Source organism: Syngnathus floridae, chromosome 19 (assembly GCF_059516105.1).
Source record: "Syngnathus floridae isolate MCC-2025c chromosome 19, RoL_Sflo_1.0, whole genome shotgun sequence".
NCBI classification, from domain to species: Eukaryota; Metazoa; Chordata; class Actinopteri; order Syngnathiformes; family Syngnathidae; genus Syngnathus; species Syngnathus floridae.
In genome coordinates, this window is record NC_142431.1 from 8,066,607 (window position 1) to 8,295,962 (window position 229,356).

The 229,356-nt window shown below is 44.4% G+C and overlaps 14 protein-coding genes, 2 long non-coding RNA genes and 2 pseudogenes across 37 annotated transcripts; 10 read left to right on the top strand and 8 right to left on the bottom strand.

The window, feature by feature from the left end:
* Positions 1-3,135: 3,135 nt before the first annotated feature.
* LOC148382042 (uncharacterized) lies at positions 3,136-26,642 on the top strand. Its single transcript, XR_015854467.1, has 3 exons — positions 3,136-3,269; positions 23,842-23,960; positions 24,487-26,642. It is a non-coding gene; the product is annotated as an uncharacterized LOC148382042 (long non-coding RNA).
* On the bottom strand, positions 11,925-23,307 carry dusp10 (dual specificity phosphatase 10). Of its 3 annotated transcripts, none has more exons than XM_088362537.1 (5): positions 23,192-23,307; positions 17,467-18,296; positions 15,379-15,747; positions 15,071-15,312; positions 11,925-14,934 (listed from the first exon to the last, which is right to left on the bottom strand). In XM_088362537.1, exons 2-5 carry the CDS (start codon positions 18,248-18,250, stop codon positions 14,863-14,865), a joined length of 1,467 nt encoding a protein of 488 aa, XP_088218663.1. In that variant the 5' UTR covers positions 18,251-18,296; positions 23,192-23,307; the 3' UTR covers positions 11,925-14,862. The 3 variants fall into 3 exon arrangements, with proteins under 3 accessions (XP_088218663.1, XP_088218662.1, XP_088218664.1); XM_088362536.1 differs by lacking the exon at positions 23,192-23,307 and adding an exon at positions 19,069-19,317; XM_088362538.1 differs by lacking the exon at positions 23,192-23,307 and adding an exon at positions 19,069-19,305 and having other exon boundaries at positions 11,925-15,312.
* Positions 26,643-27,294: 652 nt separating the features above from the next.
* Positions 27,295-31,650, bottom strand: taf1a (TATA box binding protein (TBP)-associated factor, RNA polymerase I, A). Of its 4 annotated transcripts, none has more exons than XM_088362533.1 (11): positions 31,633-31,650; positions 30,124-30,324; positions 29,825-29,988; positions 29,593-29,706; positions 29,322-29,520; positions 29,122-29,243; positions 28,865-29,023; positions 28,692-28,758; positions 28,503-28,626; positions 28,264-28,418; positions 27,295-28,048 (listed from the first exon to the last, which is right to left on the bottom strand). In XM_088362533.1, the coding sequence occupies exons 2-11, from the start codon at positions 30,260-30,262 to the stop codon at positions 27,861-27,863; spliced, it is 1,431 nt and encodes a 476-aa protein (XP_088218659.1). In that variant the 5' UTR covers positions 30,263-30,324; positions 31,633-31,650; the 3' UTR covers positions 27,295-27,860. The 4 variants fall into 4 exon arrangements, with proteins under 4 accessions (XP_088218659.1, XP_088218657.1, XP_088218658.1 ...); XM_088362531.1 differs by lacking the exon at positions 31,633-31,650 and adding an exon at positions 31,134-31,150; XM_088362532.1 differs by lacking the exon at positions 31,633-31,650 and adding an exon at positions 30,437-30,599.
* Positions 31,135-51,953, top strand: mia3 (MIA SH3 domain ER export factor 3). Of its 3 annotated transcripts, XM_088362524.1 has the most exons (28): positions 31,135-31,326; positions 32,153-32,286; positions 33,720-33,806; positions 33,917-36,014; positions 36,136-36,474; positions 36,552-36,682; positions 45,991-46,122; positions 46,262-46,283; positions 46,363-46,451; positions 46,533-46,610; positions 46,696-46,806; positions 46,896-46,967; positions 47,054-47,158; positions 47,294-47,416; positions 47,493-47,580; positions 47,657-47,709; positions 47,796-47,886; positions 47,966-48,104; positions 48,176-48,338; positions 48,405-48,440; positions 48,532-48,599; positions 48,716-48,801; positions 48,932-49,045; positions 49,359-49,403; positions 49,479-49,525; positions 49,997-50,062; positions 50,481-50,877; positions 51,022-51,953. In XM_088362524.1, the coding sequence occupies exons 1-28, from the start codon at positions 31,206-31,208 to the stop codon at positions 51,255-51,257; spliced, it is 5,271 nt and encodes a 1,756-aa protein (XP_088218650.1). In that variant the 5' UTR covers positions 31,135-31,205; the 3' UTR covers positions 51,258-51,953. The 3 variants fall into 3 exon arrangements, with proteins under 3 accessions (XP_088218650.1, XP_088218649.1, XP_088218651.1); XM_088362525.1 differs by lacking the exon at positions 49,997-50,062 and having other exon boundaries at positions 31,137-31,326; XM_088362523.1 differs by lacking the exon at positions 49,997-50,062 and having other exon boundaries at positions 49,359-49,525.
* A 2,759-nt stretch (positions 51,954-54,712) lies between these two features.
* aida (axin interactor, dorsalization associated) lies at positions 54,713-58,056 on the bottom strand. Of its 3 annotated transcripts, none has more exons than XM_088362547.1 (10): positions 57,636-58,056; positions 57,038-57,101; positions 56,907-56,960; positions 56,790-56,844; positions 56,644-56,707; positions 56,454-56,554; positions 56,038-56,292; positions 55,836-55,958; positions 55,647-55,764; positions 54,713-55,550 (listed from the first exon to the last, which is right to left on the bottom strand). In XM_088362547.1, exons 1-10 carry the CDS (start codon positions 57,740-57,742, stop codon positions 55,451-55,453), a joined length of 1,041 nt encoding a protein of 346 aa, XP_088218673.1. In that variant the 5' UTR covers positions 57,743-58,056; the 3' UTR covers positions 54,713-55,450. The 3 variants fall into 3 exon arrangements, with proteins under 3 accessions (XP_088218673.1, XP_088218669.1, XP_088218670.1); XM_088362543.1 differs by having other exon boundaries at positions 56,038-56,160; positions 57,636-58,027; XM_088362544.1 differs by having other exon boundaries at positions 56,038-56,160; positions 57,785-58,024.
* Positions 58,057-58,292: 236 nt separating this feature from the next.
* On the top strand, positions 58,293-61,716 carry rnf8 (ring finger protein 8, E3 ubiquitin protein ligase). Of its 4 annotated transcripts, none has more exons than XM_088362539.1 (8): positions 58,294-58,504; positions 59,127-59,255; positions 59,403-59,851; positions 59,930-60,137; positions 60,310-60,366; positions 60,707-60,745; positions 60,816-60,923; positions 60,998-61,716. In XM_088362539.1, the coding sequence occupies exons 1-8, from the start codon at positions 58,310-58,312 to the stop codon at positions 61,256-61,258; spliced, it is 1,446 nt and encodes a 481-aa protein (XP_088218665.1). In that variant the 5' UTR covers positions 58,294-58,309; the 3' UTR covers positions 61,259-61,716. The 4 variants fall into 4 exon arrangements, with proteins under 4 accessions (XP_088218666.1, XP_088218667.1, XP_088218665.1 ...); XM_088362542.1 differs by having other exon boundaries at positions 58,501-58,624; XM_088362540.1 differs by lacking the exon at positions 60,310-60,366 and having other exon boundaries at positions 58,293-58,504.
* A 93-nt stretch (positions 61,717-61,809) lies between these two features.
* On the top strand, positions 61,810-66,606 carry drc5 (dynein regulatory complex subunit 5). 4 transcript variants are annotated; one of them, XM_088362527.1, is made up of 6 exons: positions 61,810-61,919; positions 63,011-63,187; positions 63,267-63,823; positions 63,917-64,366; positions 64,463-64,861; positions 66,191-66,606. In XM_088362527.1, the coding sequence occupies exons 2-6, from the start codon at positions 63,040-63,042 to the stop codon at positions 66,431-66,433; spliced, it is 1,797 nt and encodes a 598-aa protein (XP_088218653.1). In that variant the 5' UTR covers positions 61,810-61,919; positions 63,011-63,039; the 3' UTR covers positions 66,434-66,606. The 4 variants fall into 4 exon arrangements, with proteins under 4 accessions (XP_088218653.1, XP_088218656.1, XP_088218655.1 ...); XM_088362530.1 differs by lacking the exon at positions 66,191-66,606 and adding an exon at positions 64,974-65,133 and having other exon boundaries at positions 64,463-64,866; XM_088362529.1 differs by lacking the exon at positions 66,191-66,606 and adding an exon at positions 64,974-65,133.
* Positions 66,607-67,948: 1,342 nt separating this feature from the next.
* On the bottom strand, positions 67,949-70,662 carry tmem151ba (transmembrane protein 151Ba). Its single transcript, XM_088362672.1, is given in 2 exon segments — positions 67,949-69,319; positions 70,552-70,662. Coding segments are annotated over 2 exon segments (1,482 nt in total).
* A 4,179-nt stretch (positions 70,663-74,841) lies between these two features.
* On the top strand, positions 74,842-81,720 carry nfkbie (nuclear factor of kappa light polypeptide gene enhancer in B-cells inhibitor, epsilon). The gene is made up of 6 exons (XM_088361688.1): positions 74,842-75,569; positions 78,339-78,441; positions 79,099-79,309; positions 79,454-79,542; positions 80,826-81,074; positions 81,145-81,720. Exons 1-6 carry the CDS (start codon positions 75,250-75,252, stop codon positions 81,211-81,213), a joined length of 1,041 nt encoding a protein of 346 aa, XP_088217814.1. The 5' UTR covers positions 74,842-75,249; the 3' UTR covers positions 81,214-81,720.
* Positions 81,721-83,290: 1,570 nt separating this feature from the next.
* slc35b2 (solute carrier family 35 member B2) lies at positions 83,291-87,607 on the top strand. Its single transcript, XM_088361687.1, has 4 exons — positions 83,291-83,660; positions 84,419-84,606; positions 84,684-84,844; positions 85,484-87,607. Exons 1-4 carry the CDS (start codon positions 83,641-83,643, stop codon positions 86,414-86,416), a joined length of 1,302 nt encoding a protein of 433 aa, XP_088217813.1. The 5' UTR covers positions 83,291-83,640; the 3' UTR covers positions 86,417-87,607.
* Positions 87,608-89,088: 1,481 nt separating this feature from the next.
* Positions 89,089-95,201, bottom strand: hsp90ab1 (heat shock protein 90, alpha (cytosolic), class B member 1). Its single transcript, XM_088362381.1, has 12 exons — positions 95,040-95,201; positions 93,980-94,114; positions 93,701-93,907; positions 92,213-92,372; positions 91,973-92,106; positions 91,590-91,898; positions 91,343-91,508; positions 91,063-91,253; positions 90,830-90,977; positions 90,482-90,750; positions 89,793-90,126; positions 89,089-89,636 (listed from the first exon to the last, which is right to left on the bottom strand). The coding sequence occupies exons 2-12, from the start codon at positions 94,112-94,114 to the stop codon at positions 89,518-89,520; spliced, it is 2,172 nt and encodes a 723-aa protein (XP_088218507.1). The 5' UTR covers positions 95,040-95,201; the 3' UTR covers positions 89,089-89,517.
* A 1,374-nt stretch (positions 95,202-96,575) lies between these two features.
* rbm25b (RNA binding motif protein 25b) lies at positions 96,576-104,962 on the top strand. Of its 6 annotated transcripts, XM_088362376.1 has the most exons (18): positions 97,171-97,329; positions 97,509-97,609; positions 98,730-98,935; positions 99,021-99,078; positions 99,267-99,427; positions 99,516-99,584; positions 99,651-99,698; positions 99,772-99,855; positions 101,738-101,991; positions 102,063-102,174; positions 102,258-102,371; positions 102,553-102,626; positions 102,900-103,050; positions 103,217-103,664; positions 103,769-104,049; positions 104,172-104,270; positions 104,341-104,388; positions 104,486-104,962. In XM_088362376.1, exons 1-18 carry the CDS (start codon positions 97,226-97,228, stop codon positions 104,576-104,578), a joined length of 2,505 nt encoding a protein of 834 aa, XP_088218502.1. In that variant the 5' UTR covers positions 97,171-97,225; the 3' UTR covers positions 104,579-104,962. The 6 variants fall into 6 exon arrangements, with proteins under 6 accessions (XP_088218504.1, XP_088218506.1, XP_088218503.1 ...); XM_088362378.1 differs by lacking the exon at positions 97,171-97,329 and adding an exon at positions 96,576-96,730 and having other exon boundaries at positions 99,516-99,698; XM_088362380.1 differs by lacking the exon at positions 97,171-97,329 and adding an exon at positions 96,586-96,657 and having other exon boundaries at positions 99,516-99,698.
* A 76-nt stretch (positions 104,963-105,038) lies between these two features.
* Positions 105,039-109,289, bottom strand: eif2s1b (eukaryotic translation initiation factor 2, subunit 1 alpha b). Its single transcript, XM_088362383.1, has 8 exons — positions 109,120-109,289; positions 108,308-108,550; positions 108,159-108,238; positions 107,928-108,079; positions 107,625-107,731; positions 105,886-105,983; positions 105,599-105,742; positions 105,039-105,495 (listed from the first exon to the last, which is right to left on the bottom strand). Exons 2-8 carry the CDS (start codon positions 108,546-108,548, stop codon positions 105,370-105,372), a joined length of 948 nt encoding a protein of 315 aa, XP_088218509.1. The 5' UTR covers positions 108,549-108,550; positions 109,120-109,289; the 3' UTR covers positions 105,039-105,369.
* A 30-nt stretch (positions 109,290-109,319) lies between these two features.
* Positions 109,320-112,106, top strand: atp6v1d (ATPase H+ transporting V1 subunit D). The gene is made up of 8 exons (XM_088362385.1): positions 109,320-109,533; positions 110,525-110,642; positions 110,747-110,826; positions 110,890-111,002; positions 111,090-111,193; positions 111,333-111,399; positions 111,469-111,547; positions 111,617-112,106. Exons 1-8 carry the CDS (start codon positions 109,493-109,495, stop codon positions 111,759-111,761), a joined length of 747 nt encoding a protein of 248 aa, XP_088218511.1. The 5' UTR covers positions 109,320-109,492; the 3' UTR covers positions 111,762-112,106.
* A 130-nt stretch (positions 112,107-112,236) lies between these two features.
* On the bottom strand, positions 112,237-119,421 carry pals1b (protein associated with LIN7 1, MAGUK p55 family member b). The gene is made up of 14 exons (XM_088362382.1): positions 119,170-119,421; positions 117,701-118,135; positions 117,135-117,343; positions 115,767-115,844; positions 115,423-115,542; positions 115,168-115,329; positions 114,901-114,978; positions 114,646-114,829; positions 114,122-114,190; positions 113,963-114,031; positions 113,432-113,593; positions 113,157-113,359; positions 112,909-113,019; positions 112,237-112,827 (listed from the first exon to the last, which is right to left on the bottom strand). The coding sequence occupies exons 2-14, from the start codon at positions 118,011-118,013 to the stop codon at positions 112,651-112,653; spliced, it is 1,935 nt and encodes a 644-aa protein (XP_088218508.1). The 5' UTR covers positions 118,014-118,135; positions 119,170-119,421; the 3' UTR covers positions 112,237-112,650.
* Positions 119,422-120,936: 1,515 nt separating this feature from the next.
* LOC148382057 (uncharacterized) lies at positions 120,937-161,762 on the bottom strand. Of its 2 annotated transcripts, XR_015854369.1 has the most exons (4): positions 161,359-161,762; positions 122,720-122,825; positions 121,071-121,168; positions 120,938-120,982 (listed from the first exon to the last, which is right to left on the bottom strand). It is a non-coding gene; the product is annotated as an uncharacterized LOC148382057 (long non-coding RNA). The 2 variants fall into 2 exon arrangements; XR_015854368.1 differs by lacking the exon at positions 122,720-122,825 and having other exon boundaries at positions 120,937-120,982.
* Positions 126,723-128,566, top strand: LOC148382058 (uncharacterized; annotated as a pseudogene).
* Positions 161,763-180,331: 18,569 nt separating the features above from the next.
* Positions 180,332-180,450, top strand: LOC148382059 (5S ribosomal RNA; annotated as a pseudogene).
* The last annotated feature ends 48,906 nt before the right edge of the window (positions 180,451-229,356 follow it).

Genomic DNA, 229,356 nt, shown 5'->3' on the forward strand with positions numbered 1-229,356 from the left:
AAGTGACGCCACACCCATTCTTTCATTTAAAATCAGTGTTGTCCAGGTGACCCCCCGCCCATGAGCGGTTCAATTATTTGGTTATTATTATACTTCATCAGAATCGAAAGGTCAAACTGGCGATGTTGTTTCATCCACTCACAGTGAGATAATCACTGCGCGTGCTGCCAAAAAGAGGTTAACAAAGACAGGAAGATTAAATAATACATTCATCACATTGTGAGGGGCGAAGGGCCAAGTTCATGTCAAATCCATAACAAGCAAAGTATCCTCAACCCAGGCTCATTTCCCCGCATGCACGTCACACACCGCTGGAAATCTACGAAGAGGATGTATTGATCTTGCTCGCACTTCCTTTCTCACAAAGTCACAAACAGAGCTGCCGTATCACAAAACAAGGCCCCGCCCCCGCCACCCGGCCCCATAAAACAAAATAATAAACGGAACCTTTGGCAAAATAATCCCAAGACCTTTGTGTGTGTGTGTGTGTGTGTGTCTGTGTGTGTCTGTGTGTGTGTGTGTGTGTCTGTGTGTGTGTGTCTGTGTGTGTGTGTGTGTGTGTGTGTGTGTCTGTGTGTGTGTGTGTCTGTGTGTGTGTGTGTCTGTGTGTGTGTGTGTGTGTGTGTGTGTGTGTGTGTGTGTGTGTGTGTGTGTGTGTGTGTGTGTGTGTGTGTGTGTGTGTGTGTGTGTGTGTGTGTGTGTGTGTGTGTGTGTGTGTGCGCACACATGCTTCTGTGTGCGTGCAGCCCGTACTTATGCTCCAATATTGCCTTCCCTTTGATTCAAGAGATGAAAATAGCCTGTCTTGTGTTGGGAAAGGTTACATGTTTTCTCACATGGATCTTTAGTGCCACAAATATTACACAAGAGGTGTGTGACCATTTCAAAAGTAAATTAAGCCTAAATTAAGGCTAACCCTAAACCCACCCTTTCTTGTGTCAACCAATCAGGTCGCTCTAGCAACTCTTGCAGTTTTGTCTGTTGTCTGTTTGTCTGTTGTTTTTGTTGCTCTGGCCATGTCTCCCTATTGTTGGTATGTTAGCTGTTGTGTTGGTGTTTTTAATGTTATTTTTGAATCTTGATTATTTGTTGATTGTGTTCGATTAGTCTTTTGAGTTTCCATTTTGTTTTTGGAAATATTTTTTTTAGAGCCATCATGCCTTGCTTCCCTGCTTATCAGCATTTGACTCTTCCAATTTTATTTATTGATCTGTTTATTTCCACAATTCCTCCACGCAAGTTTTATGTTCTCAAATAAGGGAAAGGAAGGCCACATTTGCCATCACTTTACAGCAGTTTATTGAACATCATGAAAAGAGTAAAACATAAACACAAGGGATCAAATACCGAAATACCCGAAATCAGCTTCAGGCTTTGATTTGCATCATTGGTTTTTGAAGCAGCAGGCAAATGGACCACATCTGTGGGACCTTCATCAGACACAATATGTTTGGCTCAAGCTCTGACATTGTAGACTTGAGTTATTGGACTTTTTGTCTTCTATAACCACTCATCAAACGTCACTGTCATGCACCGCCCACGCACTAAATGATGAAATATCTCAAATCTTGGCTGTTGACCTTCACCCATCTGTCTCGTTTATGGTTTACATTTTGAGATTGGAAAAGAATTGCGGGACAAGTTCAATTTTAAGGACTCGTGGAACCTTGTGAGACCAGATGTAAATTTGAAGCATCATAAATATAATTTTGATTCTTGCACCCTTGGTCTCCATTGTGTACTGAAGGAGTTAAACATCAAATCAAATGCTTTAAAGTCCACAATCTCTGAATCCAGTTTGCATCTTTTGCCTCGTAGCCCATCCATGTCTTGGCAGCCATCACCAAACATGTTCTGTATTCATGAGTCCCTGCCTCTACAGAAAGTCAAGGCAGATGTGTGTGGTCCTCCATTCTTGTTGGACCGCTACCAACTGGCTAATTAGCATGCAGCATAGATCCAGTTAAAAAAACACGGGGAAGTACGGAGAGTGACTTTCAGGGGGGGGTTTCCCCCGTGGATTTTAACCGAGGGTTTCGCGATCGGGTGAGCGACACCTCTGCACCACCGCAACACAAGGCCGTGCCCATACCAACCCGGTTGCTCCGGGGTTTACCCTCAATTGGGCTGCGGGGGTCCCGAGGGCTTTGCCCCGCCGCCTTCATGCGGCGCCATATTTTGGCGTCGGGGGTACTTCCCTGGAGCGCGTTTCTATTATGATTTCGTCTACGTTGTGTTGCGGGAGAAATTTAAAGGGGTGGGGGTGCAAGCCCCACTCCCCCGTGGCTACGGACGCAAGAGATGCCACCCCTTTCAGCATCTGAAGCACAGAAAGTGCTGTTAAGTATGGAGGCACCACCTCTGACTTCTTTCCAGTTAATACTGGGGCGAGGCAGGGGTGCGTATTAGCCCCATCACTTTTCAGCACTTGTATGAATTGGCTTGTTGGCCGTGTTGTAGACAGGACGGGCTGCGGGGCGTCTTTCGGCAATGATCTGGACTTTGCTGACGACGCTGTGATCTTTGCGGAGACCCTGGACGTCTTGACCGAAGCACTTGAAGCGCTGAGCGAGGAGGCGGAGCCGCTGGGACTGCGCGTCTCCTGGATCAAGACGAAGATCCAGGTCTTCGGTGACTTTCTGGACGCTGCTATCGAGTCAGCCGGTGTGGCGGGCGAGAAGGTGGAGATCATAGACAAGTTCACTTATCTCGGCAGCGTGGTGCACCGCTCCACTTCATGTGAGGCTGAGGTCGCTCGTCGGCTTGGTCTTGTGCATGGAGCGATGGGCTCGCTGAATGGGACTGTTTGGCGCTCCCGATATCTGAGCACGTTGACAAAGGTTCGAGTCTTTCGCTCGCTAGTCATGCCCGTCCTGCTTTACTCTTGTGAAGCATGGACACTGACTGGCGGGCTAAGGCAAAGACTGAACACCTTTGTGTGCACTTCCCTCCGTCGCATCCTCGGGATCCACTGGCGAGACCGTGTGTCAAACCAGACGGTTCTCGAGCGAGCGGGGATGGAGTGCGTCAACTGCCAGATATGGGAGCGACAGCTGCGCTTCTATGGCCACGTGGTACGCTACCCACCCTCGGATCCAGCGAACAGGATTCTGTCCGCTCCGGACCCGAGGGGGTGGAAGCGCCCAGTGGGGCGACCGTGTGCGCGGTGGTTGGAGCAGCTCGGGAAGCATCTTGAGATTGTGGGGGTGTCAGGCTGGGCAGGCGCCCGGTCCTACGCTGTAAGGTCACCGATGGAGTGGAGCAAGAAGGTGAGTGCAGCAAAGCGTCACCGCTACGTGTGCCCCCATACCTGACCTGACCTGACCTGACCTGACCTGACCTGATGTTAACCGGAATATCATTTTCTGTTTATAGCATTGTAATATAATTTATATGAATAGATCTTCGATAAAGGAGACATAAAAAATGACAATATTTTATTTAACAAAAGTCAGCGAACTTAATGCTAAGATAAAGTTACACACCGTCAATGCGCCCAACATAGACGTCACTGTAATGATAAACCTTCAAACTAGAACAGCTAAAACATTTAAAGCTGCAACTGTTGATTAACAGCAAAGCATTCAAGCAGTTGCGTTAGTCGCCGGCCTCCAGTGGCTCTTTGCCGGAGTGATAATGGAGTACTGAGTTATGTGCTGCTCTAACGAGCGCAAATAAAAAAAGCAGGAGACATTCAGCACTGATCACATCTTCCACTACTGAGCGGCATCTGCTGCAGTAGAATCCCTTCAGCTATTTAGTTACGGGGATGCTTGGCTGCGTAAGAGTGCTGTGAACTGGGAATATCGCATGCTGTAAAATGGAAATTCTTTGGTAACGTAGATGTCCAAGGTTTTTTTTTTTTTTTTTGGATCACTCAATTCATTTAGTAAATGTTACAGTTTTGCCAAAATTCTACAAGAGGGGGGTCTGTGTGTGTTTATATATGCCCATATTAACTCGTTATTTTATTTTTGCATGGGAAATGTTTCCTTTAATTATTCTTTCAAAGTTAATTATTTTTCTAGGTTTTTTTTTTTTCATATTCAGGAAGAACAAATATGACATGGAAACAAATCAATTTTGGCCACAATGCACATATGACGTGTGCTAATATGTTGAGACAAAATACTCAATTGTGGCCACAAAATAGTCTTGTATACCGTACACAAGAAAAACTAATCTGCAAATAGGTATAACGTGTGCACGGAATCCGAATTTGTGGGTTTGTAGGAAGATGGCTGTCATAGAGGGATGTGCGTTGTGTGTGCCAGTGATGACTTCCATGTTGTAGTAAACTCAAGTACAAACCGGGCCTCAGTAGCACCAGGTCAGTTTAAAAGCTCCAGTTTCATGCGTCCGGTGAACAAACCATTTAGAAAGGACACACAACCCACAAGGTCCAACAGTCTTCCCCGCTGATTTGTGGGCCCTGACACTTTAATTCAGTGGAAAACAAGAGTCAAGGCCCAAGAGTTAAGTAAGTCTATTAACACCATGAAGAAGTAATGCGTTCCAGTGGCATGCCAAAGCTTTGCCACCCAGGGTGATCACGTGAGGGTGGGGGGGGGAGTTGAGCCCCAGATAGTCTGGCGGGTGGGTCAATGTTTTTCCAGCTGACACTGTAAAATAGGTATCATGATTTTTCAGATTGCTTTTAATCTTCCCAGTTAATGACAACATTGTCACTAAAGGGGTCAAATATTTGTCAATAATGCTTTGGCAATGGCAAAGAAAAATCGTATCATTTAGTCATACTTGTTGTGTAGGCCCGCACTCCAGAGACTAAATTATTTGATTACAAGTCCATTTTTTTGTAGAATGTCCTCGTTAATTGTTATACTGTGTACCCCACAGTGATAGAAATAAAGAGAACAATACACACATTACATCCAATAAGCACACAAATCATCAGTGACGATAAATCACTCGAGCTACCTCCCAAACTGTTTTGAAAATCAATCTCAGATGGGATGATGTCATCTTCCCGTGCACTCACAAAATCTGTCTGTATTTTCAACAGGACAGACAAGCCAAGATACATTTTATAAGGTGTCGTTCATTGGAGCCATCATTGTCCCAAAAGGCTTCTCTTTCTTATAAAAGAAGAAACATTTCATCGTCCTCCTGTCTATTGTGTTGGGCATGATGTCAGTTGTGCATCAAATGAGCAAAGGGCTGAGGAATGGAACGAGGTGGATCTAACATTTAAGCGCAATGGAAAAAGGTTGAGTTGAAAAGCAGTTAAAACGATACGACAGATTTGATGCACTCGCTATGTGGAACCGAATTGTGAATTTGGCAAGTGGACGGGTTGAATCCATCATCCTGTTCTCCTAACAGCAGGAGGAAGGACATTAGTGGCCTTCACTTCTGCAGCCAGTACAGCTGATCTGTTGTTTTAGCATTTTTTTTTTTTAAAAGGCTCTTTATTATTGGAAACTTTGCAGTGCCACCCCATGGACATTCCAAACATAAACGTAATGCATAGTGACTGACACTAGATTTGAACTACTGTTTCACATTCTAAGTTGTTGGACAAAATAATCTTGGCAAGAATTCAGAAGATAATTATTTATTATTATAATTTTAATAAAAATAAGCCTGGCCATATGAATGTTACATAATAGGCATGTTGATTTTCCTCACTTTTGTTTGGTGGTGCTGGGAATAAAGTTGTGGGTTCAGTTTTTACTGCTCAATGTGACCCTCAGGTCAATGACTTGAATATGTGTCAGGTGATAATTTACAAATATCTATATTAAATGTACTTTAAAAGCTCACCAGACCGGAGAAAGGATGACAGAGTGGGAAAGCAAGGATAATAGTTAGTTTTTTACAATAAAATCCTGCACGAATTTATATTTCTTTAAAATTATAAGCGTGCATTTTAAGTATATATGTAGTTATCCAGGGAAGTGTGAGTAATAACAGATGGATAAAAATTGACTAGTAGCCTACTAAAAATGGATTGCTGAAGCGCTGTGCTGTATTTATATTGCATTATTCCTGTTATACACAAGAGGACAGTGTGCCCACTATACTGCACAATCTGGTGTTTTAAATGCATACATTTGATTACAGTGTTGTGTTCATTATGCTAGAAGTGTGTGTATAGATGAGTATCTCGATACAAGTGGTGCAATACCATTCACACATATATTCATGGATGTGCATTACGGCACTGATTTTGTTTGACTCATCCCCTAAAAAATGTAACCCTATAACCTCTTTAATAATCATGATCAAACCTCCCCGAGTCCAAAACCAAGGTTTGTGCCTCCCAAGGCAGCTAAATAAGTGTCATCTGTTCCCAGGCTTAACCTTAACCAGTTTTGTCTAACTGGGTCACAAGAGGCAGAGCTAGTCCAGACTCCAGACAAGGCGCTCCTCATTGGCTCAGCTGTTGCTCATGTAGAGCGCTCGCCTGCTCTGTTTACTGATGTCACCGGCTGGATGGAGCCCTTAATAGGCAATGGCTCATCTCAACATTACGAGCTGTTTATAGAGGAGGTGAAAAATGACACTTTTATTGCACATTACAGCACCCCTCTGTCCCGCCGTGCACCGCCTGGCCTGTCATGCTTTTTTCCCGTCATATAATTTGCTGGAACAAGATGACGCGTCAAGGGGGATCAAAAGGCAAAAAGCAGCTTCACTTGTTTAGCATATAAATCAAGTTGGAGTGGAAGTGATGGGTGATATGCATTTTGTGTGGATTCAAGACCTTCAAGACTGCTGGACAATTTATGCCATACCTTTATCACAATAACAAGAAAAAACAATAATGTGTCCAGTTGACAGCTTCAAGATTTTACCCCGATGTTGTTCTGTAGCTTAGGACACTGGAGTATATCTCGAGTTATAATTAGCATGATTTTATGATGCTCGTGCATCTGGTCAGATGCATCCTGCTTCTAAACACAGCACGGTACATCACTATATCATCCACAAGAGTGCAGCAGCTTCCAACATTTTTGCACGGATGTGACAAAGCCTGTAGGGAAAGTATCAGCTGCAATGCTGAGCTGTTTCATTGTGCCCTCACATCCAGTTTGAGTTATTTATAAAAAGCCCCGAATCAGCTCCACTCATGTCTTCTCTCTGCATGGTAACAATTAAAAAATACAAACAAAAGGGGGGAAAAAAACATGGCAACATAAACAAACGAAAGTCACTCTCAAAGAAAGCCGCACATGTTAAATGTGCTTCATGGAATGTCATTCAGTCCTGTTTTGTTCTTTAATGTATTCTTTATCAGGCCTTTATCTGACGTTTTGTTACTCAAAATGTGGCTCACACATCGGGGTCTAAAACACTTAATTTACAATTTATTGTCATCAATTGGATTGTCCACACTGGCATGTCTTTCATGTCTTTGTAGTCTGTGATCAGTGTTAAGATAGGGTAGGTCACATGACTAGAATCAGGAAGTAAGCGCAGGTTTCACAGTGTTGAAAGAGGACGCTGCTTGTTCTATTCTCTCCTGCAGTTCGGCAAAACTACTACCTCCATTTTGTGTTATACAAGGCATCGTTGGTATTGCTGGATTCTATCCACAATTTAGGGAGCGCGTTATCTGCGCCTCACGGCAAAAGCCATTGCCAATCACCTGTTATCCAATTTACTCACTGGGTGCTCGTTTGCTTTCTTCAGATTTAGGAAAATGCTAAGACACTGAAGCACAAATTAGACTTACACAGGTTGGTTGAGTTCAATCACAATTCTTGTTCAGACAGCTCTGTTTTCAGGAAAGTACAATACAGCGCTGGGCCCTTCAAGAGCGGAAAGTCTCCATTCAGAAAAGGCAACGTCCAAGGTTCTCTGGTTAGCTTATATCAGCTGCACATGCCAGTGTGGGCCGAGTTTGATGGGTGATGAGTCTTTGGGGTGGGGCAAGTTCGCCATGGGAGTGGGTGCTGGTTATGGGCGATTCGGTGTGTGTGGGGGCTGTTGTCTTCCATCCCGTCTTTCGGCCTTGGCGATCATCTTTGGCCGAGTCCTTGGCTGGCTCCCTCTTATTTCCACGTGACCTTCCTGTGAACATTCTTCTCCAATCTTGGACATACACTGTCGTACCTCATTCTTTCAATTTTGTCATTTTGTACGAAATTATGTTAGCTTTTGGCTGTGACATCATTAATCTATTGCTGTTCTTTTAATACATCATGTCTTTGCTTATTCTTAGTTTAATCATGCTTCCAACCGTATCTTTTCTTTGTTAGGCAAACTATTTCCCTCTGTGCAGAGCGTTCAGTAGTAATCAAAAACTGGCGTTAGTCAAAACATAAGATACAATCAAGTACTGAACGGTCAAGACGACTCTGGCCGTGTCCATGATTTAGAGAAAAAACATCAGGCATGCATTACACAGTTCCTTAAGGGTCATTAAGCTATTTAGGCAATATACCAAAAGACATTTGTTATTTCAAAGTGCTCAGAAATATATATCAGATCATAAAGTTATAAAAACCTTTCTCATCGCCACTTATCAAAAATGTCTAGTTATGTCTTCTTTATTGATTTGGTGTGTAGGTATAATTATATGCTTAAAATGTTTATTTTATTTATTTAATATGTGAATATACTTGTCTGCTTATGTACTTTATTCAATGAGGTTTGAGCATATCTGTTTTTGTAGCTAGGCAGGACTTTTTGTATTTCGACCTCATTTCTTCAGTATGTATCTTTAAGATATTATGGATCGAAATAGATCTTTTGAGTTCTGAAATTATCAAAGTCAAAGTCTGCTTTATTGTCAATTTCTCCACATGCCAAGACACACAAAGAGATCGAAATTAGGTTCCCACTATCCCACGGTGACAAGACAGTTCACAATATACATACAAGTATATTAGTAATATAAGTAATTATAGTTTTCTGTGATGTTAGACGATAGGATAAAAGCATGATTGAGATTTCATATCGATTTAATTCATTTAGTTCGTATGACTGATTATACTATGTGGTTTGTATTCTCCCAGTTTCACCCTTTCCCTTGTTATTAAACCTGGAGTCAACCTTCAACCTGGCCTTCAGAGTCTTGATGAGTGAAAGTGGTTGAGCTTACTGTCTTCGGATATTCAACATATTTGGAGGGCAGGATACACACAATTCCATTGAGGGGAAATAAATGAAATCATATAAAAAGGGGAAGTGCATATAATGGATATAATGTGATTGAACAAGTGTGCACACCCTCTTATAGCTGACAAAGTGGCTGTAGTTTCAATTGACCAATCACATTCCAACGCATGTTCAACAATTCAGCGCACATCTGCCACCATTAAATGTGCCTCGGAATAACCCCAAAATAAGAATCACGACAGGTCTGTAACTAGACAGATGATGTGATCCACATTTGGGTCCCAAACCACCAGTTGAAAATCCCAGCTTCAGGCAATTTAATGAAGAATCATTGTCCCTCATGCAAGTGTGTCAGGTGATACAAGCAGGGAAGCCTGAGATGGCTAAAGAGAGAGACATAGCCAGAGAGAGAGTGAGTCAGGGGGTCTGGGCCTATTTCACACTGGGTAAAAAAAATTACAGATGATATGACACCACGACAACATCTCTGTAAATATGCAGATACCTATGGAGTGAGAAGGGGCAAAGCAAATAAATTAATAAATCAAATCCACAACGGCTAAGTAGAACGAAAACCCACTGTTGCACATTTGTGGTGCATCAAGGGTGCGTGTTTGGAATTTGAGTCACGAGTGCACAACTCAGTGTGGTGACACTCGGCCATATGTCACAAAAACTCGCTGAGCTGCCATGTTTAGGATTAGGTGGCAGTGAAGCTCCTCCTGCTCCCTTTATCAAAAATGTAACACGTCTCGTTTACACGTGTGCTTGTACGTGTGCTACTACCTCAAATGTGCCTTGTGGATCATGAGGTGAATGTTTTCATGGAGTGTTGAGACCTAAATATGGCTGCCTAGCAGCGTGCACACTCTCATTATGTCATCAATCAATTTAAACATAAATGATAATTGAAATTTTATAGTCACCAGTAGAGAACTAAGTCACACACTGTAAATATTCATATCTCCATTCATTTTCACTTACTGTTGTTTTTATTTGGTCTCTTGACATTGTTGATGTTCACTGGAACATGTCTCTTGCAATAAATAGTTTTACTATTCTATTTTCATACACCTCACTCTGTGACCACCCTAAAACATATACAGTGTGTCTATATTTTACTTTATAGCCGTAGTGGGACACATATAGCTTGAGAGTGCTCCTGTGAGTATTCACAGAATCTGACCTTTTGGCATGCATGTAGTATATATGTATACACGGCATACATACGCAGTATGCATTCGACTACAAAGTTGAGCCTGTGTTAGTAGCGTCACTGACTTCCCCAGACGTGGAGGTTTCGGATGTAACATCATGTAACTCAATAGGGCCATTAATTATCTCTGTTTCCTTGGTGACCTCACAAACAACAGCTGCATGGTTATCGGTCATCTAGCGATACTCGCCTCTAAATGGCGTACAGCAATGTGGCTAATTGTTTTATTTATTTTTTTCAGGGGATTGAAAACATTTTGGTATGGTCTTGCGAATAAATCCATCGAGCTGTTACTATGATCAAATATTTTGCCGGTGTATTCAGCGGCAGTCTTAACGATACTTTATCCATGGTAACTGGCACTTCATTCAAGACTCTGTCCTTGAACACATCAGATGATGCCTCTCTTCTTTCAAAGTCGATTTGAGTCACCGGTCGTCATCCATGAGTGCCCGCTTGCTTCTTTATTTAGATGCATATGCGCATAGGAAATGAAAGGTAGAGAACAAAACAAAAGTCAGGACACAAAGAAAAGCCAGGTGAGGTCTCACAGTAATGATAATCAGAATGAAACAGGGCACTGTAAATTACATCATTGCTGCCACTTAATTGCCGTCTGTAATAAATATTAAATTAATTACTAAATACATTATTATATACAAATAATTATTATTATAATATGTAAAATATTACATAATTATCATATAACTTTTATATAAAATTCTTAAATAAACGAGGACAACCATGACTCGTGCGCTTCAGTAACTGTATTGGCGAGGAAGTGATTCCAAACAATGCCTTTGTGTGAAAGTGCAGATTGTGGCCACAGCGGCATTTAGTGTGCAATGCCGTGCGAGTGTGTCTCCCTATGACAACGCTTTGATGATAACCAGTGTGGCCGTCCTCGGGTTCATGCAGCTCCTCTGTTTCATTTCACCGCCTCCTCTGTTGTTGTGAGGTCATGCACACACACGCTTGTGTGTCTGCATATGTGCATGCACCAGTGTGCGTGCGTGTGTGTGCGTGCGTGCGTGTGTTTAGGAAAAGCTGGGCCCTCCACTCAGGCCGTTTTGCCTAATACGTCCATGTGGGGCTCGCTGGAAAGATCAGTTCTATTCTGGTGCTGCCAGCCTGTCCGGTGCTGATAGGGAAGGATTAATGATGCAGGGCTCTCATCAACTCGTAATTAGAAACAACGCTAACCACTATTTTAGTGGCTGTTCCTATGCTAGGATCCTGACCTCCGCGACCCCTTCCCCACCGCCTGAACAAATATAGGCCCGGCAGCTACGTGACACATGTTCCAAAAAGAGGCGAGTGCAAATAATTCTCAAGTCTTACTGTTTGACACTCACATTTCACAAGGTCGCTTTCTCTCAAAATACATGCTGTCACATTTGTTTCGTTGTTATTGCGGCTTAGGACATTTGGGAATGTTCTACACATCGGCGGCAATTAGATTCTCACCACGTAAGCGAAAAGGATGGGGGGAAATAAAAATGCTCTAGCTAAATATGTGCTAACCACTCCGTCAATAAATCAATTGGCCTTGCGGAAAGATATTTTCCCCGTTTTCAAAACATTTGCATGATATCATTTCAAATATCAAAGGAAACCAAACTCAAAGCCCCCTGTTTATTTTCAAAGCTTACAAGTAGAGATTACAAAATTACAGTGCTTAAGTGGTTCAAGGAGTAGCAGTAGTAGAAGTTGAGGGATGGCAGACCAGTTGAAGAATTTAGAGCAAGTCATGCAAGAAAAGGTGAGGGAGAAGGCCTCCGATATAATAGCACCCTTTGTGGAGAAAAATAAATCCATCTGTCCATAGGTCAGTGCAAAAATAGTCATAATGTACGCACACAAAGAAAAAAAATTCAACTGTATATTTTTGACAGTTGATAAGAGACAAAGAAAAAACAGCGAATTATAACTCATTCTAATGGAGCTTCTGAGACTGTGATATTGTTGTGATGCAGATAAAGAAACATCTCAAGCTACAAACACAATAATAATTTAAAAATTCAAATAATATAAAAAGCATTGCATTTGGACAGCACCAGATGGACTGCAAGAGTCGTTCACACACCAGGAGCCAATGGCATGCTTTGTTGCCTCAAGCAGACAGCAATGTACACTACAATGTTTACATTGTCTTAAAAATCATTGCATAATAAAAAAAAAAGCCAAACCAAAACATACATAATTCAAATCGTAAATAACGTTGGCTCAGTTGGCAAGCTCCCGTTTTTGTTTTTTTTGCCAGCGGCTAGTGGCTGAAGATAAATGCAGAAGCTACAAACGTGCTAAATGGTTACAAGATACACAGCACCAGTTGACAGATACAATGACATGTGAAGACACTTGAATTGAAGCAAACGGGAACATTTTTTAAAAACGTCATCCACTCTCATTCATGCGCCAAAGAGCTGCAGCAGCATCCCGGATTCATTTGTACAAACAACTTGCAACATTTGCATAGCATGAATTTTCACCAGGAAAATGTGGAACTTCCATTTCTGCATCAATTTTCATGCAAATAAAATTAAAATAGTGGAGAAGGATGTGAACAGACTAAACAATGTTTGTGGAAATTATGTCTGACCTAACCATGAAAGTTAGTAACATCTGAAGCACAATGAGTGTGAAAATTTAGATGCAGCAGGCTGAGGATAAACTTTGTTTGTGAGCATCTTATTTTTAAACTATTTAGCATAGAGTTGAATTTAAAGTCGTTTTTTTAATCTCCCATGACTCACACAGTATTTACGCTAAAACCCCCAAAAATTCATATGCTGGCCACATTTTGAGGTTGTGAGTTTGTAATTGCTCTGTGTCAATATCTTCCCAGCAGAACATTTTCAAAAAATGGCAGACAGCTGCCAAAAAGTACATTTTGCCACAACGTTTTTCGCCATAGTTTGTGGTAAAAGTGTCTGGGGTTTTTTTACAAAGATTTTTCAAGTAAATATCTTAATATTCCTCTTTTTTTCCTTACAGTGCAGTAGTTTTTTGTATGAAATCAGATTCTCAAGAGGCTCTTTGAATGCATTGCTTTGTCAATCAGGCCCTGCCGGCGGTGACGTGAGACTTAAGGCGTTGAACGAGGCACTAGAAACAGCCCGTGAAAGGGACACTTTGCCTCCGTGAGGCAGAAATGCTCACTCGGTCGGCTGTAGCTTAGTGTCAAGGGTTGAAAGGTGTCACGCCACACTTGGCAGGGTAAGGGTGCGTTTATGTGAGGTGGACACCTCACCTCTGCTACCATGTATTACCATCCATCATCATGACAAGATATATTAGGCAGTACAGCCGCACACTCGGGAAGGACGTAATGTTAGCTAGCATAAAGATGGAGAGGAGCAAAAAAAGGGGAAAAGCAGGCAGTGAAATTAATCTATTCTGTTACATTAAAAAAATCACCAGTAGCCCTGTTTTATGTTCATTTTTTTTTCATAACTATGCATGTGGTTCTCAATGTGATTCTCAACTGGTGGGCCAGAAACCAAAAAGACAATTTTGGGTGGGTCATAAAAAGCCAGTAAAACAATATACAAACCAATCTACCTTGACTTATGAGCACTCAGATCTTAAAAATTATATCTCTCAACATAAAAAAAAAACAAAACGAAAAAACAAAACATCAAGCAAAACGTCCCCCTTTGAAGTCATGGTACCACTATTTGTACTTCTCTGTACGGTACAAAGATGAATGGACTTTGGCCTTGGGCTCTTTGCTAACTAGTTTACACTGTAAACAAAGCCAGTGCACCTCTGGCTAACCGACGTCATGGCCTATGATGTTTTTGGCTGTAGGCCAAACGTGTTTGAAACGGCCTTTAGAAATAATATTCATATCTCAGAGGCTATTTTCAAACAATATCCTATTTTTGACACACAACTTTAAAAAATGCAAGTCCCCAGGATGACAACAGCTGAGAACCACGGCCAAAACATATTTCTGTAACTATTAGGGATGGGCATAATAATCAATTTTAAATTTACTCTTAATCTTTGCATTGAATCAATCGATAAAAAATTTAGAACAGCAGACAATTCAGTCTTGTTTGAAGAATGTGTCCTGTTTCTGGTATTGAAGCAGGACACGTTATCAATAAATTATTTCCCACACTCTATCAAGAAAACACAGCGCCCATCCCTAATAAGTATTGTACCCAAAACATAAATGTACTGCACCAAACAGAATTAGTTACATAACACCAAAACTCAGCTGCGTGTTTCCAATATATAAACACAAGATCAAGGTTTGCATTCCATTCAAAATTATTGCACTGTAAGCCAGAGTGGGCTTGTAATGTATAAAAATAGATCATTAACACACCAGACATGTCTTCAACTGTTTATATTTATTTTTGTCTTTTTTTTTTTTTTTTATGACTGGCAAAGCATTGGCCAGTCTCGCCAACATGTGTGCCACAGTATGAACTTCTCCTATCTCACACTCGCTCCTCTGCAGTCCCACATGGAACACTTACAGCACATTCTCTTTCCCTCTGTCTCAACATCTCAACTCATGCTCTCCTCCGGAAAGTTGGCCAGGTTCAAACAGTAGGGATATTTTGGCATCTCATCAGTTTTGATCCACCGCTTTGCTGACCCACAGCTTTGGCACTCTTCAGAGTCCGAGACAAGCACAGGCGGGGAGATTCGAGAAAAAAATAAATACGTAAGAAAATTGCGGCTTTCACATTCCACGTTCAATAACCGATGGGTGATACGAGCGGTTCAGACAATGGTCTCCACACCCACTAGCTTTGGTGTGAGGATCCGTGGCGTAATTCCGTTGTTGAGATCTTCCTCGAATTCCAGCAGCTGGCCCATGAAGTTGAGGTTGGGGGAGATGACAGGCCTCCTGGTTTTAACAAACTTGTAGGCGTCCGTCATGGTCATCCAGGTGTGTTTCATCAAGTAGGCGATGACGATGGTGGCGGAGCGAGACACGCCAGCCTGGCAGTGGATCAGGAGGCCCAGACCAGCTTGGTGTGCTTCCTCTGAAACACATCAAAATAAAAAATGTGTTTTCTTCCCCACTTATCCCGTTCAGAGTGTTTTCCTACCGATAAATTCAAACGCCTCCTCGAAGTACTGTCGAAGGTTCTGCTTGTTGCTGTCGGTGGCCGGCAGGCGTTTGTAGACGAATAGGCCCGTGTCATAGTGAAAAAGCGGCAAGTGGGTGGTCACGTTGAGGATATAGCCCACGTTCAAGTGTTGCAGCAGGTTGACGTCCTGGGCATCGCGCTCGTTTCCCAGGTAGAGGAAAGGTAGCACGGGCGTCACGTCTGCGTTCTCGATGTCCGGGGTGGAGGGCAGGGTGTGAGGTAGCGCCCCCGAGAGGTCGGCGGCCGCGCCCGAGTCCAGGCCTTCGTGAAGGTGCAGTGAGTGTTCACACAGATTCTCGTGGCTCTGCCTGAAGCAGCTAAGGCCTCCTGTAAACAGACGCCCTCGAATCAAAATATGGACACTTGCTATTATTTGGTTTTTATTCAGATTTATTGTTTTGTTTATATTTACTTATTTGTTATCTTTATTTAGGTATTATTTTATTTATATTTTATTTTGTGTATATTATTATTAGTATTATGATGATGATGATTTCATACATATAGATAATATTTTAGGAGGGGGAACTTTACTATAATAGCTGTGAGACAATAAAGACTGAATTTTTATTATGCCTCTCACTGAACTTTTGCACCTGTCACCCGTAATATTGTTGAGTAGTGTTGAGAAACACATACACACATACACACACACACACACACACACACACACACAAACACACATGGACAATGCACATGTTCTTCACAGAGCAATAGTTGATGCATGATTTAATGTGAGGTCATTGCACAGCCTTGCAGCTTCCCCTTTTGGTGCCTGGGCAGGTGGGGAGTTGCTTTATGGTTGTCATTTGTTTTCCCACTGTCTTGCACACACGCACACGCACGCACGCACGCGCGCGCACACACACACACACACACACACACACACACAACTGAATCCACTTGTATCCTTGCATGGGAAGAATACAGAGGCATGATGTATTTCATTTTTGAAACGCAGGCAAGGCATCAATCCACAGTAAAATATTTTGAGCGCACATTTCATAAAATCAAGCGTTTAATTTTAGCCTCATGTGAATCTCATCGCCATGATGTGAACAGTGAATGACGAAGAGAGCTCTTTGGCCTCAGAGAAAAGTCGAATACGGAGCCAGCTGAGTGTCCTGTGTCCCGTGTCGGGTATTTTGATAGAGAATAGTCGATTAGTTAAAGGCGAGGTCAAAAATCAGTCAACTGGGATATAATTTGGTTGCCTCCAGTGTGGCCCATGAAAGCAGCGCCAGTGTACGGGACATTTGCATGCCTGTGAAAAAATAATGAGATGGAGGCATGTGCAAAGAGTGAGATGAAAACATTAAGTCGGCCATTCCCATATTCACGTATCACAAGACGCAATCAGCTGATGGGGGTATGTGTTTTGCAGCATTAAAGATGGAGGTGCTTCTGACTGCATGCTGGCTGATCATCAAACATTGTACTTAAAAGCTAATTTGCATAAAAAAGCTATAATGGAAAACTGATGTTCCTTTAAGTCTGTAAAAAAATGCACAATACAGATTTGCAAAGGACACTCAGCCTCGCACCCGAAACAATATGCCGCTCCAGCCACGCACACGCATGCACACGCGCACACACACCCACACACACACACAACCAGCGGTGGAAAGCATGGCGGCCATTCGGCATAGTGCCTCAACAGCTGCTTCTCACACTACACTGTATTTATGTCAAGAATAATCTAAAAAGGCAGTATCACACAGCGTTTGCGTGTGAGGTGCACGCTCAAGAAGTCATTTCATGCTGCAGTCTTCCACGCGATTAAACAAGCAATTTGTCTCGAGGGCAGGTCAGCTGATCAGAACAATAAAGGTCAAAGTTTAACAGGCTTTACACAAACACTGCACACTATTATGCAACCTCTCACAACTTCTCATCTCCGTTTATATTGGCACTCAAGCTCCGAGCGCTGCTTTCAGACGTCGAGAATGATTTCAAACTAAGGCCCATGAAATTGCACTTTCTATCCGTTAATATGCTGGAAAGCCGCCTTTCCATTTCTGGCCCATCAAGCTTTTGTATTCTCACCTTTGAGAATGATGGGGTCTTTGCCCTCCCTCCTCAGGGACTCCAGGACCACATGGAGAGGCTGAGAGGGCGCCAGCCTGTTTGGGTCGACGGTGCCGTCGTCGTAGACCACTATTTCTTTGGAGAAAATGCCCTGAAATGAGTCCTTGCCTTCCCGGAGGGAGATGAGGTCCAGCACAGTGATCTTTCCCTGCTGCAGCCTCCGCCGGCTGATCTTGTCAGAGCAGTTGATGTGTACGGCCCCCCGGATGTGGTTCTTGTTGTACTCCGTAAAGGCCCGGCAGTCGATAATGACCGGCACGGGCCCAACGGGGTGACCCATGGGGCAGCAGGTCATCCGCTTGGCCAGCTCATTGGGGTGGATGACTCTCACAGTGGCGGACGGGTGCGCCTTATGTGCGCCCGGGGCGAGGCTGGAGGCGCTTAATGCTTCGTGGTTGCTGAGCATAGGGGGTCCAGCATAGCTGAGGTTGGGGCTGCTGGCACTCACCTGACTGTGGTTCAGGCTGGGGCTGTCCTTCTCATAGGTGGTCACCGAGCAGCAGCTGGCACTGCTGCATCCACATGACAAGGAGCGTGTGGAACCCTTGGATGAGGGCATATAAGTCACAAGATTGGCCGTCGCCCGGATTTTCACCACGGTGGTGCTGATGACCGTGTCGTCGCTGCTGGTGGAGGCGATGGAGTCCAGGTAGCTGGTGTCCAGTCGCAGTTGGAGTTCCTGAGGTCGGATTGGCCTTGGCAGCGCCACCACAATTCTGTCGTCAAGGGGAGATGGAGGCATGGGGAGGCCGAGGGCGGGACGTCTACGGAGAACTCAACACGCCGCTCTGACACCAGAAGGAAAAAGATTTGAATTGTGCATTTGCACAGCGTGATCAAGACTGAATCAACACACAAGTCTGTTTGATCAGCAGCAGGAGCAGCATCCTGAAGGCAAATATTACAATTGGCAACACCCACGCTGATAACAATAACAAACAAAAGAGTCTTTCAAGTGAATCACTTCAAGCTAATTCAATCAGAATCAACCTCTTGTTAGTGTCATGTTGTTGTTTTTTTGTGAGCAATTGGGTTATGTCTTATCCAAAGGCTTTTACTCTGTGAGATAAGAGCAGAAAATACTGCACCACTGCAGTTTGATCTCTTCCACAAGTCAAGAGATGGAGAGTAAATGCGTTCCAAATGCAAGCGTTTTAAAAGCATGTCATCCTGGATTGTTATGTAAGGACCACTGCGATGCATGCTTGCATGCATGCATGCACTCGGTCATCCTCCCGCACAGCAAAGGGTAATCGTTCATGGATAAATTCATTCAAGAAACTCGGCATGGGGACGTGCTGTGAATATAACGTGAGATTTACAGAGCGATGTGCACATAAGCATCAGCCACTACAATATTTAACAATAATAACTAGATCAATATCTGCAATGCCTGCATTACAAACTTAAACTATAAAAAAGCAACACGTTAACGTAATAGATTATCACCAAAAACGGCTGCACGAGGATGCATTCATTATTTATAGTTTGACATGAATTCCCTGAGATTGTGTGTTTATCAACTTGTAATTGCCAAACTTGCGTTAAATATCTGCTTACCGGTGTGTGTTGCTGTCTTGAGCCCAGTAATTCACAATCTCCGCTCGATGACAGGACTGCCTCCATTCAGCAAGTCCCCGTGCAGTGGATCGGCAACATTTTTGGGGCCACCTTTACCCCGTTAGCCAGAAATAATGTCGAAGCAAGTCTCGCCAGCCTCCAGCAGTCGCGCAGCAGGACTGACGCGAGTTGGACCCAGTTCACGACTTCATTAATATTAAATGTGTCGTTTGGGTACAGTAGGGTCCCGCCCTGCAGTGGGAGGGTTATTAGCTGGGACGTCTGGTTCTAAGCCAGGGGCGGAGACGGGGAGGAACGCGGATGGGAGAGTCTGTCGCTTTAAACCGCGGCTTCAAATCGCCTTCAGTCGCATGTGCGCATAGCAATGATGTCACGGGGAGCCAATCAGCAATCACGTTGAAAAACCAGGAAGATGATATGGTGCTTTCAATTGCTGCTCGTCATTGTGAATACTCAATTGGTGGGACTTGGGCTGCTCATCAATAAGGAAGTTAGTTTAGAAATATTAAGTTTCCACAGGGTTTTAAAAAAGTATTTGAATAGTAGAGTTTCGTTTTGTAGGGGTGACAATATCAGAAATAACTTTTTGCTGTTACAAGTCAGATTTATTTATTTATAGTTGAAGTGTTATATTAAAACCTAAACCTAAATATGTGGTATCTGATCTCTGAGTGTTTGGTTCATCTAGAATACATTTTTCTAATGCAGTAAAAGTAGTTAAAGTAATCTCACGTGACTGTGTACTAATGCCATTAGCAGTTTTGATTAAAATTTAAGGTGGCCACGATAAAAAAAAAAAAAAAAAAAAAAAAGAAAACAAAATCCTGATGGTCCAGTGGTAAGGATGCTGCGCGTTCACCGCCGCGGCCTGCATTCGATTCCCGGTCAGGGGGGCACAATTTAGTGTCTCCGCTGTGCCGGTCCCAAGTCCGGGTAAATGCAGAAGATTGTGTCAGGAAGGGCATCCGGCGTAAAAACTGCCCGAAACTTCACATTCGGACCATCTGGACAAAACGGCTGGTTTGCTGTGGTGACCCCTGAGGGGAAAAGCCAAAAGGAGCCACCACAATGAATCAGTTTTGCTGTAGGCATTATTTAACAGCACACATGCAAACCATGCACCATATAAGGTTGCATACAGCGGTTTGGTCACAGGGCTTTGTTAATGCTAATGTGCAAATATCATTTGTATTGCATGAGGTATGTGCAATGACAAAATGTATGTGTTTTCTGGGGTCTCTTTTGAATGGTGTTTTTTTTCATTTAAGTGTTTAACCACACCCTATCTCAATTTTGGAAATTAGGAAACATAGGATTTGGATTATCAAGAAATATGTGTTATTGACTGAAAATCCGTTTCCCTTGACACATTGTGAAATATTAATTCCTTTTTTCCCCATTGCTGACATCTGATGTTTTTGTTTTGTTTATCTACTTTTCAAACATATGTGTGAAAGGAATGTGAATAAACAAGAGAGAATAAACAATATATGGTTCTGTTTTGGGAAAGCTTGGTATTGTTTATTCCACTTTTTATGCCTCATCTCTGTCCTTTCAGAAGTATGAAATGCCCTACTTTTGTCAAACAGCTCTCATACAAAAAAAAGGTTTATCGGTATAAGGCATCCATGTTATGTGACGCCAAGAACCAAAAAATAACACTTGAGGTAACAACGTTTCTTGTCATTATGTGAGATCTTATTTAGCTGATGACATTGCCAAATGCGAAAGGCCACATGCTGGGGACTTTCTGATTTAAAACCCTAAATATAGTCTGAGCTCTTTTTTTATGCTCAGCTGCAACCTGAAACAATGCAAGGCATTTATTACCGCTGCTATTATTAGTGCACTGTGCACTTATTTATGAATTTACAAGCCTATTTGGATTGGATCGGGCAACAGATGTTTTGTAAATACAGGTCTGGATGTCTGGATATATAAATAAGGGCTGTGTTGGGTAAATTCCTGGATCGGAACAAGTCAGAAGAAAAAATTCATTATTAAAAACTAATTAAAGCTCTTGTATGAATTTAGTTGCGTTCAAAGGTTTTGTAGTTACAGTGATAGAATGGTTGCGTTTTTGAAACGAGGTGTTAAGATGCGGGTTTAGCAGTTATGTAAATTCACCCGGTTCGGCCGGTACGGCTGGTTTCATTACGCTAACGTTAAACAGAAAACATAATCCCGTATTATCCAATTCTGATGTGTTCATTCAGCATTCACATAGCAAAATGAAGTTATGAATACAAAGCCACATAAGATGTGAGAAGTATAGTTAGAAAAACTCATGGGCTGTAAACAAGTCTTTTCTTGGGGAAGTGATTAGTTTATGTTGACTTATGAAGGAGTCCTATAATCAAGAAAAAATATTCACTTCAATGATCTCGATACTTTGTTCAATGCGGAACTACAAGTATGCGATGGTGGGAAAAAATCAGATGTTGCAAGTCATTCATGATTCATTTTCAGTGAGATTTTGCCTTTTTTTTTTTTTTTTTTTTACTTTTGCAAGCGCTCAAACCACATTGAGCTTACACAAATGTCAACCAGTGGAAAAAATGAGTGAATGCGGCTTTCTATATCAGTTTTGAGATCAGACCAACATGAGATCATCACAAATGAAGTAAAATACTGTCGAGTGGTTAGCTTTTTTTTTTTTAAAAGCGTGGATAATATGACGTGTTATTTGCTGGCTCAGAAGACAAACATAAACCACTTCCTCACTTTGACAAGGTACAGACTTCATGTCACATTCAAAGCATGAGGCGATTAAATAGGTTAAGGAACGTCTGAATAATTTTTTTCACAAAATTAATTTTTTAGTCTTTAATTAGCATTTGATGTCATTGACTGGCCTCTCGCTATCTAGTGAACAACTTCATCACCGCTTGAGAGGGACATATGAGGCACAGATGGGCCTACTGAAATCCCAACAACCTGATAAGCAACATGTTCACTAAACACAAGGCGGGACACTGTTAAACATTCAACAGCCTGTCACTGTATGTATGTTGTCTTAGATTCTCGCCATTCGGCGTCACGGGTGGCTTCGCTTGTGAAACTTGAAAGTTGCAGTTGTCATTTGATAACTAGACTGTTTAGTCGACTTTCATTCCGATATATTAGATATAAGATTATTTACAAACATTTAAACAGAAACGATTCACATTTTTCTGGCCTTCACTCGCTTCTACTCGTTACGTAACAACAGAGAGTGGATTTTTCTGTTTCTCTTCAACGTCAAACCTTCCATGTCTCAAGACTTTCCCTTTGGCACTCCCCTTGGTGGTGGTTATAAAATGCGAAGGAAGACGTAAGCATACAGTATGTTGACTTTTCAAGAACAATGTTGCATGTCCAGGAAGAGGGACAACGTCAACAAAGCAACGGTCGCCTTACCCTAACATCTCCATCTCTGAATTAATGACAAACCTATTTACCCTGAGTTGAGCGGGCCTTCTCCGTATTATTCAATCACGTTGGCATGTCCCTTCCCCTAAGGGGAGGTCTGAATCATACATGTGGTTACCTAGCAACTAGTAAATATTGTATAGCTAACGATCACAGCATTCAAACATGCATATGAACAATTAATATGCATTAAGGCACCCTCCATCATTGTATGAGCCATCGGTGAGCTTCATTGTCCCGATCTGATGCTTCATCTTCAATGAAACGAGAGATGATAATCTCAAGAATAGGTCACTCTGCCTGGGGCGGCCAGCCAATTTAATTGTGACCTTCACCCAGAATGGAACCATATTACAAACACACACAGAGGAATTTGAGCATGTTAAATGATGCCCTGGTTATTTTCCTACCACAACAGTGAGCTCTGCAGTGGTGGACAGTATACGGAAACAATACTACACATTAACATTACTGGTCCTGTAGTGCAGTTCTCCAAAAAGCTGCTGCTATGGGTAATGTAACCTAAAGGCCACCTTGGTAATCTTTAACCAAAGACAATAGAACTAATGTCTGTAATTACTTTTTGGGCTTAAACACTGTTGAATGCTCAGCACCCTACAATTTTCATATAACAGCACAGTCAAAGTCTGCATAGTAAACAAAAACACAAGAAATAAGAGTCATCACATACCAGTGGCAATCCCGAGCTTCTTCAGTTTAGCTCAACTAATTTCAGTAGTTGTCAGTTTTTTCTCACTGATTACCTTGATGGCTTAAGTATTTATAAGGATGATTAGCTCTTTTAACCTTTATTGGATTGATTGTTAACAAAGCCTTGTGACATCATTTATTATTCACCAAACAAACAGGATATAAATAACATAGTGCAATCGAACTGTTAAAAAAAAAAATAATAATAATAATGTTAAGAACACGCTAAATCGAATGTTGGTACCGTGACAACACCAGAGCACATGTTTATAAACCGTAAAAAAGTCTAGCTAATTCAACTGTGCTCCAATGGACTAGCTCATCAGTAAATACTCGCTGCCTTCCACCTCTGACACAAACACGCGGCTTAAATATAAATAACAATGACACCCCAAGCAGCCGTTGTTAGTCGCGTGTAAATAACAACTGTTTCTAAGACAGGGGGTCACCGATTGCGAATCAGCCTTGGGATCGCAAATTGAAGCTGGGAGCGATATATAGCACTATTGCATCACTGGCGCACCACAAAATATTTTGTAGAACTTGCAAAGTGCGATTCAGTGACTTTGATAGTCTGTCTTAGGTCTTGTTCTGCTGTCTCGGCAAGCCTCTGTGTTCTTTCTGTTCAAGCTAACTCCCCAGGAAATTCGACACAAGCTGTCAAGAAATGTGAAACGCTTCACTTCCTGTGACAGAGATGGAGGATGGAGGACAGCAGGTGCTGGGAATAGCACAAAGAAAAATATTTTGTGAGTAACAAGTGTGCTTTCACATTTGGCATTGGACATAATGCATAAAAATCAAACCTGTTTTTAGTTTATGAAAATATTAAAAAACATTCAAATGTCTCTAATGGCCATCAACAATCAAAAGTAACTGAAAGACAAAATTAGGTCACTTGCCTTTTAATTAGAAAAGCTTTTGTGTAAATCTCCTGATTATTATTGGACATAAGAGTTCACTCATTGTGTGTCTTTGGAAAAGTCATTTGACAAAAATAATTTTTGTTTTTGTTGAAACTATTTACATAGGCGGGGTTGATGTTGAGCTTTGTCTGTTTGTGTATTAAACCACGACTGTCAGTCAGTGCGCAAGTGATTCAAGTATTTATTCTTCTGAGGTACATCCTGCCTCTTATTTAATATTCATCATTCTGGTACCAAAGACAAATAGTGATAATTATTATCGTTCTATTCTTTTAAAGTCTAAACACTCCTCAAAGAGCTTATCAGAGTCTCCTGGGTCTCCTTGAATTTTCGTTTTTTTCCCTGACAGAACAGAAGCCTACAACACATGAAAGCTAATGAGGTCATTACTGACCCAAGAAAAGTCAAGGAAAAAAAAAAAGAATGCAGACAGAAGAAGAGAGAGGTGTGTCACTCGGTGATGTCATCCATCCGAGCGTCCAGCGTGAGAGAGACGGCGGCAACACCCTGAGTCAGAGGATGACATCAACGCCACAAGCTGTCAGACAGGTCATGAAAGGCCTTTTGTCCCATGCTCGCATTGTCCTCTGGTTAATGCTGTCATTCATCCCGCCACCGGCTTTAACATTCGTTAATCTGACCTATCACACAGCTAGCTACACATCGAGACAAAGAAACACAAACAACACATTTAAAAGCTGGCGTAGACCGAAGCTGGCACAAAGGAGCAGCGTTTTGATTGAGGTCAGGCAATGAAAACTGACCATTAGACAGAATCACTGGAAGGTCGAAGGATTGAAATGACTCACGTGTTGGCAGCTTTGCAATCAACTCTAAATCAGGTGGGTTGTTATCAAAAACCAACAGCTGCTTGGCAATTTTGCATGATGCCTCACGTCATAATAACCAGGTTGAACCACGGCTTCTACTTTGGTAGCAAGCGTCATTCATGATAGAGTGTTACTAGAACGCAAAATATTGGCTTAATTTTTTTATATTTGGAATGTACAACAAAAATATAAATAAAAACAGAGATGATAAATTTCATTGTCAGGCAGTAATTTCGCTAAGTCTGCATCACTCCTGAATCCTAAACTTCCTTATGTTTCAAGGGAGGTGGCTTTAGTTTTAATAAAGTTGCTGAACCTCATGAAGAGAAGTCAGCGTGGTTGGCTGGTGATCGATACTGCCTCAGTCATGCTTTCAGTCTCTGATTGGTTGTTTTTCTTGGATGCGGTACTTTCTGAAATATCCAAATAGAGGGCCAAGAGCAGGAACAATTAGAAATAATTGCAGGAGTTACCATCATATATCTTAGATCGCATACATCATGGAGCAGAGAAGCACTTAAATATCATGACAAATGGAGAGTTCATAGAGGAAAAAAAGATGAGCGGAATAACAGACTCCCACATTCATGCAAAATACATAACATTTTTCAACCATTCAATTTCCTACTATGACCGTGAGGATCAGGTCACACGTGCTTAACCAGAAGTACAGGAAAGGTACAGTGACGTTGGGTGTATTACAAAATGGTATCTGGGTTACAGCATATTTCACACAATTTTAATAAATTGAGATTAAATTCAGCAAAGCTAACTTTCTGGTGTGGGATCAATCCGGATGCTTGTGTTGTCTTAATAATTCATCTCAACCTGGAATTCTCTTCTCTTTCCTTCTTCAATTTTTTAAATCATTTCCCCTCCGTGAGTACATGTGTCGTAGTACATTCACAGAGTTTGACGCAAAGTCACAAGGTTTGGATTGCCACTTATCATGCAATAAATTACATCCCTGAGCCTGAGGTTGAGCACTGTCGGCTGAGCCACTTTGCATTTCAGTCACTCCACTAATGCGCAGCAATGCAGTGTTTGTCCACTCTGCTGTAAGCCAGCGCATTGTTTGGGCTATGAATCTTCAATATTTATTTACTACAACATCGAGTGTTTAGTAGCACAGCCCTAATGCCCAGGGTACATTTACAAAGATTGTAATGGTCAGCTTTGAGATACTAATAGGTGTCATTTTTAAGTATGTTCATCATTTAAAAAAAAATCTAATCTACAGATGAGCTCCCCAGAAAGCAGTTCAGTCATTATTCCTCCAATGTATTATTGAAAGCTTTTTTTTTTGCACTTGGAGAACAAAGCTTATGCGGTTGTCAATTTCCAACTACACTGTACAGGGGGGGATATTTTGGGATTTTTTTTTCTCTCCTCCTCCCTAAAGTTCCACAAGACACGTCTGCCCTCGAGCAATTTTGTCTTAGCATCTGCCAGTACTCAGTGTGTTGAAAGCTTTTTGTTAAACTGTTCAAAAGGCCCATCATTGTCAGGATATATCCATCACACATGGAATAATTGCACCAAAGCAATGTAATTATAAAACGTAATTTGATTTTTTTGTAATTCCAATTTTGGATGTTTTTTTTGTTTGATTTGTGTTTCCTGGTTTGATCTTCTCCAGCGTTTTGAAGAGTCTGGTCACAGCCTAATGTTTTCCCATTCGCCTTTGTAGACTGCAGCACTGCCAAGCACATCAGTATGTTAAGCCAGAGATGCAAAGCTGAATTAAGAGGTTTTCACCCTCCACATCTTCTTTAACACTCTGCACTCCCTTAACGTACAAGACTTGAAACGTCGTCCACTTACTGCTGAGTTGTGCTGTCACAGTCTGGATTTGAGGTTACAAATCCACTGGGTCGAGCCAAGCAAGACTCTGAGTACAAACTGCTGTCTGTGGGTTTTTTTTTTTTTGTACTTCTATGTCAAGAAGATGAGGTGGAACTGCAAGGAGGGGAAGAGGGGAGAATTCACCTAATGTCAAACTGGCACAAGAAAGAAATATGCAGTGCCTTTCTAGGCTCCGCAGTAAATTAAACATATTCCCTTAACATTTTTTTTGTTATCAGTCACCTTCAAACCTGCTATGATAATTTAAAAAAAATACAGTGGGAACCTCTAGTCTCTAAGACGACTATAAGAGTTTTTAAATGACATGCGACTTGTATCCCCCAGATCTCTTCAGCAGCTGCTTCTATGGTCAGGCAAGTGCTTTGGGCTTTTGGTTTATGCAATGACTGCAAAGCAGCACGCACACACGCACACACTGCACAGCCAACATTGTGGCAAGCCTAATCAAGTAAGCAGAATCATTACAAAACACTTTCTTTTATTAAATTGGCATGCTGCTCCATGCTGACTTTATTTCATGGTTTGGTGCAAAGGACCCAGAAGAGTAAACATAATGTTAAGAAGGCATGACTAATGTTGTCATATAATATAATAAGATACACAAATATTTTTGATCCACTACAAAATACACTGACCAAAATTTACTGTGTGCTAAATATTAGCACTTATACTATGCCATCTAACTACAACTTCAAAGCTCCCTTTCATTTGACGTTGTTTATGGCTCCTATTGTTACTCCACACATGGTGCTGTTGATAATCTGTCATGCTTGTCCAAATTAAAGCACACTGGGTTGTAGTAAGGTCTGTGCTGGTTGAGTAATCTCTCATGACAACAAATCTAACAGAGGCCGTGTGTGTTGTGTGGGTAACACACGGACTTGTAGCATCAGTGGTGCAGCAAAAGTCAGCTGGGGACAGAGAAGGATTTCCAACAAATGTTACAAAAAAAAACTTAAAATACCCATGAGGGCTGGCTAAGAGCCAAATGTGCTTTCTGTCCAGAAAAGGTGGCCATTTAAACCACCTATTCAAGGAAAATACGTATAGTGCTAGAGCGACCCCATGTGGAGAAGAACTGTATCAAAATAACTTCAGCAGACCGCACTGACAGATTAAAATAATAACTTGTCGTCTTCAGGTTCTCCAATCCTTGATTATTTGTCCAGCTGGGTATGTGAGCTTCATTTCTGGAAGTATATAAATAACACTGAGCTGTACAACAAAGACAAAGTATAAATCAGTCGCATTGTGTTTTTTAAAAATCATTTAAACATTTTGCAAATGTTCAAAGTTTCATCTTTTTTATTTACTCATCACATTATTTTGATATCCTAGGGGAAATTAGTTTTGACCATAAAGTTCACTTTGATCTTCAACGCAGTTGCAAGCACAAGGTTTGAAAAATAAATACCATGACATTTTCTGACCTGGACAGAGGATCTTGGTGAGTGATGCCTTCACTTCCATCAGTTGGGGTCTTTGCACGGCATCCTCACTTGCGTGGAACATTGTGAAGTGCATTGCGGGCCACCACTCTTTTCTCGCTGTCATCTGCTCAGCAACAACCTCCTTCCAGTCGTCCCTATTTTGACACATACGATGGCAATGAGTGATAAAGCCCAAATTGGCATTTGGTAAATTAACGTCTTTATAAAAAATGGCATACTGTAACTGTAATTTGTCAATAACGTCTTTTAAACACTTCCACGCATCCATGCTCGTCCTCCAGCAGGCATAGTCAAGTATGTCAAGGAGGACCCCAAGAGCCTTCTTTATGTCTCCTGGTTTCTCTGACACAATAAAAAATGACATCATAGGTGTGTTTCATGTTTTGTCTGTTCATGTCAAAATTTACCTGAGAGAAGCAGGAAGGAACTGTAGTCTAACATCAGCTCGTGGCTTGGAACTAAATGATGGAGGACCTAAGATATGAAAAAGGAAATTTGCATACAAAATAGTCAGCCTAGTGTTGCTTTGAGCTTCCTTGTAAATCTGCTGAAAAGAACTTCTGATCACACTGTGGCATACCTTTAAAACTTTGGTCAATTTTCTCACCGGTGCATTGTGTCTCTGCAAGTACTGGTAAAGATAGACATGTGCGTTTGGATTTGAAGGGAACGTGCTGTCATATGCATACTCTTCCAAGACTTTCTTGGCTTCATCATGAGCGTCATAGAATTCGAGCATCTGTCCCAAAAAAACAATGTTCACATGAACAAGATTAAAAGGAAGCAACTTTGAGATTTACAATTGCAATCTCATTGAAGATAATTGAATTTATTTACCTCGACATAACTCAGTATGAAGGGATCCCAAACACCAGGATATTTTAAAATCTCCTTCAGATTGACAGAAGCCTGTCTAAAGTCATAGTGCATGTCTTGGTTGCTTCCAGCGTTTGTCGAACCTTGAAAACACAAAACAACCTTAATTTATTCGGGGTCATATGTAGAATGGAGCCCAACGCTATACAGTGTTGTCTTACTCGTCTTGGTGGGTGCATTTTTCTTGTTGCACCAGATTATGTAATCCAGCAAACCACTGTAGGCCTGGATCAATTTACTCCTCTGATACTGATGTGCAGTCTCTTGACCATGCCTCCAACTTTCAGCGATGGAGAGGTGACGGTTTGCATTCTCAATTTGACCGTGGAGAAGCAGGTGGAAGGAATGTTCCAAGCAGATCTAGAAAGACATAGATAATTTTAGTACACTACAGAAGAATGATGAATTCACATGGATATGATGTTGCTGTACCATCAGGTAATGTTTGAATCCTGAATGTTTCATTTGCTCATAAATTATATTATAGTCCTCCATCTTTGAGTTAGGGTGATGATGAAGGATTTCAATAGTAATTCTCCAAATCATCTGAAAAGCAAAAAGTCTTCATTACTGACTATTTCTTTAGACGAGTTAGTCACTTTTTTTTTTTTTTGCATTTGTTAGTCCTGGTTTGTGGTTTTCTAAAAGCCCTAAGCAAATTTACCTCTTTGTAGTGCTTTCCAGGGCCAGCAGTTGTGTCCTCCAACTGTTGGGGGTAACATGCCATATATTCTGCAGCCTCCTGCCATCTGTGATGCAGCATCGCCTCTCTGATTCTCTCGAGACAAAGCCTTGTGGTCCGATGGAACCCTGTTTCCTTCGCTGTCTCTGAAATGACGAGGGAAGAACGACTCTATTGCATTATCAACTCACACTCAACTCCAAACACGCATCACAAAGGTCTGAGCGAAAACAATAGTCTGATCAAATTTTTTGATGGTATGCACACAGTATTCTGCTCACCAACAACAAATGCCTCTGCCAGTGGAAGCTTTGATTTTTTCTGCTTTTTTGTCACAGTGTTCTCTGATGAATCGTTGTGCTCATCAAACAGTACAGGAGACTGTACGGGATACCAAAGCTCATTTTCCAGATCGTCCATTGTAAGAACTGCTGTTCTTGCTGATAATTTTTTTTTTTTTTTTTTGCTTGCAGTGCCTCCGCCTGAGGGTTAAAATATAATAATGCATGTGTTAAGCAGGGTTAGCATTGGTTAGCACGTCAATCTCATAGTTCTGATAACAGAAAATGCTTCTATGGTGGGATTGGCTCCTACCTGGGGGCTCTTGGAATTTCAAGTTAATTTATAGGTTAAAAAGTTTATAGATGTTGAAAATAAGGCTCTACGTGGCAATGTTTCTATTGCTCGTGAGGATTTTCTTCTTTTGTTGTGTTTTGTCAGATGAAAGTTCATGCTGCGCGATGCTGCCCTCTACTGGTCACTTGTAGGACACACAATATTATTTTGTTATGTACTGTACTGCCTAATTAAATAACTGCTGCAACATCTTAATTAATCCTCCTGGTATCAATGATCTTTTTGATAACCCTGTGTTTGGAAAAACAGATCACAATAAAGGACATATTATACAAATGTGGCAAATTAGTACATTTAGATCTCAAACATGAACACACTGAAAGCATGTTATCCTCTGCGTTATAAGATTAATTTGGAGTTTATTTCAGGTCGGGGACAAGATTGGTAACAGTAAGGATTTTTTTAATGAAAGAAGGTATATACATACATATAACTTATGTAAACAAGTATTTAGTAGAATGTGATCAACCATCGGTAAGGGATTGTTACGTAACAAGGTATATTTGTATATTGTACCAGCCTGTTTCCCACAGATGGGTCAATCTCAAAACAATGTGCCCTTGGGGGTACTCGTTGACTCGTGTGAGCAACTAAAGAATCCAAAGTGAAACCGGGCAGCATGCAGTGAAAACGAACCCGTAATGCCTACACCCACCCGGATCTGATCTGCTTGCTGACGTGTCGCCTCCCATCTCAGTACTCCTACTCACCACTCAAACCTGCCAGCATGGCAGCAAAACACTTTTACCGAAAAGGCTTTTTATTACTTTTATTTAATTTTATCTCAACCGCCGCCTTGGAGAAGCGATTCTCCGATTTTAAGAGATGTGCCGACGAGGAGTGCAGCTGTAAGGTTGTTTTTTTCTGTTGATAGTTAAACCAGAACCTCGGGCATGCATCTTCCATCCATCCCAAAGCCGCTAGCCATAAATTGAGCCTTATCTATTGACCTCGACAGTCGATTTTTTGCGACTGCGATAACACGGTCTGCTGTTGTTTTATCTTTGCGACGACACTGCAAATGCTGGCCAGTTCGACAATGTTTGCTGATCCCTGGTAAAGGTTACTTGCAGCCTTCGTTGGCCGGTTTCCTGACGGCTCCGGCCTGCGTTAGCAGCTAATCGCTAATAGCACTATAAACAAATAACAAATACCTGGGCAAACGATGTGTAACAGCAGCTAATTTAGGCAATTTTCTGTTTTCTTTTGAACGATGTTATTAGGCACACCCGTGTTAACTTTCTTCATTTATTAGAGTTGTTAGCAAACAAATTAAATTCAGCTGAGAAAAAAACATCTAAAACATTGAAAACATTCCAATGATTTATATATTTAAGTGTACAAAAGCAGTTTAAACATCAACTAGAAGTTCACGCCACAAACCTATACTGTTTATGGAAATCTCAGAAATCACTGTCCCAGTTCTACAAACACAGAAGCATAGCAGAGATCCCAAAACTGATATGCAGAGTCTACCTGAAGCGTTGACACAGGCAAAAATGCATGTTTTCAAAAAATGACATTTTCTGCAGGGACCATGGTAAAATTATTATTGACTGCTTACAAACTAAGTCATAGTTTTACTAATGTGATGGATAAAATTTTTGTTTGTTCCATTCCCCAGGAATTAGATGAGGATTGAGATACCCGTAACTCTGTGTTTTCTTTTTCTAGTGCTTCTATGTCGTGGAAAAGCAGTGGAAGATTTCTCAGGACCGGACTGTCGATTCTTGTCATTCAAGAAATCAGAAACTGTCTATGTATACTACAAATTGTCCGGCAGAAGGGATGACATGTGGGCTGGGAGTGTGAGTATATTCTACTTTATGATTAAATTTGACCCTTCCCATGGGCTCACCACTTGTGGGAGGGGCCAAAGGGTGCAGAGTGAGCTGTGCGGTGGCCAAAGGCAGGGACCTCGGCGGTCCAATCCCTGGCTACAGAAGCTGGCTTTTGGGACATGGAATGGCAGGAAAGGAGCCTGAGCTGGTATGAGACTCTCTTCCACTCTGGAGTTGCCCACGGTGAGAGGCGCCGAGCAGGTGTGGGCATAATTATTGCCCTTGGCTAGGTACCTGCACATTGCAGTTCACCCCGGTGAACGAGAGGGTAGCCTCCCTCCGCCTTCGGGTGGGGCGACAGGTCCTGACTGTTGTCTGTGTCTATGCACCAAACGGCAGCTCAGAGTATCCACCCTTTTTGGAGTACTTGGAAAAAGTACTGGAGAGCGCTCCTTCCGGGGACTCCATTGTACTGCTGGATGACTTCAATGCTCACATGGGCAATGACAGTGAGATGACAGTGAGACCTAGAAGGACGTGATTAGGAGGAACGGCCCCCCCCCTGATCTGAACCCGAGCGGTGTTCTATTACTGGACTATTGTGCTCGACATGGATTGTCCATAATGAACACCATGTTCAAACATAAGGGTGTCCATGTGTGCACCTGGCACCAGGACACCCTCGGCAACATTTCGATGATCAACTTTGTGGTCGTGTCATCGGGTTTGTGGCCGCAAGTTTTGGATACTCGGGTGAAGAGAGAGGCGGAGCTGTCAACTGATCACCACCTGGTGGTGGGTTGGCTCAGATGGTGGGGGAAGATGCCAGTCCGACCTGGCAGACCCAAACATACTGTGAGGGTCTGCTGGGGACGTCTGACAGAATCCCCTCTCAGAAAGAGCTTCAACTCCCACCTCCGGCAGAGCTTTTCCCACATCCCGGAGGAGGCGGGGGACATTTAGTCCGAGTGGACCATGTTCCGTGCCTCCATTGTTGAGGCAGCCGACCGGAGCTGTGGCCCTATGGACACGAGCTATGAGTCGTGACCGAAAGAACAAGATCCCGGATACAAGCGGCCGAAATGAGTTTCCTCCGCAGGGTGTCCGGGCTCTCCCTTATAGATAGGGTGAGAAAGTCTGTCATCCATGAGGGACTCAGAGTCGAGCCACTGCTCCTCCACGTTGAGAGGAGCCAGATGAGGTGGCTCGGGCATTTCATTACGATACCTCCTGGACGCCTCCCCGGGGAGATTTTCAGGGCATGTTCCACCGGCAGGAGACCCCGGGGATGACCCAGGACGCGGTGGATGGATGGATGGATGGATGGATGGATGGATGGATGGATGGATGGATGGATGGACGGACGGACGGACGGACGGACGGACGGACGGACGGACGGACGGACGGACGGATTTTGAACCAGATATCCGTCAATTCATGGGTGCACCTCTTTGTCACAGGTTGGAAGTCAATTTGGTTATTTCCCAATGGACCTCTTGGCTGTCAACCATGTTTATACAGATAAAGAAGTTGAAGTTCCAACAGAGGTACAAGATGTTAAGATTGAACAATTCACTATATTTTTTACATTATTTGCATTTGAGTTTGTTTAAAAAGCACGATGCTTCAAATCTATTTTCTTCTGTCTGCTTCACAGCAAACGGATTTTGTCTGTTTCGACACAGGATTTGACCAATTTGACAACTATGAGATAGATTCACTGTTGGGTTTTCCACCAGTGAAGAATTATGATGAAAATCAACAGAATTTTGACAAAACACAAGTGCCAGAGGATACTGCAAAAGACACAAACCGACCAGAGGAGGAGGCGACAAATAACAGTGAAATAGAAGCTGATGAAATTGGCAGGGCCACAGATAATCAAAGTGCCTCTTTTCTTCAACTTGATATGGAAAAAGAATATCATGAAGAAAAACTGCCTCATATAGAAGTTACACCCGACGACACCGACTCGGCTGCTGATGACGGAATGAATGAGCAAATAACCACCAAAGAAGTTTTTCTTGAAGATGCAGAGTCAGAGGAGCAAGATGTTCACAAAGAATTCAGGGAGGAATCGCTACCCGACAATGATCCTGTGTCGGAACACATTACAACCCCAACTTCTCAAGAAGAGACAATCTCTGAGTTAAAAACAACCTTTGGATCAACTTTTGATGCTGTCACCACAGATGCTGAAGCCACCATGAAAGTTACGCCTTATGAACAAGAGAATAATGAATTTCTTGAAGATCATTCTGATCAACATGGTGATACCTATGAGGCAAAACCAACTCCGTTGCTTTCTTCTTCAGAGGGAAAAGCTGACACTTCCATGGTTGCACAGGATGACAAATCAAAACCTGATGATGAGAAGGTTGTATCAAAATTTTTTGGTGATGGTGTTTCTGATGAAGCAATAAATTCAGAAGAAGACTCAGAGGACGAAACATTTCTTAGTCATGAGGAACCACCAAAAGACACAGCACCAGAAAATGTCCATCCAGTTGGAGATTCACCTGATTCCAATTTAGAACTTCCTACATATACTGAGGAGCCAGAGAACCTAGTATTCCATCCAGGGTCACTAAATTCTCATTCCGAAGATCCTGGAGATCACGCAAAGTCAGAGAACCCAGTATTCCATCCAGGGTCACTAGATTCTCATTCCGAAGATCCTGGAGATCACGCAGAGCCAGAGAACTCAGATCAAATCCTTACAGATACACCAGATTCTCTTGATCCAAGAGAAACAGTGGTTGAGGCACTATTGTTTGATCTTGAAGATGATGATGCTGGTGTTCTAGCGAATAAACATGAGGAAACTCGAGCTGAACAGCCGAAACCTACTGATGAAACGGTACATACATTTGATTCTGTATTGCACAGGGTAGCCCAAGCGGAACTACACAGGAAATTACCAGATGGACATAATTTGGAGAAAGAGGTGACCGAGAATGAAGAAAAACATGACAACAGCATTGTAATGGAGGATGACTTGAAAGAAGTTTCCCATGAATACAAAATTGAAATACGTAAAGAAATAATCCTTCCTGAAAAAAACAGAGAGGTGCCTTTAGAGGAGATTGAGTCATTTAGCGAGCTGAACGATATAGCAGCGAGAGATGATGTCCTGCCCCAAGAGCCACATATTAATGATGAAGCGCTTCATGTGAAGGAGAAGAACACGGAGATGGATGACAATAAATTTGAGGAAAGAGAAGACCTATTTGAAGATGAAAATGCACTTTCGTTCTCTCAGTCGTACGACACAAACGCTGTGAACGCCTCACCGACGACATGTCCACATGTTACCTCGAGTCCTGAGCTGGTCTACAGCGACAGCGTCCTGAGGCTGACTCTGCTGCAGGGTTATTACACTGAAGAGAAGATGCTGCGTTTCCAGAAGTTTCTGGGACTCAAGAATCTCTACAAAGTGGAGTCCATGTTCTCCAACATGGACACTAAATTACAAGCTACTCGTCTTGCACATTCAGGGACGGTGCAAGATCTCGAAGAGGCACTTGAGGACATCTCTGAAACTTCGGAAAATACCATCCTAGATGAAATTGAGAAAATTCTGGATAGTCGGCACTCAAAATACGACGATGAGCAGCGGATGGATCTGATAGATGACGAAACACAAATACTGGATGACTTCCAGGAGCTGGCATTTAATCTAAGACAGAAATATTCTGCAGCAAGCGAAAGCACAACTTTGGTGGAAGAGAAGATAAAAGTTAATAGTGACCAGGGTATGCATGTATTTTTTACTATGGTTTTTTTGGGGATTATATTTGTCATAATATGCAATAAGGGTTTAATACTTACTTGACTTAACTCCATTCTAAAGTGTACATGTTTTTTTTTTTTCAGTCATTGCAAACAAACCAGACATGAGCGGCAAAGATGATTTGCCTCACATTGATGAAGTCGAGAAGAAACCCGACATGTCATTGTTGGAGAGTGATGATAACCGTACAGTAACCGATCTTGAGAAAGACCCCGCGGGGATTGATAGAGAACCGGGGATCAGCTTGGACGAAGAGCATACTACACCGGATATGAGTGTGGGGGAAGATGGCGGACACTTCAATAAAAACAAAGAAAACCAGCCAAGTTTCAGCGTGTCAGAGGGGATCCAGAAGTTTCCTCAAGCTGCTTTCGAGAGTCCCTTGGACAAGGGCCTTGGGGAAGTGGAGCACGCACCCTCAGGTTGGTCATCCAAACAGGAATTTTGTGTTAGAGTTTGTCTTTGAAACACTGTCTAATTTTTTTTTTTAATATATAAGGGTCTTTGGGATCCATCGAGCCTCTGTCTGAATTTCTTGAGAAAGAAGTGGGATTGCTCTCAGATGTGGTCACGTTTCTGGGTTGTGCTGCTACAGTTGTCAAGGCAAAAGTTGCAGAGTGGACCGTTCTTGTAAGTGATGAAGCTAAAAATATGTTTGTTTGCTTTGAAGCTGCTAAAGGAACAACATGATTTGGATACAATTATTTTGTAATCCACCGTTTGGTCAGTTCACGAACCATTTAATGACATACAGTGGAGCCTCGGTTTTCGAACGTCCCGGTTCTCGAACAAATCGGTATTCGAACAAAAAAATTAGATATTTTTTCTTCGGATGTCGGACAAAATTTCGGTTGTCGAACCTCGCGAAATGAGCGGAGAGGACCCACATGCCAATTGACTCCGTTCGTTATTACATTCTCGTTACTCAGAGGATTGCATCAACTCTAATCATGCCTCCAAAGGAAGCAAGTGGGAGTAGTAAAGCCATCCTAAAACACAAAAACGCTCTTAAAGCAATGCGACAGTGAGCGCCTGGCGCACTGCGGTTGCGGGATCGGACCAAATTAAGCTCCCTGCGCACTGAGGTCCACTTAAAATTGGGAAAGTACATCAGGACTTTAAAAATATTTTCTAAATTTCAGCGACGGCTCTGTCACAATAATGTGACCAGCGTGGTGCAGTTGCGCGGTCGGCAACGTGCTACGGTTGCGCGTTCGGCGGTGCGCTGCAGTTGCGCGATCGGACAAAAATGCGCAAATGGAAAAATGCTTAAAAAAGGCAATTTTTTTTTTTTGGGCTTGGAACGGATAAATTTTTTTTCCAGTACTTGTAATGGGAGAACATGATTCGGAAGTCGAACGATTCATTTCTCGAACAGCCTTCTGGAACGCATTGTGGTCAAAAACCGAGGCTCCAGCAATTTAAGCATAGATGTTATTCTGTGGTACAACAATTACCGTATTTATTCAAATTATCGTCCAGGGCAGTAATTAGAGAAGGTTTATGTCCAACGGGAGGGTGGGCGATTAATAGAGAACACTTTTTGTCCGATCGCCAAGGGGCACTGAAATGGGCAACAATATGTATATTTTCCTTATGTAGTATGCAATACCTGCATCTCACTGGTGTTCTTAACACTAGAACAGCGGCTGTTTTGATCTACCGTATTTTTCGGACTATAAGTCGCTCGGAGTATAAGTCCCACCAGCCATAATATGCCCAAAAAAGTGAAAAAAAACATATATAAATCGCTCCGGAGTATAAGTCGCATTTTGGGGGGCAATTTAGTCGACAAAATCCAAGACCAAGAACAGACATGAACGAGCAACAACAGGCTAAACGATGCTATGCTAACATGAAAAACACAAACAAGAAGCTGAGAACGGGCCTGACGTAACATTCAGAGGTATTTAAAAAAAACTATTCCATAAATAAAATCTGTGTCACTCCAATTCATTAAATCCATCGATAGTCCTTTGTCAACAATGCCGTGTGCGGCGCCGCAGTTGAAATTATTCCACAGGCCCAGACAACGACATATGAACTATATTTTAAATAACTATCATATAAACAACATTATCAAACCATTTGAGTCATTCCAAATCATTAAATCCATCGACCAAATTTCTCGTCTTTTATCGATCGTCCTTTCTCAACAATGCCGAGTGCCGCGCCGCAGTTGAAATTATTTCATAGGCCCGTACAACAACATATAAACTATATTTTAAAATAACTATCACATAAAAACAATATGATCAAACCATTTGTGTCACTCCAAATTATTAAATCCATCGATCAAATTTCTCGTCTTTTATCGATCGTGCTTTCTCAACAACGCTGTGTGCCGCGCCGCAGATGAAATTATTCCATAGGCCCGTACAACGACATATAAACTATATTTTAAATAACTATCACATAAAAAACAATATTATCACACCATTTCTGTCACTCCAAATTATTAAATCCATCGATCAAATTTCTCGTCTTTTATCGATCGTCCTTTCTCAACAACGCCGTGTGCCGCGCCGCAGATGAAATTATTCCACAGGCCCATACAACAATATATAAACTATATTTTAAATAACTATCACACAAGCAATATTATCAAACCATTTGTGTCACTCCAAATCATTAAATCCATCGATCAGATTTCTCGTCTTTTGTCGATCGTCCTTTCTCAACAATGCCGTGTGCCGCGCCGCAGATGAAATTATTCCACAGGCCCATACAACAATATATAAACTATATTTGAAATAACTATCACATAAACAATATTATCAAACCATTTGTGTCACTCCAAATCATTAAATCTATCGATCAAATTTCTCGTCCTTTATGTCAAAAACGCCGCGCGTGAGCAGCTGACGTCAGCCTCGTGGGTCAGTTGCATCTCCTTTTACTCCACAGATGGAGTATATAAATATATTGTAGCGTTAACAAAGTACAAGGGAAGATGTGGGTTTGGTAAATGGCCCTTTATTTAACAAAACGAGAGTTCCACGAGCCAACAACTATGAACTGTAATGATAAAAACAAATAGAAGTTGCTACACAAAATAAAATATATATCAAATAACTATAACAAAAATAAAAAACATTTCCAAACCTTCTGCGTCACTCCTAATCAATAAATCCTTCAAACTCTTCGTCTTCCGTGTCACTTTCAAAAAAAGCCGCGATTGATGCCGGTAATACGTTGGGCCCTTCGTCATCTTTGTCGCTGATGTCAGACTCCTCGTCAGTTTCAGTTGGAATTATTCCAGATTTTCTAAATCTTGACAAAATGATTTTGGGTGTAACCGAAGCCCACGCTTTGTCGATCCATCCAATGACGTCCAGGAATGTTGCACGTCGCATTCTCCCGGTTGCCGTGAAGCTGTGTTCTCCGTCCACCATCCACTGCTCCCACAGGTTACGCAGAACTGCTTTAAAGCTCCTATTCACGGAGACGTCAAGTGGCTGAAGTATTTTAGTACAGCCTCCAGGGATGATGGCAGGTATGGAGTTGAGGCTTTTTAATTTCTCTTATCTGTGGCGTGATATGCTTGCGATATCCATCACAAACAGAGCTTTGTTCGCTCTGAAGAAGCCATCCGAACGCCTAGTGTAGCACTTCGTAAGCCACAAGTTCATCATTTCCTGATCCATCCACCCTTTCTCATTTACAGTGACAGTAATTGAGCGGGATTGGATTTTGGGCATCGTTTTTCGTTTAAAGATGACCATTGGTGGCAATTTTGAGCCATCTCCGCAACATGCCAGCACCACTGTCAAGTGCGATTTTTCATGACCAGTAGTTTCTATATTAACACTCTTCTGCCCTTTTTCTGCAACACTACGGCCCATGGGAATGTCGAACGTGAGGGGGATCTCGTCCATGTTAATAATATGATCCGATGTCACGTTATGCTCACTTACATGCTTCTTAATGAACTCACGGAAACTGTCGATTTTTACTTGGAAGTCCGGTGGGAGCGTTTGGGACATCGATGTTCTTGCTCTGATAGCGAGGCGATTGCGTTGCATGAAGCAATAACACCAAGAAGGTCCTCCTTTAAAATCTGTTATATTCATCTCCTTGGCCAGCACCTGGACATGGATTGAGAGGCAATTGCGTTCCATGAAGCGATAACAAGAAGAAGATCCTCTCACTACATTTCTCTCATACAACTCATTTATACACTTCACTGGTTTCTTTTATATCAAACAAATTGTTTTAGGTTATTCACCTGACATGTTTCGGCGGTTTCTTCCGCCTTCATCAGAGTGTCACAGATGTGATAGTGACGCATCTTTATCAGCAGATGGATGAAGGCGTGGCTCACCTGTCAGATTTGACAGGTGAGCCACGCCCTCTGCTGTCCATTCACCTCTCCAGAATGCTGTTCCAGGTTGTAGAGAGCATATAGGCTCCCTCATCCCTGTTGATGGTTCTCGGGTCCCGCTTGCGGATCTCAATGGCCTCCCTGATCCAACGCTGATGTTTATTTTCTTCAGTGCGGATGACTCTGGCCTTTTCCCAGTTCATGATGTGGTTTTCTCTTTTACAGTGATCGGTTATGGCTGACTTGTAGTGCTCCTGTTCTGCTTGTAGTGTTATTGCTCTTGTTTGTCTTGTTGCCGTCTCCTTCTCACACTCCTTCTTGTGTTCTATTTTTCTTGTGATGAAGTTCCTCCCTGTCTCTCCAATGTATGATTTATTGCATGATTTGCATGGAATTTCGTATATGGAAACATAAACGGACATTTAGATAATATACACGAACAGGAATTCGCTGCCACAAAAAAGCGACACATCGGAAAATTGGACAGACTCATCGCACAAAAGAAGGCACAACCGGACGACACACATATCAACGATAAATGGATTCACAATATGTCACGCCACAAACTCACCCAGGCAGAACGCAGCATACTAGCAAAAGGACTCAACTACGCAATCACACCCAAAAACATACCCGTCGATGATTTCATTTTAGCCACGGAGTTAGCATGCGAAAAAATACATAACCCAGGACAAAAAGCAGCACTACGCAATGAAGTTGCAGGTATTTTAAAAACGGCTAAATCACCACCCAGTAACATTACAAAACAGGAAGTAAACGCAATGATCACACTAGCAAAAAATAAAGACATTACAATCCTCCCAGCGGACAAAGGTAGAACAACAGTAATTATGGACACAGACACTTACGAAGAATCAATGCAACAGTTACTACAGGATGACACTTACGAAGTAGTACAAAAAGACCCAACAGAAGACAAGAAAAACAAACTCAAAGCATTACTCAAACCACTACTCATTGAAAATAAAATAAACAAACAGACATACAATCACTTAATACCCACAGCAAATATCATCCCCAGAATTTATGGCACACCAAAAATTCATAAACCAGGTACACCTCTCCGCCCCATCGTAGACAGCATAGGGTCAGTCACATACAACCTTTCAAAAGCACTCACAGAAATAATAAAACCACTACTAGGACTCACGGATCGACACTGCAAAAACTCGAAACAACTCGCTACAGAACTCACACACGTAAAGGTACAGAAAGATGAAATGCTCATATCACACGACGTCATTTCACTCTTCACAAAAACACCCACACATGCCACCATACACATAGTACATGACAGACTATCAGCAGACAGGACACTTAAGAAACGCACAAACCTAACAGCACAGGACATCACCCAACTACTCCACTTCATCGCCACCTCCACATACTTTCAATACAGAAACACAATTTACAGGCAAAAAGAGGGATTCCCCATGGGAGACCCTCTTTCTGCCATCATGTGCAATTTTTTCATGGAAGATCTGGAACAAAAGGCACTCTCAACAGCTCCGGACACATACAAACCCACGCTATGGAGACGCTACGTCGATGACATTCTAGAAAAAACAAAAACAGGACATACACAACACCTGACAGACCATCTCAACACCATAGACACCACCGGTAACATTAAATTCACCCATGAAGAAGAAACAGACCAAGCCATAGCCTTTCTAGACATCAACATACACCATACAAACAACGGAGACATAAAAATAAAAGTACACAGAAAACCCACACACACCGACCAATACCTCCTCTGGACATCAGAACATCCCACTATACATAAACTGTCAGTTGTCAGAACACTATATGAACGCACAACAATAATCACGGATCCGGAGGACGTAGCACAGGAAGAACAATACATACAACAGGCACTTAAAAAATGTCAGTATCCACAATGGGCAATAACCAAAGGTGCAGAACAGGTAAAAAACAAAGGATACAAAACACAGGGGAAAAGAAAGAAACAAACACGGAAACAAGAACCCAGTGGAATGGTGATTTTGCCGTATGTCAGAGGAATTACGGAACGCATCAAAAGAGCCATGAATAAACATAACATAACCACACCTATCAAACCACATACAACACTCCGTCGAATACTGGTCCACCCAAAAGACAAAGTCAACCCGGAAAACAAATGCAATTCCATATACGAAATTCCATGCAAATCATGCAATAAATCATACATTGGAGAGACAGGGAGGAACTTCATCACAAGAAAAATAGAACACAAGAAGGAGTGTGAGAAGGAGACGGCAACAAGACAAACAAGAGCAATAAAACTACAAGCAGAACAGGAGCACTACAAGTCAGCCATAACCGATCACTGTAAAAGAGAAAACCACATCATGAACTGGGAAAAGGCCAGAGTCATCCGCACTGAAGAAAATAAACATCAGCGTTGGATCAGGGAGGCCATTGAGATCCGCAAGCGGGACCCGAGAACCATCAACAGGGATGAGGGAGCCTATATGCTCTCTACAACCTGGAACAGCATTCTGGAGAGGTGAATGGACAGCAGAGGGCGTGGCTCACCTGTCAAATCTGACAGGTGAGCCACGCCTTCATCCATCTGCTGATAAAGATGCGTCACTATCACATCTGTGACACTCTGATGAAGGCGGAAGAAACCGCCGAAACATGTCAGGTGAATAACCTAAAACAATTTGTTTGATATAAAAGAAACCAGTGAAGTGATTAAATAAGGAAAAACAAAATGAACTTAGTACAAGCAACTCATTTATATTCATGATTTTGGCAAATACCTGGGCGTGGAGACGCAATTGCACTGTTGATAAGCCTCTCCCAGCAGCACGTTGTTCAAGCACCCATGCACGAACTCGTTCTTCGAGCTGTGGCCACTTAGCTTTTAGCCCGCGATTAGCTCTTTTCGTTTTCTTCGTTTCGCAAAGAGTGGCCTCCGCTTTTCGCCAATCCCTTACAAGTTTCTCACTAACGCCAAACTTTCTTTCTGCTGCTCGATTGCTGTTTTCGGCAGCATATTTCACAATTTGAAGTTTGTAACCTGCAGAATAGGATTTTCTTTTGGGTGCCATTTTTGTTAGGCCCTTCCCAGTTGATGAGTCACGGCCAACAGTGAAATTTAGAGCGCCCTCATCCAGTTTCGTTTGAAAATAACGTTTTTTGTTTTGTTTATTTGATTGTTTCATCAAAGTCTGCTTTATTGTCAATTTCTTCACATGCCAAGACACACAAAGCGATCGAAATTACGTTCCCACTATCCCACGGTGACAAGACATAGTACACAATATGCATACAAGTAAACAACACAAAAAATAAAAACAAGAAGGCACAAACAATGAATAAATAAGAGTGATGAATAAATAATAAAGAAACAAATAACATAATAAATTTAAGAAGAGCAAAAATGGAGCAAGTGTGCATACAGCAGACAGTGGACATGGATATGGCGCTTTAAAGTGTTAATTGCTTTATTTGATTTTTTTTCTCTGTATTTTTCATGCTTTGAATATGCACAAGATAAAGATATAAATGCATGTGAAGTGATCAACTATACTAAAACTAACATGTGAAGTGGTCAACTATACTTGTAAGTAAGTGATGTGTCAATGATCAAGTAAAAATTTGTGAAAAAAAACATATACAAGTCGCTCCTGAGTATAAGTCGCCCCCCCACCCAAACTATGAAAAAAAAACGCGATTTATAGTCCGGAAAATACGGTACTTCTAACAGCGGGGTGCGTCGATTGACGCTCCATCGATGCGACGCGTTACCGTCGCACATCACATGTTGTGCACGTCATGTTATCGCGATCGTCTTGTTCGAGCTCACGCCCCGATAACGTAATTGTGTGAGGATATTGTAGCGGAGTGACGAGTGTAATTGTATCATAGTTTATGGAGAAAAACAATTTAAAAGGGACATTCAATGTGCTGTCAAATCAGTCATATTTAAACTTGCGCAATGACGTCGGCATGCGGTCGCGGAGAAAAACGTAAGTTTTGGGGGGAATTTTTAGCAGCATGGGCGATAATTAGAGGTATCAATGTTTTTTATTTATGTCATCGCTAACACACACTGGGCGATTATTATAATATGGGCGATAATTAGAATAAATACGGTATGTTTTGCTGTGTGCAGTGATGTCAAATAATACATTCAAGGAAGAGTTAGTCTTACCTGAGGCAACTGTGCGTTCAAAAAAGTAAAGTTAAAGTCCCAATGATCGTCACACACACATCTGGATGTGGTGAAATTTGTCCTCTGCATTTAACCCACCCCTGTGTGATTTTGATCCATCCCCTGGGGGAGAGGGGAGCAGTGAGCAGCAGCGGTGCCGCGCTCGGGAATCATTTGGTGATCTAACCCCCCAATTCCAACCCTTAATGCTGCGTGCTAAGCAGTGAGGCAATGGGTCCCATTTTTATAGTTTTTGGTATGACCCGGCCGGGGTTTGAACACACAACCTTCCAGTCTCAGGGCAGACATTCGACTACTAGGCCACTCTGAGCTGGAGTTCGTATATGAAGTCTCCTTTTGGTAATACCTTATGTTTTCGATTTGGTTTTTAACAGCATTGTTCGATTGAATCAATATAAGTATATTTTGTCATGTTCCACTCGTTACTCGTATAAACTTACCAAGTTCCGAGTTATCGTGAACGTCTCATGTGTCCCCGCCCCCTTTTTGTTGACTGGCAGTGCAAGGCTGAAGTTCAACACAGCCGGTGCTTAGCTGGTTGCTAGCAGAAACACAGAGGCTTGTTTTGGCATGGATAGACATCTTGACACTCATTCATATACCTACGTTTTTGTTTGTTTGTTTATTTTATTTTAATCTTGCTTCAGGTCTGTGTTGCTTTTCGGAACAGAACTTGTCCAGGTCTGCTTGCCAGCTTCCCCACTACGTGTTCGGTGTTAATTACCGTTGGCCCAACTGCTGCTTCCCATTTCATTTTTTGCAGTCGTTTCTATTTAATATTTTTCTCCACATTGTATCCATTTGTATTTAATTCACACACGTAGGCCTGCAACGTTGCTTGTTTTGTCGCACCATTGACGTCCCATGTTCATCTAACCCGTTCATTAGCTAGCAAATGTCAAACTAGCTTACTTGGCTAATTATTAGGAATAGAGAGCGACATGCTACTAAGACGTCCTCTCATGGAACTCGAGCATGTATACGTGTTTTTTCTAGAGGAACTTCAACAGGTAAGTATTTTGTAAAAAGCATAGCATATGCCCATGTCGATGATGATGATGATGATATACTGATGCGCTGACGTGTTGAAAAGCATTGGAATTGCTTAAGCGTGTTCAACCCCTCCTCTTTCGCTAATGATTTACACAACGGGGAACGTAACTGAAATACTCACTTCTGTTGTTTATTTTAGGTCGTAGATATGCACCATAGCCAACGCTCATTATTGTTTTTTTGGAAGGGGGCAAACCATTTTTAGTTTGTCATTTTACCTGTGCAATTTATCAGTTAACGTTTCATGATTTTCTTTGGCCTATATTCAGCACACTTCCTCAGGCCTTTACAACCCAGTCCTCTTTTCAGTCCCCTAAACTGCATGGTTGTGTGTGTGTTTGTCCTCAGATGATTTCACTACTGCCAGAAGAGTGGAAGCCTGAGGAAACCTTGTTTGGCTGTCCGTGGCAGGCTGTCATCATCACTGCTGTGGTTGGCTTATTGACCTTTACCATCTTCTTCTGGAAAACTGTGCTAGTGGTAAGTGTTTAACCAACGTTAGTGTTCAGCACTGTGTGTACAGTACAATATTTACATTTGATATATCCTCACTAAACACTAGTGTTCCCAGCATGGTTGTGTTGCCAAGAAACCACTGACTTTAATAATTGCTTTGCAGGTAAAAAGAAGAGAATATCTTGGTAAGTTTTTCATTCACAAGAAAGTCAAACAATGATTATATTGAAGTCATTTTTGGTTAACTGATATATTTCCTTTAAGTGGATGAAAAGCAACTGGACGAACAAATACAAGCACTTAAAACAGAGAAAAATGACGCACTGACCAGAATGAATGAACTCCAGAAACAGGTAAACTTACAGTGAAATGGTAACATGCTTCAGCAAAATGCTTGTTATGTCTTGTATCTATCTCCTATCTATCTAAAACAGACTGAAGAGCTGAAAGAAACCCAAAAGGACTCTGTAGAGACGGTTAATTGTGCATTGAAAAACAAGCAAAAATTGGAGGTAATGTTTTACACCCAATATTAGATGCAGTAAATATAAATATATCATTATTGTACTTCTAAATCCATTTTTCTACTTTTTGTAGAGTCAAATTTTGGAGGCTGAAAAAGGGTATGAGCGCATGGTAGAGGAAAAGAAGATCTGCCAAAAACTGCTTGATGAAGAAAAAGAAAACTCACTGCAAATTGGAAATCGGGTGTGTTATTTTTGGAGGGTTAGCATTCATTTTTCATGAATTATAAATTGTCTTGTGTGATTCACTCTGAAAACTGCTGTCTTGAACAGCTTAAAAAATTGGAGAAGACAAACGAGAAGCTCGAGCTGAGCAGAAAAAAAGCTCAAGAAGCTTTAGCTAAGGTACAAATGATTATATAATCTTTTGACCGCAATCAAGAGGTCTATTAATAAATGGGGTGTGTGTGTGTGGGCTCCCCCCCCCCCAGACAACTGTCCTCTTGGATGAGGCTAAGATCCGAGAAGATGCACGCAGTGTTCAGCACAGATCTCTTGCAAAGGAGTATGCGGGGCTTAAAGAAGAAAATAAAAATGTAAGAACTTTTTGTGTAAGCAATGTGACAAAAATTGATGACAATATTAAAGATGAGATGACATGTAACCCCTCAGATGGTGGATGCATTCTGAATGTTTTTTTGTTGTTGTTTTGTTGTGTTTCCTCCCTCTAGCTTAAAGGAACCATAAAAGATTGGGAGGACAAACACACAGCGCTGAGCGAGCAGATTAAAGTATACCAGAAGGCTCAGAAAGAGTTGGAGGACTCCGTGGTGCTCAAAGATCACAATGTGGAGGTCTGCACTTTTGTTAGATGCCTGTTGGGGATATTGCATCAAATTTTCAGCTCACACAAAACGCTTCTCATGGCAGGTTTTGTCCGAACTCCTGGCAGACCTTGACGCCTGCGAGTTGCAAAAAAGCAACGGCAAGGTATTGGTGAATGGCGAAGTAGCACCTGGTAAGTCCACTGACTTTTTCCAAATGATTTTTTTTTTTATGCGGTGGTTTAAATGTCATTGTCATGGCTTGCACAGATAAGAAGACTGCAGTAAAGAACAGGATCAAACAGATGATGGACGTCTCCAGGGTAACAAGACTCAAATTCAACACAGCTCTGGCAGAATTACAAATAGTGTTTTACTATAGTCCTAAACCATCATTGTCAAAATCCAGGTCCAGACCACACTCACGGTGATCGAAGAAGAGCGTGACCGCTTCATGTCCAAACTGCTTAATGAGGAAAAGAGTAGAAAGGCTCTGGAAGGTGCGTGGATCACGGGAACAGCAAGAAATGTCACTGTAGAGAACAATGTCGTAGAGTGTGCGACCTTGTTGTGCCGCAGAAAAGCATCAGGAGCTCGAGCATAACATTGCAACGCTCAAAAGTGAGAAGAGCCACATGGAAAGCCAATTCAAAGTCCTCCAGCAGAAGAATGAAATCATGATGGAAATGTACCAGCAAAAGGAAAACGCTCTGCAACAGTAAGTTGACATGTCAGTGTGAACACTTAAGCCGAGCTTTTCTCAACATTTCGCTTCCGCTGACACGGCAGGAGGCTCACCAAGGAGGAGCTCGAGCGTCGCTGCCAAGAGGACATGCTGTCCAAGGTGGGAGGCAAAGCCATGGAGGCCGAGGAGCAAGTCAAAGTTCTGCGTCAGCGCATTAATGAGATGGAAGAGCAGATGAAGAAGACTGAAGAAGTCTATAAGGAGCAGGTAAGACTCACCTAGCTAAGAAGAGCTGCATTTTCACACTAAGAGTTGACATTTTTTGTTTTTAAGATAAAAGAACAGGAAAATAAGACTCACTCTAACTGGGTAAGATGGACAAATCTTGCATGTTTAGTTTCGTGAATTTTATTTATTTATTTCAGGTGAATGCGTGTTTAGTGTCGTGAATTTATTTCAGGTGAACGCTCGCAACGCAGAGCGGGCTTTGAATCAAGAGAAGCTTGAATCTTCCAAGCTGCGTGAGAAGTGAGTCGACCCCGTGGACTGAAAAGATTAATTTTATTAGATGTTTTTTTTTTTAGCAGTGTTAATATGGCAGGATGGAAAAAGTTGACCTACTTTTATTGCGTCCTCCCTCACAGGTTGGCTGCACTGACCTCACAGCTGAATGAGCGACGAGCGCCTCTCTTTAGACCAAACTCGGGACAAGCTGCTGGTCCTCGCCAAGGTGAGCGCATGTTTCTCATCTCATCGTGTTGCTTTATTATTTATTGCCTGGAGCTCATCTTTAGGCTTAAATTATAAAGTGGAGGCATTTGTTTTGTTCTCACGGTAAAAGACTGGTTTGATCACAACAGGCGATTCATACGGGCCCTCCCCAGTGAGTGGGGGGGTGCCATCCCCCCCATTAATGATTGAGGGTCCCAGGCGCCCTCCCTCGGCCCCAGTGGGGCGAAGAATTGATCCGTACGGTGAGTTTATTGGGTTTCTTTGCCGACGATTTACCCGCCACCTCGTCCGCTTGAGTCGCCTCCTCAAATTCTTTTTGGTCTTTCCCACTCTTCAATTCCTCTTTTTAGTTGTTCATGTCCTCCTGGGGCACCTTCAACTTTAACTCTTCCATTTCCTCAACCCTTGAAGACTTGGGTTCTGATTTCCACTTCCTTGTTTCATCTTACTTTTGAAGAACTTGTAATTCTTTCCCTCCATAAGGAACAGCTTCATCTACTGCAGTGGGTTTTTTCTTCACTCACGTCTTTGCATCATTTCTTTGTCACCCCTCAGGTCCTCGCCCGCCATCAGACCCACACAGTCGTTATCCTGGGATGGGTAAGACTTGCTTTTGCTTGGTAAACCTCGAACGTAAGCTATTGCCAAACGTTTGTCTTTCTTCTTCCTTGTTAGACATGTCGGGCCCGCGCAGTTCATCACCTGCCAACATGGATGGTTCTGTGAGTCACACATTATTTTCATACAGTCCTCCCCTTGGTGTGTCTTGTTTATTGTTTATAATGTGGATGGGCATAATACATCAAATATGAATACTTTTGGAGGGAGAAAGAAAGGGTTTGTCAAACACAAAGAAATCTGTTTATTAACATTGTTACATTTGTGTACACTGTGTAATATAATAGGAATTAAATTGGTCATGCCTGAAGATAGACAGGACCGTTTGCGTTACAATACTGCTATTTAGTGGTGATTGCTGGAATTCTGCATTCAGCTCCATGTTGTTTGCCATATTGATCATTCATAAATGGATAGTGAATATAGTGAGGCTCCCTTGGCAGACAAAGTACAGCAGTTTGTTAGGATAGTTAGATTCGATATTTAATCTCTTCTAAGGATAGTGAGATCAGGAAAGTGTACTTTAGCGCCTGTCCCTGTCTTGACTTGTTTTTGTACATGTCCTTGCTGTGAAGGAGACTCAAGAAGTAGATCCACACACAAAAGGCGAGGCTGAGGCCTCCAAAGAGGCTGCGGAGTCAGTGAGTAAAGAGGCCTCTCTGTTGGTCTCAGTGTGAAGGGGTATGCAAGAGGCCCCGCCCCCTTGTCTAACCTTAACTGGATTTTGCTTAACACCTGACTGCGTGTAACACAACCACGACAAGCCGCAGTCTCATGACCATGGTGCTCATTTTTCCTATTTATCATGCTTGTTGGTTGGAGGGTTAAGTGACTTTGCTGTGGCTTTTTATTGGGATTACTATATTCTCGAGTAGTGGTCTCCGTTAAAGGAGGTTTTTGATGCAATTACACAATTTAAAACACAAGCATCTTTTAGAACTCAGTCGTAAACTCAGGACCTCTCTAACTTGCCGGCCACTATTTGAGGAGCTACGGTAAATAAATGTCCCTTGAGGTCATCAAATTGATCTCCATTGGCAAGCTTGTTGTCTGTCGCAGGGTCCCGGATCCTTTCTGGCATCACCCATCAGGGACTCGCCAGGCTCCTTGAGTCAAGGACCCCCGCCACCTGCTCCCGGACTCCATGATCCACCCTTCCCTACAGGACCTAACAGCCGTTTGCCACCCGGTGGTCCCTACAGACCTTCGAGACCACCCCTCTACCATCCAGCACCTGGACCCCATGGTCCTCCAAATGCGCTTCTCGGGCCTCCGCTATCTGCCAACGGACCCCCGGGTATGTCGCTGTCCGGGCCAATGGGGGGAGACTTTGGGCCCCACCCCGCCAACGGACACTCATTCCACCCTGGACCAGGACATGTCATCCATCCTCGGGGTCCTCTCCCACCGCCGTTCCGTCCGCCTCCAGCTCATCATTTTGGGTCGATGCCACATGGTAGGTTCTGACAGTTTGTGTCCTGTTCACAGGATTTACACACACGCACGTAAGCAATTCTGCATGCTTGACCTGCCGTTATGAATTGAACCATAAGTTTCTGTTTTAGTCTGGCATTGTTGTAGCCTACTGCCTTCTTTGCAGGTCCACGCGGGCTTATGGGTCCACACCCACCATTCCCTCCTCACATGCGCTTCCCAGGACCACGCGAGCACAGCGGGCCCCCATCGGACCTGCCTCCGGTTGTACCGCCCAATCCGGGTCACAGCGAAGCTTTGGGTCAGCCTCCAGCCGGTGCGCCTCGTGGCTCGGTGGGAGGGCCGCCCCCGAAGCGGGAGGCCTCTCAGGACTCAGCGAGGCCGGCCATGGTCGAGCCTTAAAAAAAAGAAAAATGCCACAGACTGTTGCAGTTTACTTGAACACTCCCCACAACCATGTCATGTTAAACACAATTAAGTTCATATATACCAAGACTTTCATATTTCAGCCTTGTAATAAAAAATTAAATGTTATTTAGAAGACATGGTCTTTAAATCAAAACATTATCAGTAATTGTATGGAAAATTCCACTTCGAAACTTTTATTTGAATATATCTTACTGTGCAATAATTCACTGTATATCAAAGGGTTTGTCGTTTTTATATATATATATATATATATATATATATATATATATATATATATATATATATAAATGGCTTTTTAAAAGGTTTTTAAATGTCATTTCCTGTGGAAATTATTTTTTAAAAGCGGGAATAGAGAGGTTTAAGCTTCCAACATTTCAGACTCAAACCACAATTTTTCTCAATTTTTTTCCTCTGGGGCTGACTGTAAAGCAAATGTGTAATTTGATGGCCAGATGTATAACTTATTTTGCTATGTTGGTAGGAACCTTTTAATAATAAAAAATGCAAAAATTGTTGGTCTTACATTCTCAGCTAAGTACAGATTGCCTACAAGAAACATGTTTTCTTCCCTTTTAAAACAAATGCACTTTTTTGCTGTAACTGAGGATGCTGCAATCAGCAAAAAAAGTTCAAGAAATTCCTAAAATAAATCTGGCAATTTTCAAATTACTGCCAAGATTTATCTTTTTTCATTTACATTATATTTATATTTATAATATATATATTTATATTATCATTTATAATGCAAGCTTTCTTTCCATTATGTGCACACTCGCAGTGGTCACACAAGTGAACCATCTGAAAGGAAGATGCCTTCTTGGGGAGTGTAGATATGAAAATGAAATGAACATGGCATGTTTTCAGCAATTAACAAATCTGAATTAACTTTACAGGAGGGCTAAATGAAATAAAACAAGTAAATTTGCTATTAAGTGGCCTGCTCGTTCCTGAGACCAAGAGGAGCGTGTCCGGATGTTGTCGGGAGTGCATACAGGTATGTGGAGTCAACACACCCACCCAAGCATCATTTTGACTTGTACTGAGATTTTTCCACATTGGAATTTGATTCTAAATCCACACCTCTAGAGGTTAATTGTTTTAATTTCCATCGTTCATTGTTATTTTCTTAACACGGTCGGACTGCTGACGACACGACTCTGGTGGGTCTCATCACGAAGGGCGACGAGACTCGGTACAGGTCGGAAGTTGACCTTCTGACCACGTGGTGCAGGGACAACAACCTCCTGCTGAACGTCAATAAGACCAAGGAAATCATTGTTGACTTCCGGAAGGGTCACACAACACACCTGCCGCTGATCATCGACGGTGCTGTGGTGGAGAGGGTGAGCTGCACCAAGTTCCTGGGGGTGCACATCAGTGAGGACCTCTCCTGGTCCGCTAACACCTCGTCACTGGCAAAGAAAGCTCAGCGCCGCCTGTATTTCCTGCGGAAGCTCAGGCGTGCATGTGCTCCTCAGGCAGTCCTGTCTACATTCTACCGTGGCACCATTGAGAGCGTCCTCACCAGTTGCATCGCTGTCTGGGGTGGTAACTGCACTGAACAGAACTTGAAGGCCCTGCAGCGCATAGTGAATACGGCTAGTAAGATTATTGGTGCTTCGCTCCCCTCCCTGAAGGACATTTACACCTCCCATCTCGCCCGCAAGGCAACCTCGATTGCCAGAGATGTGAGTCACCCGGCTCACTCTTTGTTTGACCTTCTGCCCTCTGGGAAGAAGTACAGGAGCCTGCGCTCCCGCACCACCAGACTCGCCAACAGCTTCTTTCTCTAGGCTGTTAGGGCCCTGAACTCGCTACCCCCTTCTGCGTAGCGTGCGGCACTGTTGCGCTATTTTCGGGAATGTCTGGTACGCGCACTTGCTCCTTTTTTTTTTCCTGCTCCTCTTATTTATTTATTTATTTATTTATTGTGTTATGTATTCATTATTTATTCAGCACGCTTTTGTTATACTTGTTTACTTGTCTGTTGTGAGCCATGTCTTGTCACCGTGGGATAGGGGGGAACGAAATTTCGGTTTCTTTGTGTGTCTTTGGCATGTGGAGAAATTGACAATAAAGCTGACTTTGACTTTGACTATGGAAAGAGTAAATGTCATGATGGTGTAAATACAAACTTGACGTTGAATATCATATTGTCAAGTATATTAAAATGACATAAAAAAAATCTCTTCAGTTTATTAGAAAATATTTTGATCAAATTCCCCTGTCAGTCTTATGAGTCCAGGCACACATCAAATTTTTACACAGTTACTGCATCTTCATCAGTTAGTGTATCTTACACTTTATATAGAATCCTGGATGTTTAGGAAAAATAAAATATGAAAATCAAGTATTGCAATCAAAATGAGTGAAGACCATCACATAAAAGTGACATCAATTATTTTTCAAACTTTTCTGCCTCGCACACCAGCTCGGGCTCCTTTCCAGCCAGAGAGGTGACATTCCAAGAGCCAGCTTCTGCAGCCGGGGATCGGACCGCCAAGGTCCCTGTTTTTGGCCGCCGCCCAGCTTACACTGCACCTGACCCCTTTGGCCCCTCCCACAGGTGGTGAGCCCATGGGACGGGGTTTAAAACAATGAAAGAAAAAAAAAATGGGGGAAATGTTACGTTGGGTTCCCTTTACTCTTGAAATGATCACGAAGGAAAAAAATACCGTATTTTTCTGACTAAAAGTCGCTCCGGAATGTAGGTCACATCAGTCATAAAATGCACAATAACATGAAAAAAAACATATATAAGTCGCTCCGGAGTATAAGTTGCAACACCAAGAACAGACATGAACGAGCAACAACAGGCTAAACGATAGGTATGCTTACGTGACATGAACATAAATGAAGAGCTGAGAACGGGCCTGACGTAACATTCAGAGTTATTCAAATAATTATTACATAAATAACACGTTTATAAAACCATCTGTGTCACTCCAATTCATTAAATCCATCGATCGTCCTTTATGTCAACAATGCCGGTCGGGTGCGCGCCGCTGATGGCAGTTGCACTTCAAAATATTCCACAGGCCCATATAACAATGTATAAATTATATATCAAATAACTGTTATATAAGCAATAATATCAAATCATCTGTGTCACTCCAAATCATTAAATCCATCGATCGTCCTTTATGTCAACAATGCCAGCCGGGTGCGCACCGCTGACGATGCTTGCACTTCGAAATATTCCACAGGCCCATATAACGATATATAAATTATATATCAAATAACTATTATATAAGCAATAATATTATCAAACCATCTGTGTCACTCCAAATCATTAAATCCATCGATCAAATTCCTCGTCCTTTGTCAACAACGCCGCGCGTGCGCCCTGACGTCAACCTCGTCGTTATTCCACAGATCTAGTATATAACTATATTGTAGCGTTAACAAAGTACAAGGAAAGACGTGGGTTTGGTAAACGGCTCTTTATTTAACATAACAAGAGTTCAACGAGCCAACAACTACTGAACTGTAACGATAAAAACATATACAAGTTGCTACACAAAATAAAATATATCAAATAACTATAACATAAATAGTTCACCGCCACACGGCCCCAAGCACCGGCGTGGACTTCCATCCCCAGTGGTGGCACTTCCAACCACGGAGGTGGAAGAGAGCTCCATAGAATAGGACCGGGCGTGCTTAAAAGCCATGTCCGAGCCCCATCCACCGTCCCCGGACAGCCACCCGACCGAGCGCCGGCCCCCCGACTTCCATCCACGGAGGTGAAAGAGAGCTCCATAGAGTGGGACCGGGCGTGCGTAAAAGCCACAATAGTGTGTCACTCCAAATTATTAAATCCTTCAAACTCTTCGTCCTCCGTGTCACTTACAAACAAAGCCGCTAATGATGCTGGTAGTACATGGGGCCCTTCGTCATCTTCGTCATCCCGTGATCTAATCTTTGTCTTTTATGTAAACAACCGCCGCGCCGCTGATGTCACTTGAAACACAAATTACAGTAATCCCTTGCTACATCGCGGTTCCACTTTTTTTTTTTAAATTTTGAAAATTTGTGAAAAAATTCACATATAAGTCGCTCATCAGTATAAGTCGACCCCCCACCCAAACTATGAAAAAAAAAACGCGACTTATAGTCCGAAAAATACGGTACTTGAAATTTTGTAAAGGTGCCTTGTGGGCATTTTAGCTGTCCTTGTGCAAGGTTTGATGAAGATGAAGATAAAGTGGTTTCTTTGTAAGAAGCTGCAGTTTCTTTCTCTTGAAGTCGGTGGGCTTCTTGTACCTGGAAATCCAAAATTACGGGGTTCAACGATGCCATGTTCATTTTGTCAAAAGACATCCATCAAATAAATGGAATAATGTACAATACTTGACTCACAGCTCAATCACAACTGGACCGGGCTTGATCTCATCCATTTCCAAGAATGCAAAAGATTTTGTGCTGGTGAACCTCTTCTTGGGTTTGTAGTGCTTGAATTCAAAGAAAATAGCTGCCCCTGCAGATGACAAGATCACACACAATTTGTGAGTTCTGGAAATTTGGCTCATACTTGTTTTGTCCTGTTACCTTTGGGTAGTTTCTCCAGATGCCTTTGGATCTCGACGTCCATAATGAAGTGAATGTAGATGTCTTCCTTCTTGGTGGCGACTGGGGTGTCCTGAACAGGGTTCAAGTCCACCCCATTCAAATCTGCACACAGTCGGATTTTTCATGATACAAGCAGCAATCGCGATCGTAATGAGGTAGGCGTTGTGATGCGTTTTTGTACCTTTGACACTAATGGTCATGTATGGGTCGATGCATTGCCCGGCATCTTTCAGCCCAATCTTTTCTATTCTTATTGTAAGCAACGTCATTCCAGGCTCGGAGGGTAACCGTGGCAACAAGGTACCTAAAGAGGGCAATGATGTCACAAAGATTAAACTACTTTTCCCCCATTGTGCATCGAGGACATTTGTTGATCTTGGGAGATTTAAGCCATGCACATAACGGCAGTACTGTGATAAGGTCCTACCTTGTGAGGCTGGGAATAAAGCAGGCGGGCAAGAATAAGAGGTGAGGTCATGCATGGTGCCGACGGAATTGGACAGAAAACACAGACGGCCACATCAAATGGGACATTGTGACTCAACCAAGCAGGCAAAGGGGCGGGAGCGGCCGTGTTCGCTTTTGGTTTGAAAGTACCAGGAGCTCTCGGGGGAAACGCTTCTGTGGAACCAGCGACTGCCGCGACATCTTGTTCCTCCAGCTCCAGATTCTCCTCCTCACCAGGAGCGAGGATTTTTCTGATGAGGATGCGCGAAAAAAGTGTCATTTATGTGTAAATAATTCAATAAAAGCTTGATTATTAATCAAACCAAAAGCTGCTCTTTACCTTATGGGCACTGGTTGAACATCAAAGGGAAATGCTTTATTGTACGTCAATACATTCTTAATGACTGTGGACAAAAAGGACATGTTATGCATAGGTTAGTATGGTGAGCGTTGCAAAAAGGAAAAAAATGGTGGTAAATGACTCACCGCTTTCCAGTTTCTTCAAGTCTTCCAACTTGAACTCCTCGGTTGACTGTGTGCTCTAAACACACAAATAAGAATTATATGTGTATATGTAATGTAATTGATGCATGTTAGACTAACCTGCAAACTGATACTCCTCATCTCTAGGCATGTTGCAATCTTCCCTAAAGTTTTCTAAAAAGAAAACAAACATGTTAAGTCAATTATAAAAACATGAAGTTCTTGTTTACACAACCTACTGAATTGTCTACCTTCTGTTCTTCGGTGAAGTCTGATGAGTTGGATGACTGCACTTTTTGCAGCTGCCTTGCAAGACTAGAATTAAGTTTAAAAAAAAGTTATCAAATGGAATAAATGAATGTGCGGTGCACATTTCCACACATGTGTTCAGAGAGAAATGAGAGACAATTTCAAACCTTGCAATGACTACCATTCATGTAATTTTACACTTAGCTGGAAGGAACATTATCGTGATTTATTTTTGTTTTCCTGAGGGATGGGTTATTATTATTTATTTTTTTATTGTCAAGTAGTTCCTCTGAAACCACAGGAAACCCACCCATAACAATGAGAGGGTGTGGCTGATATTTCTCAATACTCTTGAGGAATATTGGTGAGTTTCTGCACAGAGCAACACACGCACGCACCGCGCATTGGTGAAGGAAGACAGTTGAACGCGCACGCAACAAATGTCACATCGCGTCATATATGCGGAAGATTCACTTAAATGCTCCCGAGGTCTGAAAGACAGCTCGGGGGGGCAACTTGAGCGAGCTCCCTAACGACTCCACCTGATGGAGTAGTCGTGCATACATGTGCTCGCATGTTAAAGGCAGGACACACACTTACATTTGGTACTCGTCTATAGCCTCCACTAACTGTCCCCACGAGTCAAAGTCTGTGCCTTTTCTGAAACTGGCGTGCCATTTCTGCAGAGTTTTGTTGACATCAGACATGTTGGCAGGGCGGGTGCCGGCGGCAGACTCAGGGCAGCATACCCGAGGGCGAGGTTCATCTACGAGGGGAGTCTTCTTCAGGGCTTGTGCGCCTCCGCCGCGGAGCTGTCTGCAGCAGTTTCGGTTCCGCGCTGACTCACACGCCGAATGCTGACACCCTGACTATTACCGGAATGGACCAAACCCTTTCTGTCTGCTATGCGCTCACCCCGAACTCCCATCCGCAAGGAGGAGAAGTTACCGGAAGTCCCGCCTCGTGCTGCGGGTGTGCGCGATTTGAGACACTCTTTGCGCGAGTGGGGCGGCAAAATAAGGAACTAATTATTTGAGTAGAATTGTAAGAAATTAAAACCCATTTATCGAATTACATTTAATAATGAGAAAAATAATAATTGTTTTTATCAATAGTAGTCGCACGGTAATAATAACTACCTTTCCAAACAATGTAATCAATTAAATAGAATATCTTTACTAGTAATCTTGTAATAATTTCCAGCACATCCCTCTATATGCTTTTATTTTGGAAATACCCAAGACCATATACAGCATAAAGCGTAACTCTACGCAATGACAATCTTTGGACGACAGCCACCGACTGAAGCGCTGTTCAGAGCAGCACGATATGAGATAAAGACGGATAAAGTCACAATGGACCCTTCTGCGTCTAATGACTCTGAGGATGAAAGTTCGGACTCAGAAGTTGTTTGTTTAATGGGGGTCGGGAAGAATTCAGACTGGCTTCGCTTGGTAGAAAACATACAAGTTCGTACATTCATTTAGCTTCGTTAGCTAGCTAATCAGAAATAACCTTTAACTTTGTGAACCTTTAAGTTGGGGACGCTATGTGACGTGAGGTGATTTTCGTGTGATCACATCGCGCAGGTCTGTTGTGCAGTCCTCACAGTAAAAAAAATGCAGTGGAATTTTCTCTGTGGATGATTTTCATGCAATATTTTGTATGGATCGACCCCAGTTTTAAAGCTAGCTTCAAAATTTATATCGAATAAATAAATCATTTTGATTGATTGACTGATTTTTATTGAACATATAAATCTAAACTATTTCAAGAAAAAAATGTATGGAGGTAGTTTTACATGTTCAAAGGGAGTAGGAAGAAGTAAAGTAACCTAATATCAATTTATTCCACTAGTAGGTCATGTATATGCAAAAAAAGACCCAAAAGTCAAAACAAAACACTTCTGTTAACACCAGCATAAGCGTGATTGTAAGTACATAAGACAAAAAGCCTTGCTCACGTGTACCGATAGATCAATGAACTACACTTGTATATTAGGGGGTTAATTTTATTGTCACGTCACATAAGTGCTAATATGTAGCCACGAAGACTGACAAAAATTACCATTTGTACCTTTCTTGTGTGTAGGTTTCTATTGGCCGTGGTTTTGGCGTGACCTACCAACTTGTGTCCCCATGTTGCCCTTTAATGATCTCCAGGCTTCACTGCACTTTTTCTCAAAGGGAAGATGGACATTGGACAGTGACAGACAAGCAGGTACCCATTAGTTAGTAGGACTGTGCTGTCAATTAATTAGCATACCGAAGTGTAGCTTTTTCAAGTTTTTACATTTCAGTCGATACAGAAATGTATGTTGTTTGTGGTGTATAAAACATATTTTTCTGTTTATGTGATCACCGTCAGAGTCTCAATGGTGTGTGGGTGAATGGGATCCGCATACCCACTGAAAAAGCCCACCTGCTTCAGCTTGGTGATTCCGTGCGTCTCGGTGTTCCTATCGTGGGATCCAAAGCTGAGTTTGACTACAAACTTGTGAAGCGACCCCTCAGAGAAATTCAACACAAATTGCTAAAAGGGCAGAAAACAAGCACCAAAGTAGTGAGCGTACCTATGAAAAGGAAGCTGATCGAGGAAGAAGGGGAGCCATCTACCTCAAAGACTAAATTGTACCGCTGCTCGGACCTAGACAAGTCGGTGGCACAGCCATGCCCGCTGTCTCCAGCCAAGCACCAAGAGTGTCGCACTTGCGCCCAGCTGAAGGAGGCCCCTCCCAAACCACATGTGGAAGACTCGGAGCGGGCCTGTGGTGGCTTAGATGTCCCATGTGACCTTCACAACTTGCAGATGCACATGTTGTTCCCTTTGACATTACATTCTGCCTTGACAAAGACGACAATTGCCAGAACACCTCTCTGCTCTCCCTCTTACAGATATAGCCAGAACATCTCCATGCTCAGGGAGCAGGTAGACAGCACACAGAGGCAGGTGACCTCGCTGGAAGGTGAGCCCCAATCAGCCGACCCGTTTAGGGAGGAGCAGATCAACCAGCTACAACGACAGCTCAAGACACTCCAAGCCAAGCTGCTGAAAATGAAAATGTTTGAGAGGTCCGGCCGTGAAACTAAGAAGCAACAAGAGGTGAGAACATGCTCAAAGAAAATCATGTTCCTTTATGAACTGATTTGTATTTTAAATTAATTGCATCTTAATTAATACATGCGGCTGGAATTTAAAAAAAAACAAAAAAATCCCTGCCAACCATGCAGAAATTGTGCTTAGTTTGTGGGTTTTTTCCTTATTATGGCCTCAGAAGACACAGCAGCAAAAGGAGGTGATGGAAAAGCAGTTAGAAAACACCTTGCAGGAGGTAAACATCATATCATACATAAGACACCATCACCAACAAAAGAGAGCAGAGCTGGACGCGGAAGGCATAGAAGGCAAAACGTTCTGACAAAGTGTAATTGAGTAACTCAAGCACATATAGATAAAATGATGTCTCTAATATGTGAAGAAATAGCCAATATACTAACATAACCAATGATCGTCTATGTGACCAAATGAATAACCAAAGCCACTAGCATAATCAAGGACCGACAGTCATGACACATTCCACGTTGTATTTTTTTTCTCGTTCAATTTGTTCTCGCTCATTAGCAGAGAAAAGTAATGGATGAACTTGTTTTTTTTTTTTGAAAATGTTCAAGATTCTGTTGGACAAAAACAAAGAACTCGAAGTGACTAAGGTGGGTTTCCACACCCAGGATCTTTTTAGCGCAGCGCATTTGTAGCACCTCACACTATTTCTGTTTCCAGGCGGAGAAGGAAAAGGCGAGGGCCCAAAAGGAGGAAGTTGTCACGCAAGTGACCACAACCCTGGAAAACGAGCTTCAGTGCATCATCTGCTCTGAGCTCCTTATTGAGGTGACAGTCAGTAGAAGCCGCTCGCATTTGATCATATCAAGGAATGCCAAAAATTGACAACTTTTTCCCTTTAGGCTGTCACCCTAAACTGTGCTCATAGCTTCTGCTGCTATTGCATCAAGCAGTGGCGCAAAAAGAAAGAGGAGTGCCCCATCTGCCGGCAGGCCATCAAGTCCCAAACCCAATGTCTGGCGCTGAACAACTTCATCGACAGCATGGTGGAGAATCTAAGTTTGGACATGAAGATCAGACGGCAGACGCTTGTCTCTGAGAGGAAAGGAGAGTTGTGCATTAAATCAAGTCACGATGGAGCAGGAGCCGAAACCTCAACATAATCTTTTTGTTCTGCTGAAGGTTATGACTTTTACATACTTTCAACAGTCCAAAAGGAAATACCTGTCTGGATGACCAAGACATTAGTGATGAGAAGGAATACTGACAGTAATACACTTGTGACATCACAACAAATGAGACACAATGTGTAATGACAGCAAGACCTTCATCGTCAGAATGTCAACATCTGGATGCAGACCACCTCTTCACTGCAGTAAAGAAAGAGTGTGTGAACTGCTGAAGGATTAAGAACCCTCGAGCCGATGTCCGTAACAGCAGCTTCTGCTCCTAGGACACCCAGAACTGGATTTTCTTGTAGTCTTGTCTTGACAGTTGATGCGCTTCTCCAGGATGTTCCTAGGACGTTTTGGAAACAGATCGAGTTAAGATCTGTGTTGTTTTTGTTTCTAGGAAATATGTTTGCATGCCAAAAGATTAAATAGTTTCTGTTTGAGTATAATCCCTGACACATTCACTTTTCTAATTTCCTGGCTCCTTGTAGATTTATTGGTGCCAATTTTTGCTTAAAACATCCGGTTTATTTTCCTGAGCACAGCCGTTGCGATTCCCCTACTGTCCTGTGGGTAGCAGTATTTTGTTATTCCATTGATTGCGCAAGAGCGTTCCGTAGCTATGGAAACGCTTGGCTCACAAAGACAGCAGGTACGTTTTCACACAGTGAATACAAATTTTATTTTCTCAATAGTGTATAAAATTATATTGCCATGAGTCTTGCCCAATTAAATCGGCAGAAGAGGTGGTACGCACGGGTCTAGTCACAGTTGATGAAAGTGGGCTTGACTTTTTAATTCTGTCTCAGCATGATTGGTGGAATGTTCTAGCATTTTAAAAATTGTAGTGATGTTTTAACAAAGCTAATGATACAGTATTAGCATGATTGCAGGAATTGTTTTCGCATTTTAAAAATTGTAATGTTTTAACAAAAGCAAAGGATATTCTCTAACGTTAGAATAGCATAGAATAGATTAGAATATAATAGAATGCCCTTTATTATTTTACAGCTTAGTTGTACAACGAAATTCGGATAGCTGCTCCCTTCCTAGTGCAAACATTACAAAATTTAAAAGAGTTCAAAAGGAAATCTGAGGATAAAAGTGAAAGATCATATTTACAGTATAGCTATTAGTCTAAGAATGAAGGTTAAAAAAATCTTATTTACAGTATGTTCAATGTTGGTATATGTATTGACATGAATGAGGTTTGTACAGAAAGTAGATAATAAATAGTTATTGCACGTTGTTTTAAAGGAGTATCAGTGTTGTATTATAGCTGGTGTTGTTTTCTCAGAGTTCAGAGCGGTGATGGCTCTTGGGAAGAAACTGTTTTTCAGTCTGGTAGTCCTTGTTCGAATGCCTCTGTAGCGCCTCCCGGAAGGAAGCAGTTCAAACAGCTGGGAGGCGGAATGTGTATTGTCTTTGATGATGTTGTGAGCTCTGCTGACGCACCGGGTGTTGTATATGTCCGTCAGGGAGGGGAGAGGGCAGCCGATGATCCTTTGCGCTGCTTTGACTGTCCTCTGTAGCCTCCCTCTATCTGCAGCAGCAGTTATACTTGAAGTAGTAGTGATTCTTGTTCATACATTATTTGTGCATTCATAAAACCACTTTAACAATATATTTAGGCTTAAATAAGTAACATGTAGGATATCTAGATGGTGGCTCGTCTGAAATACAAGCTGTGCTTTACAATCATGTTTTTACAAAATGCATGATCATTATATGTACTTTTTTTAGTTGTAGTCCTCCACAAACCACCAACAATCATGTCAAGGCTCACTGGAGGCCCAACTATGTTAGCTGTGGACCACAGGAGATTAAGGAGGACCATTGCTGAAAAGCCAAACTGGTCCTTAAGCCTTGTGCCCTTTTTATCAACTCTCTGTCTAGACTGTATTGTAAAACATTTTGAGGGTATGCCATTGTTTTTATTAGCATTCATATTCTCGTTAATAATTTTAGAGAGACTAATCCAATGCTCCGTCTGTGGCAGAAACTCCTATCTATGAAGAGCTTACGCTCAGCCAGAAAGACTATGTGCAGGAAAGACTGCCGCTCTCTCTCCCCCTTTTTGTGACTGCCAACTTGGTCGATGATGGCATCTACTGGCGGCGGTTCTGTGAGCAACGGTGGGACATTTGTGACGTGTCTCACTACAACCACAGCTGGAAGCGAATGTTTTTCGAGAGGCACCTGGAAAACATTCTCGAGCATTTCATCCCAGAAACAACGTCCCTCAAGACCGTTACCGATGAGATCCCGCTGTGTGAGGCATATGTGAGGAGGCTGGAGATCTCCCAGATGCTGCCACCCATTAAGGAGAACAAGGGAGATGCCGTAGACTGGTTGAGTGACACCGACTCGGATGCAGCTCATATGGAACACTATGACTTCCGCAGTCTCCTGAAGCAGCTGAGCTGTCTCGAAGAGTTCCACTTGACCTACAGGGTCAAACATTGCGGGATGAACTTTGAATGGAAAATGACGGAGATGGCTCAGCGAGACTGTGAGACTCTTGCCATGGCCCTTCAATTCTGCAAGACCTTGAAGGTATGCACCCCCTTTGTCATGTAACAAATAATTGAATAATAATAATAATTGAAAACAATTATTTCAGAACAGAACTGCTTAATTTTTCTGCAGGTTGTACGACTCTATGAAAGTCACATTGATGATGAGAAGTGCAAATTGCTGGCCAAACACCTAACGGCGCACCCATCCCTTCTTGAGCTCAACCTTTCCCACAACGTAATTGAAGATAAGGGGGCCAAGGCCGTCAGCAATCTTATCAACAGCAGCAAACTGGAGATCCTCAACCTGAGTGACAACATCATTCGAGACGTGGGAGCCAACGCCATTGCCAAAGCCTTGTTCAATAACCGCACTCTTTTGTCCCTCAACCTAAGAATCAACCGTGTGACCGACAATGGGGGGCTCGCCATTGCCAAGGCCTTAGTGAGGAACCGCACCCTGCTTCATCTGCACCTTGGAGCCAACCTCGTGACTGAGCCCACTGCCATAATGTTGTCGGAAGTTCTGGTTAAAAATCAAACGCTGAAGACCATCAACCTCTCCTGCAATAAATTGGGTGTTGTGAGTATTATACAACTTTTTTATTCAGCTTTGTTTTTGAGAACTACAGCCAAGATTTTGCCTTGATCATACTGCTTTTGTTTCCCATGTGAACAGGATGGAGGCAAAGCTCTGGGGGAGGCCATAGTTCAAAACAGCTGCTTAACGGAATGCGATGTCCGTCTGACGAATATCGATGAGCAAAGTGCCTCCGTCATCAACCAGGTGGTTTGCACCAATAGGAACGCCTCCGCCACCAACCAGGTGCTCTTCATCCATGACAGCGACTTCATCATTGACGAGGTGATTGACAGCAGTAAGAGCGACTCCATCACCGATGAGGTGATTGGCAGCAGTAAGAGTGACTCCATCACCGATGAGGTGATTGGCACCAGTATCCAGAACTTAGAGGAAGAACAGGAACAAGGTGACGAGGTGCAATCACAAGGCGATGAGGTGCAACCACAAGGTGACGAGGTGCAACCACAAGATGAGGCGCCACAAGAACAAGATGATGTACGGTTGATGTCAGATTCTTGTTTTCTGTTAAACCTGCTTTATTGTTGTACAATTTTGCAATCTTCATATGCAAAAAAGCAAAACATGGTTTCTCTTTTTGCATCCACAGGAACCATCTGAAACAACCACTTCCAAAAGCAGAATCTGATTCTCTTTGTGAACTTTTTCATTTTATTTAATATTTTGTTGCAGCATATTGATGATTGGTCAATCTAGTCAATCCAAGTGTAAAAAATACAATATCAATAAACAGGTTAATAACTCACAAATGTTTGCTTGAAAGCTGAGTGTAGATAAGTAGTTAAGCCATATTAGTTACTTGAACTGTTTTCAGACCAATGGTGGAGATAGCATTTTTTTTTCCCGAGGGGGCTAATACCGCATTTATTTTAAAAGAAAAATTACAATTGACGGATTGTTAATACCCATCCTTACCTGAAACATTTCACATGTTCTGCAAACACATAGATTGATCAAATTGAACCACATCTTCCACCAGAGAGCAACATCTTACTTCATATCTGTTGATTTGCACGAACAATCCATTGGCCTCAGGAATTTGCGAGCAAAATCGCCCCGACATCTGCATCGCAGCCCTCAGATCTTTCAAGCCATCTTTTCGTTTTATTCCAAGTGACACTATCAGTCGTGAGTGCAGGGCCCCTGCCTATTTTCAGCGTCTTTGAGAGCCAGCTCTCTGTTTTGTCACTCTGATAGGCATCAGCAACTGCAGCAGCATCTCAGCAGTAGCTCTATTACACTGCCAGGAAGTCAGAAAAAACATTGCATTTGAAACAATCAAAAGGTGACATGCATATAAACACACAAAGGTAAACTCGATTTAGACGAGAGAGGGCAAGATGTTTGCTGGTAATAGCTCAATTGCTAGGCAATTACAGTTAAAAAAAAATAAAAGACAGCTGAGTATTACAGTCAACACTCAACTTAGTAGACAAAGTTTTGATATTACAATGTTTTAATTGTGTGTTTTTGTCATTTGTACAAAATTTACAGCAAGTGTGAAAGCTTAGAAGAAAATGAGTGTAGTGCTTGTGTCCTTTAGCGCTCCTCTACTGAATTATTAATAACGCGTGTTGCTATATTTACCAAGCCAGGAAGTGTAATGTCATCTCGACCAAGCCATTTCTGCTAATGGGATATTTCTGCATTGCTCTCAGGCATTGGGAAACATTTTCAATTGCACCAGCTTTGAAATTCCAGCATTGATTATTGTTAGATAAATTGTATATATATGTTATCATGCGTTCCCTAATGTTTCTTATTAATAAGATTATTGCACTGAATGCTTGCTGTTTCGCCTTGCAGACGTCCACTAGTCAACAACAAGTCGAACGATGCTGTCTGGAGCTTCCTGACCTTCTACACCTCTGGGAATCCAAGAAAATTGATGATAGCTCAATCTATTTTGTTGATGTCTGCACATGGCATTGTCCTTGCATTCTTTTCTCATGGCGTCTTGTCTGTGACTTCTTGTTTCACATAGCATTTTGTCCTTGCATTACTTTCATTGCTCATGACATCTTGTCTGTGACTTCTTGTTTCACATAGAATCTCGTTTCTTCTCTAATGAGACAAAGCCCACGCCTTCTCCCCACCTATTAGGGGCTAGTCTCACATTGTGGGTAGGGCATTCCAAATAAAAAGAGCGAAGAGTGCAAACAGATTTTTAGTGTAGTCAGATTGCTGTAAATCTGGATGCACTCCTCGCGAGAAAAACTCAATATTCTGCCTCACTTGTTTTGTCTGCTGATCCTTTTCTTTTATACAGATATTCAGTCAGAGAAAATACCTGACAAATATTTTGCTTTGCCAATTAATATTTCAAAGAGATTTTTTTTTTTTTTTTTTTTTTTTACTATACGGTTATTTAAATGACCCAGCACACTGTTTGTAGTCACCGTAAAAAGACTCCACAGTATTTATTTTCTAGGTAAAGTTGTAGACTGAGTGCTATTCATTGGGCAAATATGTTGTAAGTGTCAAGATCTCTGTTTGTTTCCTTGTTTTAGGCTGTTTTCACACCTGGACCCTTTTAAAAAAAACAAAGTCCGGCCTCGTGGACCAAAAAGTGGACCAAGAGGAAACAAACTCAGTTCTTTGTGTGTTCACATTGTGAGTGTATTTCAAAGAAGCTCTCTCTGGTTTTGCGCCTGCAGTCATGTGACCAATCTACGGCAAGCCAAGGAGGTTACAATACAGTGCAAAAAGGCGAAGTGAACCCAGTGCGCATTATGTTCACAATGCACAGATTAGGTGAACCGTACCGTTGACTTTTTAGCGAACCGTACCGAGACCACCTCCTGAGGTGAGTCACGATGACTCAGCATTTTTTGTGCATATGTGAACACGCCAACCGTACTCAGATCCCTTTAAAACGAACCATACTGAGACCACCTCCGGTTCGCTAAAAAGTCAACGGTACGGTTCACCTAATCTGTGCATTGTGAACACAAAGCGCACTGGGTTCACTTCGCCTTTTTGCACTGTATTGTAACCTCCTTGGCTTGCCGTAGATAGGTCACGTGACTGCAGGCGCAAAAACAAAAGAAGAACTTGGTCCTCTTTGAAATACACTCACAATGTGAACACAAAAAGAACTGAGTTTGTTTCCTCTTGGTCCACTTTTTGGTCCACTTAAAGAGGCCTGACTTTGGTTCTTTTAAAAGGGTCCAGGTGTGAAAACACCCTTAAAGAGGCCTGACTTTGGTTCTTTTAAAAGGGTCCAGGTGTGAAAACACCCTCAATGTCATAGTTTCGGTTCACTTGTCTGTGTGCTCGCCCCTCCCCTCCTGTGTCTGCTCACAATCTATGTAATTGCCGTCACCTGCCTCTCGTTACCTGTCTTGTATTTAAGTCCTGTCTGCGTCTCACTCCCTGCGGATTGTTCTCGTCTCTTGTCTGCAGTCTGTTCTAGTCTTGTCATGTCTTTCTGTTCCGTTATTCATGTCCATAGTCGAGTATCTATAGTTTGCCTTTTGAGTTTGCTCAATAAAACCTGGTCCAAGCTGCATTTGGTCACCCTGCTCCATTCCCTCCATGACAGTAAGCATTAGGGGTGCTTGGTTATTTGATTTTTGGCTTTATAGCACAGTAGAGGACTGACCTGACAAAATAGCCACAGTATATGAACCAACAATAACATATTGGGTTCTCCTCCATTGGGCAACTCGGGGGCTCGTTCAGGTTCCCGCCGCTCCTCCACAGGCAGCTCCGTCTGGAGCCATATAGCCGGCCCAGCGAGAAGCGGCTGGCGCTGAAGGGCAGACGCGGGCTCGCCGTGTTGCAGATGCTCAGGGCACTGCGTGAGAAGACTGTGGAACTGCTGATGGCGTGGTGGCACCACTGGCAGTTCTGCCTGTAGCTGCCGTAGCGATGGCAAGCCGAGTAGTTCTGGCAGGTTCCAGAAAGCTGGACCAGGTCCAACAGAACCGCCTCAGAGTAGCTGGGAACAAGTTGCTGATTGGAGCGGATGTGCCACTCCAGCTCTGTGCTGTCGATGGTGTTGACCCGTGGGATGTGCCTGCAATAAGGACGCTCCTCTGAAGGTGTCAACGGCAAATAGTCGAAGCCGAAAAGCTTCTCCACGTGGTAGTGGACGAAGGCGGTTTGGAACTCCATCCCCACCCGTAAAGGCCAGGAAAGAGTCAAAGCAGCCGCTGTCCAGAAAGCGGAATGAGATGCGTACCAGGGAAAATGATGTGGCTCACTGAAGGCAGTCATGTATTCCTTAAAGTCTACATTCTTCAGGTGCATCCCCTCACGGGCCTCCATGTAGTCGTCCAGGCCCTCGTTCTCTGTGAAGAACCTAGCCCGCTGCGTCAAGTAAGAGTTCTCCGACGCCACGTTGGCAAAGCTGAAGCACTTGGTGAACCTCAGCTTGGTCATGGCAAAGCGCTCAAGGCCCTGCAAGTGTTTTGAGATGTCCTTCACCCCGCAGTTACCGTAGTCAAACTCTGCTTCAGCCACATGCGTGTTGACCCTCTCATGGTAGACCTAAGTAGAGGTGAAGGCGTCTCCATTACGATATCGTGTCACCTGCCGCGTCCTTCTCACGTAGTGGTAGCTGATAGCCTTCCACCAGATGCACGGCGTGGCCTGCTTCATCCTCCATACCCGCTCGGCCACGTTGTCCGCATCCACTTTGTACTGAATCTCGTTCCTGGTGTAGCGGTGCCAGCACTCCACGAGGTAGACCACGTAGAGCATAACCAGGAAGGCCAGGGGGATGTAGATGTAGCCATTGGAGCAGGGACTGTCGTGGTACATTATGGATTTCCCCTTGTAGGCGCTGTCGAAGGAGAGGCGTGTGACGGTGGTCACCTGGCACCAGGTCATGACGCCCACACAGCCGTACATGAGCAAGCTGAGCAGCAGGCATTTCCAGTGCGTCTCCTGACACAAGGACTTCAGCAGCGACTGTTTCTGAGGTCGCAGCTGCACACAAAGGGTACGACCACATTTGTTATCTTGTATGCTTATAAGAGAATCTTTGACATAGTTGGCAAAAATACTTCTATGAAGCTAAAAATGGCTCAAAATCAGAGACTTGTGCATATGAAATATTTAGTTCAATATTCTATGTTGTAAGTGCTTTTCCATAGTTTATGCATGAGCGGTTGCACATGTCACGGTCTGTGTGGATTGCAACGCAGAGACTAAAAGTCTGAGAAATTCCTATTGGTGCACAAGTACAATGCGTGTCCGTCTGAATTTGCATCTTCTTCATCTTCTTCAATGATGTCAATGTGCTTGCTAGTTCAAGTCCATATCATGTCCATATTCAATTCAGCAAGCCAATGGCGATGCGGCATGGGTAAGATGCTAGTGGCGTCCTTCATCACCTCAAGGAAGAGCGATCCCCGTGCCTGGATCATGAGTTAGTCACGCTTTTATTGGGAAGGCTGCCGCAACCCTGGCATGATTCAAAAGTCCCATGCAGGAAGGGCCTGATTATTACTACTATGTTCATTCAACAGTAAACGTCAGGCTGCAAATAAAAGTGCAAATCAGGGGTTTTAAGATTTTTCCCCCAAAAAACAAAAGTTTCATTTCAACCAAATGGTATTTAGTCTGGATTTTCTCCATAGGTCAAACGCTAAACACAACAGTCAGCATCACTGCATTGATGTATTGAATCCAACATGTCAGCAGCAGCACTTCAAGTGACAAGCAAGCGTCAATAATACATGTTCATATTTAACGCTTCTCACTTCCACCTTGGTCACAAGGTTGTGCACCTCATTGCGAGGGTTAATTTTAACATTAAAATGACTCCCATTGAAACGATGAGACATTTGCTTAGCGTTATCCGCACGTTCTACAAGTACAATCAATACATGACATGTCAATGGCTCATGTTACTCTTTAGTGCCTTCATTCAAGCAGCAGGCATACAGAGTATATTAACATCATTGGCAGCAGAGTATATGAGCTCCAATCTGCATTATGTTTTACAAAAGAAGGATAAATATAGAATAAATACAAAAAGATATGTCGCCCTCAAAACCTTACAATAGAAGGGAATCCGTGCCGTGTCTTTGATTAAGTACCGCTTTCACACTCCCACTCATAAACACTGTCTTGACATAATAAGATCAGTTATGTTATGTAAAAAGCCTCTTGTGCAAATTAATAAAAGCAACAATATTAATTTGCTTTGAAAATACCTGAGTAATAAAATGGATGGATGAATGATGATCACAATTAAGTATAAAGTCTCCTTTGTAATATATACTCCTTGTAGCATGTAACGGTACCCAAGAGGAGTTTCTTTGCATCGAGGTTTATGCAAAGAGCTCACGTAATTATATCGTTGCTTTTTGGTGAAGTGAGTGAGTGTTCCTGTTGACTGGTCTTTGAACGCACCCCGCTTCAATGGCAGAACGCGGATGAATTTAAAGACATCAAATGAGAATAATCCTTTGTAAAAATTAAAATTGACTGACGCAAACGTGAATTCTTCATGTTTTTATTGAAAACAACATAGTGCTGACGCCGTACGACGCCGTACGGCATCGGTTTTTCGCTTTCCAAACAAGGCGTGCGCGCTCCCGCGGCAGGGGGAACAAAATCGAGCATAACACCGGCTCTGGCTCCTGTTCGGTGGCGACCGTGCAGGTGCTGCGTTCACTAGCCGCCGTGGCCGATGCTGGGGGCATGATGACAAAAGAACGACTTCTTGCATGGAGCTCCACTTGGGATGGGATGAAGCGGGTGCGGGCGCTGTTGCCAAAATCCTAAACACCTGACAAAGAATCACAACCAGGGGAACCCCGACGCTCAACCGAAACATCTTCCAGGTGGGCAGTTCAGACGAACTACTGAGAGAGACTCAGTGCGACGCGAAGTCTAGTCGCCGAGACGAGAGCGCTTCAAGGGATGCTCAGAAACGACAAAGCCAGCTTCCCGTTTCCGATCGTGGCCTTGAAGGGGACAAAGAAGAAAATGTGTGCGCTGACATCTCCATGCCACCTAACAACGACCCACGATCGCGCGGGGGCGGAGCTGACACAGCACACCCGACCCCCCACACGCCCCCTTATTTGGAACCCTCTCACCTGCATGTCACATGCACGCACCTTTCAATCTTCAGTCATTTAGAAATGAAAAAAAAAAAAATAATAATAACACGTTAAATAACACAATAAATAAATAAATAAATAAATAAATAAATAAATAAATAAATAAATAAATAAATAAATAAATAAGAGGAGCAGGAAAAAAAAAAGGAGCAAGTGCGCGTACCAGACATTCCCGAAAATAGCGCAACAGTGCCGCATGCTACGCAGAAGGGGGTAGCGAGTTCAGGGCCCTAACAGCCTGGAGAAAGAAGCTGTTGGCGAGTCTGGTGGTGCGGGAGCGCAGGCTCCTGTACCTCTTCCCAGAGGGCAGAAGGTCAAACAAAGAGTGAGCTGGGTGACTCACATCACTGGCAATCGAGGTTGCCTTGCGGGCGAGATGGGAGGTGTAAATGTCCTTCAGGGAGGGGAGCGAAGCACCAATAATCTTACTAGCCGTATTCACTATGCGCTGCAGGGCCTTCAAGTTCTGTTCAGTGCAGTTACCACCCCAGACAGCGATGCAACTGGTGAGGACGCTCTCAATGGTGCCACGGCAGAATGTAGACAGGACTGCCTGAGGAGCACAGGCACGCCTGAGCTTCCGCAGGAAGTACAGGCGGCGCTGAGCTTTCTTTGCCAGTGACGAGGTGTTTGCGGACCAGGAGAGGTCCTCACTGATGTGCACCCCCAGGAACTTGGTGCAGCTCACCCTCTCCACCACAGCACCGTCGATGACCAGCGGCAGGTGTGTTGTGTGACCCTTCCGGAAGTCAACAATGATTTCCTTGGTCTTATTGACGTTCAGCAGGAGGTTGTTGTCCCTGCACCACGTGGTCAGAAGGTCAACTTCCGACCTGTACCGAGTCTCGTCGCCCTTCGTGATGAGACCCACCAGAGTCGTGTCGTCAGCAAACTTCACTATGCGGTTGTCGCTGTAGGTCGCAGAGCAGTCATGCGTCAGCAGGGTGAAGAGCAATGGACTGAGCACGCAGCCCTGGGGGGCCCCCGTGCTCAGCGTGATGCTGGCGGAGATTTTGTCGCCAACACGCACCACCTGAGGCCTCTGACAGAGGAAGTCCAGTAGCCAGTTGCAGAGGGAGGTACTGAGGCCCAGTTCGTCGAGTTTGGAGATGAGTCGCTGCGGCACAATGGTGTTGAAGGCAGAGCTGAAGTCCACAAACAGCAACCTCACATATGAGTCCTTTCTCTCCAGGTGGGTGAGGGCCGAGTGGAGGGCAGAGCAGATGGCATCCTCAGAGGACCGCTTGGCGCGGTACGCAAACTGGAAAGGGTCAATGGTGGGGGGGAGAACGGACTTGATGTGCTCCATGACCAGCCGCTCAAAGCACTTCATGATGATGGGCGTCAGTGCCACAGGGCGGTAGTCATTGGAGCAGGACGGCGCAGGTTTCTTCGGCACAGGAACGATGGTGGCAGCCTTGAAACACGAGGGGACGATGGCCTGCTGCAGGGAAACGTTAAAGATGTCCGTGAAGACACCCGACAGCTCCCCAGCGCAGTCCTTCAGTGCTCGACCCGGGATGTTGTCAGGGCCCGCCGCCTTACGGGTGTCAATAGCGGCAAGCGCCCTCCTCACACCGTCGGCAGAGAGGCGCAGGGGCTGCTCGTGTGGGGGGGGAGCGGTCTTCAGCGGGCAAGTGCTGTTCTGGGCGTCGAAGCGAGCAAAGAAGCGGTTCAGATCGTTCAGCAGACGGACGTCGCCCTCACAGCTCCTCGGCGCGGTCTTGTAGTCCGTGATGGTCTGAATGCCCCGCCAAAGGCTACGTGCGTCCTTGCTGTCCTTGAAGTGGGTGGAGACCTTGCACGAGAACGCCTTCTTCGCTTCTTTGATGCCTCGGGACAGGTCGGCCCTCGCTGACCTCAAGCCAGCCTCATCCCCCGCTCTGAAAGCCTTGTCCCTGGCCCGCAACAGTCTGAGGACAGCCCCGTCAGCCACGGCTTCCAGTTCGCGCGAGTGACGACGGATTTCGAGCAAGTCACATCATCGATGCACTTCGTGATGTAAGAGGTAACAGTGTCAGTATACTCCTCTATGTCCGTCCAATCGTTGTAGGTGGCTGCCTGCTTAAACAAGTCCCAGTCAGTGGTGTCGAAGCAGTCACGAAGTGCATCGGAGGCACCCTCAGGCCACACTCGAACCTGCCTCCGAATCAGCCGTGTGTCCCTGAAATGTTCATTTGCCTGGAGCCAGCCACCGACCACCGAGTGTTTTTTGGAGACAAGCGTAGAAACAAAAACCATTCACCACAATATCTTTTTAAATTGTGAGGGGAAAAAAAGCAGATCAAAACATTTTTTTTATTCTTACCAATGAAAGACAACATTTCAAAGATCATGTGAAAGAAAACAGCAAAAACGTTTTCTCAATTTCAAAAAGGTAAGCACAGTCGCCCCTCTCGCAACATCACTTCCTTAAAGAGTGTCTTTGTTTTTCAGGATCGAGCTTATTGTCGATTTTACCACGCAAAACTCCCGTGCCAACTCTGACACACGCACACCGGACTCATATTTTGCGATTAATTCTTTTTTAAATTCAACCGTTTGGCGCACTACTTTCCTCTTTTCGCCATGATCATCTTTACTGCTCCCACTTGCTTCCTTTGGAGGCATAATTAGAGTTGATGCAAGCCTCAGAGTAACGAGAATATAATAACGAACGGAGTCAGTTGGCATGCAGGTCCTCTCGGCTCATCTCGCGGATTTCGACAACCGAAATTTCGTCCGACATCCGAAGCAAATAAATCTCGAATTTTTTGTTCGAATACCGAGTTGTTCGAGAACTGGGACGTTTGAAAACCGAGGCTCCACTGTATTTGGGATACATCTGGCTCCCTTAGATGGCTGTGTAAGTGAGCTCTCAAAAGGCCAAACCACAGCAAGCATTTTAAAGCGAGAACAGTAAATAAGTTGAAGTTGTTTTTCCATAGGCCAAGAGAAATGTGCGCTTACACAGATTCAACAAATGCCTTTGGGAAAACTGAAGTGCTTTGTAAAATTTTAGATTAAAAAGTCACTATATTTATGGTCAAACAAAAAAAAAGGGGGAATGCCCACAATAATAGCATGCAGGAGGTCTTTTATTGAAAATAGTATACCACACTTTAGTTCATATGAGGCCGTGCTTTGTTGCAGATAAACTTAACCTGGAACCAGCATTAAACTCATTTTAGACAAGTCCAATGCTTCAGCTCTACTTTACCAGCCTTTTTCTTTAAAAAAAAAAAAAAAAAAGACAAGTATCTGTACTACAGTGTGAATATTTTTCCCACATCTGGCATAAGAAATGGCAATGTCCAACGTACAGTGACAAGCAGTTTCAGTTTTTAAAGCGCATGCGAAGTTGTACTAATTCCGCTTTGACTTTTGCAAAGCGTCTCGCATGCACGGGTGGGGATTCCCCGCGTGACAAAAACAGCTCAGCTCTTCACATGTCGGCTCTTCCCCTTCTCGCCTTGCTTTGCTCATATGCACCCCACCCGGAGGAGCTCGCACCGCTACCGGATTTCTCGACGACAGACAGCCGCTTTGCAATCCTCTCACGTCCGTAATGAGCGTCGAAACCTTTGAAGGCGCCAGCACAACACGTCACAATCGGGTAACCGAAGCTTTTAACCAACGTCTTTAGTCGTCCAGTGGCATGAAAGGCACCAGTTCTCGACATCGGCTTTTCCCACAACCGGTGGTCTCCTCGTTCTTGGAGTCCCGGTTACCGTCGGCGACACCCGCCACCAGCCTTTGAATTCTATCTTGAAATTAGTCAGTGACGGACTGGGGAGATCCACAATGGCGAGCGGCTACTATCGAAAAGATGATTTTCTGGAGGAGAGTCGTGTGGACTCGGGCATTAACTCTTACTGCTCCATACTGAAGTCTGGGGATCAGCAGCGGGAGTGCAGCGGCGAACCCAGCGAGCCGAGGGACAAATTTTCAGCCGTGGAAGAGCGCTTGGATTCGGCATATGCGTCCTCGTCACTGACGGTAGAGAGCCTGGCCGAAATCGTGGCGGGCCTCACGTTTGACACCAAGGAGGCACCAGCGACCAGCCCTGGAATTTCAGAACAGGAGGAGAACATTCTCACGTCCATTACGGAAGATGGAGATACGTAAGTTTAAAGGAAAAAGGCAAACAAGGAATACGCTGGTAAATGAAGTGCAACGTTTGCAGCTAAACACATGCCGTGATCAAATAAAGAGGCTTAAACGTTAATGAACCATTTTACGTTTTAACGCCTTACAAAACACGTTTGCACATCATCGCATCAATCGCATGCCAATGACGCCGTCACGTGTTTGCAAGGAGAGGCCTTGTCGCAGGTGCACATTCATATTTTCACTAAGCACATTTTTACTAACAGTCAAAGACACAAATATAAAACGAGAAGACTGGCTGCTGCTATTTCCTACTGAGATGCGCACACTGAAATTACCAGCCAGTCCGTGTCAATCATCAGGTCACACCTCTCGAAGGCACACAGTCTTTTTTTGTTTGTCGCAACATTCAGTTCCTATTCATCCTATTATTATAAAATATATTCCTTACAAGCACGTATGCTGAAAACATTGATGCTGGTTTTGTAGGGGATTTCATCTATTTAGTGCACATACTTGTCATGCATGCCGACAGACTGCTATGAGGCTCGCGAGTGAGAAAACAGAAGTGAAAGAGAGTGGCCTGGACTTCCCCACGCACAGACAAAGCGTGTGCTGTGAGGACAGCTCTTTTTTTTTTTTTTTTTTTTTTTTTTTTTTTTTAAATCCAAGAAACTTGTTTATCAGGATAGCACACTACTGCTTCTGTTCATTTGTATCTCGTTTTAAACGATTATTATCATTGGCGGATGTTATTGCCAGCCTACAAGATGGAGCTGTCTTGGAATTTATTTGAATGGCATTTTGTCAGTCGGCACCTTTTTAGTTTGCCACACCCATTGTTACCATCCCATGCAGGCCTCTTGTGCATGTCACCGGTTGGCCTCGATTAACAAGTGCAGACTGTGTTCCAGCAGTCGATAATAGTTGCAGAATTATTGATGTGTGTTCTGTGACCTCGTTGCAGAATTATTGATGTGTGTTCTGTGACCTCTTTTGGCTTCCGCTTGTTGCGCGTCAGTTATGATGCCATGCGGTTTCACTCATATGGAGTGTCTATATTTGCGAGGGGAAGGAGACGTGTGAAGCAGACAAATGCATTGCAGCTCAGAGTAAAAGCCATGTAGGCTTTAGCTTTTCCTCTGTGGGATTTTTTTCTGTACTTATTTATCCAATGCTGACTCAAATCAGGAAGTCGTATCTTTAGGCAGACATTTGCTCTCATGGCTGACCCATTCATCTGCGGACTTTGAAATGTTATCCATTAGCATATATTTGACCCCATGTGAATGCAATGCTGTATGTCAAAGTCAAAAAGTCAAAGTCAGCTTTATTGTCAATTTCTCCACATGCCAAAGACACACAAAGAAACCGAAATTTCGTTCCCCCCTATCCCACGGTGACAAGACATGGCTCACAACAGACAAACAGTAAACAAGTATAACAAAAGCGTGCCGAATAAATAATGAATAAATAACACAACAATAAATAAATAAATAAATAATTAAGAGGAGCACAAAAAGAAAAAAACAAAAAAGAGCAAGTGCGCGTACAGCAGACATTCCCGAAAATAGCGCAACAGTGCCGCACGCTACGCAGAAGGGGGTAGCGAGTTCAGGGCCCTAACAGCCTGGAGGAAGAAGCTGTCGGCGAGTCTGGTGGTGCGGGAGCGCAGGCTCCTGTACCTCTTCCCAGAGGGCAGAAGGTCAAACAAAGAGTGAGCCGGGTGACTCACATCTCTGGCAATCGAGGTTGCCTTGCGGGTGAGATGGGAGGTGTAAATGTCCTTCAGGGAGGGAAGCGAAGCACCAATAATCTTACCAGCCGTATTCACTATGCGCTGCAGGGCCTTCAAGTTCTGTTCAGTGCAGTTACCACCCCAGACAGCGATGCAACTGGTGAGGACGCTCTCAATGGTGCCACGGTAGAATGTAGACAGGACTGCCTGAGGAGCACATGCACGCCTGAGCTTCCGCAGGAAGTACAGGCGGCGCTGAGCTTTCTTTGCCAGTGACGAGGTGTTCGCGGACCAGGAGAGGTCCTCACTGATGTGCACCCCCAGGAACTTGGTGCAGCTCACCCTCTCCACCACAGGACCGTCGATGATCAGCGGCAGGTGTGTTTTGTGACCCTTCCGGAAGTCAACAATGATTTCCTTGGTCTTACCGACGTTCAGCAGGAGGTTGTTGTCCCTGCACCACGTGGTCAGAAGGTCAACTTCTGACCTGTACCGAGTCTCGTCGCCCTTCGTGATGAGACCCACCAGAGTCGTGTCGTCAGCAATGGACTGAGCACGCAGCCCTGTAATGCATTTGGAGTATTTTTTAAACCACTAAACTTTTAAAATTTGGCCATGCACCATCGCTTAACTAATAATTGAAATTATTTTTTTCAAACAAGAGCCATTCATTTAGTGTTGTAAGCACTGTCAAGTGTCACGTATGTTTTGCAGAAAAGTATTTTTACAAATGTGTGTGCCAATCTTTTGGATTGTTCTTTAGTCTAAATTAAGCTTAAATGCCTGGTTCCATTTCCTGTCTTTTGCCCACAACACATTTAATTTTCTATGACTTCCCCTTCAGGGTTTGAGTTTAGTTTTTTTTTCTGCTTGTTAATAAGCATGTGAATGAGTGGTGAGTAAATTAGATAAGTGTATTGTCTCTGTCTGCTGTGATTTTTTTTAATTTACTATATATGTATGAATGTGTGTGTGTACGCGCGTGCGTATTTATTTATTTATTTGTTTGTTTGTTTGTTTGTTTGTTTGTTTGTTACTTGCTTAGAATTCTGCACCTGGCCATCATCCACGAGGACACATCTATTGCAAAACAGTTGATCCAACTATTCCCAAAAGAAGTCCTGGACATTCAGAACTATTTGTATCAGGTAGGTTTTTCGGGTGACTGCTTCTTATCCCTAGAAGGTTCCAGTGGGTGTCATGTGGATTGTGGAAGTTGTCCAATTTTATTAATTTTTTTAAGCGATATACTTCCAGAGAACTGGTGTTCCTCTTTTATATACAGTCAGCATCAGCCTCCCTTTGGGATGTCGCTGTTGGTGGTTCCAGTAGTGACTTCTTTAATGGAAACTCCCGTGCTCTTCCTCAGTAGAAGGGGGAAAAAAGCCGAGCAGTGAATTGTTAGTTGTACAAGCTGTGTAGTCGGGTTCCTGCTTGTAGTTTAAAGCTGATGTGAAAATGGAGCAAAGCGACACAACTTGTCAGTGGAAACCTCAGAAGACTCAGCAATGACTCACTTAGCCCCCTTCTCTTAGCCAGGCAACTTTGTTTGCCTAATTTCCTCTCGGTAGTCATTCAAAGACATTCTAACATTTGCACATAGAAAAAAAAAAAAAATCAGTCAGCATGTTGTTTTTTTTTAGCCAGCACCCACACACATTTCCTAGTTTGCAATCTTAACAGCATGATTGTTCTTTTCACCATTTCAATCACCACTGTGATTTATCTTTGTTGCTCAAATAATTGAGGAATAAATAAATCATTTGTGGTGTCAAAAGTGGCTTTATTGGGTTTTTTTTTTGCAGAGTCCATTGCATCTGGCCACCTACTTGAACCTGACAGAAGTGGTCAAGAGTCTGGTGGACAAAAGCATCAGCGTCGAGTTGCAGGACAGCGACGGAAACACAGCGCTGCACGTGGCCTGCCATCACGGCCTGACCACGTGTGCCGCCGAAATGACCAGCGGGATGTCCCCCGGCAAGCTTGCTCTGGTCCTGGAGACCCAAAACTGGAGAGGTGAGCAATAACAACACTCGACTGCCGCACCGTCTCATGTTTTTAACCAAATTGCTAATGTAACTCATCTGGCCGCTACTTGCTTTGTTGTTGTTTTGGAAAACTGCTGACATTGCATCTCAAACCACAAAAATCCACTTGCAGGTCTTGCGTGTCTTCACTTGGCAGCGCTCAGCAGGCAATATCAGATAATGAAGCTGTTGATGGCAAATGGCGCAGACCTGAATATCAAGGTTAGTGTCTTCTTGGTATGCTGCGTGCAAAATTCTATTTTGGGTTTGGACGGGCATCAGTCGCCTGTAATGTGCTGGTAATAAATTGGGAATTGTATACATCACTAATGTAAACTATAAATATACAATAATGCAAACTATGATTAATAGTACAAGTAATTCCTCGCTACTTCGCGGTTCACCTATTGCGGCCTCGCTCTATCACGGATTTCTTTAAGCAAATATTGTGGATAGATTCGGTGCGTCGCAGATCTTTTTTATTTTTTTTTATTTTTAAGTCTGACACACACACATACACACATTCTGAGCGTCATATGCAATGAAGCACACAAGCCAGGCAACAAGACAGGCAAGTGCCCCCCTACACCGTCAGTGACTCCCTGATGGTCGCGACTTTTTGCAGCGTCACTTGGAGCGCAGTGCTTTGTCTGCCCACATGACACCAATGGCCAATGGAAACATGTTGATGTGTGTCCTTGCAGTGGATTGGCTTTGCAGTTCTGACGACATTCTATCTCAGCCTCCCGCACTTTATTCACTCCGTCTGCGTCAGCATATTTGCAGCACCTCAGACTTGCACTTCATTACACGCATACTATCACGTCTCCGCAGCGGAGTAGAACTGCGTGTCTTCTTGTCACTCCCGATCGGATCGTCCTATTTGCCCGTTATAAAATTATAAAAGTCTTGTGTGGATGCCCTCGCGCTGGGCAGCAGGGGGCGCGACAGCCGGTTAGCACAGTAAGAGCAGAGCGGAGCCATTGCACGTTTACACTGGTCAGCAAGCTTGCGTTGTGCAGGCATCTCGTAACACAGCGGGTCAGGCAAACGAGAATCAGGTGGCAGGTGTGCGTGTCAAAACAGACAAAACTGTGAGGACTGATCGTAACGCACACGGACATCATCTCATCAGTTCCGTTCATAAATGTCTTGTGCGGATATTGTATATATTTACTCTTATTTATTTTCGTTATTTTCCTATTTATTTAAATAAAGAGTATTTATGAAAATCAGTTTGACTTTAAAATGTTTACTAAAGCGTTACAAAAAAATACAAAAAACATTATACAGTGTTTAAAAATACAATAAAGGTTCATAAAAGTCTTATGGACATTGTAAGAATAGATTTTCTCTACATCGTGGATTTTTACCTATCGCGGGTAGTCTTGCAACTAATTATCCGCGATAAACAAGGGATTACTGTATACATTTCTGCGTGGATCCGCTGTGTGCCTTGAATGAATGTCACCAGTATTTTGAAGCGCACCCTTGCTTCCATACAGGAGGGAACAAGTGGCAAAACGGCGCTGCATCTCGCGGTTGAAATCCACGACACCACGTCGGTGAAGCTGCTGCTCAGTGGTGGCGCCAATGTGGACGCCGCCATGTTCAACGGCTGCACGCCGCTCCACCTGGCCGTGGGGCGGCAGGACACGGCCATCGCCAATCTCCTCTGCCAGTCTGGCGCAGACACCATGTTGCGCAACGTGGAGGACGAGACAGCGTTGGACCTGGCTGATGGCAATAATGATGTAAGGCGTTAACTGCAGCAGATGATGTGCGTTTGCGCTACGATTTTACTGCAGCACTACTGTCTTTCAGATTCTGGCTCTGTTCCCATTTGATGACATCCAAATCTCTGGCAGGTCGGTGGTCGGTGTGAACTTTTGAGCTACTGTACAGAGCTGCGTCAGGCTGAGCGACTGTGTTTGAACTGTATGATTTGTATTGTTTTTGATTGAAATTTGTATTTATAAGTTCTATTGACAAACTGCATCACTTGGGATAAGGACACCATTCTGCTTAGCAATCTTTGACCTGAACACTGAAAAAACGATCAGCTTGATACTCTTCTCTTCATGGTCAGGTTTGAATCGCCATATCCTTTAAAATTTCTTAAAATATCTACCTCTTTCTCAATATTTTAAATAGCTATTAATCAAAATTTTAAATAACTTTATCCCCGTTTCTTAAATTTCACTGGTGCAGAAGTTGTTTGGGTGTCTTTTTTCTTCCAAGCACAGCTTTTTGCAATGAGACTGCATAATTCCAGATGGACATGTAATCTATGACATCAAATTGTGTGAAGTTTCTGCTTTACTCTGTTGTTAATTGCACTGGCCTGTTGAAAATAATTTTATGCTCATTTATTTTGTAATAAAATGGTTTGAAACATAATTGGATCGTGTTTCTTTAGTGTGAATATGATTCTATGACAACTGACTGTTTTAAAGACTCGTTTCCCGGAATGTTGCGCAATATCTTAACTTCATTTCATAACCCTTGTACTGTGATAACACTTGTTACAATACTTATGAGCTATAGTCATGTACAGTGGATATTAAAATAAACATCAAAATGATGAAAAAAACGTTTAGTTTGTACCATGTGATTAATTCAAAGTTAAAAATATTACATGCACGTTAAATTAGGGGGCGGCTCGGTGGAGCACTGGTTAGCACGTCCACCTCACAGTTAGGAGGGTGCGGGTTCGATTCCACCCTGTGTGCAGATTGCATGTTCTTCCCGTGCCTGCGTGGGTTTTCTCCGGGAACTCCGGTTTCCTCCCACATCCCCAAAACATGCTTGGTAGGCCGATTGAGCACTTCAAATTGCCCCCAGGTGTGAGTGTGGATGTTTGTTTGTCTCTATGTACCCTGCGATTGGCTGGTAACCAGTTCAGGGTGTCCCCCGCCCACTACCCAATGACTGCTGGGATAGGCTCCAGCACGCCCGCCACCCCCTAGAACAGTGGTCCCCAACCTTTTTTGCGCCACGGACCGGTCACGTGAAAGAAATATTTTTGCGGACCGGCCTTTATATAAATAAATAAATAATACATTTATATAAAAAAATAATACATTTATATAAATAAACAATACATTTGTAATAAATATATAAATACGATTAAAGACAATGATGCAACTGGCATAAAAACAAATACGAAGCGCATAAAAATAAAACTCACCATTACTTCCGTAGCTTTGTTTTGGTTGCTGTAACCGCATAAAATTCCGCTTCACAAAGATACGATATTGGAAAAGGAAGCAGGGTTTTCATTACTTTTGTGGCGATCTCGGGATATTCTGCCCTGATTTTAATCCAGTTTTCTTATTCTTGGAAATGTCTTTTTTAGGGCCTACGGGCCTTTAAGGTATGGCGAATAAATACAACAAAGTAAAATGATACAACTGGCACAAAAACGACTTGAATGCAACTTTAGTAGCAGCGTCGTAACATTGTGCAAACAACATGTAATATCCACAGTGCCTCGAACACTCTTTGACTCTGGTCGCTATGGTAACGTTTAAACATGAATGAACAAATAAGATTCAGATTCAACACAAAAACAAATATATAGCGAATGAAATGGAAAAATGCCCGCCGCATATTATGCAAAGTGGACTCGGTGCGTGAGCGTCACCTGTTGCAACAAAGCCGTATTTTAAGTAGGACTCCTGGTATAGTCTGTTGAATGCGGGTTTGTTTTTCTTGGGAGTCGTCGGCTCTTGTTCTGTCTCATCACTGGGCCTTTTCCCCTTCACAACGAAACTTTTCAAATACGTTTGTTTTTTTATTCATTTTGCTTGCTTGTGGATGACAAACAAGCGTTCACGTGACCAAGATGTAAGAAAGAATCCGGTCAATTTTCAAAATAAAAGATCATTCCGGAAATAATGCAATTATTTTTTTCTTTCTTGTGTGGACCGGTACCAAATGCTCCGTGGACCGGTACCGGTCCATGGACCGGGGGTTGGGGACCCCTGCCCTAGAATATGGATGGATGGACGTTAAATTACCATCTGACGTCACTCTCGAACAGCAACGTTCCAATAACTCCTCCGCGACGACAGTAGGCGCTAGGTACACGTAGTTTCATCAGCAACCCGTGGTGTCCGGACGAGAAGCGTTCTTTTTCTGTGCGAGTCAACACGTCGGCTTGCAGCCTTCCACTAAAAATTGAAGCTAGCAGGCCAAAGGCAGAGAAAACAAACCCTCTTTGGTCATTTGCATCTTCCAGACGTTCCGATTTCATGCTCCGTTTCAGCGTTTGAGTGTGTCGGCGCTGCGCCAGTTGTCGGGCTACACAGGAGGAAGATGACATCTTTTGCACAAAGGTAATGTTCACCAAAGCGAAGTTTAGCCCTGTCCGTCTTCGTCTACAAGCTAATTATACATTTATTTGGCCTTTTAGTAACTTTCGTTGTCATTGTCGTCATACATGTCCCATTTGCAACGATGTTAAGTTAATTGCGAAGGCCATTTGCTTCTGATGAAGTGACAGTAAAACCAATGTGAAGTATTTTAATTATTGATATTGAATGAGAGGTGCTGGCGCTTGAATTTTGAATAATTTTATGCAATTAGGTCCCACAGACCTGAATACCAGATTAAACAGGTTCAGATAATTCCTGCTTCCTAGTCGACCTGTGCACAGCATTCCTGCATGCAATTGACTGCTTGTTCAGGTCCAGGTCTTTGCTGCAGTGGGCTCCTGGCAGTCCAGGCCACAGCCCAGTCATGCACAAAGACGCTCTGTGAGTCAGACACGGCCACCTCACTCCGAATTGGATCCGATCCTTCTGCCACGGAGGCAAAGGAGCACACCTTTTTCATTCTTGTGCATTGAGCCAGGTCATCACTGATGTGCTTGACTCTTCTGAACTGAAAAATACTGAATAGAAATTTTATTTTTATTGCAGTGTTAAATGTAAGTCTAGTATTCTTCCATGTTTTCTGCGTCCCATCCTGCTCTCTGTTTGTATTTTGTAAATACTTTTAGTGTCATGTCTGCTTCTGGGTCCAAATCCCGCTCCACACGTGACAATAAGTTTTGACATTTTTATTTTTGCCCTCTTTTGTGATTGCCTTGCAGTGTTTTGCTAGTGTTGCTTCTCTTTCCATCTGTGGTCGCCGCTCAAGAAGAGGATCCCTCACTATTGGATGGGTGGCGTGATGTGTGGCTATTTCGCTTCCTGATCAACTTGCTGGGATACTCGACCATCATTATCCCAGGCTATTTTCTTATCCGCTACTTCAAGCGCACCAATTACTTGGACACAGGTGAAGCCCTATAACCGGTGTGCTGCAAAGCCACTCCGATTTGAGTCGACATTTCATGTGGTTCTTATATGTTTCAGGTAGTGGCTTATGCTCTACGGTCATCAAGGCCTGTGTATTTGGAACTGAAGCCAAGTCGGGCTTGTTGGACGACGTGTCTGTCACATCCCGGAATGAGGGGGATTCGGGCTCGTCGCTGCGACAGGCCGTTAGCTTGATCTTTTGTGCAGCCGGACTTCAGGTGAGGATACGCCCATTAAATACACAAGACTGTATACAGTAACTAAGCTAAAAATTTGTCAGTTATTATTCTTTGCACAGATACAGGGAGGATTGTTTTATTGTTTGATTTAGGTAAGAGTGAGCACACCAGCAGTTTGGTCATGTTTTTTATTTTAAATTCAATGATGATGATTTTATTGTAGAAAATTCTGCAAAAGAAGTTTTCTGTCAGGGAAAATGCGTTAAAATGTTATGGTAAAATATTAGACATTTGTCAAAATGATCCGCCATCGCAAACTGCAATCATGATAATGAACAGTTAAGTTGGTTTATGGAGGTTGATTAAATTTTAACGGAAGGTAATTATCAGCCTCTTTCCCATTAATTTTATGCAGTTTTTGTGCCATTGAGATATAAAGGTCTTTTTAAAAAAATATCTTTCATTGTTTCGGGGAGAAATTCTATGTATCAAAAGTACTAATGGTATCGGTGACTACTCAAGAACTGAGTACTCGTACTAATAGAGGTCTGAAAAAAAGTTATATCGAGCATCCCTGAAGAGGGTAATTGAAAAATGTTCTGTTTATTTTTGATATGATTCATTGTCAAGCCCAAGTTCTTCCCGCCATCCACTCATTGAGCTGTTTTGGTGTGCCAGGTGTCATACCTGACGTGGGGGGTCCTGCAGGAGAGGGTGATGACCCGATCCTACGGAGCCTCAACTCCAGAGGAAGAGGGGGAGCGTTTCAAGGATTCTCAGTTTTTGGTCTTCATGAACCGGATTTTGGCCCTGACTGTGTCGGGTCTATGGTGCCTGCTGTTCAAGCAGCCACGCCACGGCACGCCCATGTACAAGTACTCGTTCGCCTCGCTCTCCAACATCATGAGCAGCTGGTGCCAGTACGAGGCACTCAAGTACATCAGCTTCCCCACTCAGGTCCTGGCCAAGGCCTCCAAGGTCATTCCGGTTATGCTCATGGGTAAGATCATTTCCCAGAAGAGCTACGAGTACTGGGAGTACCTGACGGCGGCGCTCATCTCAGTTGGCGTCAGCATGTTTCTGTTGTCCAGCACTGCCGGCAAGCACCCTTCCACCGTCACCACCTTTAGTGGCGTGGTCATCCTGGGCGGCTACATTGTCTTCGATAGCTTCACCTCCAACTGGCAGGACAACCTGTTCAAGTTCAAGATGTCCTCCGTCCAGATGATGTTTGGAGTCAACCTGTTCTCTTGCCTCTTGACGGTGGGCTCGCTGCTCGAGCAGGGCGCATTCTTCGAATCGCTGGCGTTCATGGCGCGCCACTCGGAGTTCACCTTCCACGCCGTGCTGCTGTCCGTTTGCTCGGCATGCGGCCAGCTCTTCATATTCTACACCATCAACCAGTTCGGCGCTGCTGTCTTCACCATCATCATGACTTTGCGCCAGGCCATCGCCATTCTCCTTTCCTGCTTCCTTTACGGCCACGCCGTCACCGTGATTGGCGTCTTTGGCGTGGCTGTCGTATTCCTGGCTCTATTTTTGCGAGTGTACGCCCGTAGTCGGGTGAAGTCGGGCCGGCGGCAGGCTCAGCCGATGATGCAAAAGGTGTAGCATTTGCACCAAACTGAGGACTGAGACCACGTTTTCGGTGGGGCCTTTTTAAAACGAATCACGTCCATTGTTTATCATCTCTTAGGTACTGAAAGGGATTATTTTGTTTGTTATTTTGTGCCTCCAAGCGGTTTCACAACCTGCCTTGTTACAGTCACAAGATGTTCTTCCCCCTTAAGGACAATTTGTGGCGAGTTTGGCCACTGCTAGTTGCTGAGAAAAACCTACTCCATAAAAAGTTAGGGATATTCATCTTTTGGGTGTTTTTTTTTTTTCTTTTAATTGAAAATAGGTATTTTATTTTATTTTTTAATAGAACAGAAAGTTACGGAAGAGGATTAGGGCCAGTGAAGAAAAAAAAAAGAGGGGTGACAGGATTCTGACTTTTTTTCTCAGAATTCTGACTTTATTCTTAGAATTCTGACTTTAAAGTCGGAATTGACTTTTTCAGAATTCAGAGAAAAAAAGTCAGAATCCTGTCACCCCTCGTCTTTTTTTTCTTCACTAGCCCTAATCCTCTTCCGTAGAATTTGAGAAGAAAAACAAAACTCAGGGGGCGGACATTTTAACTTGGACTTACTGTGATGTCATTTTCAGTCAAACAGCAAGTGGCAGAATAGTCACCTCCTATATTAGAGCATATTAGAATGAGCATGTTTTTTACTTAACTTCCCCTTTAAAGTAAGTTAAATTAAATTACCTGTAACGCTTATGAATGAATTTCAGATTCATCCTGAAATGTCACCCGGAAGCTAACTTTTTGTGAGTAGTGTGTGTGTGGGCTTTATGGCAAAAACAGTTAAACTTTATGACATTGCCCTGAATTGACTGAACACTGAAACAAGATGGTCAATATCATAAAATCCTCCGTTGGTCTGTCACAGTTGCCAGATGTCCTTCCCATGTGGAACGTGAGTGGCCTTGGTGTATTTTGTACTATGAAACTGCACATACGTATCTTTGAGTGTACCTACGCACACAAACTGGTACAATTGTGATGTGACAAAAAGAGATGCTGCAAGTTTTTTTTGTGCAGCATTAGTTTTAAGACACAAATGAATTTTTCTTTTTAAATCATGTTAATATAGCTTAAAAGTTGTTTATATCCACCATGTCTGTTACACTGCATCCTGTGATCGACCTCTGTATGGGAGGAAGTGAAGTAATAATAAAATACTTATTCATATGAAATGTGTTATCTTTCATTATTTGGAATAGGGTTCCTAAACATGCTGTTTTGAAATGAAAGGACTAAACAGTCCAGCAACCTATCTTGAGTACATGATCAGTGGTCCACGATCACACTTGTGACTGTGGAAACCTGTTTTTAGTCAGCAGATGCATTTTAAGCATCTTTTCCAGACTTTTAAGTCAGACATTCAGTCAGCAACCAGACGAGACAGGCTATAAAAGGTCATCAAAAGGTGCGACACGGCCCACTCATGAAACCGAGGAACCCCCCCCACCTTTACCAAATTTGCGCATTTGTGGGTGGAGAGCATATGATCAGTCAAATGTTTCCACAGGATGTTTAATTCTCAGTCATGAGGTGAAAGGTGAATGTTTAGTTGCCATACGAGAAGCCCGCACCCACTGTTGAGGTTTTATGAGCAGTATCCAAGCATATTTGTTGTACAGAACATGTCATTTAAAAAAAATGCCATAATGAAAAATCTCAATGTTAGTATCATAAAAAAAGTTGAATTCTGCAAGTCAATTTGATAAGACTTGTACCAACATAATTGCTATGTAAAGGGGAAGTCGACCTTTTTTGTAATATATTTTATGCTCCTGTGTTCTCCCTGTGTCTGCGTGGGTTTCCTCCCACTTCCCTAAAAACATCCATGGTCGGCTGATTGAACACTCCAAATTGCCCGTAGGTGTGAGTGCAAGTGAGGTTGGTTGTTAGTCTGTGTGCCCGGCTATTGGCTGGTAACTGATTCAAGGCGTCCCCCGCTTCCCTGCCGCGGGAGCGCGCACGTGGTTTTTGGAAAGCGAAAAAACGATGCCGATGCGTCAGTCAATTTTAATTTTTAGAAAGGATTATTTTCATTTTATTTTTTTAAGTTTATTCACGTTCTGCCGTTGAAGCGAGATGGGTTCAATGACCAATCGTACAGACGGAATACTCAATCACGTCACCAAAAAGCAACGATATAATTACGTGAGCTCTTTGCATAAACCTCGATGCAAAGGAGCTCCACTTTTTGGGGAGCATTACATGCTACAAGGAGTATATATTACAAAGGAGACCTCATAGTTAAATGTGATCATCATTCATCCATTTTCATTATTCAGGTATTTTCAAAGCAACTTAATATTGTTGCATTGATTAATTTGCTTTAAAATGATAATTACTATAGCAATGTCAAACGTGTTCATTTAAGAAAAACCTACACAGCGACCCCATGAGGATATGAGAGGATATTCAGGAAATAATTCCCGCGGCAGGGGAACCAAATCGAGCACAACACTTGTTTAGGCTCCGGCACGCCCGCGAACTCCGTGGGGACAAACAGTACAATGGATGGGTGTTCTGTGCAGCCCAACTAGTCAAAAGACCACGTTTCATTTGCTTTCGCTTGTACAAGTTCGCTACTAGTGGCTCGAAAAATGGAACGCACAAGTGTGACATAACTGCAATATAGACAAAGTACGCCAGACAAGGCAAATTCAGTATTGCATGTTTATTTTTTTGCAAAACAATACTTGAATACAGACAAGCCTACAGCCAGGCAAAGGAATCTTACTGTCAGTCCTCTTTCTCCATGCAGCATTGCCAATAATCCGAACTCACCCAAACCTTCAGACCCGATAATGGAATGTACCATTCCCATGTTCACTCCCACATTTAAAACTCAGTGCAACAGGGTACTTGATAAAACAAAATATGTGGTCACCGTGGACTTTACGGCCAAGACTTTACAGCCAAAAAACAAAGAGCTTCTGTGTAAAGGGAGGGTTCTTGCAGATAAATGCTCTACAACAAGAGCAACACTGGTCCACAAAATAACATGAATGACAATTTGTTTCAAAGTTACTGCAGTTTAAAGAATTAACAATAGAATCGTGGAACCAATGGATAGAAATCTGGTGGGTGTTTAATCAACTTCTTCCATGCGTGATGCGTCATCTTCACCGTCACCCTCTAGTGGGGGAATCTCATCTGGGACGGATGTGGAAGTGGCCTCCTCTATAGGGACATCGTCATCATCAATACCTGAGGGTCAAAAAGAGATCAGAAGTCAGGTTCTAGCACCAGACATTTTTTATAATCCAATTATTCAAGATGAAGCAAATCCATTGCAATTGTACGAAGTTTCAAAATTTGAATGGCTTTGGGATAGAATTTAACTCCCACTCTACACATTCTTACCCAGTCCAAGTTTGATCATTCTGTATATGCGGTTGGAGTGTGTCTGGGGGTCATCCAGGGAGAAGCCTGAAGACAGCAGGGCGGTCTCGAACAGCAAGATGACCAGGTCCTTGACGGCCTTGTCGTTCTTATCAGCCTCCGCCTTCTGCCGCAGGGTCTCTACGATGGGGTGGTCAGGGTTGACCTCAAGGTGCTTCTTGGCCATCATGTAGCCCATGGTGGAGTTGTCCCTGAGGGCCTGGGCCTTCATGATCCTCTCCATGTTGGCAGTCCAGCCATACGTGCTGGTCACGATGCAGCAGGGCGACGACACCAGGCGGTTGGAAACAGTCACCTGTGCAGGCGGGTGGAAATCATGGCACTTCAGGCATGTGGCTTCAAAATGGCAAAGTTAAGAGGGTAAGTGGCATGCAACTCGGAAATGGCTCAATTTCATGTTCACTCAAAAACAAAGAGATCAAGCCAGGCAATGTGACATTCACAAGTTAGGTTATCAAAACCAATTCAGAACTATTTACATTCACAAGTTAGGTTATCAAAACCAATTTGAAACTATTTCCAACTCCAGACGGTGGACTCACCAAAGCACAAGTAATGTTCAACTAAGGCACCTAGTTGTAAACAACAACTACAGTTGGCAAAGACCAAATGCATTGAGGCCAATTTGTTGCGATTTCATCTGTGCCTACCTTCTCCACTTTCTTGTCCAGGATCTCCTTCATGAGCTTACAGAGGTTCTCAAACTTGGCCTTGTCCTCCTCCATCTTCTTCTTCTCCTCCTCATCCTCAGGAAGCTCCAGGCCCTCCTTGGTAACTGAGACCAGGCTCTTGCCATCAAACTCCTTCAGCTGCTGCACACAGTACTCGTCGATGGGCTCAGTCATGTACAGGACCTCGAAGCCACGCTTGCGAACGCGCTCCACGAAGGCAGAGTTTGCAACCTGGTCCTTGCTCTCACCTGAGGACAAATTTGTTTGAAGGTAAGCAAAGTTTTAAGCAATGCCTCAAAATAACTTCAAGCCAAGCGGAAGAGTCACCAGTGATGTAGTAGATAGACTTCTGGTTGTCCTTCATACGGGTGAGGTATTCTGTGAGGGAGGTGGTCTCATCTCCTGACTGGGAGCTGTGGTAGCGGAGCAACTCTGACAGCTTCTTGCGGTTCTGGGAATCCTCATGGATGCCGAGCTATAAACAAATGGCTTCAATTGTCAAAAACCTCACAACTACCAAAACAATTTCTATTAATTGAACAACAGCTTTCACTAGTTACCTTGATGTTCTTGGAGAAGCCTTCATAGAACTTCTTGTAGTTCTCCTTGTCCTCAGCCAGTTCAGCAAAGAGCTCAAGACATTTCTTGACGATGTTCTTACGGATAACCTTTAGGATCTTGCTTTGTTGCAGCATTTCTCTGGAGATGTTGAGGGGCAGGTCCTCTGAGTCGACCACGCCCCGGACAAAGTCTGGGGGAAAAAAAACAAAAACACCTCAGCCCTGCAGAAACCAAAACGGCCCAGCATTCCCCGGTTGATCGTCCAAAATGCAAACTTACTAAGATACTCTGGGATGAGCTCTTCACAATTGTCCATGATGAAGACTCTCCTGACGTACAGCTTGATGTTGTTCTTCTTTTTCTTATTCTCAAAGAGGTCGAAAGGTGCACGACGAGGAATGAAGAGCAAGGCGCGGAACTCAAGCTGACCCTCCACAGAGAAGTGCTGCAAGGAGAAGAAAAAGAACACATCTCCAGGATTCACCCAAGGTAACCCGCGAAATCTCAATTGGAGTGCCATTATTACTTTCACAGCCAAATGATCCTCCCAGTCATTGGTGAGACTCTTGTAAAACTCTCCATACTCCTCGTTTGTGATGTCATCAGGGTTTCGGGTCCAGATGGGCTTAGTCTTGTTGAGCTCCTCCTGGTCAATGTACTTCTCCTTGATCTTCTTTTTCTTCTTCTTGTCCTTATCTTTAGAGTCATCTTCCTCTTCATCATCAACATCTTCAATCTTGGGCATTTCTTCACCTTCCTCTTTCTGTTCCTTCTCCTCCGTTTTCTCGTCCTCTGCCTCATCATCACTTATCTCCTTGTCACGCTCCTTCTCCACCTACGTGCCACATTGGCGGTTTCGGTTAGTGGTGGCGCCGCTCAATATGCAGAATAGCAGCCGGTAATACTTACAAAGAGAGTGATGGGGTAGCCAATGAACTGTGAGTGCTTCTTCACAATTTCCTTGACTCTCTTCTCCTCAATGTACTCTGTCTGGTCCTCCTTCAAATGCAGGATGATTTTTGTTCCACGGCCAATGGGCTCTCCTGCGAAGAGTTGCATAATCATAATTGCACCAAGTTCCAGCTCAAGTAAACAACTGCAGGCATTGGGCCAGCTGAGTTCCCAAAACTTGCATGTTACAGTTCGTACCACTGTCGATAGCAACTGTGAAGGAGCCGCCGGCGGAAGACTCCCAGGCGTACTGCTCGTCATCATTGTGTTTGGTGATGACCACCACTTTCTCTGCGACGAGGTAGGCAGAGTAGAAACCCACGCCAAACTGACCGATCATAGAGATGTCAGCTCCAGCCTGAAAGAAAATTGCAGTTCCAAAAATTAGCATGTGGGAATTAAACATTGCAATACAGCAATATCATCCTCGCTGTCAAATGACAAGCTAACTTAAAGGGCTAGGGACATCCCTTTTTTTTTCCAATTAGAACGGAATTTGATAGAATGTATAAAGTGAACACATTTGCCGCATTGGAAATTAAAAATGGACACCGATTACTAAGAATAAAGCTGAAATGAAATGCCAGTTTATCGATCGGGTCCCGCACGAAGCCAAACTGGCGGCGCCATTACTGTGACGTCACAAGTTGTACATCTGGATGTCAACAAACCCAAACAACATGGCAGATGATAGCGACAGCTCCGTTTCTAGCGGCAATATTAGCATCATTTTATCCGATTCAGGAACCTCTTTTGACGCAGAATATGATCAATCTAGCAGTTCACTTGGGCCGAGCTGAGCACATTTTCTGAATTGTGCCCCTCCAGTCACTCTGGTTAGGTTGGCATAGTAAAAAGTGCTCTTAGGGGCTTTAGAGTGCCGAGTTGATCTCGGCACATGAAGACATGACCACCTGCAGCGTTTGGTTTAGGTTTTAGGCGCATTTTTAATTTTATTTCTTAAATCGCATTTTTTCGCCAAGCTGAGCACGTTTTCTGAATTGTGCCCCTCCCGTCACACTTCGACATACTTTTCAAAGTCAAAGTCTCCTTTATTGTCAATTCCTCCGCATGTCAAGACACACAAAGAGATCGAAATTACGTTTCTCACTATCCCAGGGTGACAAGACAGAGTTCACAACGCACATACAAGTAAACACAGGAAAATTAAAAAAGAAGATGAACAATAAGAGTGATAGCACGCTAGCCGCTCCCGATGCACAGCAGAGTCCGGAAAGATGACAGTCAACCAGGCCACTGTGAACACGAGCACACAGCAGGCACGCACTGTCCGGTTCGTGGATCCTATCAGGCGAACTCAACCCATCTTGTCGTCCCGCGAACGAACGTACACCAGGATAATGGAAGGCACGGCTAGGCGAGCTGGGTTGGCCGCAAACCTGGCCCGACGTCTCCGCGCTGGCCCCTCTTCTCTTTTTGTTTACATTCACTGAAGCTAAACGCGTACAACTTGAGACGTCACTTCCGGCTGGCGGCTCGGTGCAGTCAAACTCGTCTGTGCGGCAAATTTAAATTATATTTTTCAGAGCAACAGCTTCCTTTTCGTTGTTTCGAGCGTCAATTTATATTTATAAGCCCATAAGCTAACTAAAACGGATTTATAAATATACTGGTGTCTCTAGCCCTTTAACTGATATTTATCCATATATACTAAAAGCTATTTACCTGCAGGGCCTCCATGAAGGCCTTTGTACCAGACTTGGCAATAGTTCCCAAGTTGTTGATCAGGTCAGCCTTGGTCATGCCGATGCCAGTGTCAATGATGGTGAGGGTGCGGTCGACTTTGTTAGGAATGATGTCAATCTTCAAATCCTTGCCGCTGTCCAACTTGGTCGGGTCAGTCAAGCTTTCGTAACGAATTTTGTCTAAAGCCTGAATAATTACAAAGGCAACATTAATGCAAGGATAACTTCTACAGACCTCTCAAGACCCCGTCAGACTTACATCAGAGGCATTAGAGATCAATTCCCTAAGGAAGATTTCCTTATTTGAGTAGAAGGTGTTGATGATGAGGGACATCAACTGAGCAATCTCTGCCTGGAAGGCAAAGGTCTCTATCTCTTGCATTTCTTCAGGCATCTGCACAAAGAAGAAACAGTGTTAAATTTATTTCTATTTGCAGCAATAGCAGAATTGCTCCTAGCTCAATATGCAGCAAGGGTGGTGGCATTATGAGTAATGCCCAAAACAAATATTTCCAGTCTTGGGCGAGAATACAAACTTTCAGTTAAGACTTAAAATGTGTTTAAAAAAACACAAAATAAAAACCAACAACGCCAAAGGTTTCGCAAACTTTAACACGGTTGCTCTTGTGGCGCCAGATGGCGGAAGTAGCCCTTAACCAACATGGCGCACAAACACACGGACAATGGCTCCCGGCAAGCACGTGCTTATACAGAAAAACGACAAATTACACATTATTTACACACAAAAAAGTCCACATTTTATCAAGAGCACACGCTACTTAAGCGGTTAATGTGACCGAGTGGGCATAATAACCCAAAGCTACACAGTCACACGGAGGCCAATTTTTATTCCATAACACTAAGTTCGTATGAATCAATAGACTTGAACTAATTGATAAATGCATGTTCAATTTATGACGACTAACCCAATCGGATGATAAAACAAACAAGCAGTGGTCGCCATTAATTGTTAATACTTAACCACAATAAGACCTCCTCTTAATCTAACGAAGCAAATAAAAGCTAAATGCCGACCATCACTACCACACCTGCGTTTATGTAACCAAAGCTCGACCAAACACTGATTTGCTGCACTGCATCCCGAACGCACCCTGACAATGCGACAAAACGATAAATAATAATTGAATGACAGTATACCGCGCATATTCGATTTTAAAAACAGAAATATGACATATAAGGATACTGATGCTCGGGGTACCGCCGTTAATCAGGGGACTGGCATCACACTGGCACGAAAAACGTCGCCAAAACAAAATAATATGATGATGCACGAAGCGAGGTAAACGGTGTACACCAACCTTGTTTGTTGCGTCAACTTCTCCTGAATATAATGCAAACAGCTAAATGTCCCCCTTTGCTCTCTGATTGCAGGGAAATGGAAAGGGTCCTTCTATCAATGGACCGGAATCTTTATACACATGGGTTGCGACTTGGTGCACGTTATATCCATCCGCGGTGAACTGGGTACTATTGCGTAGGTACAGCCTGTACGGTACAGGCTGTGTTTTTAGTTACTTTTTACAGAGAAAGGTCAGAGAAAAGACTGCAGTACTTATTTATACACACAAGGGAATTACATAAGCTCTATAAACTGAACTTACTTAGACATATGACACGACCACATTTTGTATATCAAAAGGCAAATAACTTTGTGATGTTTTAAGTCCTCTTACGTCCTGTAACTATACAATTTAATAGCTGTTGCCAAAGTACGCCTATTTTGAAAACACGCTGATCAAATTATACTGTAATATATTCATATAGACATATAACCTTGCAGTTGAAACCGCAATTATTACAGTCATATTTTGCTGCCCTCTTGTGGCATCACATATCATTTAGCCTTCGAGGGCGTTTTTATGAGGTCGTACTAGTTCTGAAATATTGTCGACGTACATCACCAAAACAAAAGCATTTTTATTATAACAGGAAATGTGCTTAAAGTAAAAAAAAAAATCATAACGTTGTTTATATCACAATTAACTGGAAAAAAAACAAAAAAAACACTAGGATCTTTTTAACTGCACGCATGGATACTGGAAATGAAGAGGGTGTGCTTCGCTTCTTCTAGCACTTTCTACGACGAAAAAAAAAAAACCCCGCGCCTGAAGTGACGTCACACGCTTGTCAACCGCAGCCCCACCTACCCAACTGCTACTGGGGCAACACAAATACTATGGCAACTTTTTGTGATGTTTTTACAAATTAAACATAGTATATTGAGCAGTGTTTGTTAATCTTTGTAACGACAATGCGCCAGGACATGGAATCTACACAATCTTTATTTTGAATGCGAGGTTAGATATAACATACCAAGAGATCATTTATGATTTGTCAGCACGTCAATAAATGCCATGAATGGATATATTTAATGTATCCTAAACAGTTAAAGATATGGCTTAACTTATTTAATGTTTATTTGGATCCAGATTGAGTTAGTTCCGGTATGCTGCATTCAAGTTGTACACGTAAATTTGAATTTCTCGTTGGAATCCAACACTATTTTAACAATATTGTTCACTTGGAAACATTAAAATGTGCATATGATATCATGAGACAGCTATATTAGGTAATCTGAATTCATCGTGGATTTTTAAAATGCCTTCGGATATACTCACGGTGCAAACTCTCCAGTTGTGTAACTACGTTTTACGTTGGGTTGATCACAAAACATAATTTGTTTAGTAACCAGCAGTAAAGGGCGGACAATGACATCAATTTGTGACGAAATTCTTTAATGACAGTTTGAAAAAAAAAAAAAACGTTTAGTCTTTGTTTTGATGAGAACATGTGAACTCAGTGGACCAAGAATTAATAAAAGCATACGATCGTGTTTGTTGTTGATGGGCATCCATGTTGTTTTTTTCCGACAACGCCGATTTATCCTGTGACGTCACAATTATCCAGACTTCCGGGGTAATTTGCTCAAATGTACAAGCGTGATTCAGTGTTCCTTAAATGTATTTTGAAAACAACCATTTGTGAGCAGGTACTTTCCTCTACCAAGATTGACTCTATATAGTACAGTTAAATGTACAAACGTCACTGAGTACGACATAATAAATTTATAAGAGCATTTATTTACATGCTTAGAGCTTTCTGTGGAGTGATGAACGGAACCAATTTTAGCTACGCCCGTCGGCCACATCCTGAAACTACAACCACGCGCTTCTCCACTGCGATTGTGTAATAGCGGGCCGGCAGCTAGCTATTGTGCTAATTTAGCTACGGCAATTTTTGAAAGCCGTTCGCACTTTAAAGCCCACGTTTAGCCGCTTTGGTACAATTTCTGGGTATGTATACGCATTTAGTCTTTTGGCCTTATTGTGCACGCTAGACTGATCAGGTTTATTAGCTGTTAGTAATTTAGCGCATTTTAGCCATGCCGGGTAACATAGCGTGGTAATGGCTGCTTAACCTGCGTTGGCAGCGTTGTTTTTGTTGTTGTGACTGATGCAGTAAGAAATGAGCTATGCAGTAAGAAATGAGCTATTCAAAAGCGACACAGCACGAGCATTCACCCAAACGCTGGACTTTGACACCTCGCTACTGGTCCATTTCCTCAGCGCAGTTTCCAGCACTTAGCAGGTTGTGATTCTGGATCTTTGAATGCCGATAGCCAACATTAAAGTTACAGGTTACATGATCACAGCGAAGTAGCAGTCTCCTCTTAAAACTATATTCTGACACTCTTGTACTAGTATTAAACTTCTATGTTAAATATGGAGAATAAATCGTAATGCATGTTTGTAACTATTCCTCATCAGGTCGGTCGTAGTTAGACCCACGATGTCCTTTCCTCCACATTTAAACCGGCCGCTGTTACCCCCTCCTGGGTTACCCCCTCAGTATGCTGGCTTCCCTGCAGGTAAGAACCCCAATCGGGCGGCATTCTCTCACTAATAGTTTTAACATTATCCAGTTAAGAAAATGTATGTGTTCTGCGTCTGTGGTGTACTCAAGATGACTAACATGGCTCAATTGTGTGTATGCTGATAGCAGAATGACAGCACAGCACTTACATCAGGGGTGTCCAAACTTTTTGCAAAGCAGGCCAGATTTGGTTAGATGACATTGTATAGGGGCCGACTATTTACACCGACATTCCTCGAACTATTACCATTGTAAATATGTAAGTATATCCTTTGCTGTCTGCAGATAGGTTGATATTGCAAATGAGAATCTATTGTCAGTTGCACTGCCAGAAAAGTCAAAGATTAAGATAATAATACATTAAATAAAAATTTACAATTTTATAAAAGTTGAATGATTTTTTTATTTTATTAGATGTATTAAGTTTGTATAGTTATTGTTGTATTAATGAGAAGGGTGATATTGGTGTTTTGACTGCAGTAGACAGGCCAGGTTGCATCATGTCTGATTTTTAATCCAAATTAAATCATTATCCATATTATCTTTTTTATTTCAACTTCATATGTAACAAATTACTTCATAATCACAAAATATTAATAATAGTCTTTTTTGTTGTTTGCGATCACTGTGAGTGGGCGGCTCAAACGCGTAGTAGTGTGTAGAGTTTGTACGAAGTAGACAGCTCTCACCAGTAGTCCATGTTTTTTTTTTTTTTTTTGCCTTTCCCTGTGCAGCGTCACTTGCAGCCTCTCTGATTTTAGCGTCGCCTTAGTCTTTGGTGTGCGGACATTTGAATGAGGAAGTCTGTGTCTGTGTCACTGATTATCTTACAAACGGACACCTGTGTGCGCGTTAACTGGGAAGGGAGAAGACACGCTCACAACCGATCATGAGCGCTGGCTCATGTGCGCGTTCCCGTTCGGACGCGTTTCATTTCTGTTGGTTGCTCTAGGGTGTGCAGGTCGCTGCGACAGTGCCGACGGGCCACTTATTATTGATTTTATGACACAATGCTTCGGGACAGTCTAAATTTAGCCCGCGGGCCGGACTTTGGACATGGCTGACTTACATGAATATGAAAAGTAGAACACTAATTCACAGCTTTCTTATTGCAGGAGCTCCCATGATCCCAGTTCACATGGGCATCATGACCCCCAATCCTGTAATAGTGTCATCTCTACCAGTGGTCAGCAAACCTCCAATCCATAGGAAGGACCCTCTCATCCGAGCCAAAGACGACGAGGCCGGCCCAACAACCACAGTCTTTGTGGGCAACATATCTGAAAAAGCCTCAGACATGCTTATCCGGCAGCTGCTAGCGGTAAGGGACTGTGTTTTATTTTCTGTGATACATTTACTCATTATTCATAACAGTGCCAGCTCACTGGTGTAAACTTTTGTTGCAGAAGTGTGGAATAGTTCTGAGCTGGAAAAGAGTTCAGGGAGCCTCAGGGAAGCTACAAGGTAAATGTGATGAATCACTGTGGCATGTCTGCTAAGGTTGCAGGTTCATGTGGACCATTACTAATGTAGAAACCTCAATGTTACGTTTTGAAAAGTGAAATTCTAGTGTGTTGTAGTGCTTTATTAAGAAATAGAGAAATATCAGTCAGCTGTACTTTGTAAATATTCTCATGCTCGTCTTTTGGCAGCATTCGGGTTTTGTGAGTACAAAGAGCCAGATTCCACTCTTCGAGCACTGCGGCTACTTCATGATATGCACATCGGGGACAAAAACCTTCTTGTGAGAGTGGATCCCAAAACTGAAGCACAGCTAGATGAGTGGAAGGCCAAGAAGAAAAGTGCTAATGGGGTAGGATTTTTTTTCTCCTGCACCTTTGTTTTTGATAGTGTGCTTCAGTTTTTACTTAGCTGCTGACATAATTTTTTCTTTTTACCAGAAAGTGGGCTCGGAGAATGGAGATGATGGAGAGGAGGTTCTGGATGAGGAGACCAAGAAGAAGGATCAGGTCGTCAAAAGTTCTATCGATGCATTAATGCGGGAATACGCTGACGAGCTCAGCGCGCCTTCACAGGATGAAGATTCCCTGCGGCGAAAAAGAAAAAAGGACAAAAAAGATGAGGTACGGCAAGTCCATCTTGAAGAATTCTAGCGTACAACAGTGGCCGAGATTGACATTTTACTTCAATCTGCAGGATGACTTGAACACAATCGATATGGAGGACGACAAGAGAGACCTGATTACAAGAGAGATTAGTAAATTTCGAGACACTCACAAGGTAAAATCACCTTTTTGATCCTCAAGTTAATATTACAGGTTTTTGGACAGCAGCTGTTCACTCGTGTAGCTTGCACACTCAGCAACAGTTGACACATTTAGACTGCACCATGAATTGGATGTCATTGAAGTACTCTTAATTTGCTTCACACTTTGTGCATTACATCATCTTTAATGTTGAGTCACTATGAAAGAATCATAGAGTACGACAAATATAAACATTGTATTACACACACACACACACACACACACACACACACACACACACACACACACACACACACACACACACACACACACACACACACACGCGCGCAGAATGCATGGAGACAATGAAAAGTTACTTAAAGGCTAATCTATTGATTAAACCCCACCATTATGATAGTGATCATATGGTGACTAAAGCAAGATGAATCTCAGAGCTTTGGAAAAAGTTTCGAGGATAGGATGTAAGTATGAGCCTTCCTTTACTTTCTACATAAACTGGGTGCCCCCCTCTTGAGGACTCGCAGGGGGGCAACTGCACTGCACTTTGGCCTACTTGACCAACATCCCCCCCCTTGCCTATTCTGGCCAATTTGCGCCCATTAGTGACGACCCCCACCCCCGAAGAGTGTGTGAGCCTCTGCGAGTTTTCTGTAAACTTTGTTTCTAATAGTGATGGTTATGTTGAAAGCACAATAACCGCCGCAGTTATCTGTGGCCATATAGTCTTGACTCTGATGCATAAATACGGGCTAATAAGAGAGGGGGGTGCCCTCTCCACAGCAGCACAGTGACCTGAAGACTTTGAAGGTACGTGCTTCTGCATGTGGTGATAATGTTTGAGGTGTTGTTTCCGTCTCTTGTTGTCTTTCAGTGCCTGGCTCACTCTGCCTTACTCTTTATAAAGTTATATACTGAGCATGCAAGTCGTACTTAGATTCAGGAAGCAAAGCAGACAAAATCTCAGTTTTTACATTTTATGAGAACAAAGTTTGTTCATTTGAGCCATGACGTCCATTAGCGTTGCGATCACTATATAAGGGAACATATTGTCGTTTATTTCCGGCGTAGATCATTGTTCCTGTACTATAGAGAGGTAAGTAGCAGTAAACTGATGTGATATTGCGAAACGATGACCAACTATTTATCTTAGCTCTGCGTTAGACCCAAGGCTTGCCCTTCACAGTTTGCCAGCATGATTGTGTGCCAGCTTGTCTGCTCACTTTAAATCAAAGATAGTCCCGTCCAAAGCCTTGTGTGTAATGCTCTCAAAGGCAGAGTTGATGTGTGTGCGTGTGCATCTTGGGTCGCCAAGAGCCGCCGTAGACTTCTGCAGGGGGTAAGACAGCTTCTCCAATACTTTTAAATGATCTGTGCCCAAATGTTCTTTTGCCACATTGCCAATGAAATTCAAAGGTTGTTTCTGTTGATGATGCTGAAGCAAAGCAAAACCCCATAACGTGTTTCCCTTGTATACCGTGTGACCTGCTTTCCTCCCAGGCCTAACTTTTAAAAGGCTTATAGGGGCAGCGAAGGGCTGAGTCCATAGTTCATCACCTGTAAGTCCCAAACAACCAAATCAAGCAAAGGCTGACGTCTATTCTTTGTTTTTGTATTTCCTTGTGCTGAGCAAGGCACTCTTAAGGAAAGAGAGAAAATGCGCGTTTTCTTTTCCTCTCCCTTGTCATTTCTTGTCTGTATTTTCCAGTTATGCTAAACATGACTTTATATCGCGAGTAAGCTTGAGGATTCATTTGTAGCCATTGCATGGACGAGTAAGAGTGTACGAAAGCTCCTCGTCTGCCATCGCTGTCTGGAAACCACTTGAGAAAGTTGAGTGCTAACGTTGGCCTTGCTCTGCACCGTCCTCTGAACCTCTGTGTGCTTTGCTCCGACAGAAAAGAGAGGAGGAGAAGGACAAGCGGGAGAAGGAGCGTCTGGAGTTTGAACGGGAGAAGCGCGAGCGGGAAAAGGAGCGTGAGCGCGAAAGGGAAAAAAGGGACCGTGAGAAGGAGAAGGAGCGCGAGAGGGAACGGGAGAGGGACAGGGAACGGGAGCGCGAGCGGGACAAAGACCGCGAGCGCAGGACCAGAGAGCGAGACTGGGAGGGGGACAGAAGTCGAGACAAGAGTATTGCTCGCAGCCTCTCCAGGTCAAGTATAAAAGTTCACTTTTATATGCAGGGTCTTGAAACATTGCTGACCCTAACATCCCACTCTACAGGGAGAAGAGCCGGGATCGAGAAAAGAAACGAGACTTGGACGATGAAGAGGATCTGCACGAGCGCAGGAGGCTTGAAAGGAAACTCCGTGACAAAGAAGCAGCCTATCAGGAGGTAGGACGCAGACTCCGAGGAAGTTCAGCTGTTGTTAGTCTTTAGATTTTGTGATGGCTCATGGCACACAATTTTGATGACAGCGCCTAAAAAACTGGGAGCTCAGAGAGAGGAAGAAAGCACGGGATAACGGCAAAAATGCAGAGAGGGAAGATGAGCGCCGACGTGAGATGGTGAGATTTTGGGACAAACTTCAGGTGGATGATCTTCTCCTTTCACATTCTTCTCGTAGTACCATCCTCTCAGAAATGTGCTCTCGTCTGATGCGCTGATACTACGCACTGTGATATATATATATATAAGGCCTGTTTCGTTGTGTGTTAGAGTCTACTGTAGTTGAAAATGGCTGTAAAGTGTGCCCCATTTCATTTTTGTCAGATGAAGGAAGGCAAACGGCTAAAAGGGTTCCTGGAAGACTATGATGATGACAGAGATGACCCTAAATACTACAGGTAGGAGTCACAAAAGGCAATATGACACTGCAGAACACTGCAAACTGGAACAGCAGTTTTAAAGCAGAAAATGAATTTTATGTTAGACATTTTCATGGTAGCGTTCCATGCATATAATTGTTTTTTCTTGGTCTTTTGCTCCCCTGAGGATTTTTCACATTAATTAAGACACTCAGTGGCCTACATTTACATTCTGGTGGCAGACATGCAAAAAGGAAAAAAAAATCTGCAGCCTTTGTTCTGAAGCTTGTTGCTGCTTGTGGCGGCCACTAGGGGCAGTGCACTGCAGAAGCGCTTCAGAGACAGAGAAAAGGAGGCGGAGGCGGATGAGCGTGATAGGAAGAGAGAGAAGGAGGAGCTGGAGAAAATCAGACAGAGGCTGCTAGACGAGGGACATCCAGACCCAGACGCAGAGCTGCGCAGGGTAAACGCTGAGATCTGACTACCATTATTCATGTACACGTGTGTGAGAGAGAATCTGTGTGTCTGTGAGTATGCGTGAATGCTGTCTCTGTGAAGGTCACTTCATCATTCCTTGCACGTTGATTCATTCCACTGGTTTTCACGTCCGGCACATCCTATTGGTCCAGATGGAGGAGGAAGAGGAGGAGCGACTCAAACGCCCTCCCGTTATCCAAGAGCCGGAGCTCGAGGAGCCGTGGGAGCAGCGCCACAGGGCTTCACGGGAGCATCGAGGGGACCACCGCGACCACAGGGGGGATCACAGGGAGAACCACAGCGGGTACCATGACAGAGTGGAGCATCGTCCGCACCCCACCCACTCTGAGTACGACGAGGTCGAGGAAGGCGAAGACGACTACTACGAGGAGGACCATGCCGAAGTCAAACCCTGCCTCAAGCCCACCATGAGGCCCATCACGGCGGCGCCGTCTGTGTCGTCGGCCAGCGGCAACGCGTCGCCCAACACGCCCGGCCACGAGTCACCTTGCGGCATCATCATCCCCCACGAGAATTCGCCCCCCAACAAGCTGCCTGATGACGAGAACAGACCCAAGATTGGGCTCAGCCTCAAACTGGGTGAGTGCATGTCACTACATTGATGCATAACATAACTGGGGACTTTGACAACAACAACAATCTAGTTTTTTTTTCCTTGGCTAATGAAAACTCTCTCAATGCAGGTGCAAGCGGAAGTCCCAGTCAGCCCAACGTAAGCAAGAGGAAGAAGCTGCCGGTCGACAGCGTCTTCGGCAAGTTTGAAGACGAGGAAGCAGACGAACAGCCGCGGAAGAGGAAGCTGGTGCCTCTGGACTATGACGATGACAAAAGCCTGGGGGTGGACGGCACCAAGGGGTCCAACTCGGAGGAGAAACGCAAACATATCAAGAGCCTCATTGAAAAGATTCCCACGGCCAAGCCCGATCTGTTCTCCTACCCTCTGGATTGGTCCATGGTGGACACCGTAAGTACTAGTCCTATAGACAGTACTCGTCTTAGTAACAAAGTATTTGCACTCCGATGGGGACGCTTCCTCTGATTAAATCACACCAGTCACAACGATGCTTCTTCTGTACTTCGTCGCAGGCGTTAATGGAACGACACGTGCGGCCGTGGATCAATAAAAAGATCATCGAATATATCGGAGAGGAGGAGCCCACGTTAGTGGACTTTGTCTGCTCCAAGGTATCAATCCCGACCCCGGTCACTCACCTGCACTTGTCCCATGGATGCACTCACGCTTGTGTCCCCACAGGTGATGGCTCATGGCACCCCGCAGGGCATCTTGGATGACGTAGCTATGGTGAGTCAGTAACATGAGCGGACATTTTGTCAGCGCACCTTGAAATGTACATAGTTTATGCTAAATCAATTACTTTCTACCGGGCTACTTTTTATAGGTTCTAGATGAAGAGGCTGAAGTCTTCATCGTGAAAATGTGGAGGTTGCTCATCTATGAAACAGAGGCCAAGAAGATTGGTCTGGTGAAATAAGTACAATTGGCATTCTTCATTATAATGTATAAAATAGATTTGGGAGAGTTTGGTCATGGCCGTTACAACTTGTCCTTACCTGCTGCTTCACCATTTTTGTTGTAAATAATGTCATTCTTTGGTAATTTCCTAAAAAGGCCCATTTGCTTATTTTGAATCAGCTTACTTGAACTTCTAGTTGTGGGGAAGTTAATTGAGCAGGGTTGCCTTCAACATGTGGGTTGCTTCATTTTATGTGCACACCTGCAGCTAGGGCATGCCGTTGATTTCATTCTTTCACCTGAATACATTTGTTAAAATCACTACAAGCAAATGTTACAGTTAAGAATCTTTCCATTTTTTTTGTATTGTGAACATTTCAATAAAAATGTAGATGTTTTATTATATTGTGTTTTTTGTTGACATAAAACTCAATTTGGTGATACTTAAACATTTTTATTGAAGGGAATGAGACAGCTCATGACAGTCAGATGAAGATCTTTATTGTTGCCAAGCGAACGGACAAGAGTAGATTCTATAGGTAAAAACCCTGTAAATGTCACCACTGAATGATAGCCAAACAGCAGAGCCTGCATATTTTCCTCCAAACACGTTGGGTGACAATGCCGTGGATACTCGTTTGAAGGTCACCATGATGTCATTAAAAATAGAAGCATGTTGTGTCCTTAAACGACTCAATGCTTTTTTTTTTTTTCAACAAGTGGGGTAAACAGAAAACTGCTGTTAAAAGTCCAAAAGAGGCACTTTTAATAGCAGTTCATATTTGCTGGACTGACTGTCCCCTCGTTTCTCTAGTCCTCAGTTTTGGCCTCCATCTCCTCTGCGTCGTCATCGCCGTCCACTTCGGCATTTTCCCTCTCTAGCCGCTCTAGCTGCCGGGCCAGCTCTGTCTCGTCCGTATCCGTCACCACCTTAGGCTGAGGGGCACAGTTGTTAATACGAACACTCACGTTTTTTCTCACTTGTGAGTGCCTGTACATTTGAGGTCATGCTGGTAAGACCACCAATGCTTTAGCTCACCTCCATTTGGATGTTAAAGACACCCCTCTTCTCTTCAATTTTCTCCTTGATGGCTGCCATGGCCTGATTGAGGACCGAGAGTCCCTCTGTGCGCTCCAGAGTGGTGGTGGTCATCACGTAGCGGGGAGGAGCGATCAGGTTGATCTATGGTATGAAGAGAGATTGGCCTCATTCACAGGTACTACCATACATTCTGATTTGGTATTACATCACCATTGTGGCAAAAGAACTTAAGACTTTGATTAATGTTGGTGTCACATAATGTGCATGGGTGGTGGTGAAGTCACCTTAATGGGCATGGCCTCTGTAGAGCAGCCCAGACCCGCTCGCAGCGCTTCCTTAACGGCGTCGATGCCCTCGTAGCCGTAACACGCCACTTCAATGTCTGCCATCAAGACGAGAGGAAGAATGATTTTCGTTTTCTGTTGTCATGAATCTACGTGGTGTTATTGCAAATCTATTTTCTACAAACTGGATTCGGTTGAAGTTGGGAAATTGTGTAAAATGTAAATAAAAACAAAATACAACGATTTGAAAATCCTTCTCAACCCATACTCAATTGAATACACTACAAAGACAACATATTTAATGTTCAAACTGATAAACTTGATTGTTTTTTGCCAAATTATAAATAACTTAGAATTTCATGGCTGTAACACATCCAGTAGAAGTTGGGGAAAGGTGGCAAGAAATACTGAGAAAGCTCAGAAAAGCTCATCAAACATCTATTTGGGACATCCCACATGTGATCAGGCTAATTGGGAACAGGTTGATTAGGTATAAAAGGAGCCTCCCCAAACATGCTCAGTCATTCACAAGCAAGGAAGCGGCAAGGTTCACCACTTTGTCCACAACTGCGTGAGAAAAACATTTCTCAAAGCAAAATTGCAAGGAATTTAGGGATTTCAACATTTACAGTCCATAATATCATCAAAAGGTTCAGAGAATCTGGTAAAATCACTGCACGTAAGCACCACGGCCGGAAACCAAGACTGGATGACCGTGACCTTCAATCCCTCAGACGGCACTACCTTAAAAACCGACATGAGTGTGTAAAGGATCACCAAATGGGCTCAGGAAAACTTCAGAAAACCACTGTCAGTAAATACAATTCGTCACTACATCAGTAGGTGGTAGGGTTAAAACTCTACCATGCAAAGCAAAAGCCGTTTATGAACAACATCCAGAAACGCCGCTGGGTTCTCTGGGCGCGAGCTCATGCAAAATGGACTGATGCACAATGGAAAAGTGTTTTGTGGTCTGATGAGTCCACTTTTCAAATCGTTTTTGGAAACACTGGACGTTATGTCCTCCGGACTAAAGAGGAAGCGGACCATCCGGACTGTTATCAACACAAAGTTCAAAAGCCAGCATTAGTTCTCATGGCATGGGTGACTTACATTTCTGTGTTGGCAACATAAATGCTGAAAAGTACATACAGATTTAGGAGCAACATATGCTGCCATCCAAGTGACGTCTATTTCATGGACGCCGCTGCTTATTTCAGCAAGATAATGCCAAGCCACATTCTGCACGTGTTACAACAGCGTGGCTTCGAAGTAAAAGAGTCCAGGTTCTCCCCTGGCCCGCTTGCAGTCCAGACCTGTCTCCCATTGAAAATGTGGCGCGTTATGTAGCGTAAAATACGACAGGGAAGACCCCGGACTGTTGAAGAACTGAAGCAGTTCATCAAACAAGAATGGGAAAGAATTCCACATGAGAAGCTAAGCGAATTAGTCTCCTCTCTTCCAAAAACATTTATTGAGTGTTATTAAAATGAAAGGTTATGTAACGATGTGGTAAACATGCCCTTTCCCAACTTCTACTGCACGTGTTGCAGCCATGAAATTTGAAGTTAATTGTTATTTGAAAAATAAAAAAAAGTTTATGAGTGAGCATTAAACATGTTGTCTTTGAAGTGTATTCAATTGAATATAGGTTGAAAAGGATTTTCAAATCGTTGTATTTTGTTTTTATTTACATTTTACACAATTTCCCAACTTCAACAAAATTGGTTTGTAGTTACCTGCTCGGATCTTAACAGCCTGCGGAGTAAGTCGCCTGTTGATATTGTCAATAAGTACGGCCCGCTCTTCCTCCGTCAGGTCCAGCTCAGACAGGATTGAAGGATCACTGCATCAAAATGCGTAAGTCACATTTCGTCACTGTTAAACTTATACAAATTATGGGGTCTTGTATGCGTGACAATTCACTTTTGTTATTGGAGCATATGCAACATGCACTACTGTTATACCAAAGATAGTCACAGCCTTGATTAAGTAAATGATGAGGGGAAAAAGGGCAAAGGTTTTTTGCGTGTGTGTCTTACGACACAGCCTGTTTGAAGACGTCGTAGGCGCCGTATCCCGGCCGCTTGTACTTCTCGTCAAAGACCCAGGCGGTGCGTTGGTACAAGCTCTCCAGCTGCTCGTCTTTGCTGTACTCCAGCACTTCGGCCACGTGTCGCAGGATGCTGTAAACCTGAAGCATGTTTGTCATCAAATTAATGGGCAAAATTTGACAAGGTTGATTAGTTCAGATTGCTGTCAATGTGACTCACAGTTTTAGATTTGGTGAATTTATCTTCACACTTGATGGCCTCTTCTGGTGAAACTCTTCTTTTTGATAGATCAATGTATCCTAATGGGGAAGCAGTGGAGGAACATGGTTGGGGCTCTTTCTATGAAATATAAACAGCGCCGAACTAACCTTTCTCTTTGTCTACCCGGATGACCACCACGCACTCGTTGCGTCCTATGCGGATGAGCTTGTTGATGGAGCGAATACGCCGACGCGACAGTTCACTCAGGAGGATCATGCCTTCAATGTTGTTGTACTCCAGGAGGCTGACGTAGGCGCCCATCTCGGCGATGGACCTCACGTTCACCATGACTACGTCCTCCACCTCCGGGAAGCGGTGCTGGTAGAATCGACAGCTGAGCCCCGGCATTGCTAATTGGGAAAAAAAGAAAATATACCTTAAGTGAACTACAGCTATACATAATCTTTATTATTAGGTCATACTCGTCTTTGTTAAGCAAACACACTCATATTAATAGATAGATTTCAATCAAAGATTAGCCAAGTTAAGGTTTCCCTACTAAACAAATTTATCATCTTACCAACAAGTACCGGTAGTCTCTGGTTTTAAAATTAAGGAGTTCTCTAATATCTAAACATAATACTTACATGAGTATAAAAAAATATCGCTAAATCAAATACTGTCAACAATATTTTCATTTGCACTTTTTGTTGGACACAAGAAAAGGCCTAAACGCGTTGATGACCCATAAAGGTCAATAAGACAAAAAAAGATACAAACATTCAAATATCTACCATAGGCAGAACATATGATTGTGTTACATTACCACAAGACACAATTGGAAAAAGAAAAGCTAATAGCATTATTAGCTTGGAGCTCGTAGCCGGTTGCTCACATGCGGCACATGCAAGCGAGCGCGGCTAGCAGCTAGCATTGCTCCTTTGCCATTCTAATGTCTGATTTATCCGTTAAAACTCACCTGTGTCATATGTTTGGATAAGAAAAGCCTCTAAAGTGGTTTACTGCGTCTTTAAATGTTTTCTTTTGCTCTTCTTGGTTTCGGTTTAGTGATTGACAACTATCACCTGTTAGCTCGTATTCACATCTGTGCTAATATTTTTTTCGACCGGGACCCGGAAATGATCGGTTTTTTTTTTTCATCTCCGCATAAGCACGGGGTTTCATCTACAGTCACGTGACCAGAGGTCAGCTGATCCACGGCCGGGGAGACTGACATCATCTTAACCTGTGCTTGAAATCCCGCTCGAAGAGTATTTTATTTGTTTCTGGACCGCAAATAAATTGGAAAATTACGCCTTCGTGATCCAAATAATCATCAGGAAACTGGCAAGATGTCTGGAAAAGACAGGATCGACGTGTTCCCATCCAGAATGTAAGCGTGTTTTATAGCTACGCTAGCTAACACCATTTAGCATAAATAACATCAATTTTATTTTTGGCCATTCATTTTTGTGTGCGTATACCCTTAGCATGAACGTTTCGGCTGGAATCTAACGTGGTGCAATTTTGTTTAATTTCTGCGTTCGAATTTAAAAGCGGAAGAGTCCTTGTCATGTGACGTTTTCTATTAATGTGACCCAAGTCGGAACTGTTACTATTTCACTAACATTTTTTTGGGCCATGAATAGATTCCCCCCCCCCCCCCCCCCCCCCCCATCAGTGTCTTATAAACATTACGCTATTTGGTATTCAATAATTATGACTCTAATAACATCGACGTGTTTTCATCAAAAAGAGTACATTTAGAAACTACAATAGGACATCATGAATCAAATATGTAGATGTACCTCTATTTGGTTAATGCAGTGGTTTTTAACCTTGTTGGAGGTACCAAACCCCACCAGTTTCATATGCACATTCACCGAACCCCTCCTTAGTGAAAATATATATATTTCTAAATTCAAGCCATAGATGTTTTTTACTGGTGCACAAAATGAGCCGTGCATAAACATCACCTTGTTCAAAGAACAAAACCAACACAGTGCATGAACTCACAACAAATTGCATACTGGCCAATCAGAATTTACACGATAAATCAGGTTTGTTCGGACCTCCTCAGTAGAGGCTCTGTCGAACCCCTGAGACCAATTCACCGAACCCCTAGGGTTCGATCAAACCCAGGTTAAGAACCACTGGGTTAATGGGAGGCAAACACTGGCCGTGTTACACAGACTCCCATCTGATATGAGTTTGAATGTGGTTGGTTAATTCTGAATACAAATTTTATCAGAGTGTACTTTTACAACAGTTTCTATAAGGATTTGTTTTGTCTTTAGAATTGCACATTTTTCGTCGTCGTCGTTGTCGTCGTTGTTGTTGTCTGCTCTAGTGTCATTATGCCTGTTGTGTGTTTTGGTTGGCAGGGCTCAGACCATCATGAAGGCCCGTATGAAAGGAGCGCAGACAGGCCGCAATCTGCTCAAGAAAAAGTCTGACGCTCTCTCCATGCGATTCCGTCAAATTCTTCGCAAGATTATCGAAGTCAGTGTCTGTTTTATTTTAGAATTACAACCTAAGAAGGAATGTAAAATGTGGTTTTCGAGTGTATTAGTTAACCATTTTTACGCTGTGATATCTCATTTCAGACAAAGACCAAGATGGGGGAGGTGATGAGAGAAGCGGCCTTCTCTTTGGCTGAAGCCAAATTTGCAGCTGGTGATTTTAGGTAAGAGTGGTGTTGAAAATGACTGAATGAGTGTCCAACTAATATGTGTCTTTGTGTACACAGCACTACAGTCATTCAGAATGTCAACAAAGCTCAGGTGAAGGTGCGTGCCAAAAAAGACAATGTGGCAGGCGTTACTCTTCCAGTTTTTGAGCATTACCAAGAAGGCGGGGATAGTAAGTGAAACAATATTTGGTCTAAACATGTATAACGTTTTTTCTTCTTCAAGTAGATCGATTGACATCTTTGTTTGTGATGGTCAGGCTATGAGCTGACTGGTCTAGCCAGAGGAGGAGAGCAACTCTCCAGGTTGAAGAGGAACTATGCCAGGGCTGTGGAGCTGCTAGTAGAGTTGGCCTCCCTACAGGTAGGGGGCGCTGTTTCATACCTAACACTGTGCCCTTTTTCTCTCATCTGGACCAGGAATGGTGCCAGGCCACAGAGAGATATACAAAAACAGTCACACACCCAATAATATTATTTATTTATTTTTATTTTTTAACCAGACATCTTTTGTCACTCTGGACGAAGCCATAAAGATCACCAACCGCCGCGTGAATGCAATTGAGCATGGTAAGCTTGAACAATTTTAACATTTGATCCCAAATTGATATTTTCAAGACTAATTGTGGTCTCTTTCAGTGATCATCCCTCGGATCGACCGCACCTTGACATACATCATTACCGAGCTGGATGAGCGGGAACGAGAGGAGTTCTATAGGTCGGTGGCCTCATAAGTCTCTCATTTGGTTATTTCTCACTGATGCGTCTCTTTTTTTCGCCCTCTCAGGCTGAAGAAGATCCAGGAGAAGAAGAAGCAGCTGAGAGAGAGGACGGAGAAGGAGATAGCCGCCCGGCTGGCCAAATTAGGTCCCATCGCCGAGCCCGCCAACATGCTGACAGAGGAGACGGATGAAGATCTGCTTTTTGAGTAAACACCCTGTTGCCAAGGCAACCTTTAAATTTATTTATTCCCTGCCTAATGGGGCAATGTCCAAGTCTCATGAAGACATTTTGTGTGTAGTGTGTCATACTGTATAGAACTGCAAAGAAGTTGAAATAAGTACAAATAGAAAACATATACGTAAAAAAGGATGACATTCAAAAGTAGATTTTGATTTGTCTTCTCAGTTCGCATGCTGTAAATTTTAAAAGGGTTGTGCTAGTTAACAGTGTGTGAGTGCCATTACCTTGTTTAAAAAAAAAAAAAAAAAACCTAATGAGATTCTTGCTATAACACACATTTCAACATGTCATCAAATAAAAGGTGTACCGAGTTATCTTGTTGTGTTGGGGCCTCACCAAACTCAAATCAAATGGATCCCGACGGCCATTTTGTACCACAATGTTGCATTCAACACATTTTGGTCAGGTATGAAGAACAGGCACGTTCGTGTTGAGGCAAGAAGCTTTTGCAGTATGATATGCCGTTTAATGACAATAGATTTCTTTTGCGGGGCTTTCAATAGAGCACAAATAAGATAAAACAAAGAAAAATACTGATTGTGGTAGAAGAGAAAAAAACCTAAATCTATTAACAAATGGAACTGCAGCCACTTAAAGCAATGTACCATTATATCATTTTGATTTTCCAATTTAGGAGTAAAATGTTTACATTAGCCCTAGAAAATCTATATTTACAATTATAAATATTAAGATATATCTATTTCATAAATGGCTAAAGCAAAAAGGGGGAGCACAAAGGAGACACACAGACATGATGAATTGTAAGAAAAACCTGAGTCCGTCTTTGAGGAAATGTGCAAATGAACAGTGTAGCATCTGTCTTTCAAATGGTGCCTTCAACAACTTCCATGGGGGAGCTCAGCAGAGCCAAGAGGTGGGCACCCACTGCGGTTCGGTGTCCAGCTTCTCGATGAGCCTGCGCAGTTCAAAGAAAGCCTCGTTTGGCTCCGCGTTCACAATGGTGGCGTCAAAAACGTGGCCGAAGTCCTGCTCCATCTCGCGAGCCTTCTCGATAACCTCCTTAAGATCTTCTGGCTGTGCGGGACACCAATTTGGACTTGGTGAGTTTTCTTTACATTTAACACGATGACAAAGGTAACCAAGATGATTAAGTACCTTGGGTGTTTTTCCCTCAGTAGCCAGCAGGGTGCGCAGTCGTTCTTGAGAAGGGGGTGCAATGAAGATTACAAACGGTTTGAGGTTGGAGGACCTCAGGACCTTCAACGACTGGAGAAAAGGAGTAAGAAAGTATTCAACAAAAAAATTAGGTTTTATAATCATTTAGAGACATTTTTAGTAAGAAATAATATATGCAGCATGATGGAATAGTAATTTTTAAGTTTATTGTTTGCGAGATGAACTACCCTGGTATGCAGGCAGAGCAAGCAGATGCGCCCAGAGTTAACCACGTGTCGCACAGAGTCCGTGCTGGTTCCATACAGGTTCTTCCCATACTCCCCGGACTCGATAAACTTCCCTGCTGACAAGTCGTCCTCGAAGCTTTGTCGATTCACAAAGTGGTACTCGCGCCCGTTCCGCTCGTGGATCCTCGCACTTCTGGTCGTGTCTGCGTGAGCGAAAAATTTACAATGAGATCAAAACCTGTTACAAAAATAATAAGAAAATTTGGGCAACTTACGCGGGACGGCGACGGCAAACTTGTTCGGCTCAACAACGAGTAGCCTGCGGCGCAGCTCGTCATGGCCGCTGTTTGTAGGAGCGATCAGAGCTATGGGGCGTTTGCGGTTGGCGGGCTGGTGATAGAGAGACATCTCCTCATAGGTCAGGATGTCTTCGCTTTCTGAGAAGAGAGGGCAACAAGGTTATTCGGAATATAACGACAGTTGAAGAATTTATAGATTTGAATGAGGCCCAGTATTGATTTTTCTGTGCAGGTTTTGGCCAAAGATGTGCTTGGTAGCTAGTGTTTTTGTGTTTTTGTTTGTGTGGCTGAGTGAGCGGCGGCATGACATCACAGGGTCCCTCTGAGTGATTTAGCCCCCTGCTGGGCACCTGTTGGTGCCTCCTCTGATCCCATCTAGGAGGAGAAGACTAATCTGAGCCAAGCAGAGGCCAGGTCATGTCCGCTATAGCGAGTGGAGTTTGTGTTTGCACACTGACCAAAGTGAGAGCACAGAGTAAAGCGAAGCGAGTTATTTATTTTTTTTACCAGCGTTTTTGCATGGAGATGTGCTTTTCTTCTTCTGCTGCTTGTTTTTCTTCACATACCAGCGCTTCCCTGAAAAAGAAGACAAGGTTACTTGTGGTTGCAAAATGCCGCCTTGCCCATGTGCGACCTTCGCAATGCAAAGCAACACAATTTTCTTACCTTGCTGCTCTCGACTCCTGTCTGGTGTTGTTCTCTTCAAGGTCTCTCTCTGTTGCTGGAAGCATTTCCCTGTCAAACACAATGACAGGACTGATTTAATATTTATTATCCGTGTTTTTCTTTCTGTCCAGCGAGTTGGTCCACTTTCCATTTCCACTGCTTAACCTCCTTTTGGTAGCAGGCGCAAGCTTGGGTCAAAGAGTAATCTCAAATAATTCTCAGGTGTTTGATTTAATCTGCCAGACTTGCCAGACGGGCAGGGCTTTCCTCCTGTTGAGCCAGGTTAGCAGCTTGCCATTTTTTTGAATGCCATCTACCTTGTAAATTGACTATACTTTCACATCTGGAATTTTCGCCCGACAGCGGCAACATGCTAAGTATAATATTATTTTGAGCGTTTACCACAACTCACAATGTAAACATGAAGAGGATTCGCTCTTTGTCAAGTCATGTTTTTGCATTACGAAAGACACCAGAGTAAACAAATAATCTATATGTCTGATCGGCTTTGGCCTACTCCCAACCTGGAATGAGTCCAGCCAGTAACTGATTTTCTTCATCTCCGTCCCTGTAGGCCTGCCACCAGTTGGGGTCATCCTGGCTGATGACGTGAAGAATGTCCCCTTTCTGGAAAGAAAGGCCCAGCTCCCGACATGGCACAAAAGGGTCATCTGAGGGGTCGTAGTCAAAGTAAGCTCGTACGTGGATCTGCAGGACACGGGGGGTTTACTGCTTGTGTGCATGCAAACAGGGCAAACAGGTCCACCTTTGAGACTTACCACAGTCTGTCTGTGTGGGGCAGATTTAATCTGAGAGCTCGGGATGAGAAGGAATGTCAAAGTGCCGTGCATTTGTTGCTGGTGGACAAAATAAGATGAATGTCCATAAGTCATCATTCTCTTCGATGCTCAAGCTTAGGGCAATGATTCATTATTTATTAAAAATAAATAAATAAAGGAAGAAAAAAACTGCTCTAAAATTACACAGAATCCCCAAAAGCAAATCAAAGGTGAAAACAGCAAAAGCATTCTGAGCCTGGTTCTCACCAGTAAGTCGTGAACTTCATTGACGTGCTTCCCACGAAGGGAAATGCCGTTGATCTCCAGGATCTCATCCCCCTCATTGAGCAGGCCGCTGTGCTCCGCAGTCCCGCCTTTCACTACCCGGCTCACCATCACACTGTCCATGTCATTACGCACGGTCGCGCCCTGAAGGCAGACCAACGCAGTTTGGAAAAATCATGGAGGTTTGGCCTAAGATGTTGTTTTGTTAAACATTCAAGAATGTGGAGGGCTTCTCACCAGCGGAGTGTCACGAGTCTTATGCAGCCGCACCATTTTAACAGTTTCGCCCAAATACTGGATCACGTTGTCCTCTGCCATTTCCTGCACAGCTAAGCTGTCATGTGCTTGCATCAGCGCCTGTGCACACCAAACAAACGGTTACAATTAGGTCAGACCTTTCTGAAACAACACAAAGAAAAACATCAGGATTGACTTGAACAAAACTGACATTCTGGATCTTCTAACCGCTTTACTGTACATTTATCATTGTAGCTAAACTCCACCAGGGAGAGCCCTAGAGCAAAATTGTGAGTTACTAGTCAATGGCTAATAATCAGACTGAGTTGAAAGAGTCACCTGACCTGGAGATGAGGATTGGTGAGCAGAGCCCTGAGCTCCAAGCCCTCTTTCTGTTGGCTGGACTGGAGGATCTTCTGGACCTAAAAACATGCACACGTGCGCTACTAGCTTGCTTCATAAAGAAACATGTAAACGTCGCAAAGCACGCTTTGAAATCTTAATGCAATTTCACACTCCTGCGACAAATCGACTTTTAGGGTTTCCATTCCAAGCAATTTTGTGCTGTTTTGTATTCACGTAATATTATTTATTCTTTATTTATTGTCCCATCAATGGCATTAGTTGACCTGAAAACACATTGCAGGCTTATTAAACAAGCTTTAAACAATAAACTAAATTGTCCGTGGGAATAAACGGGATAATTGGCCATAATTAAACTGCTTGTAGATAAAAGGTAGGGAAATTATTATTTACATTTTTTTGGGGTGTCTTGTTAGAACTCTGCAGTGTTACACTAATAAAGATCACCTTCAAGGTGACGCACTTCTCCCACCCCTCAGCGGCCCATTAAGAGTTAAGCTCATCCAATAGCAGCGGCTATTAGGCGTTGTTAAAACGCTTCGGGATCCGTGCCCGGCGTTTGCTCTCCCACACGGGTTTACCTCACAGAGTGAGGATGAGGCCTTGCCATGTCTGAGCGCAAAATAGATCCGCTCAGTTGGGATGTCTCTGGTGGCCTTTAAATGAACTTTACACAGCCAAGCTCACGCCTGTCGGTTTCAGCACGGTAAAGGCTGATTCTGCAATATTGTTTTTTTTCCCTTCCATTCGTAGTTGATAAATCCCAGTGGAGAACCTCCATCCATCCATCCATTTTCTGAACCGCTTAGTCCCCACGGGGGTCACGGGCGTGCTGGAGCCTATCCCAGCCGTCATCGGGCAGTAGGCGGGGGACACCCTGAACTGGTTGCCAGCCAATCGCAGGGCACACAGAGACAGACAACCAATCGCACTCACACTCATACCTAGGGACAATTTGGAGTCTTTAATCGGCCTACCAAGCATGGGTTTTTTTTGGGAATGTGGGAGGAAACCGGAGGGCCCGGAGAAAACCCACGCGGGCCCGGGGAGAACATGCAAACTCCACACAGGGAGGGCCGGAGGTGGAATCGAACCCGTACCCTCCTAACTGTGAGGCGGACGTGCTAACCAGTGCGCCACCGAGCCGCCAGTGGAGAACCTGTTTAGCTAAATAGCAGCAAAGCGAATTACAATGTCTGTGGTGTGTGTGACAGGAAAAAACACAGGCTCAATTGACATAAGTCAATTACCGCCGCTTTGCTTCAATACCGACTGGCCTGTGTTTGTGTTGACAAGATGACATCACCTGACAATATACTCGTGCATAGCAAGCGAAGCACGTCGCATACCTCTAGGCATAGCTCCTGCGCTTGCGCCGTGAGGGGCGAGGTGGGGTTGACTCGATTCATCTTTTGGGACACAACGGTGTAGATGCTGTAGGCGCACTTAAAGTCATCATTGGCAAGCAGCTGGATGAGCAGCTCCGCATCCTGGTGGCTCCGAGCGTCACTTAGGTATTGCTGCACCCACTTGATGGCTTGCAGCAGCTCCTCCAGGTCTGACACAAATTGCATGGATGAGTTTATTCGCTTTTTAATGTCCTTGGACTCTTTTAAAATATTATACTTTTTTATGCAGCACACACAGAGTGTGATTAAAACTAGAGGGTTTTTTTGGGGGATACAGAATCTGTAAGAGCTTTTGCCCCGAGATGTGCTCACAGTGCTTCCCTGCCAGTTTTCAACTTAAATATATGTCCTGTCCTTTACCCTGCCTCCTCAATAGTCACTATTCGACATTATTTTCTTATCACTCCCAATAGGTCACAACTTGCCATTCTTCTCTGAAGTCTGCATTACTCTGCGAGCACACCACCCCCCAAAGACGCCCAAGATATCATTTCACGTCAACTCACCGGTAATTGCATCTTTGGTGGTATGCTCCTTCCCCTCAAAGGTAGGATTGTCAACGCCCACTTTTGGATTCTGTGCCAGTTTCCTGAGCCTCAGTGATGCATTGGGGTCAATGTCGTGCTTCCCCCGGCCATCCTCTTCCCTCCTCTTCCTCAGCTCATCCTGGTAGTGTTGGATTCTCTCCATCTGGGCACTGCAGTGCACGGGCTTGACGAGGCAACTCTCGTCGCCAGGGCAGTCCACTGCCCGCTCCCTGTGGCTGGCGGCCTGGGCGGTGCCTTCCTGCACATAACCGTTCATGTGGGACGTGATCATCACGGCTCCACCAGCAAATAACTCAGACCACCTCAGTCCTGGCCGAGCTCTGCCCAGTTGTTAAGAAGAACTGGTGCAGAGACTCTCATCAGGGGCCATTTTTACTCTTGACTTTGGAGATACTGAAACACATGCAAAAATAAAGGCATACAATTATTCAGATAATTTTTATTTTTTGTCTCATTAGACAAACTCTCAGTCCATTTTGAATGCTTAGGCCTAGTCACTCATATGATAGACCGCAAGCAGCCCTCCCCCCTGCCTGAGCTAATTACAATTGGCACGTCCCCCCCGCCCCCACTCCAAGCTCTCGAAGCATTTATCTAGACTGGCGGCTGACAGTGGAGACTTCAAGAGGGCCATCTGTCGCCACAGCCTTAGTTAATCCCTGGATAGCGCAGCAGGCCGAGGTACATGAGCAGGACATGATGCGTAGGATAGAATTGGAGGTAATCAAATATGATCCAATCATATGACCAAGGGATGACAAAAACATCTTTAAAATTTTCTACAATAACCGCAGATGAACTTCAAAAGGTGTACAATTGTGAAAAGATCTCGTGAACATGAGGAAGCATCCACACAGACTGTGGCTTGCGCTCTCTAGTTAGCATTCACACATCATTCCAAATCAGGGTATCCCAAAATGGACAACGTGAGCCAATATGGCATTGCAATTTGCATTTTCCATACCGAAAAGAATTAATTTGTTGGTGTCATGTTGCAGTGTTTTAGCGTAACCTCCTGCAGGATATCACTCTGTGCTGTAACGTGTGGTACTGTAACCCCTAAGAAATGATGAGTGGCCGAGACGAGGTTAGCGTAACATCTAACGTACATTTTTATACAACTACTTCACGTCTAGAGGTGAAAATAATGTTGCATTCGGTCCTTGCTGCTTTGCAAAGAGATTAGTTTAAATAGCCTTCATGTGCAACTACTCAGTGATTTAACACGACGTAAAAAGTAACTTTGGCGATATTACGCACAAGAAACTGCTAGAATGTAGTTAGTGAAAGAGGTTATTGCAGTCTGATTGCTAATAAAACCTCACATTAGTTTTACCCCCCAGTTTAAAATGCGCAGATTAGCTTTGTGCCGCTAACTCCCAAATCAACTACGCAGCCGTATCCCGTGAACGGAGACAACGACTCACCACTGCGGCGTCAGTGAATACGGCTTAAGAAGCCAACTGCTGCCTTCTTATTAAATCCTCCACTGCTTATTTTGCAGAAATCAAAGAGGAAAAGGTCACGGTAGAAGGTCAGAACATCAGCACACTCTTGGGGTCCCGGCGGTCCATCTCCAGACTGTTGTAGTGAGAGTTGAGTGCAGGGACTCCTGAAGCCATTGAAGACGTGCACGAGGTGTTTTTATGCGGTCTCCCCTGGCAACACTGAGACGCCACAGCGGCACCCATCGGTCAGACGCATTATTAAACGTGCTATTATTACGATCTCGTCAACCTTAGGACGAATGGGCGAGATTTATCTAAACATAATTCACGGATACATTTTGATTGTTGACCAGCATTCTTGCGATAGAAATGCATTTAATCCAGTACATGTCTTAACATCTTTGGTAATCAGTGGAAATTTTAGAACAAACTATGGCTCTAAATATCCCCTTAATAACAAGGCTACTGTTGTGTACGCCATCAGGTGTCGTTCTTGCTGTTGTTGTTTGAGGACGTTGTTGGATGAGTCATTGCATTTTTCTGCTTGCTTGACAGGATTGCAAAGGTTTGGGACCCAAAGATGCAGCTGACAGCCTTGTCGGGCATGTAAGGGACGGTAAGTGAATCGTGTTGTGCACTTGAGGAGCTCATATGCGATGTCACATCGCACCACATGGTGGCCACGAGTGCATTGATCCATCTCTCAGTGAACTTCAAAGCTTTGCTTCATGTACTGCGCTACACTGTGAACCTCACAGACACATGTTTGTCAATGACATTAATGTGGGCCAAGTTATTTAAAAGTAATTCAAATTTGTGTTTTTGACTAACTTGGTTTGTGTTATTGTCATTGACAGACATGTCCAGAAATGTGTCATGATGTTGTGCAGTACCCGAGACTTTGTTTTTGACCCAATGAAAGATGACTGCCGGTTGGTTGTGCTCATGTGCACCTTGGTACCATTTGACAGAAAACCTGAACTTATCAAGCATTCAAGCTGCTTCATGCATAGTGGTCACTGCAGTGGAGGAGTGTTCAATGGTTGCTTCAAGTCTTGAGATGAGAGTTGGACTTCAGTCACTGCAATGGAAACAAGTCTTTGACTGCTCGCCTTTGTCTCCACATGACTCAAAACTACAGCAATTGTACAATTCCTGTAGCTTTGAGTCATGTGGGAGACAGGGGAACAGTTAAAGACTTGTCCATTGCAGTCACTGAAGGGCAACTTTGACCTCAAAACTGAAAAGCGCCACTTTGCCCGCCCCCTGACCATGCCCAAAATTCAATTTGACCAATCATAATGGATCTTTAATTTGCATAATCACACCCACAATTTACCAACCAATCAGAATGCAGCAATGTGCACAACTGACCAATCTGATTTTGTCAGATTGACCTGCCCTCGCCCACTTCCAACCCACCAATCACACAGCTCCTTATATGCAGAGTTGTGCCCACTTTTCCAATCACAGGATTTTATTTTCATTGTTCCACCTACCTCCAGAGACCTCAGCGAATCATGAAGCTTTATTGCAGCCTTGCACCACCCTATATTTTTCCATTGTCTTCTCACAAAAAAATTAAATTAAAAAAATCAAAACATATTTTTTTTTAGTGTTTACGTTTTTTTATTTAAGTAAGAAGTTGAATGTTTAAGTGTTGTTTGTAATCACGCTTTATTTTTTGTAGACTAGACATTCAATCACAAAGCGAACAAGAAAAAGTTACAAGTTGGATGACAGTCTGCTCGTTGCTGGGTCGTCAAGTGTTGAAGTGAGACGATTGTGGTGTCTGAACATACGAGAAAAAACAAACGGCGAGTCAAATGTTAAGTCAACTTCTTGTGGAGAAAAAAAAACGTTTTTGGCATGAAACTTACCAGTGACAAGGATGAGTTGCAAGTTGGATGACAGTCTGCTCGATGCGCGTTGAGGATGTCGGCCAGTGAGATGAGTGTGGACAAATTGGTGTCTGGACCTAAGACCAAAAATCAATCAATAAATAAAATGTATATATATTTGATATATACCATATTTTTTGGACTATAAGTCGCTCCGGAGTACAAGTCGCACCAGCCATGAAATGCATAATATAGAAAAAAACACATAAGTTGCACTGATTGGGGAGTTTTTGAAGCTGCAACTTCAGACCTGCATGAACTCATTGACAGTCACATCATACATCAGTTTTTGTGAGGATTTGTGTGTGCAGACTAAGACAAGTACAACAACGACAAACCTTGGTTTACACCAAACCTCAGGATATTTACGTATTATGTCCCCAAGCGGAATCATATAAACATTAAATAAAATCGGTCCGAGTACCGATCCCTGTGGGACACCACACGTAACATTATAGAGCTCAGAGGACGTATTGCCATGGACCACTCGGTGCATCCTGTCTGATAGATAGGAATTGAACCAGCTGAGTGCTGACCCTGAGATACCAACAAGGTTGATTGAGTCTTTGGGGTGGGGCAAGTTCATCATGGGAGTGGGTGCTGGTTATGGGCGATTCGGTGTGTGTGGGGGCTGTTGTCTTCCATCCCGTCTTTCGGCCTTGGCAATCATCTTTGGCCGAGTCCTTGGCTGGCTCCCTCTGGCACCTGCTGGTTTTAACTCCACGTGACCTTCCTGTGAACATTCTTCTCCAATCTTGGACATACACTATCGTACCTCATTCTTTCTTTGTTAGGCAAAATATTTCCCTCTGTGCAGAGCGTTCAGTAGTAATCAAAAACTGGCGTCCAGCATTAGTCAAAACATAAGATACAATCAAGTACTGAACGGTCAAGACGACTCTGGCCGTGTCCATGATTTAGAGAAAAAACACCAGGCATGCATTACACAGTTCCTTAAGGGTCATTAAGCTATTTAGGCAATATATCAAAAGTCATTTGTTATTTCAAAGTGCTCAGAAATATAGATCAGATCATAAAGTTATAAAAACCTTTCTCATTACCATTTATCAAAAATGTCTAGTTATGTGTTCTTTATTGATTTGGTGTGTAGGTATAATTATATGCTTAAAATGCATCTTTTGTTTATTTAATATGTGAATATACTTGTCTGCTTATGTACTTTATTCAATGAGGTTTGAGCATATCTGTTTTTGTAGCTAGGCAGGACTTTTTGTATTTCGACCTCATTCCTTCAGTGGCAATAACATCTCTTGGGTGCATATTGCTTACCAGTCTCTAATAGAAGTGTGGTGGCAATTTGCAGCCTGTACCTATTTATATTGTGTGCCTTTGCTGAGAAATCTATTTCTTCATTTGAAAGAAGATGTTCTGCAAACTGAAAAAGACAATGTCAGATGTTGACAGTGCATAAAGAATGCCTTAAATGTTTGCCATCTTTAGCCTATATATCATACAAAAAAATCTGCTGTCAGACAATAATTTGTTTTAGTCCTTTGTTGTATGAACTCTAAATTCGTTTTTTTTAGTTTTGAGTAATGTTTGATCAAGTTTTTGCATAATTGAGTGATATGAGTTTGGTAAATATAGTCTGTAAATCAAATGCATACTTTCAAAGCAAAGACACCACAAGAGGTTGAATCTTGTTGCCTGGGATGGGGGACAGTTCCACAAGTCCACCTGGAAACATTGCACCCTTTGTTGCGCATGAACGCCCTGAAATATAAGAGCCAGCACATAAACACAAATTTCAAGTTTTATCCGTCAATTACATAATTTGTATTGATAAAAACAGGAAGACAGAAAAAAAACCAGTTGGAGTCTAGGACTCACCGTTCTCAAAATAAGGGGGGGAACATATCCGCACGGGGCACCCGTGCGGATATGTCCCCCCCTGTAACTTGGGCTAGGAATGAGGGAACCTGTTTTGCCACACGACCTGAGCAGACCCCCAGGAAGACAGAAAAAAAAAACAGTTGGAGTTTAGGACTCACCGTTCTCAAAATAAGGGGGGGGGGGGGGGGGGGAACATATCCTCACGGGTGCCCCGTGAGGATATGTTCCCCCCCTGTAACTTGGGCTAGGAATGAGGGAACCTGTTCAAATTTGCCACACTACCTGAGCAGACCCCCAGGAAGACAGAAAAAAAAAAACAGTTGGAGTCTAAGACTCACCGTTCTCAAAATAAGGGGAGGAACATATCCTCACGGGGCCGCCGTAAGGATATGTTACCCCCCTGTAACTTGGGCTAGGAATGAGGGAACCTGTTCAAATTTGCCACACTACCTGAACAGACCCCCAGGAAGACAGAAAAAAAGCCAGTCGATGTCCAGGACTCACCGTTCTCAAAATGGGAGGGGGGCAAAAATATTCATGGCTTGACATTTTTTGACAGCGTTCCTGTTACAATTTTTATCCCACCACCTTTCACTTTGCTTGGGACAAAAGGAGCCTTCAGAACTGAAATTTCTTCTCAATTATTCATTCAAATCAATTCACTCAAATCATTCTCGTTATGAAAGGTTTGATCACAAAATGTTTTTCTTAAATGAACACGTTTGACATTGCTATAGTGTCACCTTTTAATTATATTGCGCTGTCATTTTAAAGCAAATTAATAAAAGCAACAATATTAGTTTGCTTTGAAAATACCTGAGTAAAAAAATGGATGGATGAATGATGATCACAATTAAGTATAAAGTCTCCTTTGTAATATATACTCCTTGTAGCATGTAACGGTACCCAAGAGGAGTTTCTTTGCATCGAGGTTTATGCAAAGAGCTCACGTAATTATATCGTTGCTTTTTGGTGAAGTGAGTGAGTGTTCCGTCTGTACGACTGGTCTTTGAACGCACCCCGCTTCAATGGCAGAACGCGGATGAATTTAAAGACATCAAATGAGAATAATCCTTTATAAAAATTAAAATTGACTGGCGCTAACGTGAATTCTTCATGTTTTTATTGAAAACAACATAGTGCTGACGCCGTACGGCATCGGTTTTTTGCTTTCCAAACAAGGCGTGCGCGCTCCCGCGGCAGGGGGAACAAAATCTCACGGGGGAACCAAATCGAGCACAACACCGGCAATTGCGCACGGCCATTGCAAGTGGCCGTTGCGCTCTTTAGGTGGTTACCTTTATTTATTACTTGACTATTGTTATTTTTAGTTCCTATATTCGTATTTATATTTACTGTGTTTTCTGGACTATAAATCGTGTTTTTTTTCCCATAGTTTGGCCGGAGCTGTTACTTATAATCAGGAGTAATTTATATGTGAAATTGTTAACACAATATTACTTGATCATTAATACATTACTTAGTATAGTTCATCACGTCACATATTTTCACATTGAACCACAAGAGGACGCACTAGGCCTGTGGAATAACTGGCTTGTTCACAGCAATGATCTTAAAAGGCCTGCCTGATACTTATGAACCATTCTCTGTACACGTTACGCAGAGTGATGAGAAGATGACATTTGCTGAGTTTAAGACCAAACTGAGGAGCTATGAGATTACAGAGAAGTTTGGTGCTTCTGGTTCTGGAGAGGACAGTGTGATGAAAGTCAGAGGAAGAGACGATTGAAGCGCAAAGCTTACATGTTACACCTGTGGTCAGAAGGGCCACAAAGCCGCGGACTGTGCGTCAGCTGCTGGAGAGCGCAGAGAGCCGAGGCAGTGGTGCAGCTTCTGCAAAAGCACCACGCACAAAGACGCGCACTGTCGACGCAGAAAGCGGGACAAGGTGAAGCAAGCGGTGGATGAGGAGGACCATACGCTTGCATTCTAAGTCCAACTGGAGGATTCAAGGCGAAGGTTCTTCTGGTCGACTCAGGAGCGACAAAGCTCATCATCACTGACATCGGGAGATTTGTGCAGTTTGACCCAACTTTCAAGGTTGGAGCCATATTGGAGTTGGCTGATGGAGAGTGTGACATCGGGACTGCGCAGAGGAAAGGCACTGCCAAGTTGCGCTTGAGAGACGGTAAAGGTCGAGTTGTGGACATTTTTCTGATGGAGGCGCTCTATGTGCCATCATTTTCCCAGGACATCTTTTCTGTTAAAGCGGCTACAGCGCAAGGAGCGACAGTCATCTTCAAGGAGGGATAGAATCAGCTCATCCATAAAAATGGTACAGGTTTTGATATCCATATGAATTTGTTCGCTATGACAAAAACAGTTCAGCATATCTTATTTTCTATCCAGAGACAGAGAAGGTAACCAAAAATAGACTGGTGGAGTTTGTTACAAAAAGTTTTATTAAATGTGACACTCAGACAGATGACCTGTATGAACATTTTGAGTCTCGAAAGAGGGTGGAGACCCCACAACCAAAACCGGATGAGACACAACCAATCCCACCTGATGTAAAAATAGAGTTTTGTGATTCAAACTTAAAATGTGATGGTGAGAGCAGCCAGAGTGGTCGTTATCCAAAGCGAGAGAGGAGAGCCTCTCAATATTATTCAGATTGTGATTATGAGGTCAAATGTGACGAAGCATTCACAAGTATTGATTGTTTATATCGTGTGACTTGTGATGTCCCACGAACCGCAAAAGAAGCTTTGAGCTCTTCTAAATCAAAGCAGTGGGCCACAGCTATGAAAGAGGAAATGGAGTCTCTATGGAGAACGATACTTTTACTTTGACGAGCAGGTCACAGTCAAGTGGCAGGATTAGACTATAAGCAGTGGGCCAAAGGTATGAAAGAGGAAATGGACTCTCTAATAGAGAACGATACTTTTACTTTGACGACTTTACCAGATATGTAGCAAAAGGTTGTAGTCAAGTGGCAGGATTAGACTATAATGAAACCTTCTCACCAACTGCTGATATGACTTCTGTTCCTATTTTGATACAGCTCGCAGTACAGTACAATTTAGTGCTACATCGGATGATCACTTGATTTCTTTTCGGAAGAAGTTTCTGCTGTAAGGATGCAGCAGAAAAACATCTTGGCACTGGTGGAAGAGGTAAAGATGCTCCGTATGCTCAATGCTGAGAAGGACAAGCGGCTTGCCTACCTTGAAAGTCGGGTAGCGGACATTGAGCAATATACAAGACTAAATGACATTGTCATCACGGGAATAGCAATTAAACCTATATCTTATGCAAGGGCAGTGACGGCAGGTAACGATGGCTGTGAGCAACATGCAAGCTCAGCCGAGCAACAGGTAGCTGAGTTTCTGCAAACTAAAGGAATAACTATGGACTCCAACCAGGTTGAAGCATGTCATCCACTGCCCAGAAGAAACAGTAATGACAAGCCAGCAGTCATTCTGAAATTTGTCAACAGGAAGCACAAAATTGCACTTCTAAAGCAGGGTAAGTTGTTCAAAGGCACAGACATCTACATCAATGAACATTTGACAAAGACCAATGCGGATATTGCAAAGAAAGCACGTCACTTGAGAAGAATAAAAAAAAATACAGAGTACACGGACCAGAAATTGCAAGATATACATCAAGCTTAATGGATCACCAGAAGAGGCCAAGATTCTGATGGTGAGGAGTATTGAGGAACTGGAAAAGCTCGAATAAGTATCCTCAATAGAAAATCAACTGGAGTGGACTTGGAACTGAATGGAGGTAACAACACAAAACACAAACATAATGCTCAGGGACACTACTCAACCTAGATCAAGCAGCAATGGACATGTAACACAGTGGATACAAGAACATGAACAACTTCAACTAACGTTTGATTACAGTGAAAGCAGCACTCCGGTCATAGATCAGGACATCGACCCAGACAATAATTTCTTCTCCACCACAAACAACACATGTTATTATTACAGCAATGATCAGTATAATATGGACATCTTAACAAAAGATAAGCTATCTATTATCCATTTCAATAGCCGGAGTCTATATAAAATTTTTAGTAGCATTCAGGCTTACGTAAACACATTCAAACAACCATTTAATATAATAACTATTTCTGAGACCTGGATTACGACTGAGAAGGGAATGCACTTTGAGATGGAAGGCTATGAATTCATACAAAATAACAGAGTAAAGGTGGGGGTGGTGTTGCAATCTATGTTGACTTGAATATGAAATTCAAGATTGTAGAGGCTATGACACAGGTGGTGGACAATCTTCTTGAATGTCTCACGATACAGATTTGTATTGAAAAGAAAAAAGACCTTATTATAAGCTGTGTCTATAGAGCTCCTGGTTCTAGCATTGAGACATTCACAGAATGGATAGAAAGTGTGATTATACGAAAAGGCAACAAAAATAGTTTTATTTGCGGGGATTATAACATTGATTTATTAAATCCAAATAAGCAACAAAATATTGATGATTTTTTAAATTTAATGCATAGCCTGAGTCTCTTTCCTACAATCACTAGACCCATGAGAGTAACATCACAGAGTGCTACTCTGATAGATAACATATTCACCAATATAATAGAAAACAGGACAACAAGCGGGTTATTAATTACTGATATTACTGATCACCTTCCAGTGTTCACAGTATATGACAATAACTTCAAATCTGAAATTGGGGTGTATAAAGAACAAAGAAGAATTAGGACAGATGAGACAATTGCTACTCTAAAACATGAATTAATGGAACAGAACTGGGATGCAATATATAAAGAAAAAGATGTAAATAATGCATACCATAAATTGATGACTATATTCACTTCATTATATAATAAGCGTTGTCCAATCAAGGAATATAATAAAAAAACTAAATATAAGAACAGTCCATGGTTGACGAAAGGCTTAAGAAATGCCTGTAAAAAGATAAATTTACTCTATAGGAATTTCATAAAACAGAGAACAGAAGGCGATATAAGAATAAATTAACCAATATTATAAGATAGGCGGCTCGGTGGCGCACTGGGTAGCACGTCCGCCTCACAGTTAGGAGGGTGCAGGTTCGATTCCACCTCCGGCCCTCCCTGTGTGGAGTTTGCATGTTCTCCCCGGGCCCGCGTGGGTTTTCTCCGGGCACTCCGGTTTCCTCCCACATTCCAAAAACATGCTTGGTAGGCCGATTGAAGACTCCAAATTGTCCCTAGGTGTGAGTGTGGGTGCGAATGGTTGTCTGTCTCTGTGTGCCCTGCGATTGGCTGGCAACCGGTTCAGGGTGTCCCCCGCCTACTGCCCGATGACGGCTGGGATAGGATCCAGCACGCCCGCGACCCCCGTGGGGACTAAGCGGTTCAGAAAATGGATGGATGAATATTATAAGATTAAGTAAGAAAGAATATTATAAGCATAAATTAGAGGATAACACAAATAATATTGAGGGGATATGGACTCTCCTAAACCACATTATTAGAGAAGGTACCGAACAACACAAATTACCAAAATATTTTGTTATAAATGATACTGAAAATTATAATATGGAAGAAGTGGCAACCAGTTTTAATCAGTTCTTTGTAAATGTTGGGCCTCAAATAGCAAAAAACATACCGATTCCAGCGCCAGATGTAGGCAACAGAGATAAATTAATAGAAAAGAATCCTCACTCAATGTTTTTGAAGGCAGTTGATGAAAATGAAATCATTAACATTGTAAAACAATGCAAAAATAAAACATCTACCGACTGCAATGGGATTGATATGATGTTAGTTAAACAAATCATTGAGGGGATTTCAAAGCCACTTGTGTACATCTGTAACTTGTCATTTTTAACTGGTACATTCCCAAAGAAGATGAAAATTGCTAAGGTCATTCCTCTTTATAAAACTGGGAGCAAACACATTTTTACAAATTACAGACCTATCTCAATATTGCCACAACTCTCAAAAATATTGGAAAAGCTTCTTAACAGTAGAATGGATGGATTTTTGGAAAAACATAAATTATTTGCAGAGAACCAATATGGTTTTAGAGTAAACAGATCAACAGCACAGGCATTAATGGAATCAATCGAGGAAATCACAGATGCAATAGATAACAAACGACATGCAGTGGGAGCCCTAAATTAATTATTTTGTATATAAATGACATGTGCAAAGTCTCTAAAGAACTAAAACTCATCAATTTTGCAGATGATACAAATATCTTTTGTTCAGGTGATAACATCCAACAAGTGGAATCAGTGTTGAATGAGGAAATGAAGAAAATAAAAATGTGGTTCGACTGGAACAAATTATCATTAAATGTAAGTAAGACCAAGTTTATGGTATTTGGCAAAGCGAACATAAAGATACGAATAGAAATAGATGGGACTGAAATTGAAAGAGTGCAGGAAAACAAATTTCTTGGGGTTATAATAGATGACAGGCTGAGTTGGAAGCCACACATCAAAAACGTAAAGTCTAAAATTTCAAGAAGCATGGCAGTCATATACAAAGCAAAAGAATTACTGGATTATCATTCACTTCGTACACTTTATTGTTCTCTTGTCTTGCCCTATTTGCATTACTGTGCTGAGGTTTGGGGGAATACTTATAAAACTTCACTACAGCCACTTATCATTCTGCAGAAAAGAGCAATAAGGACTATTCATAAAGTCAACTACTTGGAACACACAAATCCACTTTTCATACAATCCAAACCATTGAAATTCACTGACAAAAGCAAAACAACTACCAGAAAATATCCAAAACTTATTTAGGAATCGGGAGGGAGGTTATAAGTTAAGGGGGAATCACAACTTCAAAATCTTAAACATAAGAACAACCTTAAAAAGTTTCTGCATCACTATAACTGGGGTCAAACTATGGAACAATCTAAGTGAGGAACTCAAGCAAAGTCCAAATATCCACCAGTTTAAAAGAATGTACAAAAATATGTTGTTTAGCGGGTACAAAGGCTAAAAGTGCCAAAGGGCTACACACAAGTTAAAATGAAACAGAAAAATAAGTGTGAAAGTGTATCTACTTGTGTTCTGTTGTAGAATTACAGTATATGTTGAATAATTGGTTGAATGGATAAAGTGAGAAAGGGGTAGGAATCTAAAAAGCTATGCTTCTTCCTACTCCTTTTCGAGCATTCTTTATTGATTTATTTACTTATGTATTATTATTATTATTTATTTATGTATTTTTTCTGTTTGTTGGTTTATATTTTGTTTGTTTGTTGTATGGACTTATATGTGGCACTTGAGAGTGTGATTTGTTTTGTTTTTTCTTTTTTGTTTTGGATGTTCGAAATAAAGATATCAATCAATCAATCAATCAATCAATCAATCAATCAATCAATCAATCAATCAATCAATCAATCAATCAATCAATCAATCAATCAATCAATCAGTCAAATGTTAAAACAGAAGTTCTCCATGCTCTACAGACTGTGTGATTTACATGGAGCAGCCTGAAGTGTTTGAGGTTAAATCTGAAACAGGAGAGAAACTAGTGTGTAAGCTCACTAAATCACTGTATTGTTTGAAACAGTCAGGACGAAACTGGAATAGGATGTTACACGATTTCCTTATTGAAAATGTGTTAGTGTTTTCCAGGTTATCTTTATCATAGGATTATGTTGGAATCCAACAGGTAATAAATACCTTACCTTGTCCTCCTTATCACAAGGTCGTAAAACATCCCCTGACATGTTTAGACTAGAGGACAAGGGCCTTAGCCAGTTTACCCAAACCCCCACTCTGTTTCTCTTAATAAATATCCCCTCGCAGGAACGAGGGTTCAGACTTCATTCTGGAGCGAGTGAACTCTCCACCTGCAGGTGTTAAAAAGGACTTACTTGTCTCCCGTGTGGTTCTTGCAAAATAAGTTGGAGTGAGCAAATCTCTAACATTTTGGTGCCGAAACCCGGGATCCCTCATACCCGCTATCTGGCTGACGAAGGAGGACGTGCTGCATTGTCGACAAGCCAGCGTCCATTAGGAGGACCTGGAGAAGAAAGTCCTGGGAAGAAAATTCTTCGCTGGGCCAGCATCTTAGGTCTGCCTTCGTCTGACAGAGGTGGATTGACGGGACCCGGCAGTGCAACGAACCAAGGGGACAAGTAAGTTAAAGGCCTGAAGTTGTGTGATCGTGTTGTTGTTTGTGAAATGCGTAAAAAGGTAGAAGTGCACAGGAAAAAGTAAATTTTGTGGAAGGAGGGGGTGTTGTAGAGTCCCCCTCTGGATGAGGTGTCTCTTTTGGAGCAGTGGTTCTCAAACTGTTATAAAATCTCAGTACCTCCGTGGTTCATTATTTGACGACCACTATTCTAAAGAGTACAACCTCGCGTTGGCAGGGCTGGGGACAAGGACTTTTGTCTTTAGTTCCCAGGGAAGGTGGGGGGTGTTGTAGAGTCCCCTCACTGGATGAAGCAGCTCCTTTTTTTTTTAAAAAGGAGGACTTCGCGTAGGCAGGGATAACTTGTGTGATTGAGTGTGTGACTGGTAGGATAAATTGACTAAATAGCAGTTCTAGCATTGATCCACGGCATTAATACAGGCTAGTAATTTGTTGAAAGGTCAATTTAAACCTGCATTGAGGATCCTCAAAGAAAAAAAAAATTTGAAAAAAAAAAAAAAATTGTAAAACCCTAAACTACTAAAATTAAGATGGGAAATAAGAACAGTAAATCTCTTGCTCTGCTCTTCTTTGAGATGAGAAGTTCATGGCAAGAAGATTTCTTAATTGTATGCAATACATGCTGAAGTGGAAGAAAATGTATGGAGCACAAGAAAATTTGAAATGTGGAAGAAGTAGTAGAAGTGCTAGAGTGTGGTTGAAATCTTCACAAAGAGATGAGAACAAATTCAAGAGACAAAAGCTAGAAAGATGAAAACTGATGAGGTCATAAGTGTTCGTCAGACCAGGACACAATAAGGCCCCTGTGAGCGGGTGCAAGGCCGCAGCTCAAACCGCGGCTCAAGCAAGGGGCAAGAGGAGTTTAATAATAATAACAATAATAATAAGGTGGCAAATTACAAATGACTAGAGATCAATTTGTGTTACACTAAAGTTAAAATATGCAAATCAAGTGGTAAAGAAATGCAACTTGCTTCTAGAAGATAAATAAATAAAATTAGAATGTGCTGTCCTCGTGTGCATGGGAGGGACCAGCTCATGATCGACCACAGGAAATGGCCAGCCTGTGACGAATCATTGTTGCTGAGACCTACCTTCCGCACGCGAGAGCTGTGCATGTGTGTGCGTATGTGTTAAAGTTAAAGTCCCAAATTGATGAAGATTGGCTAAACTTTTAGTATAAAGAAATTTGCTAGACTGTTGTCTATTCAATTTACACCGCAGAACAGAAACAATTTTGACAGATAAAAATGAGAGGAAAAGAGAGAAACCTGTTTGCGAGCAGAAACTAATCCACACTAGTGCATGTTAAGTGTCAAGCCCACATGAGAAATTCGAAAAAAAAAAAAAAATGACAGAACATGCTTTCAGGAATTGGAAGAAGCTAAATTGTGAATTTAAGATTTTGCAATGCTACATTTAATCGGAATAATTGATTGGTTGTGTTATAAGATTATACAAAATTCTACATGCAAGCTAAATCTGAGAGATTGAGTTCTTCAAATTTAAAAAAAAACAAAGAAAAAATTCAGATTAATTTGCCAGTTGTTTGTTTTAGTTAAGTTTTGTTTGGACTGGTGGATTGTTCTACCAGGAAACCTGAGTTGAAAATGATATATGAATGTTGTGTGGTGAGCTTGGATGAATTGGGACCAATGTGATAGTATGACTCCTTTTTGGAGACTGTGTGAGATGCATATGATGAGCATTGATGAATGATTGCCTGAATGAGAGGTTGAATGGTTGAAGTCGTTGGCGACTACTATAGAAAATTAGTAGAGCGACTTTGATGAAAGAGTGATTTTGAGCAGGTTGAATGTTAGAAAGAAACACGTAGCTTTTGGATTGATAATTAACTAGAGAAAAAATTGGAGAACCAGTAACACATGTAGAAGATGTGTGAACTGAGAAATTGAGAAGCGTTTTGGAAAGAAAGTCAAATTAAATGATGATGGAATCATATGTAGTACAGAACGCATTATCCCAAAAAGTTTGTCAAGGTGTGAGGCATGGGCGTTGCCAAGCCTCAAAAGGAGGGAGTGAGTAGGACAGATATTGGAAGATAGTAAGAATACAACACTTTATGACAATGAATTTTCGAATACATTAGGTGTTATACTGTGGTAAAAAATTTTTGTTCTGGTGTAGATAGGTTAGCAACACGAGAGATTTAGAGGTTCAAAAGAAAGACAGTTAAAAGAAAACATTTTTGATTTGGACAATTGCAGGCTAACAGGAACATGAGAACGATAAGAACTACGAGGTGGGATCCAATTTCATTTGGGAGATTGAGAATTCACAGCACCATACTCTAAGTCACATTTTTGAGCAAGCATGACAATAACATGTGAGAGGTCAAGACATACAGATCAGGGCTTGATGTGGAAAGCAGACCTCGATGAGTTGATTTTCAATAATGATACTGAAGACAACATACTGTCCGATTAAATTGGAACAATAGATAAAATGTAGCTCAAAAATAGGATGAGTTGCAGGATTTACGATATAAAAACGAGACGGCTGTTATTAGAATAATTTGAAGTTTGGTAAATAAATGTTACCAGCAAATTGATGGCAACAGCTACATTTGGAGATATTCTTACAAGTTTGATGTCCCAGCCTGTCATTCTCAGTGTCAGGGTCCCTGAAACCCAATCCGAGACTTCACCTGCAGCCGTGAACAACTACAAAATGGTGCCTGGCTCTGAAGCACCTTTGACCTTTGGCGAAGGACAAGAAAAGACTACTGTTGTGCTTGGAGAGGGGCAAGTACACTCCGGAGGACAGACAACGTCCTCGGGGACGAGAAAAGACAGTGAAAAGCGGAGGAACTCACAATGATGAAAATTGACTCATTTGAACAATGGACTCATTCAAGAGTGATGGATGCGGTCGCTCTGAAACGACAACAAAAGAACACCAACTTGAGAGGGTGACGTGCGGCAAAAAGATATGGACTTGGAGTGTCCGACAACCAAATCGCACTCCTTGCTACGGCGTTACCAAATTTGGTGAAGCTTGGTTCAAAGTGGAAGGGAGGTTCATTGTGCACTGAGTTTGACAGAACTGAGGAGATTTGATAAACAAATAAATAAAAATTTGAAAAATACGTAGGGCTCCAGAGAAAAGCATTATAATCAGAGATTGAACGGATTTGGATAAAACAAATAGGCTAAAACGGTAGGAAACAAGAGCAAGATCTGATATTTTGGCTCATCAAGCTTAAGACGTAGAGGTCGAGTTATATAAATTTTAGAACAGGACATTTGGCAGTCAGGAAGAAGTTAGGTTGCTCAATGTACCTACTCAATACAATAGTAAGGTTTTTTGTACCACAGTGGAGGTTGGATGGTCAGAAAGTTAGGTACGTTCAATTTTTGACATTCACAAAATCATGCATAGGAGTCACACGGCGACAGTTAACAAGTCGATGAATAGGGGCCACCTACGACTGCACCGACATGAAAAAGTAGAAGCGAGAGAGCAGAGTATGGGATTATATGCTAAAACGTCTGCTATACAGTTGCCGATAGGAGATTCTATCAAAAGAAGCTACATGAGAGATGAATTAGAATCTCTTTGTGTGTGTGTGTGTGTGTGTGTGTGTGTGTGTGTGTTCACACCCTGTGTGGGTGCGAGCTTGTGAGGAGAAAGAAGGCATGGGTAAGACAATCTCTTTCAAACCAGGAGGCAATAAATGGGAACGCCCCTGTCATAAATAGTTTTTGGTTAAAGGGAATCATTAGGAGGTGTTCAAACTCTTCCCGCAAACACTCCTATTTACCAGTTAAATGGGCACTACAATTGACTACGAGAGTTGCAAGCAACAGATAAAGAGCAGGCCTTGGCAGATTATATGATCAGGACGCTCAAACTGTGTCAAAGACAAATTTACTGTCGCTTGATCTTTCCTCCTCACAGGTCGACAACCCCATCAATCCAGGAGACTGGGTCTACATCGAGGTCATCAGAAGAGGGAACTGGGCCAGCCACGACAGGAGGGACCATTCTAAGTCTTGCTGACTACACATCCAAGGTTGCAGGACCCACAAATGCATTGACGACGACTGCTCTCCAGGAGGAAACTGGATGGGAGCTTTGGACGTCACCGCTGTGTGCCAGGATGAGAGAGCCGTTTTCAAGGTGTAAGGGCTCTACTACCAACATGGCTGCACCATCGGACGGGACCTACTTCATCCAGAAGTTCAGAGGCACTGCCTCACCTGCATCCTATGAGTGCACGTGCCTGTTCAGTACGGATCATGGTTTTGTGGTCACAAGAGTTGTCCGATGCTGCCTGCAAACTGGACACGAGTGTGTGCGCCAGTGTGTGACAGACCTCACCTACAGACTAGAACATCATCAGCTGACGAAAATGCGAGCACATATACAACTTCTTAGACGTGACAGATGTGATGATGATAATGAGACGTGGATTGCGTAGATACTGTTCTGTTGAGCATGTATTACGGAAACTTGTTGATTTGACCATCGAAAATGCTTCGCAAGTGATGGATACAATGATGTACTGTTTCTGTGTTTTTCTTTTTATTTTTTTTTATTATTGATAGCATTCTGGTCGCCTGTGGCAAAGGGGCCGTGTAAGAATTTTCCTGCTAATGACATCTGGCCAGCAGGTTTTTCGCTTACACAATGAGTTTGGTCTGGGGTGTTGAGGTACTGCCTCATCTTCACTGGAAAGTGTTGCTATCATTGTTTGTTGTTTTTTATTTTTCCTATTCTTCTTTCTTCATTGTACATATATATGTGTTTTTTTTTCTTACTTGTCTTTGTTATTTGGGGTAGCATAATCATATGATAAAACAGGAGGGAGATGTTAGTGTTTTCCAGGTTATCTTTATCATAGGATTATGTTGGAATGTAGACTATAATGATTAACCAATCTTGTCTTGCTCTCACAACGTAGTAAAGTGGTTGCTTCCTCTGCTTGAGTGACCAACTGCAGAGGAAGCAATCAAAGTTGTTCTGTTTCCCACAACATCGTAAAACACCCCCTGCTCTGATCTTACCAGACGCCGGGGGTTCACCAAACCTGTCCACTCTCACCCCCACTCTGTTCCTCCTCATAAATATGCCCTTGCAGGAAGGAGACTTTTCAGAGCTCTATTCGAACATCGCTGCACGCACAGCGACGAATGGACTCTCCACCTGCAGGTGTCCAAAAGGACCTACTTGTCTCCCGTGTGGTTCTTGCAAAATAAGTTGGAGTGAACAAATCTCTAACAGGGTGTACTCACTTTTGTTGCTAGCATTAAACACATTCATTGTTGTATATCGAGTTACTTAGAAGTAACAATAAATATACTTTGCTATCCAAGCTTTACAGTGACTACTTAACGTTGGATCAAAGTGTAATTTCTTCAGTGGTGTCCCATGACAAGATATAATCAAAACATTGCAGATATGAGAGGGGTGTACTCGCTTTTGTGAGATACTGTATGAACATTACCCCATCCCGGTTCTCGAACAAATCGGAATTCGAACGAAAAATTCGAGATTTTTTTGCTTCGGTTGTCAAACAAAAATTCGGAGGTCGAACCTCGCGAGATGAGCCGAGAGGACCCGAGAAAACCCGACCGCGCGGCCCGGATGCCGACTGACTTTCTATGGCTTCCAGGGACGTGTGGTAAGTGGAGCAAGGGAGGCCATGCCTCCCCTGACATCATTAATAGGGGAAAAACAAATTCGATTATTTATATTATAAAGTCATTTTCTTTTCAATTTCAGTAGTTTGGTATCATTTTGAATCAAAATCGCAGAATGTTTATAGTTATGTTGAAACTAGACAAGTCGCTCGGAGCAGGCAACTTCGTGCCTTGCCTCCTATGAGGATTGCATCATCACACAGTTATGCTGACAGGTTATGCAGTTAGACTGAACTGTCTGTCTCTATGTTGCTGTTTGGTCGTTCAAACACTGTTGCTATATTAACTAATTTCTGTAGTTAAGCTGACGTATATAATATCTAGTGTTTTTTGTCATCTGTCTGTAACTTGGTGTTTCTTTAAATGAACAAAACGGCTTTGAAAAGAGACCCAAAGGAGGCAACAGAAAAATTCTCCAGCCTTGTGACCGGGGGTGCTAGTAATCCCTGGATGCTTAATGCGCCCACCTGTAGAATAAGTGACCTCCAGTTCAAATATACAGTGAAGAACTGAGGAACAGTCATCCATTTATTATGTTTTACATTCGGTTTTTTTTTTTTTTTTTTGCTGATTGGCTTGTTCTGGGCCTGGGGCTGGCTGCTGACTGCTTGGTCCTTGGGCTGGCTGCTGACAGCCCGATCCTGTGGCCGTGTTTGTTTTGGAACTGGCTGATGCTCAATCTCATCATCTTCTTCTGAGTTACTGTCAGACTGAATTTTCAGAAATGTGATCCTCAAAATCTGAAATCTCTTCTTCTGAATCCTCTCCCTCTACATCATAATAAAAAACTTCACTCTCTTCCAAAATAAATTCAAAGGCCCTCTGCGCAGAGTACCTTTTGGTCATATTGATCGAATGTGATAAGAAACCACACTGGCAAAGTTGTAATTATATTGTCCCGCCTCCAATTTGTAACAAATTGACAAAGGATCAAATGTGCGAGAAAATTAGAGAAGACAGTGTTGACAAACAATGTATGGGAACTGTTTCTTTTGTGTTTCTGCACCTATGGTTCCCACACTAGGTTGCAACATTGGTTGTCAACACTGTCCGCTCTCATTTTCTTGCACATTAGACCCACTGATGTTCTGTGTACCTACACTTTGTCCTCCTCCTCTCTAGGTGTGCTGTGCGTGTGCGTGCGTGTGTGAGTGCGTGTGCATTTGTGTGTGTGAGTGTGGTACACAGAACATCAATTTCTACACTTCTATTAGCCCAGGGTCCAGTGGACATCTTATATGTAATAGAAATGTGTAGGGGGGGTGTAAATGAGCCAAAGCCAGTGAGTCTCAGTTGAAAAATTAATTCATTGTATCATTTTTCTTTTAATAAAAAATGAAAACGGGTCCCACGGACCCGAACACCACACAAGGGTTAAAATAGCTAAAATTAAATAATGAATAAGGTACTCTAGAGCAGCGTTCCCCAATGTTTTTTGTAACACGGTTAGGTGACACGGTCAAATTCAACCGGGGGGGGACGACATCATTGCCTGTCAGGTTTAAGTACCATCAGACACGCTGGAACAAAGAGAAGAAAACCAGGACAGGTTTACTATATCAGAGAATGATATAGAAAGGAAGCTCAGTTACAATGTTCATCAATTCTGAGTCCTTCCTCATTTTAATGTTTTGGTTGCCCTGGTTACAGAGGCATTGCTACACTAAAGGGAGGGGGTCTGGAACTGTAGTAACGCTTTCTATCTAAGGTGGTGTGATTCAGCATTTAATTGTTGGCCCGTGACCCCATCACTGGAATTGCAGAGTCTGTCCTGTTTCCTCAACCAGCTGTCTTCTCCATGGTTGGCTGACTTGTCCTCGACTGTGATCAGATAATTTGAAGCACGTTGCATGCCGCTTTCTTGTAGAACAATGCAATTAAACCTTTAATAAGTCCAATTTGAAGACTCTGGAAATTAATCTTAGTAGATTTTGGTCCAATCTCAAAAAGAATGAAAAATCCATTTTCTTCAAAACGGCGTTCTTCACCCCGGGCATTTAAATTACCTAAATGATTTGTCAGTGATAAAAGAACCAATCAACTAATTTATAAGTGGAGACAAAATCAACTTAGGTCAACTATTAATTGATAGTTACGGCGAGAAATGCGTTGAGTTTCGCCACCTGGAAAAGCTGACGAGGAAACGCGGCGGAGATCACGAAACGTTATTAGACGCCAGCGGGCCGCTAGCCCACCAAAAGCGGCTTTGCTGCCCGTCAAGCGCGATCTGGTACCTCGCACGGGACGCATCTACCCCCCGCGATGTCATGCGGTCACGTTTATTTTTCCGGATTTCTGTCTTGTCTGTGTCGTAACTTCACCTCCTGTTTTATTTTGTCATCCCTTCCGTTTCAGTTCGTGTTTCCTTCCTCTGTTTTCGGTTGTCTTGTATTTCCTGATCCCGATTGTGTGCACCTAATTGTCAGCACCTGCGTCCCAGCCCTTTTGTGTGTATTTAGTCCGTGTCTTCCCCTTGTCTTGTGCCAGTGTGTCTTGCCTCGTCCCGACCACCAGCGATTCCTTGACGTCCGAACTCCCAGTAAGATTCCTCCGTTTTGTCTCGCCACAGAGCGACGCCTTTTGTTAGTGCCTTGTTCCCCATAGCCCTTTTTGTCTCGCCCGAGTGCGACGCTTTTTGTTTGGACTTTTTGCCGAGTGTTTCCCTCGCAAGAGGCGCCTTGAGTTGTATTTTTTGATCTTCAGTTGTTGGAATAAATCAGAGAAAAGAAAGACTCTGCACCCGAGTCCTCCGCCTTGTTCCCTGCCTGACACGCGAAGAGTTCCAGGGGCTCGGGGAGACTTTTCAGCGCTGCCGCTGCAGCTGTAGCGGGGAATTACCTCCCTCTGGCAGACATGCCAAGTCAATACACCGTCACTCGCACTTAGCGCATATCCGCCTCTTCTCCCTTTCGACGGCACTTTGTGCCTTTTCCACGCGCTCCTGGGACTACCGGGAGGCCGCGCACACGCACGAGGTGGCCGAAAAAAGCACCAGGAGAGCGCATGTACACTTTTTAGCGGTCCGATGGCACTTGAAATCCTAACTGTAGCTTTAAACTCAATTTTAGAACCCTAACGCTAGCTTTGAACCCTACTTTGAAACCCTAACTCTGGTATGAAACCCTACTTTGAAACCCTAACCCTAGATTTAAGCCAGTTGTGTCAAACTCTTTTATTTCGCAGGCCGCATTGTAGTCATAGCTTCTTTCGGAGGGTTATTATGACTGTCAACCCAATTAAATGTATGAGCACCTCAAATTATAGGCAGTAAAATCTCAAAACAAATTAACCAATAACTCATTTTCAAATCAGATGAGTAAAAACTGGTCAAATATTACAAACAAAACAAAGACATTATTAAAAGTGAAGACAATTTGCAATTCTAGAAATGACACACGGATTTAATGCACAATTTGTCTTTGCGGGCCACATAAAATGATGTGGCCGGCCAAATCTGGCCCCCGGAACTTGAGTTTGAAACTGGTGACTTAAACCAGTCCTCGAAAATAAAATACAAAACCAATCATACAATCACTTATTACCCACAGCAAACATCATTCCCAAGATCTACGGTATACCTAAAATCCATCAACGAGGTACACCTCTCCGCCCCATTGTAGACAGCATAGGATCATACAACCTTTCAAAATGACTCACAGAAATAATAAAACCATTTCTGGGACTTAGATCATCATTGCAAAAAGTCAAAACATCCCACCACAGAACTCAACCACATAAAAGTACAAAAACATGAGTTGTTCATATCAAATGAGGTTATTTCACTCTTCACAAAAACACCCACACAGGCCACCATACACATAGTGCATGACAGATTATTAGCAGACAGGACACTCAAAAAATGCACAAATCTAACAGTACAGGACATCATTCAAACAGTACAGGACATCCTTCAGCTACTCCATCTCATTGCCACTTCCATATACTTCCAATTCAGAAACACAATTTACAGAAAGAAAGAAGGATTCCCCATGGTCTGACACCATGTGCAGTTTTTTCATGGAGCACCTGCAACAGAAAGAACTCAACAGCCCTGAATGAATACAGACCCACATTATGGGAACGCTACATAGACGGCAATCTGGAAATAGTGGAAACAGTACATACACAACACCTCACATACCATTTCAACAACATAGACACCACTGGCAGCATAAAATTCACTCACGAAGAGGAAACGGATCAATCCATAGCCTTTCCGGACATAAACATACACCACACAGACAACAGAGATATAAAAATAAAAGTACACAGAAAACCCACACACACCGACCAATACCTGGCCTGGACATCTTAACACCCCACTATCCACAAACTGTCAGTATTCAGAGCATTACACGAACGTACAACAATAATCACGGACCAGGATGACAGAACACAGGAAGAAAAACACATACGACACGCACTTAAAAGGTGTCAGTATCCACAGTGGCAATAACTAAAAGTGAAGGACAGGTCAAAAACAACACAACACAGGGGGAAAGAAAAAACAAACAAGTACCATTGAACACAGAGGAATTGTGACGTTTCCGTACGTGAGGGGTTACGGAACGCATCCAAAGAGCCTTGAGAAAACACACATAAACACCCCGGTCAAACCACACACAACACTCCGTCAGATACTGGTTCATCCAAAGGACAAAATACACACGCAAATCAAATGCAACTCCATATACGAAATCCCACGCAAATTATACAATAAATCGTACATCGGGGAGACCGGGAGGAACTTTACTACGAGAAACAATAAACACAAGAAGGAGTGTGAGAAGGAGACAGCAACAAGACAACTGAGGAAAAAAAAAGAACAAGCATAACAGGAACACTACAAGTCAGCCATCACCGACCATTGCAAAAAAGAAAATCACATAATGGCCTGGGAGAAGGCCATAGTCATCCGTACCGAAGATAACAAACATCAGAGTTGGATCAGAGAGCCCATTGAGATCCGCAAGCAGGGCCTGAGGACCATCAACACGGACAAGGGAGCTTTCATGCTCTCTACCACCTGGAGCAGCATTCTGGAGGGGTGAACGGACAGGAGAGGGCGTGACTCACCTAACAAATCTGACAGGTGAGCCACACCTTCATTAAAGTTAAAGTTAAAGTCCCAATGATTGTCACACACACAACTGGGTGCGGTGAAATTTGGCTCTGCATTTAACCCATCCCCGAAGGGAGCAGTGGGCAGCAGCGGTGCCGCGCCCGGGAATCATTTGGTGATCTAACCCCCCAATTCCAACCCTTAATGCTGAGTGCCAAGCAGGGAGGCAATGGGTCCCATTTTTATAGTCTTTGGTATGACCCGGCCGGGATTTGAACCCACAACCTTCCAGTCTCAGGGCGGACACTCTACTACTAGGCCACTGAGCTGGTACTAACAAACACATGAGCCATTCATTAGCTGATAAAGACAACTACACCAGACACACTGATGAAGGCGAAAATACACGCCGAAACATGTAAGGTAAGAAAAACTACCTAAACGAGTTTTCCGTGATGAAAGAACCAGTCAACTAATTCATAAGCGAAGACAAAATGAATTTAGTACAACTGTGGTAAGGTACTATAGTTTTTATATTTTGTCATATGTTTTGATTTATATGCTAACTATAACTTTAACTTTCACAATTCATTTCCAAAAGGTAGGTGATATGAGTGTTCTTTGATAACAAGATATGTGTTTGTATATATGTTGCAAAATATTAAGTTTCCATCCATCCATCCATCCATCCATCCATCCATCCATCCATCCATCCATCCATCCATCCATCCATCCATCCATCCATCCATCCATCCATCCATCCATCCATCCATCCATCCATCCATCCATCCATCCATCCATCCATCCATCCATCCATCCATCCATCCATCCATCCATCCATCCATCCATCCATCCATCCTCTTCCGCTTATCTGCGGTCGGGTCACGGGGGCAGCAGCTTTAGGAGCGACTCACAGACTTCCCTCTCCCCAGCCACTTCGTCCAGCTCATCCCTGGGGATCCCAAGGCGTTCCCAGGCCAGCTGAGACATAGTTTCTCCAGTGCGTCCTGGGGAGTCCACGGGGTCCCCTGCCGGTGGGACATGCCCGTAACATCTCCCCAACGAGGCATCCAGGAGGCATCCTGATGAGATGCCCGAGCCACCTCATCTAGCTCCTCTCAACGTGGAGGAGCAGGGGCTCGACTCAGAGTCTCTCCAGGATGACCGAGCTTTTCACCCTATCTCTAAAGGAAGGCCCGGACACCCTGCGGAGGAAACTCATCCCTGCCGCTGGCGTTCGGGATCTTATTCTTTCGATCACGACCCATAGCTTATGACCATAGGTGAGGGCGGGAGCACAGATTGACCGGTAAATTGAGTGCTTTGCCTTTTGGTTCAGCTCTCACTTCACCACGACGGACTGGTACATTACAGCCGACAGCCGACTGCACCGATCCGCCTGTCGATCTCACGCTCCATCCTGCACTCGCTCGTGAACAAGACCCGAAGATACTTGATTTCGCAACTTGGGGCAGGATCTAATTCCTGATCCGGAGAGGGCATTCCACCCTTCTCCGACTGAGGACCATGGACTAAGATTTGGAGGTGCTGAACCTCATCCCGACCGCTTCACACTCGGCTGTGAACCGCTCCAGTGAGAGCTGGAGATCACAACTTGAAAAAGCCAACAGCATCACGTTGTCTGCAAAAATGCTCCTCATGAATCCGTGATTCGACGGACCCTCCTCTCCAGCACCCCTGAATAGACCTTACCAGGGAGGCTGAGGAGTATTTTCTCTGTAGTTGGTCCACACCCTTTGGTCCTTCTCAAAGAGGGAAAGCACCACCCCAGTCTGCCAATCCAGATGCATCGTCCCCGATGTCCACATAATGCTGTAGAGGCGTGTCCACTATGACAGCCCCACAACATACAGAGCCTTTAAAAACTCCAGACGGATCTCATCCACCCCTGGGGCCTTGCCCCGAGGAGTTTTTTAACTACCTCAGTGGCTTCGAATCCAGAGATTGGTGAGTTCACCTGAGAGTCTCCAGGCCCTGCTTCCGCAATGGAAGGGTTGTTGGTGGATTGAGGAGGTCTTCAAAGTATTCTCTCCTCTGACTCACGACCTCCCAAGTTGATGTCAGCACAAGCCATCTCCACTGTAAACTGCTTCCCCCTCCTGAGACGCCGGATGGTGGACAAGAATATCCTCGAAACCATCCGGAAATCATTCTCCATGGCCTGGCCAAACTCCTCCCATGCCTCAGCAACTGCCAAAGCCGCGTTCCACTTGGCCGACCTGTCGGCTGCCTCCGGAGTCCCACAGGCCAAAACGGCCTGACAGGACTCCTTCTTCAGCTTGACGGCATCCCTTACTGCAAAGTTCCACCAGTGGGTTTGGGGATTGTCGCTACAACAGGCACCGACAACCTTATGGCAACACCTCAGGTCGGCTGCCTCAACAATGGAGGCACAGAACATTGTCCACTCAAATACACCATGCGGCTCCTCAATGGGGTATGTGGCTCCCCAATTGGGTCATGCGGACCTCGAACCACGGCTACTTTTCAGTGGTTTTTCACACTTGCCGTTCTCATCCCTGGAGTCAGCCGCGCCAAGAGGGTGCCTTGCCACGAGGTTAGCGCGAGGGCACCGGGAAAAAGCTGCGCCCAGAGAAGTCTGCACCAAGAAGTTGTCGCAACGATAGGGGACCAGAATTGTGCCGCGCCATGAGGGCGTCGTGTCGAGAGGGCCTGCGGGCTGTGCTGAGAGGTCACTGCGCCGAGAGCCCACTGCACCTAGAGGGAACCGCCCCGAAAGGGCGCCTTCCCGAAAGGGCGCCTTCCCGAAAGGGCGCCACGCTGCATTGCTGCACCGCGCTGCACCGCGCTATGGTGCTGCAACGTGCTGCACCGCGTTGCACCACGCTGCACCGCGCTGCACCGCGTTGCACCGCTGCACTGCACTGCGGCGCTGCACCGCTCTACACCGCGCTGCACCACTGCATCGCGCTGCACCGAGCTGCACCGCGCTGCACCGCACTGCACCGCACTGCACCGCACTGCACTGGGCTGCGACGACAGGGCGCTGCACCGAGAGGGCGCGCGCGTGCGCTGTGCCGAAGGGCACTGTCAAGAGGGTGCCGCGAGGCGAGAGCAGCGCCCGCTCGGCGCTGCTGCTTATTGGTCCGGCACCCTCTCGGTGCAACCCCTCGATGCTGCGTTCACTGCGCACGCGCCCTCTCGGCGCAAGGCCCTCTCGGCGCAGGGCCCTCTCGGCACTACACCAAGAGGGTGCGCGCCGAGTGGTCGCTGCGTTGCATCAAGAGGGAGCTGTGCCGCGGCAAAACGGGCCTCACGGCGACAAGGCACCACACCTAGAGGTTGCGCATCGTAAGGGCGCGGCGCCGAGAGGGCGCCGCACCGAGAGGGCCCTGCGCCGAGAGGGTGCTGGACTGAGAGGGTGTGCGCGCTGTGAGCGCTTCGCCTAGAGGGTGGGCCGAGGTTGCGCCGAGATTACGCACGCGTGCTGCACCGAGAGGGCACTGCGCCGACAGCCCTGGCACACTGCGCCGAGAGGGCGCTGCACTGACGGGTCAAGCGCACTGTGCAGAGTGTGCGCTGCGCCCAGAGAACGTGCGCGCGCTGCGCTAGGAGGGCACGGTGTCAATAGGGCGCCGTTCTACATCAAGTAGGGGCCATGCTGCGACAACAGGGCGCCGAGAAGGCGCCGTGTTGCGTCAAGAGAGAGCAGCTCTGAGTGGACGCCACGCTGAGAGGACGCCGCACCGAGAAGGCGCCGCACCGACAGTGTGCGAAATGCGTAGAGAAGACACGAGCCATGTGCGCGCTACGCGCGCTGCGCCGGCAGAGTGGGCCGAGGGTGTAACGCGCCAAGAGGGCGCCGCGCTGAGAAGGCACCGTGCCGAGAGAGTGCTGCGTCGCGCCGAGAGAAAGCTGTGTCACGCCAAGAGAGTGACGCGAGGATGCCGAGGTTGCCACGCCGAGAGGGTGCCGTGCTGCGCCGCACCGACAGAGAGCCGCGTCGATAGAGCGCCGCACCATGGCGAGAGAGGTCACGGCGAGAGGCGGTGCCCTGCGTCGAGGGGGTGCGTGTGCTGCATGCGCTACGCAAGATACGCGTGCTGCGCACGCTGCGCACGCTGCGCACGCTGCGTACGCTGCGCACGCTGCGCTGTGATGGCGGGCCGAGGGTGCGATGCGGCAAGATGGAGCTGTGCGGTAAGGGCGCTGCGCCGAGAGGGTGTTGCGCCAAGAGAACGCTGCGTCGAGAGGGATCCCGCACTGCTGCGAGAGGCTGCGCCGAGGGTGCGCCGAGAGGACACGCGCGGCTTCTCGCAGCAGCGCTCGCAGCGCGGGATCCCTCTCGATGCAGCGCTCTCTTGACGCAGTGTCCTCTTGGCGCAACACCCTCTCGGTGCAGCGCTCTTGCTGCACAATTCCCTCTCGCCCCAACGCACCCTCGTCCCGCCATCACAGTGCAGTGTGCGCAGCATGCGTATCTCGCGCAGCGCATGCAGCACGCGCGCCCCCTCGACGCAGCGCGGCACCCTCTCGGTGCGGCACCCTCTTGCCGTGCGCTCTCTCGGCATGGCGCCTTCTCGCGGCAGTGCCCTCTATCCACGCCGACCTCGTGGCGCCATGCCACACCCTTCCGCCATGGCGCGGCGCCCTATTGGCGCGGCTCTCTCTCGACGCGGCGCAGCAGGGCGCCCTCTCGGCGCAGCAACCTTTCGGTGCGCAGCACGCTTGACCTGTCAGTACCGTGCCCTCTTGGCGCAGTGTGCCTGCGCTGTCGACGCAGTGCACTCTTGGTGCAGCACGCGTGCGCCATCTTGGCCCACCCTGGGCCCGCCCTCTAGGCGCAGCGCTAACAGCACGCGCACCCTCTCGGTCCAGCACCCTCTTGGTGCAGGGCCCTCTGGGTGCAGCGTCCTCTCAGCGAAGCGGCCTCACGGCGCGCGGCCTCTAGGTGCGGTGTCTCTCGCCCCAAGGCCCATCGCCACGGTGCGGCTCATTCTCGGTGCGGCATGGCGACCTCACAACGCGCACCCCCTCGGCGCACCGCGCGGGCCCTCTAGCTGCTGCGCCCTCTCGGCGCCGCGCAGTGCCATTTCGGCGCAGCGCGTGCACCCTCTCGACGCAGGGCCCTCTCGGCACTGCGGCGAGAGGGAGCACGAGCTTGCAGCGCCGCGCCGAGAAGGCGCCGCGTCACACCGCGCCAAGAGAACGCTGTGGCGAGACCCGGCACATTATGTACTCGGTGCAGCCGATGTGCCCTCTCGGCTCATTGCCCACTTGGCACCCTTTGCAGCACCCTCGTGGCGCCCTCTCCGCCGTCTCGGCGCAGCGCCAACTCGGCGCAGCGTCGTCTCAGAGCAGCACAATTTGTTCCAGAAGGCGGTTCGAAGGCATTTTTTAAGTTGCGCTATTTTGTCCGATCGCGCAACCTCAGCGCACCACCGAACGCGCAACCGTAGGGCGCTGCCGACTGCGACACTTCATTATTGTGACAGAGCCGACGCTGAAATTTAGAAAATATTCTCAAAGTCCTAATGTACAAACCAAAATTTAAGTGGCCCTCAGGTCGCAGGGATTTTAATTTGGTCTGATCGCGAAACCGCAGCGCGCCGGGCACTATCTGTCGCATTGCTTTAAGAGCATCTTTGTGTTTTAGGATGGCTTTACTGCGCCGACTTGCTTTCTTTGGAGCCATGATTAGGGTTTAATGCAATCCTCAAAGTAACAAAAATACAATAACGAACGGAGTCAGTCGGCATCCAGGCCGTGCAGTCCGATTTTCTCGGGTCCTTTGGGCTCATCTCGCGAGGTTCGACCGCCGAATTTTGTTCGACAACTGAAGCAAAGAAATTTCGAATTTTTCGTTCGAATTCAGATTTGTTCGAGAACCGGTACATTCCAAAACCGAGGTTTGACTGTAACTGTTAGAGTTGTGCTCACTCTAACTTATTTTGCAAGAACCACACGTGAGACAAGCAAGTCCTTTTAGACACCTGCAGGTGGAGAGTTTATTGCTTTGCATACAGCGATGATTGAATGAAGTCTGACTCTCCCTCCCGCAGGAGCATATTTATTAAGAAAAAAAAAAAAACAGAGTGGGGGTAAGAGTGGACTGGATAGAGAAAGCCCTTGTCCTCTAGTGAAAACATATCAGGGGGTGTTTTACGACGTTGTGTAGGATGGGACAAGCTAGGTTATTTATTACCGGTTACATTCCACTATAAGCATAAAACTAATCTAACCAGGTTATTTATTACAGGTTGCATTCCAACATAATCATACGATAAGGATAATCTGGAAACCCCTGACAGTAACAGTAAATATATTGGAGCAAACCGGATGTGAGCGAATGATAGCGCGACTTGCTGCCGCTGTTCTCCGGTCAGTTTCTTTAAAGATTTGCTCTAATATTGTGCACATTCGGCAGCAGACCACAAAACCTTGATGGATGTGGTACTGTTTGGCTTCATTCTGGGTTAACTCCCTGGCGGACCTGTCTGTCTGGAGCGTGTCTTTGACCGCCTAGATTAGGGGTCGGCAACCCAAAATGTTCAAAGAGCCATATTGACCCCCCCCCCAAAAAAAAAATAACTGTCTGGAGCACTGAAAATCTAAATGCTTTTTATAATCACATGATACATGAACTATGTTTGGCCCAGCCATCGCGGTAAGAGCCGGTGCAGACGGATAAAGGCAGAGGACAAATATAAGGCAGAGACATGAATTTGGTTTGGCCTGCATGTGATCACCTTTGTGAATGAGCTGCTGCCATTTATGGATTGCACACAGGTGTGTAACCACACACACACTCACTGGGTCACAGGGTCAATTAGGGAGATGACATATTAACACCCCCGCTTGTTCCTTAATTGACACACAAACATACAGTATACAGTGCACATTTCAATTTCCCAAGTCCATAGTTCAGTCACCAAATAGAAAACATACACATTTCTCCATCCTGACCTTAGCAACAGGCTTGGTAAAAACATCGGCCACCATATCATCCGTAGGGCAATAGAGAAGAAGAATTTTGCCTTCTGAAATAACAGAGCGAACAAAACGGTATCTGATTTATCAATATGTTTGCATCGCTGTCGACACACAGGGTTTTTGGAGAGAGCAATAGCACCCTGATTGTCCTCAAAAACAGTCACAGGTATAAAGTTCAAAGTATTGTCCATTCCTTTCAATAGGTTGACCAGATGTAAGCTTTCTTGAGTTGTTGCAGACAGAGCCATGTATTCGGCCTCACATGTAGATAAGGCGACTGTAGGCTGTTTCTGAGATTTCAAGGAAACAATAGCCCCAGCCTCGGACAAACTAAAGCAGTAACCAGTAACACTGCGCCGGTCATTCTGGTCAGCTGCCCAGTTTGCATCACTATAGGCAACAAGCTTCAAGTTTACATTTTGCTTCATATAGCATAACTCCTGGTCCAGAGTGCCTTTCAAACATCTCAGAACATGTTTAGCTGCCACCCAGTGCTGTTCTTTAAGTTCAGACAAGTATTGGGATAATTTACCAAAAACCAAACTTAGATCTGGTCGAGTAGATGTTATTACATAAATCAAACTTTTAACCACTTCTCGATATTTTACAGGATCAGTAGGTAGATCATCATTGTTAAATGTAAATTTCATTTCACATGGTGTTGACCTTGGCTTGCAGTGAGTCTTGTCAAACCTGCCAAGAATTTTTGTGATGTACCTCTTTTGATTCATTTTGACTTCATCTTTTGTCTGGGTAAAATCATTGCCAAGGAAACGTCTTAGTTTCCCAAGATCTTTAATTTTGAATTTGTACCCTAACATATACTTCACTTCACTGAGCATTTCAACATTACTCGCTGCAAGAAAATCGTCAACCCAAATAATCACTAGAACTCTGTCATTTCCAACATTTTTTACAGTAAACACAATAGTCAGCAATATTTTGAACAAAACCATTTTCAATAAGGAAATCGTGTAACATCCTATTCCAGTTTCGTCCTGACTGTTTCAAACTATACAGTGACTTATTGAGCTTACACACTAGTTTCTCTCCTGTTTTTGACTTAACCTCAAACACTTCAGGGTGCTCCATGTAAATCACACAGTCTATAGATTATGGAGATATACTGTTTCAACATTCATCCGATGTAGCACTAAATTGTACTGTACTGCGAGCTGCATCAAAATAGGAACAGAAGTCATATCAGCAGTTGGTGAGAAGGTTTCATTATAGTCTAATCCTGCCACTTGACAACAACCTTTTGCTACATATCTGGTAAAGTCGTCAAAGTAAAAGTATTGTTCTCTATTAGAGAGTCAATTTCCTCTTTCAAAGCTTTGGCCCACTGCTTATAGTCTAATCCTGCCACTTGACTATAACCTGCTCGTCAAAGTAAAAGTATCATTCTCTATTAGAGACTCCATTTCCTCTTTCATAGCTGTGGCCCACTGTTCTGATTTAGAAGAACTCAAAGCTTCTTTTGGGGTTCGTGGGACATTAGAAGTCACACGATAACAATAATCAATACTTGTGAATGTCTCATCACATTTTACCTCATAATCACAATCTGTATAATATTGAGGGGCTCTCCTCTCTCGCTTTGGATAACGACCACTCTGGCTGCTCTCACCATCACATTTTAAGTTTGAATCACAAAACTCTATTTTTACATCAGGTGGGATTGGTTGTGTCTCATCCGGTTTTGGTTGTGGGGTCTCCACCCTTTTTCTAGACTCAAAATGTTCATACAGGTCATCTGTCTGAGTATCATATTCAATAAAACTTTTTGTAACAAACTTCACCAGTCTATTTTTGATTACCGTATTTGCCGGTGTACAGGTCGACTCGGTGTATAAGTCGACCCCCTAAAATTCGACGGAAATTTACGATTTTATGATATATCCTTTGTATAAGTCGAGCTCAATTGTTGCATTATATTAAACTTCAAAATTCAATATGTGAAATTTATTGACGAAATGTGTTCAAATTCCGGGAGGCCGTGCGCATGCGGCTGTTTATAAGCACCGCGGAGGAGATCGCGGCCGGCGAGCTCGCGCACGCCGCCCGGCACCAACGGGAGGCCGGAAATAGCTCCAAGCCGAGCGGATTGGCACTTTATAAGCACCGCGGAGGAGATCGCGGCGCCTCATTGGACTTCCAGCGGCCGGCGAGCTCGCGCACCAGCCCGGCACATCCGGGAGGCCGTGCGCACGAGCCAAGTGGCCGAAAATAGCCCCCGCTGAGCGGATCGGCTGTTTATAAGCACCGCGGAGGTGGTCGCGGCGTCTCATTCGACTTCCAGCGGCCGGCGAGCTCGCGCACCCGCCCGGCACATCCGGGAGGCCGTGCGCACGAGCCAAGTGGCCGAAAATAGCCCCCGCCGAGCGGATCGGCTGTTTATAAGCACCGCGGAGGTGGTCGCGGCGCCTCATTCGACTTCCAGCGGCCGGCGAGCTCGCGCACCCGCCCGGCACATCCGGGAGGCCGTGCGCACGAGCCAAGTGGCCGAAAATAGCCCCCGCCGAGCGGATCGGCTGTTTATAAGCACCGCGGAGGTGGTCGCGGCGCCTCATTCGACTTCCAGCGGGCCGCGCACTCGCGCACGCCGCCCGGTTCAAATTTTCTAAGTGCAACGCACAATGAGATGCATGAGAAACGGCCTTGGTTACCATCACATTTGAAGCGATGAATACGAAGTTAAATTTTATGACTCGGTGTATAAGTCGAGGTCGATTTTTTTCGGTCGATTTTGGATCGAAAAAGGTTAACAAATACACCGGCAAATACGGTACTTTCCCTGTCTCTGGATAGAAAATAAGATATGCTGAACTGTTTTTGTCATAGCCAACAAATTCATATGAATATCAAAACCGGTACCATTTTTATGGATGAGCTGATTCTGTCCCTCCTTGAAGGTGACTGTCGTTCCTTGCGCTGTAGCCGCTTTAACAGAAAAGATGTCCTGGGAAAATGATGGCACATAGAGCGCCTCCATCAGAAACATATCCACAACGCTGCCTTTATCATCTCTCAAGCGCAACTTGGCAGTGGCTTTCCTCTGCGCAATCCCTGTGGCACACTCTCCATCAGCCAACTCCAGATTATGGCTCGGAGCCTTGAAATTTGGGTCAAACTGCACAAATCTCCCGATGTCAGTGATGATGTGCTTTGTCGCTCCTGAGTCGACCAGAAGACCCTTCGCCTTGACTCCGACCGGGGCGTCCTCCAGTTGGACCTTGAATGCAAACGTATGGTCCTCCTCATCCACCGCTTGCTTCACCTTCTTCCGCTTTCTGCGTCGACAGTGCGCGTATTTGTGCATGGCACTTTTGCGGAAGCTGCACCACTGCCTCGGCTCTTTGCACTCTCCAACAGCTGACGCACAGTCCGCGGCTTTGTGGCCCTTCTGACCACAGGTGTAACATGTAAGCTTTGCGCTCCAGTTGTCTCTTCCTCTGACTTTCATCACACTGTCCTCTCCAGAGCCAGAAGCGCCAAACTTCTCTGTTCTCTCATAACTCCTCAGTTTGGTCTTAAACTCAGCAAATGTCATCTTCTCATCACTCTGCGTAACGTGTACAGAGAATGGTTTATAAGTATCAGGCAGGCCTTTTAAGATCATTGCCGTTAACAAGCCAGTTATTCCACAGGCCTAGTGCGCCCTCATGTGGTTCAAAGTTAAAATAATATGTGACGTGATGAACTATACTAAGTAATGTATTAATGATCAAGTAATATTGTGTTAACAATTTCACATATAAATTACTCCTGATTATAAGTCACAGCTCCAGCCAAACTATGAAAAAAACTGCTATTTATAGTCCAGGAAACACAGTAAATATAAATACGAATATAGGAACTGAAAATAACAATAGTCAAGTAATAAATAAAGGTAACCACCAGAAGTATGCAACGGCCGCTTGCAACAGCCGCGCGCAACGGCCGCTTGCAACGGCCGCACGCAATTGCTGCACAAAACGACTGCGCGCAATGTCTGATCGGAACGGCCATGCACAACGACCGTGTGAAATGGCAGATCGGAACGGCCGCGTGCAAAGACCCCGCACAAGGCCGATCGGACGGCCGTGCGCAATGGCCGATCAGAACCCCCGTGTGCAACGGTCGCTCCACAGCAGTACACTTCCCCTTGGTTGAAATTGTAATGGCCGATCGGAATTGCCGCGTGCAACGACCGCACGCAACGGCCGATATCAACGGCAACGCCCAATGGCCGATCGCCTTTGCCGCATGTAACGGCCGCTCCAAATCCGCACAATTCCTTTCGGTTGAAATTGCACAAAGTGCAAAAGCTCATTTTTTTACTTTTGGAAGTCAGCCGCTGAAAACCTACCCCTTCTCTCCTCTTGCAAAATGCACGAAGTCCGACCGATGAAGGCTGGAGATGCATTCGGGCGTCGCGTCCAAGCTCCAAATGACGCCTCAAAACCCCCCGACCATCAGTGACCATCTTGTTGCCTGGCTTGTGTGCTTCATTGCATATGACGCTGTGAATGTGTGTGTGTGTGTGCTTGTGTGTGTATGTGCGTGTGTGTGCGCGTGTGCGCTCACGCTTGTGTGTGCGACATCCCTGGCATAATCTTGCGCCCAGCGCGCAACGGCCGCTCAAAAGCCGCACACTTCCTCTTGGTTATGACTGGAATGGCCGATTGGAATTGCGGCGCGCAACAACTGCGCGCAATGGCCGATCGGAAAGGCCGAGCGCAATTGCTGATTGCAACGGCCGCTCGCAACGTCAGCTCAAAAGCTGCACACTAACTCTCGGTTGAAACCGCTATGACTGATCGGAATTGCTGCGTGCAATGACCGCGCGCAATGGCCGATCGGAACTGCCGCGCGCATTGGCCGATTGCAACGGCCTCGCGCAACGGCCCCTCTAAAGCTGCACACTTCCCGGTTGAAACTGCAATGTCCGATCGGAGTTGTTGCGCGCAACGACTGTGTGCAATTGCCAATCGTAATGGTCACCAGCTTTGGCCAATCGCAACGGCCGCTCGCAACGGCCGCTCCAAAGCAACACACTTTCTCTCGGTTGAAACTGCAATGGCTGACCGGAGTTGCCGCGCGCAACAACCGCGCGCAATGGCCGATTGGCACGGCCGTGCGCAATGGACGATAGCAACGGCAGCGCGAAACGCCCCCTCCAAAGCCGCACACTTCCTTTCGGTTGAAACTGCAATGTCCGCTCGGAACGGCTGCACGCAACGACCGTGCAAAATGGCCGATCGTTCCGATCCGCTTTCATTGGCCGATCGCAATGGCCGCGCGCAACAGCTGCTCCAAAGCCGCTTACAATAATGAGTCCGGCGCACTACAGTTGTGCAATGGCCGATCGGAACGGCCGCGCGCAACGGATCGCAATGGCCGTGTGAAAGAGCGACTCCAAAGCCGCACACTTCCTCTCGGTTGAAATTGCACAAAGTGCGAATTCACACACATTTACTTTTTAGCTTAGGCCGGAGGGCGACATTCCGACAGCGACGCTCCAACAGGACCACAATGACTGCGAGCAATTGACGATCGCAACGGCCGCGCGCAACGGCCGCTTCAAAACTGCACACTTCCTCTCGGTTGAAACTGTAATGGCCGATCGGAATTGCCGTGCGCGACGAACTTGTGCAATGGCTGATCGGAATGGCCGCGTGCAATTGCCGATCAAAACGAGAGCTTGCAAGGCCGCTCCAAAGCTGCCCTTTTCCTCTCTGTTGAAATTGCACAAATTTCGTGGGCCCATTCATTTACTTCAGGGATTTGACTGGAGGGCGACATACCCACAGCGGAACTCCAACAGGAGCGCAATGATCGCGCGCAATGTCCGATCGGAACGGCTGCGCGATACGACCGTGCGCAATGGCCGATCGTTCAGATTGGCTTACATTGGCCGATCGCAATGGCCGCGCGCAGCAGCTGCTCCAAAGCCGCTGACAATAATGAGTCAGGCACAATACAGTTGCGTAAACGGACCACGTGGTCGGAGCGGCCGCGCGCAACAACCGCACGCAATGGCCGATTGCAAAGGCCACACGCAATGGCCGATCGGAACGCACACACGCAATGACCGCGCGCAGTGGCCGATTGCAAAGGCCGCGTGCAACGGCTACTCCAAAGCCGCAAACTTCCTCTCGGTTGTAACTGCAATGGCCGATCAGAATTGCCGAAAGCAACGACCGCGCGGAATGGCTGTTTGGCACGGCCACGTGCAATGCCTGATCGCAACCGCCGCACGCAATGGCCGATCCAAAGCCGCACACTTTCTCTCGGTGTAAACTGCAAAGGCCGATCGGAACTGCTGCACGCAACGACCGCGCGCAATTGCCGATCGGAACGGCGGGGCGCAATGGCTGATTGCAAGGGCCGCTCCAAAGCTGCACACTTCCCCTCTGTTGAAACGGCGATGTACAATCGGAATTTTTGCGCGCAACGACCGCGAGCAATGGCCGATCGCTATGGTTCCCCTGTCGGGCAGTGATGACGAAAAACCTGTCTCAGGCACACTAACTGCACAGCTCCCCGGTCCCTGCAGCCGCTGAAAACCTCCCTTTCCCTCCTCTTTCAAAATGCACAATGTCTGACCGATGAAGCCGAAAAAAAGTCAAGCCGAACGCGAGGAGGTGCACTCGGGTGACGCGCTGCGGTTCCCTGGTTGGGCAGAAATGAGGACAAATCAGTCTGTCGCAAACGGAGTTCCACTGAATTTTTTAAATATTTTCCCTCTGCGACGGCACTGTCATCATAATGCATCCCGCGCGCTGAAGTTGAGACGGAAATGACGAAAAATCGGCCTCTCTAGTCTGAAGATCAACTCAAACTTTGGAATTATTTCTACAAGTGTCTGCGACATCGCTTTACAGTAATGAGTCCAGCGCGCTACAGTCGGACGCGTGGTCGGATCGGAACGGCCGCGCGCATCGCCCTCTCCAAACCTGCACACTTCCTCTCGGTTGAAATTGCACAAAGTGCAAAGGCCAATTCAGCTACTTTTGGGCTTTTGCTCGGAGGGCGACATTTCCACAGCGGCGATCCAACAGGAGCGCAATGACCGATGAAAGGCAGCACGCAACGACTGCGCGCAATGGCCGATCGGAACAGCCGCGCGCAACGACCGTGCGCAATGGCCAATCGGAACGGCCACGCAAAAAAGCCGATCGCAACGGGCCCACCCAGCGGCCGCTCCAAAGTCGCCCACTTCCTCTCGTATGAAACTGCAATGGCAGATTGGAATTGCCGTGCGCAACGACCACGCGCAATGGCCGATCGGAATGGCCGCGCGCAACGGCCGCTCCAAAACCGCACACTTCCTTTCGGTTGAACAAAGTGCGAAGGCCCATTCGTTTATTTTTGGGCTTTGGCTGGAGGACAACATTCCCACAGCAGCGCAACGGCCGCGCGTAATGGCCGGTCGGAACGGTGGCGCGCAACGACCGCGTGCGACCACTTCAAAACCGCTCACTTCCTTTCGTTTGAAACTGCAATGGCCGATCGGAATTGCCGTGCGCGACGACCGTGATCAATGGCCGATCGGAACGGCCGCGCGCAACAGCCGATCGCAACGTCAGCTCCAAAGCTGCCCACTTCCTCTCTGTTGAAATTGCACAAAATGCTAGGGCCCATTCATTTACTTGCGGGCTTTGACTGGAGGGTGACGTTCCCACAGCGGCGCACCAACAGCAGCGCAATTACTGCGCGCAATGTCCGATCGGAACGGCTGCTCGCAACGACAGTGCGCAATGGCCGATTGCAACGGTCACACGCAATGGCCGATCGGAACGCTTACATTAGCCGATCGCAATGGGCGCACGCAAAAGCTGCTCCAAAGCCGCTTTCAATAATGAGTCAGGCGCGCTACAGTTGCGTGAACAGACCACGTGGTCGGAGCGGCCGTGCGCAACTACCGTTTGCAATGGCCGATTGCAACAGTCACACGCAATGGCCAATCGGAATGCCAACGCGCAACGACCGCGCGCAATGGCTGATCGGAACGGCAGCGCGCTATGGCCGATTGCAAAGGCCGCGCGCAACGGCCACTTCAAAGCTGCAAACTTCCTCTCGGATGAAACTGCAATGGCCGATCGAAATTGCCGCGCGCAATGACCGCTCGCAATGGCCAATCGGAACGGCCACGCACAATCGCCAATTGCAACGGCTGCGGACAACGGCCACTCTTCAGCTGCACACTTCCTTTTTGTAGAAATTGCGCAAAGTGCAAAGGGCCATTCATTTAGTTTTGGGCTTTGGCCGGTGGGCAACATTCACACAGCGGCGCTCCAATCGTGGCACAATGACCGGGCACAATGGCCCATCGAAACGACTGTGCGTAAAAACCGCGCACAATGAACAATTGGAACTGCCACGCGCAATGGCCGATCGCAACGGTCGTTTGCAACGGCCGCTCCAAAGCCGCACACTATTGCGCGCGGCTGTTGCGATCGGTCATTGCGCGCGTTCGTTGCACGCCGCAAGTCGGATCGGTCTTTGCAGTTTCAACCGAATGGAAGTGTGCGGCTTTGGAACCTTCCGATCGGCCATTGCGCGTGGTCGTTGTGGGATGCAGTTCCGATCGGCCAATGCGTGTGGCCGTTGCAATCGGCCATTCCGCGTGGTCGTTGCGCGCGGCCGTTTCGATCCGACCACGCAATCAAACCATGCAACTGTAGCGCGGCGGACTGATTATTGTCATACCGCTGTTGCAATCACTTGTAGAAATAATTCTAAAATTTGAGTCGATCTCCAGGCTGGAGAAGCTGATTTTTCGTCATTTCCGTCCCATCGCGCACCCGCAGCAAACGCATTATTGTGACAGCGCCGTCGCGGACAGAAACTATCTCAAAATTTTAGTGGAACTCCGTGTGCGAGGGACTGATTTTTTGTCATTTCTGGCCAACCGGGGAACCTGTGTGAAGCTGGCCCCCACCCCACGCAAAATTTAAGGAAAATAGTCTGTTTCGTTTGTGCTTCGTTTGTGCTGGTTTGTGCCGTAAAATTTTTTGTTTGTGTCGTAACGGTTTTCTAGTTATAAAAGATTATTTTATACCTGCGTGAAGCTGGCCCCCCACCCCACGCAAAATTTAAGGAAAATAGTCTGTTTCGTTTGTGCTTCGTTTGTGCTGGTTTGTGCCGTAAAATTTTTTGTTTGTGTCGTAACGGTTTTCTAGTTATAAAAGATTATTTTATAGGTCATCCAGAGTTCACCCAGCCCCCCATCTGCTCCAAATGAACCCAAAATGGTACCATTCGTTTGTGCTTCGTTAGTGCTGGTTTGTCCCGCAAAAAGTTTTGTTTGTGCTGCTTCGGTTTCGTAGATATTACACATTTATTTTATAGCGATAACGTCACCAGCCCCCCATTTTACTCCAAATGGACCCAAAATGATACCGTCCGTTTGTGCTTTGTTTGTGCTGGTTTGTGCTGCAAAGATTTTCGTTTGTGCTGCTTCCATTTTGTAGATATTACACATTTATTTTATAGCGATGACGTCACCCAGGCCCCCATTTTACTCCAAATGGACCCAAAATGGTACCGTTTGTTTGTGCTTCGTTTGTGCCGCAAACATTTTCGTTTGTGCTGCTACGGTTTCATAGATATTAAACATTCATTTTATAGCGATGACGTCACGTAGACCTGCCCCCCTATTTACTTCCAAACGGACTCAAAATAGTGCCGTTCGTTTGTGCTTCGTTTGTGCTGGTTTTTGCTGCAAAAACTTTCGTTTGTGCTGCTACGGTTTTGCAGATATTACAAATTTTATTTATAGCGATGACGTCACCGTATTTCGTCGCAAATTTCAAGCTCCTAGAATGTTCCTGATGCAGGACGAATACAAGGTAAATATGTTCTTATCCTTTTTTTTTGTTTTTTTGTTTTTAGCTTACTGAAAACTTTCACTGCGAGAAATGGCTTTTAGTACGAGGACATTTCTGTATTTACGTTTTTATCGTCCTAAATGATTAATTTTCTTGTTATCAATAAGCCTATATGATCTTTTTTTTTCAATTACATCTGACATGGCAAAGGTTCACTGCAACCTAAATACCTGGTGAGTCTATGTCTGTTTCAAAACATTAATGAATGCAACAATTAATACAAATATGTGAAGTTGACAGCCAGAAAAAGAAACTTGAAAACGTGAAAAAATTACTTTTTGTCCAAGGGAACATTATCAACATTTTTTTCCCAACAATTCAAACAATGCATCACTGCAATGTGTACAACACAGCATGTGGGAAGATCTTAGTATTTACTGATGCTGCTTTCACTCCACTTCCCAGGTTATTATAGATCTCCCAGGCATATGCAGTCCTCCTGCAGGATGCCACATAATGTCCAAGAGAATCCTGGGTCAGTCCTGGTTCAAAGGCAATGACTGCTCTCAAAGTAAAAGTCTTCTCTTTTAGCTCCAGACTGGAGGGAAATTCAAGCAAGGCAACTTCCATGCAACTGCTACCAAAGTCAGTGTCAATCCACACAAACACTCCCAGATGTTAGCTGTATAAAACCTTGATGTCTATTGTATGTAAATGAGGTAGGGGTCATAAAGTTGTATGACCTTTTATGACGCCATAAATCAGCGCCATTTTGGATTGGGGGGGCATGTGCGCCATTTTGGTTTGCTGGCGCCATTTTTGGATGGGGACATGTATGGGCATGAATAGGGCCTGTATTTTTGTGAAACAAACCAGAGAAGTGATACACCTGAGCTAGATTTGCTATCAACCAGTGCGTCTAGGGTCAGGGGGGGGGGGGGGGGGGGGGGTTGTTGAAAGAAAGGGGGTCAAGGGGGGAGTTTTGTTGAAAAAAAGGCATCTGAATGAGATAGTCAAGGTGTTGCTGCATCTAATTTGACATACAATAGCTTGTGGGGCCTCCGATTTGTCTGTGTAACTTTGTTGAAAAAGGCATCTAATTTGACATACAATAGCTTGTGGGGCCACCGCTAGTTGAGTCAGGAGAGTCAACATTATTGGCTCTGAGTTGTCTGCGTGTAACTTTGTTGAAAAAGACATCTGAAGGAGAAAGTTTAACATACAATAGTTTGAGCTGAGGTTGAGTCATTAAAACGACGTCAATATGCTGACGAAGTTATCTGAAAGAAAGAGACTGGCTGTTGGGAGCATTTAATTTTGGAGGGAGACAGATGAAGGCCTCTGAAGGCCTTATATTTCAGTATATTTGATATGCCTCCAGCATATTTCGTATGTTACAATTTGTTTAGATAGTTTTTATGAAAGTTGCCCAAGTTAAAAACATGTCCTGACTAAAAACACGTGATACACAGAGGTGTGGTTTGAGAGAGGGGGTGGACCTGCTGCAGCTATAATACGGCAGAGTATCGAGCGGCGAGCTAAAGCTTTGGTGTTAAACTGCAAACCTGAAGCTCAAATCATGATAGCGGAAACACCGGTCAGTATTCATCTTTGCCGTAAAGGCCCTGATGACTTGTCAGACGCGCCTAGGAAGAAACATATGTATCTAAAGCGTATGCAACAGCCTCCTACAGAAAAACTTGAGCAGAACTGGTATCTAACACCGGAGACTCTGTGGGGATTTAAATATTTTTATGAGGTCGGCGAGCTATCTTTCTTCATGAGAAACCAAGGTGGCTCTGGACCAAACAACGACTGTGTGCCAGTCCAGCACGCATGGTTCGTTGAACTCAAATGACTGGGATGTTTTAAATCAACTCCTACCCGAGGTTTTGACTGAATATCTCGATGAATACGGATTAGAAGGTGAGCTGAATGTAACATGGGTTTCAAGAATTACAGCCAGCGGGAGATGTTTTTTCCGGCTTAAAGTTTCTCCTCAAACTGTTGATGGGACGAAGATGGAGAGCTAATCGATCTACTGTATCTGATGCTAGAAGTGTTTAACAGCGAATGTGGAGTTTTTCAAACAATAGTGAATGTACCATTAACAGAATGGTATAAACGAATGCAAGCATTTGGTGACAGTATTACGGGACTCTTTCTATCTAGCCGTGTCTGGACAAACAACATCGGGGTGAAACGTAAACTGACTTTAGATTAACCCTTACTAAAAAATAACTTTAGACTCCCCCCACCCTTGCCCTCCTCACACCTCTTCAGTACAAACCTTCCTAGCGCCCCTCTTTTTTTTTTTTTTTTTTACCTACTGTCACAGAAAGGTGGGGCTGTAGTCATTAGCATACCTATCTAATATGTATAAGAAAGGGCTTTCGGGCTCATCCTTCACACCTACCACCAAGAGATCGCTCTACACGTCAGAGAAAGAAGATGGCTCAAAAAAGACCCGCCAGACGACTTTTACCAAGTTTTACACCTGTGGAGAACGGGCCGGGAGAAAAGCTTTCCAGAGGTGTGCAAACCGTACCGCGTTGTACGATCACACTCTGGTTCAGCCCTGACAACTCTGGCACAGCGCAAAGCCAGGCCGACACAGCTTTCATCGCAGCTCCACGACCAGCCGCGCCGCCTGAGGGGTCGAGATCACCGGCTGCTACAACGTGGTCAGCACCCAAGGGGTTTGACATCTTGCCGATGCCTACACCCGAACCGAGCGTCACGACGTCACGAACAGCTGAGCGGGTGAGCGATCTCTTACCAACGCTCTGCTACGACGATCAGCAGTCCGCGCGTCTCTTTGGAGCTTCATCATCAGCCTTCGAGGTGTTTGAGAGTCCTGAGAGCCTACAGGCGACCCCGGGGTACAGCGGCGAGAGCCGCTTAGCAAACGGGATGGAGCAGCAGCATGAACATTGGTCCTCGTCTCGTGCCATCGACCTGTTTGACAACGCATGCGCGCGTTATCCTGAAAACGGTATGGATTTGCCCAGTTTATCTGCCGCTGATATTGCCCACATACTTAATACAGAGACAGAGGCTAGGGTAGCCGATGATTTTGCGGGGAACATGGATCTGGCCGCGGATGACTCGTTGTCGACTACCCCTCACCCACCGCTGGGGGCAACATTCTGACGCAGGACTCCCCGCTGATCGACATGGACTTTGAACTAATACCATCGCTGACTTCAACGCCAGCCCGAGTCAGTAAGCAAGAATACGCTATGAAGTTAAAGCCCCTTTCATGGCTGGTGGTGGAAGATTATGTACGTGTGAAACTAAAGGTCGGTCATCTTTTGTACAATGCCTTGAATAAACATGCAAAAATGAAATGTGACGGGTGTACCCTTGACAATCTTCGCCAGTTGCATCACACATGCCTGTTTATTGCTTTTACTTCTATGCGAATTATGAAACAGTGACAGCTGAGTTGTGGAATGCTAACTTTATCGACCATGCTTTTCTATTTTAGGACAGCTGGCTCTCTTAAAAACATCCGCAACACGGCTGCTGCCATTTTGCACGACCTCGCGCATGAATGCAAGGTCTCCGTTCGATAAAACAAGAATTTAGTGGCATTGTGTTGTTGAGTAATAGTGAAGTCGAACTATTATTTAGAAATATTGTGAGAAAAATGTGGGCCCAATTGGTGACTGTTCTAACATTGTTTATAGACTGTATTAAATACCATTTGCCAAACGATATAACCAGGGAGCTAAAGAAATTTAAAACCCTAATTGAGTCCAAATTAGCACCACCTGTGTTATTTTCATTAATGCGTTATGTTAAACCTTAGGTGCTGTAGAAAAACATTATTTTTCTTACCATGTTGAATTTCTTTTTTTTACCATGTTTTTTTTTTTATTTTTACTGCTGTGTGTTTTATACTTTTTTCTACTCATTAGTAATGTTTCTAAGAACTAGCTGAATTTTCTTTTTTGTAATAAACTATTGTGACCAACAAAGTGATTGTTTTTCTGTGTTTATTCAATTTAAAATCACAAAATATCATACCTGTTTGCTTCATTAACCGGATCACACTCCGATATCCAGCAGACCACATCTAACAATGGGTGGGAAGAGATGTCTTGAAAAGCTCTATTATAGTGCTAAAAATCCAGCTAGTTTCAGGGGAGAGGCACGCTTACACAGAACAACGGCTGTTAGCTGTAAAAACACTAACATTAAAATAGTGAAAGCTTTTTTATCCGATCAAGATGCTTATACTTTACACAAACCAGCCAGAATAAACTTTCCTAGAAATAAAGTTTTTGTTCGAGGTCCTATGAGACAATTTCAAGCAGATTTATGCGATATGCAATCATTAGTACGCTACAATGATGGATATAAATATTTACTGACCGTGATCAATATTTTCTCGAAACGTGCATATGTACGAGTTTTGAAAGCTAAAACAGGTACGCAGGTCACCAAAGCATTTGAAGATGTCTTATCAGTTAGCGGCACACCATTACCGCTCCAGACAGATAAGGGGAAAGTATTTTTTAACAAACATTTCCAGAAATTAATGAGACAGCACAATATTATACATTTTGCAACGTCTTCCGATACAAAAGCGCAAACTGTTGAAAGATTCAACAAAACATTAAAGGCACGTATGTGGAGATATTTCACAGCTAAGAAGACACAACGATACGTCGATGTAATTCAGGATTTTATTGTCAGCTATAATGACAGTTTTCATACTAGTATAAAAATGACACCAAATGCCGTAAATGAGGATAATAAAGATATTGTTTTCACCAACCTGTATGCAAACAATCCTTTCCAACGGGGGGACAAGTTCCGTTTCGCTCAAGGTGAAACTCTGCGGCTTTCCAAACTAAGAGGCGTTTTTGAGAGGGGTTATTTGGAAAGTTACACGGACAAAGTATTCAGAATAACACAACTTCTCCATCGCGTTCCCCCCGTCTACAAAATATCGGACTTGGACGGTATGCCTATAGAAGGCATCTTTTACGAAGCGGAATTACAAAAAGTAAAAATAAAAAAATAAAAAGTTTTCCGCATACAGAAAATTCTTAAATCACGCACCGTGTCATGCAGACGCGAGTTCCTCGTCCACTGGGTCGGCTGGCCGGCCAAATTCGACAGTTGGGTACTCGCAAAGAGCGTTAAAGACATTTGAAGTTCTATAAAACGGTCATTCTGTGAAAATTACAAGATGGGTGAAGGCTAGGGAGAATTCTACGTAACATTAGCGTCAAATGCTAGTATGCACATTTTCAGTGAAAATACCCTTTCAGAATTTAACGTGGAATTAGCACAACATATCGACTTTAAAGGTTCATGGGAGGTCGGATTATGTAAAATTTCATACATCAACTCAATTTCTGACGTTCCTGAGAAAAAACGGAATTTCTATCTCAAACAGCCGAAGTTTTCTACGCACAGAGGCGACGTATTCCAAGATGATTCAGAAGTTCGACATATGCTGAAAGTTCGAGGAGGCGTTTACAATGATCATGAGTCATTGGATTCAGAAATTCAAACTCTATTAACTAAAGCGAGTAAGAAAAAGATTGATGTGCAATTTGATCAACATAAGCAGAGATTCTTGTTTTCGGGCGAAGAAGGTTTGAGAATTATGTTCAAGAGCCCTCTAGTGTATATTGTTGGAATGAACCCGGAACATTAGCTCTCGCTCAGACCGGAAGGCATAAACGGGCAGCATCTGGCCGACAGACGAGCCGGATCATATTTCATATTCGTCTACAGTGACGTCATAGATCATCAGACAGTAGGCAACACCTACGCTCCTTTGCACCAAACTCTTCCCATTGAGGGGGAATACGGCGATGTTATAAACAAAACTTTTAATTCTGTTTACTATTTAGACGTGTGCAGAAGCCATATTGAAACCATTTCGATTTACCTACGAACAGACCAGAACAATCCGTTAGAATTTGAATACGGGAAAGTTATTCTCGTTCTGCATATTAGATCGAAATAATAAAAGAAATAATGGTGACGTCAACCACACATCCCGACCTGTATCGTTTTGTCAATTATTACGAAACACAAGTAGGGGGATCATATCAGGGACTCCAAGGAAGCCCCGTTCAATATGGGCGCGGTCTGGGCTCTATTTTTGCAAAACTCTTCCGCTTCGTGGTCCCGATGTTCAAAAACGGGTTTAACTTGGCGAAGCCACACCTTCAAGCCGCTGCTAAAAACATAGCAACGGATGTAGCAGGGTGAGTCATAGAGAGGATTCACCGAAAAACGGAAACCACTCAAGAAGGTTGAGCTTGCAGCTTTATCACGCCGGGGGCTGCACCCTGAGAAGGGTTATTTGGAAAGTTACACGGACGAAGTATTCAGAATAACACAACTTCTCCATCGCGTTCCCCCCGTCTACAAAATATCGGACTTGGACGGTATGCCTATAGAAGGCATCTTTTTCTTAAAAGAAAAAGGCGCTCGGCCGATCTCAGATCAGTTGTCAAGAAAAGGCGGAGGAGACGCAAGACAGATAATTTCTCTTAAATTGGCCCTTCTACATTTTAAATCCCAAGAGGGAACGCTATCGAGCCTCGACTTGTTTTGTCCTCCCATGACGCAACTCTCCATCGAAGACAGTTCTTATGTTGAATTTCACCCCTTATCCGCCATTGTGGACCAGGGTCCAATCGAATTTTTTATCCCCGGGGACGGCTCAAAATATTTTGATTCATCCGACACGGGACTACACCTGCGTTTAAAGGTAACGCGTAGGGATGGAAGACACTTACCGCCACAAGAGCAAGTTGACATTGTGAATTTCCCGATGAACACAATTTTTAGTCAATTAGATGTTTCGCTGGGCGGGCGGCTAATCTCACAATCTAGCGCCACACACGCCTATCGGTCCATCATTGAGTTATTGTTAAACTTTTCAAACAATTCTTTGGGGTCACAATTCACAGCAGGAATGTTCGCTAAAGATACAAGGGGACGTATGGATTCTATCGCTTTCGAAGGGGGCGGGGCTAACGAGGGGTTAGTTCAATGCGCACAGCAAATAGCAGGGTCACGTGAATTCCACCTAACGGGACCGCTTCATGGAGATATTTTCTTTTCTGAACGCCACCTATTGAATAATGTGGATCTGCGCCTGAAGTTAAATAGAGCTCCTGATGATTTCTGTCTCATGAGCGCTTAAGACAGCGATTCATGTCTCAAGATACTAGGAGCATCACTGTTTGTGAAAAAACTAACAATTTCACCGGCCGTCGCAATAGGCCACGCCGCAGCTTTACAGAAAGGTAACGCATTGTATCCATTAACAAGAATCAATATGAAGACATTGTTCTTACCTCAAAACTCGCGGATTTGTCATCAAGATAATCTCTTTCTCTGACATATCCCTAAACAAATTGTATTAGCTATGGTAAGTCATAACAGCTTCATGGGGCGGAGAGATTTAAATCTGTTTAATTTTTTGCATCATAACATGGAGTACTTGGCTCTTAGCCATGAAGGTCAACAAATACCTGCCAAAGCTTTTCAGCCCAATTTCGAAGCTGGGATATGTACACGTGAATTTCATAATTTATACACAGCAACAGGGCGTTTTTTGAAAGATTTACCTCTTTGTATCGATCAACAGGATTTTAGTCAAGGCTACTCACTTTTTGTTTTCAATTTAAGTCAGGCAGATGACTCTGGGGCTTTGTCAAACGTAAATAACCGTGTTTTAAGACTAGATTTGCGTTTCCGTACGCCGCTACCGCACACAGCCACTCTCACTGCATGTATTATTTAAGCCAACGTGGATGGGGGCTCACCGATCATGAAGTGATGACTCATTACAATCTTGATCCTCTGAATAACGATGCCATGGTTAGCGAGTTTGTCAAAAAATGTCGAAGGCCAGACCGGATGTGCGGCGGACAAACATCATGTTCATTGCAGAAATGTAAAAAATGTCATTGTCTGAAACCGTGTTAATATTTTATAAAAATCTCTTTTATTCAATAAACATTGTTAAAGAGAGTTACAGAGTCATGCGTTGTTTTTTTTTTCCAGTAACAACAATAGAGTATCTAACGTCTAATAACTAACCCATTTTACTATCGGCGATGTCTTCTTTCTTTTTCTTTTATTTATCACGCTTACAGCTTTTGCATAAGAAACATCCTCATCTTCATCCCTAGCGTATTTTAAATGTTTAAAATCTGCACGAGCCAAGGGGTTGGAGATGCTTGTTTCCGGTAGGTTGAGCTGTGCTAGTGTACGGAGAAATTCGGTCCAACCTACCGCTTGGCCGGTTAGTTTAGTCCTACTCACACATAGATGTCTCAACAAATCGCTCAGATGTGAGCCTTTGACAGTTTTTCCTCTAAAAATAAATTCACTTAAAGGTGCCCAGCTGCCGATAATCTTTTCAACACATAGGTGGCGTTGCGGCGAAAACGTGGACCTATGGCATCCAAAATATCCCCCCATTGTTGACCTGCCACCTCATCTGTCGTGTGTCTTTCACCCCCCTCATTGGCTTTGTTGCGAACCGCAATAGGAATTTGCTTGTCTTTTTGTTTGACCAACCCTATATAACGTTGCATCAGAGCTTGATAAATTTTGATCTTTTCATATTGATTTAAATTTTTATTATCCAAAATCTGCTTCATCTCTTCATCCAATGAATACTCGGCTGTATCGCGAATGGTCGGGGCAGGTCGATTTAGTCTCTCGAGCTGATAAGGGGAGATCAGGTACATTTTCTGCGCCGTTTTCAAACTCATTTTATGATTTGTTCATAAAACCACTAACGACGCTCCCCAGAACAGGTGCGAATGCGGCTAGAAAAGGCAATATAAAACCACCTTTCTGAACTAACACAGCTCTTTTCTTCTTCAAAGTATTTTTCTTATCAGCCAAAAAACGGATATTTTTCTTTTGCTTTTTAAGTTTCTTGTAGAGTTTTCATTTTAGGGGCACATTTCCTTTAAGAAGATTTAGAGCAATCTCACACAATGCTTTCACTAAACTAGTAGGACCTCTGAGGAGTAAATGCTTACGTTTGGCCGGTTTAGACGTAAACAAAGACTTGACTAACAGAGCATTTGTTTTTAAAAGCTTTGTCATCGTTTTATTGTTTGGGGATATAAACTACAGGCCACTGGTTATGCAGTACACCTGTACGTAGTCTATATAGTTCTGGGCACGTAGGTGTCAAATCTATCACTAAATACCCGTGCGGCTCCCTTGTAGCATCCTCAAAACACTCCAGGAAAAACTTCCGGTTGTTGGGAGAAATTTGATTCGCCAAAACATTCACTTGCAATTTATCGTGGGAGTTTTTGAACAAAATCAAATAATTACTGTTTAAACTAATAGTACGGCTGAATTTGCCCTGATGGAATACATTCTGTGTTAGCATTATAACGCTTACATTTTTATGATGTCTATATTGGGTGAATATTTGAGCGACTTCCGGATTATCCGAAGCTTGGAAGATGATGTCATCCAAAATCAATAGATGCTGCTGCTGTGGCGGGAACAACTTCTCGTCATCAAAAGATTCAGGCAGTCCCTTGATAAAAATGATGTCTTTAGTCAGGTTTTTGAGCTCATCGTAAATTGGTTGATATGAAGTATAAACCCAGACAATATTATCAGTTTTTTTTCTCATAACATGTTCAGGATTTTCCAAAACATTTTTTACAAAGAAAGTCTTGCCACAACCTGAAGGCCCTGATACTAAAGATGAAAAAGGAAGATCTAATCTAGGATCAAATTCAATCTGGTTAAAAGCCATTTCCACACACACACGCACGCAGGGATAGAGAAATGTCAATAGCCAAACGGTTCAGTGGTGCCTTGTCCCAACAGCCTTCTTATGTCATACACCACACGAAGCCGCTTGGAAAATGACGTGTTTCTGAGATGGAACCCTCTCTTATCGCGAACAATGTTATGTTGAGCGGGTATAGCACATCTGAGGTTGCACCTGATGTGTCGATATACCCTTGAACCATATTGAGCATGCTATCGAGATTGATGGTCTGACCGCTTTCGTGAGTCTGCGTGACTCCCTTCACCTTCATGACTGTGCGACCTATCTCCCGCGTCCTGTAAGCGTATGTTTTTGGCCCTGCTGAGACAAATTCTAAAATGCTGTCATTCGAAAGCTCATCTGTCAAATCACCCAGATAATCCCCGAGAGAGAACACTTTCGCCCGGTTTCACCGTGTACACAAGGCTGTCTGTATTGGTGTAAAGGACTCGCCTCTGTAAAATTTCTAAATAGTTGCAAATTTTTAGACGTGCATAGGCTGTTGTGAAACACTCTGCAGCCACGTTTGATGTTTTTGACGCGGGTATCTCATTGTTTATGTTGAAACAATACTGTACAATCGAAAGCTTTTTGCTGATAAAGTGGAAGAATTTCACATCGTACAGACCTGAAAACAGAAGTTAAAAAAAATCCTCAGATTTTGTCACAATTTTTGTGTTTGTCATGTTCTCACGCTGCGCGAGTTTCCCCCATAGATTGTTAAGACGGAGTTTTGAAACCTGTCTTTTTCCCTGGTTTACAGCAGGGTCTAGTTGAATACCCTGATGAGTTGCGTATCCTTCTATGTATCTTTCTCTATCAGCCTGATTGACCACGTGAGCCGGATAACCTGAAGATTCCTGTTTACCTTTTAGAAATGTCCGCATGTAATCACGGAAAATTGTGTCGCTCGCCCTTGTGTAATGCCATACTTCTGTAATATCTGCAACCGTGTAGCCGAGATCAAGTGCCTTAACAAATTCAGGGGTTGTCCAAACACCTGTTAACGATCTTTGCTCACCATTATGTGTACACGCCGTCTGCTGGTTGTTATGCTCAGCGCATGTACGACACAGTGTGAAGAGGAATTTACCTTTAGCTGTTTTGAAGGGTAAAACAGGAAAATACAAACCACGGGGTGGGTTGACTGTGGCGCTGATGAAACCGAAATACGACCTGGGTTCTTTAAAATCACCGTGGATGATCGTTGGAAGACCGATGGGGTAGGTGCCTGTATTATTGATGAAAGGGTATAATGACGTCACATCAACATACAACACACGCTCGTTAGGTTCTGCCGTGTACCTTAAAACAAATGTGTTTGTTCGACCCCCAAAAAGGGCCAGCCTTGGCTTGAGCGGTGTAAGAAATTTGGCTTTTTTCAGGAATTCCTTCACCTCTATGTTCAACTTTTTCATTTGCAACCATTCGTGCTCCCACATAATTACAAGGTGCACATCCTGTTTAAGCTGTAGTTCCAGAATTTTCTTTTGGGTGTTATCAAACCTCTTCTGAAAGGGGCGTTTTGTTGTCGGACATATTTTAGAGAGGTCGTAGCATTCTGCGCAGCCGTGGTGATAACAACCAAAATACTCAAACACTATTTTTACGCCCCCAATTTCAGAATATCCGTCTACCGTGTAGTTATCTAGCTTAACCTCGCCCCCGTTCAATGCATGCCTAATGTGAATATTTTGGCTATGCATCATCCATTGCATGACACCCCTGCATTAACAGGTCAACGTCATTCTCGCAGTAGGCTATCGACTGTTTAGCAAAATCAAACACATTGCTAGCTTCTTTGGCATACCATTCAAAAGTCAAAAGTCTCCTTTATTGTCAATTCCTCCGCATGTCAAGACACACAAAGAGATTGAAATTACGTTTCTCACTATCCCAGGGTGACAAGACAGAGTTCACAACGCACAAGTAAACAACACAGGAAAAATAAAACAAGAAGATGAACAATAAGAGTGATAGCACGCTAGCCGCTCCCGATGCACAGCAGAGTCCGGAAAGATGACAGTCAACCAGGCCACTGTGAACACGAGCACACAGCAGGCACGCACTGTCCGGTCCGTGGATCCTATCAGGCGAACGCAACCCATCTTGTCGTCCCGCGAACGAACGTACGCCAGGATAATGGAAGGCACGGCTGGGCGAGCTGGGTTGGCCGCAAGCCTGGCCCGACGTCTCCGCGCTGGCCCCTTTTCCGCTGCCTCGCAGACCCGCTGCCGACGCATCCCAACAATGCTCCAGGACGGAGCAGTCCGAGCTCACGACGCAGGGAGGAAGAGCAGGCCAGTCCGGCGTCGCTCCATGACGAAACAGTCCGAGCGCCCTTAATCTCTCCGCACGAAAGTCCAGAACGCCATAAAACCCACTTCCGCCGATGTTGAGCAGAACATGCCCGCCACACTAGTAGCACGACGTATCACACGACACGAACACACACAAAACTGCCGGACAAACACTCAGTAAACACTCGCTAAACACCGAACGGGACAGAGAGTGGCCGCTGCGTATGCACGCGCCGCCATCTTGAACCATATATATGGCTATATAAGTAATCTGGGGAGATTGTTATTCCCTGCGCCACTCTCTTGAGTCACGGTGCCACTATCTCTTTTTCTCGCCCAAGGGAGGCCCCGTCGGGGTTGATGATGACCCGGAGTGTGTCTACCTAGTCAATTAAAATTGCTGTTATTTGTCCAGTCAACTGTCCAGCTTTAACGCAGACAGAGTAGATAAGTATGTCAGTATTTACGTCTTTTGTTTTAGTGATTTATTAAATTAAATCTATTCATTTAAGTTGACGAGAGCCGCTATGACACTTCGCTGAGGCTCATGGGAATGTGCGATTAAAAGTGGCACCGCGACTCAACAGAGTGGTGCTGGGAATGACAATCTCCCCAGGTTGTAATTGTGATATCCTTTCATTCTTGGAGAGAGTAGTTGCCATTGTCAAATGCAATGGGATGTTATCCTCAAGCTATCATATGCTAAACTCACGTAGTGCTATGTCAAAGTAGCAATTAGGAAACGACGTTATAGCTTCTTTCTTACCACTGTACCTGAGAATGAAATTAAAAGATAGAGGTGATTAACACATTGACCAGTTATATCCCAATGTGTATCTAATATAAAAGTGTGGTCAAAAGCTTCTGGTGGCCTCTTGGTAATTACTGTTAGCGTACTGAGCATTAAAGATAAAGACCTGGAAACGAACCTAACAGATGGCAAAATGGAGCTTAAGACATGAAGAATTTCAGAAAAATGTGTCAAAAAGTAGTGATTCCTTTCTTGAGACATTGTGTGCTCGTCAGGGAAACCAATTTCCAGAAATTGTGTGAAAATCTTTGATAGCCAAAATGAGAATGGGCTGTCAAAAGCCATACTAGAGGGATTGCTTTTATGGCAAATAATCGTTCTCTATGCTCATCTCGAATCAAAATGCTGAAGGAATGGGTTCGAAATACAAAAAGTCCTGCCTAGCTACAAAAACAGATATGCTCAAACCTCATTGAATAAAGTACATAAGCAGACAAGTATATTCACATATTAAAGCAATAAAAGAAACATTTTAAGCATATAATTGTACCTACACACCAAATCAATAAAGCAGACATAACTAGACATTTTTATAGGGGGTAATGACAAAGGTTTTTATAACTTTATGATCTGGTATTTATTTCTGAGCACTTTGAAATAACGAATGTTTTTTTTTGATATATTGCCTGAATAGCTTAATGACCCTTAAAGGCCCAGAGACACCGGTATATGTATAAATCGGTTTTAGTTAGCTTATGGGCTTATAAATATAAATTGACGCTAGAAACAACGAAAAGGAAGCTGTTGCTCTGAAAAATATAATTTAAATTTGCCGCACAGACGAGTTTGGCTGCACCGAGCCGCCAGCCGGAAGTGACGTTCATGACGTCTCAAGTTGTACGCGTTTAGCTTCAGTGAATGTAAACAAAAAGAGAAGAGGGGCCAGCGCGGAGATGCCGGGCCAGGTTTGCGGCCAACCCAGCTCGCCTAGCCGTGCCTTCCATTATCCTGGCGTACGTTCGTTCGCGGGACGACAAGATGGGTTGCGTTCGCCTGATAGGATCCACGAACCGGACAGTGCGTGCCTGCTGTGTGCTCGTGTTCACAGTGGCCTGATTGACTGTCATCTTTCCGGACTCTGCTGTGCATCGGGAGCGGCTAGCGTGCTATCACTCTTATTGTTCATCTTCTTGTTTTAATTTTCCTGTGTTGTTTACTTGTATGTGCGTTGTGAACTCTGTCTTGTCACCCTGGGATAGTGAGAAACGTAATTTCGATCTCTTTGTGTGTCTTGACATGCGGAGGAATTGACAATAAAGGAAACTTTGAGACTTTGACTTTGAAAAGTATGTCGAAGCGTGACGGGAGGGGCACAATTCAGAAAACGTGCTCAGCTCGTCGAAAAAATGTGATTCAAGCATTAAAATTAAAAATGCGCCTAAAACCTAAACTAAACGCTGCAGATGTTCATTTCTCCATGCGCAGTGGTCAACTCGGCACTCTACTCTTTTTACTATGCCAACCTAACCACAGTGACGGGAGAGGCACAATTCAGAAAACGTGCTCAGCTCGTCGAGAAAATGCGATTTAAGCAATAAAATTAAAAATGCTTATAAAACCTAAACCAAACGTTGCAGGTGGTCATGTCTTCATGTGCCGAGATCAACTCGGCACTCTAAAGCCCCCAAGAGCACTTTTTACTATGCCAACCTAACCAGAGTGACGGGAGGGGCACAATTCAGAAAATGTGCTCAGCTCAGCCCAAGTGAACTGCTAGATTCATCATATTCTGCATCAAAAGAGGTTTCTGAATCGGATAAAATGATGCTAATATTGCCGCTAGAAACGGAGCTGTCGCTATCATCTGCCATGTTGTTTGGGTTTGTTGACATCCAGATGTACAACTTGTGACGTTACAGTAATGGCGCCGCCAGTTTGGCTTCGTGCAGGACCCGATCGATAAACTGGCATTTCATTTTAGCTTTATTCTTAGTAATCGGTGTCCATTTTTAAAGTTAAAAGTTAAAGTCCCAATGATTGTCACACACACAACTGGGTGCGGTGAAATTTGGCTCTGCATTTAACCCATCCCCGAAGGGAGCAGTGGGCAGCAGCGGTGCCGCGCCCGGGAATCATTTGGTGATCTAACCCCCCAATTCCAACCCTTAATGCTGAGTGCCAAGCAGGGAGGCAATGGGTCCCATTTTTATAGTCTTTGGTATGACCCGGCCGGGGTTTGAACCCACAACCTTCCAGTCTCAATTTCCAATGCGGCAAATGTGTTCACTTTATACATTCTATCAAATTCCGTTCTAATTGAAAAAAAAAAAAAAAAAAGGGATGTCTCTAGGCCTTTAAGGAACTGTTTAATGCATGCTTGATGATTTTCTAAATCACGGACACTGCCAATGTATCTTATGTTTTGACTAATGCTAGACGCCAGTTTTCGATTGCTACTGATTGTTCTGGACAGAAGGAAATATTTCTCCTAACAAAGAAAAGATATGGTTGAAAGCATGATTAAACTAAGAATATGACGACATAAGAAAGAACCTGGAGTATCAAAAGAACTGTTAGGCTACAGATTTTAGTTATTGATCTGACTCCAAATTACGATCAACACTTAACACATGAGTTGCTATGTCCTAATCCACACACTGGCGCACCTAACAATTTTGCGAGTTCGTTCTGTCAAAGAAAAGACCAGTAGATCAATCAGACCGAATTTACCAATTTTATTCCTGACAAAGCGAACTAATACAGGCGCCTGGGTCCCGGGTCCCTCACACCAAAACTCGTGCGTTCTTGTGACCCACAACGAGACAACACATTCTTTCGAGTTGCCCAGTTTTAAAGAAACACAATATAACACATTGTGTGATGATTGGTCGAGTTGCCCAGTTTTAAAGAAACACAATATAACACATTGTGTGATGATTGGTCGATGGCCATCTCCTCCCCGGCTGGGTGTTATTGCTGAGTGCAGCTGTCCGGACTCAGCTGTCTGGCGGTTGGGTCTTCCCCGCGAAGCCCGACCACCAGGACGTGGTGTTATTCTGGTTTCTCACCGACCTTGAGGTGTTCTCGTCAGGTACTCCCTGTCTGGGCCGATGATACATCCTGTTCTACAACATTTAAACCTGGTGATCCTGAAAGGGGGATCCTTCCATCTGTGGTCCCTTCTCAAGGTTTCTCATTTTCCCCTGGCAGGGTTTTTTGAGTTTTTCCTTGCCCTTTTGGGAGCTTATGATCAGGGGATGCTTTGAGAATAATTGTCAATTTTTGGCTATGTGAAGCCCTTTGAGACTGTTTGTGATTTAGGGCTATACAAATAAACTTGACTTGACTTGACTTCGAAGAAAACAAGTTCATGCAGTTTGCCTGCACATTCTTCGCCACCTACCAACCACACGAGCACTCCACTACTGGAAATTATATTGATATGATCATAAGTCTAACACAGCCTTAATAATATATGTTTGTAAACTGCCGAAAGCACATTTCCCTTTAGAACGAACAAACAAAAACATGGTAAGTGATGAGTACAAACTTTGCATAGTCAGGGAACATCAATAAATTGATGATGTCACAGCCAAAAGCTCACATAATTCCGTACAAAATGACAAAATTGAAAGAATGATAAATAGGTGGTGTGCGACAGTGGGCGAAGTGGATGTATGTGCAAGAATGGTGCATATTCAAGTGTATCTCCAAGAATTGAACACTTGGAGATAAAACAACCAAGAACTATACAAGGTGGTTACCGTAATTTCCAGACTATAAGTCGCAGTTTTTTTCATAGTTTGGGTGGGGGGGCGACTTATACTCAGGAGCGACTTATATATGTTTTTTTTCACAAATTTTTACTTGATCATTAAGACATCACTTACTTACAAGTATAGTTGACCACTTCCCATGTTATTTTTAGTATAGTTGATCACTTCACATGCTTTTATATCTTTATCTTGAACATATTCAAAACATAAAAAATAGAGAAAACATCAAATAAAGCAATTAACACTTTAAAGCACCATATCCAAGTCCACTGTCTGCTGTATGTACACTTGCTCCATTTTTGCTCCTCTTATATTTATTATTGTTTATTATTATTATTTGTTTATTTATCATTTATTCAACACTCTTATTTATTCATTGTTTGTGCCTTCTTGTTTTTTTTTTGTGTTGCTTGTATGCATATGTGTACTATCTCACCGAGGGATAGTGGGAACGTAATTTCAATCTCTTTGTGTGTCTTAGTATATAAAAAAAATCGACGATAAAGCAGACTTTGACTTTGATAAAACAACCAAAAAAAATTATATTTTCAGACGAAACTGGATGAGGGCGCTCTAAATTTCACCGTTGGCCGTGACTCATCAACTGGGTGGGCTTAAGAAAAAGGGCACCAAAAAGAAACTCAAATTTTGCAGGTTACAAACTTCAAGTTGTAAAATATGCAGCTGAAAACAGTAATCGAGCAGCAGAAAGAAAGTTTGGAGAACCGTGATGTACCAATGGATTACTATTTCAAGTGACGTCAGTAGCACGGCGCGGCGCGGCGGTTGTTTACATAATGGACAAACATATCCACGTAAGGACTACCGGCATCATTAGCGGTGATCATTTCTAAGTGACACGGAGGACAAAGAGTTTGAAGGAATTAAGGATTTGGAGTGACATAGAAGGTTTGAAAAACTATTATGGCTTTTACGCACGCCCGGTCCTACTCTACTGAGTCGGGGGCCGGCGCTCGGCCGAGTGGCTGTCCGCGAACGGTGCGTGGGGCTTGGACATGGCCATTACGCACGCCCGGTCCTTTGCCATGGAGCTCTTGTGTCTGGAAGTCCACGCTGCCACACGCTTGGAAGTTTGTTTTGTTTAATAAAGAGCCGTTTACCAAACCCACGTCTATCCTTGTACTTTGTTAACGCTACAATATAGTTATATAGTAGATCTGTGGAATAAAGACGAGGCTGACGTCAGGGCGCACGCGCGGCGATGTTGACAAAGGATGAGGTATTTGATCGATGGATATAATGGATTTAAAGTGCACGGATGGTTTGATAATATTATTGGCTTGTATTATAGTTATTTGAAATATAGTTTATCTATCGTTATATGAGCCTGTGGAATATTTTGAAGTGCAAGCGCCCTCAGCCTTGCGCACCCATTGTTGACAAAGAACGATCGATGGATTTAATGAATTGGAGTGACACCGATGGTTTTATGAACATGTTATTCATGTAATAGTTGTCCTTAATCACTCTATATGTTACGTCAGGCCCGTTCTCAGCTCTTTGTTTGTGTTTGTCACGTTAGCATACCTATCATTTAGCCTGTTGTTGCTATTTAATGAATTGGAGTGACACCGATGGTTTTATAAACATGTTATTCATGTAATACTTGTCCTTAATCACTCTATATGTTACGTCAGGCCCGTTCTCAGCTCTTTGTTTGAGTTTGTCACGTTAGCATACCTATCGTTTAGCCTGTTGTTGCTATTTAATGAATTGGAGTGACACCGATGGTTTTATAAACATGTTATTCATGTAATAGTTGTCCTTAATCACTCTATATGTTACGTCAGGCCCGTTATCAGCTTTTTGTTTGTGTTTGTCACGTTAGCATACCTATCGTTTAGCCTGTTGTTGCTATCGTTTAGCCTGTTGTTGCTCGTTCATGACTGTTTTTGGTGTGGGATTTTGTCGAATAAATTACCCCCAAAATGCGATTTATACTCCGGAGCGACTTATATATGTTTTTTTTCACTTTTGGGGCATTTTATGGCTGGTGCGACTTATACTCCGGAGCGATTTATAGTCTGGAAAATACGGTACATGTAAAGATAAGTCAAAGATTTGAATCACTTAGAGTAAATAAACAACAAATAAAAACGACATTGCAAGGGGGCATTTTTTATTAAACGAACACCAAGTAAAGTATTAAGTAGGGGGCATTCGTGATTGGGATTAAATTAAGGATACAATTAGGTCAATGATTAGAGATCAATGGTGCTCTACACAAAAAGGCTAAAATTTTAATGAGGAAATATTTGGAGTACTGTGTTGGTCTACAAATGTCATTGTCCTAGTTTATTTGGTTTTGATTGTTGTTTGGGTTTATTTTGTTTATTGTTAGGTTTTCCTTGTGGTCTTGGGGTAGGGTTCAGGTGTTTCTTGTCATTCTCTTATCCCCTGCATTGCAAATGCCTTCTTTATGCAGATAGGTTAACAGGCTAGGAATTTAGTGAGGAGATAATTGATCAATTGATGGGGGTTAATAATTGTCCAAATTCTAGTCACATGTTTTGAGGGACTACAGCAACAACATTATATTTAATTTGCAGGCCATTATTTAGTATATGATGACAGTGTCTAGATAAGTAGACTGTTTTATCAAAAAATGTGAGAGTGAAGGAGGAGAATTGATTTGTAATCTGGCATTTGGGTGCCACTTTTAAGAGTCTGTTCAGGAGCATAGATTGGTTTTGTTTGTTTTTAAAGATATATTTAACAGTTTATGTCGGTGCAGTAACGGTATACCAATTTTGAAAGACTTAAATTAAAAAAATGCAAAATCTTGATACCTGTGATGGCCTTACGGCTATACTCTCCTAAGTATGACTGATCTTGGAAGCTAAGCAGGTCAGGTCAGGTCTGGTTAGTACTTGGATGGGAGACTACCTGGGAATACCAGATGCTGAAAGCTTTTTTTTTTTTCTTTTCACTTATATCGTTAAAGCAATTTTTTACAACACCGATCACATATGGCATTCAGAAACTTTGCACGTTTTCAGGAGCGATTGTGTCTATAAAATGTAAAACTTTGCCACCTATGATGGCTTACGGCAGCCATGTCCAAAGTCCGGCCTGCGGGCCAAATCCGGCCCCCGGTCATATTTCGTACGGCCCACAGCTTTGGTCTTATAATGTATTATTCACTGCCCGCCTACACTGTCAAACTGAATTAAAAATAAAATCATGAAACTTGAAACTGTAATTCCTCCTATTACCAAAAGGTGGCAGCACCAGCCCTCTTCGCTCATTTCTGCCATGGTGACTGCAAAGAAAACGAGGAAAGTTGACATTGAGGGCCGTCGCTTTCAAGAGAAATGGGAATACTTCTTCACTGAAAATCAAGGCAATTGTGTTTGTCTAAGTTGTAAAGAGACTGTTGCCTTTTAAGGGTTTCAACCTAAAGAGACACCATCAGACTAAACATGCTAACACATACGACAAGCTAACAGGGAGTGACCGCGCTGATAAAGTGAAGCAGCTCCAAGCTGAACTGGCATAACAACAGCGATTCATCACGTGGGGCTTATAGCACCTGATATTCCCAGGTAGTCTCTTAACCCACTACTAACCAGGTCCAGCCCTGCTTAGCTTCCCAAGATCAGACGAAATCTGGCATTCTCAAGGTTGCATGGCCGTAAACTGTCATGTGTATCAAGGTTTTGCATTTTATAGACACAATCGCCCCTGAAACCAGTTTCTGAATGCTTTAAGTATTCGGTGTTGTAAAATATTGCTTTAACGATTGAAGTTGTTCTAATTTTCTTCCTCTGTTATTTCCGGACGATACCAACCTCATTGCCACCCTCAGGCCCTCTGCTGTCCGTTCACCTCTCCACAATGCTGCTCCAGGTGGTAGAGAGCATGTAAGCTCCCTCGTCCCTGTTGATGGTCCTTGTCCGCACCGAAGAAAACAAATATGGATCGGGGAGGCAATTGAGATCTGCAAGCGGGGCCCGAGGACCATCAAGGCGGAAGTACAAGCCGAAACATGTCAGGTAATGCAAACTAAATGCCTTTATTGTGATTAAAAAATACAGTAAAATAATTGACAAGTGAAAACAAAATGAACATAGCTCACTGTGCATAGTTTGCCCTCGAGCGGTAAGAAACGTGAAGTACATTGAGAAAAAAAAAAAAGAAAAAAAGAAAAAAAAAGCTTACAGCACCTGATATTCCCAGGTGGTCTCCCATGCAAGTACTAACACAGAATACGTATGGCATTCAGAAACTTTGCACGTTTTCAGGGGCGATTGTGTCAATAAAATGCAAAACTTTGATACCAGTGACAGCTTATGGCCATCCAACCTTGGTTCTCAAGATCTTGTCCGATCTTGGAAACTAAGCAGGGCCAGGCCTGGTTAGTAGTAGGATGGGAGACTGCCTGGGAATAATAGGTGCTGTAAGCTTCTTTTTTTTGCAATGTAGTTCACGTTTCTTACCGCTAGAAAGCAGACTATGTACAATGAATAAAGAGCCTGACTTCCTGTGAACACGAAGCAGCAGTCTTTATTGTAAAATAACCAAACACAAGACATTGTAGTGTTTTTCTGCTTTTCATGACATTTACTTTGATACAGCAAAATGCAGGTCGCAACGGCAAATTCGTGCTAAAACACAAAAAGCTGTCAATAACTTTTCATGATCGCCATGTTTCCATGAAACACCAAAAGTCTTGGAAGAAAGCCTGTTTCGGACCTGGTTGTGACATGGATGGTAGATGTTTAGGGAATACCAGGTGCTGAAAGCCTTTTTTTTTCCCCATGTCAATTGTGAAAGGAAACTTTTACAACAGCCATCAAGTACCGTTGCTGCTAGGCATGAGTTTTCAGGGTCAATTTTGTCTATAAAATGCAAAATTTTGATACCTGTGACTTACAGCCATACTACCCTAAGTATGACTGATCTCTTCGAAGCTAAGCAGAGTCCTGCCCGGTTAGTACTTGGATGGCAGACTGCCTGAGAACACCAGGTGCTGCAATCTTTTTTTTTTTGCACTTCAATAGTTAAAGCAATTTTTTACACCGATCACGTATGGCATTTGGCAACTTTGCACGTTTTCTGGGGCGATTGTGTCTATAAAATGCAAAACTTTGATGGTATTGAAGGCTTGTGGCCATACTACCCTGAGAACGCCCGATTGCTTCTGAACTCGGAAGCTAAGCAAGGTTGGGCCTGGTTAGTACTTGGATGGGAGACTGCTTGGCAATACCAGTTGCTGTAAGCATTTTTTTTGTTTGTTTTTGTGGCGTCATCCATTGCAATGTAGTTCACGTTTTTTTTTCTCTATAAAATGCAAAGTTTTGATACATGTGATGACTCATCTTGGAAGCTAAGCAGGGTTGTACCTGGTTAGTGCTTGGATGGGAGACTGCCTGGGAATACCAAGTGCTGAAAGCTTTTTTTTTTGGCTCCGGAGCGTTCCGCTCGGCCATTGTGCGTGGCCGTTCTGCGTTGCAGTTCCGATCTGCCAATGTGTGTGCCCGTTGCAAACGGCCGATGCGCGCGGTCGTTGCGCGCGGCTGTTTCGATACGACCATGCAACTGTAGCGCGCTGGACTGATTACTGTCATACCGCTGTTGCAGACACTTGTAGAAATAATTCCTATATTTAAGTTGATCTCCAGGCTAGAGAGGCTGCTTTTTCGTCATTTCCGTCTCACCGCGCAACTGCAGCGCGCGGGATGCATTATTATGACAGCGCCGTCGCAGAGGGAAAATATTTAAAAAATTCAGTGGAACTCCGTTTGCGACAGACTGATTTTTCCTCATTTCTACCCAACCAGGGAACCGCAGCGCGTCGCCCAAGTGCACCTCCTCGCGTTCGGCTTGACTTTTTTCGGCTTCATCGGTCAGACATTGTGCATTTTCAAAGAGGAGGGAAGGGGAAGTTTTCAGCGGCTGCCGGGACCGGGGAGCTGTGCAGTTAGTGTGCACGAGACAGGTTTTTCGTCATCTCTGCCCGACAGGGGAACCATAGCGATCGGCCATTGCGCGCAGTCGTTGCGCGGGGCAATTCCGATCGGCCATTGCGGTTTCAAAAGAGGGGAAGTGTGCGGCTTTGGAGCTGCCGTTGCGATCAGCCATTGCGCGCAGCCGTTCTGAGTGGCAATTTCGCGCGGTCGTCGCGTGCAGCAATTCCGATCGGCCATTGCAGTTTACACCGAGAAGAAGTGTGCGGCTTTGGATCGGCAATTACGCGCGGTCGTGGCGCACCGCCGTTCCGATCGACCATTACGCGCGGTCGTTGCGCTCCTGTTGGAGCGCTGCTGTGGGAATGTCGCCCTCCAGCTAAAGCCCAAAAGTAAACGAATGGGGCTTCGCACTTTGTTCAACCGAGAGGAAGTGTGCGGTTTTGGAGCGGCCGTTGCGCGCGGCGGTTGCGAGTGGCCATTGCGCGTGGCCGTGCCAAATAGCCATTGCGCGCGGTCGTTGCTTGCGGCAATTTTGATCAGCCATTTGCGGCTTTGGAGTGGCCGTTGCACGCGGCCTTTGCGATCGGCCACTGCGCACAGCCATTGCACGCGGTCGTATCGCGCAGCCGTTCCGATATGACATTGCGCGCAGTCATTTTGCTCCGGTTGGAGCGCCGCAGTGGGAATGCCGCCCTCCAGTCAAATCCCAAAAGTAAATGAATGGGCTCTTGCACTTTGTGCAATTTCAACATCTCGGCGGCACCTCGGCCCGCCCTCTCGGTCCAGCGCCCTCTCGGCGCAGGGCCCTCTCGGTGCAGCGCCTTCTCGGCGCTGCGCCCTTACGATGCGCAACCTCTAGGTGTGGTGCCTTCTCGTCGTGAGGCCCCTTTTGCCGCGGCACAGCTCCCTCTTGATGCAACGCGGCGACCACTCGGCACGCGCCCTCTCGGCGTAGTGCCGAGAGGGCCCTACGCCAAGAGGGCCTTGCGCTAAGAGTGCACGCGCGCAGTGAACGCAGCGTCGAGGGGACACACCGAGAGGGTGCCGCACCAAGAGGCCGCAGCGCCGAGTGGGCGGCACTCTTGCCTCGCGGCACCCTCTCGGCGCAGTGCCCTCTCGGCACAGCACACGCGCGCGCCCTCTCGACGCGTTGCCCTCTCGGTGCAGCGCCCTGTCGTTGCAGCGCGGTGCGGCATGGTGCAGCGCGGCGCAGCACGGCGCAGCGCAGCGCGGTGCCCTCCCGGCGTGGCGCCTTCTCTGCGTGGCGCTCTCTCGGCGCGGCGCCCTCTTGGCGTGCACTCTCTCGGCGCGGTGCCCTCTCGCCATTGTGCAGAGATGGCACCGCGTCCTTTCAGCGCTGCGCACATTCGCCACCACGTCGACGGGTGCGCGCTGCGCAGAAAGGGCTTTTGCCGAGAAGGCGCGGCTCCCTGGCAGTGCTATGCCCTCTCACGGTGAGGCCCTTTTGAGGCAGCGTGGCCTGCTCTCGTTATGGCACCCTCTTGGCCCGGCGCCCTTTCGGGGACGCGCCATTGTGGTATATGGTTTTTGCTGCTTCGCTGGTTTCCAAAAAACACTCGGTGATCGGTGGCTGTTTCCAGACAAATAAGCACTTCAGAGACCCACGGCTGATTGGGAAAAGATTTTATTCAACCGATGTCAGGGTGAAGTCTTTCCAAAAAGTTGAGTGGCCCCAAGGCATGGATGTAAAAGCCCAAGAGAGAGAGCGAGCGAGAGCGAGCGAGCGAGCCCGCGCTAGAGCGAGCCCCCCCCCCCCTTCTTTTGTCAGGCCCGTAGCTTTTATACCTGACAAGAAGCTGATGTCACGGCTTTCGGTAACAGCTGCAGTTTGAGTCTCAGTCTGCTTGTTTCCCCTAAAAGGTCATCCCTTCAGCTCTCCCTGGTCACGGACAACTGGCCCTTCTATCTTCTACTAAGTACTTATACATTACTGAAACTAAAGCTTCTCTGTACAGCAAAAATAGTTTGATAGTCTTACTGCTACTAGTGGATCATCTAATGCAACATACAGACACGCATAAAGTTCAAAATTCACTTCATTCCCCCCTTCGGAACGTTACAAATGTCCCGAAAACAGTTTAACAAAAGATGACATCAGTAAACAACCAAGAAATCTTCTCCCAACCAAATTTTCTATGGTCACGTCTACAATTTGGCCTATACCTGCACAGCCTAAATTATGCTCGAGGCATGCTACTTAAGGTTATTTTAACGAGGACAACTCAAACTATTTAGTTAGCGAATTGCTCCCTGACAACAATCTGAGGCCTCTCAGGAACCACAAGTAAAGAAAGTTGAAGCCCACATTATTCAAATGACGGTACCACCCCCCTTAGGTAATACCCTTACAACGGTGACAAATTGTGAAGTAATAAATTTGGCGTGGCCCGTTAGAAGCCCCAACAAGCTGCCGGCCCTTCCTCAAGAAAAAACCTCGCCAGTCTAATGACAAGGAAAAAGAGGAAGGCCCTTTCTACCACCCCCAGTGGTTCCCTTCACCTGGTGTCAACCAGGTGTAAGGAGCCCTGGCACATTACAATCCACAAAACAGTATGAGCTCACCAAACAGTATGGAAATGAAATGACATGTCCACCGACCGCTAAACAGTCAAACTGCATTAACATGATGTTAATATGTGATGAATTAAAGTAATGCAGCATGTGGTCATTTGATAAAGTAATGAAGGACATAATATTGACGCAATATCGCAGCATACTGCAAAGTTGAAACGATCCAGTTTCCTATTTTATTTAATTACCTTCCAAACATTTGTTGCCTATTGTGCTGCAGTCTAATCCCTATTAGCTGTATGATTTGTCGTCATTAATGCTTTTCTGTTGATAGACCTTAACCCTTACTGTCGCTAGATTGTTACCACGCTTTGCTTCCATTCCAGATTGTTTTCTCCCATTAACTTTGCTTTCGACATGCTTTTTCTGCTCCTTCCATCACTGCCTGTTGAATTCTGGCACGTCCTGTTAAAGCCTCAAAAACAAGTGAATCCGAAAAAACATTGAATGTCACAATTAAATTTTATATCTACTTACTCATTCAAATGTAACCCCACCCCCCTTTGACACATTCACCCAATGTGTCATTAGGCATCCAAAAAGGAACCGGCAAATGTCCTACCACATCATGATATGTCTTGCAGCCAGTCCTGTCGAACCTTGCACTCATCCAGGACCGTCATCCCCAAGTTCCTGAAAATTGACTGTGCACCTCACACTCGGCAATACCAACAACGGACACTTGTACTCACAAAACTACACAGGCATCGAGTATCTACTAAATGAAAATAGACACACAATGAATCATGGTGCACGGGGATTCCGTCCTGAAAATCATCAATCATCATAAAAATCAAAAGGGTTAGGGTTAACATTTTCATGTGAATTCAACATAAACTTTCCAAGACTGCAATTGACAGCCTGCAAAAGTAATACAAGTTATAAAACAACCAGCAATCTGCTCCTCGGCTGGCGGTTGATGCTGGAATAAGTCAAGTGACACACAGAAACAAAGCAAAGCTCGCACTTGCCACAAGCAAGCTTAAGTTTCAAATGTATGCTTGTCATCTACATAGTCTGTCACCCTGTCGGGTGAGTCCAGGTTTGTCATGTCATATCGTCCATTGTCCTAATGTTTGATATTAGTCCTGTCTTGTCCATCCGTGTTGCTGAATTCGGCCTTCTCCATGAACTATTTTGCTGTTCATGGTGCCTTTGATTAACCATCAGCTGTTAGTCATCACTCTTGGGTGTTCCCGTCTCAGGTGAGAGGAATCTTACCCTCAACTGTGACCCTTTCATACCAACTCCAAAATACTTTGGCCTTTCACACTGCTCCCGACACACACACTCATTCCTAACCACACAAATGCCACTCCATTTGTTTCTATCACTCATACCACAACAAACAACTTTCGTATGTGTAAGTGAGCAGGCAATCAGTGAATACTAACAGTAACCCTTCAATTCCGGATGTTATTCCCAATTAAATATTTCCTACAGTCGTACCTCACCATTACCGTAAAACTGCCAAATAAATCAGTCATTTCAACTGTTGAGCATGTTCCTTGGTGAGCATGGGGAAAGAAGCAGCCTCAGATGGTCCCTAAATAATTTTGTCCTAATCCATCGTTCTGATCGAGCAGCCGGGTAAAGATACTCCAACAGTCTACTCCACCACGTTATTTTCACTTTGCCATATTAAGGCATTTGTTATTCGAGTTCTATCACATTTGTCATCGCGTTCACTATCACTTGGTGTGACTCTTAGTATTCGTAGGAGCAGTATTATTCTTAACTGTCAAAAGTTTTCATGGCTGTTATTCCTTGAGTTTATCGGACTTGTTTGACACCAGAATTTCCCTGTGAGGTGTGATTAACTTCTAATTTATTAATTAGCTCCATTGAACAATCTAATCACCTCTTGACTGCATCCTAGTGGGTCCTAATGCCCTATTTTCCCTTCTCCAAAGTGTCAATGACTAAATGTCTAATCGTTAAGCTGGATGGGCTAAATGTGATTCTACTCTTATTTCTTACAGTGTTATCTGTTTTATCCAAATTTAATCTCTGACTATGATGCTTTTCCTTTTTCTGTAACACTACACATTTTGCTCCTTATTTCTTTATACGTCTTTATTTATGAAGACTCCTCAGCGGTGTCAAACTCAGTGCCCAAGCAAGCTTCCCTCCACTCTTACCCAAGCTCCACCAGTTTTGATAACGTCTCAGCAGCTTGATGCATCTTTCAGGTCTCATGTGTCTTTCGCCGCACCTCATCGTCAAGTTGTTGTCTTTGGTTGTAGTCTCAGAGTCAACTCATCTCTCACTCTTGGATGAGTCCCTTTTCAACTGAGTCCATTCTCATCTTGTAAGTTCCTTCACTCTTTGTACTTCACCTCCGAGGATGTCGTTCTCCTCCAGAGCGTTGTGCTCCCCCCAAGCGCAATTATAGTCCTTCTTTGCGCTTGCAAAGGTCAAAAGTGCCTCAAAGCCATGTTTTCTTGTTGTTCTCAGCTGTCGGTGGAGTCTCGGGATCGAGTTTCAGAGTAACTGATGGATATTGGAAAAGACAGACTGGGATACCAAACTTAAATATCGTCTCCCAATATGCCATTAATTTCATAGTGCCTTTTGTTAATCAAACTTCAAATTCTACTATTATCGACAATGTAATACACTTGAGAAAGACGGCACCTTTCCTTCATGAGCTCTCGGATGTATCGTGATGGACGTCATTTGAACCATTTTAAATTGGCAGATTACCCCAAACTTAAATTGCCAGTCTTAAGATTCAAGATTCAAGATTCAAGAGTTTTTTATTCGCCATGTTTGAGCGTGCCAAACAAGGAATTTGACTTCGGTAAATCACAGCCTCTGTTCAACATTTAGGTGACTAACAACAACACTCAGGACATGTGAAGAACGAAAGATATTCTCAAACATCCCCTGATCTTAAACTCCCAAGAGGGCAAGGAAAAACTCAAAACTCCAGCTAGGGGAAATGAGAAACCTTGAGAAAAGACCACAGATGGGAGGGTCCCTCTTCTAGGAGACCAGGCTGCAATGGATGCAGAGAGGACACATAGTACAAACAGTGTAGACAAAAAAGGTGTGGAAAGCAGGATGTTATTGCATAGTAATGACTCTGAGACTCTAAGAGTGGTGTGAGTTCATCAGAGCGACAGCCTGGGGGAAGAAGCTGTCTCTGTGTCTGCTGGTTTTAGTGTACAGAGCTCTATAACGGCGTCCGGAGGGGAGTAGTTCAAACAGGCTGCAACCTGGGTGCGAAGGGTCTGTTGAGATGTTACTTGCACGTTTCCTGGTCCTGGACAGGTACAAGTCTTGGATAGATGGGAGGTTGATTCCAATTATCTTTTCTGCAGTCCTTATTGTCCGTTGCAGTCTGTGCTTGTCTTGTTTGGAGGCCGATCCAAATCAGACAGTGATGGAGGTGCAGAGGACAGACTGGATGATGGCAGTGTAGAAGGTCTTCAGCAGCTCCCGCGGCAGGTTGAACTTCTTGAGCTGTCTCAGGAAGTACAGCCTCTGCTGGGCCTTCTTCCGGACAGAGTCTATGTGGCCGGTCCATTTCAGGTCCTGAGAGATTGTGGTTCCCAGGAACTTGAAGGTGTCTGATGAGAGAATAGTATTACTGCGGATAGTGAGGGGTGAAAGTGGTGAAGGGCCTCGCCTGAAGTCCACTGTCATCTCCACGGTCTTGAGCGGGTTCAGGTCCAGGTGGTTTTGGCTGCACCAGTGGACCAGCCGCTCCACCTCCTGTCTGTACGCAGTCTCATCACCGTTCTGGATCAGTCCGATGAGAGTGGTGTCGTCTGCATACTTCAGGAGCTTCACAGAAGAGTCACTTGCGGAGAAATCGTTGGTGTAGAGGGAGAAGAGCAGTGGGGAGAGGACGCACCCCTGAGGGGCTCCAGTGTTGGTGGTCAGGGTGTCAGATGTGATGCTCCCCAGCCTCACACGCCGTCTCCTGTTGGTCAGGAAGCTGGTGATCCACTGACAGGTGGAGGCAGGCACCGCGAGCTGGATGAGCTTCTGTTGGAGGATGTCAGGAGCGATGGTGTTGAACGCCGAGCTGAAGTCCACAAACGGGATCCTGGCGTACTTTCCTGGGGTGTCCAGGTGTTGCAGGATGTAGTGCAGTCCCATGTTGACCGCATCATCCACCGACCTGTTTGCCCGGTAGGCAAACTGGAGGGGGTCCAGCAGGGGGCCCGTGACATCCTTCAGGTGGTTCAGCACTAACCTCTCGAAAGATTTCATGGCCACAGATGTCAGTGCAACAGGTCTATAGTCATTCAGACCTGTGATGGCGGGCTTCTTGGCCACTGGAACGATGGTGGAGCTCTTGAAGCACGCGGGCACCTCACACAGCTCCAGGGAACGATTGAAGATCCTTGCAAAGGTGGGCGCCAGCTGCTCAGCGCAGACTTTCAAGCAGGAAGGTGACACGCCGCCTGGGCCCCGTGCCTTCTTGATCTTTTGTCTCTGGAACATCTGGCGCACTTCTTCCTCGCGAATCTGGAGTGCGGGCGCGGCCTCTGCAAGTGAGAGAGTCGGTGACCACGGTGATGGAGATGTGGACAGAGCAGCTGTGGGGGGAGGTGAGTATGTGGATTGTGCTGCAGGAGGTCCCGTTGTGTGGGAGGACCGATCAAACCTGCAGTAGAACCTGTTTAGCTGGTTAGCGAGCCTTGGGCTCTCCACAGGACGGGGGGTTCGTTTCTTGAAGCCCGTGATGCTCTGCAGGCCTTTCCACACTGTTGAGGGATCAGGATTGGCAGAGAGGTGTCTCTCCAGGCTCTCCCCGTAACACCTCCTGGCTTTCCTTACCTCTCGGTTCAGTGTGTTTCTGGTCTGCTTGAACAGGTCCCGGTCGCCGCTCCTGTAGGCCTCCTCCTTGACTTTGCGCAGCCTCCTAAGGTTCGGTGTAAACCAAGGTTTGTCGTTGTTGTACGTGCAGAAGGTCTTAGTCTGCACACACAGATCCTCACAAAAACTGATGTATAATGTGACAGTGTCAGTGAGTTCATGCAAGTCTGAATTTGCAGCTTCAAAAACTCTCCAATCGGTGCAGTCAAAGCAGGCTTGGAGGTTCTGCCTTGACTCCACTGTCCACTTCCTGACAGTCCTCACCACAGGCTTAGAAGTTTTTAGTTTCTGTCTGTAGGCAGGGATCAGATGAACTAGACAGTGGTCCGAGAGTCCTAAAGCTGCACGAGCCACAGAGTGGTATGCATCCTTAATTACGGTGTAGCAGTGGTCCAGTGTCTGTGCCCCTCTGGTGGGACACGTTATGTGCTGTCTGTATCTGGGGAGTTCGTGTGCGAGGTTCGCCCTGTTAAGATCACCCAGAACAATGATTAGTGAATTTGGTAGAAGTTTCTCCATGTCTGTCACCTGGTCAGCCAGCATCTGCGTGGCTTCACTCGCACGTGCGTGTGGTGGGATGTAAACAGCCGCCATGACGATCGAAGAGAACTCCCGTGGTGAATAGAACTGTGATTTCTCTCAATTATACTGCAATTTCCAGAAGCTCATTCTATTTTCAGGCTACATTCTATTGTTTGTTCTTCCTAACTTTGATTTTATGCCATCCTCTTTATTACCTTTCCTGATTTGAGCCTTCAATTTCTGATAAAGTTTCCAAATTGTGCATAGCATCATCTCCATTTTGACCTAAGTATTAATGGTGTTATGCTCACTTTACAGATATTACTGAACGATCTTGAATCTTTCATTCACTGCCACGACATTGAAGGCCATTTCTCAGCTGTTCACTTTTCCCATGCTCCTGTTAGGTTCCACTATTCAAATCTAGGGATTTCTCTCCACACAGTAGCTGTCCAGCACCTATTTCCCAAACGCGGTCTGTACAGGCTCAAATTTATCAAACTTTGACAGACGTGCATGCTATTATAATACGTCCCCATAGAGGAATCGAACCGCAAGCAGATCATATTAGCTTAATCAATATTCCAAAACCGCCAGTCCTTTTAAGTTTTACCTGGGGGCCTCTTACACCAGCATTTAAATTGACAAGCCTTATAACTCACATACACCTCTAATTCGATCAGTGCCCAAACGACGTGGCTCGTGCGCATCCTTCTCTTCGGCCCACAGGTCCCTGACCTGGCCGGATATCTTCTCCCATTCACTCTCACAGTACGGATGCCAAGGTTGCGCTCGTTCCCATTGGCCAAACGCGGTCAACGCAACCTCCCTTTTTCGTTGGACTTTGGCAGAGACTAGCACGGCCACCGAACATCTCGACAATCGCACTTGGCGCTTGCAGTGTCCTGGCTTGGCCCAGGAATTTTGGACCTCTGGGGGCTAAGTGGCTGGCTGTCTCCTGTCGCAACATAGTTCAATCATATCTGTGTTTCCGTCACAATCACACAGCTAAAATTTCGATCCTCCGCGGGACCATTGACACGACTAATTTCCACGTCCACGTTTTATGGGACTTCCTACTATTTTCTTCTCGTGACAGCCGACCAGCGTTGTTCTCGACAACCTGTCCTGTTTCACATTCGCCCTCCCTGGGGCGTTTATTTCTTCTCGATTAACATTCTCACCCGGCATGCCATTCACTCGTGCAATCCCCAAAACGTTTTGTTACTCTTCCCTTTTTATTTATTGTTTTTTATTTATTTTTTCTGTTTTTATTTTACTTTTCTTTCGCTGTCTCTATTTGGGGCCACCCACCTTCAAAAGTCGCATTATGACGGCTTTTGACTAGGAGAGACAACTTTCCCTGGAGCCCGCCGTGGCCCCATCAGATCCGTTTAACTGCCCTCCGTGTGGGGAACAACGCTCCCTCCCCCCCTTTCCAAGAGCGAGCATGCTGCGGCGACTTTGAGTGCAAGCAACTCACCTCAATACAGGTCGTCGGCCGGCCGCTGGATGCTCGCGGAGAGAGCGGACGGGAAGGTCCCCTGGAGAACACGAATGCTGTTCGTGACGCCAAAAATGTGGTATATGTTTTTTTCTGCTTCGCTGGTCTCCAAAAAACACTCGGTGATCGGTGGCTGTTTCCAGACAAATAAGCACTTCAGAGACCCACGGCTGATTGGGAAAAGATTTTATTCAACCGATGTCAGGGTGAAGTCTTTCCAAAAAGTTGAGTGGCCCCAAGGCATGGATGTAAAAGCCAAAGAGAGAGAGCGAGCGAGAGCGAGCGAGCCCGCGCTAGAGCGAGCCCCCCCTCTTCTTTTGTCAGGCCCGTAGCTTTTATACCTGACAAGAAGCTGATGTCACGGCTTTGGGTAACAGCTGCAGTTTGAGTCTCAGTCTGCTTGTTTCCCCTAAAAGGTCATTCCTTCAGCTCTCCCTGGTCACGGACAACTGGCCCTTCTATCTTCTACTAAGTACTTATACATTACTGAAACTAAAGCTTCTCTGTACAGCAAAAATAATTTGATAGTCTTACTGCTACTAGTGGATCATCTAATGCAACATACAGATACGCATAAAGTTCAAAATTCACTTCACCATCTTGGCGTGGCGCCCTTTCGGGAAGGTGCCCTTTTGGGGCGAATCCCTCTAGGCGCAGTGGTCTCTCGGTGCAGTGACCTCTCAGCACAGCCCGCAGGCCCTCTCAACACGACGCCCTCATGGCGCGGCACAATTCTGGTCCCCTATTGTTGCGACAAGTTCTTGGTGCAGATTTCTCTGGGCGCGGCTTTTTCTCGATGCCCTCGCGCTACCCTCGTGGCAGGGCACCCTCTTGGCGCGGCTGACTCCAGGGATGAGAACGGCAAGTGTGAAAAACCACTGAAAAGTAGCCGTGGTTCGAGGTCTGCATGACCCAATTGGGGAGCAGCATACCCCATTGGGGAGTCGCATGACTCCATTGGTCTATTTGAGTGGACAATGTTCCGTGCCTACATTGTTGAGGCAGCCGACCTGAGGTGTGGCCATAAGGTCGTAGCGGCAATCCCCGAACCCGCTGGTGGAACTTGGCAGTAAGGGATGCCGTCAAGCTGAAGGAGTCTTATCAGGACGTTTTGGCCTGTGGGACTCCGGAGGCAGCCGACAGGTACCGGTTTGCCAAGCGGAACGCGGCTTTGGCAGTTGCTGAGGCGTGGGAGGAGTTTGGCGAGGCCATAGAGAATAACTTCTGGATGGCTTTGAGGATGTTCTGGCCCACCATCCGGCGTCTCAGGAGGGGGAAGCAGTGCGCCGTCAAAACTGTTTACAGTGGAGATGGCGCGCTGCTGACCTCAACTTGGGAGGTCGTGAGTCAGAGGAGAGAATACTTTGAAGACCTCCTCAATCCACCAACACGCCTTCCAATGTGGAAGCAGGGCCTGGAGACTCTCAGGTGAACTCACCAATCTCTGGGGTCAAAGCCACTGAGGTAGTTAAAAAACTCCTCGGGGCAAGGCCTCAGGGGTGGATGAGGTCCGTCCGGAGTTTTTAAAGGCTCTGGATGTTGTGGGGCTGTCATTGTGGACACGCCTTTACAGCATTACGTGGACATCGGGGACGGTGCATCTGGATTGGCAGACTGGGGTGGTGGTTCCCCTCTTTGAGAAGGAGGACCTAAGGGTGTGGACCAACTCCAGAGAAAACACTCCTTAGCCTCCCTGGTAAGGTCTATTCAGGGGTGCTGGAGAGGAGGGTCCGTCGAATCACGGATTCAGGAGGAGCAGTTCTGCAGACAAGGTGATGCTGTTGAAAAATCAAGTTGTGATCTCCAGCTCTCACTGGAGCGGTTCGCAGCGGAATGTGAAGCGGTCGGGATGAGGTTCAGCACCTCCAAATCGTAGGCCATGGTCCTCAGTCGGAGAAGGGTGGAATGCCCTCTTCGGATCCGGAATGAGATCCTGCCCCAAGTGGAGGAGTTCAAGTATCTTGGGGTCTTGTTCACGAGCGAGGGCAGGATGGAGCGTGAGATCGACAGGAGGATCGGTGCAGTCGGCTGTCGGCTGTAATGTACCGGTCCGTCGTGGTGAAGAGAAAGCTGAGCCAAAAGGCAAAGCACTCAATTTACCGGTCAAGCTATGCTTCCGCCCTCACCTATGGTCACCAGCTATGGGTTGTGACCGAAAGAATAAGATCCCGAATGCAAGCGGCCGAGATGAGTTTCCTCCGCAGGGTGTCCGGGCTCTCCCTTAGAGATAGGGTGAAAAGCTCGGTCATCCTGGAGAGACTCTGAGTAGAGCCGCTGCTCCTCCACGTTGAGAGGAGCTAGATGAGGTGGCTCGGGCATCTCATCAGGATGCCTCCTGGACGCCTCGTTGGGGAGATGTTCCGGGCATGTCCCACCGGCAGGGGACCCCGTGGACTCCCCAGGATGCGCTGGAGAGACTATGTCTCTCGGCTGGCCTGGGAACGCCTTGGGATCCCCAGGGATGAGCTGGACGAAGTGGCTGGGGAGAGGAAAGTCTGGGAGTCCCTCCTAAATCTGCTGCCCCCGTGACCCGACCCCAGATAAGTGGAAGAGGATGGATGGATGGATGGATGGATGGATGAAAACTTAATATTTTGCAACATATATACAAATACGTATTTTGTTATCAAAGAACACTCATATTACCTACCTTTTGGAAATGAATTGTGAAAGATAAATTATAAAGTTATAATTAGCATATAAATCAAAACATATGACAAAATATAAAAACTGAAGTACCTTACCACAGTTGTACTGTGTAAGTTCATTTTGTTTTCACTTATAAATTAGTTGACTGGTTCTTTTATCACAGAAAAATTGTTTAGGTAGTTTTACTTACCTTGCATGTTTCGGCGTGTATTTTCGCCTTCATCAGAGTGTCACTGGTGTAGGTGTTTTTATCAGCTGATGAATGAAGGTGTGGCTTACCTGTCAGATTTGACAGGTGAGTCACGCCCTCTACTGTCCGTTCACCCCTCCAGAATGCTGCTCCAGGTGGTAGAGAGCATGAAAGCTCCCTCGTCTGTGTTGATGGTCTTCGGGCCCCGCTTGTGGATCTCGATGGCCTCCCTGATCAACTCTGATGTTTTTTTTCTTTGGTACGGATGACTATGGCCTTCTCCCAGGCCATTATGTGATTTTCTTTTTTGCAGTGGTCGGTGATGGCTGACTTGTAGTGTTCCTTTTATGCTTGTTCTGTTTTTTCCTCGTTTGTCTTGTTGCTGTCTCCTTCTCACGCTCCTTCTTGTGTTCGTTTTTTCTCGTAGTAAAATTCCTCCCGGTCTCCCCGATGTATGATTTATTGCATAATTTGCATGGGATCTCGTATATGGAGTAGCATTTATTTTGCGGGTGTATTTTGTCCATTGGATGAACCAGTATCTGACGGAGTGTTGTGTGTGGTTTGACCGGGGTGTTTATGTGTGTTTTTGCAAGGCTCTTTGGATGCGTTCCGTAACCCCTCACGTACGGAAACGTAACCATTCCTCTGTGTTCTATGGTACTTGTTTGTTTTTTCTTTCCCCCTGTGTTGTGTTGTTTTTGATCTGTCCTTCACTTTTAGTTATTGCCACTTTGGATACTGACACCTTTTAAGTGCGTGTTGTATGTGTTTTTCTTCCTGTGTTCTGTCATCCTGGTCCGTGATTATTGTTGTACTGTAATGCTCTGAATACTGACAGTTTGTGGATAGTGGGGTGTTAAGATGTCCAGGGCAGGTATTGTTCGGTGTGTGTGGGTTTTCTATGTACTTTTATTTCTATATCTCTGTTGCCTGTGTGGTATATGTTTATGTCCGGAAAGGCTATGGATTGATCCGTTTCCTCTTCGTGAGTGAATTTTATGCTGTCAGTGGCGTCTACGTTGTTGAGATGGTATGTGAGGTGTTGTGTATGTCCTTTTTCCACTTTTTCCAGATTGCTGTCTACGTAGCGTTCCCATAATGTGGGTCTGTATTCATCCAGGGCTGTTGAGTGCTTTCTTTTGCAGGTCCTCCATGAAAAAACTGGTGGCAGACTGTGGGTCTCCCATGGGGAATCCTTCTTTCTTTCTGTAAATTGTGGTTCTGAATTGGAAGTATTTGGAAGTGGCAATGAAATGGAGTAGCTGAAGGATGTCCTGTACTGTTTGAATGATGTCCTGGACTGTTAGATTTGAGCACTTTTTGAGTGTCCTGTCTGCTAATAATCTGTCATGCACTATGTGTATGGTGGCCTGTGTGGGTGTTTTTGTGAAGAGTGAAATAACCTCATTTGATATGAACATTTCATGTTTTTGTACTTTTATGTGGTTGAGTTCTGTGGTGGGATGTTTTGACTTTTTGCAATAATGATCTGAGTCCCAGTAATGGTTTTATTATTTCTGTGAGGGATTTTGAAAGGTTGTATGCTGTCTACAATGGGGCGGAGAGGTGTACCTCATTTATGGATTTTAGGTATACCGTAGATCCTGGGAATGATGTTTGCTGTGGGTAATAAGTGATTGTATGATTGGTTTTGTATTTTATTTTCAACGAGTAATTGTTTAAGTAACTAGTGTCAAGCTCAAGGCCCGGGGGCCAGATTTGGTCCGCCACATCATTTTATGTGGCCCGCAAAGACAAATCGTGCATCAAATCAGTGTGTCGTTTCTAGAATTGCAAATTGTCTTCACTTTTAATAATATCTTTGTTTTGTTTTTAATAGTGGACCAGTTTTTACTCGTCTGATTTGAAAACGAGTTATTGGTTAATTTGTTTTGAGCTTTTAATTTATATAATTTGAGGTGATCATACATTTAATTGGGTTGACAGTCATAATAACCCTCCAAAAGAAGCTCTGATTACAATGCGGCCTGTGAAATAAAAGAGTTTGACACCACTGGTTTAAATCTCGGGTTAGGGTTTCAAAGTAGGGTTTCATACTTGACTTAGGGTTTCAAAGTAGGGCTCAAAGCTAGGGTTAGGGTTTTAAACATGAGTTTAAAGCTACGGTTAGGATTTCAAACTAGGGTTTCAAACTAGGGTGAGGGTTTCAAAGCAGGGTTTTATACTAGAGTTAGGGTTTCAAAGTAGGGTTAAAGCTAGGGTTAGGGTTTTAAAGTAGGGTTTCAAAATAGGGTTTAAAGCTTGGGTTACGGTTTCAAAGTAGGGTTTAAAGCTAGGGTTAGTTTCAAAGTAGGGTTTAAAGCTCGGGCTAGGGTTTTAAACGAGGGTTCATACTAGAGTTAGGGTTTCAAAGCAGGGTTTTATACGAGAGTTAGGGTTTAAATCACAGGTGTCAAACTCAAGGCCCAGGGGCCAGATACGGCCTGACAATTCATTTTGTGTGGCCCCCGAACACAAATTGTGCATCAAATTCGTGCATCATTACTAAAATTGCTAATTGTCTTCACTTTTATTAATATCTTTTTTTGTTATATTTGACCAGTTTTTACTCATCTGATTTGAAAACGAGTTATTTGTCAGTTTGTTTTGTAGCTTTTACTGTATATGATATGAGGTGCTCATACAGTGATTTGGGTTGACAGTCATAATGGCCCTCCGAAAGAAGCTATGACTACAATGCGGCCTGCGAAAAAAATGAGTTTGACACCCCTGGTTTAAGTAATGCTCTGAGTTTATTTTTCTTGTCTTCTGTTGGGTCTTTTTTTAACACTTCATAGGCGTTGGCATGCAGTAACTGCTGCATCTACTCTTTGTATGTATCTGTATCCATAATTACTGTTGTTCTGCCTTTGTGTGCTGGGAGGATTGTGCTGTCTTCATTTTTTGCTAGTGTATTCATAGCTCTTGCTTCCTGTTTGGCAATATTGCTGGGTGGTGGGTTGCCCGTTTTTAATATACCTGCAATTTCGTTGCTTAGTGCTGCTTTCTGTCCTGGATTGTGTATTTTTTAACATTCCAACTCCATGGCTAAAATTAAATCATCATGTGGTATGTTTTTGGGTTTGATAGCGTAGTTGATTCCTTTCGCCAGTATGTTGCGCTCTGCCTGTGTGAGCTTGTGACAGACGTGACATAAGTCTGTCTAATGTATGGATGTGTTGGCTTTTTGTGGCGGTGAATTCCTGTTCGTGTATGCTCTCCAAGTGTCCGTGTAGTGTTGTTACCGTATTTTTGTCCAGGGAAACCGGTGTTTGAACTGCTCCGTCAGCCGCTGTGGTTTGCTGTTGATGTTGTTGAGTTTATTGGTGGTGCATCGTATTCAAAGTCCCAATGATCATCGTTACACACACATCTGGGTGTGGTGAAATTTGTCCTCTGCATTTAACCCATCCCCATGTGATTTTGATCCATCCCCTGGGGGAGAAGGGAGCAGTGAGCAGCAGTGGTGCCGCGCTCGGGAATCATTTGGTGATCTAACCCCCCAATTCCAACCCTTAATGCTGAGTGCCAAGCAGGGAGCAATGGGTCCCATTTTTATAGTCTTTGGTATGACCCGGCCGGGGTTTGAACCCACAACCTTCCAGTCTCAGGGCGGACACTCTACTACTAGGCCACTGAACCGGTTCGTTCTTAGACCAGAGTCATCCGCAGTCTCCTGATAACCCGCAGCGCAGGTTGAATCTCAGTGGTTCCTGTAGCGAGGCGGTTTCCTCGTCAGCTTTTCCAGGAGGCGAAACTCGACGCATTTCTCACCGTAACTATCTAGTAATAGTTGTAGTAAGTTCATTTTGTCTTCACTTATAAATTAGTTGATTGATTCTTTTATCACTGACAAATTATTTAGGTAGTTTTAATGCCCGGAGTGAAGAACGCCGTTTAGAAGATGTATTTTTCATTCTTTTGAGATTGGACCAAAATCTACTTGGATGAATTTCCAGAGTCTTCAAATTTGACTTAGCAAAGGTTTAGTTGCATTGTTCCACAGGAAAGCTGCATTCAACGTGCTTCAAGTTATCCGATCACAGTCGAGGACAAGTCAGCCAACCATGGAGAAGACAGCCGGTTGAGGAAACAGGACAGACTCTACAATTCCAGTGCTGGGGTCACAGGCCAACAATTAAACGCTGAATCACACCACACTACATTCCTTAGATAGGCAACGTTGCTACAGTTCCAAACCCCCTCCCTTTAGTGTAGCAATTCCTCTGCAACCAGGGCAACCAAAACATTAAAAAGAGGAAGGACTCAGAAATGATGGAGATTGTAACTGAGCTTCCTTTCTCTATTGTTCTCCTCGCGAGTTAACCTGTCCTGGTTTTCTTCTCTTTGTTCCAGCGTGTGGTTTAATGTCTGATGGTACTTAAACCTGACAGGTAGTGATGTCACCCCCCCCCCCCGGTTGAATTTGTCCGTGTTGCAAAAAACATTGGGGAACGCTGCTCTAGAGTACCTTATTCATTATTTAATTTGAGCTATTTTAACCCTTGTGTGGTGTTCGGGTCCGTGAGACCTGTTTTCATTTTTTATTAAAAGAAAAATGATACCATGATATAATTTTTCAACTGAGACTCACTGGCTTTGGCTCATTTTCTGTGAAGAACATATATCAGAATACATATTTAATGACCACACCCCCCCCCCTACACATTTCTATTACATATAAGATGTCCACTGGACCCTGGGCTAATAGAAGTGTAGAAATTTATCGTCTGTGTACCACGCGCACACACACAAATGCACACGCACCCACACACGTACACACACGCACAGCAGGCATAGAGAGGAGGAGGACAAAATGTAGGTACACAGAACATAAGTGGGTCAAATGTGCGAGAAAATGAGAGCAGACAGTGTTGACAACCAATGTTGCAACCTTGTGTGGGAATCGCAGGTGCAGAAACACAAAAGAAACAGTTCCCACACATTGTTTGTCAACACTGTCTTCTCTAATTTTCTCGCACATTTGACCCTCTGTCAATCTGCTACAAATTGGAGGCGGGACACTGTAATTATAACTTTGCCAGTGTGGTTTCTTATCACATTCGATCAATATGGCCAAAAGGTACTCTGCGCAGAGGGCCCTTGAATTGATTTTGGAAGAGAGTGTTTTTGATTATGATATAGAGGGAGAGGATTCAGAAGAAGAGGTTTCAGATTTTGAGGATCACATTTCTGAAAATTCAGTCTGACAGTGACTCAAAAGAAGATGATTGTTAGGGTTTTACAGAGTATCCTTATCGTATGATTATGTTGGAATGCAACCGGTAATGAATCCCATTCTATACAAGGTCGTAAAACACCCCCTGATATGTTTTGACTAGAGCACAAGGGCTTCCTATTCAGTCTACTCTTGCCCCCACTCTTTCTCTTAATAAATATGTCCTTGCAGTTGGGAGAGTTTCAGACTTCACTCCTTCAACATGTGAGCTCTCCACCTGCAGGTGTCTAAAAGGACTTACTTGTCTCCCGTGTGGTTCTTGCAAAATAAGTTGGAGTGAGCAAATTTTGGTGCCGTGACCCGGATCCCTCATACCCGCTATCTGTCTGACGAAGAAGGACGTGCTGCATTGTCGACAAGCCAGCGTCCATTAGGAGGACCTGGAGGAGAAAGTCCTGGGAAGAGACTTCTTCGCTGGGCCAGCATCTTAGGTCTGCCTTCGTCTGACAGAGGTGGATTGGCGGGACCCGGCAGTGCAACGAACCAGGGGACAAGTAAGTTAAAGGCCTGAAGTTGTGTGATTGTGTTGTTGTTTGTGAAACGCGTAAAAAACCACAGGTGCACGAGAGATACGGCTTTGGTTTATCCGAGCTATGATATAGGGCTTTGGTTTGTCCGAGCTATGAGATACGGCTTTGGTTTATCCGAGCTATGAGATACGGCTTTGGTTTGTCCGAGCTATGAGATACGGCTTGGGTTTGTCCGAGCTATGAGATACGGCTTTGGTTTGTCCGAGCTATGAGATACGGCTTTGGTTTGTCCGAAGTATGAGATACGGCTTTGGTTTGTCCGAGCTATGAGGCCTAAAAAAGCGCTGGAGTTTGTGTGATTGAGTGTGTGACTGGTAGGATAAATTGACTAAAAAGCAGTTCTAGCGTTGATCCAAGGCAATAAAACAGGCTAGTAATCTGTTGAAAGGTCAATTTAAACCTGCATTGAGGATCCTCAAAGAAAAAAAAAAAAAATTGAAAAAAAAATTGTAAAACCTTAAACTACTAAAATTAAGATGGGAAATAAGAACGGTAAATCTCTTGCTCTGCTCTTCTTTGAGATGAGAAGTTCATGGCAAGTAGATTTCTTAATTGTATGCAATACATGCTGAAGTGGTAGAAGTGCTAGAGTGTGGTTGAAATCTTCATAAAGAGATGAGAACGAATTCAAGAGACAAAAGATGGAAAGATGAAAACTGATGAGGTCATAAGTGTTTGTCAGACCAGGACACAATAAGGCCCCTGTGAGCGGGTGCAAGGCCGCAGCTCAAGCCGCGGCTCAAGCGAGGGGCAAGAGGGGTTTAATAATAATAATAATAATAATAATATTTTTGAGGTGGCAAATTACAAATGACTAGAGATCAAATTGTGTTACACTAAAGTTAAAATATGCAAATCAAGTGGTAAAGAAATACGACTTGCTTCTAGAAGATATATAAATAAAATTAGAATGTGCTGTCCTCGTGTGCATGGGAGGGACCAGCTCATGATCGACCACAGGAAATGGCCAGCCTGTGACGAATCATTGTTGCTGAGACCTACCTTCCGCACGCGAGAGCTGTGCATGTGTGTGCGTATGTGTTAAAGTTAAAGTTAAAGTCCCAAATTGATGAAGATTGGCTAAACTTTTAGTATAAAGAAATTTGCTAGACTGTTGTCTATTCAATTTACACTGCAGAACAGAAACAATTTGACAGAAAAAAATGAGAGGAAAAGAGAGAAGTCTGTTTGCGAGCAGAAACTAATCCACACTAGTGCATGTTAAGTGTCGAGCCCACATGAGAAATTCGAAGAAAAAAAAAACGACAGCACATGCTTTCAGGAATTGGAAGAAGCTAAATTGTGAATTTAAGATTTTGCAATGCTACATTTAATAGGAATAATTGATTGGTTGTGTTATAAGATTATACAAAATTCTGAACGCAAGCTAAATCTGGGAGATTGAGTTCTTCAAATTTAAAAACAAAGAAAAAATTCAGATTAATTTGCCAATTGTTTTTTTTAGTTAAGTTTTTTTTGAATTGGTGGATTGTTCTACCAGGAAACCTGAGTTGAAAATGATATATGAATGTTGTGTGGTGAGCTTGGATGAATTGGGACCAATGTGATAGGAAGACTCCTTTTTGGAGACTGAGTGAGATGCATATGATGAGCATTGATGAATGATTGCCTGAATGAAAGGTTGAATGGTTGAAGTCGTTGGCGACTACTATGGGAAATTAGTGGAGCGGCTTTGATGAAAGAGTGATTTTGAGCAGGTTGAATGTTAGAAAGTAACACGTAGCTTTTGGATTGATAATTAACTAGAGAAAAAACTGGAGAACCAGTAACACATGTAGAAGATGTGTGAACTGGGAAATTGAGAAGCGTTTTGGAAAGAAAGTCAAATTAAATGATGATGGAATCGTATGTAGTAAAGAACGCATTCTCCCAAAAAGTTTGTCAATGTGTGAGGCATGGGCGTTGCCAAGCCTCAAAAGGAGGGAGTGAGTAGGACAGATAGTGGAAGATAGTAAGAATACAACACTTTATGACAATGAATTTTCGAATACATTTGGTGTTATACTGTGGTAAATTTTTTGTTCTGGTGTTGATAGGTTAGGAACACGAGAGATTTAGAGGTTCAAAAGAAAGACAGTTAAAAGAAAACATTATTGATTTGGACAATTGCAGGCTAACAGGAACATGAGAACGATAAGAACTACGAGGTGGGATCCAATTTCATTGGGGAGATTGAGAATTCACAGCACCATACTCTAAGTCACATTTTTGAGCAAGCATGACAATAACACGTGAGAGGTCAAGACATACAGATCAGGGCTTGATGTGGAACGCAGACCTCGATGAGTTGATTTTCAATAATGATACTGAAGACAACATACTGTCCGATTAAATTGGAACTATAGATAAAATGTAGCTCAAAAATAGGATGAGTTGCAGGATTTACGATATAAAAACGAGACCGCTGTTATTAGAAGAATTTGAAGTTTGGTAAACAAATGTTACCAGCAAATTGATGGAAGCAGCTACATTTGGAGATAGTCTTACAAGTTTGATGTCCCAGCCTGTCATTCTCAGTGTCAGGGTCCCTGAAACCCAATCCGAGACTTCGCCTGCAGCCGTGAAGAACTACATAATGGTGCCTGGCTCTGAAGCACCTTTGACCTTTGGCGAAGGACAAGAAAAGACTGCTGTTGTGCTCGGAGGGGGACAAGTACACTCCGGAAGACAGACAACATCCTCGGGGACGAGAAAAGACAGTGAAAAGCGGAGGAACTCACAATGATGAAAATTGACTCATTTGAACAATGGACTCATTCAAGAGTGATGGATGGGGTCGCTCTGAAGCAACAGCCAAAGAACACCAACGTGAGAGGGTGAAGTGCGGCAAAAAGATATGGACTTGGAGTGTCCGACAACCAAATCGCACTCCTTGCTACGGCGTTACCAAATTTGGTGAAGCTTGGTTCAAAGTGGAAGGGAGGTTCATTGTGCACTGAGTTTGACAGAACTGAGGAGATTTGATAAATAAATAAATAAAAATCTGAAAAATACGTAGGGCTACAGAGAAAAGCATTATAATCAGAGATTGAACGGATTTGGATAAAACAAATAGGCTAAAACGGTAGGAAACAAGAGCAAGATCTGATATTTTGGCTCATCAAGCTTAAGACGTAGAGGTCGAGTTATATAAATTTTAGAACAGGACATTTGGCAGTCAGGAGGAAGCTAGGTTGCTCAATGTACCTACTCAATACAATAGTAAGGTTTTTTGTACCACAGTGGAGGTTGGATGGTCAGAAAGTTAGGTACGTCCAATTTTTGACATTCACACAATCATGCATAGGAGTCACAAGGCGACAGTTAACAAGACAATGACTGCAATAGGGGCCACCTACGACTGCACCGACATGAAAAAGTAGAAGCGAGAGAGCAGAGTATGGGATTATATGCTAAAACGTCTGCTATAAAGTTACCGATAGGAGATTCTATCAAAAGAAGCTACATGAGAGATGGATTAGAATCCCTTTGTTTGTGTGTTCTGTGTTTGTGCGTAATCTCTGTAAAATTGTGACAGTCTTTTGTCGTTCGTCTGAACTTTGTATGCCGTTTTGTGTATGCGTGCGTGCAGATGTGTGTGTGTGTGTGTGTGTGTGTGTGCGCACCCTGTGTGGGTGCGAGCGTGTGAGGAGAAAGAAGGCATGGGTAAGACAATCTCTTTTAAACCAGGAGGCAATAAATGGGAACGCCCCTGTCATAAATAGTCTTTGGTTAAAGGGAATCATTAGGAGGTGTTCAAACTCTTCCCGCAAACACTCCTATTTGCCAGTTAAATGGGCACAACAATTGACTACGAGAGTTGCAAACAACAGATGAAGAGCAGTCCTTTTAGACACCTGCAGGTGGAGAGTTCACCCGTTGAAGGAATGAAGTCTAACTCTCCCTCCTGCAAGAGCATATTTATTAAGAAAAACAGAGTGGGGGTAAGAGTGGACTGGATAGAGAAAGCCCTTGTCCTCTAGCCAAAACATATCAGGGGGTGTTTTACGACCTTGTGTAGGATGGGACAAGCTAGGTTATTTATTACCGGTTGCATTCCAACATAATCATACAATAAGGATAATCTGAAAAACCCTGACAATATGGATGTCAAAAAATTATGGTCTAGCCAAGAAAAGAGCCACCCGCAAGACTGCCAATGTGATAAGGATGAATGCAACCAGGGCCAACACGGATGGCAGTTACTCACACACAGGACATCAAGTCTTCTTTTTAGCTTTTCATCCGAGATTCCATCCAGGAAATTATTCTTGACTGCACTAATTTAGAAGAAAGACGTGTTTTTGGAGAGAGGTGGAAGGTAATGAACCAAAGCCTCCATTGTAAAACGAAATGTAAAAAAGAAAAAAAAACGAATGTAAAACAAAATAAATAGATGACTGCTCCTCAGTTCTTCACTGTATATTTGAACTGGAGGTAACTTATTCTACAGGTGGGCGCATTAAGCATCCAGGGATTACTAGCGCCCCCTGTCATAAGGCTGGAGAATTTTTCTGTTGCCTCTTTTGGGTCTCTTTTCAAAGCCATTTTGTTCATCTAAAGAAACACCAAGTTACAGACCGATGACAAAAAACACTAGATATTATATACGTCATCTTAACTACAGAAATTAGTTAATATAGCCACAGTGTTTGAACGATTAAACAGCGACATAGAGACAGACAGTTCAGTCTAACTGCATAACCTGTCAGCATAACCGTGTGATTACGAAATCCTCATAGGAGGCAAGGCACGAAGTTGCCTGCTCCGAGCGACTTGTCTAGCTTCAATATAACTATAAAAATTCTGCGATTTTGGTTCAAAATGATACAAAACTACTGAAATTGAAAAGAAAATGACTTTATAAAAAAAAATAATAGAATTTGTTTTTTCCCCTATTAATGATGACAGGGGAGGCATGGCCTCCCTTGCCTCCACTGACCACACATCCCTGGAAGGCATAGAAAGTCAGTCGGCATCCGGGCCGCGCGGTCGGGTTTTCTCGGGTCCTCTCGGCTCATCTCGCGAGGTTCGACCTTTTGTTTGACAACCGAAGCAAAAAAATCTCGAATTTTTTGTTCGAATTCCGATTTGTTTGAGAACCGGGACGTTCGAAAACCGAGGTTTGACTGTATACATTAGTGGACGGTAACAATGTGGCGGTGCAATTTTCTGTCTCCTGTTGCAGACTCTTCACTCATGACGTAACGTCGCATTTCAATATGCATGGTGGTGGCCATCATGGCAATATGGCCTTTAAAAAGACTCCCTTCTATGACATCGTCAAAGGTCATTTTCAAAAAATTAACATTTCAATAGTTATTTGAGGATTGTGCCATGTTAGTGTGACGGATGTGCATGTTTTTTGAGATGTCCATTTTTGAGCAAGGAAAATAAAGATGTGGAGTAACATTTGATTATTTTTTGGCAAGATCTTGGGTTGTTTAATGGTGGCCAGTACATGAGGCATGGCAGCAGATAAAACAACAATCCCCATTCTCCAATTCAGAAGGTTTTCTACTGAAAAGAACAGGCGGAAAAGCATCACCTGACCATTTGGTACCTATGTGTATTGGGAGGTTACGTACACGTGCGTGTGCGTGCGTGCGTGTGTGTTTGTGTGTGTAAGAGGACGGGATGGGGTAATGTTCATACAGTATCTCACAAAAGTGAGTATACCCCTCTCATATCTGCAATGTTTTGATTATATCTTGTCATGGGACAACACTGAAGAAATTACACTTTGATCCAACGTTAAGTAGTCACTGTAAAGCTTGGATAGCAAAGTATATTTATTGTTACTTCTAAGTAACTCGATATACAACAATGAATGTGTTTAATGCTAGCAACAAAAGTGAGTACACCACAACTGAAATTGTCAACATCTGACCCAAATATCAATGTTTCGAGTGGCCACCATTATTATTTCCATTGTTTACTCATCTCACTGAAACATTTAAGCCTACCAAGCAGAAACATATCCATTCTTGACGTAGAGTCTCTCCTAAAATTGATCACAGTGACTAACTGACCTTAATCATGATTGACAAAATCAGTCAATTGTACGTATTTTGAACAAAATGGCTGGGTGGGAGAAGGGGTTAGGCCCTAACCCCTTCTTCTCTGCAGCTGCCAAGACATACAGTTACACAGCGCTGTGAAGCCATTGCTGAGTATGTTATTCAGCAAATTTAGAAGGATAACAGTGATTGTGTTTTTCACTGCAGTTGGATGAATCTACTGACGAGCGTGACACAGCACAGATGTGCATTTTCATTCATATAGTGTTTAGTGACCTCACTGCAAGAGGAGTAGACAATACTTCCCATGAAAGAAAAAAAGCGAGAAGACAAATTTCAGTCATTTAATTTTTTATTGAGAAAACTCCCAGTATACAAATTGGCGTCTATTACGATTGATGGAGCACCCGCAATGGTTGGCCGCGTATTGCCAAATGCAGGCGGGACGATGCTTTTGCAGATTTCTTGAACTACCATTGCATAATCCACCAACAAACGTTTTACCGCTAAAATGCTCAAATTTAAAGAGCTCAGGGATGTGACAACAAAGATTGCCTGTTCTGTTCGAGCCAGATCTCTTCAAAGACGGTTGTTCTGTCCACACCTGGAGAAGGTTGACTAGCTGAAAATGTGAGAGCACCCCTGCTCTATATGATGATCATCACCCATTAAGAACATTTACTAAGAGCTATAGTAAAAAACCACGAATGACACTGACTATATAAATGCTTGTGAAAAGAAAACATCAACAGTTTTGACATTCTGAACTAAAGAAGCTGATTTACATTCCAAACTTCTACATGTGATGATCTTTCAGTTTAACTAGAGACACATTTTCAATATTTCCACAGCAAAATATTTGTATTTTCACCAGCATAATAGACATTCCAACAGATTCCAACTGAATTCCCCACTCATATGTGGGTTTGGATTCCGGACGTGCCATGTTTTTAAGATTGTGTGGTGCTTTCTCCAAGGCCGGCATAATTCACTTTACCATATGTGTGTTCTGTTATATGTTAAGACGTTCTGATTAAATTTAGAGTTGTGGTTCCTTTAAGAATTCTAGTGACGGCTTTTTCTGTCATGCGCATGGGATGTACTTTGGTCAGTTAATAAACATGGCTCACAGCGTCTGAATGTGAGATGTTTTCGGCTCGTTTTCTACGCCTTTAAACCCGCCTTTCTATTATCAGTAGGGTAAAACTAACCTGTCTCACGACGGTCTAAACCCAGCTCACGTTCCCTATTAGTGGGTGAACAATCCAACGCTTGGTGAATTCTGCTTCACAATGATAGGAAGAGCCGACATCGAAGCCTTGTTAAACGTCCTCCTCTAACAAGAAAGTATGAATCTCTTAAGGAATACTTACTAAAGACGTTTGAACCGTCTGGCACTGAAAGGGCATGTAGGCTTTTCTCTTTTCAGGGGCTCGGTGACAGCAAGCCCTCAGAATTAATGGACTGGATGCTCGATCTGCTGGGTGACCACAAGCCGGACTTCCTTTACCTCTACCCTTTCCTGCGCCAACTGCCTGCTCATGTGAGAGCTGCTTTGGCCAACACTGCCAGCACAGATTGCAGAGATGTTTCAGCTGAGGCTGACAAGTGTGTCAAGGCTAGTCAGCAGCCCTGCGCAGCTGCCCTCCTCCCTACTGGTCTTGGATCTGATGTACTGGATGGTCACACGCTCGTCGCACCTCTGCCTTGTGAAAAGTCTTCGGGTGTGTGCTTTTACCATGCCAAGTTTGGCTCCAAAGCAAAACGATGCCGCTCTCTATGCAGCTTCGGTGGTGTCGAAAACATCAAGGCTGGCGCTCACTAGTGGCCGTGAGCGTCGGCCATGCCGGCAGGCTGCTCTACATCAAAGACTCCGTCTCCGGCCGACGTTTCCTCTGCGACACAGGGGCGCAGCGGAATCTACTGCCTGCTTCACAGGAGGATGTGGTGGCAGACACCCACGCCCCCCCATGGAAGCTGCCAATGGAAGCCCTATCCGTACGTACGGCACAAGCCGTGTCGAACTGTGTATTTGGGGGCATCGCTTTGGCTGGGACTTTGTGATGGCCAAGGTCGCTGCCCACCTTCTCTTACACAGCAAAGCACGGTGTCGAGCACCACATTGACACCACTGGCCCGCCCGTTTACGCCCGCGCTCATTGCCTCGAGCCAAACAATCTTGCCGTAGCCAAGACGGAGTTCGAGTCCATGGAGCGCCTGGGGATTGTTCGACGCTCCAACAATCCTTGGGCCTCCCCCCTGCACCTCGTCCACAAACCAGGAGGGGGCTGAAGTCCTTGCGGGGACTACCGACGGGTCAACAACGTGACAACGACTGACCGCTACCCGGTGCCCCACATCCAGGATTTTTCAGCACACCTGGCTGGCAAGGTCATTTTTTTGAAGACGGTTTCCTTCAGGTGCCCGCACACCCTCTCGACATCCCAAACACAGCTGTGATCATATCATTTGGTTTGTTTGAGTTCCTGCACACACCAGTTTGGCTCAAAAATGCTGCTCAAACTTTCCAGCGGCTCATGGACTATGTGTTACGGGATCTGCCTTTTGTGTTTGTGTACCTTGACAACATCCGAGTGGCCAGTTCATCGCCTTCAGAGCACCTTTTGCACCTTCGCACTCTGTTTGAGCACCTTACAGAGCACGGGCTCATCATCAATCCTGTCAAGTGTGAGTTTGACCTTTCCACCATGGACTTTCTGGGGTACAGAGTCACAAAGGATGGGATCGCCTGAGTTTCCGCAGGAAGTACGGGCAGCACTGATCTTTCTTCGCCAGTGATGCGGTGTTGTTAGACCAGGAAAGGTCTTCACTGATGTGCACCCCCAGGAATCTGGTGCTGCTCACTCTCTCCACCACAGCACCGTCGATGGTCAGTGGCAGATGTTGGGTGTGACCCTTCCGGAAGTCAACAACAATCTCCTTGGTCTTGTTAACGTTCAGCAGGAGGTTGTTGTCCCTGCACCACGTGGCCAGAAGGTCGACCTCCGACCTGTACTGAGTCTCGTCGCCCCCGGTGATGAGACCCACCAGAGTTGTGTCGTCGGCATATTTCAGCACGCGGTTGCTACCGTAAGTTGCAGTGCAGTCATGCGTCAGCAGGGTGAAGAGCAGCGGACTGAGCACGCAGCCTTGGGGGGCCCCCATGGTCAGCTTGATGCTGGCGGAGATTTTTTCGCCAACACGCACCACCTGAGGCCTCTGACAGAGAAAGTCCAGTAGCCAGTTGCAGAGGTAGGTGCTGAGCCCCAGCTTGTCCAGTTTGCAGATGAGTCGTTGTGGCACAATGGTGTTGAATGCAGAACTGAAGTCCACAAACAGCAATCTCACAAACGAGTCCCTTCTCTCCAGGTGGGTGAGGGCTGAGTGGAGGGCAGAGCAGATGGCATCCTCAAAGAACCGTTTGGTTCGGTGCGCAAACTGGAAGGGGTCTATGGTGGGGGGGAGAATGGATCTGATGTGCTCCATAACAAGCCGCTCAAAGCACTTCATGATAATGAGCGTCAGTGCCACGGGGCGGTAGTCATTGAAGCAGGACAGACCACGTTTCTTCGGCACAGGTACGATGGTGGCAGCCTTGAAACATGAAGGGACGATGGCCTGCTGCAGGGAAATGTTAAAGATGTCCTTGAAGACACACATCAGCTCCCCAGCGCAGTCCTTCAGCGTTCGACCTGGGATGTTGTCAGGGCCCGCCGCCTTACGGGTGTTGATCGCGGCAAGCACCCTTCTCACGCTATCGGCAGAGAGGCACAGGGGCTGCTCGTGTGGAGGGGGAGGGGTCTTCAGCGGGCAAGTGCTGTTCTGAGCGTCGAAGCGAGCAAAGAAGCGGTTCAGATCGTTGAGCAGACGGATGTCACCCTCACAGCTCTGCGGCGCGGGCCTGTAGGCCGTGATGGTCTGAATGCCCTGCTATAGGCTCCGTGCGTCCCTGCCATCCTTGAAGTGGGCGGTAATCTTGCAAGAGAATGCTTTTCGCTTCCTTGATGTCCCGGGACAGGTTGGCCCTCACTGTTTTCAAGCCAACCTCATCACCCGCTTTGACGGCTTTGTCCCTGAGGACAGCCCCTGTCAGCCAGGGCTTCCAGTTAGCCCGAGTGACGATGAATTTTGTGTGGGTCACATCATCAATGCACTTCGTGATGTAAGAGGAAACAGAGTCAGTATACTCCTCTATTTAATAATTTCTTTGTAAATGTGGGGCCTAAACTTGCAATCGAAATAAACCGTCCACAAGGAAGAGGTGTTGAGATTCCAGGGTGAGAGAAATCCAGCCAACATCTTTTTAAAACAGACAGATAGAAAGGAAATTATTGATGTTGTCAAATTTAAGAACAAAAAAATCATTAGACTGGAATGGTCTCGATATGACTTTAATAAAGCATGTAATTGACACCATTGCAGACCCCTTCACATACATCAGCAACCTGTCTTTCAACCAAGGCTACTTTCCGAGCAAAATGAAAACTGCCAAGGTGATCCCAGTATACAAAGCTGGAGACAAAAATAGCTTTAGCAACTATAGGCCAATTTCACTACTCTCCCAGTTTTCCAAGATTCTCGAGAAACCTTTTGTTGTACGATTGGACAGCTTCATTGACAAACATAAATTGCTCACAGACAGTCAGTATGGCTTCAGAACCAACAGGTGAACTGCCATGGCTTTAGTGGACTTAGTGGAAGAAGTAACAAGGGCCATTGACAATAAGAAATTTGCAGTGGGTGTTTTTATTGATCTGAAAAAAGCCTTCGACACAATAAATCATGATATATTATTGCAAAAACTTGAAAGGTATGGGATCAGAGGGGTTTGGGCTACACTGGTTAAAAAGTTACATTGAAAACAGAAAACAGTTTGTGCAGGTGGGCGAAATAAAATCCTCTCTTTTGGATATAACTTGTGGTGTACCGCAAGGGTCGATATTGGGACCAAAATTATTCATATTATACATAAACAAAATTGCGATGTCTCAACAATTCTGAAATATGTAATTTTTGCTGATGACACAAACATCTTCTGTATAGGTAATGATCTCCAGCAGCTGTCAGAGGCTGGTACAGCAGAATTGCGGAAGCTTAAGTTGTGGTTCGACGCAAACAAACTATCCTTAAATTTAAAAAAAAGACCAAATGCATGGTCTTTGGCAAAAGATATAAACACCCAAATACTTCTGCAGAATTAATGATCGATAGTGTTAAATTGGAAAGAGTGTTTGAGAATATATTTTTAGGAGTGATAATCGACCACAACTTAAACTGGAAACCACATATCAAGCATATCAGATCCAAGCTGGCAAGTACTGTGGGGATTTTATGTAAAACAAGAACAACTGAACAACAAATCACTGCAAACACTGTACTGTACACTCTTTTTACCATATCTGAATTATTGTGTCGAAGTATGGGGAAACACCTACAGGAGTAACCTGCAGACAACATACAACATGCAAAAGAGAGCAATACAGATAGTAAATAAGGTAAGATATTATGAACACAAATGCACTGTTTCTGAAAACACAGTCATTTAAATTTTGGGATCTGGTAGAACTAAAAACTGCTCAATTTCTGTTTAAAGCACGTCAAAATCCACTCCCCGGAAATATGCAGAGATTGTTTAGTGAGCGAGAAGGGGAATATGAGCTGAGAGGCAGATTGAACCTCAAACAACCTTTGAAGAGCATGTGTCTGTCTGTCTGTGGGGTGAAACTGTGGAACACATTGCCGGAAGAGATCAAGGAATGTAAAAATCTTGTCCAGTTTAAAAGAAAGTACAAAAACTTTATTCTGGAGAAGTACAAATATGATGGGAGGTAAATCGGGACCTATGGGACATTTTGTATTTCAATTTTTTATGTGTATTTACACGTGTAGGTGGTAGGTGGTGTGTATATGGGCATGTATGTATATGTATGAACACCAGGTGTTGTAAATATATACATTTGTGTATTTAAATATATGCATGTGTACTGCATATGCCTACATATAAGACTTAAAGGCAAACAGGTTAGGGCATTTACAAGCTATTTAGCTTCAGCCTTAACCCTTTTGGTCAGCTTTCTGAACTTTGAGCCTTAGGGCTCTTTTCATTTTGTTTTGTTTTTAATTCGCCTTCTGTGGATACTTTTGTACTGAATATGATGTATATATTTTGCTGATCGAAATAAACTAAACTATAAAAAACAAAAACAGGTTGTTCAAATGTGCATCATTAGGCTAAAATGCTTTATTGTGTTAAGAACGTTTTCTCACCATCACAAGGTGAATGTACACTGACACAAAGTAGTACATAGAAGACCATTACAAACACACCTCGGCAAATATGGAGACAGATCGACTAGCCACACAGTTCACGCAACAAACAGTGGGCCTAAATGCACGGAGTCCTTTTTAAATAGCAGGTTCTCAGTGCACCTGGTGGCACATCTGAAACCAATCACTGATGAAGCCACGCCCACCCTGCACTGATGGGTCAGCTGGGAATGATAGGCACCAATCAGGGATCACCACCATTCATATTATGAACTGCCACAAAATATTGTGGCAACGGAGGATAAATTTGCTAAAGCAGTACTAGCCGTAACAGCTTAAAGCAATATTATCACATGATTAACAAAGGGATGTCCACTGCCATAGGATTGTATGGTGGTGTGTTAAGAATTAGTAAAATAAACTGGTTGATCCAAATGTTTTTATGATGTTTTAATCAGTGCAGTTAATCAACAGGTTGATTCAAATGTTTGTATGATGTTTTAATCAGTACAGTTTATCAACAGTTTGATTCAAATATTCTTATGTTTTAATTAATATGGTTCATCAACAGGTTGATTAAAATGTTTTTATGATGTTTTATTCAGTATGGATAATCAACAAGTTGATTAAAATGTTTTTAGGAGGTTTTACACTACACTGCAATACACTACAAAGACAACATATTTAATGCTCAAACGCATAAACTTTATTTTATTTAAAAAAATGCAATTTCTAGAGAAAAATTGGGTTAGGGTTAGGGGTTAGGGTTAGCTAAAGAGTTCCTCCCCCGAAGGAGAGGAGCAAAGGGACGGTCCTACCATCCTCGCCCGCACCCCACAACCAGCTCCAGAGCATCCTGCCCGTTGCGGCCGTGCCAGCCATGCTGGCCAGGACTAATTAAGGCTTAATAAAGTTCTTTTTTTTACCTTGAACACGACCTTGTGCTTATTGTATGTTTGTTTTTCATTGCACTTTCCCTATCCGGTCGCCTTTGTTATATAATTAATAAGTGAGTCTCGGTTTGGCATGTAAGATTGACAGCTGCGCTTGCGTTCAACTAAATAATCGTACCTCGCACCTAATTCATTAACTCCCCTATCTGGGTGGAGCGAGAGCATCTTGCTCTGTGCGGCATCCATGCGCTCTCCTATCTGGGTAGAGTGTGGGTAAATTACTATTTGCTTCCAATTGGTTTTGTACCGGCTTCATTTAGCGCTAAATTTTGTTCATCTGGGTGGCCATCGACAACGTTTCGGCATCTCCTGTGCCTTCCTCAGGTCTGGCACACAGGAATTGCAGCTAAATTTAGTTTAGCTTCATTGAATGGGGAGCTGCTTCCTCCTCCACGGCCGCACCGAGACTGAGAGCTTCCTGCTCCAAACGGTCCATTTATACACTCCTCCAAGTGGGCGGAGCCAGCGATTTGCGCTTGTTTCTTTAGCAGAGTAACTTGTTCTCTTGCAGGCACCGATTGGGCGTGGATTTGTGATCTCCGGAATAGGTAAGTACATTTTTTTGTTTTGGGTAAGTATTATGGTTTTAATTAAGGTAAGTATTTACTTTTACTTCTTGGTCCCAAATAATGCTTATTTGCAATTTTTTACATTCAAATTTGATTGGGTTAGGGTTAGGGTTGGATTGAGGAGTCCTCCCCCAACCAGGATTGGGGAACTGACGCTCCCCCCTGGTGGAAGAGGACAATGCACAGTCCATCCACCCGCGGTCTCCCCCCGCCCCAGGCGTGCAGGTCAGCGTCGTTGTCGACGGACAACTGTCCATCCCTCCTCGCCATACACCATTTTGGCCTTGATGTTTTTAATGTTTTTGTACTTTTTAAACTTAGAATTCTCCAATTTTTTTAATAAAATGAATTTTTTAACGTAATTTTTTATTAATCAAAATGAATTTTCCAATTTTTGAATTTTAAACCATCAATTTTTGAATTTTAATTTTTTAATCCCTAAATCAAATGCATTTGAAAATAATATATACAGAAGGTGTGCCCTGACAACGTTTCGGCCCAATAGGCCTTCTTCAGGTCTAGCACACTATAATATTTGTAAAATGAAGCAATGTTGCTCTTCCGCTGTCCAAAGTTGGAATGAGTGACTTTTTTCATGTCGGTCTTTTTATACCCGTTTGCCGGGTGGAAATATTTTTTAACTGTAGTTTTGGTTCGTAGTAAATTTTACAGAGATGTCAACGCGTTGTGCTCAATATGAAGTTAACAGCCCAATCCAATGTGGTTTAAACTAAAATATAAAATAAAAATAAAATATGAATTTCTGTTCCTTATTTTTGTTTTTGTTTTAAATTTATTTTCATTTTCTTTGTTTTTCAATTTTTTCTTCATTTCTTGACATTTCTTTTTACTTATTTCTTTCCTACAATTTCTGACAGGTGAGCGTCAGTCAAGGTAAGAAAATCAGGTATGTATTGATGTTTGTTCGATGAATTTTTTGTTTTTGTTGTTGTTTGTTTTGCAGGTATGTAGTCGGTACAGGTAAGTAAATACGGTAAGTATTGATATTTGTTTGATGAATATTTTTGTTTTTGTTTGCTTTGTAGGTAAGCGGTCATTTTGAAGGGAAGTAGGGTTAGGGTTAGGATCAAAGTCAAAAAGTCAAAGTCAAAGTCAAAGTCAAAGTCAGCTTTATTGTCAATTTCTCCACATGCCAAAGACACACAAAGAAACCGAAATTTCGTTCCCCCCTATCCCACGGTGACAAGACATGGCTCACAACAGACAAACAGTAAACAAGTATAACAAAAGCGTGCTGAATAAATAATGAATAAATAACACAACAATAAATAAATAAATAATTAATTAAGAGGAGCGTAAAAACGCGTACAGCAGACATTCCCGAAAATAGCGCAACAGTGCCGCACGCTACGCAGAAGGGGGTAGCGAGTTCAGGGCCCTAACGGCCTGGAGAAAGAAGCTGTTGGCGAGTCTGGTGGTGCGGGAGCGCAGGCTCCTGTACCTCTTCCCAGAGGGCAGAAGGTCAAACAAGGAGTGAGCCGGGTGACTCACATCTCTGGCAATCGAGGTTGCCTTGCGGGCGAGATGGGAGGTGTAAATGTCCTTCAGGGAGGGAAGCGAAGCACCAATAATCTTACCAGCCGTATTCACTATGCGCTGCAGGGCCTTCAAGTTCTGTTCAGTGCAGTTACCACCCCAGACAGCGATGCAACTGGTGAGGACGCTCTCAATGGTGCCACGGTAGAATGTAGACAGGACTGCCTGAGGAGCACATGCACGCCTGAGCTTCCGCAGGAAATACAGGCGGCGCTGAGCTTTCTTTGCCAGTGACGAGGTGTTCGCGGACCAGGAGAGGTCCTCACTGATGTGCACCCCCAGGAACTTGGTGCAGCTCACCCTCTCCACCACAGCACCGTCAATGATCAGCGGCAGGTGTGTTGTGTGACCCTTCCGGAAGTCCACAATGATTTCCTTGGTCTTACTGACGTTCAGCAGGAGGTTGTTGTCCCTGCACCACGTGGTCAGAAGGTCAACTTCCGACCTGTACCGAGTCTCGTCGCCCTTCGTGATGAGACCCACCAGAGTCGTGTCGTCAGCAAACTTCACTATGCGGTTGTCGCTGTAGGTCGCAGTGCAGTCATGCGTCAGCAGGGTGAAGAGCAATGGACTGAGCACGCAGCCCTGGGGGGCCCCCGTGCTCAGCGTGATGCTGGCGGAGATTTTGTCGCCAACACGCACCACCTGAGGCCTCTGACAGAGGAAGTCCAGTATCCAGTTGCAGAGGGAGGTACTGAGGCCCAGCTCGTCGAGTTTGGAGATGAGTCGCTGCGGCACAATGGTGTTGAAGGCAGAGCTGAAGTCCACAAACAGCAACCTCACATATGAGTCCTTTCTCTCCAGGTGGGTGAGGGCCGAGTGGAGGGCAGAGCAGATGGCATCCTCAGAGGACCGCTTGGCACGGAACGCAAACTGGAAAGGGTCAATGGTGGGGGGGAGAACGGACTTGATGTGCTCCAAGACCAGCCGCTCAAAGCACTTCATGATGATGGGCGTCAGTGCCACAGGGCGGTAGTCATTGAAGCAGGACGGTGCAGGTTTCTTCGGCACAGGAACGATGGTGGCAGCCTTGAAACACGAGGGGACGACGGCCTGCTGCAGGGAAACATTAAAGATGTCTGTGAAGACACCCGACAGCTCCCCAGCGCAGTCCTTCAGCGCTCGACCCGGGATGTTGTCAGGGCCCGCCGCCTTACGGGTGTCAATAGCGGCAAGCGCCCTCCTCACACCGTCGGCAGAGAGGCGCAGGGGCTGCTCGTGTGGGGGGGGAGTGGTCTTCAGCGGGCAAGTGCTGTTCTGGGCGTCGAAGCGAGCAAAGAAGCGGTTCAGATCGTTCAGCAGGCGGACGTCGCCCTCACAGCTCCTCGGCGCGGGCTTGTAGTCTGTGATGGTCTGAATGCCCCGCCAAAGGCTACGTGCGTCCTTGCTGTCCTTGAAATGGGTGGAGACCTTGCACGAGAACGCCTTCTTCGCCTCTTTGATGCCTCGGGACAGGTCGGCCCTCGCTGTCCTCAAGCCAGCCTCATCCCCTGCTCTGAAAGCCTTGTCCCTGGCCCTCAACAGTCTGAGGACAGCCCCCGTCAGCCACGGCTTCCAGTTCGCGCGAGTGACGACGGATTTCGAGCAAGTCACATCATCGATGCACTTCGTGATGTAAGAGGTAACAGAGTCAGTATATTCCTCTATGTCCGTCCAATCGTTGTAGGTGGCTGCCTGCTTAAACAAGTCCCAGTCAGTGGTGTCGAAGCAGTCACGAAGTGCATCGGAGGCACCCTCAGGCCACACTCGAACCTGCCTCCGAACCGGCCTGGATGCCTTTACCAATTGTCTGTATGCGGGCAAAAGCAAAACGGTGAGATGGTCAGAAAGCCCCAGATGGGGGAGGGGGGTGGCTTTGAAGGCTCCCTTTTGCGCCGAGTAGACCAGGTCCAGGAAGCTGTCTCCACGTGTCGGAAAAGGAACATGCTGGTGAAGCCTCGGGAAAACAGACTTCAGGTTGGCATGATTGAAGTCTCCAGCGAAGATGGTGAAACCGTCAGGGTGCGCCGTTTGCTGTTCACTGACGGCCTGGTACAGTTCGCCAAGCGCCGCGGTCCTGTCTCCTTCGATGTTGGAAGGCGGGATGTATACCGCGACTAGCAGAATCGCGGTAAATTCCCTCGGCAGATAAAAAGGACGGCACTTAATGATCACAAACTCCACAAGCGGCGAGCAGTGCTTACATACCATCACAGAGTCCCGGCACCATTCTTCTCGGATGTAGACGCATATTCCACCTCCTCGCGACTTTCCCCCTCGTACAATGGCACGGTCCGCCCGATAGCACGCTAGCCGCTCCAGATGCACCGCAGAGTCCGGAATGATGTCACTCAACCAGGTCTCGGTGAACACGAGCACACAGCAGTCCCGCACCGTCCGGTTCGTAGACCTCAGCAGGCGAACGTAATCCATTTTGTTGTCCAGCGATCGAACATTCGCCAGAAGAATGGAGGGCACCGCCGGTCGCGCTGGGTTGGCCGCCAGCCTGGCCCGGACGCCTCCGCGCTTGCCCCTCTTCTGCTTCCTCGCACACCGTTTCCGACGACTCCCAACCGGGGGAGGAATAGCGGGTGAGGTCGGCGACGGATCAGGACGTAGCAGTCCGAGCGCCTTTAATGTCGACGCTTCAAAGTCCAGAACGCCGCAAAACCCACTTCTGCCGATGTCAAGCAGAACCTGCCTGCTGTACTTGTAGCACGGACGAGACGAACACACAAGACTGTCGGACGAACACTCATTAGACGAACAAATCACCGTACTGACGGGACAGAGAGTGGCCGCTGCGTGTGCACGCGCCGCCATCTTGAAAAATCACGGTTAGGATTAGGGTTAGGGTTAGGATTAGGGTTAGGATTAGGGTTAGGGTAGGGTTTGTGTTAGGGTTACGGTTAGGGTAGGGTTGGGGTTAGGTTAGGATTAGTGTTAGGGTTAGGGTAAGGTTGGGGTTAGGTTAGGATTGGGGTTAGGGTAGGGTTAGGGTAGGGTGAGGGTGTGGGCTGGTACTGGGGAAAGGATTAAACTAGGGAACCGCACAAAAATCAGCACCACAAAGGAGATCATGAAGGCTTGACTCCCAGAGGGTCATCATCCTGGCCGCGGTGTCAGCTGTCCATTGGAGCTGGTCTTGTTGGACCCGGAACTGCCCGTGTGGTAGCTGGGGAAGCTGTGCAACGTCCTCACGCTGCTTGACCCAGTCGTTGACCTCGTTGAGGTTCCCTTTTTCACAGTCCGGCAGGAGGTAAAGCTGACTTTGACTTTGACTTTGAGGTCCGAAAAGTGGATGTGAGGGATGACAATGACTGTATAAGGAAACTTGTTATCGAGTAACTTGAGCACCCTCTGGATCGTCTTAATGGTCGTCTCCTTAGGCTTGTTGGCCCTGTCATAAATGCCAAACGCCAAGACAATGGCTTTAAAAATTCACGTCGTGATTCACCAAAGCATTGTCCAGGTAGGTCTGGCCGTGCCAAAATATGCCCTCCGGTAAACTAACCATTTGTATTTTGGGGCTTGAAGGGGCCGGCAATTGGCCTACATTGGAGTCACCCACAATAAGCCAGTTGCAAGTGATTGGGTGGGTCCCCTGACCTTGGGGAGTCCGCACTCTTCGGCGTCTAGGTGGTTTTGGCTTCCCTGCCATAACATCAGCCTGGACCTCCCCCAGGCGAGCCAAACCCCGGACCCCCGCGGAAGGACCAGGCGACGCAACCCCAGCCTCCGTCCCATAACCTCCAGAATGGGAAACCCCGGTAGGAGGGGTCAAGACAACCCGGCTGGTCTTGGTCTTGCACGGGGGACGGGGAGACTCCGGCAGCTGGGTTAGGGTTAGGGTCAGGGTTAGGGTCAGGGTTAGGGGTTAGGGTAAGGGTTAGGGTTGCAGTAGGAGCCCCCCCTTCCTATAGGAAGGAGGGGCAAAAGCACGGTCCATCCGTCTGGCACACCTCCCAGCGCCCAGCCCAGGGTTCTGGCGAGCAAAGCGGCAGCGGCGGCCATAGTGGACCGTGGTCCAACCTTGCTCCATAGCTGGAATTTGCCTTTGTTATATATACGCAATAAAATTGTTTTTAATGAACAAATTTGTTTTTAATAAAGTTGTTTTTAGTAAAGTTGTTTTTAATAAAGTTGTTTTAATGAAGTCGTTTTTAATAAAATTTATTTTGTTAGATTTAGTTTGGCCAATATATAATGTAAGTGTGCCCTGACAACGATTCGGCCGCTAGGGCCTTCCTCAGGTCTGGCACACAAACAAACAAAAAATGAAAAGGTTGCTGAATTATACTGTTTTTAATTGCTGCTGAGTTGTTTCCCCTTCGCTCTCTCCAACGCGTCTGTTGCCTTGCGCGTCCTTTTATAATCTCTGTTTAGTTGGAGTTTCTAATTTCAAATTTTTGTTTCCGTTTTTGACTTTTTTCTTTTTTGGAAATAAAACTGGTTTTAGCCTCAATGAATGTGTTCCAATTACAATTTGATATTGTGAATTATGAATTTGAATATTGTTTTGTTTTTTCAAATGTTTCAATTACGATTTGATATTGTGAATTATGAATTTGAATATTTTATTGTTTTGTTTTTTGTTGTTTTGTTTGTTTTTTCGAAAATTTCAATTACGATTTGATATTGTGAAATATGAATTTAAATATTGTATTGTACTGTTTTTTGTTGTTTTGTTTTTTTGAATTTTTGTTTCTCGTTTTCTTTATTACATGTAAGTGAATTATTCAGGTAAGTATTTACATAAATAGTTTGCTGATTTTTGTCTTTTATAATGTTTTAGGTGGGCGTGGTACGGGGACCAGAGGCGTGGCACCAATTTAAGGTAAGTATCTAAGGTATGTGGGGCCGAATTAATATTAATTTTAGTAAATTTGACCTAATTATGGTAATTGAGCCTGCTGTTTGGAATTTCTGTTCTGTGTAGGACGTAAACAGGGAATTGGGTTAGGGTTAGGGTTGGGGTTAGGATTGGGGGTTAGGGTTAGGGTGATAGGGTTAGGGTTGGATTGTGGAGTCCTCCCCCTACCAGGAATGGGGAACTGACGTCCCCCCCCCCCCGGCAGAGGAGGACAACGCACGGTCCATCCACCCGTGGCCATACCTCGCCCCCAGCTCCCGCCCCCGGCTTGTCGGCTGGCGCTGTCGCCCCCGACGGACAACTGTCCATTCCTTGTCGTACCCGAACGACATGATAATCAATTATGGACTTCAGATTTCTATTTTGTTTTGTACTTTTTTTGTTTTTAATTCCCAGATTTTAAAAATATATAAATCAAATTTTATAATTCTTTTATTTTTATTTTTAATTTTGAAAGAAAACAATCTCAGATATAGAATGCAAATTTTTAGAATTTCTAACCTTTTATCAACCAATTGTCAAATTTTAGAATTTTTAATCTTTTTAATGTCCAATTGTCAAATTTTAGAAATGTAATCTATCAATCTATTGCAATGAAATAAAATAAATGATTTGTAAATAACTGTAAATAAAGTAAAAAATTGTAAATATTTGAATCAAATGTAAATCGTAGTGTGCCCCGACAACGTTTCGGCTATCTTAAGCCTTCATCAGGTCTGGCACACATGTATTAAATGAAATATTTTCGTTTTATAAGGTGCAACAATGTGTCTTGCTTGCAGTCCAAATTCGCACGAAAGGCCTTTTGCCTTGCGGGTTCCTTTTATACCCTCAGCTCGGTTGAAGGTTTAAATCTTTTTTGTTTTTCAAAATTTCGTTTTAGAAATGTAACTTGTTAAGAAAGGACTGGGAGTAGGGTAGGTTTAGGGTAGGAACTAGATAGGGTCCAGGACCGACCTTTATGTCTGCTGAGATGGCAATTTGAGGCTTGCCCTCCAGTATTTCTCCCTATTACACCGATTGGGGTCCGACCATGCGCTGTTGTGTTCTAACCCCGCTATGCGGAGGGCCTCTGTCCCATGGTGGATGAAATGCTGAATGAGTGGTGAACTGGTGTCCATTTTGTGTGTCATTTTATACTTATGTTGCATGAGTAGTGTACCGAGTTTGGTCCTTGCCCCCCCTACATGTTTGATGCCGCATCTCTTGCAAATAACCAGGTAGACTACATTTCTGGATTCAAAAGTGAAGCCCTCTTGGACCTTAATAATCGTCTTATCTCGCGTACTCCTAACAAACGACAGTCTGGTGAAGTGCGGCCCAAGCAGTGCGCTGGGCAATGCAGATGGTAATTTGGCCCAAACAAGTAGGTCCTTGAGGTTTTCGTTTCTTCTAAATGCCGACACCAACCTAGGGGCTTGTGGCTTATCCCCGGAGGTCATGATCTCGCTAAAATTTCTTTTGATTTTGCTGTGTAGGTACTTCATCCCCGATGAGTAGGTGGACACAAACAGGACCGTGTCTCCCACCGCCACGGTTCTTCCCTATATCCAGTAAGTCTTCAAGCACTTCCTAAGGAAGGAGCGACCATACCCTCTCCTCTTTAGGGCTCCGAAGAGTATCCTGACTGCATCATAGAAGTCCTCCGTTCTGGTGCATATGCGGTGGAATCTATGTAGCTGCGACTTAACAATCCCCTGAAAGGTATGGGATGGGTGGAAGCTGGACCTATGTACCAAGGCATGCATATCAGTGTCTTTGAAATGGACCTTAATATCCAATATTTGGTCTTTGTGGAAATCGGGGCTTTTGAACACCGTAGTATCAAGAAAGTTGATGGAGTTGTGCCCACTTTCTGCCTTGAGGGTAATGGACGGATCGTGGGAATTAAGTAGATGGAAGAACTCGCGAAATTCTGTTTCCGATCCAGCCCATATACCCCGTATGTCGTCCAAGTACCTGACGTATCTTTGTGGTTTCGTTTTGCATTTTGCCAAGGCCTCGTGTTCCTAATGTGCCATACAAATGTTAGCGTACGCTGGAGCAAACTTCTTCCCCATGGCAGTCCTCTTTATTTGTAGGTAGTACTGACCGTTGAACTCAAAGTCATTTCTGGTCAAGTTGATCTCCAGAAGTCGTGGGTCGCTGCGTTCGGTGTACCCAATGTGTGGGTCCCGTGCCCCCCCGATTTGACGGTTCCAAGGGCTCGGGAGTTTAAAAAGGCCTTCCAGTGGGCTAGCATGGCCCTCCCGGTCTGCGGCGTCCAATGAACAATGTCATTTTCAACTACCCGGAATTGACTTTCTAGGAGTGGTGGAATATAATCCATGTTCCTCACAATATGGTCATTAATGGTCGTGAGGTTAGCCTTTTCGTCTTCCGGGAGCAATCCTGAATAGTTTATAATTGGCACCCATACCATCGCCCCGTGAAATCTGTCCTTTGTGGCCTTGACCGCCCCCTGTAGTCCTTTGACTGAGGTCTCCTTAGGTTTATTCTGTTTTTCACATATGCCAAACGCCAAGATCACCTGCCCGACCCTCATGTCTCCCAGGACTTCAGCCATTTGGAAAAGGCTTGTCGCATTTCTGAAAGGGCCTCCCGGAGAACTATCAACCTGCAGGTGGTCATCCAGGTTGTCCGGCATATGGATTAAATTGGAATCCCCAACATTCTTCTTTTCCACCCGTAGGTGCCATTTTCTTTTCTTCCCTCGACCGTGGTGTCTGGTAATAGTATTGTGTGTAGGGGTCATCTCCTCCATTGATTCATGGAAGACATCATCCGTTTCCACCTCGTTCTCCGATAGGTCCACTTCGTCATCAGCCGATTCCGTAGTCCTCCCCCGGGCGTCCCTCAAGGTAAGTGACAACCCTTCTCTTTCTGGTGACTTGTGTCCCAGGTGAGTATCTGTTGGGGAGTCCTCGTGTGGTCGCACCTGGGTAATCCCAGATGGCCCAGGGATCCCCGGTGGTACCCACTCAATCGGTCTTAACGCGGTGGTATCTTCCCGTAATTGGTTTACTCTGGCTCTTGGAGCCTTCCCTCTCAAGGCCCTCTGTTGCAAAAGAGAGTCTCGTTGAGGTAGAGGGTGGTTCTCAAATTCCCCAGCCCCATCATCTCTTGCGGTCTCCAGGTGGAGGACCCTCGAATTGGATTCTTGCTGTGGTTGAGATGTGGGCGGTGGCCCCACTCCCGGACCCCCTGTTTAAGGAGGAGGAACCGAGGCAATCCGGTCTGAGGGTTGATTTGGGGCTGGTCTTTTTTTTATAATTTAAATTTTATAATTTTTCTACTTTTATTTTTAATTTTAAAAGTAAAGAATCTCAGATATAGAATGCAATTTTTTAGAATTTCTAACTTTTTATCAACCAATTGTAAAATTTTAGAATTTTTAATCTTTTTAATGTCCAATTGTCAAATTTTAGAAATGTAATCTATCAATCTATTGCAATGAAATAAAATAAATCATTTGTAAATAACTGTAAATAAAGTAAACAATTGTAAATAATTGAATCAAATTTAAAGAGTAGTGTGCCCCGACGACGTTTCGGCTATCTTAAGCCTTCATCAAGTCTGGCACACATGTATTAAACGAAATATTTTAGTTTTATAAGGTGCAACAATGTGTCTTGCTTGCAGTCCAAATTCACACTAAATGCCTTTTGCCTTGCGGGTTCCTTTTATACCCTCAGCTCGGTTGAACGTTTAAATCTTTTTTGTTTTTCGAAATTTCGTTTTTGAAATGTAACTTGTTTTAACTTAAATTTGCATTTTCCAATTAATTTTCATAATTACGCAGCACGCAGTGGAGTTCCTCAGAGCGCCTCAACAGCTGAGCGTAATCTATCCTGATTGGGAGCACGCACACACCAGGGTTCATAAACAGCAAACAGCCCAATCCTCTTGTCCAGTGAGCAACAGCAAACAACACAATCCTTCCGATCAGCGAGCAACACGGCAGTAGAAGCGAACCGCACTGAGCTCCACGAAGAAAGGAAAAAACTCATGGGAAGAGGAGACCAAAGGGACTACCGGTGAGCTCACAATTCTCAACTGTACTCTCTGCCGACGGTGTGAGGAGGGCGCTTGCCGCGATTGACACCCGTAAGGCGGCGGGCCCTGACAACATCCCGGGTCGAGCGCTGAAGGACTGCACTGGGGAGCTGTCGGGTGTCTTCACGGACATCTTTAACGTTTCCCTGCAGCAGGCCATCGTCCCCTCGTGTTTCAAGGCTGCCACCATCGTTCCTGTACCGAAGAAACCTGCACCGTCCTGCTTCAATGACTACCGCCCCGTGGCACTGACGCCCATCATCATGAAGTGCTTTGAGCGGCTTGTCATGGAGCACATCAAATCCGTTCTCCCCCCCACCATTGACCCTTTCCAGTTCACGTACCGTGCCAAGCGGTCCTCTGAGGATGCCATCTGCTCTGCCCTCCACTCGGCCCTCACCCACCTGAAGAGAAAGGACTCATATGTGAGGTTGCTGTTTGTGGTCTTTAGCTCTGCCTCCACCACCATTGTGCCGCAGCGACTCATCTGCAAACTCGACGAGCTGGGCCTCAGTACCTCCCTCTGCAACTGGCTACTGGACTTCCTCTGTCAGAGGCCTCAGGTGGTGCGTGTTGGCGACAAAAAATCCGCCAGCATCACGCTGAGCACGGGGGCCCCCCAGGGCTGCGTGCTCAGTCCATTGCTCTTCACCCTGCTGACGCATGACTGCACTGCGACCTACAGCGACAACCGCATAGTGAAGTTTGCTGACGACACGACTCTGGTGGGTCTCATCACGAAGGGCGACGAGACTCGGTACAGGTCGGAAGTTGACCTTCTGACCACGTGGTGCAGGGACAACAACCTCCTGGTGAACGTCAACAAGACCAAGGAAATCGTTGTTGACTTCCGGAAGGGTCACACAAAACACCTACCGCTGATCATCGACGGTGCTGTGGTGGAGAGGGTGAGCTGCACCAAGTTCCTGGGGGTGCACATCAGTGAGGACCTCTCCTGGTCCGCAAACACCTCGTCACTGGCAAAGAAAGCTCAGCGCCGCCTGTACTTCCTGCGGAAGCTCAGGCGTGCATGTGCTCCTCAGGCAGTCCTGTCTACATTCTACCGTGGCTCCATTGAGAGCGTCCTCACCAGTTGCATCGCTGTCTGGGGTGGTAACTGCACTGAACAGAATTTGAAGGCCCTGCAGCGCATAGTGAATACGGCTGGTAAGATTATTGGTGCTTCGCTCCCCTCCCTGAAGGACATTTACACCTCCCATCACGCCCGCAAGGCAACCTCGATTGCAAGAGATGTGAGTCACCCGGCTCACTCTTTGTTTGACCTTCTGCCCTCTGGGAAGAGGTACAGGAGCCTGCGCTCCCGCACCACCAGACTCACCAACAGCTTCTTTCTCCAGGCTATTAGGACCCTGAACTCGCTACCCCCTTCTGCGTAGCGTGCGGCACTGTTGCGCTATTTTCTGGATTGTCTGCTGTACGCGCACTTGCTCCTTTTTTTGCTCCTCTTTTTTATTTATTTGTTGTGTTATTTATTCAGTATTTATTCAGCACGCTGTTGTTATACTTGTTTACTTGTTTGTCTGTTGTGGGCCATGTCTTGTCACCGTGGGATAGGGGGAACGAAATTTCAGTTTCTTTGTGTGTCTTTGGCATGTGGAGAAATTGACAATAAAGCTGACTTTGACTTTGACTTAGTTAACCATTTAGACCACTGACTTTGGTTGGTCTGGAGAATGTGTTGTCTTTATGACAAGCATTAAGTTGTATATTGACTTTTGTTTGAAAGGATAACTTCATGTTCAAGACCTTTTCGTTCTTTCTTTCAGTAAAAAGAACTGAACTGTATCTACATTGTTTATTGGTTTATGTGTTAAAGAACACTATTGGACCTGGCATCAGACACAAACTACATAACGCACAAAGCTGCAACCTGAGAAGTAAAGATGTGACACTGGTGGTTTACAGCGTTGGAGGGATGAAGATGTCTGTAGCAACCAAGCGCTATATCCTCAGGATGTGTCAGCACTCTAAGAGGAACTCTTAAGTCACACCAACTGATCTGCTATGGGCTTGATAAAATTGCAGAGGTTCACAATGTGTCAGCAGTCAAGTTACAGAGGATCTTCCCGGGTGTTTCCCTTCAAGACCTTGCAAGACCAAAGGAAGTGCAGCTTCTGATCAGCCACAAAGAAGGGCAGTTGGTACCCCAGAAGCTCCGCTCTGTCTGTGACCTGGTGCTTTGGGATGGCCCGCTCTGCAAGACCATCGGAGGCATGGTCTCTTCGAAGAAGTCACCTTAATGGCTCATACATCAAAAACACACTTCGCAAGATCCATGAGAACTGCAGCAGTTAAATACACTGAGCTCACCTGGAAGGATCCAGTCTCCTGTCAGTCTCCCAATCATCCCAGCACCCAGTCCAATACAGCCATTAGCAGCAGAGACTTAGCTCAGTGGCCTAGTGGTAGAGTGTCCGCCCTGAGACTGGAAGGCTGTGGGTTCAAACCCCGGCCGGGTCATACCAAAGACTATAAAAATGGGACCCATTGCCTCCCTGCTTGGCACTCAGCATTAAGGGTTGGAATTGGGGGGTTAGATCACCAAATGATTCTCGAGCGCGGCACCGCTGTTGCTCACTGCTTCCCTCTCCCCCAGGGGATGGATCGAAATCGAACGGGGATGGGTTAAATGCAGAGGACAAATTTCACCACACGATGTGTGTGACTATCATTGGGACTTTAACTTTAACTTTCTGAAGTGGTGGAAATGGGAACGCATCGGAGCGGCTTGTGAGCCGAGATGTGGAGAATGCCGTTGCGGGAACTGCCAACCCGGGGGAAACAGATGACACTGGCTGAAGAAAGAGCGATGGAGATGGTAAGAGATGGCTTGACGTTTGTGAAAGGGGACCATCACAGCCCTGAACCGCACTGGCACGCCAAGTACCCATGGACAGGAGATCCAGCATCTCTACCCAACAATAAAAGAGCGGTTGAAGCCACATTCCACAGAACGGAAAGGCAGCTGGCAAAGGAACCAGAGTGGAAGAGGGCCTATGGCTCACAAGTCCATGAGATGGTTAATCGCAAAGCTGCAGTGAAGCTGTCCAAAGGAGTTCTGCAGAAATGGACTCGGCCGGTGTGGTACATAAGTCACCCTATTGCACCAAATCCCAATTCAGTCTCCACCCCAGTGAGGCTAGTATAGAACAGCAGCCAGAAATACAGATGTTTGAGTTTAAACAATATGCTGATCAAAGGTTCGGACGTCCTGAATCCAATCAGAGCGGTCCTGATCAGATTCTGAACTGGAGTATTTGCTGCGCTTGTTGACATCCGCAGAATGTAAAACTCTGTCTGGCTGGAAGAAAGAGAGGTCCACCTGCACAGGTTCCTGTCGCGTGATACTGAGGAATCTGAAATAGAAGATTTCGCCATAACAAGATTCAAGAGTTTTTTATTCGCCATGTTTGAGCGTGCCAAACAAGGAATTTAACTTCGGTACATCACAGCCTCTGATCAACATTTAGGTGACTAACAACACTCAGGACATGTGAAAAAGGCCACATATTCTCAAAAATCCCCTGATCTTAAACTCCCAGGAGGGCAAGGAAAAACTCAAGACTCCAGCTAGGGGAAATGAGAAACCTTGAGAAGAGATGGGAGGGTCCCTCTTCCAGGATGACCAGGCTGCAATGGATGCAGAGAGGACACATAGCACAAACAGTGTGGACCAGGGGTCTCAAAGTCCAGTCCTCGGGGGCCGCATTCCTACATGTTTTCCAAGTTTCCCTCGTTAAACACACCTGATTCAATTATCAGGCTGCTGCAGAACGTGAGGATGAACTGATCATTTGAATCAGGTGTGTTTAACAAGGGAAACTTGGAAAACATGTAGGAATGCGGCCCCCGAAGACTGGACTTTGAGACCCCTGATGTAGACAATTCAAAAAAGGTGTGGAGAGCAGGATGTTATTGCACAGCAATGACTCTGAGACTCTAAGAGTGGTGTGAGTTCATCAGGGCAACAGCCTGGGGGAAGAAGCTGTCTCTGTGTCTGCTGGTTTTGGCGTACAGAGCTCTATAACGCCGTCCCGAGGGGAGTAGTTCAAACAGACTGCAACCTGGGTGAGAAGGGTCTGTAGAGATGTTACTTACACGTTTTCTGGTCCAAGTCTTGGATAGATGGGAGGTTGATTCCAATTATCTTTTCTGCAGTCCTGATTTTCCATTGCAGTCTGTGCTTGTCTTGTTCGGAGGCCGATCCAAACCAGACAGTGATGGAGGTGCAGAGGACAGACTGGATGATGGCAGTGTAGAAGGTCTTCAGCAGCTCCCACGGCAGGTTGAACTTCTTGAGCTGTCTCAGGAAGTACAGCCTCTGCTGGGCCTTCTTCCGGACAGAGTCTATGTGGCCGGTCCATTTCAGGTCCCGAGAGATTGTGGTTCCGAGGAACTTGAAGGTGTCTGTGGAGAGAATAGTATTACTGCGGATAGTGAGGGGTGAAAATGGTGAAGGATCTCGCCTGAAGTCCACTGTCATCTCTACGGTCTTGAGCAGGTTCAGCTCCAGGTGGTTTTGGCTGCACCAGTGGACCAGCCGCTCCACCTCCTGTCTGTACACAGTCTCATCACCGTCCTGGATCAGTCCGATGAGAGTGGTGTCGTCTGCATACATCAGGAGCTTCTCAGGAGAGTCACCTGAGGATAAATCGTTGGTATAGAGAGAGAAGAGCAGTGGGGAGAGGTCGCACCCCTGAGGGGCGCCAGTATTGGTGGTCCGGGTGTCAGATATGATGCTCCCCAGCCTCACACGCCGTCTCCTGGTGGTCAGGAAGCTGGTGATCCATTGACAGGTGGAGGCAGGCACTGCGAGCTGGATGAACTTCTGTTGGAGGATGTCAGGAGCGATGGTGTTGAACGCCAAGCTGAAGTCCACAAACAGGATCCTGGCGTACGTTCCTGGGGTGTCCAGGTGGTGCAGGATGTAGTGCAGTCCCATGTTGACCGACCCGTTTGCCCGGTAGGCAAACTGGAGGGGGTCAAGCAGGGGGCCCATCCTTCAGATCGTTCAGCACTAACCTCTCGAAAGATTTCATGACCACAGATGTCCGAGCAACAGGTCTATAGTCAAACCTGTGATGGCGGGCTTCTTGGTCACTGGAACGATGGTGGAGCTCTTTAAGCGCGAGGGCACCTCACACAGCTCCAGGGAACGGTTGAAGATCCGTGCAAAGGTGGGTGTCAGCTGCTCAGCACAGACTTTCAAGCAGGAAAGCTGTCTGGGCCCGGTGCCTTCCTGATCTTTTGTCTTCGGAACATCTGGCGCACTTCTCGCGGATCTGGAGTGCGGGCGTGGCCTCTGCAAGAGAGAGAGTAGGTGACAACGGTGAAAGAGGTGTGGAGAGAGCGGTTGTGGGGGGAGGTGAGTATGTAGATTGTGCTGCGGGAGGTCCTGTTGTGTGGGAGGACCGATCAAACCTGCAGTAGAACCTGTTTAGCTGGTTAGCAAGCTTTGGGCTCTCCACAGGACGGGGGGTTTGTTTCTTGAAGCCCGTGATGCTCTGCAGACCTTTCCACACTGTTGAGGGATCAGGATTGGCAGAGAGGTGTCTCTCCAGGCTCTCCCCGTAACACCTCCTGGCTTTCCTTACCTCTCGGTTCAGTGTGTTTCTGGTCTGGTTGAACAGGTCCCGGTCCCCGCCCCTGTAGGCCGCCTCCTTGACTTTGCGCAGCCTCCTGAGGTTTGGTGTAAACCAAGGTTTGTCGTTGTTGTACGTGCAGAAGGTCTTAGTCTGCACACACAGATCCTCACAAAAACTGATGTATGATGTGACAGGGTCAGTGAGTTCATGCAGGTCTGAAGTTGCAGCTTCAAAAACTCCCCAATCGGTGCAGTCAAAGCAGGCTTGGAGGTCCTG

Coding starts and splice junctions, on each gene's coding strand:
- dusp10 (XM_088362537.1), bottom strand. CDS start 18,250: ATGCCTCCATCTCCCCTTGACGACAGAATTGTGGTGGCGCTGCCAAGG. Junction 15,748..17,466: donor AGACCCCATCATTCTCAAAG/GTGAGAATACAA, acceptor GTCTGTTTACAG/GAGGCCTTAGCTGCTTCAGG. Junction 15,313..15,378: donor GGAGGCGTTTGAATTTATCG/GTAGGAAAACAC, acceptor GATGTGTTTCAG/AGGAAGCACACCAAGCTGGT.
- taf1a (XM_088362533.1), bottom strand. CDS start 30,262: ATGGACGATCTGGAAAATGAGCTTTGGTATCCCGTACAGTCTCCTGTA. Junction 29,989..30,123: donor GGCAGAGGCATTTGTTGTTG/GTGAGCAGAATA, acceptor TCGTCATTTCAG/AGACAGCGAAGGAAACAGGG. Junction 28,049..28,263: donor CACCAAGATCCTCTGTCCAG/GTCAGAAAATGT, acceptor TTTGTTGTACAG/CTCAGTGTTATTTATATACT.
- mia3 (XM_088362523.1), top strand. CDS start 31,206: ATGGCAGCAAAACACTTTTACCGAAAAGGCTTTTTATTACTTTTATTT. Junction 48,802..48,931: donor AGCTGCTGGTCCTCGCCAAG/GTGAGCGCATGT, acceptor TGATCACAACAG/GCGATTCATACGGGCCCTCC. Junction 50,878..51,021: donor TTTTGGGTCGATGCCACATG/GTAGGTTCTGAC, acceptor CCTTCTTTGCAG/GTCCACGCGGGCTTATGGGT.
- aida (XM_088362547.1), bottom strand. CDS start 57,742: ATGTCTGATGTCAACAAAACTCTGCAGAAATGGCACGCCAGTTTCAGA. Junction 56,555..56,643: donor GTTCAACCAGTGCCCATAAG/GTAAAGAGCAGC, acceptor CATCCTCATCAG/AAAAATCCTCGCTCCTGGTG. Junction 55,765..55,835: donor TCTGGAGAAACTACCCAAAG/GTAACAGGACAA, acceptor TGTCATCTGCAG/GGGCAGCTATTTTCTTTGAA.
- rnf8 (XM_088362539.1), top strand. CDS start 58,310: ATGACAATCTTTGGACGACAGCCACCGACTGAAGCGCTGTTCAGAGCA. Junction 60,746..60,815: donor AAGAACTCGAAGTGACTAAG/GTGGGTTTCCAC, acceptor TTCTGTTTCCAG/GCGGAGAAGGAAAAGGCGAG. Junction 60,924..60,997: donor GCTCTGAGCTCCTTATTGAG/GTGACAGTCAGT, acceptor TTTTCCCTTTAG/GCTGTCACCCTAAACTGTGC.
- drc5 (XM_088362527.1), top strand. CDS start 63,040: ATGTCAAGGCTCACTGGAGGCCCAACTATGTTAGCTGTGGACCACAGG. Junction 63,188..63,266: donor TATTGTAAAACATTTTGAGG/GTATGCCATTGT, acceptor CGTCTGTGGCAG/AAACTCCTATCTATGAAGAG. Junction 64,862..66,190: donor CGCCACAAGAACAAGATGAT/GTACGGTTGATG, acceptor TTCGCCTTGCAG/ACGTCCACTAGTCAACAACA.
- nfkbie (XM_088361688.1), top strand. CDS start 75,250: ATGGCGAGCGGCTACTATCGAAAAGATGATTTTCTGGAGGAGAGTCGT. Junction 79,543..80,825: donor GCGCAGACCTGAATATCAAG/GTTAGTGTCTTC, acceptor GCTTCCATACAG/GAGGGAACAAGTGGCAAAAC. Junction 81,075..81,144: donor TGGCTGATGGCAATAATGAT/GTAAGGCGTTAA, acceptor ACTGTCTTTCAG/ATTCTGGCTCTGTTCCCATT.
- slc35b2 (XM_088361687.1), top strand. CDS start 83,641: ATGACATCTTTTGCACAAAG. Junction 84,607..84,683: donor CACCAATTACTTGGACACAG/GTGAAGCCCTAT, acceptor TATATGTTTCAG/GTAGTGGCTTATGCTCTACG. Junction 84,845..85,483: donor TTTGTGCAGCCGGACTTCAG/GTGAGGATACGC, acceptor TTGGTGTGCCAG/GTGTCATACCTGACGTGGGG.
- hsp90ab1 (XM_088362381.1), bottom strand. CDS start 94,114: ATGCCTGAAGAAATGCAAGAGATAGAGACCTTTGCCTTCCAGGCAGAG. Junction 91,899..91,972: donor GCTACCCCATCACTCTCTTT/GTAAGTATTACC, acceptor TGTGGCACGTAG/GTGGAGAAGGAGCGTGACAA. Junction 90,127..90,481: donor TGGACAAGAAAGTGGAGAAG/GTAGGCACAGAT, acceptor CCGCCTGCACAG/GTGACTGTTTCCAACCGCCT.
- rbm25b (XM_088362374.1), top strand. CDS start 97,226: ATGAGCTATTCAAAAGCGACACAGCACGAGCATTCACCCAAACGCTGG. Junction 102,372..102,552: donor GATTTTGGGACAAACTTCAG/GTGGATGATCTT, acceptor CATTTTTGTCAG/ATGAAGGAAGGCAAACGGCT. Junction 103,051..103,216: donor CAGACGCAGAGCTGCGCAGG/GTAAACGCTGAG, acceptor CTATTGGTCCAG/ATGGAGGAGGAAGAGGAGGA.
- eif2s1b (XM_088362383.1), bottom strand. CDS start 108,548: ATGCCGGGGCTCAGCTGTCGATTCTACCAGCACCGCTTCCCGGAGGTG. Junction 108,080..108,158: donor AATTCACCAAATCTAAAACT/GTGAGTCACATT, acceptor AACATGCTTCAG/GTTTACAGCATCCTGCGACA. Junction 105,496..105,598: donor TCTTTAACATCCAAATGGAG/GTGAGCTAAAGC, acceptor TGTGCCCCTCAG/CCTAAGGTGGTGACGGATAC.
- atp6v1d (XM_088362385.1), top strand. CDS start 109,493: ATGTCTGGAAAAGACAGGATCGACGTGTTCCCATCCAGAAT. Junction 111,003..111,089: donor TTACCAAGAAGGCGGGGATA/GTAAGTGAAACA, acceptor TGTGATGGTCAG/GCTATGAGCTGACTGGTCTA. Junction 111,400..111,468: donor CGTGAATGCAATTGAGCATG/GTAAGCTTGAAC, acceptor GGTCTCTTTCAG/TGATCATCCCTCGGATCGAC.
- pals1b (XM_088362382.1), bottom strand. CDS start 118,013: ATGATCACGTCCCACATGAACGGTTATGTGCAGGAAGGCACCGCCCAG. Junction 117,344..117,700: donor CACCAAAGATGCAATTACCG/GTGAGTTGACGT, acceptor AATTTGTGTCAG/ACCTGGAGGAGCTGCTGCAA. Junction 115,330..115,422: donor AGACTCGTGACACTCCGCTG/GTGAGAAGCCCT, acceptor GTCTGCCTTCAG/GGCGCGACCGTGCGTAATGA.